Here is a 271824-nt window from a genome sequence, read left to right as displayed (position 1 = left end):
GCCGTTTATTTCTGTGAAAGCAGAGAAAACATAAAGGGGGGACATTTATCAATAATGGCGTCATTAGCGCCCAAAAATACTAACATTACAAATCAAAAGTGGTGATTTATTTCACCTCATATATCAAAAGGTGCACGTCACTTTTAAAATGTGACTTTTTCAAACATAAACCTGAATATCTGCCTATTTCTATTTGCAACAGTTTGAACTAAAATGCAACTTTTCTTAAACCAAAATGCGCCATTTCAGCCACTGGCCTGCCAGACTACACTTGCGACTTTTGAAACATATTTGTGACATTTCCAGTGGTTAATTGCCACTTTTTTCTCAGACTCCGGACGTTTTTGTTAATGTTTTCTTTTTGTTGGATGTCAGATTTAACGTTGTTTAGCGAATATAAAAAACGCATCCTGTTTTAAAGAGGTCACTAAAATGACGATTATTATGTAAAAAGCTGAGGAATAGGGTATTCGTTGAACCTATGTGCCTAGCTGCTAGGCACATAGGTTCAACGAATACCCTATTCCTCAGCTTTTTACATAATAATCGTCATTTTAGTGACGTTTTAATGGTTTTATTGTGTATTTCTACTACAATTTACGTATCTTGTATGTTGATTTTAGATGCATGATTTTTAGTAATTTGTCACCTGCAGACTATTTGAATATAATAAAATCAAATGTTTGAGCAGTCTTCCGGATATATGAGTGCCATATCTTTCTTGACTATTTTTCTGTATTAACCTTTTGGTGTGTGGAGTTCACACTGAGATATAGAGCACCATCCCATCCCCATTAATTAGTAGAGCCACCTCATTCTGCCAATACATGTTTTAAAGAGGACCTTTCACCGATCCTGACATTGTGAACTAAGTATACAGACATGGAGAGCGGTGCCCGGGGATCTCACTGCACTTACTATTATCCCTGGGCGCCGCTCCGTTCTCCCGCTATGCCCTCCGGTATCTCCGCTCACTAAGTTATAGTAGGCGGAGTCTGCCCTTGTTCTGCTCTAGCGCTGGCCAATCGCAGCGCAGAGCTCACAGCCTGGGAAGTTCTTTTCTCCCAGGCTGTGAGTTCTGCGCTGCTATTGGCCAGCGCTACAGCAGAACAAGGGCAGACTCCGCCTACTATAACATAGTGACCGAAGATACCGGAGGGCATATCGGGAGAACGGAGCGGCGCCCAGGGATAATAGTAAGTGCAGTGAGATCCCCGGGCGCCGCTCTACACATCTGTATACTTAGTTCACAGTGTCAGGATCGGTGAAAGGTCCTCTTTAATACTTACCTTACTTGTTCCCATGACGAGTTGGTTAACTTTTTTGTATAAATGGGACTTTTTGACAAAAAGTCACATCTTTATTCCATAAATATGCTTTTTATAAATAAGCTGGTTTAATTGTCCGCAACAATATGAGCCATTTCTGCCGATAAGGCAACGATAAATGAGGCGCAATATGTGTCGATTTGATAGCCCCGCCCATTTTGACATTTATAACTAATTTCTGATGCAATGCATTCTTTATGGTGAAAATTCTGGAGAAAACAGTTGACATATTTGGCGTAAATCAAAGCACCATTCTTTTTGGCGCATTTTACGCCATTATTCTGGTGCAACGTGCTTAGTAAATAGGGTAGCCACTGGCTTCACCCCAGAAAAGTTTCTTTTTAGCATTTTTTTTATTTAATAAACCTTTTTTTTTTACTATTTCATAGTTAAAGTGGACTATAATAAGTGGTCTGATTGCTTTTAAAATATATTGCACTATTTCTGTAGTGCAATGTATTTTAATGTCAGTGCTATACTGATATTCACCAGCAGGCTGCACCAGAGAGGCATAGCTTGCTGTGACACACTGTAGGCAGGCCATGTAGGGGGTAAAATGGCCCGGATCAGGGCTTCTGCTGGTCCAGGCCATTAGATCATGAGTGTGGATTACATTTCAGAGCCAAGGCCCCGCTCTCCAGTTCATGGGAGACTCATGCAGTGCGGAGACTGGGCAACCATAGAAAGCCAGTGGCCAGGTCTACAGGCTCTTTTACACAAGCGTCTTCCTTACGGGAATCACGCTCCTTGTGAGAGAGGGATCGTGCGTTCTCGACTTAGGAAGCACACGGCATTATCATGATTGATAATGCTGTGTGCCTCTGCGTGACCTGTCTGTAACGGAATTATAGTGACAGCTTTATTTAGGTCTGGACTTTGACTGGGCCATTCTAACACATGAATATGCTTTGATCTAAACCATTCCATTGTAGCTCTGGCTGTATGTTTAGGGTCATTGTCTTGCTGAAGGTGAACCTGCATCCCAATCTGAAGTCTCTTGCAGCCTCTAACAGGTTTTCCTCCAGGATTGTCCTCTATTTAGCTCCATCCATCTTTCCATCAACTCGGATCAGCCTCACTGTCCCTGCTGAAGAAAAGCATCCCCACAGCATGATGCTGCCACCACCATGTTTCACAGTGAGGATGGTGTGTTCAGGGTGATTTTGTTTCCCTCTATACATAGAGGGAGATTTATGAAGAATGGCACTTTCTGCGCCTGTCTTGATATCCCCTGTGCTGCCGGAGTATGCGCCTAATATATGACGAGGTCCACACCTAAGTGGAAATCTACAAAAGCTCAGAGCTGCCGTAGATTTCTGGCTTCATTTAATGTAAATGAAGATAAATTTGTTGCTGCTGGCCACTCCCCCTTCCCAGTTCTTGACACACACCTTTTTAGAAAAGCGTCAAGGACAGCGAAAAGGGGAGATGTGACCATTTAAAAAAACTCACAAGTTAAAAAGTCACACTTGCGACTTTTTAACACCACTTTTCATGCTTAAAGGGAAGCGTTAATTTTTAACGTAAATTTGTTTTCCCTTAGTCCTAACAGCAGCACAAGTGGGGAGTTCTCCCCTGTAAAACTAGTAGGACAGGTGGAATTTTTGATGAAACAAATTTCCTACCAAGCAATAATTAAATTATTAGTAGAAAACGCACCCTTATAAAGGGCAGACTTCCCATACCTCAGTGCTTTATAACAAGTAGAAACAAAACAAGGGTGGGAAATTTGTGTGCTGCTGTTAGGACTAAGGGAAAACAAATTTATGTTACAAATTAATGCTTCCCTTACGTCCTAACCAGCAGCACAAGTGGAGACCTAGCAAGCAACACAACAAATTGGGAGGGCCATTCCACAGGTACATAATACCGTCCTCTTTTTTTTTTTTTTTTTTTTTTATGAGAGGGCGGCAGACAGAATGGTACGTCCAAATGCTACACCCTCCGAGCGCCTAGAGTCTAGGCAATAATGTCTAACGAAAGTGCTGTGGGAGCTCCAGGAAGCCACAGCACAAATCTGTTCAAGTGGAACTAGATTTTTTTCCGCAAAGGAAGTGGCTATTGCCCTCGTGGAGTGGGCGGTGACAAAGGATGGAGGAGCCAAGCCTTGAGATAAAAAGGCTTCCCGGATTGCCTCCTTTACCCATCTACTTAGAGAGGGTTTGGAGGCTTTTAGACCTTTGCTTTTACCGGAGAAGGAGAGCAGCAGGTGTTCTGATTTCCTAAAGTCTGCAGTCCTGTTCAGGTAGATTTTTAGATTCCTGGAAATGTCCAAGGAGTGAAGAGCTTTTTCTTCAGGAGATGATGGAGTAGGACATAGGACCGGCAAGGAGATGGTCTGATTTTGGTTACCGAATGAGGGAACCTTAGGAACAAAGGTTAGTAAAAATCTCAACAGGACAGAGTCCTGGAGAAAGAGGGTATAAGGCTTGGCGGCCGCTAGGGCCTGTAACTCTCCAATCCTCTTGGCCGATGTTATGGCCAGTAGAAATGTGACCTTTAAGGACAGATACCTAAGATCTACATTCTCTAAGGGTTCAAAGGGGGTGAGAGGATAGCCCCTTTAGAACAAAAGATAAATCCCATTCAGGGATAGGTCTCAGGATTCTAGGTTTTAATCTTTCTGCTCCCTTGAGGAACCTCCTGAGTAGGGGGTCTTGAGATAATGGTCTGCCTAAAGAGGCAGAGAGAGCACTGATGTGGACTCTGGGAGTAGACAAGCTTAGACCCTTGTCCAGGCCGTCCTGCAGGAATTGTAAAATAGCTGAAAGAGGAGGATCTGAGGGTACTACCTCTTTAACAGCACACCACTGAAGAAAGATCTTGTGAATTCTTGAGTATGCCTTGTTTGTAGACCCCGCACGGGAGTGTGAAATAGTTTTCAAGACCTCCACAGAAAGCCCTCTAGCTTCTAGTAGGGACCTATCAATCTCCAGGCTGTCAGATTGAGTTTCCTCAGATCTAGGAAGGAACCTGTGTCCTGATACAGGTCGCCATTAAGTCGATCTCTGGAGTGCCCAACTGTAGAGTGATCTGGGAGAAGATGTCTCTGTTGAGAGATCATTCGCCTGGAATGGGTAGACCACGGCTGAGTCGATCCGCAACTATGTTGAGATCTCCCCTGATGTGAACCGTGGAAAGGTGGGATAGACTGAGCTCTGCCCAAGAGAGAATTAGACCAACTTCCTGGAGAAGAGGTTGAGATCTCGTACCTCCCTGTCTGTTGACGTAAGCGACCACAGTCGTGCTGTCCGAACGGACTCTCACCGTCTTTCCGCGGATGAGAGGAGCAAAGTGATAAAGAGCTAGACGTACAGCTCTTAGTTCTCTCATATTGGACGAGAGAAGCCTCTCCTGTGGAGTCCAGATACCTTGTACTGGACTGTCTTCCAGATGGGCTCCCCAACCTAGAAGTAAGGCGTCTGTGGTCAACGTGATCCAACGAGGTTGAATCAAGGACCTCCCATCTGATAGGTTCCTCCACCATTTGAGTGAGGACCGGACTTTGACAGACAGGGAGTGAGTCTTCTACAACCCCTTGGGGTTGTGGTTCCAGACTGCTAACACTTCCTCTTGAAGTGGACAGAGGTGCCAAAGGGCCCAAGGAACTGCTTCTGCAGATGCTGACATATGGCCCAACATCTTCATCAGTATTCTGAAGGACACTTGACGAGGTGCCATGAGAAACTGAGCGGCTCTTATGACTCGATCTTTCCTTTCTGGAGAGAGAGAGAGTATCATTCTCTGAGAATCCACTATAAATCCCAGGAATATCCTGGAAGTGGAAGGTAGGATTTGGGATTTTTCCAAATTTATCAGCCAGCCTAACTGCTGAAGAGTCTGAAGAGCCAGATGAAGATGTTTTTTTGTAGAATATCTAGAGAGGCGGCTTTTAAAAGCCAGTCGTCTAGATATGGCACGATTTCTAGCCCTTGAAGCCTGAATTTGGCAACGACCGGAGCCACAACCTTGGTAAAGGTGTGGGGAGCGGAAGAGATGCCAAAGGGTAGAACAGCAAATTGGTAATGCTTTGCCACACCCTTTATGGAGACCGCAACTCTCAGGAATTTTCCGTGGGTTGGATAAATAGGGATATGAAGATAAGCGTCCTTTAGATCTATAGTGACCATGAGGTCTCCGGGATTTAGGATATTGATTAAAGAGCGGATGGTCTCCATTCTGAACCGCTTCTGCCTTATGATGCGATTTAGATAGCGTAGATCTATTATCATGCGCCAATCTCCGGAAGGCTTTGGGACTAGAAATATGGGGGAATAGACCCCTTGCCCTAGTTTGTGGGAGGGAACCTCCTCTAGGGCTTTTTTGTGAAGATGAAGGAGGACCGCGTCCTCTAGGATATTCTGTTTGATTTGGGGTAACGGTCAGGTTAACACAAATTTCTCCTGAGGGGGAGACACAAAATCTATCGTGTAACTGCACAAAATTATATTTAGGACCCACTGGTCCGGAATTTCTTGCAGCCAAGTCTGCTGAAAAAAACTTAAAATGACCTCCGACCGGAGGAACACTTGGAAGTTGTGCATCGCACGGAGGGTCTGGAGGGGAAGGGGGAAGGTAAGCGGGAGAGTCATAGGTCCGCCTTGCGTTCACTACCCCTACCATGACCAAGTCCGTGTCTGGAGGACGCCTGATGTCTCTGGGATCTCGAGAGGCCCTGAGGTCTTGTGTTTCTAGACCTACTGCGACCCCGAAAGGACTGTTGAGGGAGATTTTTCCTTTTTTTATCTGCCAAGCTTTGAGCCATGAGCTTGTCTAGCTCAGAACCAAATAGCCTTCCTGGCTCATAGGGTAGGCCACATAAGTTAAACTTGGAGGTGTTATCAGCGACCCATGGTCATAACCAAAGGGGCCTACGGCTGGCAGAAGAAAGCGCCATACTTTTCGCAGCCAGCTTCAAGTGTTGCGCAGAGGCGTCGCATAGAAAATCCGCTCCTAACAGGAGGGTCTTCAATTGGTCCAGAATGTCCGTTCTGGCCACTCCGGCCTCTAGGTCAGCCTGAATTCCTAGGATGCGGGAACGTACAAAGTCTGCGGTTTGAGAGGAGGCGACAGCTACTGACGCGGAAGCTGCCGCAGCAGAATAATTGTGCCTTAAGGTGCATTCGACCCTTCGGTCTAACGGGTCCTGGAGATTACTACCGGGACTAGGGTCCTTTTGGACAATTTGGATATCGCCATGTCAACCTTTGGAGGCGGTACCCAAAGGTCAGACTCCGATTCCTGGAGGGGAAACATGAGTTTAAACCTCTTGTTGAGGACTGGACCCTTCTCTGGATGTTTCCATTCCGTAAGCATGAAACGCTTAATATTTTCGTCCACTTTGAAGGTTTTTAACCCCATAGAGGTGGATGGCGGAGCTTCCCCTTGCTCAACATCACGATCCCTTGACCGGATGGAGCGTAAAAGCCTTTGAGTTTTTTAGGCTGGGAACAAGAACAGTGAGTCTTCGTCGTCCGAGGAAGAAGAAGAATTGTCGTCCATGGAGATTGCTTCCAGCATAGGCATCGGACCCGGAGATGATTCTCTTGGTCTCTTTGAGGCGAGGGCGCTCTTAATTTCGGAAATGAAATTTCCCATAAAGTCCTTCATCCACCCAAACATGTCGCTTACAGTGGGTTGCGACGGAGGGGGGCGACATAACGGACACCAATTGTACTCATAGGAGTCCGGAATTTTCATCTCGCAGGAAGCGCAGACTAAATGTCTCTGCTTGTGGGCGGATTTGCCGCGCTGATCACCGTTAGGGGACGCCATCTAGAAAGGAACGTTCAGTTTAGTAGTAGTAGTAATAGCCACAGGGTGTAGCTTTAGCTCTCAGTAGTAGTAGCAGCCACAGAACTGTAGCCTCAGCTCTCTGCTCAGAAAGAGGAAGTACTCCTCTTGTTGTGGGCTTATATAGGTGGAATAGCTCCACCTCTGACCTTAGCTCAGCCCCCTCTGCAATAGCTCCGCCTCACTTAAACCTTTCCCTGAAAGCCTAGGAATATTAGCTTTTAAAACATATATATATTATATATATCCTTAATTCTGCAGCCCGCGAGGCTCATATTACTAAAATACACCTGCGTTAGGATAAACAAACCCAGCGCGAAAACCGGAAGTCGTCGATGACGCACTTTCTGTCAGCCGTGCAGCGTCGTGCAGCAGGAGCCAGCGAAGAGACGCCGGCGATCCAAGCCCTGTAGGCGGACAGAGTGCCGATAGGTTCTGCCGCTGTAGCCTGAAACTGTCGTTACCACAGGTGCAGCATGCGGCGGATCGCGGACCTACGATATCGTAGGCAGAGGGGACCGAGGGCGACTTTTGGTCAGAAGCTAGGACCATCAGTCAAGCGGTAGGAAAATCTTTATCAGAAATGAAAAAAATATTTCAAGTAACAGGCCGCAGCCTGACCCGTCCTACTGTCCACAGGGACCGAGAAAAAAAGCACTGAGGTATGGGCAGTCTGCCCTTTATAGGGGTGGGTTTTCTACTAATTATTTAATTATTGCTTGGTAGGAAAAAAAAATCATAAAAAATTCCACCTGTCCTACTAGTTTCACAGGGGAGAACTCCCCACTTGTGCTGCTGGTTAGGACGTAAGGGAACGATAAATTTCTCCCATAGTGTTTTGCATTTAGGCCAAAAAGTTCAACTTTGGTCTTGTCTGACCAGAGCACCTTATTCCACATGTTTGCTGTGTCCCCCTACATGGCTTGTGGTAAACTGCAAACAGGACTAATGGCTCGCTTTTAAAAATGGCTTTCGTCTTGTCACACTTATATATATGACAGATTTGTGGAGTACACAACTAATAGTTGTCCTGTGGACAGATTCTCCTTCCTGAGCTATGGATGCAGCTCCTCCAGAGTGACCATGGGCCTCTTGTCTGCTTCCTTTTAGGTGGACAGACATGTTTTGGTAGGTTTACAGGTGTGCCATACTCCTTACATTTTCAGATGATGGATTGAATAGTGGTCTGTTAAAATGTTCAGAGCTTGGGATTTTTTTTATCAACTAAGGCCTCATGCACATGACCGTGCCGTTTTTTGCAGTCTGCAAACCGTGGATCCGCAAAAAAACGGAAGCCGCCCGTGTGCCTTCCATAATTTGCGGAAGGGGCAGCCTATTGTAGACATGCCTATTCTTGTCCGAAAAACGGACAAGAATAGGACATGCTATTTTTTTTTGTAGGGCCTCGGAATGGAGCAACAGATGCGGACAGCACACGGAGTGCTGTCCACATCTTTTGCGGCCCCCTTGAAGTGAATGGTTCCGCACCCGAGCCTCAAAAACTGCAGTTCGGATGCGGACCTGAAAAACGGTCGTGTGCATGAGGCCTAACTCTGCTTTACAGTTCTCCACAACTTTATCCCTGACATGTCTGGCATGTTCCTTGGTTTTCATGATGCTGTTTGAGCACTAATGTTCTCTAATTAACCTTTACTGAACAGCTGTGGTTATACGTAGAGTAAATTACACACAGGTAGAGTCTATTTACTAATTAAGTGACCTTTGAAGGCAATTGGTCACAATGGATTTTATTTAGGGGTATTGGCGTACAGGGAGTTGAATACAAATGCACACCACACTTTTCAAATTTTTATTTATTAAAAATTTTGAAAACCATGTATCATTTTCTGTTCACTTTACCCATACTTGCTACTTTGTGTTGATCTATCACATAAAATTCCAATAAAATATATTTAAGTTTGTGGGTGTAAGCTGAAAAAATGTGGAAAACTTAAAGGGGTATGAATACTTTTTCAACGCAATGTACTAATGATATCGTAGATCAAACTACAAGGATTTCTGGTTGGACAACTCTGGTCCCCAGAGACAAGCTGATGATGGGAGTATTACTTCTGACAGTTAAAGGATTTACTATCTGCACGGAAACCGTACTGTAAGTGTGCATTAGGTAGAACCCAATGCACAGCTCACAGGATTAGAACATTTGAATGAAATGGAGTATGTTCAGTAAATAGAGACAGAAGTCATTATTGTAATCCATGGCACCTTAGATACCCTCATTCAATTAATGAGAGTACAGATCTGTGCCTGGCAAAGAATGAAATACCTCTTCCATCAGCTGATTGGCAGGGTTGCACTCAGACACCCATACTGATCTGAAGATTAAAACCTATCGAAAGTATAGAACCATGCACAATACTAGTCTTGACAATCCTAGACCCCAGCATGCAGTTGCATTTCTCTATGTTTGATGTCATCAACACTATAGCTAATTCGCCTGTTTATGTGGTGTGTAGAGATGAGCGAAGTTTTAAAAAATTTGATTCGGCAACTTCATCAAAGTTAGACAAGAAACCAAGGCCACCGTGCCTTAGGGTATGGCCACACAGCTATCTTTAATTTAATAATGAAGACACTGTATAGTCTTCATTGACTTTTATAGGGCTGTGACATCACAGGGGATGGCTATCTGCGGATTGACTGGCTGCATGACAGTATGGGTGATCTCATATTCCCGGGCTTCTTACTTTCAGTTTGTAACAAGTGTGGCTGCCATTTTAGGAAAAACTGATTAGTTACCACAAAGTGCTGGGAAATCCAGATTTGTTATGAATCAAAGTTTTCCTAGTGGTGTGATGTCCAAATTGTCAGAATTAGTGTTCGTTTAAATGTTCTTTCCTTAAAGCGGTTGTCCCACGAAAAATATTTGTAAACCAGCACCTTGATCGAAATACTTTTGTAAGTGGATATAATTTTAAAAAAAAATTATAGCTACCGAGTTATTCAATTTATGGCTGCTTACCCAAGGCCAGTGACGTCACAACAATTGGTCAAGTGGCCTGGGCGCAGCTCAGACCCAGTCAAGGTCATCAGCTACAAATAATTGGATAACCCCTTATTTTAAAATTTGCACCTTAGCCTAATATGAGCGAGCAATGAAGTGCTGCTTAGGAACACGTCACCACTGAGACCAGTCACTGGCTGCAGCAGTGCGCATGACCCCGTCTGTGTGGATGTTGACAGACGGGGACCAATAGACCAGGAGAGGGATGGAGCGGGGAACAGGTGAGTATGGATTTCTCCGCAGGTATTGCAGGATGGAGTGCAAATTACAAGATAAGTGGACAGCCCATTTAGGGTACAGCCACACAGCTAGGTTTCCTAATACAGTTTCGGAATCCAAAACCACAAGTGAATTCAAAGAAGAGAATACGTTGTATCTGTCATTAATACTTTCTCTTCTTTTATAATGTACCTGAATTTTCAAACAAAAGTTTGCATAATGGCAGTACTTCTTGGTACAGTCATAAATGTAAAGGAACGGTTTTGTTCAGGCTTCCCTAATGTCTCTTTCAGCCATATTATTTCCTGTTTCAGCTGCACAGCTAGCTGTATGTCTCGCACAAGCACAGGGTGTTTCCCTTCTGCTAGCACTGTATGCATGATCTCACTTTGTTTACTTTCCCCTATGTTTGTTTTCTTATAGGGAGCTCAGAAAGCTAATAAGGAGGGATAAATTACGCAGAAAAGCAGGAGGTTCCTGTGATGTTCAGAAGCAGTTGTTTTATCGGGCTCATGTTTTATCAGGCTCATGAGATATTTTGAGTCTCTGTTACCAGAGACAGATCTTGCAACTTAGGTGGAAGTGAGACCCCTAGTGGCCATGATTTTTCAGCTTTTTTCCAATGGATGCAGGCAGATTTTTTAAAATGAAGTGATTCAGAAATGTGCTAGTTACACCATTCTTTTTTAAATGAAATGAAATTGTGTGAAAGTATTGTGACTCTTTAAGGTGTTATGCAGCCTTTTAAAACTGATGGGGTATCCTTAGGATAAGCCATCAATATTAGATTTTTTACATTGGTCCAGACATTGGTTCATACTGCTGAATGTCATACTTTTAGTGGCAGCAGTGCAGGATAATGTATCTTTGTCCCGTTGAAATGGCCATAATTTGATTGATTAAGGCTTTGGAACGTTATAGATGAAGTAGGAACAAAAGTATAGCATAACCCAACATCTGCTGGATTATAGAAGAGAATGATGCATCGCCATGGATAGACTGAGAAATGCAGTCACCCCAGGACTGGTAAGTATAATGTCCCATTATGACATCACCATCAGATCACTGGCCTGTTGTATATGACATCATATCCTGTGTGTTATTGCAGATGGAGAGTTACACAAATAAGACCATTGCCCATATGAAATTTAGGCTATCAAATTGCAGCAACACCAAGGTAATCTAATTCACATGTACTGTAAATAAATGTGGTTAATACAAAGAACTGGCAGAGGATTTATTCATTCCAAGGACTTTACAAAAAACCAGGCAACATTCATTACATGTGGAGGGAACGTGATAGACATTAATACAGGAAAGGATTCTTTACAGTTAGAGTAGTCCTACTACGAAACCTTCTTCTTCAAGAGGTAGCCATGGCAAATACTATGAGATAAGATGTTTAACATATAGCAATTGAAGCTTATAATTAACAATTAATATTGTATAATTGGTCTAAACAATGCTGTACTTGATGGCCCTGTGTCTTTTTTCAACCCAAGCAACTAAGTACTCTATCTTTCTTTCTCTCTCTCTCTCTCGAAACTACACAAAAGTTGGGAAACTGGCAATGTAAATAAAATGAAATGATTTGCAAATCTCATAGACCCATATGTTATTCACAATAGATCATAAACCACATATCAGATGTTGAAAGTGAGAAATTTTACTGCTGAAAACTGGCAATTAGGAGCCCTGTCAACACAGGCAACACATGTGGCCACAGGATGATCTGCATATTAGTGCCCCTCGTATCACTAATTAGGGTGACCGACTGTCATATGCGATGGCTGACTAGATCATTTACCAGCAGTTGGGGCAGTGCATCGCTCCACAGCAAAGGCAGTATTGAAGCATCCAGCACAAGGCCTCTATACTCGAACCTGACCATCATGGGATCCCAAACAGAACCTGGATTTGCCGATAAAGACAATACAGTTCCAGTCCATTTCCTTCTGCTAAGCTCCTGGAAATTGTCCAGATAGAAACAGGGATGTGTAATAAGGTCTAACCTGTGTCTGGATGGTGAACAATGAAACTGTGGGAGCTGCTGTTGCTTGACGAGATATCAAACATTTATCTCCACTGGTTATCTGTCTGGGCTGTCCAAAGCCTGTTCACCATGTGTGTGTGCCATCACGTCCACTGCTCCCAGCACCTCCTAACAGCTAGGTCAAAACGGACTAAATATTGGGAAATTTGTCAAAAGACCATCCTTCTTTTCTCAGTCCAATGATGTGCCCCCTGTCAACTGGGTAAAATGTCTTTGAGTGCATGGTAGATGCATGTCTAGCAGTCAACAATCTCTCACCAAGAGGTACACTACCCAAAAGTAGTCTCTGGAAAGCTTTTTCAGAGGGCAGTGGGGGAAGCACACACTTTTACTACACCTATAATCGTTTCTATATCTGCCGGAGACATACAGTGGGATGCAAAAGTTTGGGCAACCTTTTTAATCTTCATAATTTTCCTGTATAAATCGTTGGTTGTTACGATAAAAAATGTCAGTTAAATATATCATATAGGAGACACACACAGTTATATTTGAGAAGAGAAATGAAGTTTATTGGATTTACAGAAAGTGTGCTATAATTGCTTAAACAAAATTAGGCAGGTGCATAAATTTGGGCACCACAAAAAAGAAATGAAATCAATATTTAGTAGATCCTCCTTTTGCAGAAATTACAGCCTCTAAACACTTCGTGTAGGTTCCAATGAGAGTCTAGATTCTGGTTGAAGGTATTTTGGACCATTCCTCTTTACAAAACATCTTTAGTTCATTCAGGTTTGATGGCTTCCGAGCATGGACAGCTCTTTAAGTCACACCACAGATTTTCAATTATATTCAGGTCTGGGGGCTGAGATGGCCATTCCAGAACATTGTACTTGTTCCTCTGCATAAATGCCTTAGTGGATTTTGAGCAGTGTTTAGGGTCGTCGTCTTGTTGAAAGATCCAGCCCCGGCGCAGCTTCAGCTTTGTCACTGATTCCTGGACATTGGTCTCCAGAATCTGCTGATACTGAGTGGAATCCATGCGTCCCTCAACTTTGACAAGCTTCCCAGTCCCTGCACTGGCCACACAGCCCCACAGCATGATGGAACCACCGCCATATTTTACTGTAGGTAGCAGGTGTTTTTCTTGGAATGCTGTGTTCTTTTTCCTCCATGCATAACGCCCCTTGTTATGGCCAAATAACTCAATTTTAGTTTCATCAGTCCACAGCACCTTATTCCAAAATGAAGCTGGCTTGTCCAAATGTGCTTTAGCCCACCTCAAGCGGCACTTTTTGTGCTGTGGGCGGAGAAAAGGCTTCCTCTGCATCACTCTTGCATACAGCATCTCCTTGTGTAAAGTGTGCCGAATGGTTGAACGATGCACAGTGACTTCATCTGCAGCAAGATGATGTTGTAGGTCTTTGGTGCTGGTCTGTGGGTTGACTCTGACTGTTCTCATCATTCGTTGCTTCTGTCTATCCGAGATTTTTCACCAACTTCAAGCCTTAACTTTAACTGAGCCTGTGGTGTTCAATTTCCTCAATATGTTCCTAACTGTGGAAACAGACAGCTAAAATCTCTGAGACAGATTTCTGTATGCTTCCCCTAAACCATGATGGTGAACAATCTTTGTCTTCAGGTAATTTGAGAGTTGTTTTGAGACCCCCATTTGCTACTCTTCAGAGAAAATTAAAAGAGGAGGGAAACTTACAATTGGCCCCCCTCAAAAAACTCTTCCTCATAATTGGATTCACTTATGTATGTGAGTTCCAATAATTAGTTCTAAAGGTTTTGGAATCAATAAAATGACAACGGTGCCCAAATTTATGCACCTGCCTAATTTTGTTTAAACAATTATAGCACACTTTCTGCAAATCCAATAAACTTAATTTCACTTCTCAAATATCACTGTGTGTGTCTCCTATATGATATATTTAACTGACATTTTTTATCGTAACAACCAACGATTTATACAGGAAAATCATGACGATTAACAAGGTTGCCCAAACTTTTGCATCCCACTGTAACTGCAAGCCAAGTTTTGCAGTAATCTGACATTTCTATCTCAGTACATTTTTTAGTCAATGAGTATACAGTACAGACCAAAAGTTTGGACACACCTTCTCATTCAAAGAGTTTTCTTTATTTTCATGACTATGAAAATTGTAGATTCACACTGAAGGCATTAAAACTATGAATTAACACATGTGGAATTATATACATAACAAAAAAGTGTGAAACAACTGAAAATATGTCATATTCTAGGTTCTTCAAAGTAGCCACCTTTTGCTTTAATTACTGCTTTGCACACTCTTGGCATTCTCTTGATGAGCTTCAAGAGGTAGTCACCTGAAATGGTCTTCCAACAGTCTTGAAGGAGTTCCCAGAGATGCTTAGCACTTGTTGGCCCTTTTGCCTTCACTCTGCGGTCCAGCTCACCCCAAACCATCTCGATTGGGTTCAGGTCCGGTGACTGTGGAGGCCAGGTCATCTGGCGCAGCACCCCATCACTCTCCTTCATGGTCAAATAGCCCTTACACAGCCTGCAGGTGTGTTTGGGATCATTGTCCTGTTGAAAAATAAATGATGGTCCAACTAAACGCAAACCGGATGGAATAGCATGCCGCTGCAAGATGCTGTGGTAGCCATGCTGGTTCAGTATGCCTTCAATTTTGAATAAATCCCCAATAGTGTCACCAGCAAAGCACCCCCACACTATCATACCTCCTCCTTCATGCTTCACGGTGGGAACCAGGCATGTAGAGTCCATCCATTCACCTTTTCTGCGTCGCACAAAGACATGGTGGTTGTAACCAAAGATCTCAAATTTGGACTCATCAGACCAAAGCACAGATTTCCACTGGTCTAATGTCCATTCCTTGTGTTCTTTAGCCCAAACAAGTCACTTCTGCTTGTTGCCTGTCCTTAGCAGTGGTTTCCTAGCAGATATTCTACCATGAAGGCCTGATTCACACAGTCTCCTCTTAACAGTTGTTCTAGAGATGAGTCTGCTGCTAGAACTCTGTGTGGCATTGACCTGGTCTCTAATCTGAGCTGCTGTTGACCTGCGATTTCTGAGGCTGGTGACTCGGGTGAACTTATCCTCTGCAGCACATGTGACTCTTGGTCTTCCTTTCCTGGGGCGGTCCCCATTTGAGCCAGTTTCTTTGTAGCGCTTGATGGTTTTTGTGACTGCACTTGGGGACACTTTCAAAGTTTTCCCAATTTTTCGGACTGACTGACCTTCATTTCTTAACCCTTTCACGTCTGCAATCTGTATATATACGTGATAGTTGCACATACCCCGTGCAGCTACCACGTATATATACGTTCTGGCAGCTCTTTAATCCAAGCGCTGCAAAACGCTTGGATTAAAGCTTCTGCCCCTGCCCTGTATGCTGTCACGGACAGCATACAGTGCAGTAATGCCAGCAAGGGACCAATCAGAGTGGCCCCTTGCCGGCAATCGATCCGATTGGTTAGTCTGTGCAGACTAACCAATCGGATCGCGGCAGCGTTAAAATGCCGGTTTCAGGCTCTGATCTGCGCTCTGCAGATCAGAGCCTGAAATCGGTAAGGTGTCCTCGTGCCCCCCGATCCTCCAAGCCTTTGGTGTGCCTCTCTGTGGTCCCCCCCATCTGTGCCCCGCTGACCTGTGCCACCATGGAGATCTGTGCCTCCTGCGCAGCTGCGCTGATCTCCTTCCTGCCCTGATGCGGTCCACCCCCTCCCCGCCCCCTGCATTAATTTTCTGGCCGCCCCCCCCCCCCCCAGCGCTGCCCCCGATTCCCCATTCTGTGTGCGATGGCGGCGGCTCCATTCCTGAGCCGCCGCCATCAGCAGAGAGTGTCAGCTCTATGCTGACACTCTCCTGTAACCCGATAGATGCTGCGGTTGCGGCATCCATCGGGTTAACAGAGGGAGGGGGCTCCCCCTCTCCACCATCGGGGCTGCAGCGCTGTGATTGCAGCGCCCGATGGTTGCCATGGCAACCGGACGCTTTGCAAAAGCGTCCGGTTGCCATGGCAAAGGCGTCCAGTGCTGCCACCTACAGGCAGTCTGGAAGTATTATACTTTGCAATGCAAGAGCATTGCAAAGTATAGTACAACTATCAGCCCCACTGGATCTTCAAGATCCAAGAGGGAACTGATAAAAAAAAAGTGAAAATAATAAAAGTAAAAATAAATCAATAAATAAATAAAAATGTAAACAAAAAAAAAGACATTGCCTTTTCCTATAAAAAAATGAAAAAATAAAATAAAATACACATATTAGGTGTCACCGCGTCCGTAACGACCGTCTCTATAAATATATCATGTGATGGACCCCATCCGATAAACACCATAAAAATAAATTTAAAAAAAACTGTGCCAGAAAAGCTATTTTTGTCACCTTACATCACAAAAAGTGCAACAGCAAGCGATCAAAAAGGCTTATGACCCCCAAAATAGTATCAATCAAACCATCACTTCGTCCCGCAAAAAATGATACCCTATTTAAGACAATCGCCCAGAAAATAAAAAAGCTATGGCTCTCAGACTATAGAGACACTAAAACATCATTTTTTTGGTTTCCGAAATGCTATTATTGTGTAAAACTTAAATAAATAAGAAAAAGTATACATATTAGATATTGCCACGTCCGTAACGATCTTCTCTATACAACTATCACATGACCTAACTCCTCAGATGAACGCTGTGAAAATGAATAAATGAAAACTGTTCCAAAACAGCCAATTTTTGGGTCACCTTGCCCCATAAAGTGTAATAATGAATGATCAAAAAATCCTATGTACCCAAAAATGATACCAATAAAAACCTCAACACTTTCTGCAAAAAACGAGCCCCTGCACAAGACGATCGGCAGAAAAATAAAAAACATATGGCGTTCAGAAAACCAATCCAGCACAATCTGCCTTCCAAAAACCGTATGGCATTCCTTTCCTTCTGCGCCCTGCCGTGTGCCCGTACAGCAGTTTACGACCACATGTGGGGTGTTTCTGTAAACCGCGGAATCAGGGTAATAAATATTGAGTTTTGTTTGGCTGTTAACCCTCAATGTGTTAAAGAAAAAAAATATATAAAATGGAAAATCTGCCAAAAAAGTGAAATTTTTAAATTTCATCTCCATTTTCCTTTAATTCTTGTGGAACGCCTAAAGGGTTAACAAAGTTTGTAAAATCAGTTTTGAGTAACTTGAGAGGTGTAGTTTCTATAATGGGGTCATTTATGGGGGTTTCCACTATGTAAACCCCACAAAGGGACTTCAGACCTGAACTGGTCCTTAAAAAGTGGGTTTTGGAAATTTTCTTAAAAATTGTAAGAATTGCTTCTAAACTTCTAAGCCTTCTAACGTCCTAAAAAAATAAAATGACATTTCCAAAATGATGCCAACATAAAGTAGACATATGGGGAATGTTAAGTAACAAATATTTTATTAGGTATCACTTTCTGTTTTAGACGCAGAGAAATGGAAATTTGGAAAATTGTGAATTTTTCCTAATTTTTGGTAAATTTGGGATTTTTTCATAAATAAAGGTGAAATATATTGACTCAAATATATGACTATCATGAAGTACAATGTGTCACGAGAAAACAACCTCAGAATGGCGTGGATAAGTAAAATTGTTCCAAAGCTATTACCACATAAAGTGACGCATGTCAGATTTGTAAATTTTGACCTGGACACTGGGGCATCAATGACCCTTGGTCATGAAAGGGTTAAAGTAATGATGGCCACTCTTTTTTCTTTACTTAGAATTTGTATTATGGCAAGAAAAAAGCAGCTAACAGCCTATTCAGTAGGACTATCAGCTGTGTATCCACCTGACTTCTCCACAACGCAACTGATGGTCCCAACCCCATTTATAAGGCAAGAAATCCCACTTATTAAACCTGACAGGGCACACCTGTGAAGTGAAGACCATTTCAGGTGACTACCTCTTGAAGCTCATCAAGAGAATGCCAAGAGTGTGCAAAGCAGTAATCAAAGCAAAAGGTGGCTACTTTGAAGAACCTAGAATATGACATATTTTTAGTTGTTTCACACTTTTTTGTTATGTATATAATTCCACATGTGTTAATTCATAGTTTTGATGCCTTCAGTGTAAATCTACAATTTTCATAGTCATGAAAATAAAGAAAACTCTTCGAATGAGAAGGTGTGTCCAAACTTTTGGTCTGTACTGTGTATATATACACACACACACACACACACACACACACACACACACATACAGTATATATACCTATTATAGGCAGATAAATTGCCCATAACGAGCACTGAGAAACAATACATTAATTGGTGAATTACTTGCAATTATTGCGTTTGTTTCGTACATAGGATTGTATGTGTCTTTGCAATGGTTTGTTCCCCCCATGTTTACATTGCAATAGACAGGGATATGCCTGTTTACATGAAAAGTTGACAATGATTTTTTATTCTAGCATAAAAGATGTGACAAGCATATTATCATTCATTCAATCTCTGGACATGTTTACACTGGGCAATGATTGTGAACAATCGTTTGGGCGATTATAGTCCCACGTAAACTGGCCATAATTTGAAGCAAAAGAGCATTTGTCAGACATGTAGAAGTCACTATAAAATTATCACAGTGACTTGCGACCAATCAGACTCAAGAAGAGGAGAAACTCGATTAGGAGCTCATGACATTATCTGCCTCCAGATACACAAATACTTCCGACCCCTGAGGGGAAATCCAGTTAACACACCTACGAGGAAAATGATTCAGGTAAAGCAAATGTTACAAGAAGCTCAATCCTATAGAAAAACATAATAAAGTAAAAAAGGTGCTGTAGAGGATACACAAACATGTCCAATTTTTCCAGAAGCCAGCACCCGGGGCAAGCCAAGTATTGCGCCCCTCCCCCCCCCCCCAACCTGTGGCCACGCCCATTTTTACAGATAATGTAGTAGATATCACTTGCAGTCCTACGTAACACCACATATAACACAGTAATAACTCTCTGAGTACAGATAATATAGTAGATGGGTGTGAGCCCCAGAATTCAGAACACGCACAGTGTGACCTGAAGTCTGGGGCCAAGATGCATCAGGATGGGCCAAATTCTATGTCCACCCTCCCATCTCTACAGAACATACAGGGTAATACAGTGCCCCATACCTCTTACATCCAGTGATGTCTCCTTTGATGTAGATGTTCTGTTTCCTCATCTTCTCCTTTCAGATCTTCAGACCAGACCACAACTTTTCAGCCATTTCTCGTCTGTGCAGTTTGACAAAAAAAATCTTAGTTTACTACTTTTCCATCATTCTCCCATCTTCTGGACAAATCATCTTACCACTCCCAATACTCTGCCTGCAGTGCTCCCTAATATTATATTGCAGAAACAGATAAACCCACTGATAATACTAGTACCATGCAGATAGTGCTCTTCTATAATTATTGACACACAGTGGCCTAAAATAACTGCGCCCAACAAATAGTGCCCCTGACACTAATAGTGTAAACATAACGTCACCCCAAAACTAATTGTGGTAAGCTGATACTGTGCACAGTAATAGTGCTCCCAAAAGTCCCATCAATAGTAATAATTCTCTGCTAGAGCACACATGGTAGTAATAGTGCTCCTACAGTGCCCCAATATGTCCCCACTGTGACCCAGAAGTAATAATGCTCTGATAGTGCCCATACTAGTAAACATGTTCCCCATAGACCCCCTAGTAAAGCCCACCATAATGCCCCCCAGTAGTAATAATTCTCCTTATATTGTGACAGTACAAAAAATGCCCCCTTGTAATGTGTGCCAGTGCAAAAAAATACCCCCTTTTAATGCCCCCAGTTGAGCTAATGTCCCCATAGTGCCCCCATAATGTGCCAGTATAAAATACCCCTATATAGTGCCCCAAGTAAATGTCCCCATAGTGCTTCTCTCTCCTCTTCCTCCTAGTGCCCCCAATAAGGTGCCAGTAAGAAGTGCCCCCAATAATATGCCAGTTAGTGCCCCCACAGTGCCCCCTATTAATTTGCCAGTAAGATGTGCCCCCATATATGTCCCACAATAATGTGCCAGTAAGAAGTGCCCCATAGATGCCCCCAATCATGTGCAAGTAATAAGTGCCCAGCATAGATGGCCTCCCAATAATGTGCCAGTAACAAGTGCCCCCCAATCATGTGCCAGTAAGAAGTGCCCCCATAGATGCTCCCCAATCATGTGCTAGTAATAAGTGCCCACCATAGATGTCCCCCCAATAATGTGCCAGTAACAAGTGCCCCCATAAATGGCCCCCCAATCCTGTGCCAGTAACAAGAAGTGCCCCCCAATCCTGTGCCAGTAACAAGTGCCCCCCAATCCTGTGCCAGTTACAAGTATTATACCGTATAAAAAAAATAAACACTTATACTTACCTCCATCAGGCGGGCAGCGATGCGACTCTTTACTCAGGACTTAATTGATGCACCTTTGGCAGCGACTACAGCCTCCAGACTTCTTGGTATCATGCCACATGGTTTGCATACCTGGATTTTCTGCTATTCTGCTCTGCAGATCCTCTCAAGCTCTGTTAGGTTGGATGGGGACCATCGGTGGACAGCCATTTTTGGGTCTCTCCAGAGTTATTCAGTTGCGCTCAAGTTAGGGATATGGCTGGGCCACTCAAGGAGTTTCAACACTCCTGTGTTGAAGGAGTTTAAGCCACTCCTGCGTTGTCCTGGCTGTGTGCCTAGGGTCATTGTCTTTTTGGAGGGTAAACCTTCTGCTCAGTCTTAGGTCCAGTGCACTCTGGATCAAGTTTTCATTAAGAATAACTCTGTACTTTGCACCTTTCAGCTTTCCCTAAATTCTGACCAGTCTCCCTGTCCCAGCTGCTGAAAAACACCCCCACAGCATGATGCTTCACTGTAGATATGGTATTCGACAGTTGATGAGCAGTGCTTGGTTTCCTCCATACATGATTCTTAGAATTGAGGCTTCCTTCTGTCCAACCTGCCATAAAACCCGGATTGTTGGAATGCAGCAGTGATGGTTGACCTGGAAGTTTCTCCAACCTGCAAACAGGATCTTTGGAGCTTAGCCAGAGTGTCCATTAGGTTCTTGGTCACCTCTTATCAAGGCCCTTCTTCCCCAATTACTTAGTTTGGTGGGACGGCCAGCTCTAGGAAGAGCCTTGGTTGTTCCAAAATTCTTCCATTTAGGAATTATGGAGGACACTGTGCTCTTGGGAACTTTCAGTGAAGCAGAATTTTTTGGCACCCTTCTCCAGATCTGTGCCTCCAAATAATCCTGTCTCTGATCTCTGTAGGTAATTATTTCCTCATCATGGCTTGCTCTGGTATGCATTGTCAGATGTAGGACCTTATACAGACAGGGGTGTATCTTTACAAATCATATCCAATCAATTGAATTTACCACAGTTAGAGTCCAATCAAGGTGTAGAAACATCTCAAAGATGATCAAGAGAAATGGTAGGCCACCAGAGATAAATTTCATGTGTTATAGCAAAGGGTCTGCATACTTTTGTCCATGCAAACATAATAAAATGTGAAAAAAAAGTGAATGAGTCTGAAGACTTTCTGAACGCACTGTATAATACTACTTGTATGCATTATATATAGGTAGATACTGTACTTGTGTGTATTATGCCTTATTATGACTATTACTGATCTAAACAGGCCACTAATATTTTGTGGGCACTGAGAATATTACTAGTATTGTGTGAGGCACAATTACCATATGGAGCACAATATGGGGCTCTATCTATCGGATGTGTGGTATTTTCTGAGGCACTGTCTGTGTGGTACTCTTTTTTGGCAGTAGTTGTTATTTAATTATCTTTCAAGTACTGCATTTGAGGGCACTGTGCTACATTTCAGTTATAGTAGGGTTGGATGGGACAGCAATGGGCACAGAATTGGAGATATCAGCAGGAGGGGCAGTTTTTGCAGGTTCACAAAAGGTAGGGTGGGTGCTGTAAAAGAGAAGAGCCAAAGATTATGGAGCAAAATGCAAACAAAGCTCATGGATGAAACAATGTGTCATGGTGGTTCAGGCCATGTGGAAAAAACAGGAAATGTGAATGACTCCTATCAGAGAAAACATCACTTGCAAATAACTGTGTGTGACTGTACTGTAATCACCTATACAGTCTGCAGGGCACCTGTGTAGAACTGGTATCTACCACTCTATTATAGTAAATATCTAGTCATAATTTTCAGTCTCATTAATGCTCCTGCAGTATTCTAACAATTCATCAATTATATTTTTCATGATCTTCTGTATACCTGCATAGTGGTCTACCTGGACTACATCCTGATCTTTTTGCCCAACCTGGCTTCTCATCAAAAATATGTTTGCACCGTTCTCCAGCATTTGAGTGTGAATAGATTCTATGCAAAAGTTGGAAATTGTATTTTTGAGAAGTCTTTGTAACTTTTTCTAGGCTACATTATATCCGACCATGGCATGGAGATGGATTCCAAGAAGTTAGCTGTTGTTTTGGATTGGTCTCCTACAGTTCTGCATGCAATCCAGCGTTTCCTGGGCTTTGCCAAATACTAAAGACAGTTCATTTTTGCATCCTGACTGCACCTGTTTTTGCCCTTATCCGCAAAGGGGTGAATTCCAAGTAATGGTCTCCTGAGGCCAAATCTTCCTTCCAGTCCCTTCTCTTTTGCATCGCCCAGATGTCTCCAAGCAATTCTTTTTGGAGGCAGACGCATCCTCCATGGGAGCATGAGCTATATTTACTCGGAAGAATACTTCTAGCATGCAGTTTCTTTTCAAAAGCCTTCTCTGTTGCAGGATGTACCATATTTTTCATTTTATTAGACACACTTGATGATAAGACGCATCTCAGGTTTTACAGGAGGAAAGTAAGAAAAAAATATTTTTCATCAGACCTCATATCAGATCAGACCCCCATATCAGATCCTCAGATCAGACCCCCATATCAGATCCTCAGATCAGACCCCCATATCAGATCCTCAGATCAGACCCCCATATCAGATCCTCAGATCAGACCCCCATATCAGATCCTCAGATCAGACCCCCATATCAGATCCTCAGATAAGACCCCATTTCAGATTCTCAGATCAGACCCCCATATCAGATTCTCAGATCAGACCCCCATATAAGATCCTCAGATCAGACCCCCATATCAGGAACTCAGTTCAGATCTCCATATCAGGAACCCAGTCCAGACCCCCATATCAGGACCTCACATCAGACCCACATATCAGGACCTCCCATCAGACCTCCATGTCAGACCCCAGATTAGACTTACATGCCAGTTGTGCTCCATTGTCTTCTCTGGCCCGCACTGAACTGTCATCTGACTGCGTGCAGCGTCTGGTCATAGTGCGCGCACTACATCCTGACGCTGTATGAGGTCAGGACCTGCGGTGCAGTGTGGCCCCAGGACCACAGCACCTAATACCTGAGTAAAATACAAGGGTATGAGATTATTCAGGTGGGTCTGAATGGAGAAGTGTCACTTAAAGTATATTGTATACAATTTTTAATTGTGCTTGTATGTCTTTGTAGTTTAATAAAATTTGAGTATTGATTTTATGATCGGAGGATGTGCGCTTTATTGGAGTTTTCTTGGGCCATATGGCCCTTTTTTTGCATATGTATCTGTTGAACTGCCAGCATACTCCATTTGTTACTGTGTGTGCCCCCCCCCCCCCCAAACATTATTTAGATAATGCATACTAGTGAGCGCTTCCATAATGGAAGCGCTTCTCAGTATTTACTTTATAAGATGCACGGTCCTTTCCCCTCCACTTTTGGGGGAAAAAAGGTGCATCTTATAAAGTGAAAAATATGGTAACTACTTTACCACTGCTTTACTGATAACAGAGAACTTCTTGCTATCAACTTGGCTCTTGAAGAGTGGCATCACCTATTGGAGGGTACTGTCCATCCTGTTATTTATATAGACTACAAGAAACTTACTTATCTCTAATCTGCTCAACGCCTAATGCACACCAAGCTCAGGGGTCTTTGTTTTTTGTCCATTTTTATTTCAGTTTGTATTTCCGTCCTGCGGACAAGAACATCAAGGCAGGTGCCCAGTCCTGGTCCTTTGACCCTGCTCATTGACCCTGCCCGCTTCGTCCCAGTCACTCTTTTATAATTAAACGGACATTCCATCTGAATAAATAGTTACAAGAATAGGTGCACTACTGTGGTGGATGCAAACAGTAACATCTGACTAAACCCTCACACTGATGTTAAAAATGAGACTTTAGCCAGTATATCCTTATATTAAGGACACACCTGAGCCCACACACCACGCCAAGGTTTCTCAAGTGGCACGGGACCTAATGCTAAACCTACCTGCACCATATGGGTAGTACCAGGAGCCAGTAGGCAAATTGCAGCAGCGTAAGGTCCGACTCACAGGAAGGATGTAGGATGTTTCTGTGGCACTTGTGGTCTGCTGTGGGCATCCTCCACTATATGCATTTTTTGCTGGGGATCGCCCTTAGCAACAGACCACAAGCGCAGTATCTCCTCCTCCGAGCATAAATGCACAACTGCATTTGGGGTTGAGCATTTCCTGCCTTTTGAGACCACGTATTTTTGTCATTTAAATTGTATATTTATATGTGGAGGTGTATAAACTCCAATCTAAATGTGCCTTGATTACCATCTATAGGCAGCATTTAGGTGCACCTGTGAGGCCTGCAACATATTAGCTAGCCATGGGTGGGACTCTAAGCCTCTTCCCTCCTCCCATTGTATGTGTGGTTAGTCACATTGGAGGGAACTGGGAGCTGTTTGCTGTGAGTCGGACCTTATGCTGCTGTAATTTGCCCACTGGCTCCTGGTACTACCTATACGGTACAGGTAGGTTTAGCGTTAGGTCCTGTGCCACTTGAGAAACCTTGGCGTGGTGTGCGGGCTCAGGTGTGTCCTTAATTTAAGGATATACTGGCTAAAGTCTCATTTTTAACATCAGTGTGAGGGTTTAGTCAGATGCTACTGTTAGCATCCACCTGTCACCACCAGACATCTGAGAAGCTCTGACAGACGTTCTTCAGAACCTCCTCCTTGAGGTTCCTTTTGTTTTGCTTTCGTTTTCTCATCTCGTTAGCCTCTCTCAGCTGTCATGTAGTTGCACTGATTACATCCCTTTAAATCCCTTCCCATACTGCATCACTTTGCGGTTTATACAACTTCCTGGAGTGTGTGCATGTTGGATGCTACTACTGAGTCTTCTACAGATAAGTTTTGTTCATTCATTTGTGTTTTCCTGTTTGCTGGATCCCAGGTGACCCATACTCCCTCCGTATCAAGTGTAGGGAGCTGGTGGTCGTGTCCCCTCACTATTATAGGGTGTTCAGGTGTTATACAGTCGAGGAACGAGGATATGCGATCATCTACTATTGAGATTTTTGTATAGGCTGAGCAGTTAGGGAGAGAGCCAGGTCTGTTGCAGGGCTCGCCCTTTGGTTCCTTAGTTTTGGATCCAGTCAGTCGGATCTTCATTTTGTGTCTTCTAGTTTTCTGTACACCTTCCGTGACACCACCACAGTAGTGCATCTATTCTTGTAACTATTTAGTCTATATATCATTTCACATCTACACATTTTACCATCTGGTGTAGGATGTCTCTGTAGCACTTGTGGTCTGCTGGGGGCATCCTTCATTGTATGCATTTTTTGCTGGGGATCGCCCTTAGCAACAGACCACAAGCGCAGTATCTGCTCCCCCGAGCATAAATGCACAACTGCATTTGGGGTTGAGCATTTCCTGCCTTTTGAGACCACGTATTTTTGTCATTTAAATTGACATTCCATCTGGCAAGACATTTGTCCTTGTGGCCAAGAAGAAGCAAGTCCTGATCTGTGGACATTGCTCCAAAGTTGCCGGCCACCTAGGTCTTTACAAGATCATTGATTTATAAGGCCTTTTTTACACTACCGTTTTTTTTTCCATTTTGCGAGCCGTTTTTTGCGGTCTGTATACAGAACCATTCATTTCAATAGTCCTGCAAAAAAAAACGGAATGTACTCCGTATGCATTCCATTTCCGTTCCGTTGAAAGATAGAACATGTCCTATTATTGCCCGCAAATCTCGTTCTGTGGCTCCATTCAAGTCAATGGGTCCGCAAAAAAACCCCGAACACATACAAAATGCATCCTTATGTCTTCCGTATCCGTTCCGTTTTTGCAGAACCATCTATTGAAAATGTTATGACTAGCCCAATTTTTCTATGTAATTACTGTATACTGTATATGCCATACGCAAAAACGGGACGGAAACAAAAACACGAAGGAAACCAAAAAATGGAACAACGGATCTGTGAAAAACGGACCGCAAAACACTGAAATAGTAATATGGTAGTGTGAAAGAGGCTTAAGAATGTTCAGGAATTTGTTGCCGCTTTTTCTAACTGTGCGCAAAATAAATCTCAGAAAGAAAAACTGTCAGGCTTCTTTTCCCCATTGCCTGCACCTAAAGTCCTGTGACAGCATATTGCTGATGGATTCCATTACTGATTTGCCCTCTTCCTCTGGTTGTATGGTTATCTGTGTGGTGGCTGATAAATTCTCAAAGACTGCCCACTTCATGTCGCTGCAAGGTCTTCCATTTGCCAGTTGACTAGATAAATTGCCTGTGGAACATACTTTACATCTGGCAGGAGACAAGGACATCCCTGCTATTGTCCTCTGCTCGTATAAAGAAGTTTGATGATTGTAAGCGCAGAGCTCCACCACCGTTTTTTGTGGTGGATAAGGTCTAGATCTCCTAGAAAAACAATAGACTTAGGCCTCATGCACACGGCCGTTGTTTTGGTCCGCATCCGAGCCGCAGTTTTGGCAGCTCGGATGCGGACCCATTCACTTCAATGGGGCCACAAAAAATGCAGATAGCCCTCCGTGTGCTGTCCGCATCCATTGCTCCATTCCGTGGTCTGCAAAAAAATATAACCTATCCTATTCTTATCCATGTTTTGTGGACAAGAGTAGGCAGTTATATCAATGGCTGTCCGTGCCGTTCCACAAATTGCGGAAAGCACACAGACGCCATCCGTGTTTTGCGGATCCATGATTTGCAGACTGCAAAACATACAACGGTCGTGTGCATGTAGTCTTAAAGTACCTTCATACAAGTGACTACCTCGCTCCATTGGCCCCTTTGAAGTGTTAAAGCAATTGAACCTGGTTTCCTATAAGTTTCTCCTTCCTGCCTCCTTACTTGTTCCTAACTCTTTTCATGTATCTCTCCTCAAGTCAGTTGTCTTCAATTGCTATTCCACTAGGTCTGCTCCTGCTACCTGATGAGCTCTGAAGTTGTGTACGAGGTAAAGAGCATTGTGGACATGAAGAAGATTAGCGGTATAACCTTCTTCTTGATTGAGTGAAGAGGCTTTGGTCCTGAGGAGAGATTTTTGGAGCCTGCTAAGCATATTCATGTTCTTGTCCTGCTGAAGAAATTCCTGTCCAGACCGAAGAAGAGAAGTCGTAAGAGGGTGGTGGGTACTGTTATACCTGTGACCACCGCTGTGCCACTCCTCTGGAAAGGCACAGGTGAAGCTCCACTTACCCTGCCGCCACTGCTCTGGAGGTCTAGACCCGCTGGCTTTCCTCTGCTCTCCACCAGCGAGTCTGGCCACTGGAATACCATTTTCTCTCCCCTTGCAAGCCGCAGCCTGTTTGTTGCAGACAAAATCCTCTTCCTGTTATCTATAGAGCTTGCATATGCACTCCCTTTGGATCTTAGAGGACCAGCGTGCACACTCTAGTTCTTCCCAGCATATGGCTGGCCACCTTAGGGTATTTAAGGCACCTTCCTGTAGGGGAAGGTGCTTTAGCAAAAGGTCAATTAGCTTGTCTATTTCCTGCAAAGGTTTACTTTGTCATCTGTCTGTGTACTGACTTCTGTCAGTTCCCTGGTTTTTTACTCTTTTGCCTGACCTGTGACTTAACTGCATATTGACCCTTTGCTTCCTGCTCTTACCTCAGACAGTTTACCGTATTGCCCGTACCCTGCAAGCCCCACCAGCGATTTTGCCTGACCCCTCGGTGTTCTGCACTGGTGTCTCTGACCCCGATGGGTCAGCTGTCAATCAGTCACACACAGACTACTCCTGGTGGTAGCCACCTGGTGGGGCTTATGGAGCGAAGTCTAGATCCCAGTGTAGGAGTTAGAGGGTGAATACCAGTAGACTGCCAGCAAAATGCCCTTAGGATGAGCCCAAAGTCTAATCTGATGGTTAACTCAGTGGTTCCACACACACTGCCACAACACATTTGGAAACAATTACTAGTTTTACATAGAGTTATGGACTCAAGTTACAATGCTTTCAACATACAATGCTTGTCCTGGATGTATTTCAATAAACCCAATAAAATGAAAAGAAAAAGTCTCAAAATATGTTGCCCGTCTTCTATGCGCTGCAGCTCATGAAGTGATATGGGCAAGTTCACACAGTAATGCGTTTTATATGGGGGACCACGCTGCTTCAATCTCCATAGAGGGATAGACTTTCATAGCAGGATTTTTCCACACTTTCTAAATGTAGTAACATATGAATCCTCACAGTCGCTCACACCCTCCTGGTAGATCGTATAACCTTCAAAAAGGGATGTGCGCAGATAGTGAAGTACCGCCACAAGAGGTAAAAAAGTACAATTTATTATGCTCACAAACACGAATGTTTTAAAATGCCTTAAAACATAGCCTTATGTTCAGACCCGACCCGGGTTTCGCTTGACGCTTCGTCTGGGGCGAACAAACTACTGAGTTCTGGGCTGTCTAATAAATCAATGGGACTCTGCCCTCTCTCTCAACAGGTTGACATCATTATACCCCAAAAACCTGATATCATTTATAAGAGAGCCCCCAATATGCGCAACCATCTGGTACATAGTGCTATACAGGAGAAAAATGAGCAGAAACACAAGCCACAATTCATATGGTGCAGCTTTTGCCTGCCATGTAAAAACAGGGCCACATCAGATAGGGAGCAACGAGCACAGACATTTAAAGGGATTCTGTCACCTCCCCTAAGGCAAAAAACGATTTAAAACCAGCCATGCAGCACAGCTTACCTGGATTAGGCTGTGCTGTTCAATCTTGAAATCCGTCCAGCAGTTAGTTCAAAAAACGAGTTTGATCAATGAGGAAATGCGTCCTGAAGGTGCCCAGAGGGGCGTTTTTTTCTTCTGAGAGAGCCCAGTCCCGCCCCTTTTTCAGTGCCCAGCCCGCCTTCCTTTTACTTCCTAACTGCCGCCTCCAGCCTGCCACAGCCTCCCCTTCCTCTCCTCCCCCTCCCTCTTGCCGAACGAAGTCTCGCACAGGCGCAGTACCCACTGAGGGCTGCGCCTGTGCGATCATCAGGAGACTGAGGGCGGCAGCTTCATCTTCGTCACTGGGCATGCGCCGAGCCCAGTGACGTCCGATGCTCGCTCTTCCCTCAGCAGGGAAGAGCGAGCATCGGACGTCACTGGGCTCGGCGCATGCCCAGTGACGAAGATGAAGCTGCCGCCCTCAGTCTCCTGATGATCGCACAGGCGCAGCCCTCAGTGGGTACTGCGCCTGTGCGAGACTTCGTTCGGCAAGAGGGAGGGGGAGGAGAGGAAGGGGAGGCTGTGGCAGGCTGGAGGCGGCAGTTAGGAAGTAAAAGGAAGGCGGGCTGGGCACTGAAAAAGGGGCGGGACTGGGCTCTCTCAGAAGAAAAAAACGCCCCTCTGGGCACCTTCAGGACGCATTTCCTCATTGATCAAACTCGTTTTTTGAACTAACTGCTGGACGGATTTCAAGATTGAACAGCACAGCCTAATCCAGGTAAGCTGTGCTGCATGGCTGGTTTTAAATCGTTTTTTGCCTTAGGGGAGGTGACAGAATCCCTTTAAATCTACAGTGAAAGGCAATTGCCACAAGATCAATGGCGAAATCACCTGTGAAAAAGAAGGTGTTATCTATCTGTTAGAATGCCCGTGCGGGTTGCAGTATGTCAGGCGTACCACCCACAAACTAAAAATAAGAATTCAGGAACACATACGAAATATAAAAAAGGGCCTTGAAACCCATAGTGTTTCATTACATTTCAAAAAGACGCACCAAAAAAATCCTAAGGGTTTGAAGTTCATGGGCGTAGAACTGGTTAAACCACACTGGCGGGGTGGAGACCAGATTGCTAGAATCAACAAACGTGAAGTTGAGGACTTTGCAGCCAGGCGGCCTAAATGTTGAATTTGATCTAAAGCCATGCCTAGTATAGCACTTACAGCTGGTTGCGATATATCGGGTAGGACTTTCATCTCCTTTCTATCTCCGGAGTCAGCTATGCGAAAAGACTCCCTATTGGTGGTAGGGACCATGTGACCGGGTCCCGTATTTTGTGAATGAAAGTGGAACAACAATAGTGGATACCTGGTGGTTGAAGGGTGTGATTGAAAATTGCCCGCTCATATAAAAAAGCTTTTGCTATATCTGTAGCAGTTCTAATTGAGTACTGTTGGTATGCGATCTTATGTGACAATGTAAAGATATTATATGTCTGATTCCAGCTAGATATTATCAGTTTGTAATGAACAGGTGAATATTTTTAAGTGAATTTTAATGATGTCAACCTGTTGAGAGAGAGGGCAGAGTCCCATTGATTTATTAGACAGCCCAGAACTCAGTAGTTTGTTCGCCCCAGACGAAGCGTCAAGCGAAACCCGGGTCGGGTCTGAACATAAGGCTATGTTTTAAGGCATTTTAAAACATTCGTGTTTGTGAGTATAATAAATTGTACTTTTTTACCTCTTGTGGCGGTAATTCGCTATCTGCGCACATCCATTTTTGAAGGTTATACGATCTACCAGGAGGGTGTGAGCGACTGTGAGGATTCGTATGTCACTACATTTAGGAAGTGCGGAAAAATCCTGCTACGAAGTCTATCCCTCTATGGAGATTGCAGCGCGGTCCTCCATATAAAACCCAATTTAATACATATATATTGTCAGGGGCGTAGCTGAAAGCTCATGGGCCCTGGTGCAAGAGTTCAGCTTGGGCCCCCGTCGCTCAGTGCTTGTTGGCAAGGGGCAGGGGAGCACGTAGCCTTCCTGCTGCCTGAGGCAAACATTGAAAGGGCACCCCCTCATGCCAAATTCTTGACCTAACCCCTTTCCTCCAGCCAGAGGTGTAAATTGACCAGTATGCACTTTCTATAATGGCAGTGTCTTATGTGGCACAAGGGTCTTTGGGCCCCCTCAGGCTTCTGGGCCCGGTAGCAACTGCTACCTCTGCACCCCCCATATTGTATACATGCTAGTAGACACTACTGAGTCTACTTTGGCATTTACATTGAGGTAACTTCATGGTAGATCTGAGTTTTATGATCTACGTCAGATTTTCTCAAAGTGTAGATTGTTCAAAGAATACAAGGTTGTCATATGGTGTGTGTACAGGATCCAATCTACATAAATATATAGGGATTGGTTGTGTATTAAAATTGATAATTTAACCATTTTGAAAGGTATAGCATAGCGCTTGCTTTATAATGAAGCAAACAAGGTGCATTTAACTTCCTGAAGAACAATAGATAAAACTTAAGATAATTTTTTTATATCCTACTCCTAAGTGAGATCGGAACAGTTGACGTTATAGGCCTAAAGCCTACGGCTGCCCTACTGAGAAATTGTAATGACAGCACATCCACTTCGGTCAGGTGCAGTGTTGTCATTTTGGGGAAATAATTTACATATTCATTACAGTGGAATAGTCAGGGTATCGTTAGAATAGAATTTATGCATCTAGGCGGTACACGTTTCATGCAGCTGCAGGACTGGAGAGCCAGTTAGCAGCCAGGATCCCTCATAGACAGGCTGATTTCTGCTTTGGTCTTAGCAATTATATGACCCAGATCAGCTCTGCAGTGTATGTCAGGAGGCTGTATTGCTCCTGTAAGGCTACCTTCACACTCGCGTTTTGGCTTTCCGTTTGTGAGATCCCTTCAGGGCTGTCACAAGCGGTCCAAAACGGATCAGTTTTTCCCTAATGCATTCTGAATGGAAAAGGATCCGCTCAGAATTCATCAGTTTCCGTCTCCATTCTGCTTTGCAGCGTTATGGTGTTCGTCTGACGAAACTGAGCCAAACGGATCCTTCTTGGCACACAATGTCAATGAGGACGGATCCGTTTTCTGTGACACAATCTGACACAATAGAAAACAGATCTGTCCCCTGTTGACTTTCAATGGTGTTCAAGACGGATCCGTCTTGGCTATGGTACAGATAAACCAAACGCGAGTGTGAAAGTAGCCTAACTCATATGTTAGCCCCAGGTATCACAGAAGTCATCAGTAAAAAAATAAAACGAAATCCAAAATGCCCCCCAAAAGTCTTGTATGATGTTACGGGGGCATAAAGTGCAAAACATTCTTTATAAAGACAAAACAAAATAAAAATTGTAATAATAAAACAATAAAGCCACCACTAGCACACACCACAGCGTCTAGCCCCCATAAACGATATATCCTCTATATAAGAATGACTGTAACTGAAAGAGGACACAATGAAACAACGTATTTTAGTTGCATGCTTTTAAGTAAATTTATTAAAAATAAATTTGAAAAATGTGAAAAAAAACTGACTATTTAAAAAAAGTAAAAAAATACTATAATAAAAATGGCATAAATATGAAGCCATAGCTGTCACCGAAAAAAGATGCAAAAATTATTTAACCCCTTAAGAACAAAGGCTAGCCTATTTTGATGTTCAGGGCGCAGCCCCATTTTTCTAATCTCACATGTGCCACTTTATTTGGTAATAATTTTGAAATGCTTTTACTTAACCATTCTGAGATTTTTTTTATGACATTGGGAGACATTTATCAATAATAACATAAGTTGTGCCAAAAAAATACTAACGTTACAAATCAAAAGTGGTGATTTGTTACGCACGCCGCTTTTATAATGTGACTTTAAAAGAAATATATAAACTTGATTATCCACCTAGTTCTCTTTAACAGTGAACTCCACAGTCCCCCACCCCTTAACACTGCCCCCCCCTTACAGTGCCCAGGCACTTTTAAATAGGACCTCCACAGTAGCCCGCCCCTTTAACAGTGAGTTTCACAGCACCCCACTCCCTTGACAGTGACCTCCTCAGGGGCCCACCCCCGTAACAGTAGCCATCACAGTACCACGCTGCCTTAACAGTGACCTCAGAGTACCCTGCTGCTTTAAAAGTGACCTCCACAGCAGTTGCCCCTTTAATAGTGGCCCCTGCCCTCTGAACAGTGACCTCCACAGTGCCTGCCTCTTTAACATTGACCTCCACAGTGCCTGCCTTTTTAACATTGACCTCCACAGTACCCTGCCCCTTTTAACAGTGACCTCCTCAGTGCCCGCCTTTTTAACAGTGACCACCACAGCGCCCGCCCCTTTAACAGTGACCTCCACAGCACCCTGCCCCTTTAACAGTTACGCCCACAGTGCCCGCCTTTTTAACAGTAACCTCCACAGCGCCCGCCCCTTTAACAGTGACCTCCACAGTGCCTGTCTCTTTAACAGTGACCTCCACAGTGCCCACCCCTTTAACAGTGACCTCCACAGCGCTCTGCCCCTTTAACAGTGACCTCCTCAGTGCCCGCCTCTTTAACAGTGACCTCCACAGCGCCCTCCCCTTTAACAGTGACCTCCACAGTGCCTTCCTCTTTAGCAGTGACCTCCACAGCACAATGCCCCTTTAACAGTGACACCCACAGAGCCAGCCTTTTTAACAGTGACCTTCACAGTGCCCACCCCTTTAACAGTGACCTCCACAGCGCCCTGCCCCTTTAATGCTAGGGCTACACGACGACATGTGTCACGCAACATTTTGTCTCAACAATTTTTATAATGATAGTCTATGATGTTGCACTGTGGCATGTGACATGCTGCGAGCAACATGTCACATGTCGCAGTGCAACACCATAGACTATCATTATAAAAATTGTCACATGTAGCAGTCAGTGTAATTGTGCCCTATGTGTCGTACGACACATGTCGTTGTGTAGCCCTAGCCTAAAGCTGACCTATAGCAGTGAAGAAAAATGGCTGGGTTGTTATGAAAACCTGGAGTAAAACTGTGTGTATGTAGAGACTAAGGGCCTGCGAGCTTCTATTGGCTGATAAGGGACATGTGACCGTGTGTATGGCATTTGGGATATGAAGAGAAAGACTTGCAGGCTTGTATTGACTAATGCAGGTAATTTTTGGGGATTATCTCAGGAACGGTATGTCCTAGAGAGCTACGACCCCCACAAGGTTTTTTCCAGGTAGCAAGGGATGTGTATACCAAGTTTCGTTGAAATTGATGGTTGTTTTTTTGGAATGATCGCAGAACATACACACACATATACAGGTCCTTCTAAAAAAATTAGCATATTGTGATAAAGTTCATTATTTTCTGTAATGTACTGATAAACATTAGACTTTCATATATTTTAGATTCATTACACACAACTGAAGTAGTTCAAGCCTTTTATTGTTTTAATATTGATGATTTTGGCATACAGCTCATGAAAACCCAAATTTCCTATCTCAAAAAATTAGCATATTTCATCCGACCAATAAAAGAAAAGTGTTTTTAATACGAAAAAAGTCAACCTTCAAATAATTATGTTCAGTTCTGCACTCAATACTTGGTCGGGAATCCTTTTGCAGAAATGACTGCTTCAATGCGGCGTGGCATGGAGGCAATCAGCCTGTGGCACTGCTGAGGTGTTATGGAGGCCCAGGATGCTTCGATAGCAGCCTTAAGCTCATCCAGAGTGTTGGGTCTTGCGTCTCTCAACTTTCTCTTCCCAATATCACACAGATTCTCTATGGGGTTCAGGTCAGGAGAGTTGGCAGGCCAATTGAGCACAGTAATACCATGGTCAGTAAACCATTTACCAGTGGTTTTGGCACTGTGAGCAGGTGCCAGGTCGTGCTGAAAAATGAAATCTTCATCTCCATAAAGCTTTTCAGCAGATGGAAGCATGAAGTGCTCCAAAATCTCCTGATAGCTAGCTGCATTGACCCTGCCCTTGATAAAACACAGTGGACCAACACCAGCAGCTGACATGGCACCCCAGACCATCACTGACTGTGGGTACTTGACACTGGACTTCAGGCATTTTGGCATATCCCTCTCCCCAGTCCTCCTCCAGACTCTGGCACCTTGATTTCCGAATGACATGCAAAATTTGCTTTCATCCAAAAAAAGTACTTTGACCACTGAGCAACAGTCCAGTGCTGCTCCTCTGTAGCCCAGGTCAGGCGCTTCTGCCGCTGTTTCTGGTTCAAAAGTGGCTTGACCTGGGGAATGCGGCACCTGTAGCCCATTTCCTGCACACGCCTGTACACGGTGGCTCTGGATGTTTCTACTCCAGACTCAGTCCACTGCTTCCGCAGGTCCCCCAAGGTCTGGAATCGGTCCTTCTCCACAATCTTCCTCAGGGTCCGGTCACCTGTTTTCTGCCACACTTTTTCCTTCCCACAGACTTCCCACTGAGGTGCCTTGATACAGCACTCTGGGAACAGCCTATTCGTTCAGAAATTTCTTTCTGTGTCTTACCCTCTTGCTTGAGGGTGTCAATGATGGCCTTCTGGACAGCAGTCAGGTCAGCAGTCTTACCCATGATTGCGGTTTTGAGTAATGAACCAGGCTGGGAGTTTTTAAAAGCCTCAGGAATCTTTTGCAGGTGTTTAGAGTTAATTAGTTGATTCAGATGATTAGGTTAATAGCTCGTTTAGAGAACCTTTTAATGATATGCTAATTTTTTGAGATAGGAATTTTGGGTTTTCATGAGCTGTATGCCAAAATCATCAATATTAAAACAATAAAAGGCTTGAACTACTTCCGTTGGTGTGTAATGAATCTAAAATATATGAAAGTCTAATTTTTATCAGTACATTACAGAAAATAATAAACTTTATCACAATATGCTAATTTTTTTAGAAGGACCTGTATATGTCCTTCTTTTTATATATATATATATATATATATATTTCTAGCGTGATGCATTCTTTATGGTGAAAATTCTGGAGAAAACAATTTATATATTTGGTGCAAATCAAAAGGCCATTGTTTTTAGCGCATTTTACATAATTCTGGTGCCACATGCTTAGTAAATGTCCCCCATTGTATTTTAAAGGAAACCTGTCACCAGTTTTATAGTGTCCTAACTAAGGGCAACATAAATAAGTGACTGATTCTCTTAGCAAAATGCTGGGTCACTTTCTTTAATTGACCCAGTCAATCTGCCAACATCTTGTATTGGAAAGTTCCAGCTGAAAATGATGAGTCATGAATATTCATGAGCTCCTGACTCTCCCCGCCTACCTGCTGCTGATTGACAGTTATTTTCCATATGAATCAGCAGCAGGTGGGCAGGGGAGTGGCTATAGCTCTGAATTAAATATACACTGGACTCACTGACATCATGCTGGACTCAAATCATCTCATTAGCATGCGGCATCTTTGTGTGTATATTATGAGGTAACCATCTGTCACACCAGTAAGTGAATACATCTAAGGCACTTTTTAGTAGTTAATGATTGTATATAATTAGTTAGATTATAATCAAATATCCACATGACAGGTTCCCTTTAAGTTAGTGGCAAATTTTGGTCAGTATATTTTGTCCTTATAAAAATCCAAAATTTAATGAAAATGTGCCATTTTTAAAATTAGAATTTCTCAGCTTTAAAGGCATATAGTCATATCTCACAAAATAGTTCATAATTAATATTTCATATATGTCCACTTTATGTTGGCATCATTTTTTAAATGTGCTATGTAGTTTTCACTTTTTTTTTTTTTCATTTTTATAAAGGTTAAACAGGAGAAAAAGCACATCTGAAATAGTTACGTAAAGTTTCCAGAGTATGGAAATACCCCATATGTGGCCCAGAAAGAAAAGAGCGCCATTTGGTTTTTAAACATAGATTTTTCTGGATTGTGCACCATGTCGAACTTTAAAGACCTCTGAAATAAGAAATAACCCTATTTTTTAATCTATACACCGAAGGAATTCAGCTACGGGTGTAGTGATGGTTTTTACACCACCGTTCTTTTTCTCAGAATTCATTAAGGGTCCATTCACACGTCCGTAGAATGGGTCCGCATCCGTTCTGCAATTCTGCAGAACGGGTGCGGACCTATTCATTCTCAATAGGGACGGAAAGGATGCGGACAGCACAACATTTTCGGTCCGCGGCTCTGTACTTACAGTCCGCGGCTCCCAAAATAAATAGAACATGTCCTATTCTTGTTCGCAATAGTGGACAAGAATATGCATTTCTATACGAGTGCCGGTCCGGTGTATTCCGGATCCGCAATACACTATGGACGTATGAATGGACCCTAAGGGTGCATTAACATGACCGTAAGTGTTTTGCGGTCCACAAATTTCAGATACCGGCCATGAGCGTTCCATATTTTGTGGACCGCACATGGCCAGACGCTATATAGAAAATGCCTAATCTTTGTCCGCTTGCAGACAAGAATAGGACGTGCTCTATATTTTTTGCATGGCCGTGAAACGGAACAACGGATGCGGACAGCACACCGTGTGCTGTCTGCATCTTTTGTGGCCCCATTGAATTGAATGGGTCTGCACCCATTCCGCAAAATAGCAGAACGGATGCGGACCCAGAATTACAGTTGTGTAAATGCACCCTAACATTGGACTGTGAAAAAGAAAATTAATTTTTTTTTCCAATAGTACATTGCTTTAGCCCTAGATTTTTTATTTTTACAAGGTGTAAGAAGGTACAAGGAATCATCGTGGATGATAGGTACGTGTCACCGAGGTTCCTGGCCTCGGTGGAGTAAGAGCCGGGTTTTTATGTGCCAGCAGCAGTTGTAGAAATGCCTATTCTTGTCCGCAAAACGGACAAGAATAGGACATGCTATATATTTTTTTCCATTGTGTGTGAACTACCGTATTTTTCGCCCTATAAGACGCACCGGCCCATAAGACGCACCTAGGTTTTTGAGGAGGAAAATAAGAAAAAAAATATTTTGAACCAATAGGTGTGCTTTTGGTGGGTTTTGAACTAATTGTGGTCTGTGGATGGCGCACTGTTATGGGGGATCTGTGGATGGCGAACTGTTATGGGGGATCTGTGGGTGACGTACTGTTATGGGGGATCTGTGGGTGACACTTATGGGGGATCTGTGGGTGACACTTATGGGGGATCTGTGGGTGGCTCTTATTGGGGTCTCTGGATGGCACTGTTATGGGGGATCTGTGGATGGCGAACTGTTATGGGGGATCTGTGGGTGACGTACTGTTATGGGGGATCTGTGGGTGACACTTATGGGGGATCTGTGGGTGACACTTATGGGGGATCTGTGGGTGGCTCTTATTGGGGTCTCTGGATGGCACTGTTATGGGGATCTGTGTATGACACGGTTATGGGGGGGGGGATCTGTGGATGACACATATATAGCATCTTATGCTATGTGTCATCCACAGATCCCCTCCATAACAGTGTCCCTGTAGTGAATGAGCCTCAATACAAGGGCTGGGGGCCGGCATCTGCATTTATAATGACAGCGGGGCCCGTGCAGTGACTGTATTCTACTACACGGGCCCCGCTCACTGTATAATCCTATCTGTATTCTGTAATGGTTAATTGTGTATATACCGGTAATTGCATAATCAGCGCTACTTACAACTACAAGCGTTCGGTAGGTAGCAGAGAGGAGGCAGGCCGGGAGGACAGGCGGGCGGCGCGTCACTCACTATGTCACACGCCTGCGCCGCCCACTTTATGAATGAAGCAGGCGGCGTGGGCGCATGACGTAGTGACTCACGCTGCCAGCGCCCGTCCTCCGGACGCTGCCAGATCCGTCTGTGCAGATCCATGACAGATCCACACCAAACGTGAAAGTAGCCTAAGATGTAAGTGTAGTGATAAATCTGGCCCTGTGTGTTTAGCCCCAAAAATAAAGACCAGGCAGCACACTCACATGAAAAAAGCTGAAGCGTTTATTCACCCATGCGGGAAGTGCGACGTTTCAGCTCTATAATGGAGCCTTTCTCAAGCAGCAAGTGGAAGTGAATACAACATATTTATACAAAAAGTGCAGGTGCATCAGAAAAGCAATTAATAAGTAATCATACAAAAAATAATACAAAAAAGTGTGTGTGTATATATATATGTATAGTGCAGAATATCCATATGTGAACATGATTCCAAATATGGATAGTCATACATGATTGTCAGAGCATGAGGATACAAAGTGAATAGTGTAATATACATGAAATCAATACATTCATATTAGTGAAGCAAACGACCCTCACGTGTAATAAATCAATATGAATAGGTATCATTAGTTAGCCAAGTGGGAGGAGACCCACCTAATTATAGTTATACTATACTATACACACGCCTTGTGTGTTTACCCCGCTATGGCCAAAAGTGTGAAGACTAGACTACCTATGGGAACTGCAAGAAAAAATAAATAAAGGAAAAAGTCTCATACTTAAAAAATTGAAAGGTGTCACAATGGTGTATAAGATGAGGAGCGAGGTGGGCAGGGCCCCTAGCTATTTAACTGTTTGAAGGCAGACATTTCTGATGCTGGCACTGCCTGACATCTGGATGGAGTGGCTCTAGGGTCGGCCCTGTCATCTGCATAAATAAATACTTCCTGGGTCCAGTAATATAGCCGATAGTGTAGTTATTTATACATAAGCTGTAGGAACCTAATACCGTTCTGTGAAGGAGGTAACAGTGTCATGCTGCAGGAAGGACCTCGGCCTCAGGAGACTCTTGGATGGATGAGAAATCTTCTTTATGTTTTTAAAGGGAAGCCTAGCTTTATATCACAGGCTGTGCTACATGGTTGCATTAGTATTGTATATTTTACTTGCCTTTTATTAGATGTGCATAGTCCGAGATCATGCATTTTTACATGCATAATAAGCTAGGACTAACCAAAGTGAAGTACCAGTCGGGTGTGCAGGAATGTATTAAGTTGCACAACCAGATGTAACCATTTTGCAGTGGCTGCCGCAATATTATTGCATGATATTTCCACTACATTACAAATCGACCTAGATCATTTCCAACGGCTGGTGTCCTTGCATAGTTGAAGAAAAAGCGGTGCTACACAAGGCAGAGTTGTGGGCATGGGGCTGAAGTCTCACATAGTCCCAGCAACCTGATACTATAGAGCCAAAGGCAATAAGCGTGCCGCCCTATGGTGGTTCTGTACATTGCTATATTATGGAGGTATTCTCCAATAGCAGGAAAGGGGAGAATACCTCCATAATACAGCAATGTGTTATTTTAATTTCCTGATTCATGAAATTGGAGGCTTTTGGGGGAACAGTAGGGCCCCAGAGACCACTGTGGGTGCCGTATTAACCAGATAAGGCACAGAGCTGTAATAAAATAGTGGACACAAGCCCTAAAGCTGCAGCACTATTCTTCCTGACGAAACCTGGTAGGCCCTTTTATAAGTCAGTGAGGCCCATCGGGCATTTGGTGCAATAATCATGTCAGGGATCTGGCAGAGCGTTATAGCCTCCATTATAAATGGAAATTGCAACAGTAGTGTGAACAGAGCCTGATATATTGTGTAATATGGACTGCACCATATTGCAAGCAAAACAACTCCATACTGGGTAACATCATAACTCCCAACTATCCTAGATCAGTGGGATAGTCCCGGAATCTGGCAGCTGTCCCACGGTCCCGGGAGGGCTGTGGCATATCGCCAATTCAACTGTATCTGTGTCTGACATAATCATGCCTGCTGACCAGGAAAGCTCCCAGGGAGAGACTCATACCCCGGCCTGTGCTCTCTCCTGCTCAGCTCAGCAGGTGTGATGACACATCACGCCTTCCTGCTGGGGAGAGCATAATGTTCTCTATTCATGGGGGGAATGGGGCTAGGTGAGTATTACTTTTCAGTTTTATTAACACTACAGGGGCTTCACTACTGTAAGGGGGCACTAAAGGGGCATTCAACTATGTAGAGGCACTAACAGAGCTTTCTTATAGTGGGGGTATGGGGCATGCTACTGTGTGGGGGCACTAACAGGGCATTCTACTGTGTGGAGGAAATAAGGGGGAATAACTACTGTGTGGGGGCACAAAGGATTGGGCATGCACAGATACATACATGCAGAGTTAGAGACATGGCATAGTGTGCAAAGATTTGCTGTGCGCTGCTGCTGTTGTCCCTCCTTGGGCTTTTCAAATGTTGGGAGGTACGGGTAAAGTAACTTGGATCCAGGGGCGGACTGGCTATAGACCCTACAAGGAAGTTTCCTGGTGGGCCGACTGAGCCCTCCTCACAGCCACTCAGGACAGTCATACAGTTGAGTACTGTGGCAAGGGGCGGCAGTATTTTGTGCTGCACTGTGGTATTTGGTTGTGCTGGAGCAGTATTTTGTGCTGCACAAGAGTGTTTGGTTCTGTTGGGTTGGTATTTTGTGCTGCACAGGAGTGTTTGGTTCTGTTGGGGCGACAGTATTTTGTGCTGCCATACAGTATTGCTGGCCACACATACTTCTGCTATCCCTATCGACTTGTGTTGCCCTGCACCTTCTGTCAGTTTGGCACTGCCTAAAACATGGGGCCACTTTTAGTTTTTTTTCCAGGGCCACTTTAAAGAGGACTTTTCATCAGTTTAGCCATAGTCTAATTATGGTCTTACCTTACAGGGCGGCCCCCACTGATGCCATGGCACTTTTTTTCCCAAAGACCCCCCCGTTCGTCCGCCCTTGGCCACGTTGATTTTGGCGCCTTATATTATAATGAGCCGACTTGGTTATACTAGGCGGAGACATGCAGTTTCGCTGGGGGTGGTTCTGTTCTCCTTGGCTGTGAGCACATCCAATCAGAGGGCACCGCTATTAGCCAGGGAGAATGAGCTCCTCCCTGGCTAAGAGTGGTGCGCTCTGATTGGATGCGCTCACAGACAGGGAGAAGAGAACCACCCCCAGTGAAACTGCATGTCTCCGCCTAGTATAACCGAGTCGGCTCATTATAATATAAGGCGCTGAAATCAACGGGGCCAAGAGCAGACGAACTAGGGGGTCTTTGAAAAAAAAAAAAGGGCCATGGCATCAGTGGGGGCCGCCCTTTGAGGTAAGAGCATAATTAGACTATGGCTAAACTGATGAAAGTTCCTGCTCCTGCTTGGATTGTATGTATTTCCCCCTACAGAATACAGTTATTAATATGGCACCCAACTGATTATGCCTAAAATCCTGCATATACATGGGTAGATTGACCATAGACCTTACAGGGAAATTTTTCGGTGGGCCAATGCCAGGGGGCCGCCTGAGCCCTTCCCACGGCTGGCCAGTGGAAGTTTTTGGGGATGTATTTTGTGGTTGACCGTGGTATTTGGCTCTGTTGGGGTGGTATAATGTGCCACACTATGGTATTGTTGGCCCACCTACTTGTGTTGGCTCTGCCTTCCATCAATTTGGACCCCACTACTAAAGGGGCCACTTTTAGTTTTTTTTTCCAGGGCAACTTTGTTACCAGTCCGCCCCTGTGAAATATAGGAAAATACAGGGTGCAGCAGTTAACCTCTGAGTGGCTGCTGCTTTTTCTTTCTGACAGCCTAGTAATGAGTCAGAACAGAACGATGCATTTTTTATGAAGTGGCTATTATTAAAAGCGCGCTGTTCCCTCATTTCACAGGCAGGGGGCAGCAGAGCGGAGGGCTGACACATGTCAGGAGTAGAAATCAGGACGATTCTGCCTTTATTACGTGACCCAATTTCTCATCAGCCGCCCCCACAGATTTAGCGTCTCTATAATTACAAGAGTCGCATGTGCTCCGCTCGTCTGCACCGTGCACAACAAGTTCCCGCGTTCCGTGGAGAAGACGCGCTCGGTCCGCCTGGAGAACCATAACACGGCCAGTCGTACTTTTACACGACGCACCTATGTACTAAGTAGGTAGCAGCTGCACGCCGCGCACATTCCATTACAACGTGTGACCACTTTGCTCTGGCAGTTTTTGGGTTAACAAATAACCAATGGGCTAAAAATAGCGTAGAGACTTCAGAATGTCACTGAACGGGGAGGAGCCCGCGGCCTCACGTGGGCTCCAAAAATGTAATAACATAGGAAGCACGCACTTCCCTATTCTAAACGACCAGACCAATCGAGCGCGCAGCCGTGGATTTTTAACGGTTGACCTGCCAACGGTTTCTCTGCGTTCGGCTTCTTCTGCCTTGAGAGTCTGTTCTCCGAGCGCTGGAGGTTCCATTTTTTTTCTTCTTTATCAGTAAACTCTCCCTGAGGAGGGATGGGGGCCGCGAAGGGTCAGAAAGGTGTGCTTGAGCCGTGCGCGGAGCACTGACAGAAGTGAAAGAGCACCAGCCGGAGACGAGCGGGAAGTGCCTGATGCGGGACCCTGCCCCCCGACCCGCTGTGACAGGAGCCCCTCCCCTGCCCCGCATGCACTGACGAGGACACCCCTTCGCATCCTGCCAGCACTTTCTTTCTCCCCCCGCAGCCTTCTTGACTCGCCAACTCACTTTGACAGGTGTCGCCTCCCTCCCCGCACTTTTCCTGTGACAGGACCGGGACCCCCGCCCTCGCCTTCCAGCAGGAGTTTCTCTCAGAGTTGCGCCCATTGTGCGGTAAGACTTGGGGGGGCTCCGCTCTCATTGCCGTCCCGTGTGGACACCTGGTTTGTGTGCTGCCATTAACCCCTTGCTTCCTGCCAGCCGCCTGGCTTACTCATCTCTGCATCACAGTGTGAGGGTGGCTCATAGTCATGCGATTGGAAGTGAGGAATTTGCCAATTATAGCCGGAGTGAGTCACTCAGGTGCCATCCACTGGCTGTGTCACCGCTCGGTGCTGCAGGATGGTAGGTACCTGTGTGCTGGCCACCTAGCGCTCCCCTTGTGGGGTTTCTTCTTCTCCTCATATGCATAATGATACTGTGCCCAAAGATGACTTCATCTCTTCCAAGAGTTCTCTGTAGCCTGTGCCTCCCAGTAGCCTGACGACATGCACGGTGCTGGGCACAGATCAGGGCACGCTCGGGGTGAGTGACATTTATTGTGGCATCTTGACCTTTTTTTCTTGCAGTAGTTAAAGGGACGGTGCGGTTGAATGTGATCTATTGCTCCCTGTTATCAGGTCTCTTCGGTGTACGCCTTTACCGGACCTCTCCAGAGATGTGGGTCTTAGAGCGTCTGTTGGCATGCATGAGCGGAAAGGAGGTTAGGGGCTACTTCTATTAGTTTTACTTTTATAGGGTTTAGACTTGAGTGTGGTGTGGACTGAAGGCGCACGGACCCTCGCTGAGTCCTCTCAGCCTGGGTTAAAGGGACTGGCCCATGAATAGTACTGGTTGTCAGGGAAGGTGGTACATGTATGATCACTGCGACCATCACAGAGCGTAATGGGGGTCCAGGGTCCCCCATTTGACTGGAGCAGTGGTCACACATCAGCATATGCAGGGCTGGCCAAATGGGGAAGAAAGTGGCATGTGAGACTCTTTACTATCTCTAACTGGCAAAGAAGGGTGTCATCTCAAAATGGCATGTATGGGGCGGGAACACTAAATACCCTCATTTCAGATGTTATGTGTCATTGGCTATCCTTTTAAGGGGAATCGGTCGTTATTGTGACCTCACCGGGGCAGACACTCTGATTTCAGCATTCTGCTTTTGTGAGATATTACTGTATAATGTGGGCAGGACACTCTGGAGAAGAGTCCGGCTTATTCGCCGGCTCCTGCTCCACCACTTCTCATACATTTTAATGCTGTACGGAACAGGGGGTATTCCCATCTCGGACAATGGGGGCATATCGCTAGAATATGGCCCCATTGTCTGATAGGTGCGGGTCCCACCTCTGGGGCCCACACCTACAACGAGAACGAAGCGCTGTAGCTGGAGGATACCGGATTTCCCGGGGTCCGTCCACCACCAAACGCTGCTCCCATAAAAGTGAATGGGAGCATAGCGGACATGCGCGGACCATGTTCCCATTCATTTCTATGGGGCAGACGGCAATAGCCGAGCCAGTGCTCGGCTATTTTCGGTGGCCCCATAGAAATGAATGGAGGGCGGCTGCTCTGTTCTCATTGTAGAGAATGGGACCCGCACCTATCAGACAATGGGGGCAAGAACTGGCTTCAGACGTGATGCGTCTTCGGGTAGACGTCATTGCTGAAGCCAGTCTTTGGCTGCAGCTGCTCAAGTGGCCAGAAGAAAGCCAGCCAGGGACTTAAGATGGAGGAGCAGGAGACAGCATGCAGAATTGGAGAAGGCACACATGAATCTTTCAGGAGGCTATGGGCCTCCAGTTCATAGCTTTTAATATTTTTGGAAAACTCCTTTAAACTAAACGAGACCAAGCCTTGAAAGCAGATTGCATGTGATAAGACGTTCCTGGAATGGCGGAATCTAGAACCGTGTGGCCTTTGAGCTGTGATCTTGGGGAGCTCTTCTGCAGAGACTGGTGTGCTACGTGTTTGTTGTCAATGTTGCATCTATTTACTATGACACCGAGCCCCCTTCATACATTGCGCGCCATGACTATGGACGACTCGGGATACCTGTGAAAATGCTGCTCCTCGACGTGTGAAGCAAAGTTGAATTGTTTTTCACTTAGTAACAGAAATCACACTTGTGAATGTGTTAATTTGAATTGGTGGCTGAAAATAGTAGCGGTGATGTAACCATCCTTGACTTCTAGCAGCTGCCGTTCCTCGCCGTCTTTTCATCATTGGCGCATCTATTCAGCTTCTTTCTTTTAGATAAACCAAAGATGTTCAGCAAGAGATCGGTGTAAGGCCTCTTGCACACTGCCGTTGTGGTTCCGTTCTGTGCGGTCCACGTCCATGCGGCGGCCGGGACGGATCCAGACCCATTCAACTTGAATGGGTCCGTGATCTGTCTGTTCCGCAAAAAGATAGAACAAGCTCAGTTTTTTTTTTTTTTGCGGAACGGAAGCACGAATCGGAACCCCACGAAACTCTGTAGTGCTTCCGTGGGGTTCCGTTCCGTGCTTCTGTTCTGCACCGCATCTCCGGATTTGCAGACCCATTCGAGTGGATGGGTCTGCATCCGTGATGCGGAATGCACACGGCCTGTGACTCGTGTATTGCGGAACCGCCGTATGCGGCCCTCAATACGGCCATGGAACCACAACGGTCGTGTGCAAGAGGCCTAATTCAGAGATGTTACAGAAAGTTTTGCTACTGAAGGTCCGTTCCAGTCATCTGGATGGGGTTCTTTAGATTGCAAGCCCCATTGAAGAGAAGGGCACCGCAACAGATCTGCCGTGTGTGAACTCGCCCATGCTATCTTGCTGTTGATGGAGAATGATTGCTATCCTTGTATTATATGAATGCATGGGTGGCACCAGAGATACAGCTCGAAGCTCCTGGGCCTCCAACAAAGTCTTGATGTACAAATATTCCTCTGTGTGGTTGACAGCTTTCTCATCGTCTTTCAGGTTAGGCCAGCTTCACGTCATTTTATTTAGGCAGGCGGATCTGTTATGCGTCCCATAGACTTCTATTATGACGGAATGCCTCCTAAAGGCCTTCAGTTATGCATTCCGTCATAGAATTTCCTTATGGCCCGTGGTATCGGAATCCATTGCGGAATTGTAATAAAACGGAACTGGAATTAGCTCATCCCTGTACTAGAGCCTTCAACAGCCTGTGTGTCTGTGCCTCTGTCTCCCTCCATCAGCTCACCCTTCCCTCCTCCCCTCTCCATAGACTTCTATGGGCAACAGCAGTTTTGTCTCACAAGATGGAATTTGCCTGTGAATTGAAGGAGTTGTCTGATTTCATTAAGGCTTGGCCTGAAATAAATGCAGTGGTATTTACTTGCAGATCCAGCGCCGTCACGCCAGTTCTACTGGGTAGGTTCTGTTTATTTCAGGCTTCAGTGGGTACACATGGCATTTTTGGCAGTTGTAATGTGATCAGATGGTTTTTACCTCGTTTTGTAGAGTTTTTTTTTTTTGCCTCTGACATCCATTTGTTTTTTACCTTGTTTGAAAAATGTATGTGCTTTTTTTTAAATAGCGATATACAAAGGAAGTGACATCAGAGGGGTACATAGTTTCCTCTTAAAAACACAAAACTTGCTTTGATAAAAGCCAAAAAAAATGCACTGGCCCCCATTTCGTTCGTCCCCATAGGGAATGTGCTGCACTGAAACTATTATTTCTTATGCCGGGAGGTACTATGGGGGGCCAGTATATGTACTGGTGGGGGAGGGCACTATGGGGGCCATTATATTTCCCTGGGGGGGGGGGGTTGGGAGCCATTATCCTAGGGGGGCTATCTGGGTCATTATCCAATTATCCATAATGGGGGCACTACAGGATTGGGGTTTTGGGGTTTAAAAAAAGAGAAAAAGAAAATGAAATTCATCATTTCTTAATGTCCATTTTTTGCAGCCCTTAAAAAAGGCAACTGATGCAAAACAGCTGTTGAAAAGAAAAAAAAGGACAGAAAATGGATGCTTGCATTGATGCAAAATGGCCATGAAAAACTGACAGTTTATCTGTTTTTAACGGTTGTTTTTTTTTTGTTTTAATTTTTTTTTCAGTTGTGTGAATATAGCTTTCGTTTTTACACACTTGGCTGTGTTACAGCTTTCTACATATGGAGCTGATCCCGGCACATACGTTCAGAAAGACCTTAAAGATTGAAACCTATTTGAATAGTAAGGGCTAAAAATGTTTTTATACCAAGTTTAACCCATTGGGGGCTATTTATCAAACTGGTATAAAGTAGAACTGGCTTAGTTGCCAATAGCAACCAATCAGATTCCACCTTTCATTTTTCAGAGCTCCTTTGGACAATGAAAGGTGGAATCTGATTGGTTGCTGTGGGAAAAACAGGGAAACTAAGCAAGTTTTTGTTTACACCAGTTTTGATAAATTCCCCCCCCCCCCCATGTGAATCCATTCTAGTGCCGGATCATTGTTAGGGTTTCTGAGGACGTCCCCTGTTTTAGGTGGTTTTATATGTGTGCGCCCTGTTAGTTGGTGAGTGGCATGGGCCGTATTTCCCGATCAGGGACTTCTGTGTACCTCATTTGTCTTGAATGTTATTACACCGTGGTATTTACTGCTTTTATATTAACCAGTCAATCGCTGTCATTCCATTCCTATCATTTAGTGTGTCATGTATGTTTATGGCTTTTCTTTTTACTTATTAGACGCTTTATTTTTCTCTTTAAACTGTCCTCTCGCTTCCTTGTAGCTTTTAGTCACGAGAGTGCCTACAGTTTGTCTCTGAGAAGGAACTTTCTGTGTACTAAAAAGAGGAAAAAAAGTAAAATGCAGGAAGTTGTCTGAAGTGGGGGAAACGGAGCATCAAAGCGAAGTAGTAGTGAAACTGCAGGCTGACCTCTCGCTGCAGCTCTGGAGAGGCTAGAGGGAAGACCCTGCAGCTGCTTCAGGCCAGAAATAAAAGGAACATGAAGTGAGGTGTGGCTGCGCTGGATCCATAGCACTTCCTTTCTTCTACGTCTGGTAAGACATTGCCCAACAGAACAGGCCTGCAGATCCTGATAAGATTGGCCCATGTGCTGTGCACGACCGTGGTGGCTGAAGGGAATACTTTCTGGGTCATTTTCCACCTCGTACAGTTATGTTAATTGTCTAATACACTTTTTCCGGATTATAAAGTAACATGCTGTAGCTTACTGTGATTGTCTTCAATGTAACGTACGGCTTCTGACAGGAGGCGGTTTTATTCGCAGCTGTAGGACATTTGCAGCTGCTTTACTTTTCTGGGTGTGTCGGATACAATCTGCTGATCTGTACAAATACTTTCCACCTTATGTTGTTTTTAGACTGTAAGCTGCTATTTGCTGTTGATGACCTTTACTTGTACTGTAACCAGTTATCTTCACGTACACCGAGAACCTCTTTAAAGGGATTTCTTGGTACTAAGATGTTGATACAATTACACGCGCCGACTGAGCAGGCAATTATTGAGGAGAAAATGTTCCTTTCCAATAATTGCCTGCCCGTCAGAAGATATGAGAGCTGCATTTCCATGCAGCAATCGCCTCCATAGCCCTGGGACAAGCGATGGCTACTGCATCATACAGATTCATTATTTCTGGGCAGTGACCAGATGAGTTAGGTGTCCGCATGAACGCTGAATTCACTAGATGTGCAAGCGTTTGCTCATCCGTTGGGTGATCGCGGCACCTTTACATGGGCTGATTATCGGGAAAGAGCGCTCGCACGGACGTTCATTCCCAATTGGCACAATAATAGTTCCATGTCAATGCGCCTTAGGTCATCAATATCAAAAAATTAGAGTGTCCCACTTGACACCCCAACTGATTACCTATTTCAGACACCCTCCAAAATGGCGCTGAAGAATGAGGTTCTGTCCACTGTGTAGTGGCCATGTTGGGGTACTGTAGCTCGGCTCCCATTAGAGTTATTGGAAGCTGCAGTATGCTAGTGCTGGAAACGACACAGTGGATATTCCCTTCTGGCCAATGTATACCCTCCGGTGCTGCCCGAAACGGCTCCACCTCTGCCACACTGATGCTGCTCTGCACTTGCAGTCCCTGACGCTGGACGCATTGGGTGAGATTTATCAAGACAGGCGCTTTCTGTACCTGCGCTGCCGGAGGATGCGCCTCATTTATGGTAAGGCACATGCCTCGTCCTAAATTAGGCCCATTCTCCTGCAGTCCATGCACCTAATCGGAAATCTATGACAGCTCTGAGCTGATGTAGATTTCTGGCTTCATTTACACCAGAAGACTGGCATAAATGAAGATAAAGTTGTTGCAGCGGCTGGCCACGCTCCCTTCCCCGCTCCTTGCCACACCCCGTTTCAGAAAAGTGGCGAGGGCGGCGAAAGTGACTTTTTAACACCACTTTTCAGACGCACAGGGAATGCTAAATCTGGGTGGATGTTATAAGAGGGCATCAGCAGGGGGTGTCAGAACAAGTATATAACTGCAGTATGTACAGAGGAGCGTCCCTGGAGCTGCAGGGTTTGTATTGTCTGCTTTTTAAACCCCGCATTCTCCAGTTCTGCTGCTACGGTATGTGTTGTGTATCTTGTTCTGAGAGTCAAGGGCATCTTGATAAACTGAGATTCTGGTTTCACGAAAGAAGCGGTTGTACTTAACTAGAAGAACTGCCGAGGTTTGTGCACTAGTGACCTTTGCACACACGGTCCTTGTCGTGCATTTTCTTATGTCGGTCATGTATCCATAACTTTCGTAGCTATTAAAATTTCATCTTCATAGTGCACTAGCACATACATTGTGTAGTGACTGCACTTGGTATTGCCGTTCCATCCCGTCCACTTAAATGGGACTGAGCTGCAAAAAGGCCAAATGACCAATGGATGTGACCTCACCGGCAGAGGAAGTGGCCACAGCACTTGCCTATCCATCCATATTTAAAGGGTTTGGCCCGTCTCATATATTGGGGGCATATTGCCACCTCTCGGACCCACACCTATTTCTAGAATGGAGCCTGCAAGGTGAAGGAGAGCGGATTGTGTATTTGTGACCGCCCCCCATTCATTTCTATGGGACTGCCGAAAATAGCCGAGCAATGAAAGGAGGGCAGCTGCGAATGCACGGTACACTCTCCTTCACTTTGTAGGCTTCGTTTTAGAGATAACTGTGACCAGCACCTATTAGATATTAGGGGCATATCCTAGTGATCTGCTCCCAATGTATGAGATGGGCCAACCCCTTTAAGTCCTGTACATCCCCCTTTAATTTCAGCATAGATTGTACCTAAGTGAGCACCCCTCGTATCAGTGTAATATAGAGTAGGTTTAGCTGCTTTGTGGTTTGCCCAAGGTGCCACAGGGGAAAACATGGAAAACATAATTTTAAAAGGGGGAGTTTACTTAGTTTTTTGGTTATGTCATCAGAAAATGACTGTTTATCCCATTGATGCCATAACTTTTTTTTTTTTTTTTTTACTGTTCACGTAGCAGTATGGGGGCTTGTTTTTAGCTGGACAAGTTGTACTTTCTAATGGCAACATTTTAAAGGGGTTGTCCTACAAAATATACTTTAAGATTTTCAAACCAGCACCTGGCTCTGAATACTGTTATTACATTTAATTAAAAATTTAGCATAGCCACTAAGTTATTCAATAAAATGTATTTGTATAGCGCCACCTGCTGTTAGTTTTATTTTCTTATTTCTCTGACCTGCTCACTAAGATGGCCGCACATGCTCAGTTTCATCCTTCAACTGCCTCCTGAGCTGTGATAGGAAGAGCATGGACACGCCCCCTCAGCTGCAGCAGAAAAGACACTCCCCTTGAGCTGACAGCTTAATGTAAATCTAGCCGAGCAATGAATGTGGAGATCTCTGGTTCTAGCTTTGTTAGAAAGAGACTGTCATGTACTATATGATGTCTGATTTGCATTTTTTAAATTAGTCGTGGGATAACTTCTTTAATGTTCCATACACTGTATTGTGAAGCTGAAAATGAATGGCTACAACTCAATTACGCCATTGTTTATGGGTTTAATTTTTATAGCCTTTACTGTGCAGTAAAAATTGCACATGACCTTTATTCTGCTGGTTGGTACCTATGGTGTTCACTTTATTAAAATATATGAAAGCATTTTTTTTTTTTTTTTTTAGGCATGTTATCTTTTATTTCTAACACGAAGAAAAGGGGGTTAATAAAAAATGTTCTTTTTTAAATTATGAAAAAAAAACAAAACTTTTTTTTTTTTTTTTGCCACTCGAGGGCCTAAAGTCTTTGCTCAAATCATAGAATGAACTGAGCCTGTGGAAGGAAGTGGTTTTGCAAATCACTTACGGTACCTGTCCGGAGAGCCATTGTTTCCACCCTCTGGCCGTGTAAACGATTTCTTAGGCTAGGGCTACACAGCGACATGTCGCGTGTCTTCTTGTCACAGGAAAGTCATGCAACATTTTTATTTTTTATATACTGCGACATGACAGTTGCAAAAAATCCATCCAAGTTGGATTTTTGTGCGACTGTCCCATTGCAGCATGTTGCAGTGCGACACCATTGACTGTCGTTGCAAAAAATGTTGCGTGACAGTGTAGTTGTACCCTTCTTGTCACGCGACATGTCTGCTTATAGCTGATAGACATGTTGGGGAAAAGACCCTTGGGTCACATCCATCAGAAGACATGTAGGCTGTTACCATACTGTTATCTATATGATGGGGAAAGCACGGCCTGAAGAGATTTTAATGTTATGATAGTAAATCTGATGGAAATAAGGCTACTTTCACACCAGCAGGGCTCAGCAAAAACTCTTCCGTTACTGATAATTAGGGATGAGCGAATTGATTTCAGATGAAACATCCGAAGTCGAATTGCATAAAACTTTGTTGCAATACTGTATGGAGCAGGAGCTCCGTACAGTATTAGAATGTATTGGTTCCAATGAGCTGCAGTTATTACTTCATAAATTAAATTGTACTGTAAAAAGCCATTTCCCGAACTCTGGTTCGGTTCCAAGGTACCACATTAACTTAAGCTTGTCAAGGCCAATACATTCTAATACTGTACAGGAGCTCCTGCTCCGTACAGTATTGGAACAAAGTTTTATGCAAATCGACTTTGGATGTTTCATCCAAAGTCTATTTGCTCCTCCCTACTGATAATACAACCATCTGCATTGATTATGAACAGATCGGGTTGTATTATCTAACATAGCCAAGACGGATCCGTCATGAACTCCATTGAAAGAGAAAACTGATCCGTCCCCATTGACTTGCATTCTGGGTCGTGACAGATCCCTCGTGCTCCACATCCTATGACGGAAAGAAAACCGCAGCTTGCTCTTCGGTATGAGAACGCAACTAAATGGAACGGAATGCATTATGGAGCATTCTATTATGTTCAGTTATGTTTTGTCTCAATTGACAGTAAATGGGGACAAAACAGAAGCGTTTTTCTCCGGTATTGAGATCCTATGACTGATCTCAATACGGGAAAATAGAAAAGCTAGTGTGAAGGTAGCCTAATTCTTGTCTGCTGATGTTCAAGTTGCCGAAAAATAGATCAGTTAAAAAAAAAAAAAAAAAAAAAAAAACTCTTACAAGAATTAGGGTACTTTTGAGATCAGTCATAGGCTCTCAATACTGGAAAATAGAAAAGCTAGCGTGAAAGTACCCTAAATCTTGGTTTTTGTAAGAGGTGTGTGTGTGTGTGTCAGTTTTTTAAACTGATCTATTTTTCTGCAACTTGAACATCAGCAGACAACACTTCACGTCTAATTTCCAGCTTCTTAATGCCGTGATGTCCTTTGAAGTCTGGCGGCGTGTGATCAGAGAGAATATACACTTGACAGTTATTTGCATCTCTGCACACAGTAGCATACTCTCCCCCCCCCCTTATCCTGCTCTTCTTTTTTTGGACTGCTTCAACTTTTGCCCCTTTAAATTGAAAAATTTGGCGCTATCTGTTGGTTTTTCTGCAGCACGGTTCATTCCAGGTTATAAAGGGAACCCTGAGCCATTATACGTCAACAGGATCTGTCATGCAAACAGTCCATACATAATGAATCAGGTTGTCCTGCCCTGCACACGGTCACTTACAGCTGTGATTTGGGTAGGAACAATGGGAACAGTGATGGTGTTTTTTCTAACTTGGAGGCCAGTTTATGCACAGTTCTTTCAGCTTCTTATCGTTCTTTAGAGACCATCTTTTGCCATTATTCCCCTGTTTTTTTATGTGCAGTGTTGTCTCTAATTTTTCTGTTCAACCGCCCTAAACAAAGGGATACTTTGGGTATGGCTAAAGGTTGGTCACCAAAGTGACGTGGACATAGCCTCAGTTATTAGGAGAGACTAGTTCCTTGATTACTTGATGTGTGTGGTGGGCAAACACATTCTATGCAGCTAGACCCTCATCCCTCATTTGTCTCCTCTTCTAGGAGAAGCTCAAAAAGTCTGAAATATGGTGTGCGCCAAAGTGTCTGAAATACTATAGTAAACCTGCCCCTCGGTCTTTCATTTTATGTGTCCTCATTTTATGATCTGTTCCTGGTTTGAGGAACATTCCCTAAAGGTGCCATTTTCAGGTGCTCATGAGACTTTCTTATTTTATACAGTACCTACCTCAATGTTTTTCCTAACAGCTACAGTAATATTTGGGGGGGGGGTACTATTTCTCCTTGTGGAGAGCGCCTTAATCGTCGTGAGGACACCTATAGTCCATACATGCTCCTCTGGAATTCTGGGAAGAAAGGGATGCAAATGAGCTCTTAACAATCTTTGCTTCTAATGCCACCAGCTAGAGTAGTAATAATGGTCTTCTGAACGCCTGCTGCTCCTGTGCCAATGCTTTTCCGAGCCCCCGTTGGTCTTTGTTTACTAAGCTCCAGTGATGTAGTGACTTCCCAACACGTGACCACTGCAGCCAGTCCCTGACCGCAGCTGTGACCACAATGGTGTTGTCACTGCTCCAGCCAGTCATTGGTTGCTGGATTTATTATTATATATTTTTTTATTTTATAGCATTTGCTGCCCTTTTGTTATTTCTTACAGGTCTGATAACTCTCCTTTTAAGGCATAAAAGATTGATTTTCTGTAAAGCGTTAATGTAGCTCATCTGGCTTCGTCTAGCCTTCATCCATATTTAACTACTAGCTTTTCATTGGAAGCCATGGTGAGCTGTTAAATCGGGCACACTCCTTAGAATATATTTATGGAAGTGTGGGACTTCTCACCAAATGTCATGATGTCATTTTTAAGCGTTGTCTCGGTCATCCAGCCCTGGAACCATCTTGCTATCCGCTCGCCCTGCGATTGCGTACATGGTTTACCACCTACGGGAGGATGCTGCTTAATTATTAAGTACAATGGTATTCTCTGGTCCCCTGGGTCCATTTCCTCCTATACTCTCTGAGATGGCGTGCTGAGCTGTCACTGCTAATCAAGTTGTTTCTCTTAGCTCTGCTCCTAAACAGGTTTGACTGCTCACTGAAGTTTAATGAGGCTCTTTGTTTCCCATAAGAAATTGGCACAGTACCAACGGTACCATATGACTGATATGTGCGAGGGCCTGAATAACTCTTCCAAAGCCCTGACGAAATAGCATTGGCTTTACAATAAGCATCCCTATCAGATATGTAAATAGTAAACTACCACACATCTAGTGGGAAACATGGCTGACAATGTAATACACACATGCTCAGTACAGCCGGTCTTCCTAGATGCTGCCAACACAATATTCCCTCTCCAAGAATAGGGCTCAGTATACATAGGTTGTCGCCCATTTCCCACCTCTTTTGTCAGATACATATTTCTTAGTTTACATCGCTAAATTGGAAAAAAAAAAAAAAAAAACACAAGGGCACAATGCGTTATGTCCTTTGGTATAAAGCCGGACCTGAACAGACCGCTACAGCTGATCTTTCTCTGAGAATTATTGCGTATTATTGTGCTGTCAGTAATGTCACTAGTTAGCGGGATGGGTGCATTCTCGTGAATGTTTGTTTGCTCTACAAAATGACCACCTCCACTATGTGTGTGCACTGGTTATACTTTAACCTTATCTAGGGAGGCTTAAATGCTGCTTTGTTTTTATAATACTTGTATGAACCCACTCACCCAAATGGTGATATGTGGGCTGACCATGTTACATTAAGAAAGATGCAAAAAGACAGAAAAATAAATGACAGTGTATGTTGCAAAAAAGCATCCTGAAAGAAACCTTGACAAAAGAACACTTTACTATGACAAATGCCCCTTGAAATCCTGTTGAAAGAAATCAAATGGGCCCTTTAACGGGGTGCTAAAACATAACTGTCACAGCTTCTAACAGTACATACAGCTGTTGGCAGTTGAAGGATGGAACTGAGCATGTGCAACCACCTCGGTAGGTGGACGTGCACATTACTATACAAACACCAGTGAGCACCACTGTAATGAACTAACTGAAGTATTTTTTTCTCACCTATGACAGCACCCCTAGAGAGACCTCCTCAGGACAGGAACCAGAAACGCCTTTTAAAGGAGGGATCATCCCCTCTATCTCCAGTTCTTTTTCCTGTCCTTAGAGGCAGGAGGGAATTGGATCCGCTGATGGAAGATTAGGATTAGAGCTGCGGGGGCCCCGGCTATTGTAAATAATGTGTAGAGGGCAGAGGTCTCGCTACATTTTGTTCTGGAAGAGTAAAAATGCTCCTCTTACCATTTTTGAGGAGTATTTTCAGCCGATGAGGAGTACGAAAGTTACAGTAATTTAAATAGTTAATACGAAGGCCTACATAACATTAAGGGGTTGCTATTTATGCAGAGAAACCATTACTAGTGCTCTAGAACTGTCTTCCGTGCATAAATAGCAAATTCAAACAATTTTAAATTTAGCCGAGGTCACTGTTGCGCTGAGGGGGTCGGTACCACTGAGGTCACTGTTGCGCTGAGGGGGGTCGGCACCACTGAGGTCACTGTTGCGCTGAGGGGGGTCGGTACCACTGAGGTCACTGTTGCGCTGAGGGGGGTCGGCACCACTGAGGTCACTGTTGCGCTGAGGGGGGTCGGCACCACTGAGGTCACTGTTGCGCTGAGGGGGGTCGGCACCACTGAGGTCACCATTGCGCTGAGGGGGTCTGTACCACTGAGGTCACTGTTGCGCTGAGGGGGGTCGGCACCACTGAGGTCACTGTTGCGCTGAGGGGGGTCGGCACCACTGAGGTCACTGTTGCGCTGAGGGGGGTCGGCACCACTGAGGTCACTGTTGCGCTGAGGGGGGTCGGTACCACTGAGGTCACTGTTGCGCTGAGGGGGGTCGGCACCACTGAGGTCACTGTTGCGCTGAGGGGGGTCGGCACCACTGAGGTCACCATTGCGCTGAGGGGGTCTGTACCACTGAGGTCACTGTTGCAGTGATTTTTGAGGTTTAAAGGGTTTGTCCTGTTCTGGGGGTAATGTGGCTGATGGGGGTTATGACTTATGAACACTGTGGCTGCTTCCTCTTATTACAGAACAGGCTGTCTCCGGTTGCTATATGTAACAGCTGTACTGTACTCCTCAGTCCTCATGACGCACGCTGGCTGCACATTAGGAGCTGTACACTACAGATAAGGGCGGGAAACTGAAACGTTGTCGGCGATACAACACTCACCATGCTGCCGGCCTTCACTTATGGGTAACTTGTGCGAAATGTGGCGTTACCGAACAGTTACTACTAGCAGGGCTGGTCCCTGACAGGGCGCACACCGCGGACGAGCACCGCTATAGCTCACATATCTATATGTGTTCATAGCCGGATTAGGCTCATACAGCATGTGAGGCTGAACAAGTTAAAACAAGGCACTGCAGCAAGGCCACTTACCCCGCCAGCGACTATCGCGTGCACCTCCTTCCTTACTTCAGAGCGGTGTGCCATAAGCTCCGGCAGCCTGCTCAAACTGACCAATCGCTAAGCTCCTTACTGTAAGGAGCTTTGTCATTGGTTGTTTCAGGCAGCAGCCACATCGCTGCGCTGCCCATGCTGTTCACAGCGCTCACTGCACTGATGAATGGCAGGGAAAAGTCTAAGGCGTATTGGTATGCCTTAGGGCTGTTTCACACGAGCGGATGCTGAGCGTGACATCCGCTGCTTGAATGACAGCCAAGACCCGATGCGGACAGCAGAAGCACGGAGCATTAACATGATTGATAATGCTCCGTGCCTCTCTGATCTCACTGTGATTTCGTAGTAAAGAGATCAGAGAGGCACTGAGCATTATCTATCATGTTAATGCTCCGTGCTTCTGCAGTCCGCATCGGGTCTTGGCCGTCATTCACTGAGCGGATGTCACGCTCGGCATCCGCTCGTGTGAAACAGCCCTTAGACTTTTTCCAGGGAGTAAAATGGCCTGAACAGGCGTCTATGACGCTTGTACAGGCGTTATTGCGACCTCTGGGAGAGGGTTACCCCATGCAGCGTAAGACTCATCCGGGAGCCAATGCAGAAGTCTGGGCTCCCTTCTCTATCCTTACCCCTTCCATCCTCCTTCCCGGTTCCTGAGAGGGCTTGTCCTTCTGGGGCTCCTGCAAACCTTTGTGGCAGTGTTCGTATGTTCGGCCGCTGGCCTGTTTGCTGAAATTGCTACTTCTGGGTTGAGGTGCTGGGAGGAAGCTGACGCTGCGGTCCAGAAGGGGTTAGGGCTACTATGGGGTTGAAGGAGCAGAAGCCACAGCATTCTGTCCAGGACTCTATGTTTAAGGGTTTAGGCCCCAAAAAGAGAAGTGTTTGTACATAGGAACTAGGGACTTAGGGCTGATACCAATAATTTGTGAACTTTTAGGCCGATAGCCGATAATTTATACCGATATTCTGGGAATTATTATTTTTGAAAACTAAAAAAAAATCCTACACATCTGCTGAAAATTAAGGTCTATTGTTAATGTGTAATATTTTTATTTTTTTTGTAAATCTTTCTTTTTCATTTATACTTAATATTTTGGTGTTTTTTTTTATTTATTTTTATATATAATTATTTTTTTTTTTTTTTACCCTTGTCCTATTCACCCTGATAGCTCACACTGTCCCTGCTGCTCTGTGCTTTGTGCACACAGCAGCATGGAGCTTACCCTGGCAGCCAGGGCTTCAATATCAATGGCATCCTGGCTGCCATGGTAACCGAACGGAGCCCCAGCAGTACACTGGGGGGGGGGGGGGGGGGGCGGCGGCGCACTGCGCCACCAATGTTTTTAATACGGGGGTGGGGGGGCACACTGCGCCACCAATGTTTTTAACCACTTCAGCCCCGCTAGGTGAAACCCCCTTCATGACCAGAGCACTTTTTACACTTCGGCACTACACTCCTTTCACCGTTTATCGCTCGGTCATGCAACTTACCACCCAAATGAATTTTACCTCCTTTTCTTCTCACTAATGGAGCTTTCATTTGGTGGTATTTTATTGCTGCTGACATTTTTACTTTTTTTGTTATTAATCAAAATGTAACGATTTTTTTGCAAAAAAATGACATTTTTCACTTTCAGCTGTAAAATTTTGCAAAAAAAACGACATCCATATATAAATTTTTCGACAAATTTATTGTTCTACATGTCTTTGATAAAAAAAAAATGTTTGGGCAAAAAAAAAAAAAGGTTTGGGTAAAAGTTATAGCATTTACAAACTATGGTACAAAAATGTGAATTTCTGCTTTTTGAAACAGCTCTGACTTTCTGAGCACCTGTCATGATTCCTGAGGTTCTACAATGCCCAAACAGTAGAAAACCCCCACAAATGACCCCATTTCGGAAAGTAGACACCCTAAGGTATTCGCTGATGGGCATAGTGAGTTCATAGAACTTTTTATTTTTTGTCACAAGTTAGCGGAAAATGATGATGATTTTTTTTTTTCTTACAAAGTCTCATATTCCACTAACTTGCGACAAAAAATAAAAAATTCTAGGAACTCGCCATGCCCCTCACGGAATACCTTGGGGTGTCTTCTTTCCAAAATGGGGTCACTTGTGGCGTAGTTATACTGCCCTGGCAATTTAGGGGCCCAAATGTGTGAGAAGAACTTTGCAATCAAAATGTGTAAAAAATGACCGGTGAAATCCAAAAGGTGCTCTTTGGAATGTGGGCCCCTTTGCCCACCTTGGCAGCAAAAAAGTGTCACACATCTGGTATCGCCGTACTCAGGAGAAGTTGGGGAATGTGTTTTGAGGTGTCATTTTACATATACCCATGCTGGGTGAGAAAAATATCTTGGTCAAATGCCAACTTTGTATAAAAAAAATGGGAAAAGTTGTCTTTTGCCAAGATATTTCTCTCATCCAGCATGGGTATATGTAAAATGACACCCCAAAACACATTCCCCAACTTCTCCTGAGTACGGCGATACCAGATGTGTGACACTTTTTTGCAGCCTAGATGCGCAAAGGTGCCCAAATTCCTTTTAGGAGGGCATTTTTAGACATTTGGATCCCAGACTTCTCACACTTTCAGGCCCCTAAAAAGCCAGGGCAGTATAAATACCCCACATGTGACCCCACTTTGGAAAGAAGACACCCCAAGGTATTCAATGAGGGGCCTGGCGAGTTCCTAGAAATTTTTTATTTTTTGCATAAGTTAGCGGAAATTGATTTTTTTTTTTGTTTTTTTTTCTCACAAAGTCTCACTTTCCGCTAACTTAGGACAAAAATTTCAATCTTTCATGGACTCAATATGCCCCTCAGCGAATACCTTGGGGTGTCTTCTTTCCGAAATGGGGTCACATGTGGGGTATTTATACTGCCCTGGCTTTTTAGGGGCCCTAAAGCGTGAGAAGAAGTCTGGAATATAAATGTCTAAAAATGTTTACGCATTTGGATTCCGTGAGGGGTATGGTGAGTTCATGGGAGATTTTATTTTTTGACACAAGTTAGTAGAATATGAGACTTAGTAAGAAAAAACAAAAACAAAAAAAAAATTTCCGCTAACTTGTGCCCAAAAAAATGTCTGAATGGAGCCTTACAGGGGGGGGGGTGATCAATGACAGGGGGGGGGTGATCAATGACAGGGGGGTAATCACCCATATAGACTCCCGGATTACCCCCCTGTCACTGATCACCCCCCCTGTAAGGCTCCATTCAGACATCCGCATGATTTTTTACGGATCCATGGATACATGGATCGGATCCACAAAACACATGCGGACGTCTGAATGGAGCCTTACAGGGGGGTTATCAATGACAGGGGGTGATCAGGGTGATCACCCCCCTGTCACTGATCACCCCCCCTGTAAGGCTCCATTCAGACATCCGCATGATTTTTACGGATCCATGGATACATGGATCGGATCCACAAAACACATGCGGACGTCTGAATGGAGCCTTACAGGGGGGTGATCAGGGAGTGTATATGGGTGATCACCCGCCTGTCATTGATCACCCCCTGTAAGGCTCCATTCAGACGTCCGCATGTGTTTTGCGGATCCGATCCATGTATCCATGGATCCGTAAAAATCATGCTGACGTCTGAATGGAGCCTTACAGGGGGGTGATCAATGACAGGGGGGTGATCAATGACAGGGGGTGATCAGGGAGTGAATATGGGTGATCACCCGCCTGTCATTGATCACCCCCCTGTAAGGCTCCATTTAGACGTCCGTATGCGTTTTGCGGATCCGATCCATGTATCCGTGGATCCGTAAAAATCATACGGACGTCTGAACGGAGCATGACAGGGCGGTGATCAATGACAGGGCGGTGATCAATGACAGGGGGGTGATCAGGGAGTTTATATGGGGTGATCAGGGGTTTATAAGGGGTTAATAAGTGACGGGGGGGGGGGGGGGTGTAGTGTAGTGTAGTGTTTGGTGCGACTGTACTGACCTACCTGAGTCCTCTGGTGGTCGATCCTAACAAAAGGGACCACCAGAGGACCAGGTAGGAGGTATATTAGACGCTGTTATGAAAACAGCGTCTAATATACCTGTTAGGGGTTAAAAAATTCGGATCTCCAGCCTGCCAGCGAACGATCGCCGCTGGCATGCTGGAGATCCACTCGCTTACCTTCCGTTCCTGTGAGCGCGCGCGCCTGTGTGCGCGCGTTCACAGGAAATCTCGCGTCTCGCGAGATGACGCATATATGCGTGACTGTGCGCCAGCCTGCCACCTCCGGAACGCGAATCTGCGTTAGGCGGTCCGGAGGTGGTTAATACGGGGGTGGGGGGGCGCACTGCGCCACCAATGATTAATACTGGGGGGCTTGGGGGGGGGGGGGGGGGCGCACTGCGCCACCAATGAAGATAAATCTCTCATTTATTCATATACAGGAGGCGGGAGCTGCAGAATGACATAGCCGGCTCTCGACCTCCATGAGCGGTAGCTGCGATCCGCGGCACCTGAGGAGTTAACTACCGCAGATCGCAGCTATTGCTCATAGAGGTCGGGAGCCGGCTATGTGATTCTGCAGCCAGCTCCCGCCTCCTGTATATGAATTAATGAAAGAGTTATCTTCATTGGTGGCGCAGTGGCCACAGCCCCTTCCCTCCTCTTGTCCTCCTTCCTCTCATTGGCGGCAGCTGCAGCAGCAGCTTTCTTCTCCCCTGTGCTGCTGAGGGAACACGGAGAGCAGCGTGATCTGTGTTCCCAATACGTTATTGGAATATCGGCAAAATAGATGCCGATAGCGGTCAAAATCCTGAATATCAGCCGATAATATCGGTCGATCCCTAATAGGAACATTCAGGAGCGAATTGCCAGAGAATGGAAAAGACATGGGATAGGAAGTTTTTTGTTCCTTCTTCAGTGAAGCGGAAGTATCCATTTGAGGGATTGTCTGATCTTTGGATTAGGGCCCCAAAACTTGATTCTCTGGTAGCAAAAATGTCCAGAAAAACCACTCTTCCCCTTTTGAGGATATGGGTTCGCTCAAGGACCCAATGGACAAGAGGGCAGAGGTTTATTGTCTCTATCTCCCCAGACCGTAGATTCTTTGGGGTGGTGGATGGACCTAAAAAACCTAGAAAGGAGGAGTTCCTTGGACCAGGGAGGTGGTTCTCCCCTTAACCACGGATGCGAGCCCATCGGGCTGGAGAGCCCATGTCACTACCATTGCAGGGGAATTGGGACAGCAAATCTCTGTCCCATTCGCACAATTTCAGGGAATTGGATGCAATCAGAATAGCCTTACTACAGAGTCTCCCAGTCATCAGAGGCAGGAACGTAAGGGTCTATTCAGACAACACGACAGCAGTGGCCTATATCAACTGGCAGGGAGGTACAAGCGCTCGGTGCCTAATGTCTCTCATTCAGCAGATTTTCAGCCTAGCAGAAGCTTCTCTATTATCCCTTTCTGCAGTACATCTAAGGGGTTCAGAGAATGTAAAAGCAGACTTCCTCAGTTGTCATCAACTATACTAGGGAGAGTGGTCCCTAGATCAGGAGGTTTTCAATCAAGTAGCAGCATTGTGGAGAACTCCGACGATAGATCTCTTTGCCACCAGGGAGAACAAGAAAGTAGAGGTCTTTTCTCTTTCACCAGAGGAGCTTCTGAGAGCAGTGGATGCACTGGCCCAATCCTGGAGGTGGAGCCTTCTGTATGCCTTTTCCCCGCTAAAATTGCTACCCAGGGTCCTCAAAGATCAGGGAGGAGGAAGCCACAGTAATAGTCCCTTTTGGCCAAGAAGAGAGTGGTTTTCCTGGCTCTGCAAAATGTGGATAGCAACACTGTGGGTGCTTCCAGAATCACAGAAGCTTCTGTCCCAGGGACCAGTTTTTCACCCAGACTTGAAGTATGTACACCTGACTGCCTGGTTTTTGAGAGGGAGATTTAAAAAAAAAAAGAGGTCTCTCTGAGGATGTGGTAAACACTCTGTTGGGAAGAAGGTCATCTCTAAGATCTACCTTAGAATTTGGAGGACCTTTTTCAGATTCGCCAAAAAACCTGTGGACGTGCTGGAAGCTTCTGACACCCCGCTCGTTTTAGATTTCCTACAAGAGGGATGGAACAAAACACTTAGGTCCAGTACTTTGAAGGTCCAGGTTTCTTCTTAAAGCGCCCTATTTGAATTTAAATTAGCGGAACATCCTTGGATTAAGGCTACTTTCACACTAGCGTTTTTTAAATCCGGCGTTCAATTCCGACACCGGAACTGCCCGCCGGATCCGGAAAAACGTGTGAAAACTGATTACATTTGAATCCTGATCAGGATTTTGATCACAATGAAAAAATGCATTGAAAAAAACGGATCTGCCATTTATGGACTTGCCTTTTTTTTCCACATTTTTTGGGGTTTAACATGCAAAAGTCGGATCCGGTTTGACTGAACACACGCGCCGGATCCGGCGTTAATGCAAGTCAATGGGAAAAAGGCCGGATCCGGCGTTCAGTCAAAGTGTTCAGGATTTTTGGCCAGAGGTAAAAATACAACATGCTGCGGTTTTCTGAAAAGCCTGATCAGTCAAAAAGACTGAACTGAAGACATCCTGATGCATCCTGAACGGATTGCTCTCCATTCAGAATGCATTAGGATAAAATTTATCTTCCCCCCCCCCCCCTGGATTTGAGCCCCTAGGATGGAACTCTATGCCTGAAAAAACACTAGTGTGAAAGTACCATAAGAGGTTTATAACGGAAGTATCCAAGTTATCCCCGGTCTGTAAAAGTAAAATTCCTCCCTGGGATTTAAATCTGGTCCTCTCCTCTCTCCCTTCCGACCCCTTTGAGCCTATTGCTAAAATCTCCCTAAAGTTGCTCTCCCTTATGCCTGCTTTCCTTCTGGCCATTACTTTGGCTAGAAGAGTTAGTGAGATCTCTGCTCTCTCGGTTGACCCTCCCTATTTGGTGATCCTGGAGGATCAGGTTGTAATTTCTCCTGATCCTTCTTTTTTACGAAAAGTCTTTTTGCGTTTTCATCATTCTCAGGAGATAGTGTGCTTCCCCTAAAAATAAAAAGGAATCAGAGTACCGTTGTCTAGATGTTAGTAGATGTAGATGTATTTTGCAATATCTACAGGTCACTCTGCCTTGGAGATCCTTCTCTCGTCTGCTGATTTTGTTTCAGGGAGCAAGAAAGGGTTCTGCAGCCTCTTCTCACACTTTTGCTTGGTGGATTAGACAGACTATTTCCTAAGGTTACTCTTCTAAGGGAGTTGTTCCACCCTCGGGGCTGGGGGCACACTCTACGAGATCAGTCTCCACGTCATGGGCAGAGAGTTTCTGCCTCTATAGAGCAAATCTGTAAGGCAGCTACCTGGAGCTCTCCTCATACTTTTTTTAGGCACTATAGACTACAGTTACCTTCTAATAAAGGTCTTGCCTTTGGTCGTAAGGTCCTTTTGTCTCGCTCTAGAGAAATTCTTGCCTATTGTCCAGGGGTGCTGTCATAGGCGAGAAATAAATATTGGAAAACACTTACCGGTAATCTGTTTTCTTTTTCTTTGAGCCTATGACAGCACCCGGTTAATTCCCAACCCTATGTAAAAATTGTATATAGGTGTGTGTGTATGTGTATGTGTGTGTGTATATATATATATATATATATATATATATATATATATATATAATTATTTTTATTTTTTTTATTTTATTTAGGTTGTTAAGATGTTATGTTTCTTAGTTCTTGAGAAAAGGACTGGAGATAGAGGGGATGATCCATCATATGAGTGCAGGACAATAGCTCTGCGGGCGGCCCGACGTGCACAGTATTATTGTAGTCTATGATGCTGTGTGCGCACGATCAATGCCATTCCGGGACATATGCCCCAATCACGCACCGTATATCTCGGAGGGCATATGCTAGTGTGCAAGAGGCATAAGAAGAATCCTTATTGTATAGATATTCTGTCCGGGCGAAGTATCATATCGGGTGTAGGTAAGGCTACTTTCACACTAGCGTTCGATCGGATCCGTTCTGAACGGATCCGATCATATTAATGCAGACGGAGGCTCCGTTCAGTACGGATCCGTCTGCATTAATAACTTAGAAAAAATTCTAAGTGTGAAAGCAGCCTGAGCGGATCCGTTCAGACTTTCAATGTAAAGTCAATGGGGGACGGATCCGCTTGAAGATTGAGCCATATGGGCTCATCTTCAAGCGGATCCGTTCCCATTGACTTACATTGTAAGTCTGAACGGATCCGCTCGCCTCCGCACGGCCAGGCGGACAGCTGAACGCTGCAAGCAGCGTTCAGCTGTCCGCCTGTCCGTGCGGAGGCGAGCGGAGCGGAGGCTGAACGCCGCCAGACTGATGCAGTCTGAGCGGATCCGCTCCATTCGGGCTGCATCAGGGCTGGACGGAGGCGTTCGGGTCCGCTCGTGAGCTCCTTCAAACGGAGCTCACGAGCGGACCGACGAACGCTAGTGTGAAAGGAGCCTAATGTGGTGTGCACCACTGAAACTACAAGTCTCGACCACCTGGAGGCCACAGATTGCTGACCGCTACAGCGCAGCATCATTACACAATCTCATCCATCACTGAATCCACCTGCAATTTTCTTATTCCTTCCATATTTATATTTTTAATAAAAAATGAAAAAAAAAAATAAAAATACCAGCTGAATGTTTGGCACTGAACATCTACTCTCTTCGTATCAAATCAATCTGATACTGACTCATTCCTGAAACAGAGACAACTGCCAAAGCGGAGCCGGTCTTCAGGGAATTGTAGGTGGACAGCTTTTGAAAGCATTGCATTTCTTCTCTCCAGGACACCATGTATTGCAATGTTATTCTCTCGGTAATTACACTTGTACGAGACAGTCAGCTTTGTGGCTACGCATTTTGTGTAGAAGATGACAGGGCCCAATGTCTGCTCTTTTCACGGATACAGCCTGAGTATTAAAAAGGGGTCTGTAATTGTATGTAGTTTTATGGATGTATAAAGTACTTTGACCCATTGATGTACACTGGACATCATATATTACCCCCCCGGTGACTGGTGGTCTAACTAGACCCCATTATGAACTTGTATGTACCTTTACATTGTGAGCCTCATTGGGGACAGTGTGATGCTAATGTCTGTAAAACGCTGCACAATATGTTGGCGCTATATAAGGGAGTATAAAAAAATAAAACTATACTTACAGACCAATCAACTTGTCTTTTTGGTCTTCAGGATTTTCCTCCTGCTAAATTTATTTAAAGAGATTGTACAGCTACTTAAATTTAAAAAAACTCAGAATGCTTTAAAAGAACCAATTTTTAATAACAAACATTTTTAAGCCGTCCATGCTCATGCTGCAGACTGCAGTCCTAAATGCACGGGCACCAGCCGTGTAAATCCTGTATTTCTGTGCAGAACCATTGACTTGAATAGGTCCTTGATGCGCAAAAGATGGGGCTGTCCTATGTTTTGTGTTGCGGAGGCAAGGACCAAAAAGCCCTGATCCATGCCACATCTTGAAGAATACGGACCCATTTAAGTCAATGGGTCCGCATCCGTGATTTGCGTTTGCGGTCTGCAATACGGGCAGTCTACAGTCATTTGAATGTACCCTTACTTTGTCGTTGCCATGCAGCAGACTTAAATCTACACCAGCTCCCTTTCTGATATAGATTTCAGCAATTTTCCACACCAAAAAGTGGCGTGGAAAGTGACAAATGTGCCAGGCCAACCCACTTTAATGCCCACAATAGTGGCGTAAATATGTCGATTAAATGATCCCCCCCCCCTCTTGTACTTTAGAAGTTTTACTCTGTGAAACATGACACTTGTTTTTTATCTAAGGTTATTACTATGAAGAAAGTTATACATTATTTTATTTTAAATCTTTTTATTGAGAAAGTTACACATTAATTAAAGCGGTTTTCCAGTCTTAAACCCCATTTTAAACGTGGCCAGGGCAGTGTTGTACCTAAAGGAAAAAACACATTTGCGGCTCCATTCCAGTGCTGAGGGCCCATTGATTCATTCAGCGCTCCTTAGGCCCCTTTCACACTAGCGAGTTTTCTGGGCGGGTGCAATGCGTGACATGAACGCATAGCACCCGCACTGAATCCTGACCCATTCCTTTCAATGGGTCTGTGTACTTTTATTTTTTCACACATCAGTTCTGCATTGCGTGAAAACGCAGCATGTTCTATATTCTGCGTTTTTTCACACAGCCCTGGCCCCATAGAAGTGAATGGGGCTTCAGTGAAAAAACACATTGCATCCGCAAGCAAGTGCAACTTGCCTGCAAAATGGTGCGAGTTTCACTGAACGCATCCGGAGCCAATCTGTCACGCTCGTGTGAAAGAGGCCTTAGGTTTCAAGGTATCTTGACAAGAGCACGGCGGCTTCTCCATATGAGCTGCTGAGCTTGGTACTTCAGCTTGCCCCGTACACTTCTGTGAGCGCAGAAGGCCTACCTTTATGCTGCAGAGAACGCTTTAAACCTAGAAATAACAGCCTTGAAGAAAGTACAGGGATTTGGCTAGGGAATGACTGAAATCTGGACCTAGCGAAGAGTGGGCCTATTAACTCTTTCCCTACTGCAGACCTAGCGGCCAGTTGTCTTTCAGCCAGATACAGGCCAGTGAGGAGGAACATTGCTGTACTCCTGGGGCACATATTGAAGATCTTTCATTGCAATATGAGCCAAGACGGGGTCAAAGGCAAGGAGGAAATTAAGGGATTATACTTGTATCATTGTTCATTTTTTTTTTTTTTTTTTTTAACTCTGTTTAAAGGTTGTTGCACCTAACTTTCAGCAGTTCAGCTTTGAAAACTTGGAAATTTATTTCAGCCAGCGCTATGTTCCCTGAATTGGGCAAAGCTCTGTATTTTAATAGCAGCTGAACTTTGTATTGCCATTGCTTTTTTTTTTTTTTTTTTTTTTTACATTTAAATGAATGACCAGCTCTGTAGCACCAGATAGAGCCGCTACTAAAAGTAGAGAGCTGTGTCATCTTCAGTTGGCTGTTTGGCGCGGCTGCTGGGAATCAGAGTGCCCAAACAGAAGTGTGAACAAGGCCGTAGTCCTGGATAAGCCCTCTATATTGTGTGTAGTATTTATGTAGTTTGGTTACATTCACACTTCATCTGAAGTGTGATATTTCTTTGCCATTCTTGAAGTAGTCCTTGACCCCTGCCCCATCATAGTCTAATCTTGTTACCAGTGCATGTGTTAGTGGCATCAAGCACCCATTTATTTTTTATTTTTGTATAATCTTCAGATGGCGATTAGGGTACTTTCACACTTACGTTGTTGGATTCCGGCAGGCAGTTCCGTCGCCAGAACTGCCTGCCGGATCCGGAAATCCGTATGCAAACGGATAGAATTTGTTTCCAGATCCGGATGTGGGTCCGGCTGACAAATGCATTGAAACACCGGCTCCGTCTCTCCGGTGTCATCCGGAAAAAACACTTGGTACCGGATCCGGCATTAATACATTACAATGGAAATTAATGCTGGATCCGGCAAGTGTTCCAGAATTTTGGCCTGAGAAAATACTGCAGCATGCTGCGGCATTTTCTCCGGCCGAATACCGTAAGAGTGACTGAACTGAACACACACTGAACGGATTGCTCTCCATTCAGAATGCATTAGGATAAAACTTAAGCGTTTTTTTTTTTCCGGTATTGAGCTCCTGTGACGGAATTCAATACTAGAAAACTTTAACGCAAGTATGAAAGTACCCTTAGCTCAAGATGTGTTCTTTATGACCTAAAGGTAGCGTACACAAAGTGACCATCTATAGCGATTGCCCAGTAGTGACATCACTCCATTCCTCAAGACTTCTGTTTTTACCTAACGAGCGGAACAATAAACTTTCATGCATGCATGGGCAGTCCTTCACATTTTTCATGTATGAACGATCAGTTTTGTCAGCTATGAACAATATATTATTTTTTTAATTCCTTCTGCTCACGGGACAATTTATCATTTTTTTTTATTTTATTTTTTTTAATTTTTTTTTTATATTCTCTTTATTGAATTGAGAATTTTCCATATATTTCACATATTTTAAGCATATATCGACATACAAAGATGGCATTTTGTAACAAATATCAGCTTATAACAATATCACTAGATATCTTTTATGGGTCTCAATTCACAATTTTTTTAAATTCCCTCCCCCCCCCCCCCCCGAACCCCTCATCCCCAATTGCACCCAACCCCGTGAACACTCGTCTGAGTCTATGGTGATCTATTCTTCTTATTACAGATTATATCTTATCTTAAGCTTGGGTCTCTTTATCCTTCTATGCTGCCATTTACCCCAATCTATTCGCCACTTGCGCCTCCAGGTACCACTTAGTCAATTTGAAGGGGGCTATAAGTTCCTGGATTTCGCAATTAGACAATTGCTTCTCTATGAATTCCCTCCACTTCTTGATGTATTTTTCAATCTGTCCTTCTTTGTCCTGTTCTACCTCCAGTCTTTCTAGATATAGCCCATTCTTCATAGTCCCCACTACCTCTTCCCATGATGGTACTTCTGTTTGCAGCCAGTGTCATAAAAGATATATATATATTTTTTTTTTTTCTGACATCAATAATATATGTATCCCTCTTTTTGCCACTATTGTCCCTAATGCCTCTTCCTGATTTTTAGGTATGCAGTGGAAAATACACTGTTGCGGTGTTAGCCCCACTATCTCTCCCCAAATCTTTTATTTTCTCCACCGACCGTTGCCATAGCGGTTGCACCTTTGGGCATTCCCACAAAGCATGGAGAAGTCCTGCTCTTGAGAGGCCGCACTTGGGGGCAATGCTGCAGGTAGTGGGCCGGAGCATCTCGGTAAGACAAATTAAAGGCGTACGTCGCCCTGTGGACAGGGACAATTATCTATACAAGCATAATGGTTCAGAGCAGGATGGTAGCTAAGCCCTCATAATAAGGAAGGCACCTCCTTCTTTATCTTGGGGACGGGGGCATTGCCTTTGGTGACAGAACAACCAGGCTTCTATATGATGTAGTAGATGTTCTTAGTGATTCCCAATCCTGCATCTACATCAGAGGGCTATAGTGTTTTTGTTTTTTTTTTTCTTTTTTTTTTCTTCTTCTTTATCTGTAGGGATAAAAATCTAAAAACCTAATTTGGGGTGAACATAGACAGCAGATACCAGTTCTTTGGTCAGTGGCACGACGAGCGTTGTTCTTCTGGTGCTTAACAAATAGTTTAGTGTCTAAAAAAAGTTGGGGTGGTTTATTGTGGGCCAACCACTCTAAACTGGCCGACCCGAAAATGCCGCGATTATATATGAAGGGGCCCCGCGCACATAACTGGCTTTGTGTGTAAAGTATTTTACTAGTGTGTGAAACAATCTCTCTCCTATTGATAACAGGTCCGGCCTCTGTACTCACTGTCACGATGAATGCACTGCAGCGAGCTGGCCGGGAGGAGCGTTACTAAGTGACGTCAGTCACGCGCCTGCCGACCAGCTCGCTGCAGTGCATTAATAGTGACAGTACAGAGGCTGGCCATGTTATCAATAGGAGAGAGCTTGTTTTACACACTAGTAAAATACTTTACACACTAATCCAGTTATGTGCGCAGTTTAGGACACATAGGGCCATGAGGGGGACCAGTATAAGATGCTATGTCTTAGGGCCATGAGGGGGGCCAGCATATGTGTCATAGCACACATCCCCCTTAACCGCAAGTCCTCCACAGATCCACCCCATAGCAGTGCGTCCTCCACAGATCCACCCCATAGCAGTGCGTCCTCCACAGATCCACCCCATAGCAGTGCGTCCTCCACAGATCCACCCCATAGCAGTGCGTCCTCCACAGATCCACCCCATAGCAGTGCGTCCTCCACAGATCCACCCCATAGCAGTGCGTCCTCCACAGATCCACCCCATAGCAGTGCGTCCTCCACAGATCCACCCCATAACTATGTCATACCCAGCCGCGTCAGCGGCTCATATGGGAAAATCCAAGCACATAGACCTCTAGCACAATTCCCTTTAAAATATCGCATTGCATATCGTTATTGCAATTTTTAGGGCCCTAATCGCAATCGCACAAAATTCCCATATCGTGCAGCCCTACTCTAAACCTATGAATATATACAAGAATTAGGGATTAGCTGCTCTGTTCCTGGAGAGATGACCCCCTGTGAGGGTACTTTCACACTAGCGTTTTTCTTTCCCGGCACGGAGTTCCGTCATAGGGGCTCAATACCGGAAAAGAACTGATCAGTTTCATCCCCATGCATTCTGAATGGAGAGAAATCCGTTCAGGATGTCTTCAGTTCAGTCACTGAATGGCGTTTTGGACGGATGGAGGTCCAAAATTCCGGATCAGTTGCCATAATGCTGGATCCGGCATTAATTTACATTGAAATGTATTAGTGACTGATCCGGCCTTAAAAATACCAGAATGCCGGATCTGTCCTTCCGGTCTGCGCATGCTGAACGGCACGAGATTTCACCAGAGCACAGGGCTGGCAGACAGATGCAAGCGCTGCCTGGCCCTGTCAATCAGGACTTGGAGGGAGGCGAGAGAGGTCTGAGAACAGAGCCTCTAGGAGCAGGAACAACGCCGCCCCCCCGGCTCCTAGAGGCTAATTAGCATATTTTAAGTTAGATTTCTGGCGTAACGGGGGCAAAAGTAGGAATAGGCTAGTTAGGTTTACCTGACATTAGGACGTCACTTATGTCAGCTAGCCTAATGGGGTAAAATCTGGTGACAGAATCCCTTTAAACAAAGTTTGTAATCTGGTCCCTCGTCACTGCTGCACAAGGCCCATACACACTACGTTGCCCTGGGCCAACTTGAGTAGCACATGAGGAAACCAGAAAGTAGTACTATTTGTAGTGCTGCTTAATGGTTGAACTTGTCTGAAGACTGAAAACGCCCAAACTCTGCATGTGTCAAAGTGCAGAATATACTGTGACATGACAGGCGGAGTAATGGTGGAATGCTGAGGTGACCGGAAGGTTATGTCTCATGAATACCACAGCGGCAAGGAGGGGGCTCCTCTTTACCAGTTTAATTGCAAAGTAGTGTTAGTGAGGGATGAGCCGTGCTTATTTATATCAAATTATAGCCCAGCAGAAGTGGGGCAGTCAAGAAAGAGGAGCATGAAATGGCACCAAATCCGTATAGTCAGTGACTTATCTCTGTAACATGACCATACTTATGCACTAGTATTCTATATGTATTATTATTTATTAAAGCGCCATTCATTCCATAGCGCTGTAAATATGATAAGGGGTATACATACATGATACAAACAATTGCACCAAGCATGAACAAGACGAGTTAGACTGGTACAGAAGGAGAGGGCCCGCAATCTACATGGTATGGGAGAAGGACACAGTAGGAGAGGGTAAGGCCCCTTTCACATGGGCGAGTTTTCCACGCGGGTGCAATGCGTGAGGTGAACGCACTGAATCCGGACCTATTCATTTCTATGGGGCTGTGCACATGAGCGGTGATTTTCACGCATCACTTGTGCATTGCGTGAAAATCTCAGCAAGCTCTATATTGTGCGTTTTTTCACGCAACGCAGGACCTATAGAAGTGAATGGGGCTGTGTGAAAATCGCAAGCAAGTCCGGATGCATTGCGATTTTCACTCATGGTTGCTAGGAGACTATCGGGATGGGGACCCGATCTTTATTTTCCCTTATAACATGGTTATAAGGGAAAATAATAGCATTCTTAATACAGAATACTAAGTAAATTAGAGATGGAGGGGGTTAAAAAAAAAAATATAAAAATGTAACTCTCCTCATCCACTTGTTCGCGCAGCCCAGCTCGCCTTCTTTCTTCTTCTTTGATAACCTGGGAGGAAAAGGACATTTGGTAACGTCACTGCGCTAATCACGTGGTCCATCACCATGGTGATGTAACATCTGATGGACCATGTGATGAGCGCGGTGATGTCATCAAAGAAGAAGAAAGAAGACAAGCCGGGCTGCGTGAACAAGTGGATAAGGTGAGTTTAAATTTTTTATTTTTTTTAACCCCCCCCCCCCCCCCCCCCCCCCGTCCCCCAATTCCTAATTTACTTACCTAACCCAAACTTGAACTTCTGTGAAGAAGTTAGGGTCTGGTTACCAAACCTGCCGATTTTTCTCACGTGCGTGCAAAAAGCATCAAAACGCTTTGCACTTGTGCGGAAAAATCGTGCATTTTCACTCAACGCATCCTATTCGGCCCTCACATGTGATGCCCGTGTGAAAGAGGCCTAAAGCTGGTCATGGCGGTATAGAGGCAGCAGGGTCACTGGTTGTAGGCTTGTCTGAAGAGTTCGGGTGTCCGCCTGCTGAGCGGAGGACAGACGGTGCCAGACTGATGCAATCTGAGCGGATCCGCATCCACTCAGAATGCATTAGGGCTGGACGGATCCATTCGGGGCCGCTTGTGAGAGCCTTCAAACGGCACTCACAAGCTGAGCCCCGAACGCTAGTGTGAAAGTAGCCTTAGAAACCACAATGTGAACAGAGACTAATGCAGTAAGTACCTTTCTGTGGTCACATGACACAAATGCATCCTCGATGCAAAAAATTTGCATCTAGGATTTTTTTTTGTGTCGAATTAATAGATTTAATTGCGTAATCGTTTCAGCCCTATGCCAGTATGATGATTTTGTACATCCCTTAAAAGTTAAAGGACACCTGTCAGCAGTTTTGTACCTATGAAACTGACTGAGCCATTGCATGTGCACTTGGCAGCTGAAAACACCTGTGTTGGTCCCATGTTCATATGTGCCCGCAATGCTGAGAAAATTAAGTTTTACTATATGCAAATGAGCCTCTAGGAGCAATGGGGGTGTTGCCGTTACACCTAGAGGCTCTGCTCTCTCTGCAACTGTGAATTGTGTTTCTGTCAACGAGATGAATTGACTATCAATAATATGTTTAACGGTAGGACCCCATAAGTAGTAGCCGCAGTTTATATCAGTAGGAGCAACATTTGGTTAATGTGATCTGTATCTTACCCATGCCATCTGCATAGGAGGGGGGGGGGGGGGGGTGATAATGTAATGATTGGGAAGATATTATAGCTTGCAGTTCCTGGAAGAATTTGCTGTTAGATTAGGAAGGCTGCACAAACACACCCAGGCCACCTCCCATAGACTTGTTCAGAAGTAGCAGCAGTACTCCCTTAAGAAGAACTTGGGGAAACCGAGCAGATCTCCTTCTCGGTGGCAGTGACTACATGAAGCGATGGTATGAAGCTCGTGCCCCCCTGTATCTATACAGTCCACCTCGGATGCTAATAGTGGATACATACATTGCAGCACAAGGTAACCCCCCCGAGATCATACAGAAGGTTTGTTTTCGGGGACATGTTTCACTTCTTCCTCATGAGAATGATCACATTTCCTGTCTGCATGACTTACGGATCTTGTAGAGCCACATTCTGATGTCCGTCACAGTCCATACCATTAAGGTGTCATTTCTGATCTGTCAGCAAGTGTTACATAAAGTTAAGTCATAGTGTATGAATACATTCATATTGCCTTACCCGCTCGTTATTAACCACTTCATTACCAGTGTGTTTACCCCCCCCCCCCCCCCCCCCCTTCATTACCAGGCCAATTTTTCAGTTTTAGCAATCGGCCTATCTAACTGGAAATAACTTATTAATTTCTGAGCCAACTTACATTTATTTGATGTTATTTTTCACAGGACACCTTTAGACCTTTATTTTGTGCCATTAGATGACAGATTTAAAAAGCTGAAAAATTTTTATTTATTTTTTTTATATATTTTTGCTTTTATCAATTTTTCTGACACTTACAAAAGATTTCAAGACAAAACATTTCTAAAACTGCTACTGTATGTTCCAACCTCGAAAATGGACGCTATTTTTGTAATTTATCTACTGGCGGACTATTTTTGCTATTGCTGAGTCTATGGCACCATATTGCAACAACAGATGTTGTACAGCACCAGAACATTAGAACCTTCTTCAAAGTAACCTTTTTTTATATTGACCCCCTAAGGTATTCATCCTGGGGAAATTTTAAGCTTGTGGATTTTTATATATTTTTTTTAAGTGAAAACAATATGCGAGCTGGTACTTTCACACTAGCGTTTTTCTTTTTCCGGCATAGAGTTCCGTCACAGGGGCTCTATACCGGAAAAAAACTGATCAGTCATGTCCCCCATGCATTCTGAATGGAGAGCAATACGTTCAGGATGTCTTCAGTTCAGTCATTTTTACTGGTCAGGCAAAAGATAAAACCGTAGCATGCTACGGTTTTATCTCCAGCGAAAAAAACTGAAGACTTGCCTGAATGCCAGGTCCGGCATTTTTTCCCATAGGATTGTATTAGTGTTAGATCCAGCATTCAAAATACTGGATCCATCCTTCCGGTCTCGTAAAATGTGAAAAAAGATACAAGAGGGATCCATCTGTCCGCATGACAGGCTTGTCATGCGGACAGACGGATCCATTCTTGCAAAGCATTTGTGAGACGGATCCGCATCCGATGCGTCTCACAAATTCTTTTAGTCACAACCAGATCGGCGGATCAGGCAGACAGTTCCGACAACGGAACTGCTTGCCGGATCACACTGCCGCAAGTGTGAAAATAGCCTTACACAACACAGTTCTTGCCCTTTGTTGGTTTAATCTAGTTTAGAATTTTTTTGTTGTTGAAGTTTAGCCCCTTTTTATTAAACTGTCAGATGCATAATTTCTAAAAGTAGGCGGTCAATTCATTGTCTTGACGGTGGACTTGATATGCAGGAGACTTATGGTCATATGAAAGCTCCGCCATCTGCAGATATAGATATGCCTGTCTAGTTTATCCTTGGGTGTTGTAGTTATTGTTTGGGTTGGTAATCACTATTGCTCAACCATCCATCTCTTTTGCTTTGAGAGGAATAACTGGATGGTTTTAGTGTCATGCCATCCTCCCTTAGGCTCCATTCACATGTCCGGGTCCAAGGTATGTTTGTGACTGCACGGTCCATGTTTCTTCTGTGAACCATCTGTGGTTCTGTGATTTTCTTTTTTCAGTCTGTGTTCCACGGACATTGCTAGACTGAACATTAGTTCCTAGAGCACAACATGGCGTCCACGTTGTGTTGGTGGTTTTCAAGGACCCATAGAATATAATACGCGCGAGGTATTCGTAATCACGAACAATATAGGGGATGGTTCCGTGTTGTCACCACGTTCTGTGGAAAGCCACTGTTAGGCTACTTTCACACTCGCGTTTTGGGCGGATCTGTCATGGACCTGCAAAAAAACGGATCAGTTACAATAATACAATTGCATGCATCTGTCTTGAACGGATCCGGTTGTATTATCTTTAACATAGCCAAGACGGATCCGTTATGAACCCCATTGAAAGTCAATAGGAGATGGATCAGTTTTCTATTGTGCCAGATTGTGTCAGAGAAAACTGATCCGTCCCCATTGACTTACATTGTGTGCCAGAAGGGATCCGTTTGCCTCCACATCGGCAGGTGGACACCAAAACGCTGCAAGCGGCGTTTTGGTGTCGGTCTCCAAAGTGGAACGGAGGCAAATTGATGCATTCTGAGCGGATCCTTTTCCATTCAGAATGCATTAGGGTAAAACTGATCCGTTTTGGACCGCTTGTGAGAGCCCTGAACGGATCTCTCAAACGGAAAGCCAAAACGCCAGTGGGAAAGTAGCCTTGCACACATAAAAGTCAAGGGGTACGTGTGCTGTCTATCATTCACTGACATGTGAAACAGGCCTAAGGGTGCTGCCATACTCTTAGGGTTTTTTTTATGTGGTTTTGAAGCCAAAACCAGGAGTGGATTTGAAAAAGAAGTCTTATCAGTCCTTAAGGGGGTTGTCCCACAAAGAATATTCTACAGTTTTCAAAACAGCGCCTGGATCAGAATACTCTTCTAATTGCATGTAATTAAAAGTTTAGTATAGTTGCTGAGCTATTCAATAAAATGCATCTATTTGTACTATGCTCTCTGATGCACACTATTGTGTTATACGTGTCTTGTTATTAAAAAATGACAAAGATTTTCAAAATAAATAAAATGTATCTATTGCTAAAAATTACACCATTTCAGGTTAAGAGAGACCACACACACCACTTTAACAATAGTGAAATAAATATATACAGACATTTATAAAGGTAATAGCGATAATCAGGCAAATCAGCAAATTAAGTAAATTTAAAGAATAAAAAACTAACAAAGAATAAGGGTAAGATAAAACACAACAAAATACTACTAATTACATCCCCACTTATCTGGAGTCCTGACTACATCCAGAATGAAGGTACCTACATTACCAATTGCGTTATCATCTGACAGCGACACATCCGCGGTGGAGTCTGTTTTAGAGAAAGCACTCAGACTAGATTGGGTAGAAAAATGTGTGTTTTCCCAAGGACGTCTCGCTCATAGGTGAACTCAAACTGCTTTTCGGAGAGAGTCCCAACTTTTAGGCTAGGTCTACACGACGACATTTGTCGCGCGACAAATAGGGCGCAACAGGTGCCGCGCGACATTTTGTTGCACCAATGTCGTGCGACAATTTTTATAATGGCAGTCTGGTGTCGCACTGCAACATGCGACATACTGCGACGCGAAAGTCGCAGAAAAATCCATCTTGAATGGATTTTCTGCGACTGTCACGTCGCAGCATGTCGCATGTTGCAGTGCGACACCATAGACTGCCATTATAAAAATTGTCGCGCGACATTAGTGCAACAAAATGTTGCGCGACAAATGTCGTCGTGTAGACCTAGCCTTATACCTGTTGAATAAAGAGCTTTACCCCCTAATGAAATGTAACCAGCTTATGCAGTCTATAAGGGTCGCTGTGTATATCTTGTTTATCTGTTATTATTTCGGACCTTGGAGTGGCCAATTCCCAGATCTGCAATAAATCAGAATCCCAAAATAACCTTGGCATACAATGCTAACTCTCTTGCGCGCACACACACATTTCCAGAGAAGTCCTTGTTCATTTAGAGGTCATCAAATCAGTGGGACAGTACCTGGTACTAGGTGTGGGCGATATATGCGATATGGACGATATGAATCTGTGCAACGATACAGATTTTGTCCATATCGCATATATCGCCCACCCCTACCTGGTACACACATTTCGGACATTTCACTTTGTTTAGTCTATCAGATAAAATGGACGAGGTCTCAAACAAACATGTCAGACAAATTACATGGACACAGTTTAAGGCTACTTTCACACTCACACTCTCTCTCTCGTATCCGTTTTCTTTTGTGCCAGAGTTTGGCTCCGATTCGTCAGGCGGACTCAAAATGCTGCAAGCAGAGTTTTGGTGTCTGCGTCCAGAGCGGAATGGAGACTGAACGGAGGCAAACTGATGCATTCTGAGCGGATCCTTTCCCATTCAGATCAGAATGCATTAGGGCAAAACTGATCCGTTTTGGACTGCTCATGAGAGCCCTGAACGGATCTCACAAATGGAAAGCCAAAATGGGAGTGTGAAAGTAGCCTAACTATTCAAGTACAAGCATTCCCAAACAGTCTTCAGCTCATTCATAGGTGAGAATAGTTTAATCAGACACCATAAATTCCAAATGGTCAGAGACTCCATATTCACACTTTATTATAGCACCACCTACAGTTTGTTTTTCTTATTTCTTTGTCCAGCTCACTGAGAAGGCCGCACATGCTCAGTTTAATCCTTCAAATGCAAAAGAAAAGGATTCAGCTCACCTGTCTGGTGTATGAGGCAAAGTCCCATTCAATAGTCCTAAAGCGAAGATCTCAGCACCCTGTCAGATTTTAAAAACATCCTTTTTATTTGAAAACTTGCATAAAATCAAAATACAGCCTAGTCCAGTGACATTATTTCAGCAGTTTAGCATGAAGAGCTGGTTGACGTGTTTCGGAACGTGTCTTGTTCCTTACTCATAACCTGCAAAAATCACTTTGTATTACCAGCCCAAGCAGTGATAAAACTGCATGCAGTTTTTGCTGCATTTTAGCTGTTATCTGTGGCCTCAAGCCAGTTCTGCCCTACAGGTGGCAAATGCTAGAGATTGAAGGTGCACATTAGCGCTGTTTCACACGAACGGATGCCGTGCGTGACATCCGCTCCGTGAATTACAGCCAAGACCCGATGCGGACAGCAGAAGCACGGAGCATTAACATGACTGATAATGCTCCGTGCCTCTCTGTGATCTCTTTACTACAAAATCACAGTGACAACTTTATCTCACTGTGATTTCGTAGTAAAGAGGTCACAGAGAGGCACGGAGCATTATCAGTCATGTTAATGCTCCGTGCCTCTGCAGTCTGCATCGGGTCTTGGCCGTCATTCACGGAGCGGATGTCACGCACGGCATCCGCTCGTGTGAAACAGCCCTTAAGCTTCTGTATAATAATTTGCTAATGCTAGTTGGTGGATAGACGATGGTTGTGGCCAAACACATAAATGATAAAGCTCAATTCTGCAGGCGATTGTCGGGAAGGAAGCGGTCCTTCCTGGCAATTGCCTTCTCGCTAGTGGAGGAGACCGCTGCTATTACACGCAGTAATCTCCTCCACAACATAGGGAGGAGTGATCGCTATGCCATCGCTCGTCCCCATATTAAGTTATTTGCCGGCAGCAGATCATAATTAGATAGCATGCTGAAAGATCACGATTGCCTGATTTACGAGCATTTACTAATCAATCGGGTAATCCAGTGGCAGTATTACCGATGATAATTAACGAGCGTTACTATTAACGCTCGTTAGCGATCATCTGGCAGAAAATCTGCCAGTGCAATACAGGCTTTAGGCTGGCTTGACCCCATCCCATTTTCATACTACCCTCTGATGGGATGTGTTCCCAGAGAACAAAGGGATTGGGCTAGTTGAAATACAACGGCTCCTTATCTCCGGTGACATCTGCCAATGGGGAGAGTGCACATTAGATGTCTGCTAATCCCACCAAAATCGCCAGGTTGGCCGACAGATCTCTAAATGATATATCTAATGTGTATGTGTACATCCAGCTTGCTATCCTGTGCTGTTTTTGGTAATTGAATCGTCGTCTACTGTTAAATTGGGCTTGTCTCTATCAATCTCATGGAGCATCTGGTGCAAATTTCATATAAAAAAATTAATAAAAAAACTTTTCATTTGTTCTTCTTACAGATGTTCATATGATCACTGGAGAATAGAAGACATTTTGTTTCCATGCTTTGTGCTGCACATATTTCAGGTATTAAACCTAATTTATACTTGTGTTTTTGTTTGACACCATGCTTACTGATACAAGGGTGTATGGGAGGTTAGAATACCAGATACCAGTGGGATACAGATTGCAAAATGGATTAGGTGCCAGTCATATGGTTGTGTTTTGCATACTCACCCTGAAAAGGTGACCCTATTGAGTTTAGAATAGTGTATGACGTCCTTCTTTCGCTATGCCCATAAAGGCCAGTTATCAAGGGCTAAAGTAGAATGGGTATTAAACTACTCTGACTGCAACGTGAACCCATAGCGTTGTCTACTGGGTTCGTTCACAGTCCTCATTGTTGGCATTGGCACTAGTGTATGATGCTAGAAGCAGCCACTCAACAATAGTTGTATAAATCATCACTTTATCCCTCACAAAATCTCCCAAATTGAACCCCAACCAGTGCCAGACAAAGACAAAATTGCATGCCTTATTATTACATCAGGAAACCTTAAAGAGTTTGTCCCAAAATCAAAATCCCCCAACCCCCCCCCACCACCACCACCACCATTCATGTATATGTCCCCAGTACCTGTTTTTCATGTATGTGCTTCATCTCCCCCTGTCTGGGCATCAGACTATCCTGGCAGATCAGTTTACTTTCCTAGTTTCCTGTTTTGTTGAATAGGTAACTTTATTGACACACAAGCCTGGCTGCACTGCAGTGCTGAGTCACAGGCTGGCCCTGCCCCCCACTGTTCAGTCTGCAGGAGCTACTTCCTACTACATGTGGCCTTGTTACTACAGCCAGACATAAATCCCATCACTGACAGTCCACAGGCCCTTCTCTCACCATCTCCAGAGTGCAATTAACAGCTAGGACAGAATAGGACATGTTCTATATTTTGAGGAACTGACACACTGATGACGTTCATGTGTTTTCCATATCAGTATGCCAGTTCTGCAAAACATAGAACATGTCCTATTCTGGTCCTCAAAATGCAGATCTCGAACTCGTAGAAGTCATTGGCTCTGCAAAAAATGTGGGTCGAATATGGACAGTATCCTTATTTAGCAGATGCACAACGCAAAATGGATACAATGGTGTGCTGAGGCCTAATCCTATCTTGTTCAGTCCTGCCTATCACGTGTGATACACCGTGTGAGACGACCATGGTCAGCCCGGGGAACAGGCCGACTGCACTCGCCTGACCTGAACTGACTGCATCACAGTGATGTATGATACAGCCGGTCACTATCTGATCAGGGGTTGTATCATACATTACTAACATACAGTCAGAAAAATGTGGCTGACACATAGACTGTGACATGGATTCCTGGGCCAATCACAGTCATTTGCATGAGCCCTATGAATTATACTGAGCCGCCATAACAGTGACTTCCACAGCACCCCCATCGCTGATCACTATGCTGTGACTCATACACAGCGTTTACATTGCACTGTGTATGAGTCAGTACAGGCTTCATATCGAAGCCTGTACACTTAGAAGATGGTCGGGTGATCCCGGCGCATGTGCAATAGTGTGCAGGTGTCGGGACAAGGGAAGGCCGGCAGGAGGCGGTGACTTCAGTGATGACGCGCTGTCTCCTGCCTTCAGAGAAGAAAACCCTGCAGGAGCGGTCACGTGACCATAAGGAGGACTCCTGTGCTTTGGAGGGCAAGTAAAGTATAGCTGTAATATTCTTCCCTCCACAGGTAACTTTAATGGCCTAGATTTCAATAGGGGCTGGAAAAGCCCCCACCCCACCACCACCACCCCCGCAAGCAGATAAAGTCGGGGAAGGGAAAGATTGCAAAATTAATATTTTTGTTGCAAATCCTTTTGTTCTCCCAGGAGATAAGCCGCGGCCAGAAGTGTTTGGCAGCAGCTTTCTCCTCCCTCCCCATTGAATACACATACTTTTTTGTGGCTGAACTGAATGTCTACATTATAAAATGTGTATGGGGGCCTTTACTTTTCAAAAGACCCCTTTGCACTTCCAGTATCTTCCTATCCCTCCCAGGACCAACAGAAGGAAAAGGTGCTGTTCGTCCTGGCATCCCTTAGTCCAGTTACAGATTCTGAGCACTGTAGGATCCACTTGAAGTCTGTCCTCTTCAATAAAAGAACCTGAGTGAAGTATTGCCAAAATGGGAACAAACCAAGATGCTTTATTATACTCGCAGACCTAAATAAGACTGCGCATATCAAAGCAGAAGCCTGCTGGTCCAGGCTCCCCAACCTGGGTTTCCCAAATCAATCAGATGTCCTGCTTATGTCCTTGGAGGGATTTAGGGGAAGATCAGGAGTGAAGTGCAGTGGTTGTCTGCGGTGCTTGCTGTAATCTGGATTTCCATGGAAAGATCCCAGTGGATGTTTCTTACCTCACTTATTCCTGGAATACAAGGAAGCGCAGATCTAGTAAAAACTTTTTTCCAGGTACACAAATTTTGCAGCCAGATATCTACAGCTTCATGGTTCTCTCTATCCCCTCTGTACACTCGCCCTATGATTTAATGCAGGGGTAAAACAGGGTAATGCTGGAGCCTGGAGAGTTGAGTAACCAATTGTCCCTGGTATGCAACATTACCGTAACTCTTCCGCTACCTTCCACCTGGGATCCTTGCATTAACTTCTTCACCCCTCACTGCCCTGGACCACCTGGTACAACAAGTTAAACCTTCTGTGCCCTAGACCATCAAGCATCCTTAAATTTAACCCCTTTACTTCCCTAGACTACCAGGATTCTTACATTATAACCCCCTCACTTTCCTAGACCACTAGGTATGCTAGCATTAACCACTTTTACTACCCTAGACTACCAGACAAATACACATTAAACCCTTTACTGCCCTACACCACCGGGGATAGAGACAATCATCTTCACTGCAGTAGCTCTGGAAGATCTCTATACTATTTGCTTGGGTGATATGTGGCCTTGTATATCTAATTGCTTTATATCTAATTATTAAGGCGCTGTACATTAATATTTAATGCAGTTCTGTATCATTACTTCTGCTTTAAAAATGACATCACTGAAAGTTTATATGCCTTTTTATATATGCAATTTGGCAGAATTGTGAGTATCTTGCTTTAGATTTCACTAACAATTTGGTATCACAGGTGCTGGTCGCAAATGTGGGCCACATAGATTATGGTCTTAACTGAAGTAATGAATCTTAAGACACAAGGAAAGTTAGCTTTTTATACCATTTATGTTTATAGAGATACATAAGTTAATTAAAATATATAGCTGAAGATAATATATAGGAAGTTATACTGTAATATATCTATATAGTGAAAAATATGATAAACCCAGCTTCCAAAAATATGATGCAGCCTTTATTGTTCGATGGGTATAAAATTCAAACTAGCAAAAGTCTACGCATTTCAGGTCAAACAAAGACCCTTAGTCATGATTAAGGGTCCTTGAACTGAAACAAATAGACTTATTTTTTTTGCCATTTTGGTTTTTGTACTCGTGGAACAATAAAGGCTGCATCATATTTTTGGAAGCTGGGTTTATCGTATTCTTCCTTGTTGAATTTCTGCTATGTTCCTGGCATTACCCATGCTTCCATCATTCAGCTCAGCTATCCCCCTAATTTGTTAATTGTATATCTATACAGTGTACTCCTTTATGTATAATTCCTCTGTGGTGGTTTCTTCTTTAGGTACTGGCCTTCAAGCCAGATGTACATTCTGTGTAGCATGATCCGAATCAGGGGCTGAGAGCATGAGTGACGTTGCAATCCCATCCAAGATGAAGAAGGGGTTGCTGAAGGATCCGGACATAGCGGACCTCTTTTGCAAAGATGATCCAGAGACATTATTTGTAGACCTGCATGAGATTGGACATGGCAGCTTTGGAGCAGTTTACTTTGTAAGGAGATTTTCCATAATTAGCAGTTGATTTATTTTTGCAGTTATCTTATGCAGCGGTGTAGTCCTCCTCTATAGTTTACTTAAAAAAGGACCTGACATCTCATAAGATTTTTTCATGAAATAAAAATTCTGGGGCGTCCTGTTGTACCATTCTTCTGTTAAAGGGGTTATGTCACTTCAGCAAATAGCATTTATTATGTAGATAAAGTTAATACAAGGCACTTGCTAATGTATTATGATTCTCCATATTGTCTCCTTTGCTGCGTTGATTTATTTTTCCATCACATTATACACTGCTCATTTCCATGTTTATGACTACCCTGCAATCCATCATTGGTGGCCATGCTTGCACACTATATAGGAAAGTGCCGCCCTCTCTGGTGTCCAGGACTGTGGGACCGCACATAGGCTGGTGCCTTTTTCCTATAGTGTGCAAGCACGGCCACCACTAATGGATTTTAGGGCGGTCGTAACCATGGAAACGAGCAGTGTATAATGCGATGGAGAAATTAATGAAGCAATATAGACAATCACAATGCATTTGTAAGTGCCTTGTATGAACTTTCTCTACATAATAAATGCTATTTGCCGAAGTGACACAACCCCTTTATTCTCCCTACGGATTTCTGAATAAATTGATTGTTACCAGTTGGGCCATGTTCCCCCACTGGGTAGAGACACACTAGTTTGACAAACAGAATGGTTCTGTAAGGGCTCCTTCAGACGGCCGTATATTTGTGTCCACATTCGTTCCGCCGTTTTGCAGAATGAATGCGGACCCATTCATTTCAATGGGGCCACAAAAGATCGGGCCAGTACACTGTGTGCTTTCAGCATCCGTTCCGTGGCTCCACAAAAAAGATAGAACATGTTGAATAAGCATTTCTATCAAGGCCTGGCCGTTCCGCAAAATGCCAGTATCCGTGTTTTGCAAATCATTTGCGGACTGCAAAAACTGATACGGTCATCTGAATAAGCATTCAGACACTCATTTGTCAATGTATTCATTAATATTCAGAAGGAATAGCAGAGGAATGCAGAGCACAATGCAAAGTTATGCAAAAAAAATGTCAGGAGTGGTGATGGACCTGTCAGCTTAATATGCTAGTAGCCAAAATGGCACAAAACATTTGGCAGTGAAATAGTATAACGGTTAGATAGTGTGTGAACCTGGTGTATTCATGAGGAGACTGTTCTCCATGCCTCTCGGGTAGGTGCTTGGCAGGCTGTTGTATATGCACATTAGCCTGCCCCTCACTGCAGAGGAGGAAGGGGGGAACCGGCTCCTCATGAATACACCAAACTGCCAGCTAGTACTTCCAGGAGCCAGAGGTCACGTTTGGTGCTATTTGGGCGTAGCATGGACCTGTACATTAAAGAGGACCTTTCACCACTCCTGACATGCCTGTTTTAATAGCTTCATGCCTTCCCCATGTAATAATTCTGAAGAATCTATTCTTATGTCTGTATGTTGTGCCATTCCTTTATTATTTCTCCTAGAAGTTATGAATGAATTACTAGCAGTCTGCAGTAAGGGTACAGAGGGGAGGTAACCAGTTGGAGGTGTGTACCTGCACACCCCTCTGTACCCTTACTGCAGACTGCTAGCAATTCATTCATAACTTCTAGTAGAAATAATACAGGAATGGCACAACATACAGACATCATTTGAGAGCAGTCACTACACAAAACTGCTTTAATCTTATCTCCAGTTTGCCTTTGTCATATTTAAAATTGATGTGATATGTTATGATCTATATTCTGCCTTATCTTCATATCCCCATCAGTAGATCTGTACCTATGAAACTGGCTGACCTGTTGCATGTGCGCCTGGCAGCTGAAGGCATCTGTGAGGGGCGTGGCAGTTGCACAGAGAGCAGAGCCTCTAGGAGTAATGTCAATGCCTCCCTTAATCCTAGAGGCTCGTTTGAAAATATAAAAACATCATTTTTCTCAGCAATGCGGACACATATGAACATGGACATGTACAAATAATCTTGCTGACAGATGCCCTTTAAGATGCCCCAAACAGATGGAATCGCTGATGCATATGTTATATACCTGTCCAAAAAGAGAGAAACTTAGTAGCTATATTGGGTGTCTGTCTGTAAAACATTTTAATCTTTAAATTGTTTAGGCTACAAATTCCACAACTAATGAAGTGGTGGCTGTTAAGAAGATGTCCTACAGTGGAAAGCAGATGAATGAGGTAAGATCATTCACAACCCATGGCCCTTGGAGCCAAGGTTTGCAGCCCCCTGTCCTACTGGACAGAAACACAGCTGATCAGCTGTGTTTCTGCCTGCAGCGCCGCACGATAAAGCATTACAGCTCCTGATCCCGCACTGTAGCAGGAGCATGACAGGTCCCCGGCTGTCAGTGACAGCGAGGGACCTGAGGAGAAGGCCGAAGCAGTGTATCAGCGCTTCTGCCTTCTCCTCAGATAGGTGAGCGGTGCACTATTCAGAGTGGACCCAGAGCTGCAGGGTGAGGAGACCCTAATCAACTCTGCCTGTGTACAATGTCCCCACAGCAGGCTGGTTTCCCCTGCCCCACAGTGGAAATAGTGCAAAAAACAAAAGTCTGTGTCCCCAAAGGTCTTTCAGTGACCTCTTGGGGACAAATCGTGCGGAACAAAAATATTTTTAAAAAATTATTGAAATTTTTATTTTTATTTTTTAAACCCATAAGAAAAAATATGATGTGGCAAAAAAATATATTACAAATAAAAATAAAAGGAAAAATTGCAAAACAAGAGTGTTCACTATCCCCTATGATCCCTTGGGGGACACATTATGTTGCAAAAATATATTTAAAAAAAAATATAGAAAATTAAAAAAATTTAATACATATAAAAGAAAATAAATGACCGTAAGTGCAAAATAGTAGAGTGTTCATTGTCACCCCCCAACAGTCGTTTATGACCTCTTGGGGGGACATATTATGTGGCAAAAATCGATTTAAATAATTAGTAATAAATCAATTATAAAAAAAATACAATAAAATATTAATAAAATACAAATAAAAGTAAATAAAAAGGAAAGTGAAAAATTAACCAAAAGTGTCAGTGTATTTGTAGCAGAAATATTAAAAATGAAATTAAAAAAGAAAAAAAAAAATAATACAGAAAAGAAAAACAACCACACCAACCGAAACTGTCACCGTTATTGCCCCATTCACGTGAAACTTTACATATTATATAAAAAAATGACCGACCCAAAATAGGGAACTAATTATAAAAAATTTATTTTGGTGTCAGATTGCATATTTAAAGAATAATGAGCTATATTTTGGAAAACAAAACATTTTTAAAGTATTTTTTTTACATTTCCCCCCAAATAAAACTAAAAAAGAAATTATAAGGCCCTATGTGTCAAGTGAGAAATTGTTGCAAAAATTATTTTGGTAGTCCCAACACATAAAAAAGTTACAGCTGTTTGACCCACCACTTGCGCTAAATCACTAAAAAAAAGTGTCTGTTCAGGCCTGGTTATTAAAGTGTTAACCAAGTGCTTTACCCTCTAGTAAGGGAAAATGACTACTGGTTATTGCATGGCCCCTGTAACTGGCAGGAGGTGGTAATAACCAGGGAGCGTCATCCTCTGCAGTCAAGGAAATCGCTGATTTACGAATAGGAGGCAGTTTTCCGTAAAAATGACTTTTTTAACAAGTTCCTGCAGCATGGCCCCTAAAACAGAAGATTCTTACTTACCTGCTTCATGCCGCCCTGCCTCCATTTTCTGGTTCCTGCACTTTCACACCTGTCAGTGCATGGCCATGGTCACATACACCGCTCCAGTCAATGACTGGCTTCAGCAGTGACACGATGCTTGTGGCCACATCACCGCTGAAGCCAGTGATTGGCTGGAGAGGTGCATGTGACCATGGCCGTGCACTGCCAAGTAAAAAACAGCTCGGGGAGCAGGTAAGTATAACTCTATGTGCGGTGAGGGAAAGATGCTCGCTGGCTGCCAGCTTCCTCACCGCGCCTGCGCCGAATACTGAACGGTGCGAGATTTCACCAGAGCACAGGGCTGGCAGACAGATGCGAGCGCTGCCTGGCCCTGTCAATCAGGTCGTGGAGGGGTGGGGGGGCGACAAAGGTGGGAGAACGGAGCCTCTAGGAGCAGGAACAACCCCCCCCCCCCCTGCTCCTAGCATATTGTAAAAGTTAAACGGGGGCATATTACACTGCAAGATAGTCAGGTCAATTACTGGGAATAAGTGTTCATAAGAACGCTCATTCATGATAACTGGCCTGTATAATGGTGCCGCACATCTCTCTGTGCAATAGGGGATGTACTACTGATAATCAATATAACTAAATGAAGGAGGAATGACTGTGGTAGTGATCATTCCTCCTCAGTCACTTTGCATTGGCCTGTGTAATAGGCTGATTCAAATGAGCGGCAATCAACTTTTTATTTATTTATTTGCGGCCCCTTGAAATAGAGCAATGTGACAATGCGGCCCTCAGACCAAAAAAGGTTGAGCACCCCTGTCATAGTGTCATGGGTGGGATCGGTTAGTCAGGTAACTTGACATTACTTCTTCTGTCTCACAGAAATGGCAGGACATACTCAAGGAGGTCAGGTTTCTACAGCAGCTGAAACACCCAAACACAATAGAGTACAAAGGGTGCTACTTAAAAGATCATACAGCATGGGTAAGTAACGGTGGCATACTCTTATCTGCAACCATGTGATCTCTACCTTTTTTTTTATTACTTAAGGTTAGAAATTTGCTGCAAGGTAAACATATTGAATAGTCTGCAGATGGAATTTAGAAGTTAAAGGGCTTGTACAGGTTTAGAAAAAATATAGCTGCCTTCTTCTAAAAACGGCACAAAACATGTCCACAGGTTTTATTTGGTATCTCAGCTCAACCCTATTCACTGTAAAGCCACTTAGCAGCAATTCCAGAACAACCCATGTACAGATTTGGCAATGTACCTTGAAGAATTCAGCCAGAACTCCTTAATGACTGCCACCAGAATGAGTCATCTCTTTAAAGATGGCACCCACTCCGCAGCGGAGCGAAGACCATAACCTCAAGTTGCCCGCTGTTTCACATAGCAGACACCCGAGGCCAGAGATCGGTGATGGTTCCGATCGCAGACATTTAACCCCTCAGATGCCGTGGTCAAATATGACGACGGCATATGAGAGAGGAAAACTGCTCCCCTGCGCTTCAATTGGGGGAGCTGTTGATGGTCTCTGAAAGCCCCGTTTTTTCTGAAGAAACCAGGGCTTTTAGTGCTGTAGTTCCTATGGAGCCCTGCAGATGGCAGCGCTCCATAAGAACATGGAAAATCTACAAAGAATTGTATTAGAAATTCAATGCAATATATTGGCACAACATATATTATCAAAGCAATCTAATGATTTCTTCTTATTGTCAGGTTGACAAAATGCCTGAACTAGTAAAAATGTATACAGTACATGTTTATTCCGTACAGTGAATGCCCCAATGGGGGAAAAAAAAAATATTTTCATCGCTTTACCTTCCAAATAAATGGAATTAAAAAGTTATACACACTCCAACATGGTAACAATAAAAACTATAGATCGTCCTGCAAAAAAAGACCCCCTAAACACCTCCTTAGACAAACATTACTATAAAAAGTTATGGGGGTCAGAATATGGAGTTGAAAAGACATATTTATTATTATTTTTTTCCCCTGTATTAAAACACAAGAAAAAGTATATAAAAGTGGTGTTGTTGTAATCATATTGACCCAGAGAATGAAGGGCACAGTTTTACCGCATAGGCAAAGCTGTAAAAACAAAACCCATAAAACTGTGAAATTGTATTTCTTTCCAACTCCACCTCATTTGGATTTTTATTTTTTTTCCAGTTTCCCACTATATTGAATGCAATATTAAATGGTGCCTTTTAGAAAGTAAAATCTGTCCCACAAAAAACAAGCCCTCATAAGACTATGTGAATGGGAAAAATAAGAAATTATGTCTCTGGAAAGGCAATAAAGTGAAAAAAAAAACACAAAAATGGAAAATTGCCTGGTCCTCTAAGGGTTAATCTCTGTATATGTTGCATCCCTATTGCTTTGTATATATAGGGGCAGGTATGTAAAAAAACAGTAGAATAGCAGTAGGTTTGATCAATTGATTGAGAATCATGATGGAGTTGGATGGCCAAGTTGACCGTCGTGGTAAAAGCTGCCATTTGGCTATGGGACCTGGCCCTTTTGCTTATGAAGAAGGAGGGGCTAACAGAGGAAGCGGGAGAAGCAAGGGTGCACAGAGTGGCTTGGGCCCGCCCATTTGCCTAGAAATTTAAAGTTCTTTTTCTCCAGAATGAAGCAATGGATCTGTAAAGGTACAACCACATGGTGGTGGTGTGTCGTGGCTGGGACACAGCTGTGTGTCTGTACAAGCCACATCGGGCTGTAGTTAAATTAATTAGGACAGCACTGTTTAGTCGGGCTGCATTGTTAATGGCCCCGTGGTGTTGGGGGTACCTCTCAGCCGCTAACAATACAGACTAAACAGTGCGGTCCTAATTTAAAAGTATCATGACATTCAGAGCAGCTAGTCTTAGAAGGCATGGAGCCTGGTTTATCAGTGAATTTGATTATTACAATACCAATGAGCTGACCTAGTGTTTTTATTTTTGTTTGTTTGTTGTTTTTAAAGCTTTACTTTCTGTGTTACTATAATGGTATTTTTGTCAACCTTGTGACCTGTGCATATATTCAGATATTTATTTCTGATTTATTTCAGCTGATAATGGAATACTGCCTAGGATCTGCATCAGATTTGCTAGAGGGTAAGCGAATACAGACATGTTATCTAAACCTGTAATGTGATTGTGCATTCTGAAAACCTGGTTTTGAAGAGATGTTATGTTGTATATAATTTTCCTTGCAAACCATTATTTACAATGGTGCTTAAACTTTTTTGAACCTTTCAGAATTTTCAATATTTCTACATACATGTACCATAAAATTACATTAGATAAAGATGACAATATTTTTGACTCATTTGTTATTTAATTTTTTGAGGAAAATTATCCAATATTACATGTCTGAGTAGCAAAAGTATGTGAACCTTTAGGATTAGTAGATCATTTTAAGGTAAAATTAGGTGTTTTTAGTAAATGGGATGATAATCAGTTGAAAGTAGGGGATTATGTTTTATTTAAAGAACAGGGATCTATCAAAGTCTGATCTTCACAACACAGTGTATCATGGCATGAACAAAGGAGATTTCTCAGGACCTTAGAGGAAGGGTTGTTGATGCTCACCAGGCTGGAAAAGGTTACAAAATAACATCTAAAGAGTTTGGACTCCACCAATCCGCAGTCAGACATATTGTGTACAAATGGAGAAAATTCAAGACCATTATTACTGTACCCAGGAGTGTTTGACCCACAAGATCATGCTAAGAGCAAGGTATGCAGTAGTCCATGAGGTCACAAAGGAAACATTAGCTAATGTTAACAGTCATGAGTCCATCACGCTGAACAACAATGGTGTGCATGGCAGGATTGCAGGGAAAAAGCCGCTGCACTCCAAAAAGAGTGGTGTGGGCATGCAAACACCAGTGCAAAAAAGAGAGACCCTGTCTTGCTGCTGAAATATTAAGCAGCAGACATATAAGGATATATCTATGCCAAGATTCTGTGTCTCCCGCTGAGTTAAAAAAAAGAAATTACCTCACTAAACTATGCATGATTCTAATAAAATAAAATAAGTTACGTTTTATATTAATTAGCAAGTGGGGGAAAAAAGAGCACCTAGAGGCTCATTAGCATATTGTAAAAGTGTGTATTTTATCAGAACGGCTGCAGGGAGAAATGTAAAAAACATACTGTTATGTAGTGCTGACATTAGCGCATCGCTAATGTCAGTCAGCTACATAACAGTAATTCTGATGGTAGAAACCCTTTAATCCAATAGAAATTCTGACAAAGGACCTGAAGGAAGCAGTTCATGGAAGGAAACCAGAGTCGAAGATGTTTGGAATGGGGTAAATGATTCCTCCAAGACGATATGCAGGACTAATTAACAATTACCGGGAGCGTTTAGCTGCAGCTATTGCTGCACAAGGGAAAGGTTCACATATTTTTACTACTCATGGACATGTGCTGTTGGATCACTTTCATCAATATATGACCAGGGCTAATGTTTTTGACTAATTTATTTGACTTGGTTATCAGTATCTACTGTTAGGACTTGTGAAAATCTGATGCAGATTTAGGTTAAAGTTAAACAGAAATACAGAAAATTCTGGAGGGTTCGCAAACTTTCGAGAAATACCGTATGTGTAACCCAAACCTAGAGTGTTGAACCTAAAAATACTTTGTAAAGTACCAATAACATTTAGTCTGCAACAAGCAGTGTAACTGCACTGGACATCTCAAGCATCTAATTTTGCCATTGTAACCTAAAGCTGGCAAATTATAGGTTTTTCTTACAGCTACCACAGCTGCTTAAGCAACTTTTAACTATTTCTATGAAGAACAAATGAATTGAGTTTAGTTTAGTGTTGATGACTTGTATATTTTTAGGATGTCTGTTCTTGGCAGTGCCCAGATGTGGTAACCACACATGGGTCACTGCTACCTGCCAGGTTGCACCTGTACTTACAACTTAAACCACAGCAAGTGCAGATGCTGCTGGCACTTAGCGATAATCCTCATATAGTTACCATGGCCCAGTTGCACCGTGTATGGGCACCCTTATACTTGTCATCCACCTGATGAGAGGACCATTTGAACATTCATGTATTCCTCTGACCCGGGTCGGGTATAAGTCTATCAGCATGGCACATTTTGACTTGGCAAGATTTGCCCACTCTTCTTTGCAAAAAATACTCCAAATCTGTCAGAATGTGAGGGCATCTCCTGTGCACAGCCCTCTTCAGATCACCCCACAGATTTTCTATCTGATTCAGGTCTGGGCTCTGGCTGGGCCATTCCAAAATTTGTATCTTCTTCTGGTGAAGCCAATCCTTTGTTGATTTGGATGTATGCTTTGGGTCGTTGTCAGATGAAGTTCCTCTTCATGTTCAGCTTTCTAGCAGAATTCTGAAGGTTTTGTGCCAATATTGACTGGTATTTGGAACTGTTTTTATAATTCCCTCTAGCTTAACTAAGGCCCCAGTTCCAGCTGAAGAAAAACAGCCCCTTGGCATGATGCTGCCACCACCATGCTTCACTGTGGGTATGGTGTTCTATTGGTGATGTGCAGTGTTGTTTTTGCTCCAAACATATCTTTTGGAATTATGGCCAAAAAGTTCAAACTGCTTTTGGGAGACTTCAGATGTGTTTTTGCAAAATGTAGCCTGGTTCGGATGTTTTTCTTAAGAAAATGCTTTCGTTTTGCCACTCTACCCCATAGCCCAGACATATGAAGAATACGGGAGATTGTTGTCACATGTACCACACAGCCAGTACTTGCCAGATATTCCTGCAGCTCCTTTAATGTTGCTGTAGGCCTCTTGGTAGCCTCCCAGACCAGTTTTCTTCTCGTCTTTTCATTAATTTTGGAGGGAGGTCCAGTTCTTGGTAATGTCACTGTTGTGCCATATTGCTTTTGCTGTGGGATGCGACTAAGAAAATTTCAGGAAAGACCAACTAGAGCAGCTGAACTTTATTTGGGGTTAATCAGAGGCACTTTATATGATGGCAGGTGTATGCTGACTCCTATTTAACATGATTTTGAATGTGATTGCTTAATTCTGAACACAGCTACATCAAACTTATGCAACCACATTATTTTAGTTTTATTTTTTAATTATTTTTCTTCCCTCCACCTAAAACATTTCAATTGTTTTTCAATTGAGTGGTACAGTTTATAAGTCACATTAAAGGTAGAAAAAGTTCTGAAATGATTTTATCTTTGTCTAATTTTTTTACAGCACAGAAACTTGACAGGGGTGTGTAGACTTTGTATATCCACTGTACATTAATAGCTATGTATTGGCGATGATGTACGTCGTTTTACTTTATAATGTATGTAAGTTATGCTGGCAATTTTGAACTTTAGGTTGAATAGGAACAATACTATGGGTAGTAAGAAGCCTGAAGGGTTATATCTTCCTCTAAAAAAAAATGTATTTTTCCGTAGTTCACAAGAAGCCACTTCAGGAAGTGGAGATAGCTGCCATTACTCATGGTGCCTTGCAGGGGCTGGACTACCTGCATTCACGCAACATGATTCACAGGTATAGTTGTCATGTTCTCCAGCTGATGTGTTTCCTAAATGTTCCGTATTTTATCCTAAAAGGTTAATTTTCAGCGCTGGTCAGTTTTTCCACATGCCACTATCGTAATTAGGAATACAGTACTAATCTGTCTATACCTCCAGCGTATACTTTTACACATTGTTCACTGTCATTTTTGACAGCACAAAGTATATTCTAATGTTCTATTCTCACTGTCAAAAATACCAGAACCTGACGAGTCACATTATCATAAAGTATATTTATATCTGCAGTATTTTTTTTCTTTTATTCAGCCATAATTCTTCCGAGCAACCATTTGGTTTCTGCTGAAACCTTTCCCTTCTGTTGCGTTGCCTCCCACCCCCCGCTATTTGGATCTTGTTGTATTTCAATAAGATCCATCAGGATTCCATTGAAAATAGGTCAGTCCTGACTTTTATGAATGGTAGCTTAGACTGTAGTGTGAACAAAGGCTTATTCATAAGATTTATAGATAGACTAAGTTACAGTATGTTTACGCGCAGATGCCATCACTCCTCTGGTCTCTTGTCCCCATACAAAACATACCTGTTTACTCGAGCTACACAGGGCAGTCATTGGCAAAGAGTATGTACGTTCATTTTGAATAAAAACCAAAATGCCTAAAGCTAACCAAGAGATAAGGGGTTCACAACAGTGCAGTCAGCGATAGAAGTAATTGGAAAAGATTCTTTTATATCCGTTTGTATTATGATATGTAACAGGAATGTATGTTATCAATTCTATTTATTTTCTGTTAATAAAAGTAAAAAAAAAAACAACCACCCAAAATGCCTGACTGCAGATTTCAGGGGGTCAAGACACCCCTATACACATTACATGGCCAGCTGATCCTTCCAAAAGCATTGGTTTAGGCCAACCTTTATTTAATGTGTGTATGGCCAGTGTAGGCTGCTTTCACATCTGCGTTGTTAATTCTGGTTTTGAGATCCGGCAGAGGGTCTCAAAACCGGAATTAAACAGGTCTGTGCCATTTAATGCATCAGTTTTGGCAGGATCGGGTTGTATTAAATCAAAACTGAACAAACCAGATCTGCTATGAAATTCATTGTAAGTCAATGGCGCCGGATCTATTTTCTTTGCTGCAAAAATTTTTCCGTTCCGTTGACAGATAGCACATGTCCTATATTTGGCTGCAAATCACAGTCCGTGGCTCCATTCAAGTCAATGGGTCCGCAAAAAAAACGGAACACACACGGAAATGCATCCGTATGTCTTCCGTTTCCGTTCCGTTTTTTCTGAACCATCTATTGAAAATGTTATGCCCAGCCCAATTTTTTCTATGTAATTACTGTATACTGTATATGCCATACGGAAAAACGGAACGGAAACGGAACCACAACGGAAGCAAAAAAACGGAACAACGGATCCGTGAAAAACGGACCGCAAAACACTGAAATGGACATACTGTAGTGTGAAAGAGGCCTTACATTGATTTTCATGCTAGAACTGGTTTGTTCCCTTTTGCAAACTGAACACCAAACCGCAGCTTGGAAAGGTTTTGTGTTCGGCACCAAAAAGCAGCAAAACTCCATGGATGTATACTTATGCATCCTGATCAGTTTTGTCCCCATTGACAATGAATGGGGACAAAACTGAACCGTTTAATTCCAGTTTTGAGATCCTCTGCTGGATCTCAAAACCAGAACTGAAAAGCCAGATGTGAAAGTAGCCTTGAACGCCTTTCAGTTTTTCTTGGACTATGCAGAGTGCATTTGCTAGAACAACTTGCGGAATGCAGATGAGTGGCTCCACATGTAGCATGCTCACTCCAAAACATAACTCAAATATAATTTATGTATTCATATGGCCGGTATAAGGCCTCATGCACACGACCTTATTTGTTTTGCAGTCCGCAAAAGACAGATCCTAGCCGTGTGCATGCCGACAACGTTCATTTAATTTTTTTTATAGGTCATATATTCCATCTTTTTTGCGGGGCCGCAGAATGGACATACAGATGCAGACAACACATGGTGTGCTGTCCACATCTTTTACGGCTCGATTGAAATGAATGGGTCGCATGCCATCCACAAAAAATGTGTATCAAATACAGACCAAACATACGGTTTTGTGCATGAAGCTGTACGCAGAAACCTCCAACAGAGATTGTATTGGTTTCCACTAAACAGATGCTTATGACATTGTCTGTGTTTCAGATGTAAGGAATGGGGACTAATGTGAAGGAATATATTCTTAAGGCTACATGCACACAACCGTATGTATTTTGCGGTCCACAAAAAAATACGGATGACATCCGTGTTGCATCCTTTTTTTTTTTTTTTTTTGCAGATCCATTGTATCAATGCCTATCCTTGTCTTCAAAACAAACAAGAATTGTCAGAAGAGGGAAAGGGATGAGGGCGTAAGGCCTAGAAACTAGGTAAAGGAGATGGACACCTCCTAGTAAAACCCTAATCAAAGTCCTGACTAACTACAAGTATGAACAGACCTCAGAGGTAGGGGAGTTCATACACAAGAATACCCAGTGTCTTAACTCTCCCTATAGGACCCTGGTACTAATGTCAGGACGGAGACAACCTGTTCCTCCAAAAGGAAGGACGAACAGGAGTCTCCCTCAGACCTTAACCCTAAGTTCACACCTGAGCGTTTTACAGCGCGTTCCTACGCGCTGTAAAACGCTCAACAAGGAGAAACCAATGCTTCCCTATGGGAATGGTTCTCACCTGGGCGTTTTACAGCGCGTAGGATCGCGCTGTAAAACGCCCGACGCTCAAACAAGTTCTTGAGCTTTTTTTTGGGCGTTTGTCGCGCGTTCCCGTACATAGACTTCAGCGGGAACGCGCGACGATGTGTGTTCGCTTGTCTCTGTATGCGCGATTGTAAACGCCGGTACAATCGCGCATACAGAGCGCTCGTTTCAGGACGCTCAGGTCTGAACCCAGGGTAATACAAATGACAGGGAAATGCAACACACACAAAATAACCCATACAAAAGGGAAAGAAAACACTTAACTTCAAGTGGCAATGGCAGCACCAGGACCTCCGAGCCGAGATCCACAACTCAAACTGAAGCTATAAACCGCATAGCATAGTGGGAGAAACAACAATAAATAGAGAAGGATAAATGACCATAATAGCCACACCTGGGGAAAGAACGTGTGGCAAGCACCAGAAATAACAGACGTCATTTGATCCAAACGGAAAACATGTCAGATCAAACCACGTGTTGCCTGTCTCACCGATCTCCAGGCCACCTGTCGCGGGAACATCTGTGACGAGAATAGGACATGCTCTATATTTTTGCAGGGCTATAGAACGGACAGATGGATGCGGATAGAATATGGTGTGCTGTCCGCATTTTTGGAGGACCCATTAAAATGAATAGGTCCTCATCCTATCCGGAAAAAAATAAATAACTGAACGGACATGGAAACAAAATACGTTTGTGTGCATGAGGCCTGATACTGGGCTGAGAATAATGCCAATGCTGTATAAATAAAATTAAAAAAAAATTAAAAACCTGGGACAACATCGGTTCTCTGACTATCACTTTCATCTTGATGACATCTGAATAGTCCTGTGTTCAGCATTTGCACCACTTTTTACTGATCAATGTTAAAATCATTCAGTGAATGCATGGCACCAACAAAATGTTGATCTGCTGAAAATAGTCACGTTAGAGAAATATCTGTAATAGACTTGACTACAACCCCCTCTAGTGGATATATGATTCAGTGTTTGGGGCATATGCTGCATCATTATAGGACAGCCTGTTAGTTGTGCAGCTTTATATTCTTATACTGTTCCTTGTAAATTGCAAAACTCAAATAGGATATTGGTTACAGAATACTATTAGCAAGGTCCATTGGACACCTAAAGGCTGGGTTAGCTCATCGTGTGTTTTTGTCCCAGTAAGGAAAAAAAAAATCGCAGTAAAAAATGTATGCCCGTGGGTAATCGCCATTGCAGTTTTTACAGGTGTAACTCTTTTCACCAGTAAAAGCCACAATTATGGTGAAAACTTATTTTTATTTTTTACAATGCAGTTTTTGTGCTTTTTACCGCACAAAAAATGCAAAGTGTATATGAAACAAAGATTGAGCAAAATCCCATATTTATAATGTGTATATTCATCAGTTCAAAAAGAAGATTACAGTGCCATATGTGTGTAATATCTATGTTCACAAATGGAGCATGACTCTTTGTATTTCTATTTTTAAGGGATATTAAAGCTGGAAATATCCTGCTTACTGAGCCCGGTCAGGTAAAATTAGCAGATTTTGGTTCTGCATCTATAGCATCACCTGCCAACTCCTTCGTGGGAACCCCATATTGGTAAAATACATCGCTATTCATTATAAAGTATATATGTGCTTTGTTGTTGCATCTCTTGTGGGGTGCACTGTGGCTGTCTATTACGGAGGTGTGTTCACCGTCATGGCTCTGTTCACATCTGCATCTGTCGCATGTTCCTTTGTTTGTTCCCAGAAAAAAAATACCACTGCTTGCAGTGTTTTTTTTTGTTTTTTGTTTGTTTTTTAAACAAAATGACAGTAAGGTGAGCAGTAAGGTGGTGGAACGAAGAGATGTAGAAAAGACTTGACCTAGAACGTAGAGCAAAAGTACCACATCATGGAGACTTGCATGGTTCACTGCCCTATGTGTCACATAGATAGATATAGTTTGTGATCTTGCAAAATATATCCCCTTAAGATTCAGGTGACATTGAAGACGAAACAAATGCAATGTAAGCAAATAGAGTATCTCCAGTCCATGATCCTGTGAAAAGAGACCACAATGGACATGATCCAACATTGATAGTTATAAGAGTGGTTATAACAGTTGTGATGAAGCATATACTGTATGTGTGTAAGGAAGTATAAAGTCCATATGTATCGAGAGAGATGTGAGCATGATGGCGCCTGTGGGGGGCGCTTAACAAAGGGTATGCATCTTGTGCCGTAGAGAGATAAGAAACAGAAAACGGAACACGAAGGAGAAAAGTTCAACCTCCAGTAATAAACAGAACGTCCATCTCCCAGCAGAGGGATCTAGTTGGAGTATGTGGGGCCCTGCCAGAAAACTTGCCACATTTGTGGGATCTGGCCTTGGACACCTTTCTCCAAGGCTCAATCTTTGGCAGAGCAGGTAGGGGGATCTCTCATGTAGCGGTCATGCTTTATGCAGATCTTCCAGTGCATGGATGATGATCCTGCAGCCATTTTTCATCACGGAGAGGCCGAAGTGTATTGAAGGCTTTGCTTTCTTAAGGCCTCAAGCAAATGTTTTAGAAGTCATCTCTTAGCTTCATGCGGTGGACGCAGTGTACTGAAATAATGGCAGCACCTTGGGTTTTGACCATTGGGGATCTGATTTATAAAGGAATATACTTTATCTGCAAAAATAGGATTGGTTTTATATATTGAATACCATTCCCACTCTTGAAAATATCATCTGTGCGTTTCTTGTGGGCGCATGGGCACTTTAAGACTTGATGTGCACAAGTGATTTTTGCTATTATTAAAAAATAGCTATGCGGTGAAAAAGCAATCCACTACAGTAACACATGTGACACTGAGGACCAATCGTGTATATTTTATTTTCAGGATGGCCCCAGAAGTTATTTTAGCAATGGACGAGGGGCAGTATGAAGGCAAGGTTGATATTTGGTCTCTTGGTATCACTTGCATTGAATTAGGTGAGTAAAACAAATATATATCTTTTAAAGGTACTAAATGAACACCCGCACATTTTCCCTTTCAAAGTGTTCTATATTATGGTGTAAGTTTTAATTCTCATGCATGATGTGTGCCGTATAAGAGGCTAACCTCGTTTCCACAACCCCAATAGGGTGCATGGATGCATGTCCAAGCACAGTGCTTCCCATAATTGACATGCATGCATTACACAGTTCCTATAGGCACCATATATTGCTTTATGTTCCCTGCAGCAGCAAGGAAAGTCTGCTACTGGTAAGGGGTGTCCAGCTAGGTTATCAGCTAATGGCTATGCTGTTGGCGAGTTGAAAAGGTAAGTTTGCCAGGGGACAACCACTCTGCACCACTGTAAGGTTGATATAGGATATGAAGTTGTTACCTGTGGTGTTCAGTGGGTCCAGGGAAAGCGTAATTCCCTAGAATGACCTGTCAGATTAAAATAATTGGATTAGAGTGTGTGACGACGCTAAATACCACTTCTGCACAAGTGCAACACCTTAACGTTCTGCATGGTCCTAGCTTCTTCTTCCGCTTCTGCTCATGTGGCTCACTTTTTCTCCTGTCTTTCAATGTACAGCTGAAAGGAAGCCTCCGCTGTTTAATATGAACGCAATGAGTGCCTTATATCACATAGCCCAGAATGAGTCCCCAACACTACAGTCAAATGAATGGTAAGTGCCTAGTGTTTAGTGTATTAACATACCTGGTGAAATTAGTATCACTGACTAGTTTCTAGCTATAATGTATGGAAGCAGCACCTCATCACCTGCATGAAGGGTGTGCAATCACAATCTGATGTCGCTGGTTTTATGTAATTTGTAGTTAGTGCTTCAGAAAATGTTACCATGTCCTAGAGACTCTCTATAGCTCCACAGATGACTCTTGACCTCACTGGTGCACTGATATCAACACCCTGTTGACGAGGGGCACATGACCACTGCATCCAGTTGCTGGCTGCAACGGTGACCTTCTCCCTTTTGTCATGGCAGATGGTCACGTGACGCAATGAAAGAGACCGAACTTGTATCTACTTTATGTCTGCATTATTTTTCAAGCATACTTTTATTTTTTGGGGTGGTTAAAAGGCTTTATATGTTTAGCAGCAATTTATCATATTTTCAATAAAATTTCCAAAACCTATTTTTAAAGGGACCAATTCAGTTCTGAAGTGGTTTTGACAGACTTGTATATTAGAAATCCTCCACATTTAGAAAGTTTATTATCCTTTTAGGTGTTTCGCAGGAATTAAAGCAAAATGGAGCTGAATTTAAAAAATGTATTTTTTTATTGCTCGGTTTCAATTTTAATCCACCAGCAGGTGATGAAAAAAGAAACAAAATGTTTGCTCATGCTTTATTACCCTAAGAGCTCATGCACACGACCGTATGCCCTCCGAGACATGCGGGCCATATGTCCCGGAGCACATCGTGCGCACGGGAGCGCACAGCATCATAGGTATCATAATATCATACGAGTGCGGGACAATAGTCCCATGGGCGGCCCGATGCGCACAGCATCGTAGAAACCTATGATGCTGTGCGCTCCCGTGCGCACGATGTATGTCGCTCTGGGACATATGGCCCGCATGTCTCGGAGGGCATACGGTCGTGTGCATGAGCCCTAATTCTGCAGCTTGCCACATACTGCGATGCAACAGCTGCAAAAAAATCCGACTTGGATGGATTATTTTTTTTGCGACTGTCACATGGCAGTTCCAGCATGTAGCAACACCATTGAAATTCATTGCATGAAAGATCATGCAATACATGACGCCGTGTAGCCGGACCCTTATAGATTTAATTAGTATTGAGGTTTATAAAGTAAAAATTACATGTTTACAATAAAATTTAGTTAAAGGGGTTGGCCACTTTCTAATATAGCCCAAAGTTATTTGCAAAGTATTTTGTGCGCTCCACACAGAGGTCCTATCCATAAAATGTCTGGAGGGTTATGTGACCACCAGGCAAATAACCTCTATATGATGTCACCTTCCTTCAAATACACTGCACCTGCCATCTACACTTGTTCTGTTGGGACTTTAGTGCCGGTACAGTGTGTTTGAGTGGAGGAGACATCACATGGAGGTGATTTGCTTGGTCACATGTCTCTCCTTTAGTGGCCATCTTATGGACAGGACCTCTGTGTGTGCAGCACAAAATACTTTGTAAACAAGGGAGCATACCTTATGAAATATAGGAAATGGTGCAGAATAGCAACAAAGGTTATATTAGTAAGTGTTGTGTAATCATCCTACATAAACATTGATCAACCGTAACCAGAAAGTGGCCAACCTTTAAATAATTTCTCCCAAGTATGGCAATATCCCATATGTGGTCATAAATGGCTATATAGGCAAATTGCAGGTCTCAGAAGGGGAGGAGCACCATACGGCTTCTTAATCACTGATTTTGTTTGAGTTGGTTTAGGCTCCATGTTGCATTTGCAGCACCCCTAAAGTACCAGTACATTGGAAAGGAGAAACCCCCAAGAAATTCTCCTTGCTTGGTAATTAACCCTTCCCCCTCCAAAAAATAAAAATTCAGCTAGGCGTGTAGTAATGGTTTTCGCCTCATAAGTGTTGATTTAATAACTTTTTTTTTTGTTTTTTTTTCCAATAATACATTGCTTTAGCCCCACAATTTTCACTTTTATAAGCACCGTAATAACGGTCACTCAATTTCTACAGTACGGAAATGCCTCATATTTAGTTAGTCTGCTGTTTGGGAACACGGCAGGGCTCTGAAGGGAAGGTGCACCATTTAAAATCTAGAACATGGATTTTGTTGAAATTATTATTTTTGTTGACTTTTCACTTTATAAGGCCTCATGCACACGACCGTTGTGTGCATCCGTGGGTTCGTTGAAAAATCGGAAAGGGCACCGTTTTGCAGCAGAGACCGTGATCCGTGTATCCTGTCCGTCAAAAAAATAAGACCTGTCCTATTGGCATCCGTGATCCGTGGCCGTAGGTTACTTTCATACAGACGGATCCGAAGATCCGTCTGCATAAAAGCTTTTTCAGAGCTGGGTTTTCACTTCGTGAAAACTCAGATCCGACAGTATATTCTAACACAGAGGCTTTCCCGTAGTGGTGGGGACGCTTCTAGTTAGAATATACAACGAACTGTGTACATGACTGCTGCCTGGCAGCACCCGATCTTACAGGGGGCTGTGATCCGTACAATTAACCCCTCAGGTGCTGCACCTGAAGGGGTTAATTGTGCGTATCATAGCCCCCTGTAAGAGATCCGGGGCTGCCAGGCAGCAGGGGGCAGACCCCCCTCCCTCCCCAGGACGCTACTGCAGTCCTGGTTGCCATGGTTACTTAGCAATAGTAGAAGCATCATACTTACCTGCTGGCTGCTGCGATGTCTGTGTCCGGCCGGGAGCTCCTCCTACTGGTAAGTGACAGCAATGCGCCGCACAGACCTGTCACTTACCAGTAGGAGGAGCTCCCGGCCGGACACAGACATCGCAGCAGCCAGCAGGTAAGTATGATGCTTCTACTATTGCTAAGTAACCATGGCAACCAGGACTGCAGTAGCGTTCTGGTTGCCATGGTTACCGATCGGCGCCCCAGCGATTAAACTGGGACTCCGATCGGAACTCCGCTGCCACCAATGATCGGGGAGGGGGAGAGGGGAGGCCGCACACTGCCACGAATGTTATTAATGCAATAGAGCGAGGGAGGGGGGCCGGGGGAGGCCGCACACTGCCACCAATGTTATTAATGCAATAGAGGAAGGGGGGGCCGGGGGAGGCTGCACACTGCCACCAATGTTATTAATGCTTTTGAGGGAGGGAGGGGTCTGCCCCCTGCTGCCTAGCAGCCCTGATCTCTTACAAGGAGGCTATGATACGCACAATTAACCCCTTCAGGTGCGGCACCTGAGGGGTTACTTGTGCTGATCACGGCCCCCTGTAAGAGATCGGGTGCTGCCAGGCAGCAGGGGGCAGTCATGTACACAGTTTGTAGTATATTCTAACTAGAAGCGTCCCCATCACCATGGGAACGCCTCTGTGTTAAAATATACTGTCGGATATGAGTTTTCACGATGTAACTCATATCCGACAGTATATTCTAACATAGAGGCGTTCCCATGGTGATGGGGACGCTTCAAGTTAAAATATACCATCGGATTGGAGAAAACTCCGATCCTATAAAAGACTCCAGATTTTACATTGAAAGTCAATGGGGACGGATCCGTTTGCAATTGCACCATATTGTGTCAACGTCAAACGGATCCGTCCCCATTGACTTGGATTGTAATTCAGGACGGATCCGTTTGACTTCGCACGGCCAGGTGGACACCAAAACGACTTTTTTTTCATGTCCGTGGATCCTCCAAAAATCAAGGAAGACCCACAGACGAAAAAACGGTCACGGGTCACGGACCTAGTTTTTGCGGACCGTAAAAAAAAACGGTCGTGTGCATGAGGCCGAAGACACACCTGATGATAAGATGCACCTACGGTTTAGAGGAGAAAAATGGGAAAAAAAATATTTTTAACTAAAAGGTGTGCTAAAATATGTGCAGTACATGGGTGTAATTCCTATGGATGAGGGGGGTTATGGTCACATTTAATATAAACACTTAGGCCACTAATAGTACAGACCCTAAACAGTGTTTATATTAAGTGACTATAACCCCCTTCATCCTTAACCTGTTCCTAATATAGGGCGTATTGGTACGTCCTATGTATTTCCGATCACCTCCGCTCGGCCGGCGGTGATCGGAACCCGGTGCCTGCTGAAATCAATCAGCAGGCACCCAGGATCAATGCCATGGGGGGGTCCTGTCATTTTATATTTTGCATCATCATATTCTAAGACCCATAACTTTTTTATATTTCTGTTGAGGCAGCTGTGTGAGGGCTTGTGTTATACAGCATGAGCTGCGGTTTTTATTGGTATCGTTTTTGGGTAATCACTTTTTATACCATTTTTATTTTTTTTGCCAGGTGACCAAAAAACTGCAGTTCTGCCATTTGTTTTTTTCTGTTTCTTTTTCTGCAACGTTCACCGTGTGGGATACGTATTATATAAGTATTATATAAGTGATATTTTTTAAAATAAATCAGCTCTTTATGGATTTGGCGATACCAATTAAGTGTATTTTATTTATGTTTTTGCCAACAATAAGGGACTGGATGTGGGGGGAGTGGCTTTTATTTTAAAGTAGAAATTCAATTTTTATCTTTCAAAAAGACTGTTTTTTGTTTAGGCTGACTAGGGGACTTGAACTTGCGTTTATCCAATTCTATATAAAATACTTTAACTTCCCTATAGTAATATATTCTTGTCAGTATTAGGCTTCATTCAAATTTCAATTTTTCACGGAAATTTGCTGTTCGCATTTTCAATAGCTGGCACACATACCCATTGACTTTAATATGTTTATTCACACATCAGTTATCACCTGATCCTCTTTATCCAATTGCTGGCTTCAAGAGACACTTTACTGCTGAAGTCAGGGCTTGGCTAAAGAGGATCAGGTGACCATGTCCATGCCGGGGAGGAAGAAAATCGTGGAGGACCGGAGCAGCGGGTAGAAGGTAAGTATGATCTTTTCAGTGGGGAAGGCATGCTGTATTCCTGGACAACCCCTTTAAGGGTCCATTCACACGTCCGTTTTTTTCTTTCCTGATCTGTTCCGTTTTTTCAGGAACAGATCAGGACCAGATCTGGACCCATTCATTTTCAATGGGTCCTGGAAAAAATCGGACAGCACAATGTGTGCTGTCCGTTTCCGTTGTTCCGTTCCGCATGTCCGTTTAAATATAAAACATGTCCTATTCTTGTCCTGAAAAATCGGATCCTGGTACAATACAAAGTCAATGGATCCGCAAAAAACGGATGACATTCGGATGTCATTCCGTATGTCATCCGTTTTTTGCGGATTCCGTTCCTGGAAACACATAACAAATTATTATTTTTTTATTTTTATTTTTTTTTTCTTTCAATTTTTGTTCAAAGAAATCCAAACAACTTTATTTGATTATTGAAATGTATACATGTTCCCGTTTTTTGCGGATCCGCAAAAAACGGATGACATACGGAAACATTTTCAGGAACAACGGATCCGCAAAAAACGGACCGTTTTTCAGGATGAAAAAAAAACAGGACGTGTGAATGGACCCTAAGGCTACATATGGAAATGTGAATGAGTCAAAGTGTAATGCTGTATAACATGAGATTAATTCTTTAATCATTTTAAATAGAATTCCCTACAAATGGAAGAGATGCCTTTAGGCTCCATTCACACGTCCGCAATTCTGTTCTGCATTTTGCGGAACGCAATTGCGGACCCATTGATTTTTATGGGGCCGTACTATGTGTTGCCCCACTCTGGAATTGCGGACCCGGGTCCGCAATTCCATTCCCGAAAAAATAAAATAAAAAATAGAACATGTCCTATTCTTGTCCGCAATTGCGGACAAGATTAGGCATTTTCTTTTAAGTGCCGGCGATGTGAGGTCCGCAAAATGCGGAGCGCACATTGCCGGTGTCTGTGTTTTGTGGATCCGTGAATCCGCAAAACACTTACGGATGTGTGAATGGACCCTAATGTTGTGTATCTACTCTTTCTTTTTTTTTTTTTTATGTAACCACCAGTTGCTCTGCCAAAGTAAGCACAGCTTCCTCCTCTCCTGCATAGGGATCTGAACAGTTCTTTGCATTCAAACAATTAGTTTTTTTTCCTTTTACTTTTCAGGTCAGGATCATTCAGGGGATTTGTGGACTACTGCTTGCAGAAAATACCTCAGGAACGGCCGACATCAGCGGAGTTGCTGCGGGTAATAAAGCACTACTTTTTTCTACTTATCTAGAGCATGCAGTGTTTGATAAGAACATTATTTAACTCCAAAACACCATGGACGTAGTTGTTTTCATATTTCACTGGCTGAAAAAAATGTCATCAACGACTCTGTGCTAAAATCATTTTTTTGGGGGGATATTAGTAAAGGGAGTCTGTCAGGTCATTTTCACCAATATAACTAACAGCATTTCCCCTCAGAAGAAGGCATTCCATACATACCGGTGTGCACTTTGTGACTTTATTCCATGTCCAGGAAAAGCACTTTTATTCTGCTGAAAAACGGGCCCCCCAAGTGCCCAGCTGGGTGGACTTTGCTTTGGGCACTTGGAACAGCAAAGCCCTCCAGCTGGGCACTTGGGAGACTTTTTTTCTGCAGAATAAAAGTTGTTTTTTCTGGACATGGAATAAAGTTGCAAAGTGCAAACGGGTATATATGGAATGCGTTCTTCTGAGGGGCAATGCTGTTAGTTATATTGGTGAAAATGACCTGACAGACTCCCTTTAAACCTAAACCTCAGGACATAAAATCAACATAACTTATGCCGCAAAACAGTCAATATAGCATAATTCCACATACTGCTGAATGTTGGGTTTGATGGGTCAGTGATGAGTAAATCAGTGTTTGTATTAAGCCTCATTCACATGTCAGTGTTTGGTCAGTGAATTCTATCCGTGATTGTGAGCTAAAACCGGGTGCAGATCTTTCCCTTATACCTGATGTCTGTGGAGGCTCCAATCCTGGTTTTGGCTCACAATCATTGATGGAAATCACCGACCAAAACACTGACGTGTGAATGAGGCTTTACTTTCTCTTTTACACAGTCCGTGTTTGGCTAGTGATTTCCTAGCGATATGCCCCCATTGTCTGTGATGAGACAACCCCTTTAATGACCGCCATTATACTTTTTCACAGAGGTGATTAAGAGGCTTTATTCTAGAGTACCACCTTTTCGGAATAGAATAGGATCAGGCTGCAAACAGTGCTGAAATCTCCAAGCTGTCCACTTATAGCTAGGGACTTGGAGATTGTACTGAAGACCAATTTGATTCATCGCCACAGCTGTGATCGATGTGAGAAACCAATCACAGCAGTCACGGCCCGCTGAAACGGCTTTCCTCCAGTCTCCGCCTTTTCTCGGAGAGGAGCTGAGAAAAGTCACTTCCACAACTGAAAACCAGTTCCATTCACCTTTAATGGGGCTTACAGAAATCCAAATGAATGGAACCGATTTTCAGTCGTGTGCTTTTAGGAAGGTTTTTACTTCCACTTTTACACTTTGGTCAACAAGTAGTATGAAGCCATAATCTGTTTTTGAAAATATAATTTCCTTTTTAAATATAACAATATATTACCGTATATACCAGTTTAAAAAAACATACATCAACATATTTAGTATCTATGTAATCAGAACAAATACAGAAATCTGAGGCATATGGAAGGAAAAGTCTATTTACTTTAAAAATGTTATACATGAAATTGCATTTTTTTAAAAATCTTTTTGTACGATTTAGGCTACTTTCACACTTGCGTTTGGGGTTCCGCTTGTGAGATCCGTTTGAGGGCTCTCACAAGCAGACCCGAACGTTTCCGTTCATCCCCAATGCATTCTGAATGGATAAGGATCCGTTCAGAATGTATCAGTTGGCTCCGTTCCGCCTCCATTCCGCTCAGGAGACGGACACCCAAATGCTGCTTGCAGCGTTTTGGTGTCCGCCTGGCCGTGCGGAGCCAAACAGATCTGTCCTGACTTACAATGCAAGTCAATGGGGACGGATCCGTTTGACGTTGACACAATATTGGTGCAATTGCAAACGGATCCGTCCCCCATTGACTTTCAATGTAAAGTCAGGAGTCCCTATTAATATACCATCGGATCGGCGGTACGCCCTAATGTCCTGGTACTTAAGGACACAGGGCGTACCTGTACACCCTGTGTATTTCCGATCACCGTCCGCCGCTTGGCACCTTGGCTAAATAAGGGGGGGGTCTCGTGACACCCCCCCCCCAGCCCCCGTGTCGGCAATCGCCGCAAACCGCAGGTCAATTCAGACCTGCGGTTTGCGGCTTTTACCTGTGGTTGCGGCGGTGATCGGGCGTGCCATCGGGTCCCCATGCGGCTGTAGGGGGGACCCGATGGCATGCAAGGCATGGCGCTGCCTTGCTGAGGCATCGCGCTGCCTTCCGGTGACGAGCCTGTGAGATCCAGCCCCCTGGATCTCACAGGCCGGAAGCTGTACGAGTAATACACACAGTATTACTCATACAGCCAATGCATTCCAATACAGAAGTATTTGAACGCATTGTAAAAGGGATTAGACCCCCAAAAGTTGAAGTCCCAAAGTGGGACAAAAAATAAAGTAAAAAAAAAGTTGAAAAAATAGTTTCCCCCCCCCCCAAAAAAATTTCTATTTCAATTAAAAATAAACAAAAACATTCATTTTTAAAAAAAATAAAGTTAAAAAACAATCGTAAAAAAATGGGGGGGGGGGGGGGAGAAAGTATACATATTAGGTATCGCCGTGTCCGTATCGACCAACTCTATAAATATCACATGACCTAACCCCTCAGGTGAAAATCGTTAAAAACAAACAAAAAAAGTGTCAAGAAAGCCATTTTTTTTTTTGTCCTCTTACATCACAAAAAGTGTAATGGCAAGCGATCAAAAAGTCATATGCACCCCAAAATAGTGCTAATCAAACTGTCATCTCATCCTGCAAAAAATTAGACCCTACCCAAGATAATCGTGTCTGGTCCTGAAGGCCAAAATTCCTTGGACATGAACTAGTTAAACACTTTCATTAATTTGTCATGAACTATCAAATGCTCTGGATCATCAGCCAATCGTGGATAAGTACTGTACATAAAATGTACCTGTCAGAAGATACAAATAATCTACCATGCTCAGCACTACTGTATATAAGATTTCTATATTTGTTTTTCACCTCTGGTGAGATTCTACATTATATTGCCCCTCAGTGCCTAGAACAAGTTCTGGACCATCAGCATGTCTGGATACTGGAAAGGCCTTACTTAATACTCTCTCGTTTCTAGGCCGGGTCTACACAGTGGTTTTTATTCGGCTTCATTTTCAAAAAGGCAAAAGGATCCTAAACCGAGAATAAGGATACATAAGCGTTATACTTCTCCTTGTGCTCTGATTTCTAGATTTATTAACCGAAAAACTACTGTGTGAACACCTCAAAACAGTCTAATCCTCGGAGCACATAAAAATACAATAAAGTATAAAAGTTCAGAGTACTTCTTGTGATCGGACAGCCACTACATATAATGTCGCAGTAGTGTCCCATCAGTGATCAGCCAAAGCCTGCTACTACACATAGTAGCACAAAAGTGCTCAGCCAGAGCTTGCTGTTACATACCCTGCCACAACAGTATTCATTCAGAGCCTGCAGGTACCCCTGAAGAAGCTGCAAAGCTAAGCTGGACATTATATGTAGCAGCAGGCCGCTCACGAGACGTGCTACAAACTTTCATACGTTATTGTAATTTTTATGTGCCACAAGGATTATACTGTTTTAGATTAAACTGCTCTGGATGTGCTGTGGACAGTTTCTCTTGTGCTAGCAATTCTAGGATCTGGGAGCTCTGTACAAACTATTTTACTATATCGCCTCCTTTAAGTATTCTGCGTGATCTAAAGCCACGTGTCCTCCTTATCCACGGGTCATCCCCGCATAGCAGGTCTGTTCTGTATACAAGGCCACAGATAATCTCCTAACAGGTTCATAGGTTAAGTCTTCAGTCTGCCTCCCCCAGCTTTTGCTCTCTAGTAAACCTACACATGGGTTCATTGCCGCATCTATGTGACCGCACTAGCCTAGATCTGTACTCGCTACCTTCAAATACAAGGTACCCGAAAGGTATAGTTCAGGATTTACATGACATGTCACCTGGAGAACTATATACAGTAGAGGGTTTGTACTACATTTACTTGTAGCCTTGCTCTGGGAGGACGATGGGTTCCTTGGGTGACTGATTTAGGTAGCATGCACACGACATGCTAAAACCATAGTATAGTACAGGACCAGAGAAGTGTATGATATTAGACAAATCTCATGCACAATTAGGTACAGAAATTGACCAGCATCTTGGTGGAATAGATTACTGCTCACAGATGATGCAGTTCTGACCACCGAGTGACCACTGGACTCTGTTCACACATCTTTTTTAAGGAGCAGAATAGCAAGCCGGGCAATGCGGGCATCATACATACAAGAAATAGTCAGTGTGGGAATGTGAGCATAACTGGTCTTTTCTTTTAAAAATAAAAAATAATAAAAAAATAACTAACTGAATTCATGATACCATATGAACACAGTGACACCACATGAAGATTTTTTTTATTTTGATGTTTTATTATGGAGTACAAATCAAGGCATCACCACAAAATATATTCAAAAATATGGCCCTAAATACCCAGCGTGGTGTAAAAGGTGAAACTACAATAATTAGTGAAAGAGAAATATGACCCATGACAAGTATGACACATTTTATTACTAACTTCTAACAGAGTTTTTTAGGCTTTTTTTTTTATTGGCTTTAATAAAACCCAGAGGTCAGATACTTTCATAAACCTTTTATATTGTTTAGTTGTGTGATTGGATTGTAGATGATACAAGAGTTTATTGCCTTTGTGGTCGGTGCATGTAAAAATGTGCAGTTTTCCATGGGAGAAAAAAACCCTCTCGGGCTGCAATCACAAATGCAGATTTTGAGCCCAAAGTGGATCCAACAGGAAGGCGATGTATACGTCCTTCACTTACAGTATATTTCCCTTTTCTTTTGTTGGTTCAAAAACTGCATGTGTGATATCTAATGTCAGGCAAGTGGTTAGTTCTGACATTTTATATAGTGCAGTTTATGAGCATTGTTTCAAACCAGACTGGTCCTATTCAAATTTGTTTCTCTCTCTGCAATCCATCAGTGGTGGCCGTGCTTGCACACCATAGGAAAAAGTGCCGGCCTCTCTGGTGGCCGGGGCCATGGGAGCGCACATAGGCTAGTGCTTTTTCCTATATTGTGCAAGCACGGCCACCACTGCTGGAATCCAGAATGTGTCTAAGGCTTCACACTCGTGTTTTGGCTTTCTGTCTGTGAGATCTGTTCAGGGCTCTCACAAGCGGTCCAAAACGGATCAGTTTTGGACTAATGCATTCTGAATAGAAAAGGATCCACTCAGAATGCATCAGTTTGCCTCCGTTCAGTCACCATTCCGCTCTGGAGGCGGACACCAAAACGCTGCCGGCAGTCCACTTGACGAAACTGAGCCAAACGAATCCGTCCTGGCACACAATTTAAGGCCCCCTGCACACGAACGTGTGCTTCCCGTTGCTGTATTGCAGAACCGCAATACACAGGTGCCATTCCGTGGGCATTCCGCATCACGGATGCGGACCCATTCACTTGAATGGGTCCGCAAATCCGAAGATGTGGAATAGAACGGAACCCTACGGAAGCACTACTAGAGTGCTTCTGTGGGGCTTCGTCCCGTACTTCCGTTCCGCAAAAAGATAGAACATGTCCTATCTTTTTGCGGAACGGCCGGATCGCGGACCCATTCCAGTGAATGGGTCTGCGATCCGCTGCGGCTGCCCCACGGACTGTGCTCGTGCATTGCGGCTCGCACACTGCGGGCCGCACCACGACCACGGGGTGCACAGGTTCGTGTGCAGGGGGCCTAAGTCAATGGAGTTCATGACGGATCCGTCTTGGCTATAGAAGACATAATACAACTGGATCCGTTCATGACAGATGCATGCTGTTTTATTGTAACGGAAGCGTTTTTGCAGATCCATGATGGATCCTCAAAAACTGCTAGTGTGAAAGTAGTCCACATTTAGGCTTCCTCCACAGGTGTGTGTTTTTTTTTTTTTTTTCTCCCATTATCTCCCTTTTTCTGTAGTGTACTAAAGACTTTGAATTATCATCTAATAGATTTAGATAAGATAAATACAGTAAATATAAAAAAGAAACAAAAGAAAACCTAGGTTAAACAACACTAAGAAAAATAACTGCACACTTTTAACATTTGTGCAAACTCTGAAATGACCCTTCTATCAGAGCTTTCTGTAATAGACAGACTCATGGGTTTTATGTCTGGGGCAATGTATACTGTCATTATTACTGTTAGTGGTACATGTATATCCCCAAAGATGATTTAGAAACCTATTATTCAGGTGCATGAATAGTGGATATTTATGTTGCTGCTTTCTGCAATCTCTAGAACAATGTGTAATTAGAAGGTGTGCATGGAAATTCAGCAATGAAGTAATGAGGCAAAATAGAGAAATGTAAAGCATGCAATATTTAGGTCAGTTAGGCTACTTTCCCATTAGCGTTTTTTTACGGATACGTCATGGATCGTCAAAAACGCTTCCATTACAATAATACAACCGCATGCATCCGTCATGAACGGATCCAGTTGTATTATGTCTTCTATAGCCATGACAGATCCGTCTTGAACACCATTGAAAGTCAATGAAGGACGGATCCGTTTTCTGTCCGCGCTGGGAGCACAACCAAACGGAACGGAATACATTTTGGTGCACTCCGTTTCGTTCAGTTCAGTTTTGTCCCCATTGACAATGAATAGGGAGAAAACTGAAGCGTTTTCTTCCGCTATTGAGATCCTATGACGGAACTCAATAGCAGAATTGAAAATGCTAATGTGAAAGTAGCCTTAGTTGATTAAAACAATAAGAAATCTAATTTCTTCCACAAGTAACCTGTACCTTTCTTGGATTCTAGCATGACTTTGTGCGCAGAGAGAGGCCAGGCCGAGTGCTAATAGATCTGATCCAGAGGACGAAGGATGCCGTGAGGGAGCTGGACAATTTACAGTACAGGAAAATGAAAAAAATCCTCTTCCAGGAATCCCGAAATGGTCCACTGAATGAGTCTCAGGAAGATGATGAGGTAAGACATCCTGCAAGGTCCTCAACTATCTTCACCCAAATAAAACTGGTATGTATTTCATATTTTGTGAAAAATCTATTCAAATAACATCCCAATTGAGGACCGTAGCATCTCCGCTGGAAAATAAGTCTGGAAAGCTTACTTGTCTTTAGGCCACTTTCACACGGTATTAGTAAGTGAACGCTAGAAATGGAAAATACTGAGAAAAAGTACAATGGAAAGCTTTCCACATATTCCTAATTTTGGATTCACTCCTGGTTGTGGCTATTGCTGAAAAATACTGACCGTATGAAGCGGGCCTAAAGGGATGACTTTGCATTGGTCCTCCCTTGTTTTGTCGGTAAAATTAGGATTTCATATTAAAATGAATGAGTGGATTTTATTTTGAGGTAATAAACCGGCAGTCAGGAATGTACGTGCTGCCTCTTACATAGTGTAGTGTGATGTTCAGGATACTTGCACCATTCTTATTGATTGGCCACAAGATGTGTTTGCGAGATTACTTATGGGCCTGGCTCTCTGCCATTATGTAGTATAGGCTGTTGACCATTTAATTAGATATTTTAGTATAGACTGTACAAGAACGGAGCTCTCTAGGGAATAGCTAGTGGATCGCCCTCTTTTCACTTGGGACTTGTATTATATGTATAACGTTTATTACACTACATGGTAAAACTGACCAAGAAGTCTACTGTATATACACCCAAAGATTTGGCTGGGCTACTGCATAGTGTAGTCAAAGCCAGATGTTCTGCTTTTTACCTCTAAAGCGTCTTTAGATGCAGGAATGTTGATTTTTATATTTTACTTTTTATGCAATAGTTCTGTTAATGATGCAATCTGAGGCCTTCATTTTCAGTAATTCTACTATTACTGCCTTGGGTATTTGTTTTTATTCAGTGTCAGTGCAATACATATATTTTACTATAGATGGTTGACTCTTTAAAATCTCCAAACTCCTTTTAGAACTTTTCTGAACCTTTTGAACAAATTCTACATTGTTTGGTATTTTTAACATATTCATATTTAGCTGATTTTCAGGTTCAGGAATTTCTTCGGCAAATCTGCCTTATGTGGACAGACCCTACAAAATATTATTTCTTGTATGCACCCCCTTTTTTTTTTTTTTTGTGGCCGTTTTGGTCAAACATTTTTGCATGCTTTTTTTTATTTAGTTGTGGTATTTTTATTTATTTTTTTGTCTATTCCATTTTATTTTATTTTTTCATAAATCACAGCATGCTGTTCATAAATTTTTTTTTCCAGGCGTTTCCCCTTAGGCTGGGTTCAGACCTGAGCGTTTTACAGCGCGTTCCTACGCGCTGTAAAACGCTCAACAGGCAAGAACCAATGATTCCCTATGGGAATGGTTCTCACCTGAGCGTTTTACAGCGCGTACGATCGCGCTGTAAAACGCCAGACGCCTCAAGTACAGGAGCTTCTTTGGGGCGTCTTGTCGCGCGTTCCTGTACATAGACTTCAGCGGGAACGCGCGACAATGGGCGTTCACTTGTCTCTGTATGCCCGATTGCAAACGCCCGTACAATCGCGCATAGAGCGTACGTTTAGTACGCTCAGGTCTGAACCCAACATAAAAAAAATCCACAACTTTTAGACAATTTGAGAAAAACCCCACAAATAAAGCAGTAAAACCTGCAGGTGGTTGTTCTGGTTTTTTATAGTGGTTAAAAATGTCAGACAACATTTGTGTAGGGACCTTACGGTGCTTTCAAGTGTCTTCTTCAAAAAGCTTTATTTTTTTTAATTATTTTTTTCGTTTAGCAAAAAATTCAGTGACCAGATGTTACATGTTGGCCAACAGGAAATTTCATAAAAATGCCATACTAAGGCTACATGCACACGACCGTATGTGTTTTGCAGTCTGCAAATTGCAGATCCACCAAAAAAAACTGACATCCGTATGCCATCTTCTTTTTTTTTTCTCTGAGGATCAATTGTAACCAATGCATGAAACGGACAAGAATAGGACATGTTCTATTTATTTATTTTTTGCGGGGCTACGGAACGGACACTGATGCGGACACTACACAGTGTGCTGTCCGCATTTCTTGCGGACCCATTGAAATGAATGGGTCCGCATCAAACCGGAACGGACACGGAAACAAACAACGTTCGTGTGCATATAGCCTACGGGTGATGTAACACACAGCTTTTTGTGGTAGTTTTTTTTAACCAAAGCCAGACATGGATGCAGCAGGAAAGAGAAGTATAAGTCCTTCCTTTATATTACTGCTGCCATCATAAACGGTGGGTGACCACGTAATACTGTTTTTAAGAGTGTTTCCTTGCATTTCTTGCTCCCGTGTTTTTTTGTTTTTGTTTTTTTTTATGGCAGCATTCTCTTGGTATGACTTTATATTTATATTAGTATACACTCTTTTTATAGGGAAAAAAGTCTGAAAGCATGCAAGTAAAAATGTTGCCTGACCGGTGCCATCCCGAAAAAAGCTTGTAAAAAAAAAAAAAAAAAAAATGCATGAATTTCATGGGATCTTTTTTGCAAGCCAAAATTACAGAACAAATGCACCCTTAGGCCTCATGCACACGACCGTTGTGTGCATCCGTGGCCGTTGTGCCGTTTTCCGTTTTTTTTTTTGCGGACCCATTGACTTTCAATGGGTCCGTGGACAAATCGGAAACTGCACCGTTTGGCAGCCGCATCCGTGATCCGTTTTTCCTGTCCTATTTTTTTCACGGCCAACGGTTCACGGACCCATTCAAGTCAATGGGTCCGTGAAAATCACGGATGCACACAAGATTGTCATCCGTGTCCGTGATCCGTGTCCGTTTTTTCCTATCATTTCAATGGCAAACTTGACTTATATTTTTTTTTTCATTTTTCATGTCCGTGGATCCTCCAAAAAACAAGGAAGACCCACGGACGAAAAAACGGTCACGGACCAACGGAACCCCGTTTTGCGGACAGTGAAAAAATACTGTCGTGTGCATGAGGCCTTAGGCTACATTCACACCACCGTATGTATTTTGCGGTCCGCTAAAAATATGGATGACCTCCGTGTTGCATCCGTTTTTTTTTTGCAGATCCATTGTAACACTGCCTATCCTTGTCCGCAAAACGGACAGAAATAGGACATGCTCTATATTTTTTTGCAGGACTACGGAATGGACATACGGATGCAAACAGTCTACTGTCCGTGTTTTCTGCAAACCCATTGAAATGAATGGGTCCACATCCTATCAGCAAAAAAAACAACAAAAAAAAAAACGGAACGGACACTGAAAAAAAAAATATGTTTGTGTGAATGTAGCCTTAAAAGCAGAGGTTCTGCTGCAGGTGGGATAGTAATGTATGTGTAGTATGTGCGTGGAATATAGTCAGCAAATGGCTTATAATTTGCAGTGGCTTGAAGCTCAGCTGTATGAAGTTTGGTAGTAGAAAAGAGCTTTTTCTATGATGGACCCTTTCATGCCGTTTCTGTTATTTAACCCATGTAAACTAGCTACAATATTTACCAATAAAATCATTGAAAACTTGCTGCTTAAAACTTGAAAACTGAAACCCAGGTTTTTTGTTTTTGTTTTATTACATTGTGTATTTTGGTCAATGATTAGAGAATAAATGTGAGAAATATATATATGACGAACGATATCCTCGTATAACCCTTTACAGGACAACGAACACGTGACAAACTTGACCAGGAAGATGGACAGCCTCGGCAGCAACCATTCCCTACCAAGTATGTCAGTCAGTACGGGTAGCCAGAGCAGCAGTGTGAATAGCATGCAAGAAGTCATAGACGACATGAGCCCAGACCTGAGCTTGATGCAAAGTTACAGCTGCACGTTTGATTCCACTTCTTCCTTGGTTCCCAAAAAGGTAAGTAGGTCTATTCAGTGGGGTAGGACAGATTTTTGCACGGGTTAGAAGCCGTTTTACACAAGAAAGTATTGGGTATAGAATGGATTCAGGCACAGCTTTTTAGTGGCACTTTTTGTAGCATTTTTTTTTTGCACTTTGTTGAAAAAACAGCAGCTCCAGTTGTTAGCCAAAAGCGTATGGGAAATATGAAATGCAGGGTAGACTAGCGCTTTTTTTTTTTGTGTCTCCGGGGTATTATTATTTTTTTATGCAGGGTGTTGAAGCAGTTGTGTTTTTGTATTAATAAAAAATAAAAATATATATATTTTTTTTATTCAGAACGGTATAGTAACTTACTGCTGTTTTATATGCTTCTCACCAGTCTCAATTGTGGTGACCAGATGATATAGCTGCATATTAACCTGACAAAAATGGAGCTTTGTATTTGCCGTTCTTCATATACTGCAAATGCAAAGCAATGGGATGCCTGCTTTGTAGCTCCAGAGACGGCACCAGCTAGAAAAGAAAGCCAGTAATCAAGCGGTGGTCCGATGGATGCAGTGGTGTCGTTGCTTTTATGGGCTGCTATTAATACTCTGTGAGGGTATGTTGGCGCACGGCAGATTGTTTGCAGTCCTGTTCCCTATGCATTGAAGGTACGTGTAGTCCCAAAAATGTCTGCAACTCTGCTGTGTATTAACACACCCTTACCTGGCTACCTCTGCCATACAACAGGAGGAGGACGTTATGACCTAAATTACTATGGAGAATATATGTGTGTGTGTGTGAGGAGCTCTAGAGATGATATTAGTGTTAAAGTATTGTTAAAGCGACTGTCCAGTCACGACCTTAAAAATGATCATTGTAGGTGTATTTGAGGTTAGTTTTTAGAGCAGAGTTGTTATATGCACCTGAGACAATTTCTGAAAGTGGCGCACAGTAATAAGAAGTTTGGGGTAAGTGCAATGTGGTTGCACTTATTTCACTAAAAGTATGCCTAGGGTATCCTGGCGTGGAGCCGGGACTTTTTAAAAAGTCGCTCTTTGTAAATATGTCACCAATGTGACCAAATTTTCACTCCAAATCAGTGTGGCACTGGAAGGTGCAACGCTCAAAAAGTCACTAAATGTTTGTTTGCGCCAGTGACCCCAAAAAGTCGCAAAGCCTCGCAAATATATTAAGCCAGAATTCTGGCATGCAGGGCTTGATAAATCTGCCCCCCATAGGTACATAGGTACCTATAGAGGGCTCTTACCTGCTGTTTATTTCTCTCAGATCTTGCTGCTTTTTAGCTCTATTCCATTAGTGCTGAGCTGTGTGATCGGTGACTACAGTTTAGCTACTTTGCCTACAGGGAGTATCAGGTAGTCTGAGACACACCCCCCGTCTCATCATTGGTTCATTGCTTCCCCCTCCTGCAGCTCTGCCTCTTGTGATTGGCTACATGTATGAACAGAAGTCTATCACAGGCCCTGCAGGGCATATAGCTGAGGTGTGTGTGTATATATATAATTACACATCTCCATCCGACTATTTAGGCTGTCTACACGGCGACATTTGTCACGCGACATTTTGTTGCACCAATGTCTTGCATCGATTTTTATAATGATAGTCTATGGTGTCACACTGCGACATGCTGCAACTGTGACAGTCGCAAAAAATCCATTCAAGGTGGATTTCTCTGTGACTGTCGCGTCGCTGGTCGCATTGCGACACCATAGACTACCATTATAAAAATTGTCAGTGCGACAAAATGTCCCGCAACAAATGTTGCAGTGTAGTTGTGCCCTATCTGTCGTGCGACACATGTCGTCATGTAGACCTAACCTATAAAGCCAGACTAAAATATGCAACATTTTCCTCTAAAAAGAAAGTTGTTGTTTTTTGTGATTAAAAAGAAAACGAAAAATATCATAGAGCTCTGACAGTGTACTAATTGTAACGGTCACTGAGGTGGACACAATACAACAAAGCCCTTTACTGTGACAAATCGCAGCTAATTGGCTGAATGGAGCGATGCATGTGGACATCATCATGATGACAATGGCCTTTATTCGGCCAAGTCCATTCTTTGGCATCGCTCATTGTGTGGACAGCAGTACACACGTAAATGTATTGTAGTCATCCGTTGTATGGGTCAGCACCGTAAACAAAGCCGTGCCCAGGTCACTCGCCAAGTGACCCTAAAACTGACTGGGTCACTTCTCAGTCCTACCCTATATAATGTGATGCCCATCACAATGCCCAAAGAAGTGATGATAAATAGTATTAATTGGCCTAGTCGGGACACGGCTTAGGCTGCTGCCACCCTTATAGCTACCTCTCAGGCCATAGGGATGGATGCAGCGTGCAATGCTGACCACATGTCCATAGTGCCCATTTGCATCTGGCTGGGACAATTCAAGGGCTCATGCACACGATTGTTTTTTGTCCGCATTTTTTGTGGGTCGGATGCGGACCCATTTCACTTCAATGAGGCCGTAAAAGATGCGGACAGCGCACTTTGTACCGTCCCCGCAAAAAAATAGAACATGTCCTAATCTTGTCTGTTTTAAAGACGAGGCTAGGGCACTGATGTAGATGGTAGGACGTTCTATTCTGCAAAATGCTGAGCGCACACGGCCGGTTTCCGTGTTTTGCAGATCTACCGTCGTGTGCGTGAGCCCCAACGGGTGGGACAACCGGGCCTGTGTCCATGCCGCCCCTCAGGGCTACAGGTGGCCGGCTCCTGATAGTACAGGGCCATGAGCTGATATTATCACCATGGCTGCAGAGGGTCAGTACTTTTAGATCACATTTAACTAATCTTCTATAAAGCGACAGTGGAGAGAGAAGGGAAAAAAAAAGTGTTTTAAAGCAAAAAAAATTTAAAAAATGTAGACGCCCAACCCATAAAACTGGCAAATCCGAAGAGCACTGTCCTGAATGGAGGCAGCCCAAAATGTGTCAGTGCAGGCCTGTGTGCATCGCGGTGCCACCATTTTGGGGGTGTTCCCTGCCTCTGACAGCTGTGGAAATGTCAGAGATTTAGTGATCCTGCTGCTGCTGTCTCTTTAAAGGAGAGAGGGGGAAAAAAGCGCCGAGTGATCCCTCCTCAGCGAGGCTGGAAAGTGCTAGAACGGAGCGGGGTCTGGAGGAGCAGAGCCCGTGCGCCCCCAGACTGAGCGGACACCGGCTCCCCCCATAGAAGAGCACATAGATCTATTGCAGCCAGAAGGGGCGGAGACTGCACAACCAAAGCCCAAAAATAGAGCAGCAGCAGCGGCGGCGGCGGCGGCATCATCTAAAAGACAAAAGGAGGCACTGGCTGCTCTGCACAGAGGGAGGGGGGATCTGCTGCCGGATCGGTGGGAGCATGCCAGGCACGGCTCCCCCCGCAGCTGCCCTGCTGCCGCCTGATCGCCGTGGATTTAGTGTGTGAGTGTGTGTGTGCGAGTGTGTACGTGTGCGATATAAATAAATATATCTCCATAGACTCCCTCCCCGTCCCCTCCTCCTCCGGCTGGATGGGATTGTGGAGCTAGGGAAGCTGCTGCTGCTGCCGCCGTCGTCGTGCTGGAGCCACACAAGCGTCTCTTTAAAAGGATCAGCTGACCCCACCGAGCTCCAGCTGCAATGGGCTGCCGCCTCTCGCCCGGTGGCCGCTGCAGGGACTGAGCCCCGGGCGCCCCAGAGACATCGGCGATCACCGAGCAAAAGACAAGAGGGGGGACAACGGGGAGTGAGACAGCGGGAGAGAGAGGGGAGAGACGGCCGGGGGGGGCGGGAGGGAGGGTGGGGGAATCACGTTAAACTATGCATCTCATAGAGCCGTGCTGGCGCGGACGGAGGGCTGAGAGACACGCTGCCGCAGCCGGGGCCACAGCACACTCCTCTCTCCTGCTTTTCACCCCTTCCTGCAGGATCATGCATTCATAAGGGATGAGGCGGACCACAGGGATCCCAGGCCTGAGCTGCGGCCTACCCCGTCAGTGCAAAGTCAGGCACTTCATTACCGGACCCGCGAGCGATTCGCTACAATCAAATCAGCATCTTTGGTAAGCGAGGAGCGGCTGCCCCGTATTCCTTATCTCCCTGCCGGTTATATGTTCTCCCATTGCTGCCATCACCCATTCCCCCCCCCTCTCCTCCTCCTCCCAGTACCCCCCCACCGTCTTGTGCTGCACCTTCCCCTCACCTCATCCTGGCACCCTCAACCCCATCACCCCTCCCTCCATAAAAAGAGATTTGCATCTCCTGGTTACCCTCCCCCGTCCCCTATCTGTCGTTCACGTTTTAATGTTTGTTGGCATAGCAACCAGGGCTTGCAAAGGAGGAATTCTAGCCCTGTGCATGGAATACAAAAATCCCCTCATATTGTCATAGAGCGCCTATGTGTGCCTACGATGTGGCGTGTGGCACCGAGGTGCTGCGGAGAATACTGCAATATTAAATACAAGCTGGGCAGGGAGATGGATCTCTTTGTGTGTGGAGGGCTTCCCCCCCCCCCCCCACCCCCACCGTAATGTCACCTGTGTGTGTGAATGCCCTCCGTTACACCTTTCCCTCTATCTACGGCTCTCTCCTTACTGATGGGTGGCGAGCTTTTTGTTGCTTGACCCTCCCTGGCTGGTGACGGGTGGTGTATGTCTAGTGTATGGAGAAGGGCTATACATGTTTGGGTTGTGATAAGACGGTATAACGATGGCTTTCTTCTCGTTACTGCCAGGCTCCGTCTCCATGCAGGGGTCAGCCGCGTTGCAAGCAGAAAATGTGTATATTTATGGAGCTGTCCGTTGCATAATCCTCCAGATATTCCCTCCTAAATAGATGGGTGTCCTTGCAAAAAGAAGGGGGGGGGGGGGGGGGCACGTCACACCCCTTTTACACATGCACATATCTGCACACAGACACACACGTTATATGTATATATAACGTGTGTGTGTGTGTGTGTGTGTCTATATCATTTACACATACATTATTCATTTTATTTTTTTATTCCCCCCCCCCCCCCCCCCCTCTATTTGACTATTCTGCTTCTTTTTGCTTGTGATAGTCATTGCTACATGTACGGATGAGGGGCAGAGCCAGGTTCTGATGCTGGCTGGCACCAGAGTACCAATCCAATTCAAGAATTGTTGCTAGTTGGACCAGAGGCTGGCATATGCCATATTGTGTAGTTATTCGCAGGCTCCGATAAGACAGGAAGGCTGTTTGCATGTACCTACTGCATTTGTAGTGTTCTCACAAGATGGTCATCCTAGAAGAGGAACCATTTTTAATTGTTCCTATTCTGCAATCCTCCAAAGTTACTGTTCAGGCACCCCCCCCCCCCTTTTTTTTTCTTTCTGACATGGAAGGCCATAGAAGTGTTTTGTGCAAAATGCTTACTCATGTCAAAACCCACCAAATTTTAGCAGAGAGGACTCTTCTGTTACAATGCACATGGTAGTAAGCCAGCAGATCCGAGGCAAGGATTCCATGGTTTATGTTGCCATGATGTTTGCATGTAAACAGCCGTGTGGTATGTTGATAAACTCAATACGCTCCTTTTTGGTCCTTTTTTTGCACCACCACTTTGTCGTTGGCCTGAATGGTTATGTCTCTGCAGTATGAACATGTCCACTTACCTGGTGTAGTGATGAGGTGACTTTATGGCTTCTTTTTCTGTGCATAGTAGAAATAATCGCTTATTATCTAAGCTTGTACACCCTATCCGTAAAGGAACAGCATTTGGGGGACAAGAGGCCTACACGTTCTATGTCCATAAATATGCAAAATTTGATTTTTGGGAAGGTTTTGACTCTTTCATAAGATCCATCACACTGGCTTTTAAGTCTTCCTTCATCATCTCAGAAATCCCCGGGGACTTCGATCTGCCAAGAGTTTAATCCCTGATGCCCCTTGTGCCTACAGAAGTTACTTCATACCCTGATGTAACTTTGGGTTCTTTGGTCAACAACTAAGACTTTGCAGCTGATAATTTGCCACAAGACTTCCAGTGGTGGTCAAGGCTAGATACATTGATGGAGGGGGTTATGTGGTTGACATTTTCATGTGATTCCTGAACATTGGACTTGTAGGTATAGAGCAGTTGAGTCCAGTATGTGTGTCGGTGTGTTACCCATTTTATTTTTATTTTTTCTGTAGAGACCTCTAGTGGTGCCAGGGAGTAGTCAAGTTGGTATAAAACCGATTTAGGCATGTATATAAGGGCACTGTCACACGTGTAGGTTTTATAGTGGTACCTGCATGGTGCAAACAATGGCAGTGATCAGATATGTAGAGAGCAGTCCTTGGTATTTACGTACAACAGGAGGTCCGGCTGCGGTAGGCATCCCTAACCCTGCCCATATGTGATGTCCAGGGGCAAACGATGTTGCCAGTTTTGCAGGACTTACCTTGCACATGCTGGACCATCTGTTCTTGACCTTATTCTGTCTGAATTGTACACTTCTTATTGGTGGAAAGTTTTGAAGTTTTCTTACCTCTATGGGTCACCATTTGCAAGAATGCATATGTTGACGTCTCAGTTGCCTTTTAAAGGGAGGAGGGATGGCTGTTTTGGCAGAAAAGACTGGTAGTTTGTAGCCAGAGTACCAAAAGCAAACCAGGTGGACGTAGGTACTTGCATGACGTTAGGAGACCCGGTCCTCAAAACCCATCTAAATTTTGTCAAGATTCTCCAATGCTCTGCCAATGACAAATATCAAAGATAACAAATCGAGCATGTTGGGTTTTAACAGCCCTAGTCCACGTGAAGATGAGCGGCAGAGGTGTTATTCCCCTCTCCCTGTTGACCACACGTGTTTATAGGGGAGAAGAAAGTGATAGCTGTCAAGCAAATCCCAATCATGTGATAAGATACCACATTTTATTTAGTCTACTAAATCCAATTGTGCAAGGATCTGGTTGACAACAATTTCCCCCTGTTTATTATAGGCTGCTGTCCATGAGGTTCAGAGGATTCAGTCTTGCCTTCTCAGGTGGATCAAGTGAAGATCATGTCCCCCTGGATTATTTATTAGAATTTGTTTAATTAATTACCTGCCAATGTTTTGGTGAATTGATGTACACAGTTTATTGCTTGTTTTATATTTCATTAAGAAATGCAGTGAAGATAAATAATCCAATGGGACATGATCTTCACTTGATCCCTCAAATTTTTAAAAGTTCTGTATTGAATGCATGTCTGTTTCGGAGCACACTTGCTTCATTATTGCGGCCCATATTTGTAGTGTCCTAAAACAATGGCACTAGTAGAGGAGGAAGCTGACGGCACCAAATGATCTAGTGCTGGTTTTTGGTTGGCTTTGAAAAACAAAATTTTAGTTGCTGCAAGAAAGGAAGGAGAGAATTGTGGCGGCGTAGATAACGTAATACGGATTGTTTTGTTCACTGCACAATGAGTAGTAATTGGGTTACATACATTAAAGCTCACCATTTGTATACAGTGTAGTTTAATAGTTTTTCACCAAAATGGGGGAGTTGGATAGTTTTGAGTACTGTTTTCTTCGATGTGGTTATGGTCAGCGGGAATCAAGTGGTTCTCCAGTCTTGGTCTATTACCGTCCAGCTTAGAAATCCAGTTAAAAATCTTGAATGTACATACCAATAAAAGAAATACCACTCCTTTCTGACCGATGTTGGATCCTTACTGGATAGCTATTAGTATGAATCTATACCATTACTTCGGTCTGAGAATTTTTACACTGTGGCTACCCAATCTTTCTGGTATAAACTAGATTGCTGACTGCTATGACTGCCATTCCCACTCCACAAAGAAACAGAACTATCTCATAGATTTGGCAGCCCTTTGATGGTCATGGGTTAAAAGTAAATATCTTTTTTAGAAATGGGCAGAATGAGAACCTATTTGGACCTTAGTTTGTACAGACTGTTTTGTTTTAAGCCTCTTTCAGACGGCTGGTGGTGAACCTATCTGTGTTCCAGACAGTGAACATGGACACGCTTTAAAATGGATGACGCAAAGTCAGAACATGTGGTCCATGCAGAAAATAATGACTCTAAAACGTAACCACCACCCAGATGGAAGCATCACCTGTGTGACATTAATCTCAGTATTTTTAGTGTAGGTAAGAACTAGCATGAAAATATCAAGAAATGAAATCCACAACACTCCATTCCTAACCCCAGTGTTCCCAGGGTTGAGAACCTGCTGGTCAATTCCAATTCTGATATATCAAGGCTTGAAGGTCATTTTGTGCTCTTAGTCTGACGCCATCAGTTAACATTTGGGCAACATAACAAACTATGACATGTGGTAAACGCATGTGTTGTAGAGCAGATGACATGGGAGGACCTCAAATTACCTACAGTGCCTACATCAGTTCTACACATATAATCGTTGACGACTCTCTAATCCTGCCTGATTCATCCATTAGAAATGAAAGCAGTCCATAAACATGTTACCAAAAAGCAGGTTCCACTCAGGAAGTGTAGATCCACCGCCTTGCAGTCTACACATGGCAAGCAGCAGGGGACACCAGTTTGCCTCCCAGTTCCCAATATCCTGACTATTGAGGGACATCAACAGATGGTCAAGAGAGAATGTTTTTCTCTCTGCTAAACCTACTTTGATCCCTACATCACATGACTTGGTAGAAGATGCTTCTGCAGCCGTTAATCTGAAGTAAAGTAGGTGCAATACCTACTGAAGAAATGATGGATTATCAAGCTCATTGTTTTGCTGAACCATGCTGGACAGCTCCTTGTAGTAACAGGCTGTAGGAGTCTTCATTTCTGTTGGCAGCGTGGTCACTTGTATGTTCATGGCTGGCTTTGTGACTTCTCCATATTTTTTTTCCATATTTAGTGAAGCGGATATAAATTTATGAAGGTTTTTAATGAGATAAAAAATGCAATGCAGTATTTTTGTAGATGGATGCATACTTTTTTTTATTAAAGGTAGATGGATGTATTTGATGTAGAAATTAAAATAGCAGGAAAGGTTGATTATAAACCCCTTTGCTACCTTAACATATCGTAGATAGACTTGGTTCTCCAAGGATCCTTGAAGTATCTCTTCGGCTACTTTCACACTTGTGTTTTGTGCAGATCCGTCATGAACGGATCAGTTTGTATTATCTTTAACATAGCCAAGGCGGATCCGCCATAAACACCATTGAAAGTCAACGGAGGACGGATCCGTTTTCTATTGAGCCAGATTGTGTCAGTGAAAACGGATCCGTCCCCATTGACTTGTATTGTGTGCCAGGACGGATCCGTTTGGCTCAGTTTCATCAGACGGACATCAAAACACTGCAAGCAGCGTTTTGGTGTCTGTCTCCAAAGCTGAATGGTGACTGATCGGAGGCAAACTGATGCATTCTGAGCGGATCCTTTTCTATTCAGAATGCATTAGAATACATACTGATCCGTTTTGGACCGAATGTGAGAGCCCTGAATGGATCTCACAAACGGAAAGTCAAAACGCGAGTGTGAAAGTAGACTCAATTAAAAATAAATATTACTGTTGAGTTGTCCAAGGTTTTTCCTACCCACAAGACCATCTGAACTGTCGTCCCCCCCCCCCCCCTCCCCTCCATACACCGGGGAATAGTGCATAGGATAAGACATGGATGCCCCAGCAGTGCCCCCATGTTCTCTGCCAGGCACCCCACTGTGATTGCCTCTAACTACTATTGTTTTGAGCTTTGGCAGCTATGAGACTAGGATAGTAAAAAGATCGTGCCCTCTATTTTCAGTCATTTCAATTGACCCCCAAGCATATCATGTCCTTATCCTGGTTTATAACTGTCTTCATGGAGTTGAGCTTGGGCTGATTTTCTGCCAGATAGGACCCCTCAGGAGGTGCATCACATTGCCCCAGCCATGTGAATGGGTGGAACCTGATCACGACCCCCTGCACCAGTTTTTGCAGTAAAAGTCACAAGACATAATTTTGAAACTTTTAAAGTGCGCACAACTTTTTTTACGGTGCGGGTGTAGTGGAGGTAGGGCCAGGGGATGAAGTACATTTTGGTCTAGGCGCACAGCCTGCTGGAGCAGGTGCCTAATTTATGACCAGGCCTCTGTGCCACATCGTAAATTAGGCAAATCCTCCGGCAGCCCAGGTGCTGTCAAAGCTTGGTGTAAAATGCTGGTGTTTGATAAATAACCTCCGTTATTATACTTTTTTTTTTTTTTTTTTTTTTATGCTTTTGTGTAAAGTTTTGAGACCAAACAACTTTTACAGCTCCTCTCTTGGCGCTGTATACTCTGCATGACAGCCGTTCTTATAATGTGGCTAAACCACATAGTGCCATAGTTTCATAGTACCCATGTGTAAAGCGTTTTTGTATGTTTCCATGCCCCTGTCGTTGCGGTTTCTGGGCGGCAGCTAGCTATTCTGTAGCCTTGACAAGCTGCTTAGTCTCACCCCTGCTATTTTGCTTTTTCTTTCTTTGACCACCCTTTTGGATTACTTTAAGACATTTTGTGGTACAAAATATGACATGTCGGTTAGACATATTAGATTCCTTATGTGACAAAATAGTATGTAGTATTGAGTTTTTGAATCAAACGGGTAATGTGTGCAACGCTGGATGACCTTGAGTAACCTCTTGAGTAGAGAATCTCAGTCTATGTATTTTAGTAGGTTGCGGAAATGCAATCAGTCAATCCTGTAATGATGATCGCAGCAATGACCCTTTGCCTTCCTCTAGTAGTGAATTTTTTTTCTCCACACTTAATCACAACACATCCCCTTCCACTGGTGCCAACCTGGACCACCACCCTAGCACGCAGTCACACCAGGCCCAAGTCCCTTTCCTCGCTCCTTGGGCCAAGCAAGCTCCATTCCTATTCTCTCCTGCTTGGGGGCTACATGTCAGTGACCCATTTCTGCCTTCTGTATGTCACCTCTCACATGAGCCTGGAAACAAAGATGGAAGCATGAGGAACACGTAGTGCTGTCATTCTATAGAACAGCCTCTATATGCTGTGTCAACTACTGGCAGGAAAGATGGTGGGTGATGAGTATTCAAAACTGGTCCCAAGTCTGGTGCTGGCACATCATAAGCTGGTGATACACAAGACGAGTCAATGTTTGATATTGATGATAAATGACCGTATAATATGCCGCAGAAAGTGCAAATTTGTGGCAGGTTTCACCCTATGCATTGCAAATGGTGACATCCGTGATGAAAATCTGCAGATTTGAAGTCAAGACCACATGTCAATTTACATGGCGGTATTTTTGCCGCAGCGCGTGGGTGAGATTTTTTAGAGTATGTTCACATGGTAGAAGATACGTTTTAGAAACATCTGATGCATATCTTCTGTGAAATCCCAGGCTGACCCTTGGATTTCTGACATGGCTCTTCAGTATGCGTTCAGTGAAGGTGGATCGACGTGCAGATTTCATCCTCATGGAAACCATGAATGAACATGCCCCCCCCCCCCCTGCAATATGGATTCCAAATATGCATGCAGGAAAAATCCTTGCTGCAGTTAAGGGGCTTCCCGTTGTAATCTGTAGGCACTTTTTGCAGCACTTCATGTAGACTCGCTTAATGGGGTCTTTTGTCTAGGACTTCACTATTGATGGGCTATCATCAGGATAGGCAATCAATATCTTGTCATCGGGGATCTGACACCCCACGCCTTGCCAATTGGCTTTTTTTTTTTTTTTGGGGTAGTGCCATTATTGCACAGCTCTGTCCACTGTGTAGTTACTGCAGCGCTGCAGTAATCCGCTCCACCCACTACAGTGGACAGAGCTGTGTATTTTCATCATAGACTTCCCAAAAGAGCACATCAGTGGGGTGTTGGGTCCCCGCCAATCCAATATGGAATGGCCTATCCTAAAGATAGGCCTTTGGTAGTAAAATCTCAATCCATTTTGCTGCTGCAATTTGCCACAAATCCAGATGGACCTGCATATTCACAATGATTTATTCTGTCAGGTCAACCCATTGGCTGCTTATGCTTACTCAAGTGTGTAGATCCTCTGGGTGTACACTCACTTTTTGCTCCTTTTTGCATGCACATATAGCTTCTTTTATTAGACCCATAGAAGTGAATGGAGAGTTCTGAGAATCCCCAATGTCTGATAGGTGCAGGTCAATAGAAAGCGCACCGCGCAAGTGCGGTCACAGCTCTATTCACTTCTATGGGGCCGACAGATGGCAACTTTCGGGCTTGAATAGGAATGAATGGAAGGCGGCCACGCATGTGCCCTCCTTCACTTTGTGGTCTCTGTTCTAAAGATAGTTGTGGGGCCCAGTGGTGGAACCTGCACCTATCAGACATTGGGGACATATCCTAGAGATATGCCCCCAATGTTTGACGTGAGACAACCCCTTTAAGTGAAACTTTTTTTCTGGGCACTGCTTATGGCTTTCATAACTAAATATTAGGTCCCCATTTTGTCTTGACTGATACAGTTTTGGAAGTCAAAATCCACATTAATTGCAAAGACCTGCAGTCAGCTTCTATGTTAGACCATCAGTTTGCCTCTGCTTTCTATGATACAGCGGTCGTTTCCACTACTGTACTTTAGGGCTCATGCAAGCGACTGTGATTGGCCCAGGAAACACTGTCCCTGGTTCTGCCGGATCTCCCGTGCCGACCGTGGCTCCCCTGCACTGACCGTATCATAGTGTTTTATGATGCATTCAGTTTATATCTGATCGCAGATCTCTTGTAGAGAACTCCCAGTTCATCCAGCAGACACACAGACCATGTGTCTCATGCTGGTCACAGTCTTGTGCATGGGCCCTTACAGATTACTATAGAATTCACAGGCCAGTTAGACCTCTTCAGGAACTGGTTGGATTTTTTATGTTATTATTTAACAATCAGGGCTGTCCTTGATATCCAAAGTTAGGCACCAGCAATTAATTTCCTAACGCCTTAGATTTGTCCTGCCCTGCTTTATACTACAGCATTGCTTGTTAAGATTGGATACTGTACCAGTAATTGGAGTGCTCATTTCCTTTGTGCTTTGGTCAAAAGATAAGTTGTCTTTAGTATTAAGGACTAAGAATCTGGAAAATTGGCATACAGAATGTTAGCACACACAGCCTCATCTGTTTGGCCCCTTTATGGTTGGTTGAAAAAGGGGTATGGGAAGGCATGGCCTCTGAAGCCCGACAGATTCACCATAATGTATGCCAGAAACTGGTGTAAATTATAGCTCAAATCTGTGTCGGCTCATAGATGGTGTAAATGTAATTTTCTGGCACACAGGCAAAGATGCAACAAATTTATTAAGAGGCCATACATTTGATGCATTTTACTCTAGCACAGTTTGGACTGCATGTAAAATGCCAATCCTAGTAAACCACCCCTACCCCCCAGCTTAAAAAAAAGTTTGCATAATGGCTTTGCTTCTTTGTACAATCATAACTGTGAAGGGATAGGTCTTTTTGGGGCTTCGCTACTGTCTTTTTCAACCTGATTATTATGATCAGCTGCACAGCTAGATGCATTTCACACAGAAGCAGAGGGAGTTTCCTTTTTGTGAAACTTGCCAGCACTGCACTGCTGTGATGTCTTTTCCCTTACTTCCTACTATTTTTGTTTTCAGCTCCAGAGCTTGCGGAACAGATGAGTGGGAGATTACACTTGTAGACACACAGTAGGCTCCAGTGTAGAAGCAGTTTTTGTTCGGCTTAGCTAGTTCTGACATGCCCCCATTTACTGTGAGTAATCTACTGTCAGTCTGTTACCAGGGACAGATCTTGCCTGACTACAGGCAGTGTACTGCAAATTAGGTGGAAGTGAGACCCACAGTGGCCATGACTTTACACCTTTTTTCAGGTGGATACAGAGTGTGTGTGTGTGTGTGTGTATGTATGTATGTATGTATGTATGTATGTATGTGTGTGTGTATGTATGCGTGTATGTATATATATATATATATATATATATATATATATATATATATATATATATATATATATATATATATATAAATTTTATTTATGAAGTGATGTAGTTACACCGTTCTCAAATGAAATGAAAATTGGCAGCTCAGATTTAAAAATGTTTAACCCTTTCATGACCGGGCCCAAAAGAGCCTGAATGTCCAGGCAACTTTTTGTGATTTTGTGCACGTGGTGGTTTAGTGACTGAGGCGTTTTTATTTGTTGACTACCAAACTAAATTCAGATTTAAATTTTTTTTCCCCTTGACACTTTGGACTTCTTATTAGAATACATTTTTTTTTGAGGTTTTTCTTTTTTTAGGTTTAATGTGGAAGAAAACTGCATTTAAAAAAAATAAAAAATTTGCCCCCCACTGTTTCCACTGTAACTGGGGTATCCACAGGAGCCCCAGTTACAGGGGAAAACTGCCCCTTGGGGGGGGGGGGGGCATGACACACAGGCAGAGCTCATCAGGGTCCCCTGCTTAGACCCTGCAGCTCTTCAGACACCCCCAGAAGTCATGTGACCGCCGGGACTAAAAGGAAGCGGCTCTGCCACTTCCTGCTCTCTGCAACATGCGCTCGTTCAGCGCTCTCCTGATGGCACAGGAGAAGGCAGAAGCGGTAATAAACAGCTCCTGTCTTCTCGGGGTCCCTGCTGTGTCTGTCAGCCGGGACCCGACCTGCTCCTGCTAGATTGCGCTGCCTGCACGTTTATATACGTGCTATCTGCACGGGGCATGTGCAGATAGGACGTATATACACAGTGGGCAGTCGGGAAGGGTTTAAGGCTGGAGCTACACAGCGTGTCCGGCGTCGGCAAGTCACTTCTATGCAACTTGTCGAAGCACAACTATTTTAGAGCTGTCATTTGGTTGTAAAAACATAGCCATGCGACTTAAATTAAAGTCAATATCGTAAAAGTCTGCAGGTGGATAGCTCTGCCTCCAAAATGATGTTGCATGATATAGTTTTATCCTATTGGATGCATATGGTTTTTTAGCAGGTTCTGATGACTTGCATGGTTATGCCATGATTAAAGAGGACCTTTCACCACTCCTCACATTCCTGTTTTAATAGCTCCATGCATTCCCCATGTGATAACAGTTCTGGAGCATCTATTCTTATGTCTCTATGTTGTGCCATTCCTTTATTCTTTCTACTAGAAGTTATGCATGAATTGCTAGCAGTCTGCAGTAAGGGTACAGAGGGGAGGTAACCAGTTGGGGGGGTGTACCTGCACAGTCTGAATCTATCCAATCAGTGCTGCCATTTTCACACTGTGCAGGTACACCCCCCAACTGGTTACCGCCCCTCTGTACCCTTACTGAAGGCTAATAGCAATTCATACATAACTTCTAGTAGAAAGAATAAAGGAATGGCACAACATAGAGACATGAGACTAGATTCTCCAGAATTGTTGTTATATGGGGAATGCATGAAACTATTAAAATAGGTATGTCAGGAGTGTTAAAAGGTCCTCTTTAAGGACATATTGGTGGTGCTGCTGCGTTTTTTAAAATTAAATAATTGATGCCATTTTTGTACTATTTGGATTATCTTGCACAGGCGAGCAAGTGTTTCCTGCACCGATGCAGTTGGGACACTCGATGGACATTAACTGAAGCTTAAAGGGATTCTGTCACCAAGTTTTAGGGTATACAGCTGCGGACATGCACGGCTAGATCGCCGCTACCATGTCCACAATATACCTGTCCTATAGGGCTGTGTGATTTTATTTTCTTTAAAAAGGGATTTTAGAGATATGTAAATTAGTCTTGTCGGTGTCCAAGGGGCTATACAAACCTTCCAGGTGCCCAGCCACGCCCGCCTGTGAAGGAGCCCAGCACCGCCTATGTCCTCCGAATCTCCTCCTTTCATCAACGATAGATTGCCGTAATCTCGCGATGTGCGAGCTTGCGCATGCGCAGCCCTCTAGGACAGGTATATTGCGGACATGCTGGTGGCGATCTAGCCGTGCATGTCCGCATCTCTATAGCCAAAACTTGGTGACAAATTCCCTTTTAAGTGGGCTCCATTTTATATTATTTTTTTTTGCACATGGAATTGCGACCTGCGACACAAATCCTTCACGTCTGGATTTTTTGTGACTGTTGTATCATGTCGTGTATGTCAATGGTGTCACAGTGCCAATCATTAGATCCAATGTCACCATGTAGCCCCAGCCATAACCTGGTTAAATTGGTCTTAAAGAGGTTGTGCAGTGATTTGTATTGATTACCTATGTCAGAATAGGTCCTCAATATCTGATCGGCAAGGGTCCGACTCCTGGGACCACCGTCAATCAGTTGTTTGAGGCGGCGGCGCTCCATGCAAGCACTGCTTTCTTGGTCATTACACTAAGGCCTTATTCAGACAGCCGTATGCGGTCTGCAAAAATGCTGATACCTTTTTGTTGCGGATTAGATGCAGACTAATTCACTCTTAGGCCCCTTTCACACGGGCGAGTATTCCGTGCGGGTGCGATGCGTGCGTTGAACGTATTGCACCCGCACTGAATCCTGACCCATTCATTTCTATGGGGCTGTGCACATGAGCGGTGATTTTCACGCATCACTTGTGCGTTGAGTGAAAATCGCAGCATGCTCTATATTGTCCGATTTTCACGCGACGCAGGCCCCATAGAAGTGAATGGGAATCGCATAGCATCCGCAAGCAAGTACGGATGCGGTGCGATTTTCACGCACGGTTGCTAGGAGACTATCGGGATGGAGACCCGATCATTATTATTTTCCCTTATAACATGGTTATAAGGGAAAATAATAGAATTCTGAATACAGAATGCATAGTAAAACAGCGCTAGAGGGGTTAAAAAAAATAAAATAAAAATTTAACTCACCTTAGTCCACTTGATCGCGAAGCCGGCATCTCCTTGTGTCTCCTCTGCGCTGAACAGGACCTGGGGTGAGCTGCGGCATTAAATACCGGTTAAGGACCTTTGATGACGTCACTCCGGTCATCACATGGTCTTTTACCATGGTGAATCACCATGGTAAAAGATCATGTGACGTACCATGTGATGACCGGAGTGACGTCATCAAAGGTCCTTAACCGGTATTTAATGCCGCAGCTCACCCCAGGTCCTGTTCAGCGCAGAGGAGACACAAGGAGATGCCGGCTTTGCGATCAAGTGGACTAAGGTGAGTTAAAAAAAAAATTTTTTTAACCCCTCTAGCGCTGTTTTACTATGCATTCTGTATTCAAAATGCTATTATTTTCCCTTATAACCATGTTATAAGGGAAAATAATACAATCTTCAGAACATCAATCCCAAGCCCGAACTTCTGTGAAGAAGTTCGGGTTTGGGTACCAAACATGCGCGATTTTTCTCACGCGAGTGCAACGCATGACAATGTTTTGCACTCGCGCGGAAAAATCGTGCATTTTCACGCACCCGGCTCTTATCCGGGCAAAAAAAAACTGACGCCCGTGTGAAAGAGGCCTTATAGGTCCCTATTCTTCCAGGTCCGTTCCAGGGCTCTGCAAAACAAATAAAACATGTCCTATACTTGTCAGTGAAAATCAGGACGTGGCCCCACTGAAGTCTATGGGTCTGCAAAAATACGGAATACAATCAGTTTTTTTGTGGACATGCTGAACATAGTGTAATTGCAAGTACTCGCTCCCTTAAAATGAATGGTGCAAGTACCTGTCATTACACTGCACTTCTGAGATGAAGTGCAAGGTAACAAACCGGAAGCAGTGCTTGCATGGAGCACCGCCGCCTCCTCTTCAAACAGCCGGGTGTTGGACTCCCGCTGATCTGATATTGGTGATCTATCCTGACAATAGGTCATCAATATAAATTGCTGCACAACCCCTTTAAGATCAGAGACAGAATTAGTTCAAGTAGAAGCAATTAAACTACTAGTGCGGAGAAGGTTTATAGCAATTACCAGTAACGCACATTTTGCACACGATGCTACTTTTTTGCACTTCAAAATAGACTCTGGTATCTTAATAAAGGCTGCTAAAGGGACCAAGTGTCGGGACACGTTTTGCGATATAAGCTAGGGCTGAAATAATTCATCAAGGTAAAAAAAAATTTGATGCAGTTTCCCTGCATCGAGGATTTGTTTAAATCCCATGACCACGGAGCGTGAGTGAAGAGAAGCCTCTCACTCACCGCTCCGTGGCCTCCTGTCCGCACCGTGCTGCCAGGGACTTGCGTTCACACATCGTCAGCGTGCTGGCTGACGCTGTGTGTGACGTCAGGTCCCTCCCAGTGCATGCTGGGAAGAAGACGCAAACTCCATATCAGCGCACTGCCAGTGCCAGGAAGGGGATGATCTGATGGCATTGGGGGACATGGCAATGGATGGCATGGAGGCACTGGGGAAGGGGGACTTGGCAATGGATGGCATGGAGGCACTGGGGAAGGGGGACATGGCAATTGATGGCATGGAGGCACTGGGGAAGGGGGACATGGCAATGGATGGGATGGAGGCACTGGGGAAGGGGGACATGGCAATGGAGGCACTGGGACTGGGGAAGGGGGACATGGCAATGGATGGCAATGGAGGCACTGGGGAAGGGGGACATGGCAATGGAGGCACTGGGGAAGGGGGACATGGCAATGGAGGCACTGGGGAAGGGGGACATGGCAATGGAGGCACTGGGGAAGGGGGACATGGCAATGGAGGGGCTGATCTGATGGCACTTAGATACACATTCTGGCAGAAGAACAGCCTGCTGGAGTATACTGTATTGGGTATAGCCAGATACAACCAGCTATATGCTCTCATTGACTATAATGTGGTCAAAGGCCATTTGGCCATGTTCTGGCATACATGCTGGGCTTTGTCCAAAGCGTTTTTGTTTTGCCCTGCCAAAACCCAGCTTGAAGGCTGTAACAAGGCCGGACCCCATTACAGTCAATTGCTGCAGCAGCCGTCAGTATCCAGCTATACCCGATATGGTATATTCTGGCTGTTCTTCTGACAATGTATATTGCAGCTGTGAAATAAGCCTTATATGTGTGCAATTATTTGCTATACCACTGTAAATAATAAAAATATTGTTTTTATAAAGCAATACGTTATTTTAAGAAGGTTTTTCTTAGAGTACTCGATTAATCGTAAAAATAATCAGTAGAATACTCTATTGCTACAATAATCTTTTACTGCAGCCCTAGTATAAGCGTGTAGTAAAAACTGTTATCAGATGCAAGGTTTAGAACACAAAGTCCAAACATATCAATTATACTTCATATATCAATTATGTGACTACCAGTTGAGAAATCTTAACATTTGATATGTCATTTGTTAGGCTCTTTATATGACACTAAGGGCCCATGCAGCGGACTGCAAATAGCAGTCCGCAATGCATGGGCACCAGCCATTTGCCTGCCGCGGCAAGATTCAGTGCACACCTCAAAAAAACATTTATTGTTCCACATCTACTTTTTGTTTTGTGGTGTTGAGGCACGGACCGAAACCCCACTCCATAGTGCTTCTGTTCTGTGCCTCTACTCTGTATCTTGCGGATTGTGAACTCGATGTTTGTGGGCCGCAGTATGTGCATGAGCCTTAAGAGCCTCCTGTTGGGATATGTTAAAACTATTTCCCAGCGTATACCTCCAACAAAAGGCGTAATGTATCCAACTGTATGGATATACAGTGGGATGTCCCACTATAGATATCTATACACAGTTGAGGCTGTCTGCACACGTATCCCTTGTTGCTGTCATGAGTAAAAGGGGAGATTTATCAGCGTTGCCAAAAGGGATGATTTTTGGCATAGGCCAAGGGTGGTATTATTTCTGAAACTGCGTAGTTTGTGAGCTGTCTGCGTGCTGCTGTGGTCAAAGTGTATTGTGAGTGGACAAATGGCACCACTGTGAATACACAATGTGGAAACTGTCACTCATGTGAGTGACAATCGTCGGCCAAGTACTACCCTGGTCGCCTAATTCTCCAGACTTGAATCCGATTGAGCATCAGTGGGGCCACCTCGATTGTCGTGTTCGCTCTATGGATCCTCCCCCATGCACTCTGCAGCAGCTGTGGGATGCACTGGAGTCAGCATGGCTTCAGGTACCTGTGACAACCTACCAGGAACTTATTGATTCACTCTCAGCCCGTCTAGCGGCTTAGTCTGGTGATTAGCTGGTGGTCATAATAATGTGAATCAACTGTGTATGTGTGTGTGTGTACAGACGTGGACAAAATTGTTGGTACCCTTTGGTCAATGAAAGAAAAAGTCACAATGGTCACAGAAATAACTTTAATCTGACAAAAGTAATAATAAATTAAAATTCTATAAATGTTAACCAATGAAAGTCAGACATTGTTTTTCAACCATGCTTCAACAGAATTATGTAAAAAAATAAACTCATGAAACAGGCATGGACAAAAATGATGGTACCCCTAGAAAACACAGAACATAATGTGACCAAAGGGACATGTTAATTCAAGGTGTGTCCACTAATTAGCATCACAGGTGTCTACAACCTTGTAATCAGCCATTGGGCCTATATATGGCTCCAGGTAATCACTGTGTTGTTTGGTGATATGGTGTGTACCACACTCGACATGGACCAGAGGAAGCAAAGGAAAGAGCTGTCTCAAGAGATCAGAAAGAAAATTATAGACAAGCATGTTAAAGGTAAAGGCTATAAGACCATCTCCAAGCAACTAGATGTTCCTGTGAGTACAGTTGCACATATTATTCATAAGTTTAAGATCCATGGGACTGTAGCCAACCTCCCTGGACGTGGCCGCAGGAGGAAAATTGATGACAAATCTAAGAGACGGATAATCCGAATGGTAACAAAAGAGCCTAGAAAGACTTCTAAAGAGATTCAAGGTGAACTTCATGCTCAAGGAACATCAGTGTCAGATCGCACCATCCGTCGTTGTTTGAGCCAAAGTGGACTACATGGGAGACGACCAAGGAGGACACCATTGTTGAAAACGAATCATAAAAAAGCAAGACTGGAATATGCCAAACTACATGTTGACAAGCCACAAAGCTTCTGGGAGAATGTCCTGTGGACAGATGAGACAAAAATCGAAGTTTTTGCCAAGGCACATCAGCTGTATGTTCACAGACGAAAAAATGAAGCATATCAAGAAAAGAACACTGTCCCTACTGTGAAACATGGAGGAGGCTCTGTTATGTTCTGGGGCTGCTTTGCTGCGTCTGGCACAGGGTGTCTTGAATCTGTGCAGGGTACAATGAAATCTCAAGACTATCAAGGAATTCTAGAGAGAAATGTACTAGCCAGTGTCAGAAAGCTTGGTCTCAGTCGCAGGTCATGGGTCTTGCAACAGGACAATGACCCAAAACACACCGCTAAAAACACCCAAGAATGGCTAAGAGGAAAAAATGGGACTATTCTAAAGTGGCCTTCTATGAGCCCTGACCTCAATCCTATTGAGCATCTTTGGAAGGAGCTGAAACATGCAGTCTGGAAAAGGCACCCTTCAAACCGGACACAACTGGAGCAGTTTGCTCATGAGGAGTGGGCCAAAATACCTGCTGAGAGGTGCAGATGTCTCATTGACAGTTACAGGAAGCGTTTGATTGCAGTGATTGCCTCAAAAGGTTGCGCAACAAAATATTAAGTTAGGGGTACCATCATTTTTGTCCATGCCTGTTTCATGAGTTTATTTTTTTACATAATTCTGTTGAAGCATGGTTGAAAAACAATGTCTGACTTTCATTGGTTAACATTTATAGAATTTTAATTTATTATTACTTTTGTCAGATTAAAGTTATTTCTGTGACCATTGTGACTTTTTCTTTCATTGACCAAAGGGTACCAACAATTTTGTCCACGTCTGTATGTGTGTATATATATATATGTATGTATGTATGTATGTATATGTGTATGTATATACACTCCTGATCAAAAGTTTAGGATCACTTGAAAAATGGCACAAAAAAAAAATATTTAGCATGGCTGGATCTTAACAAGGTTCCAAGTAGAGCTTCAACATGCATCAAGAAGAAATGGGAGTGAGACCAAACATTTTTTGAGCATTCAATTTAATGAAAACAACGAATAAACTGAAACGGGCTGTTTTTCAGCTGATCAAAAGTTTAGGACCACACCTCCAAAAAAAACAACAACGAACATGAACTCAGTAATGAGTAGCTCCGCTGTTAATGTTTATCACTTAAAAAATTTGTTTCGGCATGCTTGATGCAAGCGTTTCCATGAGGTAAGTGGGAACATTTCTCTAAGTGGTGAAGACGGCCGCACGAAGGCCATCTACTGTCTGGAACTGTTGTCTATTTTAGTAAATTTCCCTTGCCATCCATCCCCAAAGGTTCTCAATTGGATTTAGATCAGGGGAACACGCAGGATGGGCCAAAAGAGTGATGTTATTCTCCTGGAAGAAGTCCCTTGTCCTGCGGGCATTGTGTACTGTAGCGTTGTCCTGTTGAAAAACCCAGTCGTTACCACACAGACGAGGGCCCTCAGTCATGAGGAATGCTCTCTGCAACATCTGGACATAGCCTGCGGCCGTTTGACGCCCCTGCACTTCCTGAAGCTCCATTGTTCCACTGAAGGAAAAAGCACCCCAGACCATTATGGCGCCCCCTCCACTGTGGCGTGTAGAAAACATCTCAGGTGGGATCTGCTTGTCTTGCCAGTAACGTTGGAAACCATCAGGACCATCAAGGTAAAACATTTTTCTCATCGGAGAATAAAACTTTCTTCCACCTTTTGAATGTCCCATGTTTGGTGCTCTTGCAAAGTCCAAACGAGCAGTTCTGTGGCGCTCAAGGAGACGAGGTCTTTGAAGACGTTTTTGTTTTTGAAGCCCTTCAGTCTCAGATGCCGTCTGATGGTTATGGGGCTGCAGTCAGCACCAGTAATGGCCTTAATTTGGGTCGAGTATCGTCCAGTGTCTTGACGGACAGCCAATTGGATCCTCCGGCTCAGTGCTGATGATTTTTTTTTTTTGGGGTCTTCCACTTGACTTTTCTTGTTCCATAACCCTCAGGATCATTTAAGAAATTCCAAATGACTGTCTTACTGCGTCCCACCTCAGCAGCGATGGCGCGCTGTGAGAGACCCTGCTTATGCAGTTCAACAACCCGACCACGTTCAAAAAGGGAGAGTTTTTTTTGCCTATGTCATCACAATGTGTGACTACCTGACAGAAAATGACAATGAATCCACATCTTTGCACAGATTTGGCCTTTTAAAGGCATGTGGTCCTAAAATTTGGATCAGCTGAAAAACTGCCCGTTTCTGTTTAATCGTTATTTTCAATTAATTGAATGCTCAAAAAATGTTTGGTCTCACTCTCATTTCTTCTTGTTGCATGTTGAAGCTCTACTTGGAACCTTAAGATCCAAAATGTAAAATAGGATTTTTGCCATTTTTCACGTGGTCTTTTGTCAGGACTGTGTATATATACACACTGTCTAAAAAAAAAAAAAAAAAAAAAAAAAAAAAAAGTTGCCACCAAAAAAAATAAGTCACACACTCTAATATTTAGTTGGACCGCCTTTAACTTTGATTACGGCACGCATTCACTGTGGCATTGTTTTGATAAGCTTCTGCAATGTCACAAGATTTATTTCTATCCAGTGTTGCATTAATTTTTCACCAAGATCTTGCATTGATGATGGTAAAGTCTGACTGCTGCGCAAAGCCTTCTCCAGCACATCCCAAAGATTCTCAATGAGGTTAAGGTCTGCACTCTGTGGTGGCCAATCCATGTGTGAAAATGATGTCTCATGCTCCCTGAACCACTCTTTCACAATTTGAGCCTGATGAATCCTGGCATTGCCATCTTGGAATATGCCCGTGCCATCAGGGAAGAAAAAAATCCATTAATAACCTGGTCATTCAGTATGTTCAGGTAGTCAGCTGACCTCATTCTTGGAGCACATACTGTTGCTGAACCTAGAACCGACCAACTGCAGCAACCCCAGATCATAGCACTGCCCCCACAGGCTTGTACAGTAGGCATGATGGGTGGATCACTTTATCTGCCTCTCTTCTTACCCTGATGTGCCCATCACTCTGGAACAGGGTAAATCTCGACTCATCAGACCACATGACCTTCCATTGCTCCAGAGTCCAATCGTTATGCTCCCTAGCAAATTGAAGCCTTTTTTTCTGGTTTGCCTCACTGATTAGTGGTTTTCTTACGGCTGCACAGCTGTTCAGTCCCAATCCCTTGAGTTCCCTTCGCATTGTGCGTGTGTAAATGCTCTTACTTTCACTAATAAACATAGCCCTGAGTTCTACTGCTTTTCTTCGATTTGATTTCACCAAACGTTTAAGTGATCGCCGATCACGATCATTCAGGATTTTTCACCCGCCACATTTCTTCCTCGAATACGATGGGTCCCAACTATCCTTCCAGTTTTTAGTAATGCGTTCGACAGTTCTTAACCCAATTTTAGTAGTTTCTGCAATCTCCTTAGATGTGTTCTCTGCTTGATGCATGCCAATGATTTGACCCTTCTCAAACAGACTAACATCTTTTCCACGACCACGAGATGTGTCTTTCGACATGGTTGTTTAAGAAATGAGACGCAACTCATTGCACCAGTTGGGGTTAAATAACTTGTTGCCAGCTGAAAGATAATCGCCCACGCAGTAATTATCCAATAGGGGGCTCATAACTATTTGCTTAGTTAAATCCAGGTGGCGACTTTTTTTTTTTTTTTGGACAGGCAATGTATGTATAGATGTGTGTATGTATATATGTGTGTGTGTGTGTGTATATGTGTGTATGTGTGTATATCTATATCTCCAGGCTAGATGTGGCTACCAGTATCATGTCTAGTGACTATTATGTCTGATTTCTGTATACAAGGAGTTGAGTCTCTGTGAGATCGGCAAAATACAGACACCGTCCCTGTGCCACCAACCTTTTTCTTTTGCACACAGATGATATCCATGGGCTGCCCACATGGGTATCTTATATTTTTATTTTTTATAGAATATGTCCTATTCTGGTCTGCAAAATGCTGACCATTGACGTCAATGAGTCCTCAATAACTACGGATGGTATCCACATTTTGAGTATCAGCTGTTTGCAGACCTCAAAATACATACATTTATGTGCATGTTGTCTTAAGCAAATGAAAATGGACTCCTACACCCAAAAATTTATATATTTTGGGAAAAAAGTGATTGATTCCCATGAATTGGATCTTCTTTAAATTTAAAGGGGCTGGTCACCTTTAGTGACACTTTCTACAGACCCAACAGCGTGGCTGGACCCACTGTGGTAATCGTACTTGATTATCCCCAATGACTGGCCACAGTGGTGACAAGTTGTCCGCTCATATAAAGTGTCACTAAAGGTGAATAAGCCCTTTAGTGCTATATTCACATCTACATTCAAATCTATCTGTCATATTTGAAGGAAAGAACAGCACAATGTATCCCATAATGGATCCATTGTCCATTTTGAGTGACAAATCCAGCTCTGAGTTGTGGTTTCTGTTTATAATGGAATCCACAATGCAGATGGGAACAGTGCCTAAATAAATTAGCCTTAAAGGAGTTCTCGCGTAATAAGGCCATTTTACGATGTGCTAGCAGCCTGCTTTACAAAGCTAAGGATCCATACTTACCTGCTCCATGCCGTTCCGGACCTCCATGCAGCTTCTGATGTCTCCATGTTCCGGTTCCTATACTATTCTCTGCTGGCGCCGCATGGGAATGGTCACGTGCTCTTCTGCAGCTAGTGACTAGCTTCAGCGGTGACGTGGCCAGTAATTGGCTGCCGCGGAGCACATGAACATGCTCATGCCCCAGTGTGGGGACCAGAAGATGGCGGCAGTACTGAGGACCAGAGCGGTGCGGAGCAGATAAGTATGATTCCTTAACCTAGTAAGGAAGGCTGCTAGCACTTGATAGAATGGTCTTATTACCAGAAAAAGCCTTTAACTACTATTTCAAAAGATAGAACTAATATGACTATACTGCCAGTTGTCACTTACCATGACCACAGAAAAATACCAATCTCTCCTTTAAAGGGAACGTGTCATCAGAAAATGACCTGCTGTTTAAATCACTTCATGTTTAAGACTACTTTCACACTAGCGGTTTTTGGCGAATCCGTCATGGATCCCCAAAAAAACGCTTCCGTTAAAATAATACAGCTGCATGCATCCGTCATGAACGAATCCGGTTGTATTATGTCTTCTATAGCCATGACTGATCCGTCATGAACTCCACTGAAAATCAATGGGGGACGGATCCGTTTTCTATTGTGCCAGAGAAAACGGATTCGTCCCCATTGACTTACATTTGTGTGCCAGGACGGATCTGTTTGGCTCCGCTCCGTCATGCGGACAGCAAAACGCTGCAGGCAGCGTTTTGGTGTCCACCTCCAGAGCGGAATGGAGACTGAACGGAGGCAATCTGATGCATTCTGAGCGGATCCTTTTCCAATCAGAATGCATTAGAATACATACTGATCCGTTTTGGACCGCTTGTGACGGCCCTGAATGGATTTCACAGACTGAAAGCCAAAACGCTTGTGTGAAAGTAGCCTTACGTATTTTTAAACAATTTTTTTTATAAAGTTTTTCGTTTTCTGTGTATTCCATATATTTAAGCAAAAAAGATAAATTTGCAATGGCCACTATGTCTAATAAATGGCGCCACTTCTTGGTTTATACAGATCAAAGTAGAATGTAAAATCTGAGACGTGATATATCCATCAGAAGCAGTTATAATTTGGCATGATTATTGATGCACCAATCGGTTAACCTAAATAGTTTTCAAATAAACATCCAAGGTCCACAGATCTAGTTCTCGATCAAACAAGACTACAAGATTGTCTGTGGATAGATCAGTGTAGAGATACCCTTCATTTACCAACTGTGACCGTTAGAGTGAATATTCAAAAACCATACCGCTCAACAGTGGCCCCCAATTCATAGACATATAGTTTAAATAGGTACGTACCTATACTAATGTCAACGACTGCATCAGCCGGATCGCCACCTGCATCTCGCCCCTTGGACATGTGAGAGGCCTTTTTGACCACAAGGTTATATCTGATGAAATATGTTTTGCTGGGAATGGGATAGTTGATATAATATTGCACAGCATCCAAAGCGCATGTATATCCCTTCTCAGCAATAGCTTTATAAGACCTGCTGCAGTTTGGGAAAAACATTAACATGTCCTTGAACCACGTGGCTCTGTGCAGCGGTCTGTCAAGAAGAATTTTAGAAATTCCATCTACCAAAATATATTATTTGCCAATGGTCAAAACATAGGCCGCCAAATGTGTACATGCCCCATCAAGTAAGAGTGCCTTAAAGAGGACTTTTCATTGATTTTAGTTTTATAAGCTGGTATGCCTACCAGATAGGTGAATGCCTCCACATGTAAATGGTTTATATTTTTATTTTTTTTATTATTTATTTTTTGCCGCTCTATGGGGACGCTGTGCTCTCCCTATTTTTGGCGTCTCGTATGTTAATTTCCACCATCTGTACATGGAGGAGGAGATGCCAGCATTTCTCAATAGGCATCTCCTTCTCATTGGAGCACGTCAGAGGAAGGGAGAAGGTGAGCATTTTTTCCTCCCTGGCTGTGACGTGCTCCGAATGCCATCACTCACTGATGACCCCCCCTCCCCCATGTACAACTGAGATCAGAAATAGCTTAAGATATAAATGTAGAAATTATAAGTTTTAGTGAATCTTTTCCGACAAAATTGTATATCAATCTGTTCAGCTCCTCCTGCTCTATAACATGCTGCCTGCAGATTGCACTGCTTTTTTGGGGTGACAGGTCCCCTTTAAATATGACAGATGGTATTGAGCTGTTTAAACCTATAGCCAAGTGATCTGGTTTTGACCCTTGTTCCAGGCTGTAGTAATAGCATGACCTCCTTTGTGCACAGTAGTATTTTGGAGCTGCCAGTGTAGGGGAGGGGGGGATGTTTTGTGTTATTCACAGCCTTTGGGGGTATAGAAGTATTCTGTTGTACATGTCTTCTGGGTATGATTGGCTCATTAAAGGGATTCTGTCACCAGGATTTACCCTACAGAGATATTCATATGTGCCCATCGATCTCCTTGTTTTATATTAAATAATCCCACTCTTACTGCTCTGTGTCTTTTATTTGTCAAAAAAGCAATTTTATTGCTATGTAAATTACCTTGATAAGGAGCCCACGATCCATTGGAGCCCGGCTGCGCCCATCGTTTTGGAGCCCAGCACCGCCTACCAGTTAATTTATTCACTGCACTTGCCCTGACGTAATTCCTTCCAAGCGCTGTAATCTGCGGACTACTGGCACAGGCTTCGTCGATCCAACTGCGCATGCGAGATTACGGAGCTTGGAAGGAATGATGTCAGGACAAGTGCAGGGAATAAATTAACTGGTAGACGGTGCTGGGCTCCGGAACGATGGGCGCAGCCGGGCTCCAACGGATCGTAGGACAACCCCTTGGGCTCCTTTATCAAGGTAATTTACATAGCAATAAAATCGCTTTTTTGACGAATTAAAGACACAGAGCAGTAAGGGTGGGATCATTTAATGCAAAACAAGGAGACTGATGGGCACATATGAATATCTCTGTAGGGTAAATCCTGGTGACAGAATCCCTTTAACACCATTAAAGCGGTTGTCAGGGGCATAAGAAGTTGTTTGGTTGGTCTTTCAAATATACATTTTTATAAAATCCTTACCAATATGGTTTATGAGGGAGAATGGGCCTGACTTGGCTAATGAACAGTTTTTTTTTTTTTTATTTGCATGCCAACCAAAGAATGTTTGGTCTCCGAACAGCCCCTGTGAGTTCACAAATTGCATATTTGTGCGGAATTTCAGTTGTAGAATATGCCCTGACAAAGTGCAGTAAAACATGAGTGAATGGGGTTTAAAAAAAAATGAAATTCATTTGCAGCGTAAAATAGGTGCATCAGGATCTAGGCATTATGCAGATTTTTAGGCCACACGTCCACTTGTTGCATAGGTGTAGTGGATTTCTAAAATTTTGCTGTGGATTTCTAGGCAGGTTCGACAGTTGTTAGGCTATTTCACACTAGCATTTCTATCGATCCTGCATTGCCAGAAACTAATTGATTACCGTCTGGTCCATTAACTATAATGGGGATCGGCGGAGATCCGGCTGCAACCTGGCAAATATGCCGCGCAGCAGTTTTAGTCTGGCCATTTCTCTGCATATTTGATGGATCTCCGCCGGTCCACATTCTAGTTAATGGGCCGGACGGTAATCCACTAGTTTCCGGATTACCCGGCAGGCTGTCCCACTACTGCTAGTGTGAAACTAGCCCTACTTAGTGTGTGTCTCTGGAGTTGTACTCGGCTACCCCTACCACCATGCATCCTTCATCTCAAACGGTCTTTCAGCAGTACTCGTATGCATCTGGAAATCTCCTAGCACATGAAATGAATCTATAAGCCCCTATTCACTGGATAGAGGACCTTGTGGCCTCCATATAGGTTGTAGATGTCAAGATTGCCTCTTTTTATTTATATATATATATATATATATATATATATATATATATATATATATATATATATATATATATATATATATATATATATATATTTTTTGCGAAATGCGCAATTCCATCTAAACGCATCCTCCAAATATCCTATCTTTTTAGACGGATACCCTAATGATCTTTGGGTGACTGTCAAAGGGGTTGTGCAAGAAGGATGGGGGGCTTTCTCATACCTCCCACTTGGCCGGACCTGTAAAGGGAAGCCTAATTACCTGCTTCCTGGCGCTGGCTCCCTGCTCTTTGCCTGAGAGGCTCCGTTGGGCTCCCTCACTGTAAACATCCAGTTTGATGCCGCCTGCAGCCAATCACTGGCCACTGCGGAGACCAAATCCCCTTGCTCCATGTGACCATTTGTCATGATGTAAGGGTAGCGGGTCACCACTGCAGGCTTGTCAAACTGGATATTTTCTGTGAAGGAGCTCAACGGAGCATCACAGGCCTGGATGAGAAGGAGTGGGGAGCTAGTGCCAGGAAGCAGGTAAGTCTGCTTCCGTTTACAGGTCCAGCCAAGTGGGGGAGGGCGGTTGCCAAAAGGCACCTGTTGCAGTTTCTATTTAACTGATATATTTTGGGAGCATTTCCCTGTGTATGTTTATCACAGACCCATAATGCCGATTTTAAAGACCCTAACAGATATACAGTATACCCAGTGCAGTTTTTAGCTATTAAAGAGGTTCTCCGGGAATTAAGAAAATGAAAATACTTAAATATTACTTTATTATAAATATATCCCAAAATACCTTTCATGAGTTATAATGGCTCATTTTGTCTAGGGAGTAGTCATTAGGAGAAATAAAATGGCTGCTTTCCTAGTCCTATTAGTACACACAGAACCTGTCCTAATCGCACAGGAGGACTCATTACTTCACAACACTGACCTAAAGAGCTGCTTCATCTTCCTCTCTCCTCTACTTGTCAGGGATTATGATGCTGAATACAGATAAAATCTTCAGCTGAATTTTTGTACAAATGGTGTTTATGAGGAGACTTGAAGTACAGAGAGGATGGACAGGACAGTGTGGTAATGTGGGGCAGTGGTAATAGAGTCTGCATACAAGTGCTGCTGCTCATCATCCACATCCCCACCTCCTCTCTGTACTTCATGTCTCCTCATGAACTCCATTTCTACACAGATTCAGCTGAAGATCATATTAAACTGTATTCAGGATCATAATCCCTGGCGAGCAGAGCAGAGAGGAGGATAAGGCAGCTCTTTAGCTCAGTGCTCTGAAGTAACTTGTCCTGGTGTGTGATTAGGACAGGTTGTGTGTACATTATGGACGGCGGCCATTTTATTTCCTCTGATTGCTTCCTAGACCAAATGAGCCATCATAACCAGACTTTATTATTATTTGTGTTAGCTTGCATAATGTAGGACATAAGATCATCAGCTGGCCAAACTCTTTATCCTTTGTAATATATTACAAACATTTATTATGGTCTACGTTTCTTAATCCATTCAATAAAAAAAAAAAATGTTGGAGTGAATTGCATTAGATTTAGTAAAAGGCACATACCTCTTAATACACTTGGCTCATCTTAGCTTGTCCGAAAGTAACAAAATGTGCCAACATTGCACCATTAATTGGTTTTTATATTCATTTTTTATGAAGGTTTTTTTTCCCATCCCAGTAAACCCCTACCCCTTTTGCAAATTTAGGAACATGCAGAAAAATTTCAATTTTTGCTCCATTTGCAACTTTTTTAAGCAAAAAATAAATGAAAATAAAAAAAGCCACAAACCTGTTGATTATAGTATAGTGTACTGTAAAAAAAACAAAAAACGTAACAATAGGTGGAAGAAGAGAATGACTGACTGTGGATCGGATTTATTAATGCTCCCTATTAGAAATGCAGCATAAACTTCTACCCAACAGTCAGTAGATGCACCAGAGGTGGTGCATGCTGATTAAATTTGTTGCAAGTTTTACTCATTCGCCTTCTTTATATTACTTTTGGGTGGTATACTTAATCCAGTATTGTGCTCCTAAAAAAAACTGGTGCATGCCAGTAATCTTGCACACTTTATGATTCGACAAAGTCACACCCCTTTTTCTAGCCACTTTTTAAAGTGCCTAATAAGACCCAAACATCTGTTCTTTTTGCCGCAAACACATTATGAATTTCTCAGAATTGATTTGTGTTGCAATTGTAATGCAACGAAAAGGATAGTAACTGATGTTTTGTAGAGGGATGCTTCATGTCAGTGACTCCATGCTTGCAGTAGTCTTGAAGGGATGTGTTGGAAGTGGGAACGTTTGACAAGTGTAAGATTTTTATGTGTGTTTCACAATGAGATTTTGTGAGGATATATTGTAGCAATGTTGGAAAGGCAGTATAGTTTTAGGTTTGTTGTTGGGTGTGCATGACATGTAATGCACCAGGTAAAAGCTTCTTTCATGCATATGTATATCAGATCAGTGTTCTGGTCATATAGATAATGAAAAGGGTGTTCTCATGATAGTAAGTGATGGCAAATTACTATGATATTTCATCAGTTACTGATCGGTGGAGGTCGGAATGTTAGGACCCCCAGTTATCCTCAGAATGGAGCAGAAATACTGGATAAACACTGTGGCTCCTTTATAAAAATGTCTCTGCACATTGACATTCACTTGAATGAAGCGGTGTTGCAGTTTCCTGTAAAGTAGGTGACCGGGAGGGTCACTATTCAGGGAGTAAACTGTAAGGCTCAGTGGGGGTTCCAGTGGTCTGACCACCCCAATGACCTATACCGGTGATATCCCAAAACATAACCTGAGAATACCCCTATACAGTCATGACTGTAAATGTTGGCACCCCTGAAATTTTTCAAGAAAATGAAGTATTTCTTACAGAAAAGTATTGCAGTAACACATGTTTTGCTATACACATGATTATTCCCTTTAGGTGTATTGGAACAAAACCAAAAAAGGGAGGGATAGAAAGCTAATTGGACATAATGTCACACCAAACTCCAAAAATGGGCTGGACAAATTTATTGGCACCCTTAACTTAATATTTGGTTGCACACCCTTTGGAAAAAATAACTGAAATCAGTCGCTTCCTATAACCATCAATAAGCTTCTGACACCTCTCACCCGGAATTTTGGACCACTCTTCCTTAGAAAAATGCTCAAGGTTTCTCTTATTGGAAGGGTGCCTTTTCCCAACAGCAATTTTAAGATCGCTCCACAGGTGTTCAATGGGATTTAGATCTGGACTCATTGCTGGCCACTTTAGAACTCTCCTAGTGCTTTGTTGCCATCCTTTTCTGAGTGCTTTTTGACGTATGTTTGAGGTCATTGTCCTGCTGGAAGACCCAAGATCTCGGATGCAAACCCAGCTTTCTGACACTGGGATCTACAGTATGACCCAAAATCCGTTGGTAATCCTCAGATGTCATGAAAACGGTCCCATAGAAGTCAATAAAGACCCCTCCTGACCATTGTGTCTATGGACCATGTGGCTGCCATAAAGCAATTTTCTTAATGCTTACTAAATGCTGTTTAGAACAGCTCAGACAAGATGGCCGCCCCCATAAGCATGTTCAGGAAATAGAATTTAAAAATCTTCAATCAGAAAATAAAAACAGATTAGAAAAAAGGAGATGTATTACTGGATTATTTGGTTTTATCTGGCAGAATTCATTTTTGGTGATGCATTCCCTTTAAACAACCTCCCCACACAATTCTTGTAGTCCCTGGTATACCTGTTCCCAGCTGTTGGACAGTGTTGGATTATTTCTACTTAAAGGGGTTGTCCAAATTAATAAAAAATCTCGGACAAGCCCACCAATAGCCTAAAATCACAAATTGTGGTATACGTATCCTTTTCTCCAGCACTGTTCTGTGGCACTTGTCTAGTTCTCCTGCTGCTGCTTGTTTACAATCTACAGCACTTATTTGTCAGTATATGGCATGCAACCGCTGCAACCAGTCACTGTCCTCAGTGGTCGAACTCTGAGGTGAACTTCCATACACCTGCACATCACTGTTTACATCGCCAGCAATGTGATGTGCAGATTTACAAAACGTTGCCACTGTAGCCAATCACTGCCCTCAGCATTAGGGCCCATTCACACGACCGTATGTACGGATCCGTAGCCGTTCCACAATTTTGTGGAAGGTCTGCAGATCCATTTGTTTCTATGGGCGCTCAAAAGATGCGGACAGCACACTGTGTGCCGTCCGCATCCGTTATTCCTTACCGCGGCTCCGCAGAAAAGATAGAACATGTCCTATTCTTATCCGCAATCGCAGACAAGAATAGGCATTTTCTATTATGGTTGCGGACATGTGCGGTCCGTAAATTGCGGAACACACATGGCCGGTGTCGGTGTTTTGCGGCTCCGCAAAGCCATACGGTCGTGTGAATGGGCCCTTAGACTGCTGAAGACTGTGATTTGGCTTTAGTGGTCATGTGCCAACAGCTTGTAAACAAGAAGCAGCAAGAGGACCAGCATTTCAGATAACAGCGTTAAGGAAAGGGCTGAGTATATCATGTGTTTTTTTTTTTTTTTTTTTTTTTTTTGGAGAAAGCAGTATTTTGCTCAAATATGTGAATTTTTTTTCCATTTTCTAACTGCTCACGCCATTTTCAGCCATCTTAGCCCAACACATCATAATTTTCGTAAAAAGCTGATGTAAGTTTTAGGTGAAATCTGCATCAGGCCATAGATTTCCGTTTGTGATGCATTGATAGACGTGCCACTCTTAATGCATTCAGCACATTTTACTCCAACAGGATTTATGTCTTACTACAATCTTTGTAAATCCGCCCCTATGTGTTGGTGCATTAAGTTAGTTATTGTGACAGTACAGAAGTAATGCAGACAATTTTTTATTTATTTTTTAACATGTAAGATTGTCCATTTCATTTTGGTGACTAACTTTGGTCTGGAATCCAGGTCAGTGTGAAGTCTTTCTGTTAAGATCTAGTTCAATGTTTGTTATAATGGTAGGACTTCTAGGTCCTCCATTCTCAGAGGATGGCCCTTGTAGCCTTTTGTCTTTCTCTTCTCTGCCAATGTGAGTTGCGCAAAGCTTGTGAAAAGCTAAACTGCAACATTGCTGTGTGCAAGGTCCTGGAAGGGCTATAGAGAAGCTGCAGTGTGGATTACTTGCATGGGTGGGTCACTTAAAGGCTATGTACACCTTTTGGGGGCATTTTTAATATTTTTATTGCATTGTACTCCTTTTTAAATAAACTTGCCTTCATTACAAATATGGAGCCCCCTTTTTTTTTTTTCTCCTGTACAGGTCCGGGATGCTCTAATAGAGGGGTCTGAATTTTCTCTGTGCTGACGGGCTCCTTATCTCTGCTCTCTGACATTTATAAATCAATGGGGCCCACAAAAAGTATGGGATGCACATGTACACAGGGGCTCTTTTATTAAGACCAGCAGTTTCATTTATAGAGGCCACGCTGCCTTTTTGCAATCTGTAAGTAAAGTGGCCTGAGCTGGGAAAAATCCCAGGTTTTGCCACAAAATGGCGGCACAATCTGTAACTGATATACTCCAAAAAACTGGCATATATCGGTTCATAAATTAGCCCTGCAATCCATATTTACATATACTAGGGGTGCACCGAAATGAAAATTCTGGTCCGAAACCGAAAATTCAGGATGCCCTTGACCGAAAACCGAAACTTCCTTTTTGCCCAAATACTTTTAAAATACTTTTTTTTTTAATGATTTTATTAATAATTCTTTTTCATGAATTTAATAAATATTTCCAAACCGCTGACATTGTAAAGTCACTGAAAGAGGACTATGCCTCAGCTATAGATTAAAAAAAAAGGAAAGTGAATTAAAATATAAAGTTAAACAGATACATAGATATTATACACACAATGCCACCCAAAGTGGTTATTTTAAAAAAAGTCACTCTCCCCCCCCCCCCCTCCCTCCCTTGTCACTCTCCCCCTCCCTCCTTTGTCACTCTCATTTCCCCCCCTCCCTTGTCACTCTTATTCTACCCCCCTCCCTTGTCACTCTCTTATTCTACCCCCCTCCCTTGTCTACTCTTATTCTACCCCCCCCTCCCTTGTCACTCTTATTCTACCCCCCCCTCCCTTGTCACTCTTATTCTACCCCCCCTCCCTTGTCACTCTTATTCTACCCCCCCTCCCTTGTCACTCTTATTCTACCCCCCCTCCCTTGTCACTCTCATTCTACCATTCTACCCCCCCCCCCCCTCCCCATCCCTTGTCACCTCTAGTGTAGCCTGTGTAGCGTGGCCGAGCTCTGTTCGTTCCGCGGTACAGGAGCATTTGTTTCTTGTACCCGGCCGGACTGAAAGGAAGTGCACACTAACAACAGCAGTAGCACAGAGCAGACACAGCAGGCTGCGCAGCACTGAGCCGGAGATTCTTTAGAGCGGCAAGCGTTTAGGAGGCACAGCATGAGGGGCGCCGCCGGCCGGCCGCCCGAACGTATATAACCAACCATATTTTCTGCCGATATGTACCAATATCGGCCGAAATGGATTAGGCCCATTTTCGGCCGCCGGAATTTCGGTGCACCCCTAACATCTGTGATTTTGTGGACCAGATACGGTTGTGTGAATGCCCCCTTACTAGCCTGTCACCTGTCCTATATGCTGCCTTCTTTGAGGGCAGTCCAAAGTATTGACAGACATGCTGAAATCACCGGTTTGTCACTTATCTGATAAAGTATTTACAGCTTCTGAGAATTTGCAGTTTAATGCTGGTAGCAGTGGAGAGTCACGTGCTCCCAGAGAAGAGTCCAGCTTAATCTTGAGCTTATGCTGTCTCTGCCAACCTGCTGATTTTTCTTTATTTATTCCCCCCCCCCCCCCCCCCCCAAATAAATTCTCTCCCCAAATATTCCCTGTGAAATAACCATTCAAGACAACCCTTTGTCATAAGTATGTGGTGTCCCTGTGCCTCCTAAATATTTATAAGGATGATCAACTGTTACCATTCCCCTTGTCAAATTGATGTGTCCCACCTCCATCTATTTGGACCTGATTGAACCAGGCAATAACTTGGTTCACTAATTATGTACCTAAAGGGGTATTCCAGTTACGTAAGTTATCCCCTATCCACAGATCATTTGAACAATCATTATGCATCACCTGTCTTGTGGATAAATAATTTTTGTGATAACCCCATTTAGAGGCGATGGCCACTTTATCATTATTTTCAGTGATTTATATGAAATAGCATTTTAAAGGGGTTCTAAATCCCCTTAAAAGTGACGGCCTAGTCTTAGGATAAGTCATCTCTATCTGATCTGCCTCTGGAGCTACACTAAGGCAGCTGATCAGTGGGGTGTCGGATAGTGATGGCCTATTCTAAGGCTACATGCACACGACATGTGATAGACGTGTTTTTTTTTTTTTGTTTTGGTTTTTTACAGCCATCACACGTCTGTTTTAAGACTAATGGTAGTCCATGGGGTTATTCACACGGCAGTTTTTTTTTAACTGCCAGTGAACAATGGACGTCAAAAAATTGATCCTGTTCTATCTTGACTGTTTTTCACTGACCGACTGCCCCCACCTGTGAAGGGTTAGACGCCCCCTTAAGTCACTTACTGAAATATTGTTCTTCGGAAATTAGCACCAATGTCCCAATTTGTAAAGCGCTACACCCTTGTTTAGTGCAGAGGTCTTTACTCCCAGCCCTCCCGCTATAGGCTGACTATAGGCTGTCTTTAACAGAAAGAAGAATTCCTGCAGAAATATAAATTTTTATTGACTTTTAAACAATTCCATAATATATAACTACAGGTTCATTATGGAAACATTATGAGCAAATCAAATGATGAACTAGATTCTGACTAAGAAAGTGAAGTGAAATTCCACCTTTTGGAGCCGGTTTACTGTGTAGGGTCATTATGCGCTGTTACCTAATAGTATGCATTAGTTGAATCCCCCTTTGCAAGTGGGGCTGAGTTGAGTAACAGAGAAGATCGTTAAAATTCAGTGCAGCTGCTCTTCGAGCGCTGTCAGCAAAATACAGGTGGTGTTTACAGTGCCTGCGTTCTGTGAATGGGAAGAACAGAGGGGCTGTTGTGATGGCTGACAGCACACTGCGTCAGCCCCTCTGCTGTCTGCTCGCTCAGAATAAGAACGCCGTAAATGATGCATGTTTGCTGCAAGGGGCTCAGGGATGCAGCTGCAGGGAAGATGTAGTCCCACTGCTGCACGCTTTAGTTATTTGGAGCACACTAATAGATGTATGTCAAGAAAATTTTGAATGCGATTTCCAAGGTCCAAGAAAAGGTGACCCGACGTACTTTTAAAGGGTTTTTGACGACTAAAAAACATTGGCAAAAATGTAAGAATAATAAAATTCTCTGTTTACCTGGCTTTACAATTCCTCGCTGCTGCTGTTTGGGTCTTTCCCCCACCACCGCAACTGTGTATACCCCTTCGTAATGATGCGTCGTCATGGGCGTATACTAGCCAGTCACAGGCTGGTGCGGTGACTGGTTTCCCATAGTGGTGCCCCAGCATCGGCCCATGATACGTCATTCCTATGGACGATGTCAGCAGGTGTGTAGCTCAGCTAGCAGTGGTAACATTTTGCCAACCGAGTCAGGAGAAAAGTTTTAGTGATGTTGGACTTTTTAGAAAGATTACATGCTTTACTGCGCTTGGGTCATTGAGGTAAATGGCTATGTACGCCCAGGGTGTGTAAACTGAAAATGGCATATGGTAACAGTGGTAGTAAACCCACAGTCAAAAAGTGAATTCAAGGTTATGTAGTTTGTCGGAACAAATTGGCAGTGAGAAGTATTGATGTTTAAAGGGTCTGTCATCAGAAAATGACATATATGATATATATATTTTTTTTTTTTGAATTTTATTAACTTTTTTTAATCTTGAATGGGTCCGCAATTCCAGAGATGCAGAATGGAGTCACGGAACACCGGAAGCACTACGGAGTGCTTCCGCGGTGTTTGTTTCCATTGTTCCGCACCGCAAAGAAATGACGTCCTCTTTTTTTAGCGGTGCGGACAGACCACAGACCCATTCAAGTTGAATGGGTCCGGCCCACTGCACGGATGTTGCCCGTGCATTGCGGTGCATGAGGCCTTAAGCTGACAGATCTACTTTTAAAGAGAACATGCACGTTACTCACAATCCAAGGTAGCAAATGATCTGCTTGTATTGCAATATAAGGAGACGTCCTCCCCATTCTGGAATGGTGGTTGAGTAATATAAGGTCATGTAATGCTTCAGCTGTTCGCTACCATTGCAGGTGAGTCAGATTGTACACAGATGTCATTGATGCGTCATCTTTCACTATAGAATGTAGTTATCTGTTTTCTATTCATTCAGCTGGTTTCTTTTCAGGTTTAGTTAATAACGCAATGCAATTCAGACAGACATATCCGTTCCAAGTGGGCAAAATAATCTGAATGCCGCATATCGCCTGTGCGATCACTGCGAAAAATGTCCACTGAAGCAGTCTTGCACACTAAGGCCATACATGAGTATGGGTAGAAGTGTGTGATTGTGAGTTGTAGTGCATAGGTATTAAGACTTTCATACGTCAGTGTTTTGGTCAGTGATTTCCATCAGTGATTCTGAGCCAAAACCAGGATTGGAGCCTCCACAGCTATAAGGTAAAGTTCTGCACCTGGTCTGTGTTTAGAGCCGCACCTGGTTTTGGCTCACAATCGCTGATGGAAATCGCTGACACTGAATAAGGCATTACAGGTGTAGCTGTATGTCATCAGTATCTTATCAGTGGGGTCTGACAACTGGGACTCCCGTCAATCAGCTGATTGAGAAGGCAGCGGCGCTCCTGTGAGCACCATGGCCTTTTTGCAGCTTTTCCTAGGCCGAGTGACGTCAGGTTCATCGGTAACGTGGCCTAGGAGCAGCTCAGCGCGATACCAAGCACAGCCGCTATACAATGTAAGGCACTGTGCTTGGTAAGCATGGAGAAGGCCGTGGCTTCCCTTTTTAACCCCTTTCACGCCCAATGACGTACATATAAGTCATCGGACTGGTCTTTAAACATGGGCCCGATCGCTGGCGCCATAGCCGCGGGTGGCCGTCTGTTTCTTATAGCGGACACCTGTGGCTCATGTGCATAACCGGCAGTAATGCAGATCGTGGACGTTTAACCCCTCAGATGCCGTGGTCAATCCTGAGCATCTGATCGCGCTAAAAACAGAGCATGCCGATCGGAGGAGGCGGAGTGTGTGTGCAGCAGCCCGTCTTTGTGAATAACAGGAGGCTGCTGCACAGTATTTCCTATGGAGACCTTGCTTCGAGGGTAAGGTGTGTCTTTTTGCTGATGATACAAAGATTTGTAACAGGGTTGATGTTCCTGGAGGGATACACCAAATGGAAAAGGACTTAGGAAAACTAGAGGAATGGTCAAAAATCTGGCAACTAAAATTTAATGTTGATAAGTGCAAGATAATGCACCTGGGGCGTAAAAACCCAAGAGCAGAATATAAAATCAGTGATACAGTCCTAACCTCAGTATCTGAGGAAAGGGATTTAGGGATCATTATTTCAGAAGACTTAAAGGTAGACAGACAATGTCATAGAGCAGCAGGAAATGCTAGCAGAATGCTTGGGTGTATAGGGAGAGGAATTACCAGTAGAAAGAGGGAGGTGCTCATGCCGCTCTACAGAGCACTAGTGAGACCTCATTTGGAGTATTGTGCGCAGTACTGGAGACCATATCTCCAGAAGGATATTGATACTTTGGAGAGAGTTCAGCGAAGAGCTACTAAACCAGTACATGGATTGCAGGATAAAACTTACCAGGAAAGATTAAAGGACCTTAACATGTATAGCTTGGAAGAAAGACGAGACAGAGGGGATATGATAGAAACTTTTAAATACATAAAGGGAATCAACAAGGTAAAAGAGGAAAGAATATTTAAGAGGACATAGTTTTAAATTAGAGGGGCAAAGGTTTAAAAGTAATATCAGGAAGTATTACTTTACTGAGAGAGTAGTGGATGCATGGAATAGCCTTCCTGCAGAAGTGGCAGTTGCAAATACAGTGAAGGAGTTTAAGCATGCATGGGATAGGCATAAGGCCATCCTTCATATAAGATAGGGCCAGGGACTATTCATAGTATTCAGTATATTGGGCAGACTAGATGGGCCAAATGGTTCTCATCTGCGGACACATTCTATATGTTTCTATGTAATAGGGCTCCAAAGGAAAGTAGTAAAATAATCATAGACTCCAATGCAAGTGCATTGGAGTCTGTGATGATAGCAATCAGATGATTGATTGTTATAGTTCCCTATGGGAACTAAAAAGTGTAAAAATAAATAAATAAAAAAGTAAAAAAATTAAATAACACCCCCCCCCCATTCTCCCAAAATAAAAATAAAAGAACTAAAAAAATGTTTTAAATACACATCATGGGTGTCGCGATGTGCAAAAACGCCCATAGTATGAAAATATATTCCCCATACAGCAAAACTGAAAAAAGCGTCCAAATGGCAGATTTGCCGTTTTTGGTCGCTTCATTTTCTACAAAAAAATATAATTATAAAAAGTGATAGTCATACACAAAAAAAGTGATGGTCACACCCCAGAATGGTATCAATGAAAAGTTCAGATCGCCCTGCAAAACATTAGTCCCCATACAGCTCCGTACACATAATTACCCAAAAAATTATAGGGGTCAAAATATGGCGAAAAATAAAACCATATATTTTTTCCCCACTTTAACTTTTTTTTTGTCACTATCAAAATGCAAGAAAAACTATACATATAAGGTTTCATTGGATTCGTACTGATCTGTAGAATAAAAGTAACTGGTAAGTTTACATCAACTCGTAAACAGGGTGGATTTGATTTAAATCACTAGTCAGTAAGGCTTGATTTAAATCATAGTTTTCTACATAAAGACTAATTCTTGCTGGTATAACTTATAATATGCAAGTAGATGAAGATTTTTAGAATTCATATTAGTTTGATTAGGTTGATTCTGCATTCATAGGTTTGTAGAAGTTAGGATTAAGGTATTTTTCTCAACTCTGTTCATGTTATAACATTTTTGCTGTGAAGAAGAGGCATGTGATCTCTGCTGAGTCAAATTCAGTTTTGAGAACTGCAAAAGTAAACCAAGCATCTGTGATAATATCTTGTAGGCAGAGAAACTGCCCAATAATCTTACAAAAACCTCTGGAAGAGCATGACGTTGTGAATGGATTAATGGAATTTATTTACCCAAAAAATTACACATATAGAAACATAGAATGTGTCGGCAGATAAGAACCATTTGGCCCATCTAGTCTGCCCTATATACTAAATACTATGGATAGCCCCTGGCCCTATCTTATATGAAGGATGGCCTTATGCCTATCCCGTGCATGCTTAAACTCCTCCACTGTATTTGCAGCTACCACTTCTGCAGGAAGGCTATTCCATGCATCCACTACTCTCTCAGTAAAGTAATACTTCCTGATATTACTTTTAAACCTTTGCCCCTCTAATTTAAAACTATGTCCTCTTGTAGCAGTTTTTCTTCTTTTAAATATTCTCTCCTCTTTTACCTTGTTGATTCCCTTTATGTATTTAAAGGTTTCTATCATATCCCCTCTGTCTCGTCTTTCTTCCAAGCTATACATGTTAAGGTCCTTTTAATCTTTCCTGGTAAGTTTTATCCTGCAATTCGTGTACTATGGAGATATGGTCTCCAGTACTGAGCACAATACTCCAAATGAGGTCTCACTAGTGCTCTGTAGAGCGGCATGAGCACCTCCCTCATTCTACTAGTAATGCCTCTCCCTATACTCCCAAGCATTCTGCTAGCATTTCCTGCTGCTCTATGACATTGTCTGCCAACTTTTAAGTCTTCTGAAATAATGATCCCTAAATCCCTTTCCTCAGATACTGAGGTTAGGACTGTATCACTGATTTTATATTCTGCTCTTGGGTTTTTATGCCCCAGGTGCATTATTTTGCACTTATCAACATTTAAATTTTAGTTGCCAGATTTTTGACCATTCCTCTAGTTTCCGAAGTCCTTTTCCATTTGGTGTATCCCTCCAGGAACATCAACCCTGTTACAAATCTTTGGGTCATCAGCAAAAAGACACACCTTACCATCGAGGCCTTCTGCAATTTTGCTGATAAAGATATTACACAATATGGGTCCCAGAACAGATCCCTGAGGTACCCCACTGGTAACAAGACCTTGGTCTGAATATACTCCATTGACTACAACCCTCTGTTTGTCCTCAGCCACTGCCTAATCCATTCAACAATATGGGAGTCCACGTACAGCCTAAGGCTACTTTCACACCTGCGTTCAGGTGTCCGCTCGTGAGCTCCGTTTGAAGGGGCTCACGAGCGGCCCTGAACGCAGCCGTCTGGCCCTAATGCATTCTCAGTGGAGGCGGATCCAGAATGCATCCGTCTGCCAGCGCTCAGCCTCCGCTCAGTGAGCGGACACCTGAACGCTGCAAGCAGCGTTCGGGTGTCCGCCTGGCCGTGCGGAGGCGAGCGGATCCGTTCCGACTTATAATGGAAGTCAATGGGGACGGATCCGCTTGAAGATGACACCATATGGCTCAATCTTCAAGCGGATCCGTCCCCCATTGACTTTCAATGTAAAGTCTGAACGGATCCGCTCAGGCTACTTTCACACTTAGAAATTTTTCTAAGTTATAATGCAGACGGATCCATTCTGAACGGAGCCACCGTCTGCATTAATATGAGCGGATCCGCTCGAACGCTAGTGTGAAAGTAGCCTTATTCTACATAATTAAAAAACTAATCTTTATTTCATGATGGAATAACCTTTGGATGGTAATATATTTTCCTCTAAAAAGCATTTTATATAAAAAAATATGATTTTTTTAAAATCATTGATTTTTTTATCCACCCTGTTCGTAAAATAAGCGGTTTTTTTTCTCTTTTTATTTTTTTTTGCAATTTCACCCCATTTGGAATTTTTTTCCCCCTGCTCCCTACTAAATCATATGCAATATTAAATAATGATGTTTGAAAGTACAACTTGTCCTGCAAAAACAAGCCCTCATATGGCTATGTGAACAGACAAATAAAAAAGTTATGGCTCTGGGAAGGCAGGGAGCGCAAAACGAAAAAAAAACAAACCCAAAACACCTCTGGGGGTGAAAGGGTTAATCACTCTCCATACACTTCAGTGGATGTTTTCTTTACACAAAAAATAAGAAAGTAGTGCATGATGCATTTAATATATGCCTATACATTATATCTTCATGTCGGTGCTCATAATGCTTAACAATGGCTCCATGTGTGAAAGTAGCCTAAAATGGGTATTCCGAACACAGACATTATAGATATGTCCACAAGATGAGCTATATATGTCTGTAAGGCTACTTTCACACTGGCGTTTCAGGGTTCTCACAAGCGGCCCAAAACGGATCAGTTTAGCCCCAATGCATTCTGAATGGATAAGGATCCGTTCAGAATGCATCAATTTGGCTGCGTTTGGTCTCCGTTCCGCCTTTGAGGCGGACACTAAAATGCTGCTTGCAGCGTTTTGGTGTCCGCATGACGATGCGGAGCCAAACGGATCCGTCCTGACTTACAATGCAAGTCAGTGGGGACGGATCAGTTTTCACTGGCACAATATGGTGCAATTGAAAATGGATCCGTCTCCATTGACTTTCAATGTAAGTCCAAACTGATTTTTTTATTTATTTATTTATTTTTGTTCATGGTAATGCAAACGGATCCGTTCTGAACAGATACAAGCGTTTGCATTATAGGTGCGGATCCGTCTGTGCAGATACCAGACGGATCCGCACCTAAGGCAGGTGTGAAAGTAGCCTTACATGTGAGTACCACCTCTTGGATCTGCAGATATGTGGCGTATGGGGGTCCTCCAACTCGCCTGATGAGAAGAGGGCTGCCGCGTCCAGGCAGAAAATAAATGGAGAAGTGGGTATTCGTGTGTGTGGTTTTCTCCATTCAATCTTCAGGGAGTTACCGAAATAAGCGAGCAGATTTGCCAGGCTGTTTCCGTAACTCAGGAATTGTTAAGATATACAGTCTGCTTATCATGCATCTTGTCAGGAACAACCTAAATATGTTTCATCTTCAACCCATTGACATCTCACATTGCAGAGAATTCTGCAGCAATACTGTCACTGGGCTGTGATAACACTGCAGCAAAGTTTTATATAGTAGAGAGCAGAAGGCAAACAAACCAGTTCCTATTGTGAACAGAACAGTGCTGCTTCTAGGGCCCACCAATTTTTTATTTATTTTTTTATGGACTTTAGTTGGGAAACACACAGCCCCCAAGCTGTATGTGAAAACGGACATGTTTGTGTAATTAAATCACCACCATAGAGTTTTTGTCACATTTTCCCATGAAACTGCTGCACCCAGAAGAGGTGTAAGCAAGGCCTGTGGGTTTATGATACTTTGCTTTATTGAAATACCAATTGTTAAAATGTACCTAATCACTAGGGCTCATGCACACGACCGTGGTTTGGGTCCGCATCCGATCTGCGTCTTTGGACCTATTTACTTCAACAGGACAACTCCGTGTGCTATCTGCACGTCCATTCTGTGCCGTCCACAACATTATAGAACATGTTCTATTATTGTCCACAGTACGGACAAGGATAGGACTGTTCTATTAGCGTCCGGCCGTCCTGTTCCGCAGAATGCACATGTCTGGTATCGGACTGCAAAACAGCCACTGGTCGTGTGCATGTGCCCTTATACAAATGCAGAGAAACCACTTCAGAAGACTTCTTTGAGAAGACCAGTCCATTATGGATAAACTCATTTTCTATTGTTGGATTCTTATAAAAAATCATTTTAATGAAATTCCACTTTAGATGGAACAATTCAAAATGTGTTATGTGATCGGCATGTAATAGAGGCTAAGGTATGATAAGGGCCCCTCTAAGGTTGAAAAATCACCAAAATCTGATCACTGAACATTTGGTAGGAATATTTGGAGATTAGGAAATTGGAAGTCTTGAGTTCTCTGCAAGATTTTTGTTAATTAGCCAGATTCAACATGGGCTATTATTCAAGAATAATGCTGAAACTCTTGTGTGTATATACTGGTTTTAATTGATGTGGCATATGGGCCTGCTGCCATCTTGGCTGCTTCTTCCTCTCTAATGTGGTTCCCCAAATACAGCCTACATTTCCCATCATGCCTCTGGCTCTTCAGATACAAAGGGCTATGAAGTCTCAGCACACTGCAGTTGCTCTGCTCTGAGTATTTTCTTCGGCTAGTTTCACACCTGCGGTGTGAATTCCAGCAGGCTGTTCTGGCAGAGAACAGCCTGACGGTGTTCAATGCATCCGGCACTGCCGGATGCAGACGTAATGTCTGCCGGCTACATTAAGTATAATGGGGCCCAACTGAGATCTGGCTGCATTCCAACAGACAGTCTGGAGAATTGGCCGGACACCAACTGTTTGCTAAGGTTTGTGTCTGGCTAATTCCCGGCATTGTCTCCTTTAACAGCCTGCTGGAATTCACACCAGAGGCCTGCTGGAATTCACACCAGAGGTGTGAAACTAGCCTTTGGACAGTGACAGAACTTCTGTCCCCTCATACTGCAGAACAGTGTATTCCTATGTCATATAGCTTCAGCCTGTTTCCCCTGCCCCCTGCTTGGAATAGGTTACTCTATGTCAATTCTTACAAGCAGAAAGTGAAGCAGCATCTTGTAGAAATACCTTGCAGATTTTGCACACAGGTAGGATGGTACAGGCAGGTAGTGTAGGACTACTTTCACCCTTGCGGTGGAGGAATCCGGCAGGCAGTTCCGGCAAAACGTATGCCAACTGATTGCATTTTAAGACTGATCTGGATCCTGATCCGTCTTAAAAATGCATTGCAAGAACGGATCTGTCTGTCAGTTTGTCATATGAACAAACAGATCAGTTTCGATCTATTGATCTATTTAATTTTTTTAAATTAGATTTTTTTCACATTTTTACCAGTCTGCGCGGATCAGGCAAGTCTTCGTTTTTTTTTTTGTCCGGAGATAAAACCGTAGTATGCTGCAGTATTATCTTTTGCCTGATCAGTCAAAAAGACTGAACTGAAGACATCCTGATGCATCCTGAAAGGATTGCTCTCTATTCAGAATGCATGGGGATAAAACTGATCAGTTCTTGTCCGGTATTGAGCCCCTAGGACGGAACTCTATGCTGGAAAAGAAAAACGCAAGTGTGAAAGTACCCTTAGTCGGGTGATTTATAGCTCTGTCATTAATTATTGTATGGCCTTACCTGTTATATCACTACACTCTTGGCCTCTTTTATATATAGGGCATAGATCTTCAGTAGCACTCTACTTGGTGGGGACGGGAATTCTCTGGGAGCTGCCAGGAGGGACCTGAGAGAGGCTGATGTAATCCTCTAGTTACCAGGAAGTCCTCCACACATGGAGGCTGACCTCCTGTCTACACGGGAGAGCAAGGACAGGACTGGTGGTAAAACTGATAATCACGTGGCAGAGCTGCCTGTAATGAAGGCAAAGAGTATATGGGACCCCAGGAGGTTGAGGTCATGGTGTGGAAAATGCTGGCTTTTTGGGTGCTGTGGGTTTTTGTGTACGTTAGTGGTAGAGATTTGCAATGAGGGTTGTTTAGCTGGTAGACATAGATTCTGAGGAACAGTTTTGGCTACTTTCACACTAGCGTTCGGGTGTCCGCTTGTGAGCTCCGATTGAAGGGGCTCACAAGCGGACCCGAACGCTTCCGTCCAGCACTAATGCATTCTGAGTGGACGCGGATCCGCTCAGAATGCATCAGTCTGGCAGCGTTCAGCCTCCGCTCAGCAGGCGGACACCTGAACGCTGCTTGCAGCGTTCGGGTGTCCGCCTGGCCGTGCGGAGGCGTGCGGATCCGTCCAGACTTACAATGTAAGTCAATGGGGACGGATCAGTTTGAAGATGACACACTATGGCTCAATCTTCAAACGGATCCGTCCCCCATTGACTTTATATTGAAAGTCTGGACGGATCCGTCTGAGGCTATTTTCACACTTAGAAATATTTTAACAATATAATGCAGACGGATCCATACTGAACGGAGCCACCGTCTGCATTATATGAGCGGATCCGTCTGAGACGGATCCGCTCTGAACGCAAGTGTGAAAGTAGCCTTAGGCAGAACTATAATAAAAGCGCTCAAACAACTAGATGCAACATATCAAAAAAGCTGACATTGCTAGAATATTGCTAGTTAGTCAATGTATGTATAAAAAAAGCATTGCTGGAGTGCTTATTTGGGATACGTCTACACTGGACATACTCCAATGCGGATCTGACAGTGATTCGCCTTATGCATCGCAAAAGGTGATTTCCAGAGTAGAAATTGACATACTGGGGATTTCAAATGCACATGTCAATTACTGCAGGCATTATTTCTGCAGCATCTACTTAGCTACTACTGTAAAATTCTGCAGATATTCCACCCTCAGTTGTACAGCAGACATACCGCAACGTACATGCCGTGTGTGAACGTACCCTTAATGAAGTCATGCACTCAAGGCCTGAAGTAGTGCCATCTGTAACACCCAAATCCAGTGAGCACCATGCCACGACGTATAGCAGTATGTAATGTTCTGTGTGCTGTCTCACTGTCCACCAGCATTTTTTGTTTTATAGTACATGTGCGAATTGATTTAGAGATTACTAGTGTCGGGACTATTAAGGCGGGTTAAATCAGCATTATATTCTGTATTGGATCCTAATTCTTTATCATTTGAGACTTTTGTTTAGCGTAGTTCATTCTTAGGACCTTCTGATTGCTGTGGCATGGTAATGCTCAGGTTTTTTTTTCCTCCCTCCTCAAAGCTGCAGTGGAGAGTCAGGGTAAGAGCCAATAATGCATTTTACATTTGTGCTTCATCCATGTACACATGCGAGGTCTAGAGACTGTTCACTTCTTGTCACACCAGCCTATTATTTCCTGACTGCAATTGTCCACCCTTTAAAAGGGGGTGACTGTATAAAATGTAGTTGTTGTTTTTTTTTTTTTTGTGGTCTCATGGAGTGCAGTACTCATCCATTCAAAGTTAGAAAACCTTCAGTTTCACTACTGTGCACTGGTCGTTCATGCATGCCTAAGATCACAGTGGCTAGACGCATGCCAAGGGTGCTCATGTGACTTCAGAATTTGACATTTTGCCTCCCCAGTCATTGGTGACTGAATGCGGGCTTGTTTTCCCGAGATTATCTCTCGCTTCTGAGGAGGCAACCTAGAAGTACTGCAGATGGGTTAGATGTGTTTAGTGTGCTCACTGAAATGCATTACTGAATGCAAAGACCGCACCTTTCCAAAAGTAAGCATGTGGTTTGCAAATCATTTTTTTTTTTTTTTTTTTTTTCAATTGCATCTACTTTTACACAGTTTATTGAAATCTATTTTAAATGTAAGGGGAGATATATCATCTTTATGCTTACTTGATGGCCGAGAGGATGGCCATGCACATTAGACATCTGTTGGCCAAATGCTAGTTCAGCCACAGCTATGTCTGCTTGCCCCTCATGCTGGGAGAGGGGAGAAAGCCTCAGGTAGTGACTTATCTTTCTGGGATCAGGACGTTAAAATCCAATTGTCCGGTCCTCATCTCCCCTGACATCTGACTTCAGGAAAGTCAGGAGGCCCTATACACATTTAATGGTCAGTTGGTCCTGCAGAAATTGATGGTTTCGGCCTACATTTATCTAAGCTTTACTTAGAATATACCGCATTTTTCGCTTTATAAGATGCACCGGATGATAAGACGCACCCCATTTTTTCATCAAACCTCAGATCAGACCCCCATAAATATTAGGACATAACATCAGACCCCCATATCAGCCCTCCATGTCAGAGCCCCATCAGCCCTTTGTCAGACCCCCATCAGACCTCAAATTAGCCCTTTATTTCTGACCCCCATAAGACCTTAAATCAGCCATTTATTTCTAACCCGCATCAGACCTCAAATCAGCCCTTTGTTTCTGGCCCACATCAGACCGCAGATCAGAATAAAAAAAACTCCTTATCTCTCCTGCACTGCGGCTCCTCTTCCTCTCCGGCAGAAGTCACGCTCCCCTGTCTTCTCCAGCCCGCACTGCACTACGTCCTGACGCTGTACGGGGTCAGGACAGTGCAGCGCCGGCCCCAGCAAAGAAGACCGGGGGGGGGGGGGGGGGGTGAGAGTACCGGAAGCGCTTACAGTGCTTCTTCCCTGCTCCCGACACCTAATGCATACTAGTGAGTGCTTCCAAAGGATGCACTGCGGTGCGTCTTATAAAGTGAAAAATATGGTATAAACCTGTGTCATTCACCTGTAAACATGCGCCTTCAACCAATTATGCGTGTTATTTTTGTGAGCGAAGGTTTGTAAGGCATGGGTCCTCTCGAGCATAGAGGAATGGAAGAGAATTGGGCAAGAATAGAAAATCTAATATGGCCTCTAGCTACACAGTTTATAAAGTTTTTAAAGGGAACCTGTCGCCTCCAAAAACCATCTGAAGCCTCCAGCAGTACCTGAGAGTAGCCAGCAGTGTGTTTCTGACTATTGTTTTGTTCCTGAAGGCAGATGCGGCAAAAGCTCTGAAAAAACGTTCCTTTATCCCCTGCCGATGCACTTCTCTAGACATGCGTGAAGTCAAGAGGGTAGTGGTCTCCTTGCTTTAAGTCAAGGTAACCACACCCCCTTCCCTGCCCCTTCGATATGACTGACAGCCGGCAGTTCAGCTGGCTTTGCCGAACTCTCGTGCATAAGCGCTGTCAGTCACAGGGAAGGGGGTGTGGTTACCTTGGAGACCGCTGCCCCCTTGACTTCAAGCATGTCTAGAGAAGCGCATCGGCAGGGGATAAAGAAACGTTTTGGAGCTTTTGCCGCATCTGCCTTCAGGAACAAAACAATCATCAGAAACGCACTGCTGGCAGCTTCAGATGGTTTTTGGAGGTGACAGGTTCCTTTTAAGTAAGTTGCGTGTGAGTCAAAGATGCAGGATGATTCTGGAGTCACATCTTCAGATTTCCGTTCGTGTTTGGGGGTCAAAAGCTGCTATTTCTTTCTCGGGGTTGGACTGCATTTGCATAAATCTGTATGAGATGCAACCTAGTAGATGGCACTACTGCTATTCATTATAAATCAGTCTTTACCAGCAGAGGTTTTTCTAGAATGGGAATAAGTTTTTGTTTTTCATTTACACTCGTCATTTTAGGCTGGGGCTAAGCAAGATTGTTTGGTGCAGTGTGACAAGTTTAGTCCATAGGAATACATTGAGTTGCATGTTCATGCAAGTAAAATTTAATTCAACAATGTTCTAAAAAGAATATTAATATGGACTTTGTGTTATTGGCTTTGTATATTATATTTTTGTGGATTTATGCTTGGTTTTGTGCTTGTTGGGTGACTTATTTTGCAAAAGTGACATTGTGATGGGCTGAAGATATGCTGATAGTTAATGGAAAGTGTGACATTTATTGTATTAAGTCTGTAAATTGTATTTTTGCTCAATCCAGTAGTCTTGGATAAGTATTGGATCATTTTTGTGGGATTTTGTGCTTTAAGATCTTGTCCTCTTTGATGGTTGGTCCTACTGTTTACCTTTTGTCAACCTTTCCTTGTCTTAAACCCAATGGCAAAAAAAATATTGCCTAGTGACTTGCAAAATTTGTTTTGGTGAATGTTCAGCTGTTTCTGGTTTTGAAGCCCTCTTTTATCTAAAATCTCGCCCCCGTGTGCGAGGAGGTACTAACTCTAGAATTCCTCTGTTAATTTTTTCCTTAAACTTCTAAATGGATGCTAACTCTGGTTTTGTTTATAGGTTACAAGGCAGATCCATGAGCATGAGCAGGAGAACGAGTTGCGGGAACAGATGTCAGGATATAAGCGGATGCGGCGCCAGCACCAGAAGCAGCTGATCGCCCTGGAGAATAAGCTGAAGGCTGAGATGGACGAGCACCGCCTTAAGCTGCAGAAGGAGGTGGAGACTCATGCCAACAACGCGTCCATCGAGCTGGAAAAGCTTTCCAAGAGGCAAATCGTAGGCATGGATAAAGAGGTAAATGGCAGTTTTGTCCTAAACCTGTTACTTATACGCGAAATCTGCTTTTGTACAGTGAATTAGGTTAGACAGCCTCTTTAAAAGTAATAGGTTTTCATAATTTTTCATATGGCCAACATTATCCAGGAGCTTACAAACAGTAAATTGACAATTGAAAAGTCAAAACAAATGAGACCTGAGGAGAGTGGCCCTTGGCCATCAGAGCATACAACCTATAGCCCATTTTCCACTGCATGGTACCAGCTGTACCCAACTGTACTCATACCTCGTTTTCTACTGTAGAAATTGTACCCTCAAAGTAGCTGGTCATCATAGCGATGAACTGTAGCAATCAGTAGTTAAAAACCCATATTGGCCTTATCTCACTTGGAACCTTGTCAGATGTGGTACCAAAAAAGTACCCGATACTACAACTTTTGCCTAGTGGAAAACAAAAAAGGCGTAGTAGTCAAATACAGTTGAGCCAGTTCCATGTAGTGGAAAAGAGTCTTAAATGGAACACCTAGAGTGACGCAATGTTGCCTATTTTATCCAAGAGATGAGCCATTGTTTAAGCATAGGGAATATTAATATAGCTGTATGAACTACCATCTAGTAACTGACCTTACTCTGAAATAAACAGATGTTACCTAGGGCAAAACAGAGTGGAAATACATGCGACCAGGTCACGACGTGTATGATCCATGTACTGTGGTTACGTAACGTGGGCCTCCTGGAAGAAACTAGTTTTTTAATGGCACCTTTAAAACCTGGAGTGTTAGAGCAAGGCAAATAGTCTCAGCGGTTAGTTCCTCATAATGGGTGCAGCGTGGGAGAAGTCCTGCAAATGGGTGGATCAGAGTAGTACATCATTCGCTGAGCTGAGAGCTTTAAGTAGTTAGAAAGATGTAATTGAGAGAGTGGAGATGTATGAAGGTACTGCATTGTGAAGAGCCTTGTAATATAGCCAGTATAACACAACTGTTTGCCATGCTCAGACTGTACAGACTTTTTGGTTAGTAGAATGGCAATTGCTAGTGAGTTGCAGTAATCTAAGCCAGGAATGATTAGGGCCTGGATTTGTGTTTTGTCAGTGATGAAGTAAAGACTATGAGAGATATGATTGCGACAGGATTTGACAATGGATTAAATGTGAGGAATAAGGACCGGTTATAGTCAAGTATAACTCCATACATCAGGTTTTATGTCAGGGGAGGTTTAGGGGCAGAGGATGATGGCGAGAAGAGAAATTGGAAAAATAGTTTTCATATGGGGAGGACATGGTAGCATGTATAGCCGACAGATAACATTTGTTTTTATGAGCAGGAGAAATGTCCAGGGGTAATGTATATAGTTAAATGTCTTCAGCTACTGAAAACTAAAACATCTGATAGTCTGCCCAACTGGGATTGTGTTGAGAGAAACAGGAGGAACCTTAGAGAACCCTGACAAAGAGAGTAAGCAGAACCTGAGTTCATAGAAGAGAATTTATCCTTGTTAGGTGTATTTAAGGTTATTTTTTGGACTGGAGTTATTATGCTCACTTGCACCAAATTTATGAAACTAGCGCACAGCAAATGGTAATTACAAACATTTGTAATGCGCTTTCTTACAGGGACTCGACGCACAAGGATTATTGTATGGCTGGTGCAACTCCCTGGGAAGTCGGTGGCTGCCATATAGGCACTCCACTCCAACACACAATAGAGTCAAATTTGTAGTGAGCCTATTTGTATATTTTTGGAGTAGTAATAAGTTTGGCGCAAGTACAATGTATTTGTGCCTATTTTAGTGAAAGTACACGTGGAGGATGCCTGGCTTGGCGTTGTGACTTTTTGAAAAGATGCGACACTCTGAAATCCTGGCCAAATTTGCACTCCACATCTGTAAGGGAAAGTAAAAAAAAAAAAATTCACATAACTGACCCCAGAAAGTCGCAAAGCCCCTATTTGAAGCCAGAAATATAAAGTGTATGGCTTGATAAATTCCCTCCCCTTGTTTATATGCTGATCTACATGTCCACATTATAACTAATGGGCTTTATATGGTCATCAACATTACTACTGCAACCCAGTCCACCATGTTTTGTAGCTCAATTTTAGTTGTTCTTTTTAATCTTCTAATGTGACCTGTGCGTTTTGTTGAGGTTAAGTGTATTGTACACATCTTTTTATTTAAAGGGAACCTGTCAGCGGGATTTTGTGTATAGATCTGAAGACATAGGTTACTAGATGGCTGCTAGAGCTATGGAAACTGGGTATTGCGGATGTGCTGTGTGCTTTTATTGTGTAAAAACACTTATGCAAATTAACCTGAGATGAGTCCTGTCCCTGACTCACAAAAAGTGTAATAGCAAGCGATCAAAAAGTCATATGCACCCTAAAATAGTGCCAATCAAACCGTCATCTCATCCCGCAAAAAATTAGACCCTACCTAAGATAATGGCCCAAAAACTGAAAAAACTATGGCTCTCAGAATATGGAGACACTAAAACATGATTGAGGGCTCTTTCACACCTGCGTTCTTGTCTTCAGGCATAGAGTTCCGTCGTCGGGGCTCTATGCCGGAAGAATCCTGATCAGGATTATCCCCATGCATTCGGAATGGAGTGAAATCCGTTCAGGATGTCTTCAGTTCCGGAACGGAAAGTTTTTTGGCCGGAGAAAATACCGCAGCATGCTGCGCTTTTTGCTCCGGCCCAAAAAACTGAAGACTTGCCGCAAGGCCGGATCCGGAATGAATGCCCATTGAAAGGCATTGATCCGGATCCGGCCTTAGGCTAAACGTCGTTTCGGCGCATTGCCGGATACGGCGTTTAGCTTTTTTAGAGTGGTTACCATGGCTGCCGGGACGCTAAAGTCCTGGCAGCCATGGTAAAGTGTAGCGGGGAGCGGGGGAGCAGCATACTTACCATCCGTGCGGCTCCCGGGGTGCTCCAGAGTGACGTCAGGGCGCCCCAGGCGCATGGATGACGTGTTCGCATGGCACATCATCCATGCGCATGGGGCGCTCTGACGTCACTCTGGAGCGCCCCGGGAGCCGCACGGATGGTAAGTATACCGCTCCCCCGCTCCTACTATGGCAACCAGGACTTTAATAGCGTCCTGGCTGCCATAGTAACACTGAAAGCATTTTGAAGACGGAGCCGTCTTCAAATGCTTTCAGTACACTTGCGTTTTTCCGGATCCGGCGTGTAATTCCGGCAAGTGAAGTACACGCCGGATCCGGACAACGCAAGTGTGAAAGAGGCCTTTATTTATATTTCTTTCAAAAATATTATTGTGTAAAACTTACATAAAAAAACTATACATATTAGGTATCGCTGCGTTCGTATCGACCGGCTCTATAAAAATATCACATGACCTAACCCCTCAGATGAACACCGTAAAAATAAACTGTGCTAAATAAACAATTTTTTTTGTCCCCTTACATCACAAAGTACAACAGCAAGTGATCAAAAAGGCGTACGCCCACCAAAATAATACCAATCTAACCGTCACCTCATCCTGCAAAAAATGAGACCCTACCTAAGACAATTGCCCCAAAACTGAAAAAAACATGGCTCTCAGACTATGGAGACACTAAAACATGATTTTATATTTTTTTTTAAAATGAAATCATTGTGTAAAACCTGCCTAATATGCATACTTTTTTTATTTTATTTATGGATTGCCGCATCCGTGACAACCTGCTCTATAAAAATACCACATGATCTAACCTGTCAGATGAATGTTGTAAATAACAAAAAAAAACTGTGCCAAAACAGCCATTTCTTGTTACCTTGCCTCACAAAAAGTGTAATATAGAGCAACCAAAAATCATATGTACCCTAAACTAGTACCAACAAAACTTCCACCCTATCCTGTAGTTTCTAAAATGGGGTAACTTTTTTGGAGTTTCTACTATAGGGGTGCATCAGGAGGGCTTCAAATGGGACATAGTGTAAAACAAAAACTGTTTAACAAAATCTGCCTTCCAAAAACCGTATGGCATTCCTTTCCTTCTGCGCCCTGCCGTGTGCCCGTACAGCAGTTTACGACCACATATGGGGTGTTTCTGTAAACTACAGAATCCGGGCCATAAATAGTTTTGTTTGGCTGTTAACCCTTGCTTTGTAACTGGGAAAAAAATAAAATAAAATGGAAAATCTGCCAAAAACGTGAAATTTTGAAATTGTATCTCTATTTTCCATTAATTCTTGTGGAACACCTAAAGGGTTAACGACGTTTGTAAAATCAGTTTTGAATACCTTGAGGGGTGTAGTTTGTGGAATTGGGTCATTTTTGGGTGGTTTCTATTATGTAAGCTTCACAAAGTGATTTCAGACCTGAACTGGTCCTTTAAAAAGAGAAATTTTCAAGATTTACTTGTAAACTTCTAAGCCTTGTAACGTCCCCCAAAAATAAAATGTAATTCCCAAATTGAACCTAACATGAAGTAGACATATGGGAAAGTAATAACTATTTTTGTAGGTATTAATATGTATTATAGAAGTAGAGAAATTGAAACTTGGAAATTTGCAAATTTTTTAAAATTTTGGGCAAATGTGGTATTTTTTTATAAATAAAAATGAATTTTTTTGACTCCATTTTTACCAGTGTCATGAAGTACAATGTGACGAAAAAACAATCTCAGAATGGGCTGGATAAGTCAGAAGTGTGACACAAAGTGACACTGGTCAGATTTGCAAAAATTGGCCTGGTCCTGAAGGTGAAAATGAGCCCGGTCCTTAAGGGGTTAAATCTCTAATGAACATAAAATAATAATAATAAACAAGTCTCTTAACCATCCTGATGTCTGTTTAAGAGGTTCTCCATCTTATACCTTAATTTTAAGTTAATAATTTAGAGTTCAATATCTCCCTATTCTGATGTGTATCTATGTAGCAATATTTTTGCCCATCACATGGTAGCCAAATTAGCATTAATTAAAGCTGGCCATACTAGAGATTTTAGACTGCTAAAAATGCCTATTTAGACTATTCTCTGCTAACTATGAGCAACTTTTTATAAAGGCTCATAATTTTTCATATGGCCAACATTATCCAGGAGCTTACAAACAGTAAAGTGACAGGCAGACATCACTCAAAAGGTTGATCTGCCATTTTGGATTTTTTTAAAGTTGATTTTAGTTGCTTTTAGTTGAAAAGTTCTTCATGCTGAACAAGAGGCTTTAGAGATCCTCATCCCATCAATGGAAGTCCACACCAGGCTACAGATCATGCAGAAGAAGAAAGAAAAAAAAAAAGAGGTAGGGAAGACCAAATAACACCTCTACTTTCACACTTGCGCTTGATCGGATCCGTTCTGAACGGATCCGATCATATTAATGCAGACGGAGGCTCCGTTCAGTACGGATCCGTCTGCATTAATAACTTAAAAAAAATTCGCAAGTGCGCAAGTAGCCTGCGCGGATCCGTTCAGACTTTCAATGTAAAGTCAATGGGGGACGGATCCGCTTGAAGATTGAGCCATATGGTGACATCTTCAAGCGGATCCGTTCCCATTGACTTACATTGTAAGTCTGAACGGATCCGCACGGCCAGGCGGACACCCGAACGCTGCAAGCAGCGTTCAGCTGTCCGTGCGGAGGCGAGCGGAGCGGAGGCTGAACGCCGCCAGACTGATGCAGTCTGAGCGGATCCGCGTCCATTCAGACTGCATCAGGGCTGGACGGAGGCGTTTGGGTCCGCTCGTGAGCTCCTTCAAACGGAGCTCACGAACGGACCCATGAACGCTAGTGTGAAAGTAGCCAAACATTCAGTCTTCCAGCCAACACATTAAACCAGTTAAACATTCAGCCTTCTAGATAGGAATAGCTAGGGTGTTGCTTGTCGTGCTAATATTTAGCACACCACAATAATAGTTGCAAGCTTCAGAAGTAAACATCCCTTAAAATGAACCTTTCATCAGGATTTAGACCCCAAACTGCCACTAACCTGTTGCACAGGACAATGATTATCTTGTTTTGTTTTGAGCAATTTTACGAGTCAGAAAAATAAATTTGCTGTATTCCAATGTCAAGAGTCATGGAGGAGGAGCCGCTATTTAGTAGTCATGATGGCCAATCCTTCTCCTGGCTTGATTGATGTCCCCGTAAGCTGAGTAAATTACCACAATCCACTTCTGGCAGCATCTGGGACTTTTGCAGTAAAACAAGTTGCACTGGCCTTTGCTTTCATTTGCGCATTCACTGGATATCCCATCAACGATGGAGGTGGGATCAGCCAGCATGTCTTTTTTTTAAGGATCGGCTCCTCCACTATGAGACCTGACATGCGTTGGACTACAGCTGTTAAACATCTTTTTATCTGACTTGAGCCTCATTCACAAGTCAGTCTTTGGTCAGTGATTTCCATCAGTTATTGTGAGTCAAAACCCAGGATTGGAGCCTCCACAGACATAAGGTATAAGGGAAAGTTCTGTGTTTAGAGCTGCACCTGGTTTTGGCTCACAATCACTGATGGACATCACTGACGTGTGAATGAGGCTTTAATCACTCATAATTGTGATGCAGTCACCACCCCGGAAAAACAGGTAAGTGGCACCAGTTTAGGGGCCTGAATCCTGGTGACTGGTTCCTTTTCTGAGGACTGCTTCTGGAGCCTGAAGCAGATATCACTGGTGTCTGTAAGACTTGATATATCTGCTTTTCAGTTGTGCCAAATATCATAGCACTGGCTGACTGACTAATTCTGCTGCATGTGTACCTCTTATGCAAGACTATGTAAATGCAGCAGAATTAATAGTCACACTTGGTGAGTTATCACATCTAATTAACGTGTTATGACTGAAAGTTAACTCTGCTACATCTGTAGTGAACGCGTTGTGACTCTTAACTATGCTCCATCTGTATTGTGAAAGGGGCTTAACACAATTATTGACCCAGACAGGCTCCTATAGAAGGAGGGTCTCATTGCTTGACCTTTTTCCTCTAGTACCATATTGTCCTTACACAATGAAGAGTTTTTATAAATTTACACTTCTAGAAACTGCGCCAGGAAAAGGTGGTAAATACATAGCGGCCATTCAGATGATGTCCATGTAGTACATGAATGGCTTAAGACCACCAGAGGACATTGCAATCGTGCGGGTGGGTTTGTAGTGGGAAGTAGATGGTTAAAGGGCTTGTCCAGGATTAGAGAAACATTTCTGCGTTCTTCCAAAAACAGGGTCACACCTGTCCACAGGTTTGTGTGGTATATCATCTCAGCCTCGTTCATTTTAATAGAGCTGATCTGCAGTTCCAGACAGTCTATGGACAGATGTGAAGCTCTTTCTGGTTGAAAGTAGCCATGTTTTTATGAGGGTGAACTATCCCGTAAGGCTGGTTTCACACGGGCGTGACGGATTTGATCCGGATGCGTTCAGTGAAAATGCTGCGATTTTGGCACTAAAACAAGTCAGTTTTGTCTGCGATTGCGTTTAGTTGTTCAGTTTTTTCCGCGCGGGTGCAATGCGTTTTGATGCGTTTTTCACGCGCGTGATAAAAAACTGAATGTTTACAAACAACGTCTCTTAGCAACCATCAGTGAAAAACGCATCGCACCCGCACTTGCTTGCGGATGCAATGCGTTTTTCACGCAGCCCCATTCACTTCTATGGGGCCTGTCCTGCGTTACAAACGCAGAATATAGAACATGCTGCGATTTCAAAGCATTGCAGAAGTGATGCGTGAAAAAAAACGCTCATGTACACAGGCCCATTGAAATGAATGGGTCAGGATTCAGTGCGGGTGATATGCGTTCACGTCACGCACTGCACCCGCACGGAAATCACGCTCGTGTGAAATGGACCTAAGGGTATGGCCACACGTGGTGTATAGGCTGCTGATAATCTACAGCTGAATAATGTGCAGGAAAATTTGCAGGGTTTATACAGTCCTGATCAAAGGTTTAAGACCACTTGAAAAATGTCAAAAAATCATATTTTACATTGTTGGATCTTAACAAGGTTCCAAGTAGAGCTTCTACCTGCAACAAGAAGAAATGAGAGTGAGACCAAATTTTTTTTGAGCATTCAATTAATTGAAAATAACCATTAATTGAACTAAAACGGGCTGTTTTTCAGCTGATCCAAATTTTAGGACCACATGCCTTTAAAAGGCCAAATCTGTGCAAAGATGTAGATTCATTGTCATTTTCTGTCAGGTAGTCACACATTGTGATGGCAAAGGCAAAAAAGTGTCTCCCTTTTTAACATGGTCAGGTTGTTGAACTGCATAGGCAGGGTCTCTCACAGCGCGCCATCGCTGCTGAGGTGGGACGCAGTAAGACAGTCATTTGGAATTTCTTAAATTATCCTGAGGTTTATGGAACAGAAAAGTCAAGTGGAACACCCCAAAACATTTCATCAGCACTGAGCCGGAGGATCCAATTGGCTGTCCGTCAAGACACTGGACGATCCTCGACCCAAATTAAGGCCCTTACTGGTGCTGACTGCAGCCCCATAACCATCAGACGGCATCTGAGACTGAAGGGCTTCAAAAACAAAAAACGTCTTCAAAGACCTCGTCTCCTTGAGCGCCACAGAACTGCTCGTTTGGACTTTGCAAGAGAGCACCAAACATGGGACATTCAAACGTGGAAGAAAGTTTTATTCTCTGATGAGAAAAAATTTAACCTTGAAGGTCCTGATGGTTTCCAACGTTACTGACATGACAAGCAGATCCCACCTGAGATGCTTTTTCCTTCAGTGGAACAATGGAGCTTCAGGAAGTGCAGGGGCGTCAAACGGCGGCTGGCTATGTCCAGATGTTGCAGAGAGCATTCCTCATGACTAAGGGCCCTCTGTGTGGTAACGACTGGGTTTTTCAACAGGACAACGCTACAGTACACAATGCCCGCAGGACAAGGGACTTCTTCCAGGAGAATAACATCACTCTTTTGGCCCATCCTGCGTGTTCCTCTGATCTAAATCCAATTGAGAACCTTTGGAGATGGATGGCAAGGGAAGTTTACAAAAATGGACAACAGTTCCAGACAGTAGATGGCCTTCGTGCGGCCGTCTTCACCACTTGGAGAAATGTACCCACTCACCTCATGGAAACGCTTGCATCAAGCATGCCGAAACAAATTTCTGAAGTGATAAACAATAACAGCGGAGCTACTCATTACTAAGTTTATTTTTTTTTTTTTATTTTTTTTTTTGGAGGTGTGGTCCTAAACTTTTTGATCAGCTGAAAAACAGCCTGTTTCAGTTTATTCATTGTTTTCATTAAATTGAATGCTCAAATAATTTGTCTCACTCCCATTTCTTCTTGTTGCATGTTGAAGCTCTACTTGGAACCTTCTTAAAATCCAACCATGCTAAATATGATTTTTTGCCATTTTTCAAGTGGTCCTAAACTTTTGATTAGGACTGTAGTAGCAGCAAAAAATCTCATCCACACTCTGCGCAAAGTATTTGCCATGACATGTGAACACAATGTGACATGGTCTAAGTTTTACATTTCTAGGCTTCTGATATTGACTTGCTCTCAGAATAGGTCATAAAACCTGATCGGTGGAGGTTCTTCACCCCGCACCCTCACTGATCGATTGTTCCCTGCAGTCTCTGGCGCTGGTACTAGCCCTTGAATAGTACAGGAAGCACAGCATCTTTCAAAGTGTAGACGTATGACGTTCATAAAAAAAATATATAGAAATGGCACTAAATACAAAGGTTTTCTATAAACTAATCCCATTTTAATATGATAAATAACTCCTGAGGTTCTCAGCAAATATATTTTAATCAAAACACATCTGTACCTTAGTCCAGGCAGAAACCTACTCTTTTTAGTAGCCAGTGCTGTGACTTGTTGACTTTGTATGCATTTAAGCACCTAATGAGAGGAAGCGCAAATTCTGCGATAGATATAGATATATATATATATAGATATATATATATATCTATATATCTCTCTATCTATCTATCTATCTCTCTATCTCTCTTCCTCTCTCCCCTGTGAGATAGGATCAGACTTGGAGGTGGCCATACCTCAAAGTGTTTATTGCAAAGAAAAAAAAAATACAATAAAATGGATAAAAACATCCTGCCGGATATGATAAATAAAGATGCGGATGTACATATCCACCACTAAAGAAAAAAGAGAATATAAAAACAGCACTCTCCTAGCTCTGAATACAAAGGTTATATATAAACAAATACCCCATTTTGATATGATAAATAACTGAGGTTCTTTGCAAATATATTTTGATGAAAACACATCTATGCCCACCTAACTCCATGCGCACATAACTTGACATGAGATCTAAATTTTAAAGGCGTTTTCCAGGCTCCTGGTATTAATGTCCTATCATTATAATAGGTCATTAAATCTTATCAGTGATGGTCTTACACCCCGCACCCCCACTGAGCCGATGTTCCTTGCAGCCTCTCGCCCTGGTACTAGACCTTGGATAGAACATGAAGTACGGTACTGTTCAAATTGTAGTGGTCGTACTGGGTTACAGCATCTCAAATTTAATTCATAAAAAATATATATACACACATATTGGCATTTATGGTCCCCTCCATGAATTGTAGCTCCCCACAGCCGGCAGCACCCATACAGCCCCAAACCATGACACTCCCACCACCATATTTGACTGTAGGCAAGACACACTTGTCTTTGTACTGCTCACCTGGTTGCCGCCAGACACACTTGACACCATCTGAACCAAATAAGTTTATCTTGGTCTCATCAGACCACAGGACATGGTTCCAGTAACGAATGTCCTAAGTCTGCTTGTCTCCAGCAAACTGTTTGCCGGCTTTCTTGTGCATCATCTTTAGAAGAGGCTTCCTTCTGAGATGACAGCCATTCATACAAACTTGATGGTGTGCGGCATATGGTCTTAGCACTGACAGGCTGACCCCCACCCACTTAACCTTTGCAGCAATGCTGGCAGCACTCATACGTCTATTTTAAAAAGACAACCTCTGAATATGGCGCTGAGCACGTGCACTCAACTTCTTTGGTTGACCATGGCGAGGCCTGTTTTGAGTGGAACGTGTCTTGTTAAACCGATGTATGGTCTTGGCCAACGTGCTGCAGCTCAGTTTCGGGGTGTTTGCATTCTTCTTATAGCCTAGGCCATCTTTATGTAGAGCAACAATTTTTATTTTTCCAGATCCTCAGATCCCTATTCACACCTGAGACCTTGTAACACTAAGAAGTCACATGACACCGGAGAGGGAAAATGGCTAATTGGGCACAATTTACTCACTTTTGTTACCAGTGTGTTAGACATAAAAGGGGTTATCTAAACCCTATAATGCCCCCTCTAATGCCCAGGTCCCTCACACAGGTTGTACTTACCTTGCTCCACAGCACTTGGATCGCTTATGATAAATCTAAGTTTCTTTCTTAGCAAATATATTTTGATCAAAACACCTCTGTACCCACCTACTACCATGCGCACATAACTTGACATGAGGTCTAAATTTTAAAGTTTTCCATGCTTTTGATAATTATGACCTATGCTTGGGATAGGTCATTAAATCTGTTTGGTGAGGGTCTGACACCCTGTACCCCCATTGATAGACTGTTCCCTTTACCCTCTAGTGCTGGGTACCGGCTCTAGAAATTAACAGGAAACAGTGCCGTTCATAGTGTAGTGACCATGCTGGGTTACTGCAGATTAGCCTCCGTTTACTTCAATAGAAGATGAGCTGCAGTAACTCAGCACAGCCACTACACTTTGAACAGAGCTGTTCTTCCTGCTCTATTCAATGTGCTAGTTCCAGAAGCTTCAGGAAGGAGCTAATTAAGGGGGTGCAGAGCCCACAATGATTGGATATTGATTACCTAGCTTAAGGATAGGTCATCAATATCAGGAGCCTGGAAAATCCCTTTAAATTTGCAGTATGTCAATTTATGGTTTGACTCCTGGCCCCTCAACGAGATATGCTACCAATTTTCCCCACCATTTGTGGCCGAACCCATAAAGCTCTGTTAAGACTTGTATTATTTTTTGTAATTGCATGTATACATTTTTTAATTACATGCAATTACAAAAGTATTCAGATCCAGGTGCTGGTAGAATATTTTAGTAGGGCAGCCTCTTTAACCACTTCACAGCCCCAGTTACAGGGGAAATACACCCCCCAGAGTGGCTGTACAGCAGAAATACAATGCTGTAGGGCTGATCGAGGTCTGTAGAAGACCCGACAGCTCCTGCACTCTCCCAGCCCCGGCGGTCACATGACCACTGGGCCGGGACAGGAAGTGCACAGGGCTCGTTGAGCGCTGTGTATACAGCTATCTAGAAGGCAGGGACTGGGAACTGTCCCTGCCTTCTCTCTGGGTTTCCCTGCTGTCACTGACAGCAGGCCCCCTGCTCGGCAGCTTCACGATTAGCGTGCAGCTGCCATCTCTGAATGGATGCAAAATGGTTTTTGGTTAGCTTGCATCACAAAAAATGTAATATAGAGCAATTAAAAATTATATGTACCCCAAAATAGTACCAATAAAACTGGCACCTTATTCCTTAGTTTTCAAAATGGGGTCACTTTTTGGGAGTTTCTACTGTGAGGGTGCATCAGGGGGGCTTCAAATGGGACATGGCATCTAAAAACCAGTTCAGGTAAATCTGCCTTTCAAAAACCATACTGCGCTCCTTTTCTTCTGCGCCCTGCCGGGTGCCCTTACATCAGTTTACGACCACATGTGGGGTGTTTATGTAAACCGCAGAATTGGGGTAATAAATATTACGTTTTGTTTGGCTGTTAATCCTCGATGTGTTAAAGAAAAAAAATGGATTAAAATGGAAAATCTGCCAAAAGTGTGAAATTTAGAAATATCATCTCCATTTTCCTTTAATTCTTATGGAACACCTAAAGGGTTGACAAAGTTTGTAAAATCAGTTTTGAGTAACTTGAGGGTGTAGTTTCTTATATGGGGTCATTTATGGGGGGTTTCCACAAAGTGACTTCAGACCTGAACTGGTCCTTAAAAAGTGGGTTTTGGAAATTTAAATAATTGCTTCTAAAATTCTAAGCCTTCTAACGTCCTAAAAAAAAAAAATGACATTTCCAAAATGATGCCAACATAAAGTAGACATATGGGGAATGTTAAGTAATAAATATTTTATGAAGTATCACTTTCTGTTTTATAAGCAGAGAAATAGAAATTTTGAATATTGCGAATTTTTAAAAGTTTTTAGTAAATTTTGGATTATTTTATAAATAAAGGTGAAATATATATCGACTCAAAGATACCACTGTCATTAAGTACAATGTGATACGAGAAAACATTCTCAGAATGGCTTGGATAAGTACAAGCGTTCCAAAGTTATTACCACAGAACGTGATACATGTCAGATTTGCAAAATTAGGCTCTGTCAGTAAGGGGGAAATGGCCCGGATGTGAAGTGGTTAACAAAATCATTGCCACCTTCTTTATTGTATCCATGTTTAAGATTGTTGTATGACCTATTAGAAATAATTTCTGATCGCCATTATGGCTCTATCCATTATGTATGAAAGTTTATCGTTATGGAATAAGCAATTATGATGACAACTGATTTTATTTTTTATTTTTTTATTTATTCCTGTGACATTGTTCCCAGTCTAGGAAAATACCTTCACTCAAATAATCAATTATGCTTTCTTTCCAACTTTGCATAATATGGCAGTCCAGCATAAAACATGTGTTAAACTCATAACATGCTGTTTGTATGTACAGCGCCAGTTTACATCTGACCGTATACATAAAATAACAGTCACGCTAACAGGAGGCCGTATTCACATTAGTTGACGGGTTCAGCTGACTTATCTGTGTATGGTATCTTTAGGGTCCATTCACACGTCCGTAGTGCATTGCGGATCCGCAATACACTCGGCCGGCACCCCCATAGAAATGCCTATTCTTGTCCATGTGCAGCGGGCACCATAGCCGTCGGGTTTTTGCTATTTTAATTAGCAGAGACCCGCGGCACATGTATGCGATCAGCCATAAGGCTGATCACATACATTTTCCCTTTTCAGATGCCGTGGTCAAATGTGACCACAGCATCTGCGCAGTTTGATACCGGAAGTCGCTCACTTCCGCTCCTGTAACAGCGTTCCCCGGCTGAGATCGGGGAACCGGTTACATTGATCTAATAGGCTGAAGCCTCATGCAGGCTTCGGTACCTATTAGATGACTATACCAATATAGGCCACTAGGTGGCAGCATTGTATTGGTATAGTGCAAATTAAGTGTTCAATGGTGTCTATATAGACATCAATAAACACAATAGGCAATCTAATGATTGCCAGTTATTGTCACCCAAGGTGACTTAAAAAGTTTCTGCAAATATATAAAAAATAAATAAGTTCAAATCACCCCCTTTCCTAAAAAAAAAAAAAGATACTTAAGCAATAAAAATAAATAAACATCATAGGCATTGCTGCGTGCGAAAATGCCCATACTATTAAAACATTAAAATATTAATGGTATACGGCAAATAGCGTAACAGGAAAACAAATAGAAACGGCCAATTTGCCTCACTTCAACCACCCAATAATCTTTTTTTTTTTTTTTTTGAAAAAGTGATCAAAAAGTCTCACACACTTAAAATTGGTATCACTGAAAAGAACAGATCGTCCCGCAAAAAATGAGCCCTCACAGCCCCGTACACATAAAGTACACAAAGTTATAGGGGTCAGAATATGGTTCTAATTAATTTAAAAAATTTCCTCAAAGTTTTTCTATTATTATTATTATTAATAATAAGAATAATTAATAAAAAAAAAATCTGTATTAAAACGCAATAAAAATTATACAAGTGTGGTATTGTTGTAACCGTACTAACCTAGAGAATGAAGATAACAGGTCAATTTTACCGCATGGTGTATAGTGTAAAAAAAATAAATAAAATCTGAATTTTTTCCCACTTCCTACTACATGGTATGCAACTGTAAATGGTGCCATTATAAAGTACAACTTGTCCCGCAGAAAATAAGCCCTCATAAGGCTATGTGAATGGAAAAATAAAATAGTTAGGACTATGGGAATACGGGGAGTGAAAAACGCAAAAATGGAAAATCCCAGGGTCCTTAAGGGGTTAAAATCTAGAAGTGTCAAACAAATTCATATTTTGAATCGGCGCACTCATTTTAGTATAAATCACGTTTTTCTCTCAGTAGCAAAATCATTGTTGTGCGTTGAAATCGATGCATTTTGTAACTTTTCCTACAGTGCTTTAACAAATGCACATGCATGCCATACCACTGCCCCAACATCAGACACCAAAAACAATGCCTAGGAGCTCGCCAATTGTTGGATACCTTCTTAGGCCAGACACAATGGTCCTGTGATTCGTTTAAAAATGGGTCTCGGCGATGGGGTAATAAACTTGCCAAATTGTTAGCTTCTTTGACTAAACCCCTAAAAGCCCTTCAAAGAATCTTAAAACTTAAGCTATCTGCAACCAGGGACTTCATTACCAAGTCCAAACAATAAATATATTAGTCCAGCTCACCCAACTCTTCCATGCACGGACCAAGCCAAGGCCGCCTCTTCACATAGGCATAACGAGAAACAATTTTCGCAACGGGATAGCTCATAAGTTGCTGCATCTTTATTCCAGTATTCACATGACAGGTAAAACGTAGTGAACCCCCACCTCCCATCAGATCAACAAGTTTCGTACCTCCCGGTTCTTGATCATGATTAGGAACCGGGAGGTTCGAAACATGTTGATCCTGATGGGAGGTGGAGGGAGGTGAAGTTCACTACGTTTTACCGGTCATGTAAATACTGGAATAAAGATGCAGCAACGTATGATCTATCCCGTGCTGGAATTTTTTCTTATGACTACATTACCAACCCTTCGCTAATCCAACAGGAAGTCCCCCACTACTATATGCTTTACAAAGCCCCTACTTATGAGCCCCAGATAATGTGGGACCTACCTAAACGTTCTCTTGAAGAGCAGACCCAGCTATCTCAACCTATTTCTAGCGAGGAAATCAAACAAGTTATTTCCCATCTACCAAATCATAAGTCTCCAGCCCCGGATGGGCTATACAGAGAATATTGTAAATTCCTGAAATTACATATATTATACACCTTTATGTCCTTGTATAATCTCATTTTAGGAACAAGATGCCTCCATCCCATTTTTTATTTTATTTTTTCATCATACCATTCCTATTCCTAAACCTGGTAAGGATCCAACTTCAGTGCAATTTTATAGGCCCACCTCTTTGCTCAATCTGGCTACAAATTCCTTACAAACGTCTTAGTTTACAGGCCCTCCTTCCCACTATTCTTACTGCATCCCAACTAGGATCTCTACAAAACTGTCATTCCTCTAAAGGCATCAGACAAGTGATTGTAAATGGTACCTTCCTCCATTACATGGAAATGCACACACAGACTTCATTCACTATTAATGGCTTTAATTCCTCAACAAGTAGTCTACATAATGGAGCCAGACATGTCCCCCATATCCCCCTTTTATTCAACCGATCCCTTGATCCCCTTCTGCGTCTCATACACTCAGATTCTAATATTCATGGTATTAAAATAGGTGCCCAGGAATTACAGGTATCTGCATTCACTGACTAGGTCTTGTTATTTCTCGCCCAACATCAGCAATGTTAACTAAGTATGGCCCCTCATCGGGATGTAAGATTAAAGAAGAACTCCTGCAAAAAATGTTATTCTTTGACCTGCTAAAAAGGTACATAATGTAATCTGTTGTGAATGTAATCTTCTTAGCAGTGGCTGTATTTTTGAGTTGTCCCCTCCCTTCTGCTTCTCAGCTGTGTTATGTGACTAGTATTCAGACCTTCCAAATAACACAGCATCTTATGTGTGGACAGGAAGTCAGTTTCTCCATGTATTCCTATGGGAGCCTTAATGTCGGTCTCATAGGAATGAATAGAGAAGTAAGTGACTTCCTGTCCTGTGTCAGTTGGAGATCAGAGTGTTGGTCTCATGACACAGCTAAAAATTAGAAGGGAGGGGATAGCTCACAAATAGTCACTGATGAGTAGAATACATTCACTACAGATGTACCATGAATCATGTACCTTTCTAGCAGGTCAGAGAACAACATTTTTTTTGTGGAAGTGCTCCTTTAACCTAGATAATCCCTACTGTTACGAGGCCCTACCTCTGTCTTTGGTCCAGGATATTCCTGTTAAATAGTCTAGTACAGGGGTAGGCAACCTCCGGCTCCCAGCTGTTGTGAAACTACAACTCCCAGTATGCATACTTGCTCTGCTCTTCTAAGAACTCTCAAAGAAATGAATGGAGCATGCTGGGAATTGTAGTTTCACAACAGCTGGGAGCCGGAGGTTGCCTACCCCTGGTCTAGTAGCTCCATAACGTACTCCACGAACTCGCACAAAATTTACCCCTTCAACGTGAATATTTACATCTCTCAATTGAAGGGGTTGCTTCACTTATGGCAGGCTTTTACTTTCTTTCTCAGGTAGGGCCAACCTACTAAAACTCGTCACGTTTTCAAAATTATTATACTTTTTTCAATCCCTTCCTATTTTGTTTAAACCTTGGCATTAATGACTACTCTTGACCATGCTTAGAACATTTATCTATAAGGCAATTCCTGGGAGGAAACCCTTCAAGGTCCACCAACAAACTAGATATAATGGGGGAATACATTTCCCGGATATTCACCTCTTTATAATGCAGCCAATATCAGTAAATTTACTGACTTGTGTTCATAATTTCTCCACTATTATGAATACACTTTTAGACGCTCAATCCGCCAAACCATACGATCTGCTCCATGCTCCCCTAGACGGACTTCCGGGGAGATCCGCCTTGACCGCATCCTGTCCAGCATAATCAAAACTTGGCACACTATCAGAACCAGGCTAACTTGCCGTCACACACCTACATTGTTACCATTCTTAAGAAATCCTCAATTATAGGATAGAAAAGCAGCGAGAATCTTTGGGTGCTGGGCTTGGGTGGGAGTGAGGCGAATCCCATGGCTTATTAAAAGCTAATGGTCTTACCCTACGCACGTTTGGAGAAATCTCCTTTCCCAAGTTATCTTTTCCTTCCTACAGGCTTCTAGTTAGGCTGCAAAAATTATTCGTGACACTTGAACAAATTCAACTCAAGACTTAATTGTCAATCTTTTATTAACCACAAGGCATACACACTGTAAAATATCGAGATACTATAATTTCCTCCAGCCTATCATACATTATTCTAAGGCTACTGTCACATCGACAGGGTTCAGCAAAAACGCTTCAGTTACTGATAATACAACCATCTGCATCCGTTATGAACGGATCCGGTTGTATTATCTTTAACATAGCCAAGACTGATCCGTCATGAACTCAATTGAAAGTTAATGGGGGACGGATCCGTTTTCCCGGTATGGAAATGCAACCAAACGGAACGGAATGCATTTTGGAGCGTTCTGTTCAGTTACGTTTTGTCCCCATTGACAATGAATGGGGACAAAACTGAAGCGTTTTTTCCAGTATTGAGATTTGTCATTAATGCTAGTGTGAAAGTAGGCTAAGTTCTGTAAGGTGTGGGGATCAGCTCAAACAGTGACTTCAAGTGTCCTTTAACCCCTTAAGGACACAGCCTTTTTACACCTTAGGACCAGGTCATTTTTTGCAAATCTGACCAGAGTCACTTTAAGTGCTGATAACTTTAAAAAGGCCATTCTGAGATAGTTTTTTCGTCACATATTGTACTTCATGACACTGGTAAAATGAAGTAAAAAAATATATTTTTTTTTGCACCAAAAAATACCTAATTTAACAAAAATTTGGAAAAATTTGCAAATTTCAAAGTTTCAGTTTCTCTACTTCTTCTGTAATACATAGTAATACCCCTAAAAATTGTGATGCCTTTACATTCCCCATATGTATACTTCATGTTTGAATTATTTTGGGAATGATATTTTATTTTTTGGGGATGTTACAAGGCTTAGAAGTTTAGAAGCAAATCTTGAAATTGTTCAGAAATTTACAAAAACCCAATTTTTAGGGACCACTACAGCTCTGAAGTCACTTTGCGAGGCTTACATAATAGAAACCACCCAAAAATGACCCCATTCTATAAACTACACCCCTCAAGGTATTCAAAACTGATTTTACAAACTTCATTAACCCTTTAGGTGTTGCACAAGAGTTATTGGCAAATGGGGATGAAATTTGAGAATTTCATTTTTTTTGCCTAATTTTCCATTTTAACCCATTTTTTCCACTAACAAAGCAAGGGTTAACAGCCAAACAAGACTGTATCTTTATTGCCCTGACTCTGCCGTTTACAGAAACACCCCATATGTGGCCGTAAACTACTGTACGGCCACACAGCGGGGCATAGAGTGAAAGGTGCGCCATATGGTTTTTGGAAGGCAGGTTTTGCTAGACAGTTTTTTTGACACCATGTCCCATTTGAAGCCCCCCTGATGCAACCCTAGAGTAGAAACTCCATAAAAGTGACCCCATCTAAGAAACTACACCCCTCAAGGTATTCAAAACTGATTTTACAAAGTTTGTTAACCCTTTAGGTGTTGCACAAGATTTAATGGAAAATAGAGATACAATTTCAAAATTTCACTTTTTTGGCAGATTTTCCATTTTAATATTTGTTTTCCAGTTACAAAGCAAGGGTTAACAGCCAAACAAAACTCATTATTTATGGCCCTGATTCTGTAGTTTACAGAAACACCCCATATGTGGTCGTAAACTGCTGTACGGGCACACGACAGGGCGCAGAAGGAAAGGAATGCCATACGGTTTTTGGAAGGCAGATTTTGCTGGACTGGTTTTATTGACACCATGTCCCATTTGAAGCCCCCCTGATGCACCCCTAGAGTAGAAACTCCAAAAAAGTTACCCCATTTTAGAAACTACGGGATAAGGTGGCAGTTTTGTTGGTACTAGTTTAGGGTACATATGATTTTTGGTTGCTCTATATTACACTTTTTGTGCGGCAAGGTAACAAGAAATAGCTTTTTTGGCACCGTTTTTTTTGTTATTTACAACATTCATCTGACAGGTTAGATCATGTGGTAATTTTATAGAGCAGGTTGTCCCGGACGCGGCGATACCTAATATGTATACAATTTTTTTTATTTATGTAAGTTTTACACAATGAATTAATTTCTTTTTTAAAGTCTCCATAGTCTAAGAGCCATAGTTTTTTCAGTTTTTGGGCGATTATCTTAAGTAGGGTCTTATTTTTTGCGGAATGGGATTACGGTTTTATTGGCACTATTTTGGGGTGCATATGACTTTTTGATCGCTTGCTGTTACACTTTTTGTGAAGTAAGATGACCAAAAATTGCTTTTTTTTTTTTTTACACCGTTTTTTTTTTTTTTTTTTTTTTTTTACGGTGGTCACCTGAGGGGTTAGGTCATGTGATATTTTTATAGAGCGGACGCGGCAATACCTAATATGTATACTTTTTTTTATTTATGTAAGTTTTACACAATGATTTCATTTTTGAAACAAAAAAAATAATGTTTTAGTGTTTCCATAGTCTAAGAGCCATAGTTTTTTCAGTTTTGGGGCGATTATCTTGGGTAGGGTATGATTTTTTGTGGGATGAGATGACTGTTTGATTGTTACAATTTTGGCGTACATACAACTTTTTTTTGATCACTTTTATTACCTTTTTTGGGAAGTAAGGTGGGCAAAATTTCAATTTCATCATAGTTTTAAATTTTTATGGCGTTCACCGTTTGGGTAAAGTAAAATGACTGTTTTATAGATCAGGTCGTTACGGACGCGGCGATACCAAACGTGTAGGGAATGTCTTTTTTTTTTTTTTTTTAATCAGTGATAAATGTGTTTTTTGATTTTTACTTTTTTTCACTTTCTTTTTGACCCAGACCCACTTGGTTCTTGAAGATCCAGTGGGTCTGATGTCTGTATAATACAGTACAGTACAATATATAGTACTGTACTGTATTTTACACTTTGTCTGAACAGATCTATGCCTTTCAGCACAGATCTGTTCAGCACCATGGACAGCAGGACACCTGAGAAGGCGTCCTGTTGCCATGGGAACCTTCCCCGTCTGCTCAGTTATGGTCAGAACTGCGCAGACTGGGAAGGGTAAGGACGGGGCTTCGGGGGGCTGCCTGGGAGCTCTCTCCCTCTCCATTCGGGAGGCTGCAAAGGCACAGCAGCCCCCCGATGGGAGAGGGAGGGAGCTCCCTGCGCTGTTAACCTTTTCCATACAGCGGTCCGTACGGACCGCGGTATGGAAAGGGTTAAACGGCTGACATCGCAGCACAGATGTAAGCCGTTTATACCAGGGTGCCAGCAATGTGCTGGCACCCTGGTATACCCACTAGAAACCAACGATTATTCAAGGGGAGGCGGGCGGGGGATCGCGATCCCGCCTGCCGCACTGCCTGCCTCCCGCACCGCCCGCAACCCTCCCCCTGCACCTCCCACCGGGCAAAAATCACTCGGGGGGGGGGGGGGGGGGGGGGGAATACAGATGTATTTTAGGAATACTAAAGTTTCTGATCCCCGCGGTCAGGGGCCGCGGGGATCAGAAACTGCAGGAATCGCAGCAAACCGCAGGTCTGAATTGACCTGCGGTTTGCCGCGATCGCCGACATGGGGGGGTCACGGGACCCCCCCGCGCATTTAGCCTAGGTGCCTGCTCAATGATTTGAGCAGGCACCGGGTTCCGATCACTGCCAGCTGCACGGCAGTGATCGGAAATACACAGGGCGTACATGTACGCCCTGTGTCCTTAAGTACCAGGGCACAAGGGCGTACCTGTACGCCCTATGTCCTTAAGAGGTTAAACAATAGTCTTTTATTTTGTTCAACATAGACTTAACAAATGCTCGCTTACTTCAGCGGGTAAACACAAAGAAACACAGTCCATATGAAATGGTACAACTCACAGTCCTCTGTAGTTCCAGAGTTCCACCACCCGCTGGAGAGGGGGGAAAAGAGTAGGCAAAGGCAGGCTTATCCACAGCAACACACCACACAGCTTTACTCCCAGTCTGTTACACTTTCAGACTAGGAACCACACCCCCAGCTCTCCTGGGATTCCTGGCTTAAATAGGCCAGCCTACACCTGGCCTGTATACGTGGGAGTAGTCATCCCACCCTGCTGTCAGTAACCTAGGGTTACGGACAAAACATTACCGGTTCCAAAGCCGGGGGCTTGGACATCTTAGCCCCCAGACTGTTTACACTTGACAGGGCGTCCACATTCCCTTGCATCTTGCCTGGCCTGTGTTCTACTGTGAAGGAGAAATCTTGAAGTGCCATAGGAACCAGCGGGTAACCCCCTCTTCTCTCGCATCCACCTTAGGGGAGCATGGTCTGACACTAACCTAAACCTCCTTCCTAGTAAATAATACCTAAGGGAGTCAGTGCCCATTTTATGGCCAGACATGTCTTCTCAACGATGGCATAATTAATTTCTGCTGGGGACAGTTTTCTACTCGGGTATATCACTGGGTGCTTTTCTCTATTCACTACCTGAGACATGACTGCACCCAGACCCACATCAGAGGCATCGGTCTGGACCACAAACTCACGGGAGAAATCCGGGGCTATCAACACGGGTTGCTTACACAGGGCCTGTTTAAGCTCTTGAAAGGCCCTTTACGCTTCTGGGGACCACCCCACCATAGCAGACTTTGTGCCCTTTGTCAGGTCAGTCAGGGGGAACCGCTATTTCTGCGAACCTGGGGACAAACCACCTATAGTAGCCCACAATACCCAGAAATGCCTTGATCTGCTTCTTAGTTAGTGGATGGGTCCAATTCTGAATGGCTTCTACCTTGTTAAGCTGGGGTTTAATCTCCCCTCTCCCCACTATGTAGCCCAGGTATCTGGTTTCCTCCATGCCTAGGGCACATTTGTCTGGGTTTATCGTAAACCCCGCCTTCCTTAGAGCATCAAGGACAGCCTGAACTTTTCTGAGACTAAAAAATGACAATGTCATCTAAGTACGCCGCGGCATACTCCTTATGGGGCCGTAGTACTTGGTCCATAGCCCTTTGGAAGGTGGCAGGGGCCCCCTGCAAGCCAAACGGCATTCTTACATACTGAAAAGACCCCTCAGGTGTAGAGAACGCAGTCTTCTCCTTAGCCGCTTGCGACAGTGGGTTCTGCCAGTAGCCTTTAGTGAGATCTAAGGTGCTAATATACCTTGCAGGGCCTAGCCGTTCGACCAGCTCATCTACCCTGGGCATAGGGTAAGTATCAACCGTGGACACTTCATTAAGCTTGCAGTAGTCATTGCAGAATCTCCACTCCCAGTTTGGTTTTGGCACTAACACTATGGGGCTGGACCAGCCACTTTTAGACCCTTTAATCACCCCTAGCTCCATCATCCTCCTAACCTCTTTTGAAATCACGTCCTGGCGGGCTTCAGGGATCCTATAGGGTTTTAAGTTCACCCTCACTTGGGGATCTGTGAGGATCTCATATACTATCACATTGGTACGGCCAGGGGTTCCTGTGAAGAGATCCGTATTCCTCTGCAGCAGTTCCCTAAACTGTTGTTTTTTGGAGGAAGATAGGGTCTCTGAAATTTTAACAGCTTCGATGGTTGACCCCTGTTGAGCCACCAGGCAAGAAGCTTCAGGTGGGTCTCTCTCCTTCCAGTTTGATCAGATTGACATGGTATATTTGGTAGGGCTTTCTCTTCCCTGGCTAGTGTACCCTATAGTTGACCTCTCCCACTTTTTCCACTATCTCGTAGGGACCCTGCCATTTGGCTAGGAATTTGCTTTCGACAGTAGGGACTAACACTAACACCTGATCTCCCAGATTAAACTGTCTTAGACAAGCGGACCTATTGTATACCCGGGCCTGTGCCTCTTGGGCCTGAAGCATATGTTCCTTTACAATAAGCATCACCCTCGCCATCCTCTCTTGCATCTGTGCTACATGCTCTACTACACTTTTGTAGGGAGTGGCCTCACTTTGCCACATCCAAGAGACCTCTGGGGTGTCTGCCATATAGAAATTCAAAGGGTGAAAAATCTGTGGAGGACTGGGGCACTTCTCTAATAGAGAACAGTAGGTATGGTAACAGACAATCCCAGTCCCGCCTATCCTTCTCTACCACCTTCCTTAGCATGGCCTTTAGGGTCTTATTAAAACGCTCCACAGGGCCATCTGTCTGAGGATGGTATACGGAGGTCCGCAGCTGAGTGACTCTTAAAACTTTGCACAGTTCCCTCATCACTTTTGACATAAACGGGGTCCCCTGATCTGTAAGAATCTCTTTGGGAATACCCGTTTGGGAGAAGACATGGAACAACTCCCGGGCAATATTTTTGGATGTGGGGTTCCGTAGGGGAGCAGCCTCGGGGTACTGGGTAGCGTAATCAGCGATTACGAGGATGTACTGATGCCCCCTAGTGGACTTTACCAATTGGCCTACCAGGTCCATTGCTATCCTTTCAAAGGGGACCTCAATAATTAGTAAGGGAACGAGGGCTACGGAAGTGTGCTACCGGGGAAGTGACCTGACAAACTGGACACGATTGACAGAATTCCCTAATCTCTCGGTAACACCCCGGCCAATAAAATCATTGTAAGACCCTCAAGTGTTTTGTCTGCACCCAGGTGACCACACATGGGAATAGGCCATGTTTATAACCATACGTCGATATGGTCCCGGGACTAGTAGCTGCTCTATCACTTCGTCCCGTATCTTGGTCACCCGGTATAATAGGTCCTGATTCAGGGCAAAGTGTGGAAACAGTTAGTCAACCCCGGGCTCTTTAGGGAACCCCATTAAGGACCTCCACATTCTCTAGTGCCCCTTTTAAGGTCAAATCTCGAAGTTGGGCCGTACCAAACTTTCCCCGGGATACCTCCAAGTCGGGGACATTTTCCTCTGTGGTATCCTCTTCCTCATAGTCTCCTAGCAGGACAGTCAGAGGAAACTCCTGGGTCGCCTCTGGACTCCCACCCACAGGGTTGCATGGGCCTGCGGGGTGATTCGGCATAGCAATCTTTGCCCACAGGTCCCAGAACAGGGGGCAATCACTACCAATAATAACTTCATGCAGTAAGCATTTCACTACTCCCACATGGTGGGTCAGGGCAGCCCAGCCCATCTCTAGAGTAACCTAGGCCACCGGGTAAACTCTGGTGGTCCCCATGAACACACGTGACCCCCAGATTTTTCCCAGGGACCAACACATGAGGAAGAGAGGCTGAGATCAGGGTGACCAGGCTCCCTGAGACCAGAGTTCCATTGACTGTTAGTGTACACATCTGGGTTCCCTCCCCCCCTGTGGGTACAGCGCTGCAAGCTGGCTGCGCAAAGGGGGAACTGCGCCGGCCCACAGAACAGTCCATGGGCTCCGTGGTGAGGGGACACTGGGCTACCATATGACCTGGGGCCCGACATCTCCAGCAAATGATTTCCCTGGAAATTCCTCTGGGTATGGGTTCGGGCATCCCCCTGGCCTTGACACGACCCTCTCGATTAGGCTTGGCCCCTAGTCTCTGACTATCTGAGTCCTTCCGGGCCCCCCAATATGTTGATTTCGGGTTCCCTGGACCGCCCAGGGACTTCTCCATAGCATGGAATCTCTCCACTAGTCCCACCAGGTCATCTGCTGTCTGGGGGTCACCCTGTGTAACAAACTATCTGCAAGCTAATGGCCTTGCTGAGGTTCTGAAAGTCCGATTGACAGGAGGTAATCCACTGAAAAATCAGCAGCATGTAGATCGGGAAAATCTCTCTGACTTTGTATTGAGCTGTATTTTGCTGCCCTTAGGGTTAGTTCATTTATCGGGTAATGCTTCTGGTACTCAACCCACATAAAGATCTGCGTCTAAATCTTCAAAGGAATCCACTTGTGTTAGGCTACTTTCACACTAGCATAGTTTAAATCCGGCGTTCAATTCCGACACCGGAACTGCCCGCCAGATCCGGAAAAACGTGTGAAAACTGATTACATTTGAATCCTGATCAGGATTTTGATAACAATGAAAAAATGCATTGGAAAAAACGGATCCGCCATTTATGGACTTTAACTTTTTTTTCACATTTTTCGGGTTTAACATGCAAAAGCCGGATCCGGTTTGACTGAACACACGTCGCCGGATCCGGCGTTAATGCAAGCGAATGGGGAAAAAGCCGGATCCGGCGTTCAGTCAAAGTGTTCAGGATTTTTGGCCGGAGGTAAAAATACTGCATGCTACGGTTTTCTGAAAAGCCTGATCAGTCAAAAAGACTGAACTGAAGACATCCTGATGCACCCTGAACGGATTACTCTCCATTCAGAATGCATTAGGATAAAACTGATCAGTTCTTTTCCGGAATTGAGCCCCTAGGACGGAACTCGGCACCGGAAAAGAAAAACGCTAGTGTGAAAGTACCCTTACATGCAGATTTCATTGTGAATTTTGGTGTGGTTTGGATTTCACTCCTTGCATGAATATGCAAAGAGGTATCGCCCAAAGGAGAGAACCATCTCGCCAGCGCCACCTATTGGAGCATTGCCAATTAGTCTCCATACCAGGGAGTACATCCAGTAAGTCTCCATACGTACAGGCCTAAATGCCTTGCACGACAATGAATGAAATCTGCTGTAAAACTTCTCAGCATTTCTCTAATAATAATAATCCGCAGCATGACTTGAATATCTGGTGGATTTTTGTTCAAAATTAAGTGTACTTTGCTCAGAAATTTGAAAGGGTTGTCTGTTGCTGTGCCTCCCTGGTCTAAATAAATTGCGAGCACTTCTGGAATCACGTGTCATACATTGGGCACATTATCCAAGCCTGTTATCAACCCCATTGAGGCTTGAAACTGGGCTCAGATCACGCGTTCGTTGTACAGGCACGCGAATCTGGAAGTAATGCCATACTGGAATTCCGGAACGAATACACATTGTGTGAACTGCCCCCCAAAAAATCAGTAGGCGCTGTATCTGCAGGACAGCACACCCTGTATCATTGATGGAATCAATGTAGATGTAGATGCTCCTGATTGGGCACCATGTACATTCAAAAAATGTTAGTGGTAGAAGTTGTATTTTTAGGACACTGCCGCACATGACATATAATTATGTAGGATATCCGCAGCGTGTACAGTAGCAGTGAAGAGACTGAGATTTTCACAACTAGATGTGGTACAGATTTTAAGTCCATAACATGTCAACTTATGTTTCCGATATCTGCCACGGATTTCAGCTTTCGCAGTGCAGAGTGAAATCTGTGGCACAAATGCAGGGTGTCCACACAAACATTTGTTTCAATTCACACTGCTTGGTATGAATTTCCCAGCACTTGGTGCCATACCCTAAATCTGCCATAAAATACAGGTGCGTTTCCCCATAGCACCTACTCGGTATTGCATCTCTTTTATATAGGAGCCCCCCCCCCCTTCCTAATCCTAATGTAGAGGAAGAGCTAAGTTTGCATTTGCAGCTTTTTCTTCCTCCCATGAAGCAGAATATAAATGCATGGTCTTGTAGATGGAGGGTGAGATCCAGAAGCCTGTCTTCCCTGCTGCATTGGTGCTGTGTGATGCATGTCTCTGCAGAGACGAGCCCCTTCCCCGTGTGATAAATTATAGTTGTGAAACGAATGCTCCACTCAGCAAAACTTGCACACCCTATTATCCTGCTACCATAGGTGTCTCCTGCACACCATGTTCAGAAATGGAGCAATCGGGCTCAGGCTGTTGTCATGGATACACTGAACCTGTCTCCCCACTCAGCTGTCAAACAGCTCTTAGACTTTACCATTCATCTGCAGTTTAAGGGGGGGGGGTGTTGTTTTTTTTGCCCTGCTCGCTATATCGCTCACATGTAGCATTTTACATTTTAATTGTTTTGACTTCAGATGTGATATTTCAGCGCTGGAATATTGTAAATTACCAGTGGCAAATGCAGAGTCCCTTATGGCAGCTGCGTCTGCTGTGTAACCCTTTGTGCCAGCCACCATGTTAGCCTTTCTGATGTGTTACAGGAACAGTGAGCTGAATGTCTGTACCATAGTGCAGTCACCACAGCCGTCAGATGGTCTGTGCCACATCCCTGGAATATATAGTGTGTGCAGATTAATTGCTGGCGTCGCCCAGAATGGATCTAGCTGTATACAACAAGCAGATCATGCACTGCAAAATGACAGGACCTTTTTTTAAATGCCATTTATCATTGTACTATGAGGATTTTACAACTTAATTATTTTTTTTCTATAGATCTCACTGTAACATGGTAAAACTGCATCTGTCGGTGTACTGCAGAAGGCAGATGCCATTTTGTTTAAACCCCAAGCCTCTCCCCCACTTTAACGGAGCATGTGCAGAAGGCATGGTAGTGACTAGTGACTCTGTGGAAGGAACTGACTTATCAATGTGTGTATTTGTGACTGGTTGCAGCTATTCACACAATACTGCAAGGCCAAGTAGTAATAGTAATATCATACACCGTGACATTACTGCAGCGTCTTCAGTTTCCTCTTAGGGCTTCATTCACATCTGTGCTGAATAGATCTGTTGCTCTTCTCCCTTGTAGGAGTAGAAGGACAAAATATGGACACTCTCTGGTCCATTGCATAACTGAAACAAACGGTGCTCGATGGACTATAATGGGGCATGTCGGGTTTCCATCAAGTGTTTTACTGGGCAAAATGGCGCAGCATGACGTGCTGTTTGTCCAGCTTGCTGCATAGGATCTGGGTCTACTGGACTCAAAATTGGATCTAAGGTTCTGTAATATTTAGGTGAATTTCCCCTTAAAGGGAACTTGTCACCGGGATTTTGTGTATAGAGCTGAGGACATGGGTTGCTAGATGGCCACTAGCACATCCACAATATCCAGTCCCCGTATCTCTGTGTGCTTTTATTGTGTAAAAAAACAAATTTGATACATATGCAAATTAACCTGAGATGAGTCCTGTATGTGAGATGAGTCAGGGACAGGACTCATCTCAGGTTAATTTGCATATGTATCAAATCGGTTTTTTTTACACAGTAAAAGCACACAGAGCTTTGGGGAATGGGTATTGCGGATGTGCTAATGGCCATCTAGCAACCCATGTCTTCAGCTCTATACCCAAAATCCCGGTGACAGGTTCCCTTTAAGGAATATTTAATATATAGTAAATATTCAGAAGGAATAACAGAGGAACTGCTCAGAGCAGAATTATGCAAAAAGATGCTCGAGAATTATTTAGTGGGGACAATATTTACCAATACAGACCTGTCAGGAGTGGTGACAGGTCATGTTTAAAGGGAACTCGTCACCAGGGACATGCAGCCCAATCTGCAGGCACAATGTTAGAGCAGGAGGAGCTGAGCAGATTGATACATGATGTTGTGGAAAAATATGGTTAGGTTTCTTTTGTTTGGCCATAAACACTGTTGCCAGATGTAACATTTAAAGGGAACCTGTCATCAGGAAAACACAAAAACGTTACAGAGCAGGAGGAGCTGAGAAGATTGATATTGTAAGTAGGGATGAGTGAATCGACTTCATATGAAACATCCAAAGTCGATTCACATAAAACTTTTGTTCTAATACTGTACGGAGCAGGAGTATGTTTCATCCGAAGTGAATTCGCTCATCCCTAATTGGAAGCCCTCTTCTGTGAAGTACAAGCCATTTTAACCTCGTTTAGAAGTTTACTATTTATGCTGCTAATGAACTAAATACATTAAATATACGCACCACATTTATCAACCAGCACAAGCCACATAGTCTAGCCTTACACCATGTTCACTTTCCCGCAAACATCCCTTTCCAGTATGCCAGTGTCTTGCCGCAAATTAAGCCAGAATGCAGCTTAGTAAATGTTCCCAGTTGTGTTTTTTTTTTTTTTTTGTTTCTTTTGCCGATAACGAGAATGTTGTCATCTTTGAATTTGCTTCTAAGAAAATGATGGTAAACTGTAATGTCTGCAGAATGCAGTTTTTACACCGCTCTGTACTGGACACATGGGAGGTATCTTCCTGACCCATTGTAACGCCTATTCTTAAAACTGATAAGAATAGGCCACGGTTTATCTTTTTTGCATGACTGTGGAACAAACATACGGATCCACATTTTTTGCACCTCATTGAAATAAATTAGTCCGCATCCAGCCCGCAAAAAATGTGGATTGAATGTAGACCAAAAATACAGTCTTGGGGCCTAAAAGTAAGACCGTCTGATCTTAGTCTTAAAGGTGCTATATTTATCACAGTGGCTGATGCTGGTTGAGAAATCCGGTGCCTAAAGACTGAGTTTACTCCACCTACTCATTGGCTTAATTTTCCAAAAAAGTCCAAACATTTTGGCACACATTACACTTGTCATGTCTCTTTCCTGCTAAGCCACTCTCCCTTGTTGGACGAGTCGATAAGTGCCTTAAACCTTTAATAATTATGGTGTGTAGCATGTACCCAGTTTTTGGCATGAGTTGGCATCTGTGTTGGTCCCATGTTCATATGTGCCCGCATTGCTGAGAAAAATGAAGTTTTTATATATGCAAATGAGCCTCTAGGAACAACAGGAGCGTTGCTGTTACACCTAGAGGCTCTGCTCTCTCTGCAACTGCTGCCCCCTCTGCACTTTGATGACAAGGGCCAGGTGTGATTATGGTTTCACTTCCTGGACTTGTCAAAGTGCAGAGGGTGCTGCAGTTGCAAGGAGAGCAGAGCCTCTAGGTGTAACGGTACCTCCCCCGTTGCTCCTAAATGCTCTTTTGCATATAGTAAAACATTTTTCTCAGCAATGTGGGCACATGCTGCCAAGTGCACATGTAACAGGTCAGCCAGTTTCATAGGGACAAATCTGCTGACAGATGCCCTTTAAATCACATTTGTGTAATTGCAAAGACACAATTGTACATCCATGACCACTTTTCAACTGGAAACTAAGATTATAAGCAGAAGTCAAAAAGCTTGAAAATTGCTTTTATTATAAATTGTCATGGGGTTACAAGTTACTGTTAGCAATGTGAGTGATTTCCATACGTTGCCCTGCCCCTGGGAACGCTAATGTTATCCATAAATATGGTGTGTCATGTGTTTGCATGTAGACATATCTCTGTTCACTCTGGGTATGCTCCTGAAGAGTTGCCCAATGAAACGGGATACACTCTCTTGATTTGAGTAGTCTAACTTTACATTGAGGCTCAGGTTCTGGACATGGTTGCCCTTCTCAGGACAGGAGCGCTGTATAACTTTCTTAGATATTTTGTTGGTTTCCTGCACTAGCATATAATAGGGACCTTGGGTTGTTCCGCTTGGCTTCTGGACTTCTTGGTTAAAGGGTCACTGAGTTTTTACGTAATTTTTGATATGTCATAGCAACATATTAACCCCTTAAGGACGCATGACGTATCTGTACGGCATGTTTCCCGAGTCCTTCCCGAGTACCGGTACGTCATGTACCGCTGTGATCGGAACAAGGTGCCTGCTCAAATCATTGAGCAGGCACCTCGGCTAAATGCTCGGGGGGTTCCGTGACCCCCCCATGTCCGCGATCGCAACAAACCGCAGGTCAATTCAGACCTGCGGTTTGTTGCGCTTTCTGCAGTTTCTGATCGCTGCGGTCCCTGACCGCGGCGATCAGAAACTTAAGTGTGGCGAAAATATATATTTATCACCCCCCCCCCCCCCCCTGCACCTCTGAATGATTTTAGCCCGGTGGGAGGTGCAGGGAAGGTGTTGGGGGCGGTGCGGGAGGCGGGCGGTGCGGCAGGCGGGATCGCGATCCCCGCCCGCCTCCCATTGAATAATTGTTGGTGTAGAGTGGGTATACCAGGGTGCCAGCACATTGCTGGCACCCTGGTATAAACGGCTGACATCGGTGATGCGATGTCAGCCGTTTAACCCTTTCCATACAGCGGTCCGTACGGACCGCTGTATGGAAAAAGTTAACAGTAAGAGGGAGCTCCCTCCCTCTCCGATCGGGGGGCTGCAGTGCCTTTGCAGCCCCCCGATGGAGAGGGAGAGAGCCCCCAGACAGCCCCCCGCAGCCCTGTGCTCACCCTTCCCCGTCTGCGAAGTTCTGAGCAGACGGGGAAGGTTCCCATGGCAACAGGACGCCTGCTCAGGCGTCCTGCTGTCCATGGTGCTGAACAGATCTGTGCTGAAAGCATAGATCTGTTCAGGCAAACTGTAAGTAAAATACAGTACAGTACTGTATAGTATATAGTACTGTACTGTATTATACAGACATCAGACCCACTGGATCTTCAAGAACCAAGTGGGTCTGGGTAAAAAAAAAGTGAAAAAAAAGTAAAAATCAAAAAACACATTTATCACTGATTAAAAATTAAAAAAATAAAATTCCCTACACATGTTTGATATCGCTGCGTCCGTAACGACCTGATCTATGAAACGGTCATGTTACTTTACCCGAACGGTGAACGCCAAAAAAATAAACTATGATGAAATTGAAATTTTGTCCACCTTACTTCCCAAAAAAAGGTAATAAAAGTGATCAAAAAAGTCGCATGTACGCCAAAATTGTAACAATCAAACCGTCATCTCATCCCGCAAAAAATGAGACCCTACTTAAGATAATCGCCCAAAAACTGAAAAAACTATGGCTCTTAGACTATGGAAACACTAAAACATCATTTTTTTTTTTTTTTTTTTTTGTTTCAAAAATGAAATCATTGTGTAAAACTTACATAAATAAAAAAAAAAGTATACATATTAGGTATCGCCGCGTCCGTATCGACCGGCTCTATAAAAATATCACATGACCTAACCCCTCAGGTGACCACCGTAAAAAAATAAAAATAAAAACGGTGTAAAAAAAAGCCATTTTTTTGTCATCTTACGTCACAAAAAGTGTAATAGCAAGCGATCAAAAAGTCATATGCACCCCAAAATAGTGCAAATCAAACCGTCATCTCATCCCGCAAAAAATGAGACCCTACTTAAGATAATCGCCCAAAAACTGAAAAAACGATGGCTCTTAGACTATGGAGACACTAAAACATTTTTTTTTGTTTTAAAAATGAAATCATTGTGTAAAACGTACATAAATAAAAAAAATTGTATACATATTAGGTATCGCCGCGTCCGTGACAACCTGCTCTATAAAATTACCACATGATCTAACCTGTCAGATGAATGTTGTAAATAACAAAAAAAAACGCTGCCAAAAAAGCTATTTCTTGTTACCTTGCCGCACAAAAAGTGTAATATAGAGCAACCAAAAATCATATGTACCCTAAACTAGTACCAACAAAACTGCCACCCTATCCCGTAGTTTCTAAAATGGGGTCACTTTTTTGGAGTTTCTACTCTAGGGGTGCATCAGGGGGGCTTCAAATGGGACATAGTGTAAAAAAAAACAGTCCAGCAAAACCTGCCTTCCAAAAACCGTATGGCATTCCTTTCCTTCTGCGCCCTGCCGTGTGCCCGTACAGCGGTTTACGACCACATATGGGGTGTTTCTGTAAACTACAGAATCAGGGCCATAAATAATGAGTTTTGTTTGGCTGTTAACCCTTGCTTTGTAACTGGAAAAAAAAAATTTAAATGGAAAATCTTCCAAAAAAAGTGAAATTTTGAAATTGTATCTCTATTTTCCATTAAATCTTGTGCAACACCTAAAGGGTTAACGACGTATGTAAAATCAGTTTTGAATACCTTGAGGGGTGTAGTTTCTTAGATGGGGTCACTTTTAGGGAGTTTCTCCTCTAGGGGTGCATCAGGGGGCTTCAAATGGGACATGGTGTAAATAAACCAGTCCATAAAAATCAGCCTTCCAAAAACCAAACGGCGCACCTTTCACTCTACGCCCCGCTGTGTGGCCGTACAGTAGTTTACGGCCACATATTGGGTGTTTCTGTAAACGGCAGAGTCAGGGCAATAAAGATACAGTCTTGTTTGGCTGTTAACCCTAGTGGAAAAAATGGGTTAAAATGAAAAATTAGACAAAAAAATAAAATTCGCAAATTTCCTCCCCATTTGCCAATAACTCTTGTGCAACACCTAAAGGGTTAACAACGTATTCAAAATCAGTTTTGAATACCTTGAGGGGTGTAGTTTCTTAGATGGGGTCATTTTTGGGTGGTTTCTATTATGTAAGCCTCGCAAAGTGACTTGAGACCTGAACTGGTCCCTAAAAATTGAGTTTTTGTAAATTTCTGAAAAATTTCAAGATTTGCTTCTAAACTTCTAAGCCTTATAACATCCCCAAAAAATAAAATATCATTCCCAAAATAATTCAAACATGAAGTAGACATATGGGGAATGTAAAGTCATCACAATTTTTGGGGGTATTACTATGTATTACAGAAGTAGAGAAACTGGAACTTTGAAATTTGCTAATTTTTCCAAATTTTTGTTAAATTAGGTATTTTTTGGTGCAAAAAAAATAATTTTTTTGACTTCATTTTACCAGTGTCATGAAGTACAATATGTGACGAAAAAACTATCTCAGAACGGCCTGGATAAGTCAAAGCGTTTTAAAGTTATCAGCACTTAAAGTGACTCTGGTCAGATTTGCAAAAAATGGCCTGGTCCTAAGGTGTAAAAAGGCTGTGTCCTTAAGGGGTTAAAGGTGGAGGTCAGTGTTGAGACGTTCACCAATCGCTAGAGGAGAGAGAAGCACTTAGTGCAGGAGATAGAATTGAGATGGGCCCAAAGGCTTTCTGTTGAGCTTGTCTCCTGCACTGAGGAGAGAGAATATGGTATGCGAGCGCTCCTCTCCTCGTTCTAGCGATTGGTGGGGTCTCTGCTCTCAGACCACCACTAATCAAATCCTTGGTGTCTCTTTGACATACCAGAAGTTTTTTGTGAAAGCTCAGTGAGACTTTAACCATAAATCTCCAACGCTGTTGATAAGCCTATTCCAGTTTTTACCACTGCACAAGTATTATTTTGGACACTTCTACAATGTATTGTCTGTTGGGAGCGTCACAGATCCAGCGTTCCATGTTTTAGCTGTAAACTGTTTTCTTGTGACACTTTTCACTAGTATTTATTAAAGATGTTTTTTAATATTTTTTTTTACTGCTGCTTTTGTGCTCGCTTTATGTAACGAAAGCACTTGTCATTTATGGGATCGATTCTGTCCTCTCTTGCAGCAAGATCCAAAGATTGTAAACAATTGTATCCAAAAATGAAGGGTTCACAATTTTTATGTTTGTTGTGAAATATATGTAGAAAAAGTCTAATGTTTTTTCTTTCCTCCACAGGCAAAGTTGGCTGCAGCGGATGAAAGGAGATTTCAGCAACAGATCATAGCCCAACAAAAGAAAGACTTAACATCCTTCTTAGAAAGTCAGAAAAAGCAGTACAAGATTTGCAAGGAAAAGATTAAAGAGGCACGTGCACAAGTAAAGTTGGCTCTGGGAGGCACCGACAGAATATTTAAAATTGTTTTCCTGCTTTAAACTTCAGAAGACCTTCATCATACCTACCGCTCATCATTGTTGGCCAGTTCCATAGGCTGTTGTCGTTGGAGCTTACTGTGCCATGGTCGGGGAAATGGTCTCCCTTTGGAGGGATAATTTTCTGCTAAGTGCAGCAAATCCAAAGTCTTTTTTTTTTTTTTTTTTTTTTTTTTTTATAACCATCACAAATAATAATGAGGCTGAGTAGCACTGGTGATGTATCAGCGGCTGTGAAAGGGTGATTGGTAACTTAATGTTGACCACCTAATGGTAAACTCAGAATTCAGAACATATTGCACCTGTGATGCAATATCATGGTAACATCGAGTTGCGCTCTGAATTCTAATATTTGCCGATTCCTGTATTAGATTTGCTGTAAATGTCTTAACGTTGAATATTTTGAGGTAAAAAAAAAAGTTGCTCTGTTCCAAAAGTTCATGTTTTTAAACTGCATTTTATTCAGCTTTATGGAGAAGAAGGAATATCTGATGTTGAGTAGACACTTTAGGGCCCTATTACATGGGCAGAGGTATTGGGGCAATTATTGGGAATTAACATTTGTACACTCTTTTCTGATAATTGACCTGGCTAGGACTACATGTGTCGCAGAAAATTCGAGCACCATTTTTTAGAATGATACTCAATGGTGTCGCAATGTGACACGGCAGTCTCAAAAAATCTATCACGGTTATTGCATTGCAACAGCATTGACTATCATGACAAAAAATGTCACGCGACACATGTCACAAGGTAGTTGTACACTTTTTGTAAGGCGACACGTCACTGTATAGCCCAAACCTAAATGTGACGTTGATGGGCTCATCGGTCATGCCACACCAGGAATCCTGGTCAGTCGGCAGCACATCACCCTCTGCAAATGGGGATGTGCTGCCAACAGCAGCGAAACTGTAGGGAGATGGACAATAGCAGTAATGATCATTCTTCTCCATACGGCAGCGCTCATTGTTGGAATCAAAATATGTGTGAATGTAATGCTGATATAGGTAAGCGATTATAGTATTAGAGTGGAAGGAGTGGGCTTGTAGATCCGCACACTCCTAGGTTGGCACAGTTGGTGCCCCAGCTGTTTTTATAAATGCTTGACTGGAGATACATCTGGTGACTGGGCAGGCAAAGAAAGTGTTGCAATTTGGTGGAGAGATTCCTGGGAAACCCTTGCTGTGTGTGGGTGGGTGAGCATTATCTGCTGAAAAATGCCAGTTGGAAGCCCTGTCATGACAGGCAACACACATATGGCCGTAGGATGTCCTGCACATATTGCTGAGCTGATAGTGTGCCTCATATCATTGCTAAGGCTGACCAGTTGGGGCTGTGTGTAGCTCCACGGCAAGGATAGGATTGAGGCGCTCGCCACCACCTAACAATTGTCAAATCCCAAACAGAACCTGATGGTGTTGAGCGAACTTGTGTTTTAAGTTCGGCGTCTAAAGTTCGGGTTATCAAAGAATCCCGTTACGGATTCCGCTACCACGGGCCATAACGGAATTTAGAATCCATAACTGGATTCTTCGATAACCCGAAGCCGAACTTTAGACACAGAACTTAGAGGACCCTTCATTACAATAAAAAAATCTAAACTAAGTATGCTGACCGGGATCTCCCTGCACTTACTATTATCTCTGGGCGCCGCTCCATTATCCCAGCATAGGCTCCGGTATCTTCAGATTTTCGGCTCAACTGGGAGGAGCCTGCTCTTGTTCTCCCGGGCATCTCCTATGGCTATGAGCTGAGCGCTGCAATTGGCCAGCACTCCAGCCTGGGAGAAGGAGACACCCAGAAGAACAAGAGCAGGCTCCTCCCAGTTGAGCCGAAAATCTGAAGATACCGGAGCCTATACCGGGAGAACGGTATATTTTTAGTTTTAGATTTTTTTATTGTAATGAAAGGTCCTCTTTAAAACATAAGTTCGCTCAACATTAGAAGCTGAATTTGTTTCTAAAGGCAATATAGTTGCAGTCCAGGTTTCTTGTTCAGTTCACAACATAACTGCAAACAAAGGTGACTCTGGCTGTCGGGCAGGACACATAGTCGGCGCCATCGCATCAGATTTCTTTATGCTAGGTGTGAGGAAATGGTTTGGGAACAGACAGGGCTGTGTAATGAAGGAGCCATCTGTGTCTGGATGGTGGACAATGCGAGAGCTGCTCATGCTATCTGGGCAGTGACCTACCACCAATAGACGCAGACCACGCAGCTGCTATGGGACCAATGGGGGATAGGGGTGAATTTGTGCACCCTAATTACACTCATTACTGTCCAATTCCAGTCTAGTATCCCTATCACAGGTCCTGTACAGCTAGTAAAGGAACTGCACAAAGAGCATCATCACAGATCCCTCAGCCCCCAACAGCAAGGAGGAGAACTGCAGGATGAGCTGTCATCCTCCTTTCTCTTCATTTGTACCCCATTCCCTATTTTTACTCATATCTCACTCATATATAAAGTACTGCAGACCTGTAGACAGTTACAACGACTAGAACCACATGTACCTCACACACTAACCGTAATATAATAATATAGATAATATACACAACTGCCTGGCCAAAAAAAAGGTCACACACTTATTTCTTCTATTGTTTTTCTACAATTTGATTTCACCAAACGTTTACGTGATCGCCGATCACAATCATTCCTTCCTCGAAGATGTTTCCCCACTGTCCTTCCACTTTTTAATAATGTGTTGGACATTTCTTTACCCGATTTTAGTAGTTTCAGCAATCTCCTATGTTTTTTCTGCTTGATTCATGCCAATTATTTGACCCTTCTGAAACATATTTTCTTAGTTGAATCCAGGTGGTGCCTTTTTTTTTTGGGCCAGGCTGTGTGTGTGTGTGTGTGTATACAGTACAGACCAAAAGTTTGGACACACCTTCTCATTCAAAAATTTTCCTTTTTTTCATGACTATGAAAATTGTAGATTCACACTGAAGGCATCAAAACTATGAATTAACACATGTGGAATTATATACATAACAAAAAAGTGTGAAACAACTGAAAATATGTCATATTCTAGGTTCTTCAAAGTAGCCACCTTTTGCTTTGATTACTGCTTTGCACACGCTTGGCATTCTCTCGATGAGCTTCAAGAGGTAGTCACCTGAAATGGTCTTCCAACAGTCTTGAAGGAGTTCCCAGAAATGCTTAGCACTTGTTGGCCCTTTTGCCTTCACTCTGCGGTCCAGCTCACTGTATATGTACAGTACAGACCAAAAGTTTGGACACACCTTCTCATTCAAAGAGTTTTCTTTATTTTCATGACTATGAAAACTGTAGATTCACACTGAAGGCATCAAAACTATGAATTAACACATGTGGAATTATATATATAACAAAAAAGTGTGAAACAACTGACAATATGTCATATTCTAGATTTTTCAAAGTAGCCACCTTTTGCTTTGATTACTGCTTTGCACACTCTTGGCATTCTCTTGATGAGCTTCAAGAGGTAGTCACCTGAAATGGTTTTCACTTCACAGGTGTGCCCTGTCAGGTTTAATAAGTGGGATTTCTTGCCCTATAAATGGGGTTGGGACCATCAGTTGCGTTGTGGAGAAGTCAGGTGGATACACAGCTGATAGTCCTACTGAATAGACTGTTAGAATTTGTATTATGTAACAATAGTAGGGCACACCAGACACTTAATGCCACACGGAGGGTTAATTTACACGTTATTTATTATTAGAGATAGTAACATATAATAATTAAAACATATTAAAAATACTAAAAATCTTAAGAAATCTTTAAAACATATAATGTCCTTAAATGTATCCAATGGTAAATAGATGAAATATTGTAACAAAAAGGCAGTCTTTCTTGAGAGTTTAATAAACTCACACCTTATTGTGACCGGAGTAAAGCAGTTGATCAGGTGGGATCGTTGAGAGGATAATCACTCAAATGGTACAGCAATGCCGCTAGGTTTTTTACTGCCTGCTTACAAATATAGACCGGAATAGTTTACTCACTGTTTCAGTTGATACCGGATTTATTTAACTCACTCGTGGCGTCCCACGTACAGTGAAGGTGATGTTGGCAGTAATGCGGTGCGGTTTGGCTTGTTGCGGTATTGTTGGAAGATTTTCGGGATCCTCGGTGATCGGATGTCAATGTGTTGTTCTTGAGATGGTCTGGTCACCCTAATCTTCAATGTAGTTGTAGTCCAGATTTGCAGGGTTACACCAGAATTACCAATCTCAGAATGGAACAGTAAATATCCAGCTTTCCTGGGTATCAAAGTAAAAGAGCACCGATCCCTCTCTTCAAGCGCTTTTTATCCTCGAATGCCGTGTTTGTTTCTCATGGGATTAAATTACCATACGCGTTTCGGAGCTTACTCCAGCTCCTTCACTGAAGAACCCAATCGAGATGGTTTGGGGTGAGCTGGACTCAGAGTGAAGGCAAAAGGGCCAACAAGTGCTAAGCATCTCTGGGAACTCCTTCAAGACTGTTGGAAGACCATTTCAGGTGACTACCTCTTGAAGCTCATCAAGAGAATGCCAAGAGTGTGCAAAGCAGTAATCAAAGCAAAAGGTGGCTACTTTGAAGAACCTAGAATATGACATTTTCAGTTGTTTCACACTTTTTTGTTATGTATATAATTCCACATGTGTTAATTCATAGCTTTGATGTCTTCAGTGTGAATCTACAATTTTCATAGTCATGAAAATAAAGAAAACTCTTTGAATGAGAAGGTGTGTCCAAACTTTTGGTCTGTACTGTGTGTGTAAGTATATATGTAATATATATTTTTTTTACAGTATATTAGATGCAGTGGGTACAGATATATATATATATATATATATATATATATATATATATATATATATATATATATATATATATATATATATATATATATATATGAAGAAAAAAGGCGGCACTGGCTTAACAAGGAAAAAAAGGGAAAAAAAGCGGGTGCACGTCTCAGAGGGAATGGAATGATTTCCCTATTGAAAATAACAAGAAAAAATGAGCGGCACTCCAAGTAGTGAAGTGATGAATCCTTTATTCACACCAGTGGTGCAACGTTTCGGCTCTGATCGCGAGCCTTCCTCAAGCCTGAGGAAGGCTCGCGATCAGAGCCGAAACTTTGCACCACTGGTGTGAATAAAGGATTCATCACTTCACTACTTGGAGTGCCGCTCATTTTTTCTTGTGTTATATATATATATATATATATATATATATATATATATATATATATATATATATATATATACCGATACCGTATTTTTTGCCGTATAAGACACCTAGGTTTTTGGGGAGGAAAATAAGAAAAAAAATATTTTTAACCAAAAGGTGTGCTGTGGGTTTGGAACTAATGGTGGTCTGTGGATGGCACTATTACTGGGGATCTGTGGATGACGGACACTGTTATGGGGGATCTGTGGCTGGCACTGTTACAGGGGGGGATCTGTGGCTGGCACTGTTACAGGGGGGGATCTGTGGCTGGCACTGTTATACATGTCATCCACAGACCCTCCCAGCCCATAACTGTGCCATCCACAGATCCCCCGCCGCTCCAGTATACTAATATAATATGTCTTATTCAATTAATAGTTATTAAATATGCCTCTTTATTCCTAATAGTACCTTAAATCCTAAGCGCTTCAGTACAATGCCGGCGGGCGGCCGGCGCCGCGCGTCACTCACTGACGTCACTTGCCTGCGCCGCCTGCTTCATTCATAAAGTAGGCGGCGCAGGCACGTGACATCAGGGAGTTGCGCTGCCGCCCGCCCGGCCTGCATTGTACTGAAGCGCTTAGGATTTAAGGTACTATTAGGCATAAAGGGGCATATTTAATAACCATTAATTGAATGACATATTATATTAGTATACCGGCGGGGCGGGGCTATGGTACAGTGACTGCACCGCCCCGCCGCTATTGCCGGCCCCAGCTCCTCCTCCCAGTCCCTCCCAGAGTCCCCGCTCGCTTTACATCGCAGCTTGCGATGTAAAACTGACAGCATTCGCCGTATAAGACGCAGGGGCATTTTCCCCCCAGTTTGGGGGGAGAAAAGGTGCGTCTTATACGGCGAAAAATACGGTATACAGGTCCTTCTAAAAAAAATTCGCATATTGTGATAAAGTTCATTATTTTCGGTAAACATTAGACTTTCATATATTTTAGATTCATTACACACAACTGAAGTAGTTCAAGCCTTTTATTGTTTTAATATTGATGATTTTGACATACAGCTCATGAAAACCCAAAATTCCTATCTCCAAAAATTAGCATATCATGAAAAGGTTCTCTAAACGAGCTATTAACCTAATCATCTGAATCAACTAATTAACTCTAAACACTTGCAAAAGATTCCTGAGGCTTTTTAAAACTCCCAGCCTGGTTCATTACTCAAAACCGCAATCATGGGTAAGACTGCCGACCTGACTGCTGTCCAGAAGGCCATCATTGACACCCTCAAGCAAGAGGGTAAGACACAGAAAGAAATTTCTGAACGAATAGGCTGTTCCCAGAGTGCTGTATCAAGGCACCTCAGTGGGAAGTCTGTGGGAAGGAAAAAGTGTGGCAGAAAACGCTGCACAACGAGAAGAGGTGACCGGACCCTGAGGAAGATTGTGGAGAAGGACCGATTCCAGACCTTGGGGGACCTGCGGAAGCAGTGGACTGAGTCTGGAGTAGAAACATCCAGAGCTACCGTGTACAGGCGTGTGCAGGAAATGGGCTACAGGTGCCGCATTCCCCAGAAACAGCGGCAGAAGCGCCTGACCTGGGCTACAGAGGAGCAGCACTGGACTGTTGCTCAGTGGTCCAAAGTACTTTTTTCGGATGAAAGCAAATTTTGCATGTCATTCGGAAATCAAGGTGCCAGAGTCTGGAGGAAGACTGGGGAGAGGGAAATGCCAAAATGCCTGAAGTCCAGTGTCAAGTACCCACAGTCAGTGATGGTCTGGGGTGCCATGTCAGCTGCTGGTGTTGGTCCACTGTGTTTTATCAAGGGCAGGGTCAATGCAGCTAGCTATCAGGAGATTTTGGAGCACTTCATGCTTCCATCTGCTGAAAAGCTTTATGGAGATTTTTCAGCACGACCTGACACCTGCTCACAGTGCCAAAACCACTGGTAAATGGTTTACTGACCATGGTATTACTGTGCTCAATTGGCCTGCCAACTCTCCTGACCTGAACCCCATAGAGAATCTGTGGGATATTGGGAAGAGAAAGTTGAGAGAGGCAAAACCCAACACTCTGGATGAGCTTAAGGCCGCTATCGAAGCATCCTGGGCCTCCATAACACCTCAGCAGTGCCACAGGCTGATTGCCTCCATGCCACGCCGCATTGAAGCAGTCATTTCTGCAAAAGGATTCCCGACCAAGTATTGAGTGCATAACTGAACATAATTATTTGAAGGTTGACTTTTTTTGTATTAAAAACACTTTTCTTTTATTGGTCGGATGAAATATGCTAATTTTTTGAGATAGGAATTTTGGGTTTTCATGAGCTGTATGCCAAAATCATCAATATTAAAACAATAAAAGGCTTGAACTACTTCAGTTGGTGTGTAATGAATCTAAAATATATGAAAGTCTAATGTTTATCAGTACATTACAGAAAATAATGAACTTTATCACAATATGCTAATTTTTTTAGAAGGACCTGTGTGTGTGTGTGTGTGTGTGTGTGTGTGTGTACATGTATATATATCGTATTCAGCAGTGTATTGTGATGAGGTACAAGGTATAATAGATGCAGAGTGTTGAGATGTATGGTGTATACAGACGTGCACTGTGATATTTAGGTTTCGAGCTGTATTTTATACCTCATAGCTCACATATCGGTACTGGCCCCAGGAACAGGTCAAGGGAGGGGCATCCAGACCACTTTTAGACTGAGGCTACACCTAGACTTTTTTGTCTTGCTGCAAAAAATTGTTGTGAATTCACCCTCCATAGGGAATTGAGTAGCTTGAAATCACTGCATCTATGTGAGTAGCCGGAGTAATTTCTCAATTTATTGACGATACATTTTTCCTGTTACTCTGGAGGGAAAAAGTAGCTTGGAAATCGCTCTGAAATTGCATCATGAGTAGTTTCTGTCCACAGCTATTTTATCTCTAATAATTAAAGGGGTTGATCATCTTCGACGTTTTTGTACAGACCCTTCAGCATGGTTAGACCTGCAATGGTAATCATACTTTAGGCTACTTTCACACTTGCGTTTTGGGCGGATCCGTCATGGATCTGCAAAAACAGATCTCTTACAATAATACAACCGCATGCATCCGTCCTGAACGGATCCGTTTGTATTATCTGTAACATTGCCAAGACGGATCCGTCATGAACTCCATTGAAAGTCAATGGGAGACAGATGCCAGATTGTGTCAGAGAAAACGGATCCGTCCCCATTGACTTGCATTGTGTGCCAGGACGGATCCATTTGGCTCAGTTTTGTCAAGCGCACCGTGAAACGCTGCAAGCAGCATTTTGGTGTCAGTCTCCAAAGCGGAATGGAGACGGAACTGATGCATTCTGAGCGGATCCTTTTCCATTCAGAATTCATTAGAATGCAAACTGATCCGTTTTGGACCGCTTGTGAGAGCCCTGAACGGATCTCGCAAACGGAAAGCCAAAACGCGAGTGTAAAAGTAGCCTTACCTGATCCCTGGCACTGTGCTCTGGCTTCATCACTGCCCCGCCAAATCTGCAGGTTTCGGGTCTCCTTGCATCATCCAGTTTGTCCGTGACCACTGCAGCCAATGACTGACCTCAGCGGTGACTTGTTCCCAAGTAGCACATCACTGCAGAGTCACGTGCTGCTTGGGGACATGTCACTGCTAAAGCCAGTATTGGCTGCAGCGGCGCATGTGACCCCATCTGACTGGAAGTTTACAGGACAGACTGTAAGATCACTGTGGGCTGTTAGAAAAATACCAAAAGCTGGAAAACCCCCAGTTTTGCCAGAACCACAGTGATGATCATACTTGCCTGATCCTGAGTTCCAGCTCTATCGCTGTCCCACTGGTTCTGCAGGTCTTTAGTCTCCCCGCATCAACTGCCGATTTGATGTGGGGCTGGTGATCGCTGCAGCCATGTGCCTGGAGTCAAACCGGATGTTGGCATGAGAAAACCAGGGATCTGCAATGCGGACCCAGAACCCAGAAGTGTGTATCGGGCAACTATGATAAAAATAATAATAAATCATCCTCAAGGTGAACAACTCCTTTAAGGTGGTTTATACACTTAGGTTAACCAAACATGCTTATTTCAGCTGGGCCAGCCAGCCTTCTAAAGTGTGTGAAATGCTTTGCCAACATTCTTCCTGCATATGTCGGGGAAAGAAAGGATTGTGCATGTTTAATTTCAATATGCCTGCCCTTTTGTTCTTAGGAGAGATAAGCTTCTGACTGAGGCTTATTCATTATACACATTGGAAGGACATGCACACTCAGCCAAACCAAGCATTGAGGTTAACGGGGAGTTTGTTAGGCCAACAGCTATTGAACGTATATGGCTAGTTTTAAAGGGGTTGTGTCACTTTTGCAAATACCATTTTATTATGTAGAAAAAGTTAATACAAGCCACTTACTAATGTATTGTGATTGTCCATATTGCCGCCTTTGTTGGCTAGATTCATTTTTCCATCACATTATGCATGTCTTGTTTTCATTGTTACAACCACCCTGCAATTCATCAGTGGTGGTCGTGCTTGCAAACTATAGGAAAAAGCACTAGCCTATGCACACTCCCACTTTCCCAGCCTCCAGGAGAGGCCTTGGCTTTTTTCTATAGTGTGCAAGCACAACCACCACTGCTTGATTGCAGGTTGGTCATACCAATGGCAATGAGCAGTGTGTAATGCTATAAAAAATGAATCAAGCCAGTAAAGGAAGCAATATGGATAATAACGATACATTAGTAAAGGTATTGTATTAACTTTCATTACATGATAAATGTCATTTGCTCAAGTGAGACAACTCTTCTAAGCTTATTAACAACCAAAACTTCCTGTGCCTGAAAGTCTCCATAATCTTGAGGCCACTTACACGTCAGTATTTTAGCATTATTATTTCTGAGCCCAAACTAGAAGTGGAAGCTGCACACGGCAAAAGTACAGTATAAGGGTCCATTCACACGTTCATTATTTGGGTCCGCATTCGTTCCGCAATTTGCGGGCCCATTCACTTTCAATAGGGCTGGAACGGATGCAAATCCGCATTTCAGGTATCCGCATCCGTTTTTTCGGGATCCAGAATTCAGTTTCTGAAAAAAATAGAACATTTCCTATTCTTGTCCGCAATTGTGGACCGCACATTGCAGGTGTCCGTGTTTTGTGGATCCGCAAAACACTTACGGACGTGTGAATGGCCCCTTTAGCTGGTTTCACATCTGCGTCCTTAATTTCAGCAATCTGTTCCTTCGGGGGAACAGACTGCCGGAATTCACTGTATCAGGCCCTCAGCCAGACAAAAAGTTACATGCAGCATTTTTTGTCTGGCTGAAAGACGTCACATGGTGGTAAGCGGCCGGATTGCCACCGGATCCTATTACAGTGAATGGAAATATGGCGGTGCGCAGTGGTCTCATTTTGCGGACGTGTGAATGGACCCTTATGGAACCATCTCCAGTTTTTGGCTTGCAGACACTGATGCAGTGATGAGTGTAAATGGAGCAGCAGTTGAGCATGATTATGTGACCTTGGTCTAGTCTAGTTAAATGTAACAGCTCTGTCAACTGACAGTTGTCCCAACTATGGGCTTGACACTAGGACTAGTAGACACAGCCAAAGTATTAAAGGGGTATTTTGGTAGGTAAAGTTTATCCCCTGTCGACAAGATAGCGAAGAACTAGCAGATCGGTGGGGTCCTACAGCTGGACCCCCCACTGATCTTGAGAACGGGGGCACCGGATCCCCCTACAGGCTCCCTGCTGCTCCCCTGAAATGACTGGGGCAGCCTGTCTCTCCCCTCGGCTATCTCCTAAACTTCCATAGAAATGAAAGGAGCTGCCACGCACATGTGGGACTGGCCGCTCTGGTCATTTCAGGGGAGCAGCAGTTGGTACAGGACTCCTGTTCTTGTGATCGTGGGGGTCCCAGCAGTAGGACCCCCACCGATCTGATGGTTCTCCCCTATCCTGTGGAGAGGGGATACCTTTTACCTATGGGAATAATCCCTTTTAAATAAGTAGTAAAAGAAATTGTCATGCGACGCAGTTCCCCTTCCATATGTCCTTTCTATAGCATGAGACTGTCCCCTGTGAACAAAGGGGCACAGCCCATACATTACATGGTGGCCTGCTGCTGCATAGATACTTCTTCCCCAAGTGATATCCGCTAATTGCTGGGAGTTGTAGAAACCCAAACCAGCTTATGTTGGACTGTATTTTGTTTGAAGAGCCAGTTAGAGACAACTTCTTTAAAGGGGTTGTCTAGCCTTGGAGACTACAACCCCTATGGCCAGTCACAGATGGCAGCGGCCACAGCTGCTTGAACACTGCGTCACAGCTGTAATGTACTGTGCAAAGCGCTGCGCTGTGGCCTGTGATGGACTGCAGCCACAGAACCAAGCCGCTTCCTGATCTTGTAGAAGCAGCTGGGAACAGAGCTGAGGTGGGACCTCGGACAGGCGAATGGGATTGATGTTCGGGGAAACAAGGGTGCACCCCAGGGGTTGTCTGCTCCAAGGCCGGACAACTGCTTTATTATATGACTGGATAAGTGTAATCATTGCGTTGTTTGCAAGTTTATTTTATACTTTAGAGATGGAATGGAACCAATAGAAACCTAATGATATTTTGTACAGCTGAGTGTTTGTTACAAAGAATCCAATGTAAGCAATCTCTTAGAGATATATCTCTCCTGAGGATTTTCTATAACCCGTGAGTATAAGGGCTCATGCACATGAATGTGTGCCGCCAGTGCTGACCCCTTTTATTATTGTATAAAGATATAAGTACTGATGAGAATTGAGATCTCAAATCTGATTAGTTGCTATAGTAAGTATAAAATCTAGGCAGTCATCTGTGAACGACACGGTTCTAGTTCCAGGCTGTTGGCTCATACTTAGGGCTCATACACATGAACGGGTGCCTGCCGTACATTGTGGCCCTCTCAACTTGAATGGGTCAGCAATCCGTCCGCACCCCAAAAATATAGAGCATGTTCTATTTTTTTTTATTTGGGGGGGGGGGTGGAGGCACGGACCAAAATGCTTCCAGATCGCTGACCCATTCAAGGGAATGGGTCCGCATCCGTGAAGTGGTGCGCACATGGCTGGTGCCCGTATATTGCGGACCCGCTGTTTGCGTGCTGCAATACGGATACAGCTTGCACAGGTTCGTGTGCATGAGCCCTGAGTGAGCCAGCAGCCTGGAATCAGAACTGATTCGCTCATAGATGATTGCCTAGATTTTATATTCCCTTTAGCAACCAATGAGATTTGAGATCTCCGTTCTTATCAGTACTTATCTTTATACGATAATAAAAGGGGTAATCTATCCCACAAATTTTTATACATATATATCCGAAGTATTTTAACTATATCAATGCAAAAACACTGCTCTCCAGTGAATTTAAACCCTTTTTTATGTTCTCTACTCATCCCTCTGCTGCTCTTCTCTTTTAACTTTTCTGTGAGCCAGGAGTGCATTGCAGTCAGCTCTCGTTAACTCCTTCCTCCCCTGCATAGAAAATAGTCCCTCACACACAGCCCCAGGGATTCCACTAATAAATAGCGCTATTGTATACAATGATGCAATGTCCCCCATCCCCAGTTTTTTTTCCACCTCTTTCCAGAGAGGGAAATTGCGTAGCTATATTTTTCTATAAATTTAGTATTGGGGAAGAATGAATAAAAGGTATCTTGGTCACTTCACTATGAGATCACTGCATTGGCACTGAGAGGAGACAAAAACTGGGGAGCTGCTGAGCAAGTCTGATCTGTCTCTGAAAAGTGGACCAGAATTTTGGTCACAGAGTGGAAAATGTAACGTACATAAAAAAAAAAAAAAAAAAAACGAACAATATTTATATTGCTATAATACTTCATTTGAATGCCTTATTCCTTGCATGGTAATGTGTCTTGTGGGATAACCTGATTAAATTACATCTAAAAGGGTTTTCCAAGGAAATGAAAAGCAAAGAAGAATCATTACTCACCTCCACCATTTCCTTTTTCGCCGCTGGTCCATTCCCCATTGCTCTCCATTTCCTGTCCCGGCTTGACGAGCCATAAATGCCAGCAATGGACAGCTCAGCCAATCACTGGCCTTAGCCGCAATCCACCTCAGCCAGCGAATAGGCCTTTCCTTTAATTTCCAGGGAGTCAAGTCAGGACAGGAAGCTGGGATCAGAGCAGCGTTAGAAAATCAGTGATGGAGGTTTGTAATGTTTCTTTGTTGACCCTTTAAACAAAAAAGGGGGGTTAGTAAACTACCCTTTTTAACATAAGTGCCCTGCTAAAATCATTGCAGTGGTGTGGGGGTTTTAAAAAAAATTTTTTTAGCAAGGAATGTACAAGTGTAAGGGTTCATTCACGTCTCCAGTAACGTGATGTGGCAGTCTGTTCAAGGAGGGAACAGTCTGCCAGAGTTTACTGTATCCGTCGTTGCCGGATTCTACCACTCACCACCGGATCCCTATTGATTATAATGGGATCTGGCAGTGATCTGGCCACTTTCAGGCAAAAAATGCCAGGTTTCGGACTGACTAATACTGCTTCATGCAGGCGTTTTTGTCGAAACAGGCTATGGGAAGACCTTGCCAGATTTAGAAACGCAACTGTGAATGAAGTCTAACACAAACTGAAATGAATGTTCCCAACTAATCATAACAAAACTTTAGTTCAATATAGTATATTATGAATGTGACCATATTAAATCCGGTGTTGGTGACTGGTCACCTCTTACATGCAGGAAATGAATGAGGACCATAGCACGCCCAAGAAAGAAAAACAGGAACGCATATCAAAGCATAAAGAGAACCTCCAGCACACTCAGGCTGAGGAAGAAGCTCAACTCCTTAGCCAACAGAGACTGTACTATGAGAAAAATTGCCGACTCTTTAAGAGGAAGATAATGATTAAAAGGCATGAAGTTGAGCAGCAGCACATCCGTGAGGTAAAGTTCTATACTTCGTAACTGCACATTTCTCAAGTCTGTGTGGGCTTTGTCATGAAGATTGCGAGCATGGCAGGTATATATATATATATGTGGTGGTCTTGTTTGCAAATTCCAAAATGTTTTATATAATCTGTAGTATACTAATTGTTTTCATGCATCTTTTTAGGTCTGCGGTAGTCAAAGTAGATAAAGCTCAGTGTGCTACTGATGATAGATGGTTAAGTGACCTAGAACAGTCCGTAGTGGACTAGAACAGGAAGAGTCAGGAAGTACTCTAGAACAGTCAGGGAGTCACAACCACAGTGGCCAAACAATGTTACATGAAAGGTGAGGGTGTGGTCTGAATGGACCAAGTAGGTGCTCATTCAAGGTCTGTGGATAGTGCTGTACATTCCAGCCATATTGCAAGTCCTAAAAATGTAGGGAATAGATATTGTGCATTTATTTGCGTTTAGGCTGCTACCTGTAGTGCAGCACTTTGGTCCCTGGTGTTTAGAACGCAGATGGGGCTGGCAATGGTTTCCATCCTCTTCAAAGCGGTCTGCATATAACTAGAATATCTTTCCCAGGAGCTCAATAAAAAGCGAACCCAGAAAGAAATGGAGCATGCCATGTTAATCCGGCACGACGAGTCAACTCGGGAGCTGGAGTACCGGCAGCTGCACATGTTGCAGAAACTTCGGATGGACCTTATACGTCTGCAGCATCAGACTGAACTGGAGAATCAACTGGAATACAACAAGCGCAGGGAAAGGGAGTTGCATCGGAAACATGTGATGGAACTCCGGCAGCAACCCAAGAATCTTAAGGTATTTTCCTTCTCTGTTCAAATAATGGTATTTCTTTTGTCTGTATTTGCGTATAGCGCCCATATAAACTTAATTTAAACCTTTTGTGACTAAGGCTTTTAGTGCCTAAATACCCATATCAACATTTCTTGGTTTTTATTTTTTATATATTTTTATTTTTTATTCTTGGTGGCTCAGATTGGGCTTTCATATGGTACCAAAACAGGGCCTGTGTCTTATAATTTGAAGTTTTATGTAGCGTAAAATTGTCCAAAAATAGTTTTTCAATAATTCTTTCCCATTTGTAATTCAGCATAATACATTTCAGAAAACAAATTCATGCAAAAATATATAATCTTGTGTATAACAATACCAAATATATGTACTATGTTTAATTTACATCATCGCTGTAATAGAGTAAAAGGTCCCAATATTTATTTGTCGTGTGCTAGGCTTAGCTCTTTTTGTGACCCAAGAGCTGATCATTTCAGCTCTCACTCTGTCAGGATCGGCCTAACAAAGTGCTGGCTCAATCTCATTAGTGGTGGAGCACTATGCAGTGAGATTTGCTATTAGTGTTGGATGTACTACTCTTCAAAAGTTTTAGGCAGGTGTGGAATAATGCTGCGAAGTAAGAATGCTTTTAAAAATAAAATTAAAAAAAGTGTTAGCATTTTGTTAATTTTATTTAAAAAATTACGCCGAATGAACAAAACATATATACAAATCAAAATTTGGTGTGACCATCCTTTACCTTCAAAACAGTATCAGTTCTTCTAGGTAGACCTGCACACAGCTAGGCGAGTTTTTCCAACATCTTGAACTAACCACAGATCTTCTGTGGATGTAGGATTGCTCAAATCCTTTTCTCTGTTCATGTAGTCCTACATCCATAGCAGATCTGTGGTTAGGTCTCCAAGGTGTACCTAGATGAACTGATGCTGTTTTGAAGGCAAAGGGTGGTCACACCAAAAATTTCCTTTAGGTTTTTCTCTTGTTCATTCAAATTGTATTTTGTTACCTGGTAAACACACATGTGCTGGGTAACTTGCAGAAAACCCATAAAAATTTCAGTGCAGGTTTTTGTGCATTTCCACACCAGAAACCACAATACATAGTTGCGGTTTTGATGAGAATTTTTTGCAGATCTCACCCTTCCATTGAAAAGAGTGAAATCCTCACAAGAAAAACAAAACAAAGCAATTATTGACAAACTGCAGATTTCAAAATCTGTACAGCAGGTCAATTTCCTCACCTAAGAAAAAAAACAACAAAATGTACATGAGATTTGTCAAATCTCATACTCTTTCATGGCGGTGTATTATGTTCAGTTTTTTTTTTTTTTTTTGCATGAAAATCCACTGCTGCCTAAAACTTTTGCACAGTACTGTGTGTCTACATGTGTATATATATCCTTGCCCAAACCAAGTGTACCTAACCATGAGAAAGTTGACAGAAGGAATTAAAAAGCTGTTTTAGGTGTATGGCAAGCTTTAGTAGCCTCATAGTTAACCCTTTTAACAACATGCACCATAGCCGCTAGTTAACTGCTGTTTTACACAGAACATACCGAATGTGCTTTTAGGCTCAAAGAGTAACGCATTGCAGTCTGTGGGAGAAACGATCAGACGATTGCATGTTTAAGTCCCCAAGGGGGACGTAATTTTATTTATTTTTTTAATTAAGATCATAGGCATCCCTGCATCCCAGAATGCCCAAACTATTAAAATATAAACATATTTATTCTGTACAGTAAATACTGTAACAAGGAAAAAAAAAATGGCTGATTCAATGTTTTTCTTTTTTTTTTTTACTTTTTTTTGTTTTTCTTCAACTACCAATACTATTGAATAAAAAAATGATCAAAAAGTCATACACACTGCAAAAACTGCAGGTTACCCAGCCAAAAAAATGATCTCTCTCCCAGCTCATTATACGTAAATAAGAAAGTTATGGGGTCAGAATTTGGTGATTCATAGAAAAAAATAAATCAGTTTTTTCAATAGTATTAAAACAAGATGGTATCGCATTAATCATACTGACCCATAGAATGAAAGTAACAGGTCAGTTTAACTGCTTGGGAAAGGCCGTAAAAATGAAATCCATAAAAATATGGCGAGCTGGTGTTTTTTCAATTCCACACCCTGTTTGTAATTTTTTTTTTTTTTGCGGCTTCCCACTACATCGTATGCAATATTAAATGGTGCTATTTGAAAATACAACTTGTCCAGCAAAAAGCAAGCCCTCATGTGCATGGCTGGTGGGGGTTTGTCCATTTACAGTTCAGCTATTGGGGAAGGTTCACATGTAGCAGGGATGCTGTGGACTTTACCCCTATGTTTAAAGGGAAAGTATCGCCTATACATTTTTTCCAACAATTAACTTGTATAGTGAAACATATACCTGAGCAGTGTTTTTTATTTTTTGATTGTCGTTTTTTTTTTCTATAATTGATTGAGGGCCACCATCTTGCCAGGGCTGTTAACAGCATTTAGAGAGATGCTTTACAGTAGCCATGTAGGTAAAGGCACGACAGACACAAGATGCTCATTGATGTCTGAGTTTTCAAGGGGGACCTGTGCAGACAGGTAGAGTAGATAAGCTGTGACCATCACCTGTTGTGAATAATGGATCTTGTGATGATAATGAGATGACTGCTGAGAAGTGATCTGTAAAGATCATGTAAACGTGATGCCTTGGCATATTATTAGGCTTAGTGGCCAGCGTGAAAGCTGCAGGGTTTAAGGATATTTATTAAAATATCAATGATGACATAGTTGTGGTTCACCTAATTTAAAACGCTGTTTTTCTTTTTGTTCTGCTGCTTTATTCCCTTTGCTTCAATGTGCAAATTAACCCTTTGGTGTAATGAGGGAGTCACCATTACCCATGTGGCTCCCAAGCTCCACTCATTTCTGTGAACAAGCCCCTTCATCACTGCTTTTCAGTGGAAACGCAGCAAGGGAGGGGCTGGCCTAAAAAAGGAGCTTGGGTGCAAGAAGAGCAGTGGTGACGCGGTCATTGCACCAAAGGTCTAATTAGCATAATAAGAAAAAGTATGACTCTGGAATGGAGCCACAGATCAGAAAAATAAAAATAGTATTTTAATCAGGTGAACACAGTAAGGTGTCTATGCAAACAGTTGGATAGGGAGGTCGCTGGTGACAAATTTCTTTAAAAACTTGGTTTAAATATTAGGTAATTTTTCAATGACCCGATCTCTTTAACATTTCACATTCTAGCAGTCCGCCACCGGTTGAACGAGACAGACATGATTCTATGTTCTTGAATGTATTTTGATGTCTAAAATATTTGTAAATACACTGATTTAGATCCTTGAATCTGGCTGAATTATAACGTGCCTTCTGCTCGTTTAAGGCCTCTTTCACACTTGCGTTGTCCGGATCCGGCGTGTACTCACTTGCCGGAATTACATGCCGGATCCGGAAAAACGCAAGTGTACTGAAAGCATTTGAAGACTGATCCGTCTTCAAAATGCGTTCAGTGTTACTATGGCATCCAGGACGCTATTAAAGTCCTGGTTGCCATAGTAGGAGCGGGGAGCGGTATACTTACAGTCCGCGCAGCTCCCGGGGCGCTCCAGAGTGACGTCAGAGCGCCCCATGCGCATGGATGACGTGCCATGCGATCACGTCATCCATGCGCGTGGGACGCCCTGACGTCACTCTGAAGCGCCCCGGGAGCCGCACGGACGGTAAGTATACTGCTCCCCACTACACTTTACCATGGCTGCCAGGACTTTAGCGTCCCGGCAGCCATGGTAACCTTTCAGAAAAAGCTAAACGTCGGATCCGGCAATGCGCCGAAACGACGTTTAGCTTAAGGCCGGATCCGGATCAATGCCTTTCAATGGGCATTCATTCCGGATCCGGCCTTGCGGCAAGTGTTCAGGATTTTTGGCCGGAGCAAAAAGCGCAGCATGCTGCGGTATTTTCTCCGGCCAAAAAACGTTCCGTTCCGGAACTGAAGACATCCTGATGCATCCTGAACGGATTTCACTCCATTCAGAATGCATTAGGATAAAACTGATCAGGATTCTTCCGGCATAGAGCCCCGACGACGGAACTCTATGCCGGAAGAAAAGAACGCAAGTGTGAAAGAGCCCTAAGCTCCTTTTTATAGAAGGCAGTTCTGTTCTCTGCTCTTTTTTGTTTGTTTTGATAATTGTTGTTATTGTAAAATCGTGCAATAAAATTGCATTGCTGCAGTGACCAGATTATTAAACAAATGTCTTTCTCTGCCACACTAATGACAGGGGTTTCTAGCTTGTCCAAATATGTCAATCTGTATGTCATTATGTGCACAGATCAGAGTTTTAACTCTATACAATTATCTTCCATTTTTATTACATAGGTCATGGAAATGCAGATTAAGAAACAGTTTCAGGACACATGCAAAGTGCAGACCAAGCAGTACAAGGCCCTGAAGAATCACCAGCTGGAGGTATCCCCAAAGTGTGAGCACAAGACAATACTCAAGTCCCTGAAGGACGAGCAGACACGCAAATTGGCCATCCTTGCTGAGCAGTATGAGCAAAGCATCAATGAAATGATGGCCTCCCAGGCGGTAAGCAGGTTTCTAAATGGTTTTTATCCAGGTATTTAGAGGTATTGACTTGATTCACAAGTAAAGTTACATATACATGTCTCTTAAGGATGCATTGTTGTATCTTGCATTTAAATATAAAAAAAAAATAGAATAAGAATTGTTTTGTAGTTGCTAGATCCTATCCTTTATCACGCCTTGCCTCATTTCAGGCATAAAGTGTGATGGTTGTATAGGAAATTATCACTTCAATCTACCATTATCCTTTGGACTGTAAGGCCCCTTTCACCCGAGCGAGTTTGCCACGCGGGTACAATGCGTGATGCTCCCGCACGGAATTCGGACCCGTTCATTTCAATGGGGCTGTGTACATATGCGTTGGGTTTCACGCATCACTTGTGCATTGCGTGAAAATCGCAGCATGTTTTATACTCAACGCAACGCTGGCCCCATAAAGGTGAAAATCGCGTCCGCAAGCAAGTGCAGATGCGATGCGTTTTTCACGGATGGTTACTAAGAGATGTTTTGTATACATTCAGTTTTTTATCACGCGCATGCAAAATGTTTCAAAATGCATTGCACCCGCGCAATAACAACTGAACGCGATCGCAGACAAAACTGAATGACTGCGAAATCACGCATTTTTCACTGAACGCATTCGCAACACATCCGGGCCTAATCCGGACACGCTCGTCTACAAGGGGCCAAATGCACAACAAATTCATTCAGTACAGTCTGACTCTATCCAATCAGTGCTGCTGGTGTCAGACTGTGACTCCCCCCACTTATTACCGCCCCTCTGTACCCTTATTGCAGACTGCTAGCAATTCATACGAAGCTTCTACAGGGAGTGCAGAATTATTAGGCAAATGAGTATTTTGACCACATCATCCTCTTTATGCATGTTGTCTTACTCCAAGCTGTATAGGCTCGAAAGCCTACTACCAATTAAGCATATTAGGTGATGTGCATCTCTGTAATGAGAAGGGGTGTGGTCTAATGACATCAACACCCTATATCAGGTGTGCATAATTATTAGGCAACTTCCTTTCCTTTGGCAAAATGGGTCAAAAGAAGGACTTGACAGGCTCAGAAAAGTCAAAAATAGTGAGATATCTTGCAGAGGGATGCAGCACTCTTAAAATTGCAAAGCTTCTGAAGCGTGATCATCGAACAATCAAGCGTTTCATTCAAAATAGTCAACAGGGTCGCAAGAAGCGTGTGGAAAAACCAAGGCGCAAAATAACTGCCCATGAACTGAGAAAAGTCAAGCGTGCAGCTGCCAAGATGCCACTTGCCACCAGTTTGGCCATATTTCAGAGCTGCAACATCACTGGAGTGCCCAAAAGCACAAGGTGTGCAATACTCAGAGACATGGCCAAGGTAAGAAAGGCTGAAAGACGACCACCACTGAACAAGACACACAAGCTAAAAAGTCAAGACTGGGCCAAGAAATATCTCAAGACTGATTTTTCTAAGGTTTTATGGACTGATGAAATGAGAGTGAGTCTTGATGGGCCAGATGGATGGGCCCGTGGCTGGATTGGTAAAGAGCAGAGAGCTCCAGTCCGACTCAGACGCCAGCAAGGTGGAGGTGGAGTACTGGTTTGGGCTGGTATCATCAAAGATGAGCTTGTGGGGCCTTTTCGGGTTGAGGATGGAGTAAAGCTCAACTCCCAGTCCTACTGCCAGTTTCTGGAAGACACCTTCTTCAAGCAGTGGTACAGGAAGAAGTCTGCATCCTTCAAGAAAAACATGATTTTCATGCAGGACAATGCTCCATCACACGCGTCCAAGTACTCCACAGTGTGGCTGGCAAGAAAGGGTATAAAAGAAGAAAATCTAATGACATGGCCTCCTTGTTCACCTGATCTGAACCCCATTGAGATCCTGTGGTCCATCATCAAATGTGAGATTTACAAGGAGGGAAAACAGTACACCTCTCTGAACAGTGTCTGGGAGGCTGTGGTTGCTGCTGCACGCAATGTTGATGGTGAACAGATCAAAACACTGACAGAATCCATGGATGGCAGGCTTTTGAGTGTCCTTGCAAAGAAAGGTGGCTATATTGGTCACTGATTTGTTTTTGTTTTGTTTTTGAATGTCAGAAATGTATATTTGTGAATGTTGAGATGTTATATTGGTTTCACTGGTAAAAATAAATAATTGAAATGGGTATATATTTGTTTTTTGTTAAGTTGCCTAATAATTATGCACAGTAATAGTCACCTGCACACACAGATATCCCCCTAAAATAGCTAAAACTAAAAACAAACTAAAAACTACTTCCAAAAATATTCAGCTTTGATATTAATTAGTTTTTTGGGTTCATTGAGAACATGGTTGTTGTTCAATAATAAAATTAATCCTCAAAAATACAACTTGCCTAATAATTCTGCACTCCCTGTAGTAGAAATAATACAGGAATGGCACAACATAGAGACATAAGAATAGATGCTCCAGAATTGTTATTACATGAGGAATACATGAAGCTATTAAAACAGGCATGTGAGGAGTGGTGAAAGGTCCTCTTTAAACTATAAGGCTATGTGCACACCTTGTTGTGTGGTTGTGTTGCTTTTTTGTTTGTAATTGTCATAAAGATTATAGGGGTCATTTATCAAACTGGTGTAAAGTAGAACTGGTGTAGTTGCCCACAGCAATCAGATTCCTCCTTTCATTTTCCAAAGAAGCTGTCCACAATGAAAGGTGGAATCTGATTGGTTGCTATGGGCAACTAAGCCAGTTCTACTTTACACCAGTTTGTTAAATGACTCCCATAATCTTTAGACAAGCTGTGAAGTGGTAATGTCTTAGATATACCCATGGCACGTATTCATATCAATTTTGCCTGATGTGGCAGTTCACACAGCTCAGAAGCTATCCCTGCTCAGTCAATGTCTGCTCCCTGATCTCTCCCATTAATGATCCGCCAGAGGGACCTTAAATCACTCTGCCTGACCATAGAGAGAACTGTGCAGCCATAGAGTTAAAGCCTCTCTGCACTCATCCTCTGATTAGTACAGGAGGAAACAGGAAGCTGAACAATGTTCAGCTTCAGGTTACATACAGGACAACGCTGGAGTCTGAAGAGGTAACTATTGGACCCCAGTTATGCAGCATCAACCATTCCACTGCCATCCACTAGGAATCTTAGAGGTTTTCCGAGACTTTGATACAGGTGACCTATCGAACACACAGGACCCCCACCGATGAGCTGTTCAAGAAGGCAGTGGCACTTGCAGCAGCGCCACGGCATTCTCTTTGCTTTTCCTAATCCAGTCATATGGCGTAGGTGCAGCTCGGCCCCATTGAAGTGAATGGGGCTGAGCTGCGGTACCAACTACAGCATCTATACAATGTACGGTGCTGTGCTTGGTGAGCAGAGAGAAGGCCGCGGCGCTACTGTGGTTCCTTCTCAAACAATTGATTGACGGGGGTCCCAGGTGTCCAGGGAACCTCCACCGGTCAGATTAAAATCTCGGAAAACCCTTTTTTAAAGGGATTCTGTCACCTCCCCTAAGGCAAAAAACGATTTAAAAGCAGCCATGCAGCACAGCTTACCTGGATTAGGCTGTGCTGTTCTATCTTGAAATCCGTCCAGCAGTTACTTCAAAAAACGACTTTGATCAATAAGGAAATGCGTCCTGAAGGTGCCCAGAGGGGCGTTTTTTTCTTCCTAGTGAGCCCAGTACCGCCCCTCTTTCAGTGCCCAGCCCGCCTTCCTTGTATTTTCTAACTGCCGCCCCCAGCCTGCCACAGCCTCCCCTCCCTCTCCTCCCCCTCCCTCACGCCGAACGAAGTCTCGCACAGGCGCAGTACCCACTGAGGGCTGCGCCTGTGCGATCAGCAGGAGACTGAGGGCGGCAGCTTCATCTTCGTCACTGGGCATGCGCCGAGCCCAGTGACGTCCGATGCTCGCTCTTCCCTCAGTCAGCAGGGAAGAGCGAGCATCGGACGTCACTGGGCTCGGCGCATGCCCAGTGACGAAGATGAAGCTGCCGCCCTCAGTCTCCTGCTGATCGCACAGGCGCAGCCCTCAGTGGGTACTGCGCCTGTGCGAGACTTCGTTCGGCGTGAGGGAGGGGGAGGAGAGGGAGGGGAGGCTGTGGCAGGCTGGGGGCGGCAGTTAGAAAATACAAGGAAGGCGGGCTGGGCACTGAAAGAGGGGCGGTACTGGGCTCACTAGGAAGAAAAAAACGCCCCTCTGGGCACCTTCAGGACGCATTTCCTTATTGATCAAAGTCGTTTTTTGAAGTAACTGCTGGACGGATTTCAAGATAGAACAGCACAGCCTAATCCAGGTAAGCTGTGCTGCATGGCTGCTTTTAAATCGTTTTTTGCCTTAGGGGAGGTGACAGAATCCCTTTAAAGTAAACATTTCTCTGTCCCCGACACTAGGGATGCTGACACTAGCACCCTAGACCACCAGGGTTGTAGACTACCAACTTCACTGTGCTAGGCCTGGGTGCCTGAATGCAATGTGACACTGTATATCTGCTGTTTTATAGCTAATTATTAGGGTGTATGTTAATATTTATTTGATTTGGTTCTGAATTGTCTAGCTTAGAGGGGGCAGCACTCTGGTCCCAAAATGCCCCTCCAGTAGTTTCAAAAGCTTAGTGGTGGTTAGACATTTGATTTGATATTGTCCCAAGGAAGCCATATTTTATTTTTTCTAAATATAAGCAATGTCGACCCTCCTTTTGTGTTACTGTTACAGTTGCGCTTGGATGAGGCTCAAGAAGCAGAATGCCAGGCTCTAAGGCAACAGCTTCAACAGGAAATGGAGCTGCTCAATGCCTACCAGAGCAAGATCAAGATGCAGACGGAGGCACAGCATGAGCGTGAACTGCAAAAGTTGGAACAGAGGGTGTCCCTTCGCAGAGCGCACCTGGAACAGAAGGTACAAATATTTTCTGCAGCTACAGACGTGGACAAAATTGTTGGTACCCTTTGGTCAATGAAAGAAAAAGTCACAATGGTCACAGAAATAACTTTAATCTGACAAAAGTAATAATAAATTAAAATTCTATAAATGTTAACCAGTGAAAGTCAGACATTGTTTTTCAACCATGCTTCAACAGAATTATGTAAAAAAATAAACTCATGAAACAGGCATGGACAAAAATGATGGTACCCCTAGAAAACACAGAACATAATGTGACCAAAGGGACATGTTAATTCAAGGTGTGTCCACTAATTAGCATCACAGGTGTCTACAACCTTGTAATCAGCCATTGGGCCTATATATATGGCTCCAGGTAATCACTGTGTTGTTTGGTGATATGGTGTGTACCACACTCGACATGGACCAGAGGAAGCAAAGGAAAGAGCTGTCTCAAGAGATCAGAAAGAAAATTATAGACAAGCATGTTAAAGGTAAAGGCTATAAGACCATCTCCAAGCAACTAGATGTTCCTGTGAGTACAGTTGCACATATTATTCATAAGTTTAAGATCCATGGGACTGTAGCCAACCTCCCTGGACGTGGCCGCAGGAGGAAAATTGATGACAAATCTAAGAGACGGATAATCCGAATGGTAACAAAAGAGCCTAGAAAGACTTCTAAAGAGATTCAAGGTGAACTTCATGCTCAAGGAACATCAGTGTCAGATCGCACCATCCGTCGTTGTTTGAGCCAAAGTGGACTACATGGGAGACGACCAAGGAGGACACCATTGTTGAAAACGAATCATAAAAAAGCAAGACTGGAATATGCCAAACTACATGTTGACAAGCCACAAAGCTTCTGGGAGAATGTCCTGTGGACAGATGAGACAAAAATCGAAGTTTTTGCCAAGGCACATCAGCTGTATGTTCACAGACGAAAAAATGAAGCATATCAAGAAAAGAACACTGTCCCTACTGTGAAACATGGAGGAGGCTCTGTTATGTTCTGGGGCTGCTTTGCTGCGTCTGGCACAGGGTGTCTTGAATCTGTGCAGGGTACAATGAAATCTCAAGACTATCAAGGAATTCTAGAGAGAAATGTACTAGCCAGTGTCAGAAAGCTTGGTCTCAGTCGCAGGTCATGGGTCTTGCAACAGGACAATGACCCAAAACACACCGCTAAAAACACCCAAGAATGGCTAAGAGGAAAAAATTGGACTATTCTAAAGTGGCCTTCTATGAGCCCTGACCTCAATCCTATTGAGCATCTTTGGAAGGAGCTGAAACATGCAGTCTGGAAAAGGCACCCTTCAAACCGGACACAACTGGAGCAGTTTGCTCATGAGGAGTGGGCCAAAATACCTGCTGAGAGGTGCAGATGTCTCATTGACAGTTACAGGAAGCGTTTGATTGCAGTGATTGCCTCAAAAGGTTGCGCAACAAAATATTAAGTTAGGGGTACCATCATTTTTGTCCATGCCTGTTTCATGAGTTTATTTTTTTACATAATTCTGTTGAAGCATGGTTGAAAAACAATGTCTGACTTTCATTGGTTAACATTTATAGAATTTTAATTTATTATTACTTTTGTCAGATTAAAGTTATTTCTGTGACCATTGTGACTTTTTCTTTCATTGACCAAAGGGTACCAACAATTTTGTCCACGTCTGTAAATTAGGGTATACTTTGTAGCTCCATACTGATGTTTAGTTGTGTGTGTCACGTAAGATAATCAACTTTTTTTATCAGTCATAGATCACGTTCACATGTGGCAGATATGTTGCAAACTTTGTGCAGATTGCACACCAAAACCTGTGTGTTAGGACATGCATTGGATTCCCAAATCCACGGCGTGCCTTATAAGTCTACTTTCACACCTGTGCTTTTTCCACTATTGAGATCCATCATAGGATCTCAATAACGAGGGGGAAACGCTTTAGTTTTGTCCCCATTCATTGTCAATGGGGACAAAACTGAACTGAAGGGAAGGGGACAAAACTGAACTGAAGGGAACAGAGTGCACCAGAATGCATTGTGTCCCGTCACTGCGTCCCCCATGACGCACACAAAAGCTCTGCAGGCAGTGGCGTTCCTACCATATAGGCAGACCACGCAGCTGCTATGGGGCCCGTGAGGAAGGGGGGCCCGCAGTGGAGGAGAGTCCCCGCCCCCATCTATCTTCCTACTAACTGTCTCCCGTCTGCTAGCTCCGCCTCCCGCATGTTAGCTCCATTATGCCTGATTTCCTATTTCCTCTGGATTGCCACTACCCCACCAGTAATGAAGTAAGTGACCACTTGTAGGTGAGGACAGTGCAGAGGTGTGTGTGTGTGTCACTCAGCTTTCCCAGGCTATTCCTCTGCACATATGCCAATCAGAACAGGAGGAAAGCTGGGTGCTATTATGTAATGTGACTCAGCTTTCCTGATGTCCTGCATGGCACAAGTGCAGAGGCAGGAGCAGATATGAGGGGAGGTGGGAGTTGTGTCACTCAGCTTTCTCAGACTATTCTCATGTCTCTCCACATGTGCCATGCAGGACAGCAGAAAAGCTGGGTGCTGTTACATCATGTAATGTCACTCAGATTTCCTGCTATCCTGTAAGGCATAAATGCAGATAATAAGAACATGGAAAGGCAGGGGGAGGGGTTCACCCAGCTTTCCCGGAGACTCCTGTCTCTGCACATGTGTCATGCAGGATAGCGAGTAATGAGTGTCTCCCAGCTGTCCTGCATGACACAGAGGATGGGGGAGGGGGGCACTCGCTTCCTCAAACTTTTCTCATGTCTATGCGCATGTGCAATGCTGGACAGCAGGAAAGTTGGGCGGTATTACATCATGTAACGCCCCAGATTCTTGTCAATATATGCTGAACACCGCCGGGACCTATCAGATCCCATTCTCTATAAGGCTACTTTCACACTTGCGGCAGGACTGATCCGACAGGCTGTTCACCATGTCGGATCCGTCCTGCGGCTATTTCTCTGTGCCGCCGGACCGCCGCTCCGTCCCCATTGACTATAACGGGGGCGGAGCTCTGGCGCAGCATGGCGGTGCACGGCGAAAGCCGCCGGACTAAAAGGTACTGCATGTCTGACTTTTTAGTCCGGCGACTTTCGCCGTGCTGCGCCGGAGCTCCACCCCCGTCCCCATTATAGTTAATGGGGATGGAGCGGCGGTCCGGCGGCACTGCGAAATAGCCGCAGGATGGATCAGACATGGTGAACAGCCTGTTGGATCCGTCCTGCCGCAAGTGTGAAAGTACCCTAATGGGTCTGTTGGGTTCCGGCATGAGTACTGTAGAACAAAATACTTCTGTATGAGGTGGGGCAGGGGAGAAGTTAGGGAGGGTAGTGAGAGGAGCCAGGGCGCATAGTAGGAGGGACTAGGAACGGGCATGGGGGCCCAATTTAAATTCTTGCTATGGGGCCCAGTGATTTCTGTGTACGCCCCTGTCTGCAGGCAGTGTTTTTGAGTGTGTCCTGGGATGCGGAGTAAGACGGTTCCGTCATGACTCACAATATAAGTCAACGGTGATGGATCAGTTTTCTGAAAACGGATCTGTCTCCCATTGACCTACAATAGTTTTGTAGATTGATCCGTCATGGCTATTTTAAAGATAATACAACCGTCGGCATCTGTTCTGAACGGATCCGGTTGTATTATCATGACTGAAACGTTTTTTGCCTATCCATGACAGATGGGGTACTTTCACACTAGCGTTTTTATTTTCCGGTATTGAGTTCCGTCCTAGGGGCTCAATACCGGAAAAAAATGATCAGTTTTATACTAATGCATTCTGAATGGAGATCAGTTCAGTCCCTCATAAAAAATTTTGGCCGGAGAAAATACCGCAGCATGCTGCAGTTTTCTCTCCAGCCAAAAATCCTGAACACTTGCCGGAATGCCGGATCCAGCATTAAATTTGCATTGAAATGTGTTCCGGCAAAATGGATCCGTTCTTTCCGTCCGCGCATGCCAGACCATTACATTTATGAAAAAAAAAAAATACCCGTTCGGTTTTCCAGATGACAACCGGAAAGACTGATCCTGTATTGCAATGCATTTGTGAGACTGATCCTCATCCGTTTGTGTCCAGAGTGCTGGATCCGGCAGGCAGTTCCGGCGACAAAACTGCCTGCTGGAATCCTCTGCCACAAGTGTGAAAGTACCCTTACTGGTCAGAGTTTTTTTGACGCCAAGCGTAATGCTGCAGACTACGTTATTCTTGCCGTTAACAAGGCCTTATTTTGTTTCTCTTATTTAGGGCTCATTCAGGCAACCTGCAATTTTGCGGAGCAGGTGCGGACCCATTAATTTTAATGGGGCTGCAAAATAGGCGAACAGCACACAGTGTGCTGTCTGCATTCGTAGTTCCGTTCCGCAGCCCCGCAAAAATGGTACTGGCCATATGCGGTCTGCAAAATACAGAATGCACATGGACCTGTAACCGTATTTTGTGGACCGCAAAACACTATAGCTATCTGAATGAGCCCTTATCTTCAAACACGGTCTCCAAGAGCCGGAAAAAGTTAAGCCATCTGTTACATTAAAATCAAATATGTGGTGGAAATCTATGGAGGAATATTGGAACCTTGGTAAATGTCCCATTCCTAGTCCAAGCATGTTAAATCCTTTTCTTTTGAGATGTCATAGACATATTGATGGACGCCCATCGATTCTATCTAATAAAAGAAGTTGACCGCGCTCCTATAAACTTTGCAATTAAATTGATTATCCTAGATTTTTATACTGATAACCTATCAATATCTGATCAGTAGGAATCTGACACCCAGGACCCCCGCTTATCAGCTGTTTGAGAAGGCAGCAGAGCCATGGACTTCTCTCGGTTTTTCCTATGCCAATGACGATATGTTCATTTCACGTGGCCCAGGCGCAGCTCCTCCCCATTCAAGTAAATGGGGCTGAGTACAATACCAAGCTCGGCCGCTATACAATGTACAGCACTGTGCTTGGTAAGCTGTGAAAAATAGCTGATCGGTGGGGATCCTGGGTGTCAGACCCCCTAGTGATCAGATACTGATGACCTATCCAGAGGATAGCAGTAAAACATAGGTAGAAGCAGCACCACGTGGTCCTTGGTCGATGTATCACACGATGCAACAGCCTCACCAGTGACCCACGATCCAGCAGGCCATGAACATAGGCGAAAAACAAATTGGCACCGGCAGCATCTCACATCATCCGAATTTTTATTACGACCTCAAGACATAGTACAAAAATGCAGCAACGTTTCGGCTGATACTCCGACTTGACAAAGGCTGAGTATCAGCCGAAACGTTGCTGCATTTTTGTACTATGTCTTGAGGTCGTAATAAAAATTCGGATGATGTGAGATGCTGCCGGTGCCAATTTGTTTTTTGCCTATCCAGAGGATAGGTCATCAGTATACAGATGTAGAAAAAACCCTTTGAAATGTCAGTGTTTACCGTTATTCTGGTAAAGCAGAACATTTGTCACACTACAAACTGCCATAGATTTCAGTTTAGGTTCACCCAATGCTGGACAATGTTTAATTTATGATGAGGCCTCCACCTTGGTATAATAAAGTGAATTGTCTGGCAGTGAAGGGGTTATCAAGCCCGGCATACCACTTGCCTGTCTTAAATCTCCCTTATTGTGTCTTAAGTCAGTACATGTAAGTGGGCATTCACACGACTGTATCCATTTTGTGGTGTGCAAATCGCGGATACCGTCTCTGTGCATCCCACACTTTCCCCTTCAGACAAGAATAGGACATAGTGTTTTTTTTTTGTGTGGCCATGAAACAGACCTACGGTGCACAGCACACGGTGTGCCGTCCTTCTCTTTTGCGGCCCCATTTACATGAATGGGTCCACATCTGACCCACAAAAAATGCAAGCCGAAAATACGGTTGTGTGAATGCCCCCTTAACCATAGGCCCTGGTTTTGCCAGTAACTCTGGGTGCATCACATTTACAATCCTATCAAATAAACGTTCTTCCTGTACATCTTTTTCCAGAAATAGAGGTCTGATACTTTAGGGCTTCTCAGCAATTCTGTGCTGTGAGAAATGCAGCTTGGAATAAGTATTCTAGCATCCAGAATAGCAGACTGTGCACTGCACGCTCACACCGTCCTCCAGCAAAGAATTTATATTAATATACATACTCTAAAATCTGCTACTCATCTTCACCGACAACCCTTTGCTGGAAACTCCTAGCAACAGGTGATGTCATCACTGGCCGCCTCTGACTGGCTGAAGGGATCCGGCCAATCACCGAAGGTTAGAATTCCCAGCTATGCCAAACAATGTGCTGTCGCTGCAGTTCATTGCAGCCCATGACTTTGTCTGGTGCAGTACTTAGCATCCTTCTCCACGGACCCTTAAGTATGTGCATAAGAAATAAAGCCTTACACTTAAATTTGAGATAAGCTTCACGAAGGGATGAAAGTAGCGCATGAACAGTGCAGATTCGAATGTTTTATTGTACCTGGAATAAAATAAGGAAAAAAATAAATAAATGCTGAAATGTCGATCAGTAGCATGAAAGGGTTATTTCTTACTTGTTTCAGATTGAAGAGGAGTTGGCAGCCCTTCAGAAGGAGCGCAGTGAGAGGATCAAGCATCTTTTTGAACGCCAAGAAAGAGAAATTGAAACCTTCGATATGGAAAGTTTACGGATGGGCTTTGGAAATCTGGTGACGTTAGAATATCCCAAGGAGGACTATAGATGAGAGAGGCCAGTTTTTGCCATTCAAATAAAAGAACAATAATATTATTAACAATGACAGCAAGGAGAACCTGCAAAACGTACATTCCCCATTTTAACGGGCGTGCTCTCTCTCTCTCTCTCTCTCTCCCTCCCTTTCTCTCTTTTTCGCACCTCCTCTCTCTTTCTCTATCTATCTCTGACGTCCGTCGGACACTAGTGCCTGTAATTCTTTTTACTCACCAGGGTGCCTCTGGGCAAATCTGAGCACGGAGCAAGCTCCCTGGCATACCTCTCAAGTGTCCCTGATTGTCACTCAAAATTTCAATCCATCAGAACATTGGTGCTTGTTATACAAACCGAAGATTCAAACAGCGGGAAGGAGTCTTGAAGTAACAGTTGTGTTTTGTGTCGAAACTCTTCCTTTATTCATAACCCCTTTTGTGGAAAGAGATAACTTGATTATTCAAAGTTTTGTCCATGATGTTCCTTGGGGAAAATGGTGAGAGGTATGTGCTATTATCTCAGTGTGAGGATTAAGAGGTATGTATTTCCTATGCCTCTGTTGGAGGGCTTGTGAGGCTTATGTGTCTATTAGCCTGTATTTGGACCAAGGTGAGAGGTGCGAGTCCCTGGTGTCTTGAGTACTCTGAGGGGTGAAAGCTATGTGTTCACAGTTCCTCTGCTGGGACTCGCCTATGTGTCCTGCAGTACAGTGAAAAGTCCTACTTTGTGGAAGATGGCTGCCCACAATTTTAGTCGGTTTCATAACCCATGATGCACAACAGTTGTCGAAGTCTGTGATTAACCCCTTCAGCCCTGAGCCAGTTTAGTGGTGGTGTTTAAGTAAGATCTAGTTATGACTTTTACCTTCTTGGCACTTTCAGAAGTTTGGTTAGCAAGAAAACACCTCTTATGCTGGGTCAGCATCCAGTGAAGACAAAAACCTTCCAATCTTCTAAAGTGCCTCACACTTCAAACTAAAACTCAGGGATGAAGAGATTAATTTATTGATGTTCAATAACACATTTGAGAGACTAGAGAGAAAAGAGGAGATAAAACGTAACGACAAACCAACAAAAATGTGACTATCTGTTGGTTCCTACAAACATTTTGTTCTGTTAAAGTACAAGCAAAAAAAAATATATACAATTTAATACATAAGAGAGAGAGAAGCATAAAACTGCAGCCTTAAGGTTACTGCTGCTGCGTTAAACATTGTTGTTTTTTTGGTATTTGTTCGTCAGGAATAAAAAAAAAAAGAAGAGATTTTATTAAACTATTGAGGTTTGATACATTTTACAGAAACCAATCATGTTGTATATATATATAGACATATTGTTGGGGGGAGAAGCAGAACTGGGGTGGGGTTGTTTGGGCAGATGGGGTGGGTAGAATGTCTTGTGAAAATATATAATTTTTTTTTTCTTCATTTTTTTTTTCATTTATTTTTTTTTTTATATTATTTTGAAAACTTTTGCTGGCAGGAGCAGAAATTGACTTTGAATTTTCAATGCACTTTTGGCTCTAAATCAGCGGTACTTTCTACTCCAGTCCTGGTTTTCTTATATGTATATACCAGATGTATTCTTTACTGACATAAGGCAGCTGGGAAATTAAGACCAAAATACACTATTTACTCAAAAGCTTTGGTACCTTATTGTACCAAAGGATAACTTTTGCTAAACCTTTGCAATATATTGCTAATGTATACCAGGATGTAAAAAGAAAAAAATGTTTATTTACACTGTGTATCTGGTAATACAGCAGTTTGAACATTGGTAAAAAAAAAAAAAATGATTGTATTTTTCATCCCTCTCCTCCTATAGGTTGTATTTGAGCGTCCTTGCCTAAGCACAGTCAATTCATGTGCCTAGGTATAGACGCGACACTTATAAAACTGGACTTGAAAAGAGTACTCAAGGCGAAGGTTTACAATTATTCCTTCCCTAGGCCTGATTTAGATGTTAACTCTTAATTTTAAAATATTAACAAGCTGTGAATAGATATGCCACTATGGCTACATTTTGTATATACCCGATTCCCACCATTTTCGTTTTGATCTAAAGCTTGGTAAGAATGACCCTATCTATTTGAGAGCACCTGTTCAAAACTAGTTTTGGCCCACTGAATTTTATTTGGAACTTTCAAAGCTGTGAGGACACGAGGGATGGATGTTTGATGTTTTTGTTTAACTTTTTTTTATACTTTTTTTTTTCCCTCATTTTTCTATTCTGTTTTGGGAAGGGGCATTAAAATTTAATAGACGATGGCTGTGATGTACTGAGTCAGTGTTTCCTCAAAGAGCAGCGTTTTAAAGCATTCGTAAAAATGGATAAAAAATATAAAAAAATAAAACATCTTCTATAGAGAAAATATTTTTGAAGATGAAAATATGTAAAGAAAATGCTGTTAGACGATTAATGTATTGTATTTGTTCAAGAGTATTATTAAAAAAAAAAAAAGACAAACTTTGCAAAGTATTTTTGCCACAGATGAGTTGGAGACTTTATTACAATTGTTAACATTTGAATCAGATAAAAAATATTCAAAGTCTCAATCAATAAAAATTAATGTTAATATTTTTTTTTTCTCATTATTTTTTTTAATAAAGATATCCTGGTCGCCGCCATTCATAGTGGCAATTACAGCTTTATCCTGTTTTGGATTCCAGTTGTCCAAATTTGTAATGATTTTATTACCTCTACTCTGGCTTAGTACATCTTGGTCCTCATGAATTAGATGGAAAGACGTCCTCTGGTATTGACATTTTCAGTACATATAATTTAATTCAGTTACTAATTCATAGAATCGTCTGTTCTTTATGGATCTATGTAACTGTATGTTCACAAAGAGACACCTTTTTTGCCACACTGCACCTGTCACATAAAAAGTGTACAATTTTGAAACTCCTAATAGTTGAATTTTTATTTTGTGTTTTCTTATTTCATGACTATTTGCTTTGAGTTCATAGAATGAATCTATTAACAGAATATTTTATACGGAAATTTGACCATTATATTGATGATGATTTTTGGACACCAAAGCCAGTATCTGAAAAAAAAAATATCAGATTTGTTTTCATCATTTGAGTGCATCCCTGTAATGATGAGAAACCTGAATTTAAGGTCAAACATATACAATATTTTGCAGTATTTATTTAGTTTTTGGGAATTGGCACAATAATACACAAATAAACCTGAAAATTGATGCAGACGGATTTATTATTTGTGCTAAATCAAATATTTGAAGAAATATCTAAAATTCCTGGACCAACTTAAAAATGGTGGTGTTTTGTGTATGACGATGTATTAACTGAGCCTGGGAATTGTAAGTGCAATATTTATACAGATCTTCTAGGAGCTGGAATAGAAATGTAAAACCAGGACTGGGTACGTAAATCTGTATTATGGAGTTCAATAAGCTTTCTGCAGTGTATGATTTCATCTACACCTTTCCATAAACTGTGCTCATTTGGGCCCCACTCTCTTTGGAACAAAAACAAACCTAACCTTTGTGGCTGCAGGCTTTTTACCTTTTTCCCAAGCAGCTCTAAATAGTTCATTGCTTTAAATGAATAATGGTACTGTAATTTTGTTGCTGCTATTGGGACATATGACTAGTGACGCAGCAGTGCTTTTTCTCTATAGCAAAGGAACAGTATCATTTTGTCGAATAAACCTGTTCTGAAGTAAAGGTGCTAACATTGTGTGGAACTGGGTGGAAGAATGATTGATTGTTTATGCTCCTTTTTTTTTTGTGATGCCTTTTGGAACAGAAACCATGCGGTATACAGATGACATTAGTCAAACCATTGTGCCCTCATTCCATTTTGTTACTACAGAATGCTGTGCTGTAGTTAAGACTTTACTGTTACATGCCATGTTAAACACTGAAGCGTACCCTTCGATACAGAAGGGCATTTTGTGTGGCAGTAAAGCATTCTTATAAGCTCTTTCAGTCTCTTTGGCAGTCTATTATTTCCAGTCTTCTCTTTACGTATGGTGATTGAATGGATTGCCATCTACTGATGCGTTTTCTACAGTGTACCACCTTCTTGTTTCAAATTAAATGTAGAATTATTGCAACACTTAAAAATACAAAATGGGTGCTTACCCTTCCTGGTAATGCTTGCGCTACAATGTTGTGTGTGTGTTTGTGCGTGCGTTTTTATCCATTGTTTTACATGGTCATTACTATGCATTGTGTTACATGTTTTAAAAACTCTGCCTCTAGAGGCAGATGTTATATCACTGCCGAAGGACCCAGTACTACTGGGTAAATGAAGGATCTTTTAATTGTGCTTTTATCAGGTATATTCTTGCACTTACTGTTCTGAAGAAGTTGTACTGCTGTTTTTTGTGGTTATTTTAATTTTTATTTTTTTGCCGTGAAGTTGTTCTGTACGTAAAGAACCTTATAAGGTGGCTTTGTGGGATATAATGGACTGATGCCTCATGTTTCTGTATATGCTGTACATGTTCTCTCATTACACACCTCTGGAGCAGTGCAGAAAGTAGTGTTCTGGGGGTGTGATGGTGCTTATTGTCTGTATGGTCTGCAGCCTCAAAAATGTATTGAAGCAAAAATATGTAAAATGTTTATGCTTCTGGCAGAGCCTCACTGTGCAGGCTTCTACAGCACAGCATAAACATTTATTTATTTTTCTGAAGGGACTCTACCTTTAAATTGGCCAGAGAGTGGACTCTGAATAAGCACAGCCCATTTCAAAGCAATGCTCTGCTCCACTGGTTTTGCTGCTGTAACAGTTGTTAAGCAGAGGGTGTGTGCACACAGCATCCCAGCGCCCACTGTCCCACTAGCACAAAAACCACACGGGGACCGTGGCCAAAAATCATGTATTTTCTGTATAGAATGAATTTAAGGAGAGATTTTACATATTTTCTTATTGTATTTTAACAGCTGTTATTCAGATCAAAAAAATTAAACTTTATCTCTCTCCCTCTTTTGTTTATTATTTATACATTTTTTTTATTTATGTAATTATTATATATATATTTTTTTTTTGTTCTTTTTCCAAACGGGACGAGGGATTCTTCTCCAGTTCAGTATTTAAAGATGGGAAATCTTAACGCAATCAGCCCAATCTTTCTTTAATATATATTTATTTTTTTCCCTTCTGCCCTGTCCCCCTCCTGTCTTTTTGGTCTTTTAAATATTACATTATCCACGTTTTCAAGCTGTGTATTTTCTTACAATAAAAAGAAAACGTTTAAAAAAATCGTTGAAAGAAAAAAAAAGGCTTTTAATTCTTTTTTGCATGCACTTTAAAAGAGAAAATGCGTTTCAGGTCCTTGGTGGGGGGGGGGGGGAGCAGGCGTGACTCACTGTCGGAGATATTTTAGTATATTTGTAAATAAAAAAATGTTCATCACCTGCCTGTCTCATCATTTGTAATGAGGATTTCATTTGTAAGCCGGTATTGTGCCATTCAGAAAGTATTATTTTCAGTTAAGAAAAATCTTTAATGTTTTGTCACAAAAATGTCTTTCATTTTTTTAAATATTTTTAGAAGCAATATATTGTGCTATATTGTCTTCAAAGGTAAGTTTTAACTTTTAAACATCTTCACCCAGAAGAGAAGTCTACAACCTGGGCACTGAATATACGGTATGTTAAGAATAAGTACTTTTGAAGAACATTTAATTTGTTTTACACTACAGATGTACTACATTTCACAATACAAACTGCATATAGATCTGAATTTAGCATGATGAGCCTGGTAATTACTTTGAGAATGGCTGTCTTTTTGAAAGTTTTCCATCCTGATATTAAAATAAGCATTTTCAGTCCAAGTGCATTCATGGTTAAACTCTGTCTCCTCCCACCTATCCTGACACTCTGTTCAGTACAAGCTGCAGGGAGGGGGTACAATGGAAGAAGCTTACTAGTTTACCAAGGTGAGTAGAAATTGAGTTTAGCACATGGGTACATTTGGACTCACTAGCTTGGCTCATAAAAAAGTTATTTTATCATATCAGACAGGACAGGAAAACATTGAAAATACATATTGAAACAATATTTCATTTAAAAAAAAAAAACATGGTAGCAAAAGCTCAATTCCCATTTTAACAAACCTAACTTAGAGATCTGCCGGCTCTCCTAGCATGCCTATTTTAGTAAATACTCTTAAAATCGCATGATATAAAAATCTATATATCTCTTTTCTTAAATCTGTGTTGTGCTTTTCTTTTGTTATTCCTCCAAGAGATTTATGAATAAATTTAAAACTAGGTGTTAACAGTTCCCTACACAGTCTGGCACTTTCCAGTTAGTGCCCCGAATGGTAACACCCAGATGTCAATGTATTCGTGGATGTTCAGGATGAATAACAGGAATGGCACAATGCAGAGTTATGAGAAAATTAATTATGTGGAATGGAAGTATTTACTAAACAGTCATATCAGGAAGGGCCTCCATTAAGGGGGTTGTATATTATTGGAAAAACATGGCTGTTTTATTCCATAAGCCCACAGGGTATCTGGAGGTATAGGAAATATATGTACATAGTTGTGTGTTTAAAGTCGTATGGGAATGTATGGCATTCAACGAGATATGCCATAAATGTCCAAAAAGTGCGGGCACAATCAGGTGCAAGATTGTTGTTCCTTTTTGTGGGGAGTAACAATATAGGGGGTTTTTTGTATTTTTGCTATAATTTTGGTTTTATGGTATACATGCCTTTTAATTTTTGCAATTTATGCTGCGGTTTTAATTTTCTTATACTAGGTGGTAGGAGTCCCATCTTATTTTGCTATGGGGCCCTATGAATTAAAGTTAACCCCCTGGTAGCTGCTATATTCAGTGCTTACCAGAAAATAATTTTTGGGGAATAAATACATTTTCACAGGTGCTCGCAGTCTGCCTTCACTATGTAAAGAATCATACTTACCTGTTCCCTGCCGCTCCAGTTCTGCGCACTGGCTCCCATGTGTCCAGTTCACAGGTTGGGCATGATCGTGTGCTCTGCTGTAGCCAATGACTGGATTTAGCAGTCATATGTCCACAAAAGTTACATCACTGCTAAATCCAGTTATTGGCTGTAGCAGAGCAGATGATCATGCCCATGCAGGGGACTAATTAAGCCACGGCCTGGAAGATGGACATACAAGAACCAGCAGACAGGACCGGATCAGCGGGGAGTAGGTATGATTCTTTCCATAGCAGAGACAGGCTGTGGGCACCTGTGATAAGTTACTTGTTCCCAGATAGCACCTTTTAATATGGTCTAACTGTTCTGTCTAGCAGTTTTGAGATGACTGCAAGCGTGCCCGGTAGTGAAATTCATCCTTTTGGTCTTTAGAGAAGAAACTTACTATTGAGCAAGTGCAGCACAGTTTCAGGCATTGTAACTACGGGCCTTGGAGCAGCATGAAGATACCTAGTATAGGGGACAGGAGAGGTGAAAACTGATTTATGTATCACCACTAGAACATCCTGCTGATCACTCTTTTTGATTAAAAAAATAAAAAGGCCTTAGATTAATAAAACACAAAATATATTTGATTAACCTCTCTAAATTTGAGTTAATAAATTGATTACTTTAAAAATCTGTTATTAATATTAAGTCCGAGTCCATTTCTACTAACTCCAGCCAAAACTAGCTTTGACTCAGACTCCACAGCTCTGTGCACTCCAACCTCTCCTTTCAGGGTGGAGCCCTAAACATGAGCAGGACCCAGAGGTATAGTGATGAGAATGTACCGTATTTTTCACCCTATAAGACGCACCTAGGTTTTAGAGGAGAACAAAAGGGGGAAAAAAATTACCTCAGGTCAGACCAGCAATCAAACCCCCAAAGTTAATCAGACCTCAGCTTACAGCCCCAATCAGACCCCCAATGCCTCAAATCAAACCCTTAACCTTCAGCCATCTATCAGCCCCCATATGTCAGCCAGCATCCCCAATATGTCAGCCAGCATCCCCATATATCAACCCCTATATATCAGCCCCCAGTGCAAATAAAATTAAAAAAAACCTCACCTCTCCCGGACGCCACCGCTCCTCACCATCGTGATCCTCTTCATCCTGCTGTTGGCTGTGTGCAGCCCTGCACAGCCGAGCTGAGGACCAGGAAGCTGTGAGTACAGAGCCTTCACTGCTTCCCGGTCCTCCGATACTAATGAAGCGCTTCCATAATGGAAGCGCTTCATTAGTGTTTGCCCCTTAAGACGCAGGGGCATTTTCCCCCCACTTTTGGGGGGGGGGGGGTGCGTCTTATGGGGCGAAAAATACTGTAATTTGCAGATACTCCAATTAGAGATGAGCGAATTTCATATTTTGAAATTTGTTCATGCTTCGTTTGGTCGTAAAAGCAGAATTGTGTTATGGATTCCGTTACCACGGACCATAACGCAATTCTATGACGGGGAGTCCTCTCCTGCATAACGGAAACGGGACTGATCTGTTATGCAGGCCATAGACTTCTATTATGACGGAATGCCTCTAAAGGCATTCAGTTATGCATTCCGTCATAGAATTGCGTTATAGTCTGTGGTAGCGGAATCCATAACGCAATAATGCTTATACCAATAAACGAAGTGTGAGCGAATTTCATAACCTGAAATTCGCTAATCTCTAACTCCAATTTTTTTTTTTATAATCTTTATTTTACATAATATAATCATCCAATTATAGATCTAAAAACTAGTACAGAATTACATCCCTGATACCCCAGCCTGGTGGCTCCAGACATTAGTTAATATTGTATATATAAAAAAAAATCACATAAGTCCATCAAATTCAACTAAGGCATAGGTGGGGATGGGAATTTTAGAAAAAGGAAGTGAGACCCAGATTTCTACACCTTTTCGTAAGCATTAATGTAATTTACTTTTAAGAATTCATCTAAGCCATTTTCTGGAACTGGAATGATCTACAGTCTGAATACGGAAAGACCTAAAGGACTTAACGAATTTAGCAGTTTTACATGCTTCATTGACTAAGTAGTCACGTACAATGCGACAAATACGTGAATGGATGTCTGCTGTCTCATCATGCATCAGTAGTAATGGCATCCGTCACCGCACACCTAGTTTATGATCCCCCTTGGCGTCCGATAATGGTTCACTGATAGTTTTTTTTTTTTTGTTTTTTTTAAAGGAAAACAGACAATTATCTGAATTGTTTTTTTGTTTTGTTTTTTTTATCCTCCCTAATACTCACTCCCAGATATATGAACAGCCTCACAGTTTGTCTGTTTGTTGAGCTGCATATATGCATCATGTCTATACTCTTTTGATATGTCCTACTCATTACTCCTTTTTAGGCTTGGTCTTGACCCCCCTGTCTTATGCTTTCAGCCACCTTTAGCTCCCCCATTAATCCACATTAAGGAAGAGAGACATACATACATATGAACACTTGGCTTGAGGAATGGATGGAGGCACGATGTTTAGCCACGCCCACCTCACCCTCATTGGACCAAGCGGACAGCGCCTTCTCCCTCCACACTAGGGTGCAACAGTATATATTGAGCAGAATCGGCGGGCGCGCATGGCCACCGTAGTGCCGATCCGCTGCACAAAGACATGTGCAGCGTTCCGGCGCCGATTTAATAGCTACATTTTTCCTCTCGGCCCTCTGCCCTTCTGACGAAGTGCCGTATTCCACTAGGGCTCTCTCATTTACCGTCTCCTTTAGCGGCCTTACTAACACCGCAGTACGGAGCACACTAATTCTTTCAGGATAAGAGCATGTGACGGCAGCTTTTACTGTGCTATTTCCCACAGTTTTTGTTACTTCGAGCCTAAGTACACATTGGCTCCTAGGCTTGTTTGCCCCCTGATAGCGGCTTGTTAATACCACTTGTGGGAGGATAATCCTTTTTCAGTGGGGAGGCACAGTGGATATACTGGACCAGCAGTGAGAACACTCCATAAACATTGGGGAGTTTCTCTGCTCAGCACTGGTATCCAGTCTATATCATGCGGGTATTGGGACATGTGGTTTACATTTTACACACCTGCTCATGACCACTAACTATGTGTGGGAATATGCCGTTCACAACACACTGTGTAATAAAAGTTGGGGGCTTTTTCATATAAAGCAATCCCTCAGCAGTGTGGTGACGGTGGTATTGGAAGCTGGGTTAACCACTGCCTAACGCAGATGTGCGGTCCGGAGGTGGCAGCCCTGCGCAGAGTCACGCATATATGCGTCATCTCGCGAGGGCCGGGATTTCCTGTGAACGCACGCACACAGGCGCGCGCGCGCTCACAGGAACGGAAGGTAAGCGAGTGGATCTCCAGCCTGCCAGCGGCGATCGCTCGCTGGCAGGCTGGAGATCTGAATTTTTTAACCCCTAACAGGTATATTAGACGCTGTTTTTATAACAGCGTCTAATATACCTCCTACCTGGTCCTCTGGTGGTCCCTTTTGTTAGGATCGACCACCAGAGGACACAGGTAGGTCAGTAAAGTCGCACCAAACACTACACTACACCCCCCCCCCCCCCGTCACTTATTAACCCTTTATGAATCCCTGATCACCCCCCTGTCAGGCTCCGTTCAGACGTCCGTATGATTTTTACGGATACATGGATCGGATCCGCAAAACACATGCGGACGTCTGAATGGAGCCTTACAGGGGGGTGATCAATGACAGGCGGGTGATCACCCATATACACTCCCTGATCACCCCCTGTCATTGATCACCCCCCTGTAAGGCTCCATTCAGACGTCCGCATGATTTTTACGGATCCATGGATACATGGATCGGATCCGCAAAACACATGCGGACGTCTGAATGGAGCCTTACAGGGGGTGATCAATGACAGGCGGGTGATCACCCATATACACTCCCTGATCACCCCCCTGTCATTGATCACCCCCCTGTAAGGCTCCATTCAGACGTCCACATGTGTTTTGTGGATCCGATCCATGTATCCGTAAAAATCATGCGGACGTCTGAATGGAGCCTTACAGGGGGCGGGTGATCACCCATATACACTCCCTGATCACCCCCCTGTCATTGATCACCCCCCTGTAAGGCTCCATTCAGACGTCCGCATGTGTTTTGTGGATCCGATCCATGTATCGATGGATCCGTAAAAATCATGCGGACGTCTGAATGGAGCCTTACAGGGGGGGTGATCAGTGACAGGGGGGTGATCAGGGAGTCTATATGGGTGATCACCCCCCTGTCATTGATCACCCCCCTGGTAAGGCTCCATTCAGACATTTTTTTTGGCACAAGTTAGCGGAAATTTTTTGTTTGTTTTTGTTTTTTCTTACTAAGTCTCATATTCCACTAACTTGTGTCAAATAAAATCTCACATGAACTCACCATACCCCTCACGGAATCCAAATGCGTAAACATTTTTAGACATTTATATTCCAGACTTCTTCTCACGCTTTAGGGCCCCTAAAAAGCCAGGGCAGTATAAATACCCCACATGTGACCCCATTTCGGAAAGAAGACACCCCAAGGTATTCCGTGAGGGGCATATTGAGTCCATGAAAGATTGAAATTTTTGTCCTAAGTTAGCGGAAAGTGAGACTTTGTGAGAAAAAAACAAAAAAAATCAATATCCGCTAACTTATGCAAAAAAAAAAAAAATTGCTAGGAACTCGCCAGGCCCCTCATTGAATACCTTGGGGTGTCTTCTTTCCAAAGTGGGGTCACATGTGGGGTATTTATACTGCCCTGGCTTTTTAGGGGCCCGAAAGTGTGAGAAGAAGTCTGGGATCCAAATGTCTAAAAATGCCCTCCTAAAAGGAATTTGGGCCCCTTTGCGCATCTAGGCTGCAAAAAAGTGTCACACATGTGGTATCGCCGTACTCAGGAGAAGTTGGGCAATGTGTTTTGGGGTGTCATTTTACATATACCCATGCTGGGTGAGATAAATATCTTGGTCAAATGCCAACTTTGTATAAAAAAAATGGGAAAAGTTGTCTTTTGCCAAGATATTTCTCTCACTCAGCATGGGTATATGTAAAATGGCACCCCAAAACACATTGCCCAATTTCTCCTGAGTACGGCGATACCAGATGTGTGACACTTTTTTGCAGCCAAGGTGGGCAAAGGGGCACATATTCCAAAGTGCACCTTTCGGATTTCACAGGCCATTTTTTACACATTTTGATTGCAAAGTACTTCTTACACATTTGGGTCCCTAAATTGCCAGGGCAGTATAACTACCCCACAAGTGACCCCATTTTGGAAAGAAGACACCCCAAGGTATTCCGTGAGGGGCACGGCGAGTTCCTAGAATTTTTTATTTTTTGTCGCAAGTTAGTGGAAAATGATGATTTTTCTTTTTTTTTCTTTTTTCCTTACAAAGTCTCATATTCCACTAACTTGCGACAAAAAATAAAAAATTCTAGGAACTCGCCATGCCCCTCACGGAATACCTTGGGGTGTCTTCTTTCCAAAATGGGGTCACTTGTGGCGTAGTTATACTGCCCTGGCAATTTAGGGGCCCAAATGTGTAAGAAGTACCTTGCAATCAAAATGTGTAAAAGAAAAATGGCCTGCGAAATCCGAAAGGTGCACTTTGGAATATATGCCCCTTTGCCCACCTTGGCTGCAAAAAAGTGTCACACATCTGGTATCGCCGTACTCAGGAGAAGTTGGGGAATGTGTTTTGGGGTGTCATTTTACATATACCCATGCTGGGTGAGAAAAATATCTTGGTCAAATGCCAACTTTGTATAAAAAAATTGGAAAAGATGTCTTTTGCCAAGATATTTCTCTCACCCAGCATGGGTATATGTAAAATGACACCCCAAAACACATTCCCCAACTTCTCCTGAGTACGGCGATACCAGATGTGTGACACTTTTTTGCAGCCAAGGTGGGCAAAGGGGCACATATTCCAAAGTGCACCTTTCGGATTTCACCGGTCATTTTTTACACATTTCGATTGTAAAGTTCTTCTCACACATTTGGGCCCCTAAATTGCCAGGGCAGTATAACTACCCCACAAGTGACCCCATTTTGGAAAGAAGACACCCCAAGGTATTCCGTGAGGGGCATGGCGAGTTCCTAGAATTTTTTATTTTTTGTCGCAAGTTAGTGGAATATGAGACTTTGTAAGATAAAAATAAAAAATCATCATCATTTTCCGCTAACTTGTGACAAAAAATAAAAAGTTCTATGAACTCACTATGCCCATCAGCGAATACCTTAGGGTGTCTACTTTCCAAAATGGGGTCATTTGTGGGGTTTTTCTACTGTCTGGGCATTGTAGAACCTCAGGAATCATGACAGGTGCTCAGAAAGTCAGAGCTGCTTCAAAATGCGGAAATTCACATTTTTGTACCATAGTTTGTAAACGCTATAACTTTTACCCAAACCATTTTTTTTTTTTATCAAAGACATGTAGAACTATAAATTTAGCGAAAAATTTATATATGGATGTCGTTTTTTTTTTTTGCAAAATTTTACAGCTGAAAGTGAAAAATGTCATTTTTTTGCAAAAAAATCGTTACATTTCGATTAATAACATAAAAAGTAAAAATGTCAGCAGCAATGAAATACCACCAAATGAAAGCTCTATTAGTGAGAAGAAAAGGAGGTAAAATTCATTTGGGTGGTAAGTTGCATGACTGAGCGATAAACGGTGAAAGTAGTGTAGTGCCGAAGTGTAAAAAGTGCTCTGGTCATGAAGGGGGTTTTAGCTAGCAGGGCTGAAGTGGTTAATATTTGCTGCATCCCTCCTTCCATAACATCCCACTATTGCCCGTCTCTAGAATAAGAGAAACAAGTGTTTTGCCCTTTTTATACTAGAATTTCTAATAAAGATTTATTATTTTTGTTTTAAACTGCTTATTAGGCAGTGACATAAGCCCTTTTCAAAACTACCCACTGTTCTTTTTGTGACCACATCCGGAGGTAATCTATTCCACAGATTTACAGTAAAGAAGCCTTGATGACTTTGGAGACTGACCTTTTTTATTTCTCCAGATCGAGGCAATGACTGGATGTGGAAGGGGGGAAAAAAAAGCCAAAAAAAGAAAAGAAAATAAGGATACGCCCTATAATCATCAATCCCACATCTTATAAAAATCTCCCCAGTTTATTTGTAGTAGCAATAAAATCATATTTAACTGTATTCTGCCAATTTTCATTTGATTGAACCAATCCCGAAAGCCAAATCCTAAGGCTACATGCACACAACACTTTTTTTTTTTTTTTTTTTTTTTTTTTTTTTAACTGCCATCATATATCCATTTTAACCACTTAAGGACCACAGGTTTATACCCCCCTAGTGACCAGGCCCTTTTTTACAAATCGGCACTTCACAACTTTAACGGTTTATTGCTCGGTCATGCAACTTGGCACCCAAATTAATTTTACTTCCTTTTTTTTCTCACAAATACAGCTTTCTTTTGGTGGTATTTAAATGCTGCTGAGATTTTTCGTTTTTCTGATATTATTTAAAATAGACCGCGATTTTCTCAAAAAAGTGTATTAACTTTTTCTGGTAAAATTGTTTAAATATAATTACATTTCTATACAAGATTGTGTCAGAATTTATTGTGCTACATGTCTTTGATAAAAAAATCCAATAAGTGTATATTTATTGGTTTGCGCAAAAGTTATAGCATTTACAAACTATGGTACAAAAATGTGAATTTCCGCATTTTGAAGCAGCTCTGACTTTCTGAGCACCTGTCATGTTTCTTGAGGTGCTAGAATGCCAGGATAGTATAAATACCCCCCAAATGACCCCATTTTAGAAAGAAGACACCCCAAAGTATTCGCGGAGGGGCATGGTGAGTTCATGTATGATTTAATTTTTTTTTTCACAAGTTAGCGGAAAATGACACTTTCTGAGGAAAAAAAATAAAATAAAGTTTTCTGCTAACTTCTGGCAAAAAATAAATAAAAATCTCCCACAGACTCACTATGCCCCTCAGTGAATACCTTGGGGTGTCTACTTTCCGAAATGGGGTCATTTGTGGGGTGTGTTTACTGTTCTGGCATTTTGGGCGGGGCTAAATTGTGAGCAACCCTGCAAAGCCAAAAGCTACTCATTGGACTTTCGGCCCCTTTACGCACCTAGGCTGCAAAAAAGTGTCACACATGTGGTATCGCCGTACTCAGAAGAAGTAGGGCAATGTGTTTTGGGGTGTATTTTTACATATACCCATGCTGGGTGAGAGAAATATCTCTGTAAATTGACAACTTTGTATAATTTTTTTTTTTTAAGTTGTCATTTACAGAGATATTTCTCACACACAGTATGGGTATCTGTATACACCCCAAAACACATTGCCCTACTTCTTCTGAGTACGGCGATACCACTTGTGTGACACTTTTTTGCAGCCTAGGTGCACAAAGGGGCCCAAATTCCAATGAGTACCTTTAGGATTTCACAGGGCATTTTTACGCATTTGGATTCCAAACTACTTCTCACGCTTTAGGGCCCCTAAAATGCCAGGGCAGTATAAATACCCCACAAGTGGTTAGCGGAAAATTATATATATTTTTTTTTTCCTTACAAAGTCTCATATTCCACTAATTTGTGACAAAAAATAAAATCTTCTATGAACTTGCCATGCCCCTCACGGAATACCATGGGGTCACTTGTGGGGTAGTTATACTGCCCTGGCATTTTAGGGGCCCTAAAGCATGAGAAGTAGTTTGGAATCCAAATGTCTAAAAATGCCCTGTGAAATCCTAAAGGTACTCATTGGAATTTGGGCCCCTTTGCGCACCTAGGCTGCAAAATAGTGTCACACATGTGGTATCGCCGTACTCGGGAGAAGTAGGGCAATGTGTTTTGGGGTGTCTTTTCACACATACCCATCCTGTGTGTGAGAAATATCTCTGTAAATGACAACTTTTTCCCCTTTTTTTTTTTTTTTTTTTTTTTTTATACAAAGTTGTCAATTTACAGATATATTTTGCTCACCCAGCATGGGTATATGTAAAAATACACCCCAAAACACATTGCCCTACTTCTCCTGAGTACGGCGATACCACATGTGTGACACTTTTTTGCAGCCAAGATGCGCAAATGGGCCCAAATTCCAATAAGTATCTTTTAGGATTTCACAGGGCATTTTTACGCATTTGGATTCCGTGAGGGGTATGGCGAGTTAGTGGAATATGAGACTTTGTAAGAGAAAAAACAAAATAATTTCCGCTAACTTGTGGCAAAAAACAAAATCTTCTATGAACTCGCCATGCCCCTCGAAAGTGATCTTTATAGCGGCGCAGCGATTTTACGGTGTTTTTGCAGTGATCAGAAAAAATAATAATTCTGTCACTGCGGTGGGGCGGACTGAACGCAAGTGTGCGCACAAGATCAGGCCTGATCGGTCGAACCCTGCATTTTTTGTAGAGCCTAATGTACTTGTATAGATCTGATTGTGATCAGTCTTGATCACTTACAGATACTATATGGTACTAGTGCTGATTAGCGACAGCGATGGCGCTAATCAGTGACTGCGGTGGGCTGGGCGCTAACTACCTAACAAGTAGCTAACTGGCGGTGATAAGGGACCCTTAGGCCCCATTCATACGTCCGCAATTCTGTTCCGCATTTTGCGGAACGGAATTGCGGACCCGTTCATCTCTATGGGGACAGACTTTGTCCCGCTATGATTCGGAATTGCGGATCCGCACTTCCGTTCCGCAAAAATATAGAACATGTCCTATTCTTGTCCGCAATTGCGGACAAGAAAAGGCATTTTCTATATAGTTCTGGCAATGTGCGGATCTGCAAAATGCGGAAAGCACATTGCCGGTGTCCGTGTTTTGCGGATCCTCAAAACACATACGGACGTTTGAATGGAGCATTACAGGGGGGTGATCAGGGAGTCTATATGGGGTGATTAGGGGTTAATAAGTGACAGGGGCGGGTGTAGTGTGGTGATTGGTGCTACTTACAGAGCTGCCTCTGTCCTCCGTTGGTCGATCCAAGCAAAAGGGACCACCAGAGGACCAGGTAGCAGGTATATCAGACGCTGTTAACAAAACAGCGTCTAATATACCTTTCTGATGCGATTATTTTAACATCTACAGCCTGCCAGCGAATGATCATCGCTGGCAGGCTGTAGTATAACTTCCGAGCAGTGCGCTGCTGTGAACGCGCATGCGTTCACGCGAAATCTTGGGTCTCGCGAGATGACGCCAATAGGCGTCATCGAGACCTGAGAGAGCCGCCACACTGACTCCTTTCGGCGTTAGTGTGACGGCAAGAGGTTAAGACCAATGGTAGTCTGTGGTGTTATTCACTGGCCATTTTTGATGGCCAGTGAATGACTGGTGTTCTATCTTGTTCTGTACGTAAAGAACCTTATAAGGTGGCTTTGTGGGATATAATGGACTGATGCCTCATGTTTCTGTATATGCTGTACATGTTCTCTCATTACACACCTCTGGAGCAGTGCAGAAAGTAGTGTTCTGGGGGTGTGATGGTGCTTATTGTCTGTATGGTCTGCAGCCTCAAAAATGTATTGAAGCACAAATATGTAAAATGTTTATGCTTCTGGCAGAGCCTCACTGTGCAGGCTTCTACAGCACAGCATAAACATTTATTTATTTTTCTGAAGGGACTCTACCTTTAAATTGGCCAGAGAGTGGACTCTGAATAACACAGCCCATTTCAAAGCAATGCTCTGCTCCACTGGTTTTGCTGCTGTAACAGTTGTTAAGCAGAGGGTGTGTGCACACAGCATCCCAGCGCCCACTGTCCCACTAGCACAAAAACCACACGGGGACCGTGGCCAAAAATCATGCATTTCTGTATAGAATGAATTTAAGGAGAGACTTTACATATTGTATTTTAACAGCTGTTGGGGTACTTTCACACTTGCGTGGTTTGATTCCGGCAGGTAGTTCCGTTGCCTGAACTGCCTGCCTGATCAGGCAAACTGTATGCAAATGCATGTCATTTTTTCTGACTTTACAGGCATTTTTTAGACTGATCCGGATCCTTTTTTTTAACGGCCATCCCATGTCCATTTTGAGACCAATAGTAGTCTATGGTGTTATTCACACGGCAGTTTTTTTGATGGCCAGTGAATGACGGATGTTCTATCTTGTCCGTTTTTCACTGACAGACTGCCCCCTTACAATCAAATAGGTCAGTTTTTAACGTCTGTTTCTCAGAAAAGCATCAGTGAAAAAAACGTCTGTTAAATATGAATAGTTTATCTGTTTTTAACTGTTGGTCATTTAGCCTAACTATTGCCAATTGAGCTAAAAACAGACACCTTAGTGGGGGAGATTTCAAGTTCCAGTTTCATGTCAAGCATACAAGTATCAGCCAAAATATTACATAGGCAGACCACCCCACCTTTATCCTGTATTATCACAAGAAATTAATTCCAAATATCTGGATTTCAAAACCACTCCAAATAATGTTGGAAACATTCACATTCCCCTCCCAAAATGAATTCCTATATGTTTTACATAAAAAGTGCTAGTATATCATTTGTGTATAATGTTAAAGGGGTTGTCCAAGATAACTGAAATCATGGACAACCACTAAGTCTTTAAAAACACAGTCACATTCCCTGTGGCTCTGGTCCGCTACTGCTGTTTGTTTCAAAACGGCACTGGTGATTTGCCTTTGATATGGCTTGTGACCGCTGCAGCCAATCAGTGTCCTCGGAAGTGACACTTCACCACTGCAACCAATATATATTATACGGGTTGTCCCAAGATTTTTAAATACCTTGGACAACCCCTTTAACTGAACCACACAGTGATAAAAATGTTTGATACAATTCTACATCTAGAGAAGGATTAACCCCTGCCTGAGATGTACGGTGGATGTTGAGTCCAAGGGCCAGATTTATCATTTAGCTCAAGTCAGAATAATAGAGTGAAAGTCGCATATTTTTGCGCAATCGCTAAAACTGCGCTTAAATTTGTGACTTTTTTCGGCTCTGCTCCTATGTTTGCCAGTTTTCTGAAAGTGAGCGTGTTTTTTTTTTTTTTGTTTTTTTTGTGTGAATGAATCTCTAGACAGATTTACTATTGCAACTATTTAAAAAGTCAAAACCCAAAAGAAGAAACCCCCCGTAGGGATACACAAAATATGAAATTGTATTAGATAATTACATAGAAATAATTACAAAAACATGATAAGGAATAATCACAATAATGAAGCAGCAATATAGGTGATGTTGCCAATGGTAGCTCACTCGCTGACCGGCAAAATACCTTTTTCCTGGCACTGTTGGCTTGGCAACTGTGCCTAGTCTATTTTGTATCTGTGCACCAGAAATACCCTGGAATCCTATCTGATGTTCCTAAGCGCCCTGTATAAAAAAAAAGTCCACACTAGGTCCCACAGAAACCTCTAGTGGGCGTACAGGCAGCAATCAAATCTAGAGAGAAAAAAAAAAAGCACAGATAATACCTGGGTTATGGTGCAAAGCAATGATCCAACGACCGGTCAGCTGTGAGCGCACCCCGACGTACGTTTCGCTTAGCTTTCTCAAGGGGCGTAATCTATTGGAACACTCACCCACCTAATATATCCAGGACTTAATTATAATAGATATGGGGTGAAAGTAGCCTAAGCATTGCAATAATTGTACTTTAGTGTGTCAACAGCACTGTGTATTGTATATTTTGACAGCAGCCAGGAGATGCAATTTTTTACAGTTTTAGTGTACAAAGAAGGGGTTTAGCCGAGTTCATAAGTTATCCCCTAACCCATCCTTGGGATCAGTGGGGGGTCCCAGCGTTCAGCTAGTTATCCTGTGGATAACTTGGCACAACCCCTTTAAAGAGGACCTGTCACCAAAGCTTGTATATTCTAACTAGCCACGCACCCCTAAGCATGGCGTACTTTAGCCTATATCCCTGCACCCTCTGTTCAGTTATTCCCCCGCTAAAGGTACAGCACCACACATGTCAATCAGAAGTGACGAGCTACAGAGCTGTGGCCAGTCACTCTTTTGCTAGGGGCAGTTTTTCATGAGGCCTTTTAAAGAGACTTCAGCGCCAACTCACGAGAACTGGGAGTTCTTACAAGACAATGCTGTATCCTAGTTCCCTCGTGTCCGGATCTCACTCAGACTTGGCTGCAGCCAGGAGACGTCCAATTGTCTGTTTAAAAAAAAAAAAAAACTGACAAAGCTTCTACAGTTTAAGTGTATAAATAAGCCTATATTCCAGCATCCCTGGCCGCATATGGTTTTGCCGCTGACTGTGTCCAATTTTTCCCCAAGACAACTGTTGAAAATGTTATTACAAAAATTCTGTTTAGCACAGAGTAGTGTGCCTTAACTGACATACTGGTCTGCATCATAGTTGCTGATTGCTGGATATTTATATAGTGAACTCTGTTGGTGCATGTTCAGAGTCAGACCTCGGGTGGCAGGTGTGGTGGTGATAGAAATATGATCTTGGGGGGCTTTGTGGGTATCTCCCATGTGGTAATTGTTATTCAATTGGACTTTTTTTTTTTTTTTTTTCTAAAAATTGTTTAACCTCTGTGCAGCCCCTGTATGTTGATGGAGCATGAGACGAGATTGGAGCTAGGTCATCAGCTGATCCCGCTCCATCCTCTGCCACCTGTATGGTACAAATAGCACCCGGCCACAATTACCAGGATCGATGATAATGTAGATCTGTCATTTAACCCCTCAGATGCTACGGTCAAGAGACTGCGGAATCTTAGCAGTTAGAGAAAAGAAGTGTGCTCCCTCTGCCCTATGTTTAGAGCCCCTACAGTGAAATCTCAGGCTTAAAGGGAACCTGTCATGTGGATATTTGATTATAATCTAATTAATTATATATAATCATTAACTACTAAAAAGTGCCTTAGATGTATTCACTTACTGGTGTGACAGATGGTTACCTCATAATATACACACAAAGATGCCGCATGCTAATGAGCTGATTTGAGTCCAGCGTGATGTCATTGAGTCCAGCGTATATTTAATTCAGAGCTATAGCCACTCCCCTGCCCACCTGCTGCTGATTCCTATGGAAACAAGCTGTCACTCAGCAGCAGGTGGGCGGGGAGTATCAGGAGCTCATGAATATTCATGACTCATCATTATCAGCTGGAGCTTTTCAATACAAGATGTTGGCAGATTGACTGGGTCAATTAAAGAAAGTGACCCAGCATTTTGCTAAGAGAATCAGTCACTTATTTATGTTGCCCTTAGTTAGGACACCATAAAACTGGTGACAGGTTCCCTTTAAGTCCATTGCTATGACAGCCTGGGGCCTTGTGAAGGCTTCCAGCGTGGTCATAGTGAGCTGACTGCAGAACTGTAGTTGTAGTATTCTATTGCAGTCTATGGTACAAGCCAAGAATGGTCATGATTAAGAACCATCTGGTTCGAAACGCGTAGACCGTATTGGGGCTTGCACCTTGAGGATTTTTCACCGCTATATATTTGGTTTTGTGGAATAAAACATCGTTAAGCACGAAAAATCTAGGTGCTGGATCTTTTCCTTTCAAGTATATGAGTCTGGGTCTCTTCCCATCCGTGCACCTTCCAAACTACTGATGCAGGTGAGCTGGACTGTTACTATTGTTTCCAAGCATGCTTAACCTGCGGCCTGCCAGCTGTTGCAAAACTACAACTCCCATCATGCCCCACTGTAGAATGATGGCTGTAAGCTGTCCGGGCATGCTGGGAGTTGTAGTTTTGCAACAGCTGGAGGGCCGCAGGTTGGGCATCCCTGGTACATGTACATTTTCCCTATGGGGACTAAAAATTACAGTTAAAATCTAAAAATATTTTAATTTGAAGAACACAAATATTAACAATTTATTCTTACGTATTTTATATGTAATATTAAACTAAATGGATATTTCCATGCCCGCACTATAAAAATATAATACAAAAAAATTTACGAATATCAAATTACTTATTTATATTTTTGTCCCCTTGCAAAAATGGACTAAAAAAGTCATATGTACTCCAAAATAGTACCTTTTAAAAATTAGAGCTCATCCCGCAAAAAAAGCTATCGCATAGTCCTGTAAAAAACAAAACAGAAAAATAGAGGTATAGGCGTCCAAGTATGGTGATTATTTTTTTTTTTTCAAAGGGTTTTTAGTTTGTTTTAAAGTAACAAAAACGACATAAATATGGGTATGGCCATAACCGTAGTGACCCGCAAAATAAGCTGATCATGTAATTTTTACTGTGCAATGAATGCCATAAAAGTAAAACCATGGAGGAAATGCTTTGTTCATTTATTTCGCCTGACAAAGAATTTGATGTTAAATAAGATATAGAGGGACATTTATTAAGACCGGTGTTTTCCACGCCGTTCTCAAGTCCCTTTCTGCTGCTGGAAGAAGCGCCAAAGTTAAGTAGAGGCTCAAGTGTCATTGGTGGTTTCAGGAGATTTAGCGAGATGACCCAACTCCATAATGATACAAGTACAATGAGGGCTCATGCACACAGATCCGCAAAACACGGATACTGGCGTGTGCATTTTGCGGAACGGAATGTCAGAGAACAGTCCAATCCTTTTCCGTAATGACATGTTCTATATTTTTGCGGATGTCACAGAACTGACACAGATGTGGACAGCACACAGTTGCCGTTATCTCAGAGTGCAAATCCAGCTTCCCAGGGCAGATGGGAAAACAGGCTCGGCCCACAGACGGTTTTCCATGCCAAAGCAAGGAAAATATTAACTCCCGCACAGACAGACCATGAAAGAGACTGGAATATAGGGATAGGGAGGGTGAGACAAGGCATAGAACTCTGCTGCGGCTCCTAATGGAGACTTTTGCCACTTAGGGTAACCCTCCATATAACTCTCCACAGGGTCCCTGCAGGTCCCTTCAGTGATTCTAATTCCACAGGTCCTTCCTAAGGACAGGAAACCTAACGGGATAAGGGGAATGTTCCCTCCTTTTAAGCATTTCTGGTTCCGGTTTCCAGTCCTGAGGAGGAAGTGGTCTCTCCATGGGTACTATCATAAGGGGAAAAATACATTGTACAACTATGGAATTTGTATAGACATGTCTGTATAGCGATATGGATGTGAAAAGAGCAATAGAATAACATTAGCAGACTAATCAAGACTTACTCTATGTTGGATGAATATAAACCTGAAATGTGCAATTGTGAATGAAGTGTTTAGGCTGCTGTCACAGATTTTTAGCATATTTAGGCTAGTTTCACACTAGCGGCTGGGGAGTCCAGCAGGTGAACAGCCTGTCGGATCCGTCCTGCCGCTAGTTCACGTGTGCCCCCGGACTGCCGCTCAGTCCCCATTGACTATAATGGGGGTGGGGTTCGGGCGGCAGCCAGACTAAAAGTACTGCATGTCGTACTTTTAGTCCGACTGCCTCTTGCCGTGCTCCCGCCGGAACTCCGCCCCCATTATAGTCAATGGGGACGGAGCGGCAGTCCAGGGGCACACGTGAACTAGCGGCAGGACGGATCCGACAGGCTGTTCACCCGCCAGAACAGCCTGCCGCTAATGTGAAAGTACCCTTACAGTTTTCTCACTGTGTTTTTTTTATGTGCGCTGGCGATCAAAATTATAGAACAATTTATGAACACTTGATTTTTTTCAGAAATATTGTAATCTACATTTATCGTCATTTGAAGGATTTTTTTGTAAGGGGTACACCATGCCATTAAAACAGTGTTTTCCAAAATAACCAGTATATCAACATAAAACCTTTATTCTTCAAAAAACCTGATCATCATAATTAGAGAACAGCAATGACTGTAGCACAGAGAAAGATTCTAACTACAACAGTCACTAATTAGAAGTGCAGAGGCCCTTGCTTTGAATGACTTCAGCACATCTGCGGCCACAGGACATCACTAGTCTCTCACACTGCTCTGGTGGGATTTTGGTCCACTCTTCTTCCAGTCTCTTCAACAGTTCTTTGACTGTTGTGGGTTTCTTGACCATAACTTTATCACCAAGGATTTTCCAGAGGTTTTCTGTTGGGTTTAGATCAGGACTCTGGGCTGGCCATTTCATTCTTTCAATGTTTTTAGTTTCAAGGAACTGCTTTACCCGTTTTGCTGTGTGACAGGGGGCATTATCCTGCATGGTAATTGCTGGCTGATTGAGTGATGAACGCAAGGAAGGAGCCATGTGTTCTTGAAGAAGGTTCTGATACACACTTGCATTCACTCTGCCATGTAGCTGTATGAGTCCAACTCATGCTGCAGAAAACATTCCCCAAACCATGACACTTCCTCCTCCACCTTTCACTGACTTTTTTACACACTTTGGGTTCAGTCTTTCCCCAGTTTGTTGACTAACCTAATGTTTCCCATCAGACCCAAATAAATTAAACTTTCTTTCATCACTAAAATGAACTCTGGACCACTTCTCCTCTGTCCACACAACATGCTCCTCAGCAAAGGTGAGTCTAGCCTTTTGATTCTGTTTGCTAATGAGAGGTTTGGTTACTGCAGAGTGGGCTTTCAGTCCAAGTGCGCTTAAACGTCGAGACACTGTATGACTAGACCGATCCTTACCCTGTTCAGTGCTAAACTGACTAGCAATTCCAGCTGCAGTGTTGAAACGATTACCCATGGAGCTTCTCCGCATTATCATGTCCTCTCTTGCATTTGTTTTTCGAGGACGGCCAGCGTTCTTGGGGGATTTTAATGAGTTTGGGATGTTGTAAAGAAGCAATATTCTAGAAATCACAGACTTGGAACGACCAACTTCTCTTGCTATGGCTGATAGGGGTTACCCCTTTGGCTTTCATTTGGACAACCTGCTGCCGGAGGGTTTCAGTCACTTTGGAACGGCAGACCATTTTGGCAAAGCCAGTGAAAACTGGAAAGTTAGGCTGCCAGTTAAATAGGGTTTGTCAGATCATTAGGAAATTAGCACCAGTTTCCAGATTAACACCAATAACTTGCAGGTATCTGAAAGTCTTCTCTAATTGGGATCAGTGTTTTTGTTATCTCAGTTACATTTTTATTCTGTGCTTTAGAAAAAGTACAATTTATGAAATCTTAATATACTGCTATTTTACTCATGTTAGTGTAGTCCTATGTGAATATATACTATGACCTTGACATTTCCAAAATTGTGTGTTCTCTAATTTTGATCGCCACTTGTATGTCTAGATACCGTATTTAACGTCACTAATGCATTATAAGTTGCATTAAATGTATGCATTTTTGCAAAATGCAACATGCTCTGTATTGATATTTTTAAGCATTCTGTTATCTCTTATTCTGACATCTATATGGGAGTCTAAATGGCTTAACCCCTTAAGGACACAGCCTTATTTCACCTTAGGACCAGGCCATTTTTTGCAAATCTGACCAGTGTCACTTTAAGTGGTGATAACTTTAAAACGCTTTGACTTATCCAGGCCATTCTTGTTTTTTCGTCACATATTGTACTTCATGACACTGGTAAAATTAAGTTAAAAATAAATAAATTTTATTTATAAAAAAAATACCAAATTTGCCAAAAATTTCTAAATTTTTTTTTCCAAGTTTCAATTTCTCTACTTCTATAATACATAGTAATACCTCCCAAAAATAGTTATTACTTTACATTCCCCATATGTCTACTTCATGTTTGGATCATTTAATTTTTTGGGGATGGTACAAGGCTTAGAAGTTTAAAAGCAAATTTTTCTGAAATTTCAGTTCAGGTCTGAAGCCACTTTGCAAGGCTTACATAATAGAAACCACCCAAAAATTACCCCATTCTAGAAACTACACCCCTCAAGGTATTCAAAACAGATTTTACAAACGTCGTTAACCCTTTTAGGTGTTCCACAAGAGTTATTGGCAAATGGAGATGAAATTTCAGAATTTTTATTTTTTGGCAAATTTTCCATTTTAATCCATTTTTCCCAGTAACAAAACAAGGGTTATCAGCCAAACAAAACTCAATATTTATGGCCCTGATTCTGTAGTTTACAGGAACACCCCATATGTGGTCGTAAACTGCTGTACAGGCACACGGCAGGGCGCAGAAGGAAAGGAATGCCATACGGTTTTTGGAAGGCAGATTTTGCTGGACAGTTTTTTTTTTGTTTACACTATGTCCCATTTGAAGCCCCCCTGATGCACCCCTAGAGTAGAAACTCCAAAAAAGTGACCCCATTTTAGAAACTACGGGATAGGGTGGCAGTATTGTTGGTACTAGTTTAGGGTACATATGATTTTTGGTTGCTCTGTATTACACTTTTTGTGAGGCAAGGTAACAAGAAATAGCAGTTTTGGAACAGTTTTTATTTTTTGTTATTTACAACATTCATCTGACAAATTAGATCATGTGATATTTTTATAGACCAGGTTGTCACGGATGCGGCGATACCTAATATGTATACCTTTTTTTTATGTAAGTTTTACACACTGATTTCATTTTTGAAGCAAAAAAAATAATAATCATGTTTTAGTGTTTCCATAGCTTGAGAGCCAAAAATTTTTCAGTTTTTGGGCGATTACCTTGGGTAGGGTATGAATTTTGCGGGATGAGGGGACTGTTTTATTGGCACTATTTTGGGGTACGTGTGACTTTTTGATCGCTTGCTATTAGGGATGAGCGAACTCGAACTGTATAGTTCGGGTTCGTACCGAATTTTGGGGTGTCCGTGACACGGACCCGAACCCGGACATTTTCGTAAAAGTCCGGGTTCGGGTTCGGTGTTCGTCGCTTTCTTCGCGCTTTTGTGACGCTTTCTTGGCGCTTTTTGAAAGGCTGCAAAGCAGCCAATCAACAAGCGTCATACTACTTGCCCCAAGAGGCCATCACAGCCATGCCTACTATTGGCATGGCTGTGATTGGCCAGAGCACCATGTGACCCAGCCTCTATTTAAGCTGGAGTCACATAGCGCCGCCCGTCACTCTGCTCTGATTAGCGTAGGGAGAGGTTGCGGCTGCGACAGTAGGGCGAGATTAGGCAGATTAACTCCTCCAAAGGACTTGATTAACTGATCGATCTGCAGCTGTGGATCATTGAGCTGCTGATCCTCAATTGCTCACTGTTTTTAGGCTGCACAGACCGTTTGTCAGTCACATTTTTCTGGGGTGATCGGCGGCCATTTTGTGTCTTGTGGTGCGCCAGCACAAGCTGCGACCAAGTGCATTTAACCCTCAATGGTGTGGTTGTTTTTTGGCTAAAGCCTACATCAGGGTGAAGCTGTCACACCAAGTGCATTTAACCAGCAATAGTCTGTTCATTTTTTGGCCATATACTAAATCAGGGGCAAGCTGCGCCTGTCACCAAGTGCATTTAACCCTCAATGGTGTGGTTGTTTTTTGGCTAAAGCCTACATCAGGGTGAAGCTGTCACACCAAGTGCATTTAACCAGCAATAGTCTGTTTATTTTTTGGCCATATCCCAGTCTAATTCTGTCACTAAATCCATACCGGTCACCCAGCGCCTAAATACTAGGCCTCAAATTTATATCCAGCTAAATCTGTCCCTAGTGCTGTAGCTGGGCGAGTTATTTAGTGTCCGTTCAAGCACATTTCTTGTTCTGGGTTGAAATACAATTCCCAATTTAGCAATTTCATAATTTAGTGGTTTCTGCTATATCAGAGCTATTTGAAATCTATCCCTAAAAGGGTATATAATATTCAAGGTGCACATTGGGTCATTCAGAATAACTTCACACACACCCGCTACTGTGTATTTCCAAGTCTAATTCTGTCACTAAACCCATACCTGTCACGCAGCGCCTAAATACTAGGCCTCAAATTTATATCCCGCTAAATCTGTCCCTAGTGCTGTAGCTGGGCGAGTTATTTAGTGTCCGTTCAAGCACATTTCTTGTTCTGGGTTGAAATACAATTCCCAATTTAGCAATTTCATAATTTAGTGGTTTCTGCTATATCAGAGCTATTTGAAATCTATCCCTAAAAGGGTATATAATATTCAAGGTGCACATTGGGTCATTCAGAATAACTTCACACACACCCGCTACTGTGTATTTCCAAGTCTAATTCTGTCACTAAACCCATACCTGTCACCCAGCGCCTAAATACTAGGCCTCAAATTTATATCCCGCTAAATCTGTCCCTAGTGCTGTAGCTGGGCGAGTTATTTAGTGTCCGTTCAAGCACATTTCTTGTTCTGGGTTGAAATACAATTCCCAATTTAGCAATTTCATAATTTAGTGGTTTCTGCTATATCAGAGCTATTTGAAATCTATCCCTAAAAGGGTATATAATATTCAAGGTGCACATTGGGTCATTCAGAATAACTTCACACACACCCGCTACTGTGTATTTCCAAGTCTAATTCTGGCACTAAACCCATACCTGTCACCCAGCGCCTAAATACTAGGCCTCAAATTTATATCCCGCTAAATCTGTCCTTAGTGCTGTAGCTGGGCGAGTTATTTAGTGTCCGTTCAAGCACATTTCTTGTTCTGGGTTGAAATACAATTCCCAATTTAGCAATTTCATAATTTAGTGGTTTCTGCTATATCAGAGCTATTTGAAATCTATCCCTAAAAGGGTATATAATATTCAAGGTGCACATTGGGTCATTCAGAATAACTTCACACACACCCGCTACTGTGTATTTCCAAGTCTAATTCTGGCACTAAACCCATACCTGTCACCCAGCGCCTAAATACTAGGCCTCAAATTTATATCCCGCTAAATCTGTCCTTAGTGCTGTAGCTGGGCGAGTTATTTAGTGTCCGTTCAAGCACATTTCTTGTTCTGGGTTGAAATACAATTCCCAATTTAGCAATTTCATAATTTAGTGGTTTCTGCTATATCAGAGCTATTTGAAATCTATCCCTAAAAGGGTATATAATATTCAAGGTGCACATTGGGTCATTCAGAATAACTTCACACACACCCGCTACTGTGTATTTCCAAGTCTAATTCTGGCACTAAACCCATACCTGTCACCCAGCGCCTAAATACTAGGCCTCAAATTTATATCCCGCTAAATCTGTCCTTAGTGCTGTAGCTGGGCGAGTTATTTAGTGTCCGTTCAAGCACATTTCTTGTTCTGGGTTGAAATACAATTCCCAATTTAGCAATTTCATAATTTAGTGGTTTCTGCTATATCAGAGCTATTTGAAATCTATCCCTAAAAGGGTATATAATATTCAAGGTGCACATTGGGTCATTCAGAATAACTTCACACACACCCGCTACTGTGTATTTCCAAGTCTAATTCTGTCACTAAACCCATACCTGTCACCCAGCGCCTAAATACTAGGCCTCAAATTTATATCCCGCTAAATCTGTCCCTAGTGCTGTAGCTGGGCGAGTTATTTAGTGTCCGTTCAAGCACATTTCTTGTTCTGGGTTGAAATACAATTCCCAATTTAGCAATTTCATAATTTAGTGGTTTCTGCTATATCAGAGCTATTTGAAATCTATCCCTAAAAGGGTATATAATATTCAAGGTGCACATTGGGTCATTCAGAATAACTTCACACACACCCGCTACTGTGTATTTCCAAGTCTAATTCTGGCACTAAACCCATACCTGTCACCCAGCGCCTAAATACTAGGCCTCAAATTTATATCCCGCTAAATCTGTCCCTAGTGCTGTAGCTGGGCGAGTTATTTAGTGTCCGTTCAAGCACATTTCTTGTTCTGGGTTGAAATACAATTCCCAATTTAGCAATTTCATAATTTAGTGGTTTCTGCTATATCAGAGCTATTTGAAATCTATCCCTAAAAGGGTAGATCATATTGAAGGTGCACATAGGGTCATTCAGAATAACTTCACACACACGCTTCTGTGCATTTCCAAGTCTAATTCTGTCACTAAATCCATACCGGTCACCCAGCGCCTAAATACTAGGCCTCAAATTTATATCCCGCTGAATTTGAATACAATACATTGGGCCAAATAATATATTTGTTGTTGTGGTGAACCATAACAATGAGAAAAACATCTAGTAAGGGACGCGGACGTGGACGTGGACATGGTCGTGGTGGTGTTAGTGGACCCTCTGGTGCTGGGAGAGGACGTGGCCGTTCTGCCACATCCACACGTCCTAGTGTACCAACTACCTCAGGTCCCAGTAGCCGCCAGAATTTACAGCGATATATGGTGGGGCCCAATGCCGTTCTAAGGATGGTAAGGCCTGAGCAGGTACAGGCATTAGTCAATTGGGTGGCCGACAGTGGATCCAGCACGTTCACATTATCTCCCACCCAGTCTTCTGCAGAAAGCGCACAGATGGCGCCTGAAAACCAACCCCATCAGTCTGTCACATCACCCCCATGCATACCAGGGAAACTGTCTCAGCCTCAAGTTATGCAGCAGTCTCTTATGCTGTTTGAAGACTCCGCTGGCAGGGTTTCCCAAGGGCATCCACCTAGCCCTTCCCCAGCGGTGAAAGACATAGAATGCACTGACGCACAACCACTTATGTTTCCTGATGATGAGGACATGGGAATACCACCTCAGCATGTCTCTGATGATGACGAAACACAGGTGCCAACTGCTGCGTCTTTCTGCAGTGTGCAGACTGAACAGGAGGTCAGGGATCAAGACTGGGTGGAAGACGATGCAGGGGACGATGAGGTCCTAGACCCCACATGGAATGAAGGTCGTGCCACTGACTTTCACAGTTCGGAGGAAGAGGCAGTGGTGAGACCGAGCCAACAGCGTAGCAAAAGAGGGAGCAGTGGGCAAAAGCAGAACACCCGCCGCCAAGAGACTCCGCCTGCTACTGACCGCCGCCATCTGGGACCGAGCACCCCAAAGGCAGCTTCAAGGAGTTCCCTGGCATGGCACTTCTTCAAACAATGTGCTGACGACAAGACCCGAGTGGTTTGCACGCTGTGCCATCAGAGCCTGAAGCGAGGCATTAACGTTCTGAACCTGAGCACAACCTGCATGACCAGGCACCTGCATGCAAAGCATGAACTGCAGTGGAGTAAACACCTTAAAACCAAGGAAGTCACTCAGGCTCCCCCTGCTACCTCTTCTGCTGCTGCCGCCTCGGCCTATTCTGCTGCTGCCGCCTCGGCCTCTTCCTCCGCCTCTGGAGGAACGTTGGCACCTGCCGCCCAGCAAACAGGGGATGTACCACCAACACCACCACCACCACCACCACCTCCGTCACCAAGCGTCTCAACCATGTCACACGCCAGCGTTCAGCTCTCCATCTCACAAACATTTGATAGAAAGCGTAAATTCCCACCTAGCCACCCTCGATCCCTGGCCCTGAATGCCAGCATTTCTAAACTACTGGCCTATGAAATGCTGTCATTTAGGCTGGTGGACACAGACAGCTTCAAACAGCTCATGTCGCTTGCTGTCCCACAGTATGTTGTTCCCAGCCGGCACTACTTCTCCAAGAGAGCCGTGCCTTCCCTGCACAACCAAGTATCCGATAAAATCAAGTGTGCACTGCGCAACGCCATCTGTGGCAAGGTCCACCTAACCACAGATACGTGGACCAGTAAGCACGGCCAGGGACGCTATATCTCCCTAACTGCACACTGGGTAAATGTAGTGGCAGCTGGGCCCCAGGCGGAGAGCTGTTTGGCGCACGTCCTTCCGCCGCCAAGGATCGCAGGGCAACATTCTTTGCCTCCTGTTGCCACCTCCTCCTTCTCGGCTTCCTCCTCCTCTTCTTCCACCTGCTCATCCAGTCAGCCACACACCTTCACCACCAACTTCAGCACAGCCCGGGGTAAACGTCAGCAGGCCATTCTGAAACTCATATGTTTGGGGGACAGGCCCCACACCGCACAGGAGTTGTGGCGGGGTATAGAACAACAGACCGACGAGTGGTTGCTGCCGGTGAGCCTCAAGCCCGGCCTGGTGGTGTGTGATAATGGGCGAAATCTCGTTGCAGCTCTGGGACTAGCCAATTTGACGCACATCCCTTGCTTGGCGCATGTGCTGAATTTGGTGGTGCAGAAGTTCATTCACAACTACCCCGACATGTCAGAGCTGCTGCATAAAGTGCGGGCCGTCTGTTCGCGCTTCCGGCGTTCACATCCTGCTGCTGCTCGCCTGTCTGCGCTACAGCGTAACTTCGGCCTTCCCGCTCACCGCCTCATATGCGACGTGCCCACCAGGTGGAACTCCACCTTGCACATGCTGGACAGACTGTGCGAGCAGCAGCAGGCCATAGTGGAGTTTCAGCTGCAGCACGCACGGGTCAGTCGCACTACAGAACAGCACCACTTCACCACCAATGACTGGGCCTCCATGCGAGACCTGTGTGCCCTATTGCGCTGTTTCGAGTACTCCACCAACATGGCCAGTGGCGATGACACCGTTATCAGCGTTACAATACCACTTCTATGTCTCCTTGAGAAAACACTTAGGGCGATGATGGAAGAGGAGGTGGCCCAGGAGGAGGAGGAGGAGGAGGAAGAGGGGTCATTTTTAGCACTTTCAGGCCAGTCTCTTCGAAGTGACTCAGAGGGAGGTTTTTGGCAACAGCAGAGGCCAGGTACAAATGTGGCCAGCCAGGGCCCACTACTGGAGGACGAGGAGGAGGTGGAGGAGGATGAGGATGAAGCATGGTCACAGCGGGGTGGCACCCAACGCAGCTCGGGTCCATCACTGGTGCGTGGCTGGGGGGAAAGGCAGGACGATGACGATACGCCTCCCACAGAGGACAGCTTGTCCTTATCCCTGGGCAGCCTGGCACACATGAGCGACTACATGCTGCAGTGCCTGCGCAACGACAGCAGAGTTGCCCACATTTTAACCTGTGCGGACTACTGGGTTGCCACCCTGCTGGATCCACGCTACAAAGACAATGTGCCCACCTTACTTCCTGCACTGGAGCGTGATAGGAAGATGCGCGAGTACAAGCGCACGTTGGTAGACGCGCTACTGAGAGCATTCCCAAATGTCACAGGGGAACAAGTGGAAGCCCAAGGCCAAGGCAGAGGAGGAGCAAGAGGTCGCCAAGGCAGCTGTGTCACGGCCAGCTCCTCTGAGGGCAGGGTTAGCATGGCAGAGATGTGGAAAACTTTTGTCAACACGCCACAGCTAACTGCACCACCACCTGATACGCAACGTGTTAGCAGGAGGCAACATTTCACTAACATGGTGGAACAGTACGTGTGCACACCCCTCCACGTACTGACTGATGGTTCGGCCCCATTCAACTTCTGGGTCTCTAAATTGTCCACGTGGCCAGAGCTAGCCTTTTATGCCTTGGAGGTGCTGGCCTGCCCGGCAGCCAGCGTTTTGTCTGAACGTGTATTCAGCACGGCAGGGGGCGTCATTACAGACAAACGCAGCCGCCTGTCTACAGCCAATGTGGACAAGCTGACGTTCATAAAAATGAACCAGGCATGGATCCCACAGGACCTGTCCGTCCCTTGTCCAGATTAGACATTAACTACCTCCCCATAACCATATATTATTGGACTCCAGGGCACTTCCTCATTCAATCCTATTTTTATTTTCATTTTACCATTATATTGCGATGCTACCCAAAGTTGAATGAACCTCTCCTCTGCCTGTGTGCTAGGCCTAAATATATGCCAATGGACTGTTGCAGTGGTGGGTGACGTGAAGCCTGATTCTCTGCTATGACATGCAGACTAATTCTCTGCTGACATGAAGCCAGATTGTCTGTTACGGGACCTCTCTCCTCTGCCTGGGTTCTGGGCCTAAATTTATGAAAATTGACTCTTACAGTGGTGGGTGACGTGAAGCCTGATTCTCTGCTATGATATGAAGACTGATTCTCTGCTGACATGAAGCCAGATTGTCTGTTACGGGACCTTTCTCCTCTGCCTGGGTTCTGGGCCTAAATTTATGAAAATTGACTCTTACAGTGGTGGGTGACGTGAAGCCTGATTCTCTGCTATGATATGAAGACTGATTCTCTGCTGACATGAAGCCAGATTGTCTGTTACGGGACCTTTCTCCTCTGCCTGGGTTCTGGGCCTAAATTTATGAAAATTGACTCTTACAGTGGTGGGTGACGTGAAGCCTGATTCTCTGCTATGATATGAAGACTGATTCTCTGCTGACATGAAGCCAGATTGTCTGTTACGGGACCTTTCTCCTCTGCCTGGGTTCTGGGCCTAAATTTATGAAAATTGACTCTTACAGTGGTGGGTGACGTGAAGCCTGATTCTCTGCTATGATATGAAGACTGATTCTCTGCTGACATGAAGCCAGATTGTCTGTTACGGGACCTTTCTCCTCTGCCTGGGTTCTGGGCCTAAAGTTATGAAAATTGACTCTTACAGTGGTGGGTGACGTGAAGCCTGATTCTCTGCTATGATATGAAGACTGATTCTCTGCTGACATGAAGCCAGATTCTCTGTTACGGGACCTCTCTCCTCTGCCTGGGTGCTGGGCCTAAATTTATGACAATGGACTGTTGCAGTGGTGGCTGACGTGAAGCCTGATTCTCTGCTATGACATGCAGACTGATTCTCTGCTGACATGAAGCCAGATCCTCTGTTACGGGACCTTTCTCCTCTGCCTGTGTGTGTGCTGGGCCTAAATATATGCCAATGGACTGTTGCAGTGGTGGCTGACGTGAAGCCTCATTCTCTGCTATGACATGCAGACTAATTCTCTGCTGACATGAAGACAGATTCTCTGTTACGGGACCTCCCTCCTCTGCCTGGGTGCTGGGCCTAAATATATGCCAATGGACTGTTGCAGTGGTGGGTGACGTGAAGCCTCATTCTCTGCTATGACATGCAGACTAATTCTCTGCTGACATGAAGCCAGATTGTCTGTTACGGGACCTCTCTCCTCTGCCTGTGTGTGTGCTGGGCCTAAATATATGCCAATGGACTGTTGCAGTGGTGGCTGACGTGAAGCCTCATTCTCTGCTATGACATGCAGACTAATTCTCTGCTGACATGAAGACAGATTCTCTGTTACGGGACCTCTCTCCTCTGCCTGTGTGTGTGCTGGGCCTAAATATATGCCAATGGACTGTTGCAGTGGTGGCTGACGTGAAGCCTCATTCTCTGCTATGACATGCAGACTAATTCTCTGCTGACATGAAGACAGATTCTCTGTTACGGGACCTCCCTCCTCTGCCTGGGTGCTGGGCCTAAATATATGCCAATGGACTGTTGCAGTGGTGGCTGACGTGAAGCCTCATTCTCTGCTATGACATGCAGACTGATTCTCTGCTGACATGAAGCCAGATCGTCTGTTACGGGACCTCTCTGCTCTGCCTGTGTGCTAGGCCTAAATATATGCCAATGGACTGTTGCAGTGGTGGGTGACGTGAAGCCTCATTCTCTGCTATGACATGCAGACTGATTTCTCTGCTGTCATGAAGCCAGATTGTCTGTTACGGGACCTCTCTGCTCTGCCTGTGTGCTAGGCCTAAATATATGCCAATGGACTGTTGCAGTGGTGGGTGACGTGAAGCCTCATTCTCTGCTATGACATGCAGACTGATTCTCTGCTGACATGAAGCCAGATTGTCTGTTACGGGACCTCTCTCCTCTGCCTGTGTGCTAGGCCTAAATATATGCCAATGGACTGTTGCAGTGGTGGCTGACGTGAAGCCTGATTCTCTGCTATGACATGCAGACTAATTCTCTGCTGACATGAAGCCAGATTGTCTGTTACGGGACCTCTCTCCTCTGCCTGGGTGCTGGGCCTAAATTTATGACAATGGACTGTTGCAGTGGTGGCTGACGTGAAGCCTGATTCTCTGCTATGACATGCAGACTGATTCTCTGCTGACATGAAGCCAGATCCTCTGTTACGGGACCTCTCTCCTCTGCCTGTGTGTGTGCTGGGCCTAAATATATGCCAATGGACTGTTGCAGTGGTGGCTGACGTGAAGCCTCATTCTCTGCTATGACATGCAGACTGATTCTCTGCTGACATGAAGCCAGATTCTCTGTTACGGGACCTCTCTCCTCTGCCTGTGTGTGTGCTGGGCCTAAATATATGCCAATGGACTGTTGCAGTGGTGGCTGACGTGAAGCCTCATTCTCTGCTATGACATGCAGACTAATTCTCTGCTGACATGAAGACAGATTCTCTGTTACGGGACCTCTCTCCTCTGCCTGTGTGTGTGCTGGGCCTAAATATATGCCAATGGACTGTTGCAGTGGTGGCTGACGTGAAGCCTCATTCTCTGCTATGACATGCAGACTAATTCTCTGCTGACATGAAGACAGATTCTCTGTTACGGGACC

The 271824-nt window shown here is 43.2% G+C and overlaps 1 protein-coding gene and 1 long non-coding RNA gene across 6 annotated transcripts; one reads left to right on the top strand and one right to left on the bottom strand.

Annotated features, from left to right (window-relative positions):
- Window positions 1-42901: 42901 nt before the first annotated feature.
- On the top strand, window positions 42902-238400 carry TAOK3 (TAO kinase 3). Of its 5 annotated transcripts, none has more exons than XM_044275825.1 (21): window positions 42902-43250; window positions 80740-80806; window positions 84441-84649; window positions 86789-86860; window positions 89216-89317; window positions 91395-91440; window positions 94745-94841; window positions 99066-99179; window positions 100451-100542; window positions 101139-101232; window positions 107278-107359; window positions 114152-114319; window positions 117972-118178; window positions 122063-122197; window positions 169283-169519; window positions 204581-204721; window positions 218671-218874; window positions 219447-219686; window positions 224040-224252; window positions 228955-229137; window positions 235682-238400. In XM_044275825.1, the coding sequence occupies exons 3-21, from the start codon at window positions 84503-84505 to the stop codon at window positions 235841-235843; spliced, it is 2736 nt and encodes a 911-aa protein (XP_044131760.1). In that variant the 5' UTR covers window positions 42902-43250; window positions 80740-80806; window positions 84441-84502; the 3' UTR covers window positions 235844-238400. The 5 variants fall into 5 exon arrangements, with proteins under 5 accessions (XP_044131760.1, XP_044131758.1, XP_044131762.1 ...); XM_044275823.1 differs by lacking the exon at window positions 42902-43250 and adding an exon at window positions 43304-43943; XM_044275827.1 differs by lacking the exon at window positions 42902-43250 and adding an exon at window positions 43309-43943 and having other exon boundaries at window positions 204581-204709.
- LOC122924581 lies at window positions 235997-253250 on the bottom strand. Its single transcript, XR_006387411.1, has 2 exons — window positions 253090-253250; window positions 235997-240234 (listed from the first exon to the last, which is right to left on the bottom strand). It is a non-coding gene; the product is annotated as an uncharacterized LOC122924581 (long non-coding RNA).
- Window positions 253251-271824: the final 18574 nt, after the last annotated feature.

Source organism: Bufo gargarizans, chromosome 1 (assembly GCF_014858855.1).
Source record: "Bufo gargarizans isolate SCDJY-AF-19 chromosome 1, ASM1485885v1, whole genome shotgun sequence".
In the NCBI taxonomy this organism is placed as follows: domain Eukaryota; kingdom Metazoa; phylum Chordata; class Amphibia; order Anura; family Bufonidae; genus Bufo; species Bufo gargarizans.
Note: the sequence above shows the minus strand (reverse complement) of the source record. Positions and strands in the feature narration are given on the sequence as shown.

Coding starts and splice junctions, on each gene's coding strand:
- TAOK3 (XM_044275825.1), top strand. CDS start 84,503: ATGAGTGACGTTGCAATCCCATCCAAGATGAAGAAGGGGTTGCTGAAG. Junction 99,180..100,450: donor TTCGTGGGAACCCCATATTG/GTAAAATACATC, acceptor TTTTATTTTCAG/GATGGCCCCAGAAGTTATTT. Junction 107,360..114,151: donor CATCAGCGGAGTTGCTGCGG/GTAATAAAGCAC, acceptor CTTGGATTCTAG/CATGACTTTGTGCGCAGAGA.